This window comes from Brachyistius frenatus, unplaced genomic scaffold (genome assembly GCF_029030835.1).
Source record: "Brachyistius frenatus isolate BFR_SWC_R1_liver_20210118 unplaced genomic scaffold, ASM2903083v1 Contig_32, whole genome shotgun sequence".
Taxonomy (NCBI): domain Eukaryota; kingdom Metazoa; phylum Chordata; class Actinopteri; family Embiotocidae; genus Brachyistius; species Brachyistius frenatus.
In genome coordinates this window covers 3,257,339-3,522,500 of record NW_027210631.1, presented here as the reverse complement: position 1 = coordinate 3,522,500, position 265,162 = coordinate 3,257,339, and the positions used below count along the sequence as shown (strand labels likewise).

General features: G+C 43.2%; 13 protein-coding genes across 22 annotated transcripts in view; 8 read left to right on the top strand and 5 right to left on the bottom strand.

Moving 5' to 3' along the window:
• slc38a4 (solute carrier family 38 member 4) overlaps positions 1-3,826 on the top strand; it is a 37,347-nt gene extending 33,521 nt beyond the window's left edge. For both annotated transcript variants that reach the window (XM_069700163.1, XM_069700162.1), the window contains exon 16: positions 1-3,826. This exon is cut by the window's left edge and continues 82 nt beyond it. In XM_069700163.1, the coding sequence (XP_069556264.1) occupies positions 1-23 (23 nt within the window). In that variant the 3' untranslated portion in view covers positions 24-3,826.
• A 26,572-nt stretch (positions 3,827-30,398) lies between these two features.
• slc38a2 (solute carrier family 38 member 2) lies at positions 30,399-41,999 on the top strand. Its single transcript, XM_069700161.1, has 16 exons — positions 30,399-30,750; positions 31,966-32,104; positions 32,221-32,302; positions 32,407-32,522; positions 34,247-34,320; positions 34,412-34,504; positions 34,857-34,932; positions 36,643-36,725; positions 36,954-37,012; positions 37,428-37,592; positions 37,695-37,774; positions 37,869-37,969; positions 38,940-39,064; positions 39,152-39,296; positions 39,392-39,489; positions 39,935-41,999. The coding sequence occupies exons 2-16, from the start codon at positions 31,974-31,976 to the stop codon at positions 40,049-40,051; spliced, it is 1,545 nt and encodes a 514-aa protein (XP_069556262.1). The 5' UTR covers positions 30,399-30,750; positions 31,966-31,973; the 3' UTR covers positions 40,052-41,999.
• A 1,913-nt stretch (positions 42,000-43,912) lies between these two features.
• scaf11 (SR-related CTD-associated factor 11) lies at positions 43,913-58,847 on the bottom strand. 2 transcript variants are annotated; one of them, XM_069700159.1, is made up of 15 exons: positions 58,673-58,847; positions 55,609-55,655; positions 55,267-55,412; positions 54,471-54,554; positions 54,067-54,146; positions 53,856-53,935; positions 53,737-53,774; positions 53,569-53,639; positions 51,961-52,086; positions 51,305-51,405; positions 47,475-49,844; positions 46,606-46,931; positions 46,291-46,464; positions 46,069-46,188; positions 43,913-45,340 (listed from the first exon to the last, which is right to left on the bottom strand). In XM_069700159.1, exons 2-15 carry the CDS (start codon positions 55,625-55,627, stop codon positions 45,245-45,247), a joined length of 3,831 nt encoding a protein of 1,276 aa, XP_069556260.1. In that variant the 5' UTR covers positions 55,628-55,655; positions 58,673-58,847; the 3' UTR covers positions 43,913-45,244. The 2 variants fall into 2 exon arrangements, with proteins under 2 accessions (XP_069556260.1, XP_069556261.1); XM_069700160.1 differs by having other exon boundaries at positions 54,471-54,548.
• Positions 58,848-62,504: 3,657 nt separating this feature from the next.
• arid2 (AT-rich interactive domain 2) lies at positions 62,505-99,691 on the bottom strand. Its single transcript, XM_069700158.1, has 22 exons — positions 99,492-99,691; positions 97,476-97,661; positions 97,259-97,352; positions 96,109-96,206; positions 85,838-85,971; positions 79,797-80,015; positions 79,238-79,305; positions 77,645-77,714; positions 76,899-77,149; positions 74,962-75,058; positions 74,641-74,850; positions 74,215-74,379; positions 72,888-72,966; positions 72,623-72,757; positions 72,120-72,325; positions 68,300-70,695; positions 66,129-66,271; positions 65,907-66,045; positions 65,249-65,334; positions 64,957-65,080; positions 64,366-64,457; positions 62,505-64,181 (listed from the first exon to the last, which is right to left on the bottom strand). The coding sequence occupies exons 2-22, from the start codon at positions 97,565-97,567 to the stop codon at positions 64,070-64,072; spliced, it is 5,010 nt and encodes a 1,669-aa protein (XP_069556259.1). The 5' UTR covers positions 97,568-97,661; positions 99,492-99,691; the 3' UTR covers positions 62,505-64,069.
• Positions 99,692-108,797: 9,106 nt separating this feature from the next.
• gas2l3 (growth arrest-specific 2 like 3) lies at positions 108,798-135,030 on the top strand. 2 transcript variants are annotated; one of them, XM_069700156.1, is made up of 9 exons: positions 108,798-108,901; positions 121,267-121,322; positions 127,542-127,728; positions 128,761-128,879; positions 129,696-129,837; positions 131,085-131,148; positions 131,229-131,370; positions 132,661-132,765; positions 132,993-135,030. In XM_069700156.1, the coding sequence occupies exons 2-9, from the start codon at positions 121,299-121,301 to the stop codon at positions 134,367-134,369; spliced, it is 2,160 nt and encodes a 719-aa protein (XP_069556257.1). In that variant the 5' UTR covers positions 108,798-108,901; positions 121,267-121,298; the 3' UTR covers positions 134,370-135,030. The 2 variants fall into 2 exon arrangements, with proteins under 2 accessions (XP_069556257.1, XP_069556256.1); XM_069700155.1 differs by lacking the exon at positions 108,798-108,901 and adding an exon at positions 118,545-118,673.
• A 3,096-nt stretch (positions 135,031-138,126) lies between these two features.
• tm7sf3 (transmembrane 7 superfamily member 3) lies at positions 138,127-159,440 on the bottom strand. Of its 3 annotated transcripts, XR_011310967.1 has the most exons (13): positions 159,148-159,435; positions 153,871-154,025; positions 150,257-150,407; positions 149,713-149,833; positions 148,065-148,236; positions 147,787-147,964; positions 147,401-147,487; positions 145,375-145,455; positions 145,106-145,258; positions 144,889-144,989; positions 144,327-144,489; positions 143,339-144,251; positions 143,035-143,307 (listed from the first exon to the last, which is right to left on the bottom strand). XR_011310967.1 is itself a non-coding variant. In XM_069700153.1 (12 exons), the coding sequence occupies exons 1-11, from the start codon at positions 159,239-159,241 to the stop codon at positions 139,819-139,821; spliced, it is 1,404 nt and encodes a 467-aa protein (XP_069556254.1). In that variant the 5' UTR covers positions 159,242-159,440; the 3' UTR covers positions 138,127-138,606; positions 139,809-139,818. The 3 variants fall into 3 exon arrangements, 2 of the variants coding, with proteins under 2 accessions (XP_069556254.1, XP_069556253.1); XM_069700153.1 differs by lacking the exons at positions 143,035-143,307; positions 143,339-144,251; positions 144,327-144,489 and adding exons at positions 138,127-138,606; positions 139,809-139,929 and having other exon boundaries at positions 159,148-159,440; XM_069700152.1 differs by having other exon boundaries at positions 143,035-144,251.
• Positions 145,792-147,203, top strand: LOC138621825 (uncharacterized). Its single transcript, XM_069700154.1, has 2 exons — positions 145,792-146,355; positions 146,696-147,203. Exons 1-2 carry the CDS (start codon positions 145,914-145,916, stop codon positions 147,157-147,159), a joined length of 906 nt encoding a protein of 301 aa, XP_069556255.1. The 5' UTR covers positions 145,792-145,913; the 3' UTR covers positions 147,160-147,203.
• Positions 159,441-160,704: 1,264 nt separating the features above from the next.
• On the bottom strand, positions 160,705-165,324 carry fgfr1op2 (FGFR1 oncogene partner 2). The gene is made up of 6 exons (XM_069700150.1): positions 164,914-165,324; positions 163,616-163,752; positions 163,226-163,343; positions 162,445-162,587; positions 162,101-162,214; positions 160,705-161,233 (listed from the first exon to the last, which is right to left on the bottom strand). The coding sequence occupies exons 1-6, from the start codon at positions 164,942-164,944 to the stop codon at positions 161,096-161,098; spliced, it is 681 nt and encodes a 226-aa protein (XP_069556251.1). The 5' UTR covers positions 164,945-165,324; the 3' UTR covers positions 160,705-161,095.
• On the top strand, positions 165,207-169,514 carry med21 (mediator complex subunit 21). Its single transcript, XM_069700151.1, has 4 exons — positions 165,207-165,296; positions 165,653-165,767; positions 166,722-166,822; positions 168,683-169,514. The coding sequence occupies exons 1-4, from the start codon at positions 165,255-165,257 to the stop codon at positions 168,860-168,862; spliced, it is 438 nt and encodes a 145-aa protein (XP_069556252.1). The 5' UTR covers positions 165,207-165,254; the 3' UTR covers positions 168,863-169,514.
• Positions 169,515-172,112: 2,598 nt separating this feature from the next.
• LOC138621820 (serine/threonine-protein kinase 38-like) lies at positions 172,113-184,487 on the top strand. Its single transcript, XM_069700149.1, has 14 exons — positions 172,113-172,456; positions 178,234-178,373; positions 178,858-178,909; positions 179,065-179,187; positions 179,445-179,528; positions 179,991-180,114; positions 180,330-180,484; positions 180,708-180,810; positions 180,962-181,023; positions 181,270-181,387; positions 181,857-181,980; positions 182,440-182,535; positions 182,633-182,724; positions 183,109-184,487. The coding sequence occupies exons 2-14, from the start codon at positions 178,246-178,248 to the stop codon at positions 183,231-183,233; spliced, it is 1,386 nt and encodes a 461-aa protein (XP_069556250.1). The 5' UTR covers positions 172,113-172,456; positions 178,234-178,245; the 3' UTR covers positions 183,234-184,487.
• Positions 184,488-192,195: 7,708 nt separating this feature from the next.
• LOC138621819 (basic helix-loop-helix ARNT-like protein 1) lies at positions 192,196-215,334 on the top strand. Of its 2 annotated transcripts, none has more exons than XM_069700148.1 (17): positions 192,196-192,320; positions 204,772-204,865; positions 204,973-205,014; positions 205,092-205,133; positions 205,651-205,808; positions 205,889-205,968; positions 206,058-206,150; positions 207,271-207,388; positions 207,599-207,748; positions 211,134-211,368; positions 211,826-211,932; positions 212,150-212,300; positions 212,483-212,535; positions 212,618-212,729; positions 213,179-213,269; positions 213,778-213,868; positions 214,678-215,334. In XM_069700148.1, the coding sequence occupies exons 1-17, from the start codon at positions 192,302-192,304 to the stop codon at positions 214,830-214,832; spliced, it is 1,791 nt and encodes a 596-aa protein (XP_069556249.1). In that variant the 5' UTR covers positions 192,196-192,301; the 3' UTR covers positions 214,833-215,334. The 2 variants fall into 2 exon arrangements, with proteins under 2 accessions (XP_069556249.1, XP_069556248.1); XM_069700147.1 differs by having other exon boundaries at positions 192,196-192,362.
• Positions 215,335-223,926: 8,592 nt separating this feature from the next.
• Positions 223,927-255,473, bottom strand: LOC138621813 (sushi domain-containing protein 3). 4 transcript variants are annotated; one of them, XM_069700137.1, is made up of 6 exons: positions 255,382-255,473; positions 240,208-240,730; positions 227,561-227,752; positions 226,934-227,087; positions 226,669-226,854; positions 223,927-225,731 (listed from the first exon to the last, which is right to left on the bottom strand). In XM_069700137.1, the coding sequence occupies exons 2-6, from the start codon at positions 240,491-240,493 to the stop codon at positions 225,395-225,397; spliced, it is 1,155 nt and encodes a 384-aa protein (XP_069556238.1). In that variant the 5' UTR covers positions 240,494-240,730; positions 255,382-255,473; the 3' UTR covers positions 223,927-225,394. The 4 variants fall into 4 exon arrangements, with proteins under 4 accessions (XP_069556238.1, XP_069556239.1, XP_069556240.1 ...); XM_069700138.1 differs by lacking the exon at positions 255,382-255,473 and adding an exon at positions 255,261-255,346; XM_069700139.1 differs by lacking the exon at positions 255,382-255,473 and adding an exon at positions 244,192-247,517.
• A 115-nt stretch (positions 255,474-255,588) lies between these two features.
• The window catches only part of slc13a4 (solute carrier family 13 member 4), a 22,805-nt gene continuing 13,231 nt past the window's right edge, over positions 255,589-265,162 (top strand). Inside the window, exons 1-2 of the mRNA XM_069700144.1 lie at positions 255,589-255,711; positions 263,115-263,243. Of these exons, the coding sequence (XP_069556245.1) occupies positions 255,589-255,711; positions 263,115-263,243 (252 nt within the window). The remainder of the gene's footprint in view (positions 255,712-263,114; positions 263,244-265,162) is intronic.

The window sequence follows — 265,162 nt, the reverse complement described above, 5'->3', positions numbered from 1 at the left end:
CCGGCTCCGGCAGCGGCCACTAAACTCTTTTTGTTCCACCTCAGAACACCACCACCACCACCACCACCACCACCCTCACCTGACCCCACCGCATCTCTTCTGGTTTGCCTTGCCTACTCGTTCAGTTCAATTTGTCAATCGATCCATCATAAATGGACATAATTGTTGCACCGGGTAAAAAGACATCCTCAGTTTCCCCCCAGAGAACATCACTGGAGGGAGTCTTTTAGCAAGGTTACTGTTTTTTAGATTTTTGTTGTTTTTGTGGATGTGACACAACATAAACAAGAGAATCAAAACCCAGAGAAGGGGATAACAGACTCTGGTTCAACATGCTTCCAAGACCGCCGAAAATCATCATCACACGACTGTCGTCATCCTCATCTGCAGCTACGAAGAGACAGAACAAACGCATCCTCTGCGGCCCTCACCTGAAGCAGATGTGTGAACTGTAATTCGCAGGGCTGGAAGGATGATGCAAGTCCAACAGTCCGCTGTGAACTTGAAGGAGACATTTGGAGGTGGAGTGAGTCGTCATCCGTTGGGAAAAAAGAGCATTTCTAGCATTATGTTTCACTGTGTGTGGAGAGCTAACACACACCCAGACATAGACATGGACACGCACATCTCTATTTTCCAGCTACTATCCATGAAAAATACCTGAAATGAATCAAGCAGTCAGCTCATCTCAAAACAATGGTTAAAAAGTAATTTAATTTTGATTTTTACACTGAAAAATTAGGTTCTCAGTTGCTGTTCTGCGACACATTAACAATCAGAAGCTTTGCCAAAGTCTGCATGCACATTTGGATTTAGTCAGTAGGTTCACGCTGGAGTTTCCCAGCTCCACAAACTCAAGGATCTTCCTCGCTGGATGTTTTCATCCCGGCTGTACAGTATTACTGTCACGGAGGGATCTGAACATACAACACATGAATGTACATAATCAAGTGCATCTACTGAAAAGATTAAGCGCTGTGCATAATATCTTCTTGGCCTCTTAACGCTCTCTGCCATTCAGGTTGGATGAAGTTGGATCATCATTTCCAACAAGCGGTTTCTGGAATAATTTATCAGGCGCTAAATATCGGGCTCAAAAGCTCAACATGTGGAATCATTTGTTGTTATTTTTTTAGAAATAATTGGCAAAAATGGACGTAAAAACAACTTTAAAATATGCATTTGGACAATTCAAAATGAATGTCAGCCAAAAAGAAGAAACATGAAATAGACCTAGTTTATTTAAATTTTCATATGGATGTACATTCAAGATGTCACGATTGTAGTACAATATTAAGCTGTGCCATAAAATCCTCATCACTGCCGAATAAGAACCCTCACGCTCTACAAAATGTAATTTATATGTAGGAAGATCCTTTTTGTTTTCAATGCGACTTTTATGGCTATTCAGCTCATAAAAATAGTTCAATATTTTGGGAAATACAGCAGAGGGAGATGAGAGGACAGATACCAACGTTACAGCCAGTAGGCGATAGCTTGGTGTGAAGATTTGAAAACAGCTAGCTGACTCCACAAAATCACAACTCAACCATTTTCATTTTGGTTTTCATCCAAATGAAACCAACACAATTTCAGCTATCATGCTTTAGAGGTGCTGTTTTTTGTTTTGTTTTTTCATTTTCAGTTGTTTATGCTGCACTTAGCTCACTGCATCAAGGCGCTTATCTTCGGAGTCTTAGCAGAAGTAAAGTATTTCTTTAAAGAGTGGTGATTTTGAAGAAGTGGCATGGATAAACAATATCACACACATTATGTCACTGTTTGTTGCAGAGAAGCTCGCTAAAGTATGGATACCTACACTATGCAGAGGATGTGACCCAAGTTTAAGTACAAGAATGTATACCAAGCTCAAAATGTGTTAATCATGTTTAATTAATGTGGAAACCATTAAGAAACCATTTAATTTTACTGTTACATGGTTTTACATGGGTGACTTCTACTGTTTTCGTGACAAGAGTAAGGTTCACTCACTAAACTTAGTAAATCAATCATCAGGTAGTTCATTGTGTTGTACACTCACTGTTAACATTTATTTCACACTTTTTACAACTACTTGATGCCTTTTACCTAAACATTTAATCAGATATATATCATAACGGGATTCAAATATTTAAATTGTGCCTTTTTGATTATTTTTAATTGGCTTCTAATACAGGTATCTTTTGCAAAATAGTTGATGACGACGTAAAAAAAAACAACTCAGATTTGTCTCATTTCACTTCTTTTCTTGTGCCGTTACGTGTCGTGAACACATCCAGCCAAAGTGGACAACATTTATAGATCTTTTGTGGATCTATGTACGTGAAACAAATAGATATTTCAAATGAAATAGTGTATTATGTGCATGTTTTTGGACTACAAACATGGTCTTTTTGGACAATTGTATATGCTCTGTAAATAATCTTTATTTTATGGTACACTGACACTCATTTCCTATGAATGAGTCATTGGGGGATTCTACCTGACAAGTCTTCTGCAATCCAGTATTTGTTTTAGTATATATATATACATATATATATAAATATATATTACGTGTATTAGACCTGTTTTTGTTTTTTTTTCTCTCTTGCTGTATGACAGTATTTTTTTTTCTTTTATTTGATGCTTGTATATTTGTAGAAAATGTGTTCCCTATATCCATTTTCATGTCTTTGTGCTAACTTCTCCTATCAGGATGTATTAAATCAACGACCTACTTAACACAGTTTTCTTAGAAGTCTCAGAAATTAGGCGACAAGTTTCTGAAACTGTCTGGCTCCTGCTGACCAACGCTGGGTTGAAAATGAAAGCCACAATATTCATGTTAAATGTGTTTTTTTAAAAACGGCCATGTAACACTTTATAGAGGCAAGATGAGGTCATCCAAAGTGTAACAACACTGCAGGAAGGTCCTTACAAGAGAGTCTCATGGCTTTTGCTATCTGTCACATAGCATGGATGCTATCATGTAGCCGTACACACAAACCACGTGTGGGTTGAAGCTCTACCAGGACAATCGAACGCAGTTAGAGTTCACACCTTACTGTGGCTTATAATGTTTATCACTGCTGTCATAGAAATACCTTTTACAACCCAGTTTTGGTGAGGTTTTCTTTCCATGATGTTACTTGAATTTGAAGCTTTCCACGGCCTGGTGAAGTCAGCGAGCTTCATGACCGAGGGGTCCACACAGCCGGTTCAGTATTCACTATGAATGTTCAATAATGGATTGTTCTCCGTTTGAAAATCTGTCTCACTCTCGAAAATTCATTTATGAATGTTTAGCGCTAGTCTCATTGGTCTCCTGCTAATGTCAGAGCCTCGTCTCTTCCTCAGTTTCATCTTTTTAAAAGAGTCATCTTACAAAGAAAGCCGAGGGGCAGCAGACTTTTATCAGAAAGCTCGTTACACTACACCTCGACCCACTTTAGTATCTCAGGTATTTGGTCTGGATGAATTTTTCTTCTCACTTTTGTATAGCTTCAAATCTCCTCAACTCTTTTGCATGATTGAGCCGAGCTGTACAATACGGTTGTATATTGTGCTGGCCAAGATGAGAAGCCTTATTTTGGATTTGTAGAGCAGACAAGTCCCCAGCTAAGGCTGACTGTTTCGAAAAAGGTGTACAGAACCACCTGCCTTATTTTTCTATGGACCCTCAGCCGTGGAGAAGCACTGGCTCGATGTTTGTGCTGTTCACAGTGTCTCTGCTTCCTGTGGATCAGGCTGAACATTCAGATTTGTAATTTTACCTAAACAAAGGGGATGTTTTTTGTATCAGTGATGCTGTTTCATTACGATGAAAAATAAAAATGTGAAATAAAAAGGTCTGTTTTAGTCTTTTATTATGAAGAGGTTACACTATAAATGAAATCAAAGCGGGCTGAAAGAGTACCAGTGCCCTGGTTGTTAGTTTACTATTACATAATGTGTGTGTATGAGTCCATATTCAAACACCGGGAAAAACCACATTTCTGTCACGCTTATATAATATGTTTCTGTCCAAACTGGCATCTGGGAATATAATGACCACATTCATATTTCTGGCATAACGATTAGATGATATTAGGCCTCCAGAAATAAAATGGATCCTCCTGTTCTTGTGTACCTAGCATCTACTGCTGACATGTAACACCTGTTTGTAATCTCTCAAATAGTCAGGATGAGGAATTAGATAACTTTTCCATGTTTTTTTTCTAAATACAGGAAGAAATCAAGCTGGAAATAATTACATAAACATAGCTGTATATACTGTATACATTGTATATATCTAAAGTATACAGTAGACTTTGAGTATCTATTGCAGGATGTTGAATTAATATCAACCTTTCTTTATGCATATGCACAATGAATCCAGCGTGGGAATGTTGGACAACAAATAATAAAAATATATAAAGAGAAATATCATTCATGATCACCAAAACTAGGAAGAAGAGTAGATGTCCTTGTAAGACGTTGTAATCAAATAATAGCACTTAAAATAACATGTCATACACTAACTATGGATGTTTTTATATTTTTGATTTACTTTTTTCCCCTTCAACTTCTGACATCTTCTCTCTGAGGAGTTTGGCTATGTTTTTAATGTTTTTAATTTAATACATTTAGCTTTGTGTGTAAATAGAGTAAATATGCAAGCTTTACATTCTGTGCACAAAACACTGAAATATCAGTTTTACTCTGCTCTATACTCTGGCACTTCATCAAAGGTGTGTGTGTGTGTGTGTGTGTGTGTGTGTGTGTGTGTGTGTGTGTGTGTGTGTGTGTGTGTGTGTGTGTGTGTGTGTGTGTGTGTGTGTGTGTGTGTGTGTGTGTGTGTGAGCATCTCCGCATCTGAATACAGGTCACATCCACACTACACGGTTTTATCGTAAATCTGGTTACACAACCCTCCTGAGCTCGGCCCTCTGGATGACCACCTGCTGTGTCCTCACTTCACCTCTCTGTGCTGCTCCTCTGCTTCTCTTTGTGTAGTTGTCTGCTGGTGAGGACCTCTCAAGGTTTTTCCATCACTTTGTCCTTCAATAGTTATTGAACTGTCTCCACGCTGTCTCTTATCCAATCGACCACACACATTAGTGGGCATGTCTTTTATATTTCCCAGGACTCCACTGCATTGTTAAATTGAAAACTACATTCATCTGCCACAGGATGCAGCAAGTGTGACTCATTGTACACTGTATCAACAGTGAGTGCAGCTGTTTCAGAAGAATAAGTTTGACACCCTAAACCAGTTAATCTGAGTCATAACGCTGCAAAGCAAATAGAAACTGTTTCACAATAAGTGTAATTAAGTGAGATCAAGACTTGTCGCTTTCCGGTGTAAACAATCAAAACATGACCTGCTTATGTTTTTAACCGGTGTTAACTTCAATGAATGACAACCCGTAGTTATTTACGACCCACCTTTACTCCTGTTATCCTTCCTTTTTTCCCAACTGTCTTCATTACCCAGCTCTCAATCAGACGTTCAATCTTCTCCAAATTCCTCCCTCCTCTTCTTCCCTCTCCACCTCTGCAGCTAAAGCTACCCCCCCCCCACCCCCTTTCCTAACCCCGTTCTCTCCCTGCATTTTTTTTCCTCCCCACTCTATCTTCTTTTATGAGGATTACCGTTCAGTACAGTACAGTGGGGGTAAATTCCAGGAATATGTTCACGATTAATAACCTACTGTCTGTGTGGGAAAAAAGCCTCAGGAGCTCCAATCTAATGAGGACTGAAGTCACATTAGACGAGGGTTGGATTGTATTCACGGAAAAACTCTTATTTGAGAGAGCAACAATTTGCCTTACTAAACAGGTTGGGTGGATGACTGATCCATATAATGAAGGGCACTCCACAAGCGCAGATTGACGCCAATGCTGACCTTCCACTTCCTCTATATCCACCATATATGTCTGGATACGTTTCCAAAACTTTTAGAAGGATTCCAAATACTCTTGTGTCTAGACTCCCACCTCAGCTGTTGTACTGGATCAGTTCTCTCCAATGAAACCTCTGTCCCCGAATGCTCCATGAGGACTTCCTGCTGTATTACGTTGGAGCAAGCACATGTGTTTCTCAGAGGATTATTGATACCAATGAATGTGGATTGTGATATAGAGTCATCGTATATCTAGAAATGGCTGTTTTGTTACTAAAGATCTTGACCTACTATCTACTTCATGTATCACATTCAGTATGTCGCATGCACTTTCTTGCAATGTTAATGAAAATTAAGAATTTATTTTGTGGATCCCTGTGATTTGGATCTGCTTAAAAATGTAATGGGCTCTTCGCCGGGCCGTGCTGCAACTTTCCTCCAAATTCCATGAAAATCAGGCCGGGAAAACAAAGCAAACCAAAAGCATAACCTCCTTAGCGGACATAAAAATGATCCCAGGCCTGAGATTTGTTTCCAGCCTTTGAATCCTACTGGTCGTAGACGTCGGGTTCATTTTGAAACTTACTTGAGCAGCCTTTAACCAATGAGCAGTGATAACCATAAACCATAGGCTATGTTGTGTGTTGAAACACCACCACCACCATCACCACCACCACCACCACTGTTGGAACTACCTCAACATCATCACACTTAGCCACGCCCATTAGTCGCTGATTGGTCCACTCTTCAGAGTGACTGACCAAACCTTAATGCTAACAGGGTTTCCAGATTATACAGCAAAGACTGGAGCTTTGAGCCCTTGTTGGGCAGAGCTGGGTAAGAAAACAATTAGCAGTCATTCTGCTGTGGAGCTGAAGAAAACCTGTGGTTTGGCCCAGGCGTGCATGCGTCACTCAGAAAAGAGTCAGCCAATCAGAGGAGAGAGATATCAACCCGTCACAGAGACAAACAGCCTGTTGTGCTCCACACAGGAGCTGAAGAGAGGAGATGTGAAGCTACAGTCGGATGGATTTTGGTGCTTCAAAACAAACAATATGTTCTGATGGATATCAAGACTGAAAATAAAACACCAGAATAGCGTTATAGCGACCTTTAAGTTACAGCCATGAGATGGTTGAAGCTAGAGGCGAGCCCATTCTGTTCAAAAATGCTCCACCAACAACCTGAAGCAGTGGCGTCTCCATGAGGGTACAACCAGCAAAGACTCCAGGAAGTACCTGTGCCCAGCCAACAAATAATCTGACATGATTTTTACCAATTTAAATCTTTTTTTAACATTTAACAAAAAATATATATTGTGTTAATTCTTTGTGATCAGATTTTGTTACTTCTTGACACAGCCGGATAGTTGTTCCCTTCTGTTTACAGTGTTGTTTTCTTTCCTGAGCTAAATTAAACAGTTAGTGGCTGTAGCTTCATATTTACCACACTAGCATCAAATTCTTGACAATAAAGCGAACAAGCATATTTCCTAAAATGCTAAACTATTCCTTCAACAAAAAAATTCATTAATTAATGCCATCTTAATTAACAGATCCTTTGATCTGAACAGATTTTTTTTTCTAAACTGTAACCATGGATGAAAAAGGCTGCATACCAAATCAAAAAAGCACAGATGTAATCCAGAGGTCATTTCAGAGAATATAATCCTGAAACTGTCCCCGTGGGGATGACGACAGTAGGTGACAGTACATTCTGCATGACAGAGGACGTCCTTGCTGGATGCCAGCACCCACTGTGATCAGGGTAGGTGTGGTTATGAGACTGTTATGTAATATAGATTCAATCTCCATACGAGCTCAAAAAGAGACCCGCTCTCTGTGTGTGAGAGCATCAACTGGTGGGAACATTTAGTCAATAAATACCACCACCACTGAACGACTTTACTAAATAACACAGAAGGGATTCGATGGTTTTCAGTGTGTGTGTGTGTGTGTGTGTGTGTGTGTGTGTGTGTGTGTGCATGTGCAAGCACGTGGGCTGATGTTGTGTCTGGTTCAAGATTACATAAGATCAGCCTGCTGGTTGGATACTGCAGGCTCCTCTGGGAGCAGCATCCCGCATCCATCAACACAATAAAACGGTCACAAGTAGCAGACATCACACACACACACACACACACACACACACACACACACACACACACACACACACACACACACACACACACACACACACACACACACACACACACACACACACACACACACACAAACAGTCAACACAGACACTTAAAACATACACTGTTGTTAAAATAATAATTGGTTTCCATCTTCCAATAAGCACAGGGTGTGTGTCATGTTGTGATCGTAAGCTATCAGCTTTCAGCAGACACACACACACACACACACACACACACACACACACACACACACAGACCAACCCCCCTCCCCCCGCTGTGATGTCACTCAGCAGGCACACAGGAAGGAGAATGTAAACAATGGGAAAAACAAAGTCATTCAAGGTGACAGCGACAACTATCAGTCACATATTTATTTATTTTGATTATGATTTCAGATTATCCACATTTCTTTTATCTTTGTGGTCCCTGATGCTGGCTTTTGTACAATTTCCAGTTTTTGTGCCAGACTTTACTTACAAAGGCATTTTTTCTTTGATATTAGATACGTAATATAATGAATATTATATTTAATATACTATTTATGTGTCATAATCAATAGTTATTTTGTATAACAAAATAAATATAGGTTCATAAATTAACCTGAAAATGTAAGTCATTGATAGATATCATTATTTTGTAATGTATGTTTGGGTTTTTTTCCCTTCTATTATAGTTTTTGTATTTATGTGATTTTTCCTTCTTCTGATGAAAACTAGGTGATAAAATTGAAAGCTCCAGAAAGTAATATATGCATGTGTATTGGTGGTTGCTGCTGCTGATTTTTACTGACTTGTTTCTGTTGTGTTGGACAGTTCACTGTATGGGTGGAGAGCAGTCACCTCCTCTCAGGGACATGGCAGCTCCTGCGGCTCTCTGAATGTCAGAGATCAGACTTGGCTGACTGATATGATGCAGCTTACTGGAAGGTGCAGCATGACACACCCACAGATGGCGACACCGTGACAGAAACCCCATTCAGGTGTGAGAGGGTAACCACACCAGCCGATGACATGCAGCCCGGAGAGGGCGGTCTTGATTCTGACCTTTCAGCATCCTTTAGGACAATTTAGGTCCGGTGCAGCAGATTAAACAGCCTCAAAGATAACCCTTCTGTCTGAGTATACAGTCTGACCAGAGACAGAAAAGGAAAAGGATCTTTTATGCAAATTCTCACATTTGTTTTTGTTTAATATATTCTGGCACTCCACTGGAGTAGCATTGCATAATTTACAGTTTAAAAAAAAAATCCTTGTCTACAGTGCCCGCCCTGTACGGGACCCCTCAGTTCATCCTCCGTCTGAAACAAGTCATTCCAGCTTCTATCTATTGAAGGCCCGCTAACTGAAAATCCTTTGTTCTGATCATAAACTGTGTATAAAAGTGGCCCATGTGTCGGTGCCATAAACTGTAATACCACTGATGGCCACTAGGGATTAGCTCCAAGACGGCTCTGGCTCCCCCCCCCCCCCCCCCCCCCCCCCCCCCCCCCCCCCCCCCCCCCCCCCCCCCCCCCCCCCCCCCCCCCCCCCCCATAGACTACCATTCAACTTCTCTCATGAAATACAAAGTCAATACATTTTTTTCCAAAACTCATTATGGTGTTATTCGCTAAAATGCCAAAGTATTGTGTAATTTGCTTTTATGGTACACAAACTGTGGAATTAACAACAGTTCAGTTCATTTCAACATCAGCACTTTATTTAAACTGAATTGTATTGATTGTACCAGTTTATTTATCAAATTTTATACTTGTTACTATTTTTTTATTTTTTTATTTTCCTGAATAATTGCAACAGGGCTTATCTTTAAGTACTTTGCACTTATCTTGAGAAAAATGCTATACAAATAAAGTTTTTGTTATATTACTGGGTATTTGAACAGTGCTTGGACAATATAATAAAGTTATTGTCAAACAAGTAGTGCGCTGATTGCAACATAAATCCCCTTGATGATCCGAAGTTAAAATCTCACAAAAAACATCTGAGCACCATCCTATCTGTTGGTTTGTTCTAATGACCTGATAATAAAATTACGCGCTCACCTCGAGCATTTTACAGCACTGACCGTTGTCAGTGTGTTTACTGCTGGTGATATCAGCCCTGTAATTACTCCCTGTGGACACAATAGAGATCCCAGAGCGTCAAACAATTTGTGACTCAATGTGTTTGACAGGATGTTTACATGTCACACGGGCAGCCAAACAATGATTAGGCATCTTGTGTTGGAAATTATCGCTGCTTGAACACATAGTTCAGTTCAAAGATCAGTGCTGTAGGGTTTGTTTCTTCAGTTCTGCTGCTACAAACAATATAAGGAAATAACGTTATTCTTAGCATTAGCATGTAGGGAAAAAAAAGATGTTGCTAACACTACAGGGGTAGGATAAAATATCCTTTTTATTTCTTTTTTAATTCAGCAATAATCATTTGTTGATTTTTGATGGGCTCTGTACATTTTGCCTCACACAGATATACCGGTTCAGATAGCATCAAGTGCACTTTTTTTTTAAATGATTCTGTATTTCAAAACAAAGTCTGGTCTCACTTCATGTCTGATGTGGGAACTCAAACCTCTCTGACAAAGTCACAAAAAGCAATTATATGAGGAAGAAAGTTTCTGAACCAAGATCACAAATTAGTCCTTAATATCAAATAACTGTATAATCCAGAGCTAAGACGACAATTTACAGTGTGCTACATGCACACAATACTTTAATATGATGCCATACAAACATCCCTAGTTGTAGTTGTACTATATATGTTCCATTCTCAAGAATTACATGTTCATGGTCTTATGAAGCTCCTCCAGACATCACTGTATAATGTAAAAGTGTCACGGCAAGAGAACAGAGACATTATTAAACCTTTCTGATGTAAAAACAATATCTTTGAAGTTGTCATTTGAAAAGGCTTAGTCATATTATGTTTTATGAAGGAGACTGTCACAGCCAGAAGGAAATATGTATCTTATTGTACAAGCAGGTTCAGGAGACTCAGACAGGGTCAGTATGGAATTCATAATGTAAATCCACAGAGCGACTGACCCTCTGACAAGACTTTATTAAAACAAAACAACCACAACAAAAAAACGACATCTGGCACCAGAAAAAAAGTACAAGTTCATCGATAATACAGTGTTCAGAAGTGCTGTTTGTTCAGCTGGGGTTGCTGTTTGTTTTGCTCTCACCCTCCATGTGTTTCTGTACATTCCTGTTCAGGTGCTGTATTTCCTTCAGGTGATTTAATTTGCACATATCCTGGCATGACTCAACACAGTGCTGACTGTGGTAAACTGAGGGTAGAGTTTGGAGAACAATGGACACTATTGTATTGCTATTTTGGTCTTTGTCCAAATTAAACATTTGGTGTCTTAGGGTGCTTTGCCGTGGCGTGGCCGACCTGTGGCATTCTTTAATCTGTTTCAAGAACTTTTCTTTTTTTTATCGTCCCATTTTTGTTTTTCTGTCATTTCATCAGTTTGAACTTTTCATGATGTAAAATGTAAGACAACCAGGAACAGAAGATGTTTATCTTACATCTTTTGTGGTGACTTAAGTGACAGTGCCAAAGACATGAAATCAAGTCACTCATCATTCTTGTCTATGGTGCAACACTGCAATGAATCAGCACCTGTAGGCGTTTATACTGCAGACGCTGGTGTGTAATGTTAATGTCTGCATACATCCTTGAACATGAGCAGCTTCAAGTGTCCATTTGAACTATATTGCCAACAGTTCTTTTGCTTAATCTTCTTATTTGCTTTTAATACCTGTTTGTAGTGTGCACAAACAATGAATGAAAGGGCCAGTCTGTCTAAAGTAAACGCTATTCTATGGCGTGTACTTTAACAATTTATGGCTGATTGTTAAGATCAGATCCTGACTGTTTTATTTCTACATCAATTTAACAATAAAAGCCTGTTTCAAATGATCTTACCAACACCTGCCAATTAACCCGTTGTAAAGAAGAGAGCATCAAAACAAGGAAACTCAAGCACCTTTAACACACATGATTATGTCGCAATGCATTGTACCCTGGTACATTTGGTAATGGGGCATTCAGGTAACTCTTGTAAACCTGAAAGAACAGGAAGTGCCACATGGCCACATTTTATTTCCATGATATTATCTCTGTTTGTCATCAGTAGCAGGTCAATATTTGACTAATTCAACACACCAGTCAGCCATCAACTATTTTGAATCAACTTGATGTTTTATGTGCCAGTTGTCCATCACGTGTTATTTAAATGTCTCAGCTTACTATTGTGAGACAAATCTTGTCCCAGTTGCCCTCTGGTGCTTCAACTTTGTCAGCACTTTGACCTCCCGAGGCCACAACTTCCCGTAGCAGCATCACCCAATATACCACTATATGCTATTAAACAACTCTGAAGTATCAAATAAAACCTCTATCAGGAATAAAATATAAAATGATTTTGTTTTAGAAAATGAAGTTGTTGTTCTATTAGTTGGATTTTTGTACAGGGTAGAAATATTGGTTATCTACCACAGTTCTGGTGTCTTTCATTTACCCAACATTTGAAAAAGGAACAAATGCTAAAATAAAATGCTATTTCATTTTAAGTCACAGCAAAGGTTAAAGTTTTTTTATCTGAGTTATTCTAACTATAATAAAAAAAATTAAAAACACACATATTCTGACTTGGGCATTTTGCAGATTCTGAAAAAGATGATCTCAGAGTTTCTCAAAAGGTGATTAATTGCAAATTGACTCATGTTGACTCACACAACCGTCTGCTGGAGATTACATTAATAAGCAGTAACTTTACAACAGCAAATGCTTTATAGTAAAAACACACAGTAATGCAGGCAGATCAGGTTTTCTGGTTACATAATGAGGAAATGTTGTGAATCAATTTATCTGATAAATTGTAGATTTGCTAATACGAAGCATATTAAAACACATTGCATACCAAAAAAAATATCTGATGCTGCAGAACAATATCCATTTGTAGTAACAACAGCATTATCCAAGTATTTTATGGTCCTGTTGAGGAACTTGGCAGCACTTGGTTAAGAAAAAGTGTCCTAGTTGAGACCACAGACTATGTCTAAAAGTGCACGTTTGAGGCCAATGTTGAAGTGCCTTAAACTGCAATACCACAAGGAGGTTGGCTCCGAAAAGCCTCTGGCTCCATAGACTTACATTTAACTTCTCTTATGAAATTCTCAATCAATACAAATTTTCCACAAGTTTTCTGTATGTCAATCAGTAATTTCACTCTTCCAGATTAGTGCTGTGGCGGTCCATCTGAAAATATGATGGAAAGAAAAAAGATTGTTTCTTCTTGTCTGCATGTGGCTCCGGAAAGTTTCTAGTGGTCATCTTATTTGCAAGTGACTTCGGAAAGTTTCTTGTCAAGCGGCTCCGAATAGTTTCTTTTATTTCACTCTTATTTGCAAGTGACTCCTGGAAAGCTCTTTTTGTTTTATTTTCCACATCTAATTGACGACTCCCTTTGTGTCCTTATCTTGAGACCTACGACCAACTCAGTATTACCATACGAAAGCAGATACAAAGGGAACGGGGATGACTGTCAACTGTTTGTCACACTGTACATAAGATGAACTACGGAGGAGAGACTTCGAGCAATGCTGGACATCTTTCTTTGAGTGTACATGTATTTGCTCCTTCTTTGCAAGAATAAATGTCCGATATGTTTGATTTTGAATCCAGCCTCTGAGTAATTTTTCTAACATAATAATCCAGTCATTAATTATAAAATAAACCTTAAAAAACTGTGTTTTTGGGGACGTGTCCGTTTGATTGACAGGTTTGTCGTGCAGTTACAGCTCTCGTTGGGCGGGACGTAGTATCACCGGGTTTCCAATCAGATCGAGTCAGATCCACCGCTTGCTCCCCCCCAGCTCGCCCAAATATGGTCACTACATGCTCCAAATCACTCTGAACTAGCAAGATGGCGCCAGCCAAAATGGCTTCATAGAGGTCGTTCACAAATCAATGGGTGACGTCACTGCTGCTTGCCGCTTGCTTGAGATTAATATGATTATTATCATATTCAACCAAAACACAATCTAGATGCGACCTCCCAGACTCAAAGTCTAGTGCTTCGATCGCCAGCCATGCACCTTGACCTCCTCCTGCAACCCTGCTGTAGTACATACAGTAAATATGGTGCTTCATTTATTCCAAGTAGTATAGTACCTCTGAACCAAGCGGCAACCAGCACCTACACCAACACCAACATCTCCCATTGATTTGTAAACTGCCTCTAGTTCAAATTTTGTCTGTCGCCTTCTTCCTATTTTGGAGTCAGAGTTGACCATATTCAGACGAGCTGGGGACGAGTGAGTGGTGGATCTGAGTCGATCTGATTGGGAACCCGTGTACACTTCACCACGCCAACTGATCGTGGAAACCTGACTGAACCACAGGCCAGTCAATCAAACAGACACGCCTACAGAAGTACCGCTCTTAAGGCCTGAAATCTAATTCATTTTGCCAGTTTATTAGAAGTATGGGGTGCCCTCTTTATTCCACCAGCACCAGCACTTATTAATAGTAAAGTAATGCTATTCTGTATACACTTTAATAATGACATCCCGTGGTCAGAGGGGTAAAAATGTTTGGCCAGAAGTTAATCTTTCATTAAAATACCGCTCTCTTGAATCTGACTTGTTCTGTAAATACAGTTATGTACGCAAAGGAATGCTTAAACCTCTGAGCCTCTGAGAATTTGCAGCATTTTTTGCATGGAGGCCTGTCTGGATGCACAAATAAAGCATGGAGACACGTGCAACAACTTAAATGCATACGAAATAAGGAACTATCACTTGGTCCTTTACATCAAATAAAAAAATTAAAAAACGCTTTCTGTATGCTGCTCTTTTACCTACGGTTAAGGATTAAGTCCAGTAAAATGACTTCCCAGCATACTAAATGCATCTTTCTGTTATTTTTCTAACCTTTCTAACCGTGAGCGGCAGGGCCAGTCCTCTTATGCAGCAACCTGGCAGTGTCAACAAAGCACAGACAAAGATAATAGACGACATGTTCAGAATTCACTCTCACCTTCTGATGTAAATAAATAATCTCCATGAGATTAAGGAGCATTGTCAATCAGCGGGGAGGAAATGAGTCTTTGTATTTCTTCTCAGCACATGACTGAGGATTACATAAAAAGATAAGGACTGAAGTGTTGCAGTCATGTGACTGTTAATGCAGTGAGATCTCTGAGGAAACGACAGCGCAGCAACAAATCCAGTTCTGAAGCGGCTGAACGATGCACATTTGGAAGGAAGTTGATTTGCAGATGCAGCTCATTTACAAAATGCAGAAAGCAGCACATAAAACATTGAAGGCCATACAGCCTTTAATCGGGATCTGAGCTCTGTTAAAATGAAAATGATTGGAGAATATATCACTTAAGCTCCTCCCCTACAGCTGAATTCACTGATAGGTGCCGTGATGTCCAGCTGAAGGCACTGAGAAGCATTTGCAATCTGAAGGAAAACTTTAAAAAGTAGGCTAAAAGAAACCCATTCTTTAGGTGGGATATCTAACATTTAAAAAGAATATGCATAAAGAAAACTTGACATATAATATGTTAAGTTTATATATAATATATCTTTTCGGTATATAGCAGATCACCAATTTTCAGTTCCACAAAAATGTATTGCAGGGATTTTTGCTTCAAATCATAATTTCTTCTAACAGAGGTTTGTTTTGCTCACAAATTATTTCAGATTTTTCTCATTTTGTTTATAGTAAGTCATGAACAGACATGTTTAGCAGATTGTCAAATTCACCTTCTGCAACTTCAAAAACCTTCAATCTTTAATTGAAAAAAAAAATGAAAATTAAGGTTAACGTCACTTTTACAGACAACAAACTGCATCAAACTTCAGCTAATTTGGCTCAGTCTTCTCATAAAGTGTCAGTTTTGTTAAATTGACTCACGCAGGTGAAAACATACTAGTTAAGGGGAAACTCAGGACTCTATTTCACACCTAGCTCAAAGTGACGTCAAGTACAACACGAGTGTCTTTGCCAGTTTCAAACTGACTTGTCATTTCTCCATCCAGCTCCCATGTTGTTTAAACAGCAGTTGTACTTGCGCCCATGTGGGAGTTGTTATAATGAGGTGTGGTCAGGCACATTGTTGGTGCATCGCTACCATGATAAAACAGAAGTGAGTGCACGATTGATTAACAACAACAACCAGGTCTTAAGTCAATGTATGTTACTGTTGTTATTCGGGTGCATTATTTAAATGATTAATATGTGCCTACGTAGGCAGGTACAAGATGTGTAAACAGTCTTCTTGTTACTCACACTCACAAACCGCCAAGATGCAGGCATACCCGACTCTTATTTCCTTTTACACCCAAAACACACCTATGATTAATTAAAAGATTAATACAACACTCATTTTATTTGCCAGTTTGTTACTTTGACTTCTGTATCTAATCCATCAGGGAAAAGTGAACACACACACACACACACACACACACACACACACACACACACACACACACACACACACAAACACACCTGCTGCGTTCAAATGGAACTCATGAGCTCGTGGTTGCAACATAGAAAGTCGTGTGCAACGCATGCTTGCTTTTCAAGTGGTTTCTAGTAGTAGCTAGGCAGCGGCAAATCGGACGACGTCAAGAAGCCACAGAGGCTAAAAATTTAGCGAGCTAACAGGCGGCAAAGGCACTGAGAGAACAGATGAGGCCGTTGGGGAAGATCAACATTTTCCTCAGACGTAGGCTGTTATCTAAGTTATGAAGTAAATTAAAATTACAATATATTCGCTTAACATCCAACGAAAAAATTAACTTTCATGACCTCTGACATTTCCGTAAACGTCAGAAAACACGTCTCGTGAACGCACGGCTTATAGAAAATTCAGAGTTCAGACTGAAAACCTCATGAGGGGGGTTCATATGGCCTCTTTTCGTGTACACGGTAAATATGACCCCATTTGAACGCCGCAATACAAGTGAGGAAGTGGGCAGCTGAATCGCCCAGAAAGCAGCTGCAGTTTGGGTACCTTGGATGTTTTTTTTCTTACCGTCTAAAAGAATTGAACCAGCAAACATTCGATCCCTGCTTCTCAACCTTCAGGCCACAGTTGCCACAAACTCACTTTTACTCTGACTCTGTCCACCAATAAACCCAAATGTGGATTTGGACAGGCCCGACCGTGCACTTAGATCGTTGAATTAAAAAGGAGAGCTGTCTGGATGAAGGAGGTGGAACAGGTACTTCAGACCCTGATAAATTGGTCCTCCCGTGCTGTTCATTACATAACCATGCCAACAGACTGCAGCGCTCTTCTGCACCTGCTAACCCAGCTCTACTTTCTCACTCCTCCAGAGACATTACTGTGCCCACTATTTCACTTACAAACCTCTTAGAAATTTAAATTATAGTCACAGCAAAATCCCGCCATAAGGAAGTCTTTGTGTCCTTCTGTACGATGACAGTGTGTAATGTCAAGGGAACATGTTTACAGGCCAACTCAGCACTCAGGCTCTGTGAGACCTGCAGCAGGTGTTGCATCAGTTTATGTTTTTTCTTACTCTTTTTTCTTTCCATTGCAAGATCATCCAAACATGACTTGTGTTTTTCAGCATGTCGGTCCTGCAGCGGCGAGCAGAACAGAGTGTGATCCAGCACATGGCAGCATTTTGCTATTTAGCGTAGCTGCTGTCATTGATTGCTTTTTCAGTCAGACGTGATTCGGTAAAATGGGATGGTAACTATGGCAACACAGGTAAATCTCCCAACCATTAGGCACAATTCTCCCAAACATTAAATGAGCCCCATGTTTCAGCAACTGTCACAATTTTTTTATTTTACTTTTTCCAATTCGCTACTAATGGAAACTAAATCATTATTTTAATTGATGAACAATATGATAACAGCATGTAAAGTAGACTTGTAGCTTTTAAGACCTTTCATGTTTAAAATACTGCACACACATCAAAAATACAGGTCAGAAACTTATAGATGACCATGATTTTGTGTGCTCTTAGATGATCCTAACTGAGAAATAGCTTCGTTCACTTTTGTCTTCATGAATATAAATCTCAATTTAAACAAATCTTTTACATATAAACACATTGATAAATTTGGATTTTGTTGGATGTCATGAGACGTCAAAAGATGCAGGTTGTCGTCCACTATGATGCGCTAAAGGATGCCGTGGCCGCTGACCATTTTTGGTCCCAATGTCCTTCATCGTTCTGGTCAGGCTTTTATAGTGCTGACATCATGTGGTGTACAATAAGAACAAGGATATTTTATTTTTCATTTCACAGTTAAACGGTTCCATAATTTATATGCCTGCTGCTCTTCCACTCATTACAAACTGTTCAAAAATCGAAAAGTGACGAACTTAATCCAGCCAGGGTCAACGGCAAAACCAACCCCATGGTTTACAATGCAAAGTTATACGACCTCTTTATGAGCGGGTATGAATATTTAATATCGCTTTCTGCAGAGGACCACATCACGTATTTCAACATTCCCGCACATCTACAGTTAAGAGGGTTATTTTCTTGGTCTCTACTGTCTCGGCAGGTAATTGTGCATGTGTGTGTGTGTGTGTGTGTGTGTGGGGGGGGGGGGGAATTAGCGAGGGAGTCTCAGGTCATTTTGAGGAGGCTCTGATCAGTCACACGGGTGCCAGCTGTGGGTCACAGAGGGTTAGTGGTACCGAATGTGGCCTCGTTACATAACATAACATGATTCCAGTGTCTGGTTAGACTAGTGTGTCTCTAGTCAGTCAATACAACAAGGCCTGGAGATGAAAGAGCGCTGCTTAGCGTCCACCCTAGAGATCAATCCGTCATACGTACTGTGTCACACTGCTCTGACAAATACCGGCACTAGTAGCACACATGCACGTCAAACTGTGTGGACTCACCGCAGCTAGAAAGTCATTTCCAAGAATAACTGCGCTGCAGCAGAACCATAACACCTATTCGGTCACCTAGGCTTTTAAATGTGGACATGCACGGCTCCAGCTGGAGACATCAGTGAGCTTGTAAAATTAAAATGCATTTGATGTTCGCTGAAACTTTTGTGATTTTACGTTGTCAATACAAAAAAGTTGGGACACTGTGTAAAATATAAATAAAAATAGAATAAAAAGATTTGCAAATCACATAAACCCATATTAAATTAAAAAATAGACCAAAGATGACATCAAATGTTAAAACTGAAAAATGCTATTGTTTTATGAAAAATACTTCCGATGCCTGCAAAACATTAAAAAAAAAAAAAGGTGGGAGATGGGCATGTTTACCGCTGTGCTGCATCACCTCTTCTTTTGTCAACACTGTAAACATTGAGGAGACCAGTTTCTGCCAGACTCCGCCTCTGTGTGATGCTCTTTTTATTCTCCATCATGTTACTGACCTGCTGCTGATTAACCTAATTAGTTGAGATGTTCCACGAGCTGGTACTTTTTTAGCGTTTTCCAGTCTTTTGTTGACCGTGTCTCAACTTTCTTGAAATGTGTTACTGGCATCAAATTGAAAATTAGATTATATTTTTTATGAAACAAAAAAAACTCCTCAGTTTCAACATTTGTTATTTTGTCTTTGGTCTATGTGGTAGCGGGGCGTGGTTTGGCTCAGCTGCAGGAGGGACTGATTGGGGGACTGGTTCAGGGAAGGTGCCTGGGAGAGGCTTAATTAGCACAGCTGCAGTGAATCACATTTTGGTCTCTCTCCCCACGTAGAAGCACCTGGCAGGTGACCGGACGGACGGCGCTGACTCCCGGGGACACGGAGCAGCAGGCTGGCTGTGGACAGGACGGTAGCACATGCTCGAATGCCCGGCAGGAGAGCACAAGGGCACTGGTATTGTTGTGTGCGAATAAAACACGTAGGACAATATACTTTGGCTGGTCGCTGTTCGTTCGTGCTGGAAGAACCCACGGTGACGGCAAGATGCACAGCACAGTCTATTTTCATTTAAATATTGGTTTACATGATTTGCAAATCATCAAATTCTTGGTTTTATATCCATTTTACACAGCGTCTCAACTTTTTTGGAAACAGGATTGTAAAATGTTTTGTTTTCATTGTCAAGCATGTTGTAAAAATGTTTGCTTCTTTGCTAATTCTTTAAAACCATGACCAAAACAACACTTTTCACCTCTGACTCGACTCTGATTCAAAAATTGATTTCATCACTTGTAACCCTCCAACAACCTTCTGCTTGCCCGTTTACCTCGACGTCACCACTGCTTTGTGTCTTCATCATGAACTCCCCAGACCTGACTTAAATAACTTTTCATCATTACAGCAATTTTTCTTTCAGAGGTTGTGGTATTTATTTTATGACTGCGTTGAAGGAGCAGCTCTGTTAAATCCTATTTACTGTATGGTCATGTGATAAGAACCTCTCTTCAAATACCTTTCTGTTCTTACTTTGTGGAGGAAACAGTCTGCTAATGCAGCCTCTTCCCCTTTAAAAAGAACAATGCGTCCTAAAAACATAACATATAGACCTCCAAATGATTGTGACTAAGAGGTTGCCCTCTTAATCACTTCTGATCAATTACGGGCAGCAAACAAACTTTTCACAACGCCTCTTCCTGGCATCAGGACCCTTATTGTGTCCGCGTAACCTCCAACGGCAGAGAGGAAACTGTCACTGAGAAGGTATTTCGTTGTACTTCCTGTGTTGAGAGGATATTACCATACCGAGTCAAGATGACACAAACAAACCATATAAGAAACCACATCAGAAATCTGAAGTTTTACATACTTTCCAGGTTTTGTTTTTCACACTGCAGATATTTGAAGAATGTATCTCACGAGTAAATGACAGGAAATAAAATTCCTGTTTGAACAAGCAACAAACTCCTCCTAAAATTATAACCATTAAGTAAAGTGCATAAATATAGCCTGTATAAAAGGCTTGTGGCTCAAAAAAGGTCATAATTTGCAATTCCCTCATCCTTTCTGACCTCCTTTTCTTCTGTCCACGTTTTTGTACTCTTATATAGTAAAAAAAAAAACTAAAAAAAAACTTGATTCTCAAATTCAGGAATTCATACTGTGACTGTCATTGCTACTCTGCAAGTGTTACAGGCGGAGATGTGAGTTATATCCTGGCATGAATATGAGCAGTCAGATAAAACAGAAGCTATAAGAAGGCTAAATGAAGGCAAATGACAGTCACGAGTCTGTCTGTCATTAGTGTGACACTGTGTGTGTGTGTGTGTGTGTGTGTGTGTGTGTGTGTGTGTGTGTGTGTGTGTGTGTGTGTGTGTGTGTGTGTGTGTGTGTGACTGCTCCTGAACAGTGTTGCTGATTCTACTCAGCAAAAAGTGTTTTTTTCAGTAATGACCCTCACACTTGAGAGGTTGGATACTGTGTGTGTGTTACAGCCTCCTAATCCTTCCAGTCGCTGCAGCTCCACTAATTCCCGTGCCAGAGCGGTGCCCTAACTTTATCCTGCACCGTGAACCGATTTACCTCTACGTGCCCTTTTTTTCCCCCCCTCTGTGCTGGTAGTGTGTGACATTAGGACTCGATTCATGTTTTAAGAGCTACACTACAAAAACACACATGTACTGCCCCACGAAGCCGAGCAGCTGGAGGCCTGTGAGTAGTGAAATTGAGATAACTGGCTTTGCAGTTTTACCTCTCGTCAGGTACAAAGCAGTCCGCACATGTTGTCGTGAACAGCCAGGGTCCAGTTATAATCTAAACACAGAAACGTATTGTATTATGTTACCTAAAAAAATTCCAACGTGTAAAGTGGAGCAAACCTCCGAAAATCCATTTACCTGAAAAGGACAACAATTTGTTGGATGTTTTTATTTTTTTAACATTAATAACTATGATGAAAACATTGAGAGCTTTTTTGTGTTAATGTCTCAAAGTCATGGTTGACGACAGAAAGAAAGAAAGAAATTAGACCTCCACCTCTAATCTTGCTACCAGCTCGCAGTCAATTGTGGTTTTATATGACGGGCTGGTTACCACCACGACTTTGTGGGACACAAACACTACCAGTAAAGAAGGTCTAACACCCAAAAACATACGTACAAGGTTGAGCCTGAAAAGTTATTTCTCAGCTGCTCCCACTGCACACGCTTATGATTGGTTCTCCTGCTGGCTCCGCCCACCAAATGTATTGAGTTAACTTCAAAAATGGAAGGTACATTTTTTTTAAGTAACCAAACATATGGGCAGCATTGTTTGTTTGTAATGGAGTGACATTGAAACCCGGTGGCAAGGCTTAAACAATGTAGTCACTGTTGTGTGGCTTCGCAGGAAAATATCAAGAATAACAACTAATGATTAGCGGATAAGCGCTTATGTGGCGCTTTTTTTTTTACGTTAGCAGTCTACAGAGTACTTTACCATTCATGCAGAGGTGTTCAACTGCCATCGGGAGCAACTCGGGGTTGAATGTCTCGCCTCAGGACACTTTGGCATGTGGAGAGGAGGAATCAGGGATTGAACCGCCAAGCGTACAGTTAGTGGGCAACCCACTCAACCATCTGAAACACATTTTTAAGTCTGCAGTGTCGTGAAGATTATCCAAATTGCACGGAATTGGCAAGTAAAGAAATAAGTTGGTCAAGATTTTTGTGGTGTGAACTCCGACACATTTTCTCTCCCATCTATCTGTCTCTTTTATTCTAAATGTAAATGTAAAAAAAATAAATAAAAAACTCATCCCACGGCAGCCCGGTGGAGGCGAGCAGGGAGTCAGTGGGTTCACAGGGCCGACCGAGGTCCTTACTGGGTGGAAAGTTTTTGGAGAGCGAGACGAGCAGTCTCCCCGCCCCTCCGGGGCCCCTAAGGCTAACGTGATCCCCCCATTTGTGCTCCTGTCATAAAGAATGCGCCCGCTAAACCACTTTCCCACCACTAAGAGGATTACTGAGGCTATGCTCCCAAATGAAGAGATGCTCCGGCACATCTAGACATTGGGAAGCTGAATTTAATAACTCATGTAGAAAGCTGGATTGAGATTTTGCCCTGTGGATCAAACTGGCGCCTTGCTGAGAAATTTTGTTCCCGACGTGAGGCATCTCGGTGGGAAGCGTCTTACACGAGATTTAGACCGATTTCGGCCTTGAAAGTCGACTTTCTTTCCTCAACCAATGCGGCATGATTATAGTTCGCGTCCCCCTTAAATTCACTGTCGTCCTGGAAAGGTTGCAGACAGCCATGATACTCAACAGGTCACAAGTGAAGGTCTAACATTTAAAGAGCTGACCAACGGGTGACCAACCAGCAATGAGCACATGATCCTTCTCTGACCTCCCACCCACGATCACCGCCAGGTGTGTTCAATATTCATTCAGCAACTATCAGCCCTCAGTTGCCGTTTCCATCCAAGTACTCAGATACTCTATTTGAGAGCCTCGTTCTGATTCCCGCCCCCAGGTAGTCCTCTACCGCAACCTTCAAACTGTCAGGTTGGAGTTTGCAACAGCAGATATAGGAGCTGTACGATTTCCTAAAGACTGCACAGACACGATTCTTCACATATTGTAAATATAGAAATATTGAGGCATAAAAGTTTTAGTTTCTGGTGAACAAGTTCAACATTGAATAGAATATTAATAAGCTTCTTACCAGAGACGATGAATGGTTTTGGCTTTCCTTATTATGCGACTGACTGATTTTTTTTCTTCCTAATTTGTTTTATGCGCGCTAACATCTAAGCTGGCATTGGGAAGGGATGGGATTGGCATGGGAACCTGTCTGGAAAATTAAATTGTCATTGTGGCATTTAAAACAAATTTACTAGAGCTCAGTCCAAACTGTGAAGAGACCCCAGCGATGGTTGTTGGACTCTGTGGTTTTCCCACTGTGTTAGCAGGTCGTGTTTAGCTAAGGAGTGTTTATGTAGAGACCCTGATCCTGTCACAGACCTCACGTCCGATCAGGATCAACTATGCCTCCGTGTGTGTGTGTGTGTGTGTGTGTGTGTGTGTGTCGGTCTGTATGTGTGAGTGACATAACAAGTTTTCCAAAAGATAACTCACTTCCTCTTCAGCGGCTTGTTTGCTTTTCAGTCTGATGGCCACCAGCCTTCTTTGTATTGCAAGAGTCAAATGGCAGTTGAATTCGAGCACCCGATGCCTGCTAAAAAAAAAGGACAAATACACACACACTTAGACATGTGCAAAAGCACTTACAAAACAAGAAATGTAGGATCAAAGGAGAAGTTTATTTTAGTAAAGTTCCTACTGAAAAGGACTGAAATGCCCCAAATTGTTTGGGATCCAAAGGTAAATAATTTCTTTCCAGGTTGAGTCCTGCGGTGAGTCCATCTCAGCTTATCCCGTCCACTTCTCATAGTGGAAACCTGGTTGTGCCCTCACGCTTTTGACCCCTGCAGATCTCCGCATTAATTTTTTGTTCGCACCGAGAACCAACGAGAAAAAAAAACCCAATGACCTTTATTTTCTTAATAAAGCATGGCCGATCATGAGATCTCCTCCTTGGGAAAAAAAAAAAAGTTGTCCGTCTATGTAGTAATAAAGATCCTCCTCAGAGGTTAACTGTTCCAAGAACAATCACAGTGGGGACGGGGTGAGTAAGGTTGAGGAGGAAGAAAATCCCCAGTCTAAAGTGAGGGAAAATGAAAAGTTAATAAGTATTGTTGGAGGTCGGGGGGCAGGTGGAGGGCAACGGTGTTAGTGATCCAGGCTGGACGCAGGAAGGGGGCTTGGGGGGGGTACCAGCAAGGGCAGCTATGATGTGCTGAGAGCTTCTCATTTGGTCGGCTCTGGACTTGCTTAAGAAAACGGACGGCTCCCGGGGAGGTGATTAGTTCTGGGGTGATCGGGTGCAGTCGCTGTAGGTGAAGGTCACATCTAATGAGACAGGTGACAAAGGGTCGATTTTTATGTAAAGATCTACTGAACCTGCTAAAGGTCAAAAAGTAGGGCCCGTCCTGGACCGGTCGCCAACCAATGAAAACACCAACTAATAGAAAAAGGCAACCATTTATTGGCAATTTAGACTCATCAATGAACCCAACTTGCGAGTCTTTGGACTTGAGTCCTTGTTGCAGCTGATGAAATGTGCACCACTTTCACAAGTAATGCACGACGTCAGAAAAGCAATAGTGCAGCACCCAACTCGAGAACAGCTGCTACGGTACAATCGGGCACTGACGTTGAATTTTAGAGAGTAAATTGTTTGATTACGAGAGCATTGAAAAGGTGCACAGGGATATGATTGTGCGGTGGTGCAAAGGTAAAGACAACTCATCCAGCCACAACCAGGAACCACAACAAAACCAGTTCAACCAGCTTGGATGTTGCATAAATATTGATGTTGTTGGAGCTGTTCTGGCAGAAGAACATTTTCTCTGTTTTAGTCTTCTGGTGGTAAATCTAAGAACCACTATCAAACAAACATTAATAGTAAGGGATGGTAATAACTGGTCCACAATATACAGCAAGAGTGTGTTTTTCATTTACTTAATTTTGGCCAGACTTAGGTGATGCACTGCATCAAAATCTTCTATTGTTAAAAGAGTAGTTTGGAAAATTTGCTGATTGGCCTTCTTGCCAACAGGTAGATTAGATTACTGATAGATATTCTCACATCTGTTTGCTGGTTACATATGAAATGAGCCTGCAGCTGATTAGCTCAGAACAAAGACTAGAATAAAGGGAAAACAGCTCGCCTGGCGTTGCCCAAAAGTATAAACAAGCTACTTCCCAGCACCTCTAGGGCCGAATAATTAGCGTAATATATCAATAGTTTAATTAATAATAATTTTAAAAAGACAATAACAACAACAAGCAGTGGTTTTGTAGGAAGTAAGCTTGCTATTTTGTTCTAGGGTTTACACTAATCTAATCGAATCTAATTGATCTAATGTATCAATCATAAAAACAAGAGATGTGAATCTTCTCTTCTCATTCTCGCCAAGGATGCAAATATTTCCTGACATGCTAAATGCTTTTTAAAGCCAGAGTCTTACAAAGAACTCATTGTGTGAGCACAGTTAGAGAACCTGCCAACCGGGTTTTTTTTTGTTTTTGTTTTTTTAAACTTCTGTCTATGAGCATTTTTTTGCTAGTTCTCTGTCTGGCATGACGAGCTTGGTTTTGCATAATCATGTGTATCTTCTTCCGAAAGGTCTTTTTCTATTTCAATTTGTGTTTTGAGAACCTTATGCAGTTTCCATTGATAATGTGACAGAAAGTCCAACTTTCTTCCTCCCACTGGCGACAAAATCCCCCAAAACAAAAATGTCTGTAGAACTGACTCTATATCTATTCTCCATGTCCTTGTCTGCACACACACACACACACACACACACACACACACACACACACACACACACACACACACACACACACACACACACACACACACACACACACACACACACACACACACACACACACACACACACACACACAGTGTTGCAGACAAAGGCAGCTCATTTATGCTGCAGTGCAGCCGTCAGATCCAGACTGAGTTACAGTGGAAGCCTTGTTCCTCAAACTTCTCAGCATTGGCTCTCAATGTACTTGTGAAGCGCCACATGACAAAGTCAGTGCTATTAGAGGCAGCAGTTGGAGTTGTAGCAGTGTTAGTTAGTCTAATAAAGCAGGAGCGTGGTGATAACAGAAGTACTATAAAGGACTATAATTACAGTAGCTCTAGCAGGAGGAGCAGTTTTGGTGTTCATGAGCTTGTTTCAGCTTCCTTTCACTTTTATTCCACGTCTGGACATGCCCGCTCTCACCGCAGCAGGACTCGAACAACATGCTCGACCGGCTTCACCCAAATGTTGTTTGTGTTTTGGTTTTTGGGGGTTTTGGTCTGTGTGGGTGTGGATGGGACAAGCGGGGCACCGGTGGTCCGACCACGTCACCCCTCCCGCTGCACCCCTTGCCCCTGCTCCAGTTTCCTGATCCGTCTTAGATCTGCTGGGTCGAAGCTAAAGCCCCAAACAAAGGCTCACACACAGACACGCACAAACCTACTCATGTGTGACTGAGGGCGGAGGAATGTAAATGTGTGTGAGTGAAATGGAGAAAGATTATGAAGAATAGTGGAGTGAGAGCATCAACAGAAGATTCCTTTCACTCTTGTATATGTCGCCTTTACACCGAGCATGTGAATGTTTGTTCACTGTTTGTCTTTCCTTTACTGGCTTAAATGTCAGATTTATCCTGAGGCAGAAGAAGACACTTCTTAAATAAATAATATCTTCATTCTCCTTTTAAAAGAAGCATGTGTATGTGTTTGCAAATTTAATGCAGAATAAACTAAACTAAATCTTAAATTTCATTTACACCTTAATGACATTAGAAAGAATATCGTTTATTCTGTTGCTTATTTTTACATAAAGCTGAAAAGAGAGCAGCTGCTTTGTTTTGCGTCTTCTTTAGTGAAACTAAAGAAGTGGTTAGCTTGGATATGGAAATATATTTTCCGTAAAACAAGGTGGTAAAAATGTAGCTTTGTGAAGCTCTTCATGTTTCAAAATCCGCCTCATCATGATGGTCACCCGCATCAGCAGAGGAACGTGTGCCATTTGAGCTCCTATCACAAGATCACAAAGCCAAAACAAATGTGAGGCTTTGCAGAACAGTTCAGGATGTAAAAACATAATGACATTGCATAATGCGTCCAGGAAGAAAGATGCCCTTATTTGGAGCTGCTGACATTTCACCTCTAAGTGAGGCAGATTCATAACACCGACTTAACGCTGGACTTTCATGCTTTTTTTTATGAATAATACGCAACTTCTCTGTTTTGTTATTCTTTGATGAAATGAGTAAATTTGATCATGCATTCTGATGAACAGTCATGTCACCTTGCTGGAACCCTGCAGCTGATCTTAAAGGGAGGACAAGTGAACATGGAGAGCTCCCTGTGGGCATCTGTGCCCCGTGATCATTCATATTTTCATTGCTTCACTAATGATTGTAGGAATAGTTGTTGTCTGCATAGCTTGCATATCCAAGTTGTACAACTTGCTGCAGGTTGCAAAACTTGAGCTAGTTGTACAACTAACTACTTCGACTTGTATTACTTGCAGTAGTAGTTCAAGTATCAGTACAAGTAACAGTGGTTTAAGGAGCAGTATTAGCAGTATGTGTAATCTACTAGGTGTTAGTTGTAATGGTAAGAAGTGGAAGTTGTGGTAAAAACAATGTACTCGGTGGTAGCAGTAGTTTTACAAATAGTATTAGCAGTAAAAGTGCTCCACTAAGTCATTGTAGTAATAGTAAGTACATTGTAAGTAAAGTACAGGACGTGGTTGTGGTAATAGTACTAAAAGTAGTCTAACAGGTGGTAGTAGTATTACGTAGTTTTACGGATAGAATTAGTAGAGGTAGTAGTGGTGCAACTAGTACGAGATGAGATTAGATTAGATTAGATTTGACTTTATTAATCCCACAGTGAGGAAATTCGGTCGTCACAGCAGCAAGAAAAAAACTAAACGTGCACACAATATGAAAACATTTACAAATATGTATATAAGAAATAAGATTGATAAAAAAATATTATTTTTGAATAAATACCCACACACAGACTATATACACACACAAAAAACACACAAAAAATAAAATAAAATAAATACAGTTTCGGATGAATGGAAAAAAGTGTCCGGTGCTATGAAATGAGATGAACAGTGCAACGCTATTATAGGGTGGTGTTGAACAGTCTGACAGCCGTCGGAACAAACGACTTCTACTAATACAATTATTTGTATTAGTTGTGTTACTTGGGCTTGGGCTTGGACTAATATAACTTCTGATAGTAGCAGTAGCTCCAAGTACTAGCAGTACAAGTAGGACCAGCAGTAACAGTGGTCCAATTAGTAGTGGTTTTATACATGGCATTAGCAGTACAAGTAGTAGTAGTACTAGTAGAAATAAGAGTATTAGTACTAGTGGTGCTGTAGTAGCAGCAGCAGTAGTGGTAGTAGTAGGAGGAGGAGTATTAGGCTATTTATGGTGATAAGCAGTACTAGTACATGTAACTGTAGTAGTTGTCTAGTAACAGTTGCGTCAGTCATTATCTGAGGTGTTTGTAATGCAGCTATAATAAAGGCAGACTTTAGCAGCGGTTGCGTCAGAAAGCAGTGTTTCATCTGTTGGGTCAACATTTCATAAATCCGATAGCTAATAGAGCTGTGGAAGATTTCACTCTCACGCTCACACACACACACACACACACCTACACTTACACCTGACCCAGCGAGAAGCGCCAGCAGAGAGAAAGAGGATCAGGATGGCCGCTGTCACATGACGGTGTTTGTGCATAATCTCCTTCAGACAGGGAGGTCGGCTTTGAAGCTCCTCTCACACACTGATCTGGACTGACACCCGTCCGGGCCACTCGGAGTCTACTTCACCTTCAAAAACTCTCCAGAGGCTTCGCAGTGTGTCTGTTACAACAAGTTCAATGAGGAAGTGGTAACTGTACTTTATCTTAAATATAGAGCTGTCCTCCAGTAAAGGGAACAAACATATCACAGAAAAATGCTACTTACAAGAGTAAGCTATATATATATATATACAGTATATAATAGTTCACAAAAACATAGATGGTTAGAAAAGATTAGTTGACATTAGTTGAGTTATATAACAACTTGATGAAATTTCAACAAGTAATGGTTGAACAGTTGAAAAAGTTATCTAAAAGCTATTGAAATGCTAAAAACGAAGGACAAGATACTTGTTTGGAAAAGAATTGTAGCTTTATTTTTTAGATTAATTTTTTTTAGCTACAATATGTCAAAAGGAACAGCTATACACTGGTGAAGCAGATAGTGAAAATAAATATATACGTGGTGGAAATAGCTACAAATAACAGATACTTGATTGAAATGGCTTCGTGAATGTAGCTAATTGTTACATGGCTGAAACTGCAACTTCCTGAAGGACATTTGAGTTCAGTCAGTGCTGAAAAAGCTTGGCTACTTGTTGTTAAGTGTAACAAGGTGGCTATATAAATGTGAGGACGTGGGTAATAGTAATGTGTGGTGCTCTAAAGTGACTTTTTTTTTTTATTTTTTTAGCAACATGTCTTATAATATCTCTGCAGAGATTTAATGAGATAGATTTAGATGATGTTACTAGTTTTGTGTCATATGTTTCAGTTCTAGGTTAGTGTGTATTTGGTTTTCCTTGATAGCACCAACTGTAATTGTATTAGTGGCCGCCCGTGGTTTTCAACGGGAGCCTCTCGGTCAGGCTGTGTTTGTATACAAAACCACGTCACTGCTGTGCGTAAAATGATGTTCCCACTTCCTCACCTCCTCGAGTCAGGACTCCACCCCTTTCTCTCATCCCTCCTTCTTTCCTGGCTCTGGGCGCGGGCTGATGCAATATGCTCATCTCTTATAAAGGGTGAGTCCCCACCCCTCCTCCAGCACAACAGGGTCTTTTCTCCGAGCGCACCGCATCTCTGGGATTTTGGTTCAATTAGTAAATAAACCCAAATTGTTTTGGTGTGTGTCTGCTGGTTTATTCTAAGACTCGGGTTTTTTTTTTTGTAATTTGAACTGTCTCAGTGTCTGTTTTGGATCAGATCTTCTCTGCTCATAGGCCTGTCCATTGATTTCACATTTCTTCATATATAACCCAAATATTCTCAAGGATCAGCTATTTTTTTGTGTGTGTGTGTGTGAAGAAATCGTCCGGACAGTTGCTGTTACTTTTTCCTTTTTCCTTTTTTACTGAAAGGATTTTACAGGCATCTTGCCACTTCTTCAAAAGGTAAGAATGCCGGCGTCTTCTCATTTACCGAACGTCTGTCGGGGAAATTACCGGATGTAGGCGGCACATATTTTGAAATAGAAATCTAAACTTTTAAATATCACGATTTCTCATTTCTATTCGTACATCATCACCTCATTCTCTGTCTTTTCTATTTTGAACCAATTGTGGGTTAATTAGCCTGAATATACCGGATTTCCTGTAACGTTAGATGTGTGGATGTCTGTCGGAAGACCCAGAAATGTTCTTTCTGAAAAGCTCGAGGCGTTATTTCCCACCAGGTCAGCCCTGGTCCAAATATATAAATAATGAAGCAATGTGACTGATGCTGCAACTGCAGTGCTGGACTCGTGTCTGGAGGTAGCACAAGGTTGACACAGCCACACAGATCATGGAACAGGTAAACGTGTCATTGTGTAATTAGAAAAAAAGGATATGAGCATAAGCCGGCTATGAATCGTAGCGCGAGCCTCTGCGCAAAATGGAGAGCCATGCCCATAAAGGGACAACACGTGCCATTGTTTCCACTGGAGCCGGCCATGGAAATAATGTCATTAAATGGATCTGGCGGTACGGTGCGCTTGTTTGGGCTCTCCGGGGATCGTCACGTGCGTAAATATTCATCCAAGAAAAACTATTTTAATATATCAGGATGACAAATTTAAAATAGAAGCGTGACGCTTTGTTTTAAATTCACTCAGTCCATTCACAACAACTTTAAAGAATGTGTTGTGTCCACAAAAAAAAAGAAGCTGACACAACATTGTTTTCATTTCATTTTTCTAATGATTTCTGAGAGAAAAGAGCGCAAAGTCAGCGGCGCGTACTGCGGGTTTTTTTTTTTTTTTTTTTTTTTGTCATTCAGCATCAACAGTGAAGCTGAGGTGATGTCGGGTGGACTCGGATGCCGGTCTGGTATTTTTCCACTGCCGGTGCGCCACCCCTCTCCCCCCTCCTTTCCTCCTCTCCACTCTTCCTTCTTTACCTCCTCCTCCTCCTCCTCCTCTCGCTGAAGAGAAGTCACATGATCAGAGATTCATGTGGGGGGGTGCGGCGCGCGCCTGCTCACTACAATATTGATCATTTTAAATGGCGCGTGAACGCGCACAGTTAGAAATAAAGAGGCTGGGCGGTATGCTCGTGACGCAGGAGGCAGAAATACACAAATACAGACCCTTAAAAATTCATGTACTCTTTTTTTCTTTTTTTTTTCAGCTCTAAAGATGCCGAGCCAGAATCAGCCCACTGCTAAAACTGAGATGAAACAATTAAACGCTGGTCAAGAAGATGACAGCAGCTCCAACAGCAATGAGTACCCTTACCCGGACTGTCTAAAGAAGGTCCCGTTGGACGGGTGAGGCTCATTTCTGAACACACAGAATATAATCTTTAATCTTTTATTTTTTTAAATGAAACCTTCTCTGTACATGGTGTAAACTCAACCTCGTGGATTTGTATTTCCTTTTAAAGCCAATATGCTGATTTAGACGCGGAAAGTCAGAACTTCCTCCCTGAAACCAACCCAAAGAAGAAATACTATGAGGCTGAATATGTAAGAGCTTCTCTTATCATCCAACACATCTATGTTTTGTTTTCTTATCCAGTTACGGGATTTTTCATCATCTCCTAACTGACTTCCTTATGTTTCCTCCGCAGCATCAGGGCAACGCCTCCTTCGGCATGTCCGTCTTCAATCTGGGCAACGCCATCATGGGCAGCGGCATCCTGGGCCTGTCCTACGCCATGGCCAACACGGGCATCGCCCTGTTTGTGTAAGCCTTTATATATAAGTGCAAAGTGAAGGGAAAGCCTCACTTGCATGCTTTTGTTTCATAATCCAGATTGAGTTGAGGCGAGCGCAGGCAGGTATGGTTTTGTCTGCGGCACCAAGGTCGCAGATTGTGATGTACTGTAGCTCTCCAGGTCGAGCTTTTTCCCGCCAGCAGTGTGTGTGTGTGTGTGTGTGTGTGTGTGTGTGTGTGTGTGTGTGTGTGTGTGTGTGTGTGTGTGTGTGTGTGTGTGTGTGTGTGTGTGTGTTCATCCAGCAGCCGCTCGACCCTGAGAGAGCTACAGATTACACCGGGGTGGAAAGTTTACAGCTCAAGTACTCACTATCATGTTTGCTGTAGATAAAAGAAGGAAAGTTGCTGTTTTTTGTGAGAAGAATTAAAAAAAAAAAAAGAAAGTTCATTTCAGGTCAGGTTGGAAGGTTTGGTGAGAGCGCCCCCTATTGTTTGTTTTTATCTGATAATTTCACAGTTGTTTTTTATCCTCATGTACCCGACGTAGGAGGCCGAAGGTTTATAATACCAATCATTTTACGTCTTTTAAGACACTACCTGAAGATTTCTGGAAGTGGAAACTAGTTGAGAGACCACGAAAAAAGTGTTTTTGTAACAATGAAAAATAACTGTTAATTAAATTAATATAGCAGAATATGGACATGTGCGCTCATAAGCTACAAATGGCAGTTTACACAGGAGGACAGAGAGCGGCAGGAGAAGCAGCTTAGCAGAGCTAATCCCATCGCATTTAGGCTGAAGTTACATAAACGGAGAGATAGCATACGCTGGCAGGAGATCATGAATGGAGCAAAGCGTGGTTCTTTGTCAGGCAGCAGCTGACCAATCCGAGCCCTGCAGCTGCAGGAAGTTCGGGTTTTTAAAAACCTAATAGCTGCTACCTAGCTGACGTAGTTGGAAGTATTTCTAGCTGCTCTTTATCTCTGATTAGTGGAAGTGGATATGATCTCTTGTATATAAAACACCCCCCCATAAAAGCATATATTTACTGTAAAGTGATATGGAAGATTAGTGGTATAAAAGGCTGGCAGGTGAGCGGCCACCAAAGCAGCTGGACGAGTCTCAAACAACCACGGAGATTAATTTTCACCTGGACTGTTAATACCAGCGCTGCCTCTGCAGCATCCCAGGGGCATTAAGAGGATCCCGCACAGGGAAACCTTTCATCCTCTGCGACCCGGCTGATGCTGCTCGCAACTCAAAGAGCCTGCAGACGACGCTGCCTTCAAGGTCTTTGTTGATCAGGCCGACAAAATGTCAGAAAACGCAGGTTTTCTCAGATGATAATTTTCTCATTAGGTCTGAAAATCTGCAGACTCTTGAGGTCTCAAAGGGAAAACTACAAAACTGCTGACGCTTTGAAACGAGTAGCCGAGTCAAGTCAGTCATTCACGGAACAAGCAGAAATCATCTCGTCCCGCTAGCATCAGATTTGAGTCGTTACAAGAGCGAATGAAACTTTCAGCAGCAGCAAACGAAGACAATCTGACCTTCACGTTGGCTAAATGTCAACGTGTTTGTTTACGTCTGTCAGGATGATACATAAGTCATTCAACTGACCTTTAAAGTCCCACGTTCAGCACTTTACCGATGATCGGGACCTGTTCATCATTGATTTTGCTGTTTATTTTTTCCTTGTAATGACGTCACATCGAGTCAACACGCCGCTAAACATCCCTCCGGTCTATTTACAGGATTCTCCTCGTGTCCGTCGCCATCTTCTCCTTGTATTCTGTCCACCTGCTGCTGAAGACGGCCAGTGAAGGAGGTGAGTCTGGCAGAACAACTTCCCGGTTGCTTTACGATGTAGTTTTTTAGAAGTCAGAGTTGTAAATCTTTGGGTATTTTTCTGTTCAAAGGTGCACTGGTTTACGAGCAGCTGGGTTACAAAGCCTTCGGGATGCCGGGGAAACTGGCGGCTTCCTGCTCCATCACCATGCAAAACATTGGAGGTGAGAGACGGCGGCAGCACAAACAAACTGCTTTTTATAAGGCTTAAGTAACTATAATTGAACTGCTTTTCTATATTTATCCACCATGTGCTCGACGAGCTAAAACACAGTCCCTTTGTGTATAAACTGAGAGAACCGGAAATCCTGATGGAAACCCACATATGTTTGTGGAAAGTTGAGCAGCTTCCAGTAAAAACTTCAGTCATTCTACAAGAATGTGTGAAACTTTTTTCTCGACCCCTCACCAAATATTAGGCCTCGCTATTTTTGAAGTGGAGTTTCCTGCACGGACGTAACTCGGCTAATTTCACAGTGAAATCTACTAACCGCAGTCGTTTTCCGTCTTTCACAGCCATGTCAAGCTACCTCTACATCGTCAAATACGAGCTGCCCATCGTCATCAAAGCTTTCATGGGAACCACCAACGGGTGAGTTTCTGAGTACTTTAGCTGATGCCAAACACCTGCAGGTCTGGAAAGGTTGGAAACAAACGAGCCTCTGTTCACGTTTCCATCAGTCACGTTGCCTTAAAGGTGGTTTGACTGATTTTAAAGGTGCCATGTGGAGTTTTCTAGTCAACAAACTAAAGTTATGTTTACTGGATGGCGTCCCACTCATATGAACATTGCTCCACAGCACAACTCGTGGTCAAACAGTGAATAGGGTAGCTTTAATTTTCACTATCTGAACTGGATGAGTTCTGCACGGCTTTTCAGCATTAGTGGTTTCTTTGGTTTTTCACAGGCTTCATTTTTGATGGCAGAACTAAAGAACGAGCATATTAACATGAAATTCAATCGAAAGTCAATTTTTCTTGTTGTAAGTCCAAAACCAAATTTAAATAACTGATGAGAACTGGTAAATGTTGTTAACATCTTTCTACATATAGCTGACTTCTAAGTTGGTCAAGGAACAAGTGATAAGATTCAGGAAGTGATTCATATCGGACCGTTTGACAAGCAGCCCTGACGAAGAGGCAAACGTCAACGCAGGCTAGTTGACACACCACACAGCGAGTGTTTGCAGGGTTTGCTTGGACTCCAAATAATCGGCATTCTTGAAAGACTTATGTGGGGGAGCCGCATGTTCTTGTACAAAAAAAAAAAAGATTTCCCAAAGAAAACGCAGTCTTTAAAATGAGGTGTAAAAAAAGCAGCAACGGCTGACAGACACACTCGAGGTGAAGTGGCACGTCAAGCAAAATGGCTGCCGGTTGTTTTTCAAGTGCTGAGTGTCAAAGAAGGCGAAGCAGCGTCTTTGTCCTTCTGTTGGAGTAGAGGAGGGACGTGTGTGTGTGTGTGTGTGTGTGTGTGTGTGTGTGTGTGTGTGTGTGTGTGTGTGTGTGTGTGTGTGTGTGTGTGTGTGTGTGTGTGTGTGTGTGTGTGTGTGTGTGTGTGTGTAGGAGGGGTGTCTGGCTGGTTTAAAGAGACGGGCAGTGCTGAGTCTCTCCGAGCGGCCCTTGGCCCTTCAAAGAGCCCTTTTAGAGGATGCTGCCGGTGCCGCATGGAGACAGAGCGCGGGGTGAGCTCACAGCAACCCCACTTCAAGTCTAAAAAATTGATGTGGTTCAGCTCCTCAGTGCCGCTTTGTTACATCTATTTCTGCCAGCGATGCAGTCATCCTGTGCAGGCCCCGGCTTGTGTCAGCTGACGTGCGGATGTTGCCGGAGCTCCGGCTTGTCAAGATGTGTCAGAGAAGCAGCGGAGAGGTTTGATCAGGCCCGGAGCTGCAGACGATCACAGGATGTACACGGACATTCAGTGTGACGGGTTTTTTCTGCGCCGAGTACACAGCGTCACAGATAATTCGCTGATTATAATACATTTGCGCACGCTGAGGCTCTGAAGTTGTATATTTAAAATTACATGAGGATAAAATAGAAAAATGTAACATTTTACGGCAAAACACTGCAAAATAGCCTTAATTAGCCGACACTTGTGATTAATGGGCCATCGGAGGGATTTAATACTACAATTACAAATACTTAGTGGACCCACGAGACCGATTTGAAAAAGACCGAGTGTTTTATCTGTGTTGGTGGCGTGCCGTTTCAACGTTACATAATCTTCAATCTCGTCATGAAAAGTTAATGTCCTGCATGACGCAGCATCACTGACAGGATGTGTGTTTTGTTTCAGAGAATGGTACACCAACGGAGACTACCTGGTGCTGCTGGTGACGGTCATCGTTATCCTGCCCCTCTCACTGCTCAGGAACCTGGGTAAGGAAAGTGTGTGTGTGTGTGCGTGTGCGTGTGTGTGCGTGCGTGTGTGTGTGTGTGTGTGTATACGTTGTAAAATCAGATGCTGTGACGCACGTGAAAGACCTCAAAACGCCTTAAAATTCCTCAAAGCGAGGTGATAAAATGAGGAGGGCTGAAGGAGCGTTCTTCAGCTTTAAGATGGCGACAACTCGTAAGCTCACGTTTGTGTTTCGCTCGCCCCCTCAGGTTACCTTGGTTACACCAGCGGCCTGTCCCTGCTCTGTATGGTCTTCTTCCTGATTGTGGTGAGTCCGACCCACCTCGCTTCCTCGTTCCTCACATTCCAGCGTCTTTCCTGCTCACGTCCTTCAGCACATGAGTCAACTCGCTGTATCAGTGGAGTTTTCCCACGAGATGCCTCCCCTCCCTTCCCCTCCCACGCACACAGGACTCTTTTATTTGGAACAAGATTTCAACACAACTAAAGATTTTTGTTTTTTAAGTTTTTAAAGGAGCTTTTGTTTCACCTGTTTATCTAAATGTGGTTTCAACAGTCTTTGCAGCGTTACAAATTCAATTATCAACTGGATATCATCCCAAAATACCCGCCAGTCTAGCTGTAAAATGTCAGTGTAGGACCTTAAATAACCTCAGTGTTCAGACGATTTTCAAACGCCTACGTGAATCCCAAAGACTGAAAATGTCTCTCTGGTCTTCCAGGTGATCATCAAGAAATTCCAGACCCCGTGTCCTCTTCTTTTTAAAGTTGGCAGTCAGAATGAAACCCTGCTGAACAAAGTGAACAGCAGCTCACCCAGCATCAACAGCACGGCTGAGGACTACGAGGACATGTGCAGGCCAAAATACTTTGTCTTCAACTCACAGGTAAAAAAAAAAAAAAAAAAAAAAAAAAAACATCTGGAGATAAAACTAGTTTGTAATGTTCAGGTGTAAATTTGGATTTCCTTTTTTTTTTTTTTTTTCCAGACCGTCTACGCCTTTCCCATCCTGACCTTCGCCTTCGTTTGCCACCCCGCCATCCTGCCGATGTACGAGGAGCTCAAAGAGTGAGTCCTGTCCCCATTCTCTTATTTAAAAAAAAAAAAAGAAATCCATTTTGGTGTGGTGTCTAAATGAAACGCACCCTCCTGTCCCGAACAGCCGTTCCCGCAGAAAGATGCAGGGCGTCGCCAACGTGTCCTTCCTGGCCATGTTCATCATGTACCTGCTGGCTGCCCTCTTCGGATACCTGACCTTCAACCGTGAGTCTTTGACATCTGAAGAATACTTGACGGACTCTGAATGGATGCTGCCGATGGTTAGCAGCGTCGGCGGGTAGCTGATTCTTTAATCTGGCTGGAATCTGACAGGAATTTTGTTTTTTTATTATTATTTTATTTCCAGAAAACATGATTGATTTGTATTTCTTGGTAACGTCTACCACCGCCTGCTCGTCCGGGTTTACAAGCAGCCATTGTCCCTGAGATTTAAATTAAACTGTGAATTTTAGAGGCCTGTTGCGTAAGACTGAGAAACAGCCTCACCCGATGCAGCTGAGCGGCGTGCCGGCATGTTTGCGTTCTTGTTTGTTATGGCAGGAACATCTGGGAGCATACGGAAATGCTCCGTTCTCGGTTTGAGTCGGGGCAAGTTGAGATAATGAAATCTTACCGAGAGGCCCCGGAAAGTTTGGGCGATCCCCGTCAGGGAAGTTCAACTGAAATCAAAGTGTATGAAGGCAAAATTAAACTGAGGCAACGAGTGTAACACAAATGCCCAAATACAAGCAATTTAAACCACAAACCAAATCGAGCATATTCTGTTTGTTTTTCACACATTTTCAGGGACACACAAAAAATATCTTTCAATCAAATTTCAAATGATGTTTTTATGCTTAAAAAAATGTTTTCTTTCTTTTTGTCTTTTTTTTTTTTTTAATGATTTTCGGGGCCTTTTATGACTTTATTTGACAGTCACATAGACATAGTTGTCTTTGGACAGAGACAATAAACATGGGGTGGGAAAAGATCGGAGTAGTGCCATCTGGAAGTCGGCGCTCAGGGCGCTGCACCCACGTCGTCGCCATCTTAGCCTACTCGTGTTGGCGTTCGATAATTAGCACGTAACGCGAAGCGTGTTGACGTCGGCAGCTCTCCAGACAGTTTGTAGTTCACGCCGTATCGCCCGGTGGTTTCTCGACTGACGTCGGAGGGTCTCCGTGTCTCTCCGCAGTGCACGTGGAGCCCGAGCTGCTGCACACCTACTCCAAGATGTACGGTTTCGATGTGCTCCTGCTGGTCGTCCGCCTGGCCGTGCTGACCGCCGTCACCCTCACCGTCCCCGTGGTGCTCTTCCCTGTAAGTGTCAAAAGAATTCAAGTTGGGGAGATCTTCCGGTGTGGAAGCGCCGGGGTCACGGGGGATAACCTCTCGTCCTGTCTGCAGATTCGCACCTCGTTCAACCACCTCCTGTGCGCCTCGAAGGAGTTCAGCTGGATCCGCCACACCCTCATCACCATGGTCCTGCTGGCCGGCACCAACGCCCTGGTCATCTTCGTCCCCACCATCAGGGACATCTTCGGCTTCATCGGTAACGACCTCGCACGTACTGACGTGTAGACGTCGTAACGAGGATTTCAAAAAGAAACTCCTGGGACTAAAATGTAAATGTCCTCCGTCTCTAAGGTGCCTCTGCTGCTGCCATGCTCATCTTCATCCTGCCCTCGGCTTTCTACATCAAACTGGTCAAGAAGGAGTCCATGAAGTCCGTGCAGAAGATCGGGGTAAGATGAAGCTTTCGCGCAGGTCTTCCCACGTCTGTATGATCAGCATGGAGCTGCAGCCATGAGCTGGTTAGCTGTTTAGTAATAGACTCCAATTAAAGCTGCTGGAGACCTCTGACATCGAGGAAACTGAACAGCTGAACAGCTCTTTCATGATTTAACTCTCATTTGTTGAATTCATAGGAAAGCTAAAGGCATGCAATAGCGAAGACATTTCTTATGCTAAGCTAAGCTAATCTTTGCCGGCCTCCGGAGCGACGTTAGAGAGGAAGTCACCTTCAGGACGTTAGAGAGGAAGTCACCTTCAGGACGTTAGAGAGGAAGTCACCTTCAGGACGTTAGAGAGGAAGTCACCTTCAGGAAGGAAACAAGTGGATTTTCCAAATTGCCAGAAGTTTTTGCGGTGGATTTGATCAGCTAATCATGAACCTGTTTTCCTCTCCAGGCCACCGCCTTCCTGGTGCTCGGCATCATCGTCATGACTACCAGCATGACCCTCATCGTCCTGGACTGGATCCACAACACCTCCTCCAGTCCGGCGAGTCAACCGGACGGACACTAAAGCCGCCGCCGCGTCCTGCCGGAGGAGACGAGGCCGTCGGCGCCGGACTGCTGCGACAACGCAAAAAAAAAACCTCGAGATCAAAACCTGTTGTAAACAAAGAAAAAACACAAGAACTCACTCGATGCTCGGCTTCAACTTCCTGAGCGACAGACCACGCCATTCCCAGAGAATGTACCCGAACTTTGTACAGTACGCTGTCGTAGACCACAAAGATGGTGTTTCACTCGTTCTTTTTTTTCTCTCTTCATCGTAACTTTTGTTTTTTTTCATTGTCGTTTTTTTTTTTTTTTTGTTTGTTGTTGTTGCTTGTTTTCACTCCTTACGTTTTTATTTTTGTGGTCACGGTACAGCTGAAAACAAATATTTGAACGTGCCTGGTAGAGTTCAAAATGCAGCTTGCGCTCAGGTACGGTGTTGTGTGTTTGTGCGAGTGCGGCTGCGACCTCTGAGCTCGGCGACAACAGCTGCTGGAAAACAAAAAAAAAGTATGTGAATCTCCCGAAGACTGACAAGAGGCAACACACTTGAACGTTTCTCCTCCTCAAGGACGGTTCAGTTCCTTCCAACAGTTTTGTTTTTATTATTATTATTTTTTTTTTTTTTTTTTTTTTACTTTGCCAAAAAAAAAATGTATTTGTAAAGCATCTTTGTATATTGAAAAGCACTTACAGTTAGCACACTTGTCAGTTTTCACAGCCGAGGCCTCCAGCACCGCCTGTTCAGTGTTCGTACCAGGGCTCTGTGACTTTGTTTAATAGTGTCAGCTTTCCTTGAAAAACCTTGTATCAGTCAACAGAACCTGCCTTTTCCAGCCCGACGCTGGGAGCTGCAGAGCATCTCACACGAGGACTCTGCTGAAACTGTATTTACTCTTTATAACCTGCTGAAGATCTCGTTGGACCCTGCGTGTGCAGCGACGACACTACTGCTTGGGAGAAGCCCGACGAGCCTCCTGGTTCCACCTTCCCTACTCGGGCGGGGGAGGAGGGGGGAGGGGGGGACGTTACATTTTTTTCTTTATGGGAGAATACTTTGAATTTGACCACATGCAGTGGTTGTAATATACCTGTTAAACTTGCAAAAAAAAAACAAAAAAAACAAACAAACAAACAAACAAACCTAGAAAGTCAGGTGCGCTGTTAAAACACTGACAACCAAACCATGACAAGAGACCGCGGAGGAAGGTGTTACCATGTTTTTCAGTGTTTTCACGTACGGTTGCGCAGTTTTGTGCGAACCACCAACAGGACAGCTCGGCGGGGACTCGTCTCTCCCGCCGAGTCGCCAGCCTGTCGTCAGACGGCGCACTGTGCTTCCAACACTAACACGTCACCAAACCGTTATTGTCCAACATCTATTTATGGAAGAACGTGAAATCAATGTAATTTAATCTATTTTACTATATTTATATAATATTGTATGTGTATATATATATGTAAATATATATCTATTGAGTTCAACTGTATATACGCTTTGTTTTGTTAGATTTTTTTTTCTTTCTTTTCTTTTTTTTACAATAATGCATTGCAGCTGTAAAACAAAAAGAGTCCAAAGTGGTGAATTTGTGATACTGAATTTGCTCCGATACGTCGGAGCCTGAGCCGATTCATCTTCATTTCGACTGGCTGAACAGTCCTGCTGTGTTGATTATGTATAGAAAAGTGTTACGTGTGGAAACCACTGGAACAGCTGTAGCAGCAGCAGCAGCACGCGCCCTTTTTTTTGTTGTTGTTTTTTTGTTTTTTTTTCCCTTTTTGACCCCTGAACACAAACCCGGTTTAACAAAACGGTTCTTTTCGCACATCTCGGTTGGAGAGTACGTCATCCATCTCTTGACCTCAGGAGCAGAGAGGGCTTTGCCCGCCAGTGTTACACTCTTGTTTCAATGAAACACTATGTACATCCTGTAATTAATGTCCAATTAAAATCAAAGATAACCTATGAATTGGAACTGTTGGTGCTCTTTGTGTCCCGTGTCTTGCTTCTTTTTTAAATTTACAAGGACCGGAAGTTAAAACCGCTCCGGTCTGGATGCTCGATGGTTTTAGGAATGAGTCAACCGATGCCATGAGACGCCTTAATCATTACAAAAACAGCAGTAATTTGACTTTTAAATAAGTAATAACTGTATTTAAAGAAAAATGAGAAAAATACATCTGCAGTTCTGAAGATAGACAGCAATAAACCTTTAGGGCAGAGTTACACCCTGAATTAAACATAAAAATGAGTGTTATACTAAAGATAAACTGTGCTAGTACAGCTTCAGTGTACTCTCAACTTTTTTTCTTTTTACTTGTGTGCAAACACAAACCTGGATCAGCAATGCAGTGATTAATGTTCAATTAAAACCTAACTTTAACATGTCCATGGTGTTTGTCTTTGTGGTTTATGAGGACACAAAGTTAAAGCTGATCACAAATCTTCATGAACATGTTGTGTGCCTCCTGCAAAGCAGATTACTGATCAACTTTGTCTTTAAAATTGTTCAGGAAGAGGAAGAGGTTTATTTGGCGTGAATGCTGTATTGAGTTCTTTCCTCTCGACAGCGCTGCCCCCTGGTGGTCAACCGATGAAACTCCACCGCGTGGTTGACTCCGCCTGCAGGTTTCGTAACATGGATTACCAGTGCCATCAATGTATGGTAAAATAATTTTAATTAGTTTCAACACTAAATACAAATACACGTGCAGGCCAGTAATAGTTACTGTGAGCAGGTTTTCAGCACAACAGCCGCCTCATCACGAGTCTGTTGATCAGACTGAATCATCTTTCCTCAGATTTATTTTTGCTCACACAGTCACAACAAATTCCTTTGTCGGTGGTTAAAGTTCATTTTATTTCCCAGAGCATTTTAAATGACTTCTGACATGTTGGCTTTAGAGTTCCTACAACAAATTGATTTTGTTCATTGCTGCTTTAAAAGGACACGAACACTCGTGTGAAACCTGCAGACTCACCTGTGGACGAACCCTCATACAGGTCGGTCCAGGTGTGGACACACTGTACATAGTTTCAGTGGGCGGGATAAATTACACCTTAACTGTATTGTATTGTAAATAATGACATTAACAAATGGTGCTGTTCTAGAAAAGTGTCCCAGTAAGCCAGCAAGAATAAAACCAGGACGGTGAAACTGGAGCAGCTCAATGGAAATCATTCATTCTGTTATTGAAACCAGTGTTTTCCTTGTCAAAACGTCTGCAGTGAAAAAGTCCCGGAGCTCCCCTCTCCATCAGCGGGCCCAGCACTCATCCACTCAAACACGCAGCACTTTTTACCAAGTGATGACAGAAGCAGTCAAATCAAATGTGTTCTCGGATGTTTTCACTCCCATTTTTCGTGGTAATTTGCCAAAGCTATAAAAACAGGTGGATGTTAAAGCCGCCTTGTGGCCCAGAACTGTAAATGCACCCTTTGTGCAAGTCCATCTTCCGGCTATGATGAAACCTCATCTCAAAATTACATGTTTAGAAGTTTTTCCAAAAAAAGAAGAAGAAAAAAAAAAAAAAAAATCCATAAACGCCTTAAAGTAGTTCAGATGTCTTCGTCTTCGTCTTCCTCGGGACGAGCAGATCTACGAATGTGCAAACAATCCTCGCCTCTATTTCCACCTCAGCTCCAGCAGCCAGACGATATTGAAAACTTGTGTGACGTATAGACTGTCTGTCCGAGTCAGACCTGCCGTCAGCATGCGTTCAGGGTTCAGGGTGATCCAGAGAGAAGCAGAAAAAAATATCCTGCGTCATTTTGCCGAGCTCAGCTGAACCAGAGAAAGAACTGAACTCTAAAGCAGCTGTTTGGTGAATAAAAACGCAGGTTGTCGACCTGATGCTTGTTTCATCAAAGCCTCCTTTAGGATTTTTTTTTTTACTTCAGCTGTCATTTGTGACGCACAATCAAACCCACAGCTTGTACAGTTCATCTATCCACCGCAGCGCAGCACCCGACCCGCTCAAACCTGCTGCCATAAGGTTGTGAATTACACTCAAATCGCGCAGACATTTGCAAACGTCGAACATCTCGTGAATTTCTAATAAACCGCGCATGAAAATGAGGCCGGAGTTAGAAACCGGGCCTCCTTGTGTTAAATGTCGGCTGCTTCGACGCCCCCGTCTTCGCCTTTGTGTTCGTTTGTGTTGCGAGGTCCAATCACAAGCGCTCATTGGAGACACGCGAGGACAAGATAAATCTGGACGAGGGCTTTCGCCGCAGCTCAAAAACAGAAATGCTCAGCCGTGACGGCCCGGTAACTGTGCTCAGGATACGCGTTGTAGAATCTGAACGAGCACGGCGTGGACACGTCGCCGGCGTGGACACGTCGCCGGCGTGTTGTTTGAGGTGGGGACAAATAAAAAAGTGTTTCCTTCCCGCATACGACGCCTCTAACAAACACACGGAGCACATGAGGAAGCAGCTAATTTATTTCACTACTCTCTGGATACTTTGCACAGTTCATGTTCACGCATTGACATTTATTACACATTCAGGCAGGGGAGGGCGGGGGGGCGGGGGAGGGGGGGGTCGATTTCACCTGAACTACCCCTCCCCGGGACCTGCGCCTTACATTATACACTCACTGCTGATTGGTCATCCCACTTCCTGGTCATCCAATCAGGGCCCTGATTACAATCACACCCAGCAGATTTCAGCCCGTCACCGGGCCACAGAGATCGATAAAGGCAATGCACTGTTTTGTCTTTAAACGAGGCTTTCATCTGAAATATTATATCATATTTAGAAAAAGAACATTGACCATATTCAATTAATAAGCAATGCGATCTGGATGCCACAGAAGAGAAATTCATTGTACCAGCCGGCACCCTGGGAGAGTCTCTCAACACGGGCTGACGTATTCAGTACCGACTGGCCCGACTGGCCCGTCTGGCCCGTGTCCCGTCCCCCTCCCCACCCCCCTTCCCCCTCCCCACGCTCCCAAGCGGTCTTTACAGTAGTTCCCAAGTCACGTGATCTATGCAAAATAAAGGGCTCTTGCATTACAATTTTCTGATTGGGTCATTCTTTTTCTAACAAAATATGAAAATCTATAGAAAAAAATCTTCATTCAATAAAAGGCAGAAATATCAAAAAAGAAAACGCTGGCTCTCCGACATCTTTCAGCTTGGAGGCCAAATTCCAGCGAGAGGAAATTGCACTTGAGCAGCAGAACGGGTCTGTGAGGGCGTCGCCGGTTCATTTCTTGCGGGCGTGTTTGTATTTGTCCACGTAGGCCTTCACCAGGTTGGCCACCTTACTGGAGTTCACCTCGCCACTCTTGCTGTGACATATCTGAGGAGGAAAGGTCAAACGCACGCCGTCAGACTCACAGATCATCTTCGCTGCCAATAAGGAATACAGTTTGAGGATCAACGTGATACATTTGAAGAAAACGTGGTTTCAGACGGTCTATTGATAAAGTGAGACAAAACTATTTCAATCAATCTGCCGGCGTAGACGGACATAACCAAAAGTTGATCTTAATGTTTTGAGTGTGTCTGTCAGTACGGTGGTTGTGTATTTGGGCTGAACACAACCGGAGCAGACACACAGCATCAGAGCTGCTGCTTACTAAGGATGAGTGAAGATTTTGGAAAAGTCATTCAAATAATTGAATAGCGTCTCTGGTTATCTTCTTGTTTTTAACTGTAGTTGGTAGTCATGTGTTGCCTCCCCCAGAAGGTGGCAGTAAAGTACCTAAACGCTGTCTGTCAACAACAATTAAGCAACATAAGGAGAAGAAGAACATGTTGCTACCAGGCTGTGGAGATCCGTCGGGTAAAACGTGGCTCTGTGAAATTAAATACCACCGAGCAAACAGGAAATATTCAATCACTACTTCAGCTGTCAGAAAGTTCAGCAGCTCCTTTAAAAAAAAAAAAAAAAAAAGAGGTGCAATGCAACCTGTGCAGGTAAAGATAGCAGATCATCAGATTTGAGAGCAAAGCACTGATGCTGCATCCACAGGTCAATAATCAAGCAGTCAACACGTGTCTGAAACTCTCAAAGTGAACGTTTACCTTCTCGACCGCCTTGCGGACGATCTCCTTGTATTCCTCCTTTGTGATTTCCTTCTTTTGGTAATACGGTTTGATGGCTGTCTTCACTTCATTTACAGCTTTCTCTTGGATCTGTTGTTTCTAGAGCAGAAACGGGACATCAGATTGCTTCAGGAAAACCGGACGGAGAAACTCGACACCTGAAAAGACGCGGCGATGACGAGACGAGCGGCCGCATGTTACCTTTTCTTTTTTGGAGCTGTCAGCTTGAGCCTTCTTGTGGTAGCCGGGCTGAGTTGTAGAAGATGGTAGAACCTGGCTGAAGGTCAGCTGGCCCTGGGTCAGTGCTGCGATGCCAGCTTTGGTTGGGGTGGGAAGCAGGGCGGGTTTCCCGTAACCCATCATGGTGTTTACCATCTGGAGCAAAGCAGGGAAGGACAGTGAGGATTACAGGATTCTGTATTTTAGTGTCCCTACTTGGAATCGGGATTCCTGCACATTCAGGATGTGGAGCCGGTTTCTCAGCCGTAGTCCCGTCTACGTCCCCGTTACCGTTACCTGTGTCGCGTGGCCGTCGGGCTGAGCCGCTGCTGTCTGGCTGCCTTGCTGCATGGGCGGAGGTGGCGGGGGAGGGGGCGGGAGGCCCTGAGCGCCGACGGCGGGCACCTGAAGCAGTGGCACGGCAGGGTGGAGGTGCATGGGGACCTGAGGGGGCATGGCGTACGGCGCCGCGGGCTGCAGGCTGACCGGCAGGGCTCCTCGCGGGCCCGGCATCGGGTAGTGGTGGTGGAGAACATTCAGCTGAGGAGGAACCACGTTCATCACCGGCCCCGGAGCGTTGCCCGGCACCGCCGCCTGGGGGGGGGCGTCGCTTTTAGGGGGATCTGGAGAACAAAAGGAACGAAGGACGCGGAGTCAGCTTCGCTCGGCGAGAACCGAAACCAATTCTAGAGTTGATTTACAGCGTCTATTGAAACTGGTACGACGACGTTAAAATACGTTCAGAAATGATGAACGTGAGCAGAAGATACCTCACGGGAGGCGTTAATGGTAAACAACAAATGGTCGAAATAAATAAGGAGCCTTTCACAAGTAGATGCTGAAGGAGCAAAACAATCGTGAGGTTTTTGTGGGAATAAATTTACTTCAAAAGAAATCATTTCCTCTTAATGTAAAACAGCTCGGAGGCCTCGGGGTAATTTCTGCTTCGCTTTCTGTTCACAGTGAAACTAAAACTATCTTCCTCTCCTCGCCTCAAAGAGAACATTAATCCCAAACAGCACGACTGCTGCTCGCCTCCCAGAGGGAAATGAAACTGAAGCATGTATGATTATATCTTTTACATTTCTTGTGGTAGTAACAGAAGTGTTATTGCAGCGCTGATAACAGTGTTTTCCAGCTGTAGGGAGAAAGTAAAGGAGTTTGACCTGCTGCTGACTGCTGCTCCTCCTCTTGTCGGTTCCAGCTGCCGGGTCCTCCTCTCTCCCTCTTGGAGTAATAGTCCTGAACGTCTGCGGGTAGCGTCCTCCTGACAGCCCAGCTGGAGGCAGAGGACCAGCCTGACCGGTCGAGCATGGAGTCGCCCTGCTCCGAGTCTTTCCTCCGACCGCCGCCTCGGTTCTCGTTGAAGCGGCTGTACGCGTCGTTCCCTGAATTGTTGCCTGTACCTGAGAAGTTGTTTCTGGGCTGCCAGCGGCTGTCGGACGTTTCTTCCTGTTGGTTGTAGAAGCTCCGGTTGCCGCCGCCGCCCCGCCCGGTTCCCCGGCCGCGTCCCCGTGACTCTCCCCCCCAGCGAGAGCCGCCGCCGAAGCTGACGTCCCGGTTCCTGCTCTCGGCATCTCCCCGAGTCTTTTCCGTAACCCAGTCTGGATTTTCCGACCAGCCCTGGCGCTCCGGGGAACTTTCTGTCGGCAAACCGTTTTCAGAGCGGCCGGTGCTTCCGTGATACCTCCGCCCCTCACCACCAGAACCGCCCCCTGACCCGCCACCAGACCCGGCGCTGGTCCCGGATCTCCAGCCGCCCCTACGCTCCTTCCTCTGGGGAGACTGCTCTCTGGACGCTGGCCGTTCAGGACTGGCCCCTCGCCTGTAGGACCTTGTTCTGGATCGAGATCTAGACCGAGACCTGGACCGGGATCTAGAGCGACTCCTGGATCTCCTCCTCCTCCTCTCACGACTACGGTCCCTCCTGGAATACTCTCTGTCTCCATCCCGGTCCCTGTCTCTGTCTCCATCCCGGTCCCTGTCTCTGTCTCTGTCTCCATCCCGGTCCCGGTCCCTGTCCCTGTCTCCATCCCGGTCTCTGTCCCTGTCTCCATCCCGGTCCCTGTCCCTGTCTCCATCCCGGTCCCTGTCCCTGTCCCTGTCTCTGCTACGAGCTCTTGAGGAGCGGTTTGAGGGTGGACTCCCGTCACGTTCTCTGGACCTTGATCGAGATCGTCGGGATGATTCTCGCTTGGATTCCCTCTTTGGGGACCAGGTGGAGGTCGGGGAGTGGAAGCGAGAGCGCCGCTGCTTGCCATTCTTCCTCTCTTGGCTCCGTTCTCTCTCCGGCGGGTCCTTGGCGCTCTCACCTTTGGAGACTTGGCTGTCAGAGGCCGGAGCGGGAGGTTCTGCGGCAGCTGGGGACGAACTCTCACTGGGAAGTTCTAAAATGGGATTGTTCCCGAGGTCGCTCATCGGTGAACCGCAATCCATGGAGACAACATTTGTGTCATCCTGGTATTGGCTGACGTCATTGGCTGCTTCCCCGGAGCTGTCCGTCCCTGCCGGCTCTTCTGATTGGATTATTGTTGCATCGGTGTCCTCGGAAGCTTTAGCTTCAGGGTCGGCGACGTGTTCCTCTGACACTGCATCGCAGGGGGAACCCGGCGGTGCCGAGTCCTCGCACGATTCCACCGCCACGTCCTTCGAAGATTCTTCATGGTTGGCTTCTTCTGACTCTGCACAAATCTCCATGTTATCGTCCTCCTCAGCCTGCTCGGCACACCGCGGAGACATCTGGTCTTCCGGCGCCGTGTTCTGAGAGTCCGACTGGGACGGCGAAGTCCCTTTCTCAGAATCCTTTTCGTCAGAGGAAACTGGGCTGGCTGGTTCCTCTTCCTCTCTTTTGCTGTGGACGCTCTCGGAGCAGGAGACGGGACTGTTCGGAGCCGACTCCGAGGGACAGGAGAGGTCGTTGTCGCTTTCCTCAGCTTTCACTTCTTGTTCATTGGATTGTTCCTGAGTCTCATCGCTCTTCTGCCCTTCGTCATTCATCAAAGATCCTGCACCTCCTTGCTCGTCGGCCGAGTTGAAACCTTCCTGGTCTTCATTGAGGCTACCTTCAGCATCGGACTGCTGCGGCTCCGAGTTGTTCACATCCGGCTCCTCTTTAGTTTTATCCTCTTCCTCTTCCTCCTCCTTCTCCTTGTCGTCACTTCCATCCCCGTCTTCCTCCTCCTCGCTCGCTGCGGGGCTGTTCACCACTTCAGGAGCAGGTTTTTTTCTTGCCGTGGCTTTCCGTTTCCCGCTGGCCTTACGGTTTGTTACCTGTTTCCCCTTCCTCTTGGCCGGCACCTGAGAAGTCTTGCCCAGCTTGGTGGACTGGCTGGCAGACGAGTCGGAGTCTGACAAGCTGGACTGCGGTGGTGATGAAGGGTCGGATGCAGGAGTCTCTTCCTGGGTTTTACTGTTGCGTCCAGATCGTCTGGACGGTCGAGACTCCTCTTTGGTGGGAGCTTTGGAGGTTGAAGCTCGGCCGCCTCTCTTCTCGCCTCCTTTGGGACACGTGATGGCGCAGACGACACCCTGAAACACTAGGAAATAAACAGACGGCTGTGAATACCATCTGTGGTTTCTTGGAAATCTCAACACATGTTGCGAAGCTCCCACACACGGTGGACGCAAAAGGCCATCGCCAAGTCAGAAATGTAACATTGTGTTTGTAACATTAGAGCCAATCCTGCTGATGGGTATGTGTGTGAATCTGGTCCTTGTTTAAAGGATCCAGTCCACTAAATTAAAGCCTTTCATAATGTAATCTGTGTTTTGTCGCCGACATTATCGTTTATGAATAGCGACAAATGGCATTTTTTAAACATGAATTTTGTTTGCCCTCATTAGAGTCTCTCTTCAAAGGGATGGACAGGAAATGTGAAGGGGGAGAGTTGGGGTGCATCGTGCATGCAGATGAAGGAATTTCAGCCAGAGGTCGACTGATAGTGTGTTTTTTTTTAAAGGCTGACATAACTACAACACTTTCAAACAGCTGGTATCCATTTAATCAGCTGATACAACACTATGAAAGTATGTGGCTGGTTTATTCGAAGGAAAAATGCCCGATCGGTATGTAAAGTAACGGTTGAAGGTTTTTTTTTACTCCCCATCTGTCTTGTATTAAAAGATGATGATAACGTTGCGTTAAAGTCGTTTTTGTGGGAAGAAACAAACTCGAAATGGTTCAGATATGTTTTGAAAGGCAGTAGTTGTGAGTGTTGCTTTAAAATCAGCTGCTCCAACTTTTAGCCTGCGAGCACTAACGTTTCGCCCACATTATCCAAGTCTACTCTCAGGATAATGTATCGAGGGCTTTTTTCATTTCTGTAGAGATGTTTGTGAGAAAAATGCTCTCTGTCGTCTACTGTGAAATAAAATAATGGAATCGAGTTCCACTATTTGGCACTTTGGATCTCATGTCTTTGGTTGAAGCATTCACAACAGTCCGAGTAGTTGTAACCTCCCACTGTCATTCATACTGTATCAACAATTTAAGAAGACCAACTTAAAAGCTTTGATCCTGAATTTGGAGTATTTGGATCAAGTAGTTTGTAAAAAATAACCTGTGGCCACACTTGTTATTTAAAAGTTACAGATACAGTGAATGTTGCTTGTCTTCTGCTGCTGTGTAAAAAGTACCCATTTCCTATTTTAAACAACTTGGATGTTGATTGGTTAATAAAACATCTACATATTCCATCACAGTGTAATGACAATCTAATTTTACAATAAACAAATATAAAAAACACGATCTCTGCACGCTTCAGCAGTGTGTATGAGGAACCTTTAAGAATTTAAAAAGTGGAAAAGAAATCATTGTAGTCTTTTTTTTTTTGTTTTGTTTTTGTTTTGATCAACTATAAAACATTTTAAATGGTAGGCAAATGCAAAAATGAAACTAGTTATGTACATACTACATTACAAAATTAAGAATTGTGCCAATCTTAAGCTCTCCCATTATCATTGTAGTAGAAAGTCAACTGTGTCAGATGTGACTCACCAAAATGGCTCGATCCAAACGTTGAGCTGGAGGTGAAGGGAGATGAGATGAGTCCAAAAGGAAACGGGCTGTGGTTCAAACTGGTTCCATGAAAACTCGGCCTGTAAAACCAACAACAGCCGTCAGCTCAGAGACCGAATCAGTGACGCCACTCATTCATCCACTCGTTTTCCATTAGTGTTATTAATATCACTTTATAATTATAATTACATTAGTTGCAACTTAAGTGGCATCATACTGTGCAGCCGAGGCCTGTGTGGACGGATGCTGATTACCGTCGGCTAAATATATTGAACATGTGTAGAAGAACTTAAAATCACAGTGATGTGGAAACTGCCACTCACAAAGGAGGCTCTCCCTCAGTCTGTGTCGGGGATCTAAACCAAAGAATTAAAGCTCCTGTGTTTTAAGCTCAGCAAACAGACTTGTTTGTGCTCCTCTATGAAATCACTTAAGAACGCGAAACAAGAACTGATACGAAAAAAAAATACATAAATAAATAGTCATCAGGCTCTTCTTCCCAACTGATGATCCAGATGATGTCACCTGGGTTTTAATAGGAAGTGCGTGTCAGACTGGCAGGGGAGCATCGACCTGAAGATGATATCAAGTTGGCCGAACAAAGTCACGGCGGTGGTCGGCTGGAAATTCATTACCTGGAGGTGCCGTCCGCGGGGATGGGAGCAGCAGGAGAGAGCCAAGGACAATGTTGCACCTGCGGTTTGCACTGCTTGAATCCAGAGTCATACAGGATGTCCTCTGCCAGCCAAACAGGATCTGCACTGCAGGACGATGGTAACGTGAGTTCATTAGGAAAAACTCTCAGCTGTGAACTTGTAGTCTGTACAAATGATACATCGCTGCTTCTTCTGACTCTGCTTATGCTAAACTATGTTCATGTTTGCTGTTAATTTCAATGTAAAATGAGATTATAGTTCAAAATGAAAACGCAACCAAAACAAAAATGAACGCTTCAAAAAGAGAAATATGAGATATTTGCAGGATTTGTCACCAAATAAAAAGTACATTAAAATGTTCCAGATGCAGAAACAGACGAGTGAACTAACTGCTGTTTTAGTGCAAAGTCTTATTCAGTGAGCTGCAGCGTGTTGAATCACACGCTGCAGCTCACAAGTGGATTTTGCCACTTGACCTCTTTCACAGCCGTTACTCAGAAACTCCTCAGATTCAGTAACATCGTGTCTGTCAGTTATGTGACGTAACTGCTTCTTGGAATAAGCACATTTATGAACCAAGTTCATCGAGACATTATAATGATATTTAGACTAAAAGCAGCGACAAAACAGGCAGCTGCAGGCACGTAAACAGAACTGTGTGTGAGTTTGTATTTTCACACAGCCGAAGTCATCCAGATGATGTATTTCGGCTTTTTTTTATAGTCCAAACCCAAACAGTGAAAAACATAAATGAGTAGCAATGAAAAAGTTCAGAGACTCTTTCCTGTTGTGTGCGACCGGAGCAAAGCACAGTGATGTGACCGGAGCAGAGGGAAGTAACAACCTTCGTGATCGAGTATTTCCAGTTCCGTCATTTGATTAACATCAGCACCTTTGTTCCACGTGTTTTTGTGAGCAGTGTTGCGTTTTCACCGCGGACTTGAGCACAGAGCAACCGACAGCACATTTGGAGTCAAACTCAGGAATCAGTAACAGAGGACATTCAAATGCTTCAGAAGATCTGAGGTGTTTTGAACGCCATTCCCGTTTCAGAGGGGCCGACCAGGACTAAACCGAGCGCCTCGAGTCAGGAGCGCCACCAGGTGGGTTTCCTTTGCCATTCATGGGGCGGTGAACCGTAGATTCCTCCCTCGGTGTCGACGCCGAGCTCTGCCGGGATGTTCTGAGGGAAAACAGTCCGAGTGAATGACCTGAGCTGTGGCGCGATGGCACTTTGGTTCTCCAACACGCCGACGCACACGCGCCGAGTTTCTCACCGGCAACGACACAGTCGCCCCTCCTAACGAACACCTACTCACCGGATTTGACTCCCTCTGACTTCTTCCAGCTCCCCAAAGATTTGACGCAAACTTTTGACGCGCGCTCTCGGCTCAAGTTTCAGGTCCGTGGTGAAATCATGGCGCACGTACAGGCGGTCACAAAATCACACGTAACACAGGTGGTGATGTAAAATAGCCACACAACTAGCGAGAGGTGATGGTCACATAATCATCACGCCAATATTTGTTTTACTGCATTTCTATTTTGATGCCGTGTAAACTGCCGTTTGAGGACCGTGGGACTTACACTTCCTGTGTTGTTGTCGTTAGTGAGACGCAGGGAGGCGCTGACCAGTTGCAGCACTCTGTTCCTCGCACCTGCAATAAAAACATCAAACACCAAAGAGATGTCAGATTAACATAAAAGGCCAAAACTGAAACGGTGAAAAAGGACCAAAAAAAAGAGAAATCTGACCTTTTTCCTGCTCAGCGAGAAAGGGTCCTCGTCGTTACCTGGAAGAGACGTTCACAGTCAGGTCGTGCTGACACGAGGAGGTCGGGCACATTTCTGGAAGACGAGAGGCTTTTACTCACATTTCCTCGCGAGTGCTTTTGTTTTGGTGTCCGCCGCCCTCTCCACCTTTTGCCGCCTCGTTCTTCTTGCAGGCTTGTTTCTAAAGAGACAAAAAAGAAAAAATCAACACCTCATTTGCTCTCAGGTTGATTTTATGAACACTGTTCATTGATTTTCTTCTGTTTCCGTACACCACGATCTCATGGAGGGAACAAAATGGCTGCCACTCACTTGCAACAGATTTTTTGTTCAGGGTTTCTACAGCAGCAACTCTCAGCTTCGGCTGGAGTCGGGCGCCTCCTCACAGGAACCTTAAAACAACAAGGACAGAAGCTCATTTAGTTTTAGTGAAAACATTTACAATATTTTGCGGGACACAAAGGTTCGTGGAGGTTGTGTGTGCTCGTTGTGTGACAGCTGTCAACTGTCAGCTTAACAAACTCTGACTGGAAGCTGGAGCTCTAACTAGCAAATATAGTTTCAAATGAAATGTGATTGACTTCATGCAAAGAGTTTCTATCCATAAAAACAGATGACAAACACAATGCAGACAGGAATATATTGGAGGGGGGGGGGTAACAGCAGCAAATGGGCTCAACTTTGACAGAGAAACCAGCGTCAGGAACCAGACCGACCTGCACGCAGCTCAGATTCCCGTCCCATCTGTAAACATTACTGAAAGGTCTCCTGTCCACCGGGCAGGAAGGAGCGATCTGCAACTTCAAAGTAAAGCAAACAAATAAAAGCATAATTAATACACGAACACTCTATCCACATTAATACACTTTCATTGAAAAAAAACAAACAAACAAACAAACAAACAACAGAACTTCGGCTGCGTTTACACAGAGCGCCGACGCAGCATTTTTTTTTTTTAACGCCTAAAACGGCAACTTTTGAAAACTATGCTGACCCCGTTTTACTTTGAAAAGTCCAGGACTGCAGTTCAGTCTGGATGGATGGAAACGAATGACGCAGACACTCTGGTTGGACGCCTCATTGGGTCAGTGATGACGTGTCCTCCCCTGATCGCCATCATGATCTTAATCAGTGGGTAATTTAACATGTATATTAAATTACAGGCATCGCTGACCTTGTTGTCCACGCCGGCAGATATTGTGCAGTTAAATTCTGCGTCTTTGAAGACTGCCTTGTGCAGCATTTGTTTTAGTGTATGTGCAGCCTAATACAAAGGACGTCTTTATGGTTCGCAGGCTCTTCCCCTCGAAGGTGAGTCGAGGCACGATACGCAGAGCAGTAACGGCCATAAAAAGTCAACTCCATCCACCGAATCCTGGAATTGGTTGAAAGATGCAACACGCGAGCGAATCCGTCGCTAGAAATTCAACCCGCACGTAACAAAAGTTGCAAAAACCTATCACACCCGTTCAGATAAACATTCGCTAATAACGAAGCAGCGCGGCGCGTCACCTCTGCCCACGTGACGAGGCATCTGAGGCAGAAGACGTGGCAGCAGCTGTCGGGCATGGCGAGCTCGCCTCCAGCCAGGACGCCCAGGCAGATAGGACATCTCTCCGCCTCCTCGGCATCTGTCCCATCAGGCGGGCCCTGGCCGCCTGAACAAACAGGAACACACACACACACACACACACACACACACACACACACACACACACACACACACACACACGTTAGGAGTATTTATCACTCACCTTGATAGTTTCTAATCAGTGTGAGCAGAAGGATTTTCAGTGTTACAAAAAGTGCGTTGTGGTCATGCAAGATGTCTCTGAATGCGTGTGAGGATCTCACCACTTCCAGCTCCAGTCATGTCCGGCCCCCGGCTGTCCTGATCACCGCTACAACACAGAGAAGGCGACACAAATGAAACGCCGTTTGCGTCATTATCTCTGCTCAGATCGGTCGATCACTTCCTACCAGTGACTCCAACCCAAACAATTTGCATGTCCACTCTTCTAAACTTCCACGGCTACGACCGAACGTAAGAAACAAACAAATCAAGTGCAGACAACAAGTCTGGCGAGGAACGACGGATGTACGTTTCAAAGCCCTGAGACGGTGCGTGTCGGTGCTCTCGGTTTGCACACAGCTTCACACGGAGAGAGGCGGCCTTTAGTTTTGTACACGCGAGGTTCAATTCAGACAAAAAAAAAAGAAGAAAAAGTTCAGAAATGTGTCTGAAGTAACTCTAAAACCAGAGAAACAACAACTTCCTCCGAGTGATGCTCAACAGAACGAGACGACAGGTGAGAGGCTGAAACCAGTTCGTTTCACAGCGTCGCCCCGAAGAGACGGACGAGGAGCTCAGACCAGCAGCAGAGCTGAAGTTACAGACAAGCTGCTTCCAAACAACGGCTCATCTTCAACAGTCCTGTCGCGATGCTGCACAAGAACTGGACGGACGAGAGACTTACTGAATAAAAACAGACCATCTACCCGACACTTGTTTCACCAAAGCCTCCTCTGGGTTTAGTTGGACGTTCTTTTTGGTTTGTTTACTTCATCTGGAACTTCCGACACGCATCAGATCCACAGTTGTGACGGAGCCCGCGTACAGTTCATTTATCCACCGCGGAGCAGAGACCGACCCTCTCGAAGCAGCTGGAAGAACGACGTCATCTGAACTTGAACTCGACGTGATCGGGTCGAGACCGACGGTTCGTGTTGAGAATTACAAACTTCAGTCGCTCGACTCTTCAAGCATTTAAAAAACAGGAAACACATTTCTGACTGACTTTGCTTTAAAATCAAATGAAGCAAAGACGTCTCATTTTGATCCGCATGTGTTCACAGGTTTATTTACTTGTTTTAGTTATGTGTGTGTGTGTGTGTGTGTGTGTGTGTGTGTGTGTGTGTGTGTGTGTGTGTGTGTGTGTGTGACACTGAGGTTCTCTACCTTTTGTTCAAATAACAGTTCAGTCACTTGTTTTGATAGATATAATAAATTCAACAGATGCTCGTTGATCAACATAAACTCTGAAACGAAGTGCTCGGGTCGCTGTCTGAACCGAACATCCCGAATGGTGCCGGGTGATGACGCCGACTTTGAGTTTTACAAACACAATAACATCACATCAGAAAGGTAAACTCAAGTTAAATAAGAAAATGTGAACGTTATGGAGGTGTGACAAATATTTGCACCGAGTGGGACAATTTACAGTTTATTAAATATTGTTTGGGCTGCAGGTAGATCTGCTTTTTAAACGTATTTTTTGTTGTTGCTGCGCAGACGGCCGGCTGCTCTGCGAGCGTGATCGTTCACATACTTGTGCTTTGTGTTACTACGGGATCCTTCCAGAGGACACACCAGACAAACGGGAATATAAATAGCACGCACTGATGTGACGGTCTCGGACTTGTTTCCAGTTATTTTTGCAGGTTTCCACTTCAACTTCTAAAATACCGGCCTCATACGAGCAACGACATGCAGGTAGTTGTTCATCGAGTCAATTGACTTCCTCGAGTCTTGAATGTTGAAACCTTTGCGGCGTCAGCAGCCAAACTAAGTAACCGTGACCGCGTTTCTGAACCTGCAGGGTGAGCTGGTCAAATGTTATTGTTGGAGACCGACAGGGACGGTTGTGCATCGTCTTAGTATTTATTGATGATGAACATCATCAAATAAATCTGATTTATTGGTTGGGCTGATGATGGGACATTTTCATTACATATTATTATTTGCTGCTACGGAAAATGCAGCTTGGAGAGGCTGGTACACCTCATACATATTTAAATATTATTCTACTGATGTCTTTCTTCTGGACCCCGAGTCTGTCATAAAGTTTTGAATGAATGAACACGTATGAAACAGCATCAGTCTTGTAAATCCTCGTTTGTTGCAACGCTGATTTTGAACTTCTTGTAATAAACTCAGGAGGTGAAAGTGAAATATGTCTTTCCTGCCGTGACTCATTTAATTTGACAACAGAGGCCTGAAACCAACACAGGCAGCTCTGGACAGGTTTTCTGATCAGGTGAAGTCTGAATCATCTTTGTGGTTTTCACGTTTCATCCCTGAATCCAGATGTGTGCGTTAAACATCAGGCAGCAGGCCATCACACCTCAGGACGAGTCGAAGCCTCCAGATGTTTGATCACCACTTTAAATCAAGAACATCTGGAGATCTGTCAAAGTGAAACGACCTGTGATCAAGTCTCGGTCCGAGTTTCACACATTTATAAACACCTGGATCAACCCGGGGTTTGATCCCGGTGCTCCGGCTGTCAGCTCCGACACCACCGGACGGACGCGTTTCATCCGGTTAACGGGGAGCCTCGGTCGCGGCTCCGGATTAAAAAAAAAACACCTTCTTCCACTTTGTATTAAACAGCGTCGATGTGGTGAAACAGCGGCGGAGCCGAGAGCCGAGGAGCCGAGAACCCGGAGCCCGGAGCCCAGAGCCGGGAGCCGAGAGCCCGGAGCCGGGAGCCGAGAACCCGGAGCCGAGAGCCCGGAGCCCGGAGCCGAGAGCCGGTAGCCCGGAGCCCGGAGCCGAGAGCCCGGAGCCCGGAGCCCGGAGCCGGGAGCCCGACCCCGGCGGAGGCTCCGTGTCCTCACGGCCTGTCCCGGAGACACAAACATGAGCTCGAGCAGCGCCGACACGACGGTGACAACACGGCCGCTAAAACAAAAACACCCTTAAAAACACGAAGCCAGGACGCGGCGGCCACGACGACCACACTGAAGGTCACGAGTGAGCTAGCTCGGTAGCAGCGAGAGGGTTGTTGTTGTTTGTTTTTGTTTTTTTATTTTTGTAGCTCGAAGCTAACAGGCGGCTTTGAACAACAGCACCTGCTAACGTCGCTTTTAGCCTGCTAGCAGCTAGCTCCGGTTACCCAGCAGCGGCGTCACTCACCTTTCACCGCAGCTTGCCGCTGGTTTCTGCACCTCGGAAACGGCTTTCGGCGTCCAAACTCCCGCTGCGAAATGCTGACAAGTCGCACCGCTCGGAAATTGTTATTGACAAATAAACGGAGCGCAGCTTTCAGAAAGTCTCAAGCCACATGTCTCGCGGTCTTGCCTGCGAGTTTGAGGCCGTCGGCGCCCCCTGTCGGCGCCGCCGGGCGTTACAGCGCGGAGGGGTTTTTAACCAGCAGGGGAATAACAGCAACAGGTGCGAAACAACACCAAACTGCTTCCAGCAAACTATTTGCTTATTTAAATCGTGTGGACGTGACTATCAAAGACACTTCAGACGGAGATAATATAGGAATACATATATTTATTTCAGACATTATGCATTTAATTAAAGGACACAGTAGTCTGCACGAACCATCAGTCGGTGTGCTCATTTTATTAGTTTTACCTGATGTGGACCATCTTTGTGTCCATTAATAAATTAGCCAGTGTGAGCCTACTGATAGTACAGAGGACAGTGAGGCTCATCAGATGTTCACTGCCCTCCAGTGGTCACAGGGACGAACTGCAACATCATAAATGGCTAACAACGTAGTGTAAACGTATTTTTACTCGTTGCAGTAACAACTATTAATTCGGATTTATTTTTTTCCAATATAAATAAACATCAACTTGAACATGGTAATATATTTAAAACAAAATGTGTTTTTTATTTTATTTTGACCATTAGCGAATGAATGTTAGACCTATGTCTCATTTTCAGTATTAGTGTGATTACAATGGTCCAATAACAAAGCAAAAAGCTATCGCTTCAGTATAAATGTGCTATAAATATATGTTTTATTCTGTCAGTAAAACAAAGGCAGTATATTTGATATTATAATGTGAAAATTGTCTCATAGAGATGTACCCACAGAGAGTTATCACCAGCTCTACTGCTAGTCTCACAACTACTATTAGTCTCACAACTCACACCGTCCTGACAGAGAATCAGCAGTTCAGTCAGTTAGTAGCTCGCTTGTGAACAAAGAAATAACAGTGAACAAAGTTTTGAACAAAGCAGCCAGACAGATGCTTCATTGAGGAGCTGGTGGGAACCAAAACGGAGCAAAAGGACAGGAAATAATAAAAGAAATGAATGCTCGTGATGATAAGCTCTGTGCCAACAGAGGCAAAAGTAAGATCAAGTTTGTTAATAAGTGGATGATTACAACTTCTAGCGCCGACAATTAAACATCCTATCAAAGCACTTTAGCGCGTGTGTCCCTCTGGCTGATCCAATCCAGCACCAACCATCTGGTAGCCTCGAGCACTTCCTACCGCTGTAGTTGATTATTATTTTAAAATAGTAACATGTACATTTGATATGTCTGGTTATATTTACAATTGTGATGATGTTGTCAAATGCCTTAATGGAAGTAAAAAAAAAAATGCATTGGATCTGCCTCATGACTTGTATCCACTCCCAGATGTGATGCTTCAACTTTCCACCAAATTTCACTTCGGCCGGTCATTTTTTCCATCCAGCTGGCAAACAGACAGAAAACAGAAACTTCTTGACGACACGCACTTTGTAAAAATAACCAAATGTTATTAGAAATATTTTAAAAGTTTGTCATATTGTCTTTTTCCCAAAAGACATATTGACAAAGCAGCGGTGTAAATAATAAGATTAATAGTGGCTGAATACCATTTTGCTCACTTCCGTGTAAATGACGCCTGCGCTACTATTATTAGTCTAAATCTGAAAAAGGACTCAAAGATATCTGAATGTTATCGATTATTTAGTGTTATTTTCTAAGACGAGGGGTGTTGAATCAGGCACCAGCCATGTGCTGTATTTAAAATAAGATGCCTGTGAAGACAGAAGTAGTTAATGCTCAGATTAGGAAAACTAATATTAGGGCTCAGATTAGGAAAACTAATATTAGGGCTCAGATTAGGAAAACTAATATTAGGGCTCAGATTAGGAAAACTAATATTAGGGCTCAGATTAGGAAAACTAATATTAGGGCTCAGATTAGGAAAACTCAGATTAGGAAAACTAATATTAGGGCTCAGATTAGGAAAACTAATATTAGGGCTCAGATTAGGAAAACTAATGTTAGGGCTCAGATTAGGGATCTGAGCGGCGGCATGATGCAACACAGAGGTTTGATGAATAGAGAAAGTTTCCTGTCGTGTGAGATTATGGACAAAAGATGTTTTGAGAGCTGTGGGAAGTGGAGCGCTCAGCGAAGTCATTAACAATTTAATTATGTGGAAAGCAAGGAGCCAAAGGAAAGTGTCCAGTGGTTAAACAGAACAAAAGGACGAGCTCGCGGGGTTTAATCAGACACGAGGGCTGTTTGAAGTCCCGACGACCGAGCACGAAAACTCTGGTGAACATTAGAAACTTTGGCATCTGGTCAGACGTCTGGTTTGAACAGGCGGAGCTGCGTTGAGCCGTCGGATGATTTGCAGTCACACCTCGTGTGTAAAACATCGTTCAACGTATTAGAGGTGCTGTGTAAATCTATATAAATCTTATAAAAGTGGATATTGATATGATGAGGAGCTCAGTTTGGAGGATGTTTCACACGTTCAAGTTCTATTTATCTTTTATATTTCACGTGACTATTACTCATTTTCTCAAAGATGATTTTCTCATCACAATTTTACCCTTCTCGTTTATGGCCCCAATTTTTAATTTTTTTAATTTTATTGTTTGTATTTGTCTTACCAGCTTCTCAATTACCTGTTGAATTGTGCAACCTGTATGTTGTTATACAGATCAAGCTGAGCTGGTTTAGCAATAAATATCTTCTCGTTTATTTTCAAGCATTTATACTTTGAGCTTTAATCATTTACCGGCTACGTTCAGCTTCCACTAAGAATTGTTCACCATTAATAACTTTTGAACATTATCTTTTCGTTCAAACATATTTCAAACATCAGTATTTGTTAGCTTACCATTGAGTTATCCACTACTTTTCATTAACAATTCAACCATTTATCCTGAACTTGAATTATTTCAACTATTCCTCATCAACTCTTGGCCGTATTTTCACCTTTTATCAATAAAAATCAGCATTTGTCCACTAATGTTTAATTATTTTAACTGCTTATCAGCAACTTTGAGCTATTTATATAAACTTTGTATCCATTAAGCTCTTTCTAAATCTTTTAATCATTTATGAATTACTTTCAACTATTTATCATCAGCTTTTAGCTTTTCTTCCTCAATAACTTTAAGGACAGCATCTGTCCACTGAGCAATTAACCGTTTATCTGACTTAAAGCTAAAACTCTCAACTAATCAATAACTTGCAGCTGCCTATACATTACCTTCTTATCCACTAAACCTCTTTAAGAAATCTATTCAAACCTAAACGGTTTATCAATTACTCTAAACTAACCGTAATCAGTATCTTCTATTTGAACATCTACTTCACTACTTTTAACAATCTACTTCATTATTTTTACCAACTATCCACGACTTTAAGCTTCAACAATACTTATTTTTAAAAACTAAACAAATGTATTGATTAATCCACTCGGCGATATCCATAACTTTTAGCTAAGGAACTCCTTATTTTCAGTTTTCACTGTATCATTTACTTTTAGCCAAGTGGAGAGTTGTTTGCTTGACAACTAGGTTTCGTGCACTTCTCAATCACAACATCACATTTTTCAGTGAAATGATCATTTCTATTTTGTCACATTAGTTTGGCCCAATGCACAACTTTCCATGTATTTCAATGACAGTTAGAAAAAACATAAAAATAAAAGACGGCAAAGTAGGAAAACATTTGGGGGAGAAGAAGCAAGAAACGAGAGTAAACCCAAAGCAAAATGTTCAGTGTTTTATTTAAAAACTATAAACAGTCACCAAAGTAAATAAAGCCAATCTCTAACAGACTGTTAGGTCTATGTATAGTCACACATCCTACTGACACCGCAGAAATGAGGATGGTTGGGTCTCCCCGGTCAGATGCTAATACGACAGGCAGTCTTAAAATGTTACACAACACACGGTAGAGGACAGTCTGAGGACGTGAGCCGGAATGTGGCATGGTATTAAGAATGAAAAAATAGTACAATAAAACTCCACACTATATTAAGATAGAAAAAAGTAGTGAAGAAAATATCATACCTGCACGTAAAGCAAAGAACACAGGAGAAAACCTGTATAAAAACTCCATGTATTTAAACTAATTTACAAATACAAAAAAATTTTGGTACGCGCACTGTGCCCGTACAATGACAAAACGCTTACAGTGGATATATGTTACTTGTGTGTGTGCGTGTTGAGGGGAGGGTGTGCGAGGGAAGAGGAAGGGAAGAGAATACCTTCAATATTTTTTTTTCTTCTACAAAATGACATGAGATATATTATTCCATACTCTTTCAGCCAGCAAAATGAGTTCTACAAGGTATTATAATACAAAAAATGTCACAGTTCCACAAAAAACTGTTTTTCCCCCTCCCTAAGCTTTACAGCATCAGTACCTTTGCAGAATTATTTACAGGTTTTTAAGTACATTCATCCACTGCTGAGTATAGAATCACATTAGATACAAGTGACCAGGGATCATAAAAAAAGCACAAAAAAAACAAAACGAACGAAAAGAGAAACATACTACTTTATTCAATCCTGCCAAAGTAATGCTTCTATTACTCCACAGAGCAAGTTCTCCAGTGGCTGCATCGGCATGAAAGAGGATCTTCTTTATATATATTCACAACATATTTACAAGATTCTTTTTCATTAATTGTAATGGTATTCATTTCAATAATAAATAAGTGAAAATATATTGACTCAAGTAAGAAAACCAAGCTACCAAGTTTCTAAAGAAAACAAACAAACAAACAAAAAAAAAATTCTCTGCGCCAGTTGCCAGCTGAGTCCTCCTCCACCCAATCCTGTGGGACGCCTTCAGGAAACCCCGCCCCCTCCCCGCCCACCGCCACTCACGGCAACGCACACGTCAGTTCATGGGACCGAGAGAAAAGGAAAAATAACCCAAAGAAACAGAAAAGAAAAATGTGCTCGTGTTCGGGGTTTCGTCGTGGAGTCCCTCGGGGAAGCAGTCTTAAAGAGCTCCCCCTGGTGGGCAGCTGGTGGAAGACCCCATGGCAGTTTATTTTTTTTATTTTTCCTGTGTGTGTTGATGGAGGAGGGTGGGGGTTTTGAACACAGGTTGGCGAGGAAGTAGGCGAGGGATGAGAGGGAGGCTGGGGAGGGGGGGTGGCAGGCGCGGCAGATGGAGGATCTTTGTTTTCGGTTCCCGCCCTCTGCTGGACCCCCCCCCTCGCCTCCCTGCGGACCCGCTACTGCTCCTCTCGTCTCCGGAGAGGGACGGGGGTGATGTAGGTGGGTGGGTGGGGGTTTTTAGAGGTTGTCCTTTTGGCGTTAAGCCTGGAGAGCGCGTGTCAGTTCATAAAGGCATTTGGCGAGCGTGGTGGAAACCTCCATGTTACTTAACGCGAGCACAGAGAGGTGCGTCTCATGCCTCTTTACCAACCTGAGAGAAAAGGCAAGAAAAAAAACACACAAACCTTAAGTTCAAAGTCCCTCAAACAATTAAATCTCTATTCAAACACCCGGCGGGGATCAAAACAAGTTAGACACAAACTTATCTCATTTTGGAAACAAATTTCGGATCATTGAAGCTTCTTAAAATTCCTTCAATCCGGCAGGATACTTACATGCGACCGCAGTCCGAGTGCTTGGCGATGTTCTTTAACGTTAAGGCAGCAGTTAGTCGTATGTGTTTGGTCACTGGTCCCTCTTTCTCATCCTAGGAAAGGAAACATTTAGATATAGTCATGGTTTCACAAATAGTTGGGCAGGTGTTGCAGATAAAGAGCGGCACTATCTAATTGTTATTTTTCCAGCTTGAAATGTTTTTAGGAGACTTCTTACGCTCGTAGTTAAACGTAGCACGGTGCAGCAGCGAAGGCTATAATAAGCAGAATCACTAACATCCTAGGATGTTCAGCCTAATTGTCAATTATAGAAGCATCTTTTTTTTTCTTTTTTTTTTTTCTAACCTAACATCGACCCGGAAAAGACCTAATTCTTCTCTCCAGTGTTTCCTGACCTGTGTGTGAACCACGAGGTGACGGAAACTGGGATTTAAATGCTTTAAAGCAGTTTATGTTCACCTCAGCTGACCAGGAGCTAATAAGTCATACAAAAGTGTGTGTGTGTGTGTGTGTGTGTGTGTGTGTGTGTGTGTGTGTGTGTGTGTGTGTGTGTGTGTGTGTGTGGTAATGGTCAGCCTTGTTGCTACTCACAGTGAAGTCCCTGAAGACCAGGTTTCGAGAGCCTCTGCGAAGGGCCATGAGAGCCGCGCTCGGATGATTGACGATTGCTTTCGGTGCTCTCGGTGCCGGAGTGCCGCCTGCCGCCGGCGGAGTCCTTTACAACACATCACGCATTAATATCATGTCAAACGCCGTCGGCGGTGAAATGTTTGCTGGAGACGTGGTTTTTAAAACAATCTACATCATATATCAATACTTAATATTTGAAGTTTTAGTTCAACACGTGAATCACATCCAGATGAAGAGAGAAGTGTGAACGTACTGGGAAGAAGACTGAGTGGGACTTTGTGCCTGCTGCTCCTCTAGTTTGAGTCCAGCCAGCAGAGCCTCTCGAGAACAGTGCTTATCCTGAAAAACACAGAACAGAAACACTTCAGACTACACAGTATTTGGTTGTTGATACTCGAGCCTGAATGATATATTGTCTGGATGATTTAATCAGCCAATATTGGCCTTTCGGAGATATCTGTATCACCGAATATGTGGATGATATGAAACTTTTTATTTTTAATTTTTTTTTAACATAATGCAGAAAAAGATGCTTGCGATAAGAATTGTTCGACGTGTTCTTCTGTTATTCATAATTCACAGTGAACTTGACTTTTTTTAGTGTCCTGATGATCAGTGTGGACAATAAACTGTAAAATATCCTGCCTTCCTTTACATATTTTTGTCATATGGTTCAAAAGTGTTTGATCACCACATTAATATATATTGTATAAAGAGAATAATGCCCGATATTGATATCGGAAATAGGAGTTTTTGTTCCCCAATATCGATATCGGCCCCAAAAGTCCAGCATCCGTCAGGTTGTAGTTGCGACATTAGAATTTGTACAGTCAAAAAGTAAACAACAAAAACAAAGAGCCTAAAAAAGAGATCTTGTACTTTGGGTTGTAAACAAAGGGGCGTTTTTCTACCTGTAGATGCGTGATGCAGGACAGTCTTTGCCGGGGAAAAGGTTCACATCCCTCCCATTGACAGTGACCTCCGTACACATCTTTTCCACCGTGTTGCGTTGCTGCGTGGTAAAACACCTGAGATGGTGTTTCGAACCACCTGCAGGAGGGAAACGGGGATAAATCAGCAGAAGCTTTACAAACAGCAGCGCATCGTGAGGTGAAGGCCGTAGGAGACCGTACCGTTTGCAGGACTGCCACAGACACTTGAAGTTCTGCCCTGCTTTCCTGCTCTGCTCCGGCGGTGCTGCGGAGGTCTGCTGTGCTGGGAGGTGGGGGCTGCGGTTCCCCTGTGGGGCGGGGGGCGGGGACGGGGTAACAGTGGGCTGTGGAGGAAACCGCATTTTACAAAAGTTAGGACTTCATGTGAACATTAAACAGATGGAGACACTAAGCGATGACCCTTCAATTCAATACAAAGAGTCAGGTCTTACTTACACATATTACATCACTACTTCTACGATATATTTTTATAACGAGGGAGGGAGCCTTCGTTGGAGTGGGGCTTGTTGGCTGAGATGTAACCGCGGCCTGTCTGTTGGCAGAAGTTGTTCTCTCAGCTGTTTTGATGTAGGAGGCGGGTATCAGTGAGGGCCACATGGTCTTAACTGGCCTCACCTTCTTAACCTCCAAACACTCACTTTAGAAAGCACTAGATTATAATATTGTCCTATTAAGGATATATCGATCTCGGCATATATGTTGGTAGATATGAGAACTTTTTTTGTACAGCACATAATACAGAAAAAGATACACGGGTTAAATTAGTGTTTTAAATAGTGATTCATAATAAATTCCCCGCCATGTTTACAGTTTCAGTGCACTGATGCCAGTGTGTAAAATATATATATAAAAATATCTGCAATATATAGATTTGGGAATTCTTTACTCCCAATATCAGTGTCGGCTCCAAAATTCCAGTATCTGTCGAGATCTAGAAACTAGTTTTTACTAAAAAAAAAAAAAAAAAAGCTTTTACTGTCAGAATCATATCTTTTTTGTAGATGTAGAAGACTGAATTGGAAACTTATGAAACAGGTAAAAAAACAAAACAAAAAAAATCACAGAAAAGCTTGCAGATAGGAGAAGCTTTACATTGAGTCTCTTCTAACAGACATACTGGATGAAGAACGCCAAGAACAGAACTTCACACCCTGGTGCTTTATTCATGTCACCCGGATGTCAGCAGATTGATTCTTTCCACAGAGCACGAGTCAGTCATTCTTCACTTAACCTCATATAACCCGACACGACAGCCGAACACTCGTTGCTTCAATACATTAAAACTAACGATAAACATCAACCTCTTTTTCCGTCCATCTCCTGCACATGCAGAAATTTGAAGCGACTGCAGCGCATCTGTAATCCTCGTTAGTCAGACATCAGTCTGCGGCCCGTCAACAACGCGTCGCACATGTAGTACAAAATATGCAACTTCAATTCAGTTACATAACTCACAATAAAACACTGTAAAAAAAAAAAAAAATTCCCTGTGAAGTTTTCGGCCCACCGGTGGCAGTGTGGAGCAATGTTTGGATCGAGTCCTCCCAGCAGGGACACGAGGACACGAACACGGGCCGCACGTCGGACAGAAGCTTCGGTGTGAAGCTCTGACTATAACGCTCATTAAAAGGTCTCTCGTGGTGTTTCAAAAATAAAATTACATTTCTTCATGCAACTTCTGTCATTAAACAGCAACAGTCTATGCAGCTATAACAGCTGTAGTCTGTCGGCTGCAGACATGATTTCATTCTGTCCTACAGCTGAAGACATCAGACACCCAGGTGGCTGCTGGGGACAGTTGGACGCCTTGAATGGAGACCGCAAAGAGCTGCTTCTGCTCCCTTAATGAACAAATCCGGAGTCAAATCCAGAATCTCAACCACAGACCAAGACCACAAAATACAGCTTCTACATGAATAAATTCACTTGCAAATGTCTGGTTTAGAACAGCGGTCTGGATATGGTGTCCCGATGGTGGCAGAGTGTGCAGTTTAACTCACGATGCAGTCATCGCAGTCAAGTTTTTGGAGGAAAAGATGTGCAAACATGTCTGATAGAATGTAATGAAATATAATGTGTTCTGATAATGAACCTCAAATTAGTAGATGTAAATAAACGCTTTTTAATATACAAAATGAAGCTGCCAAATTATCTAACCGAAAGACTAAGAGGTCAATTAAAGAAACCTTGTTGTCACATGACTTGGTGATGCAAATACTCCAGTATTTACCAAGAGAGAGAGAGAGTGTGTGTATGTGTGTGTGTGAGACAGACCTGACACCGAGCCACGCTACAAGAAGACAGTGTGGGTAAATGTGGCGTGCAGCGAGACGAACCCTCCAGTGACTCACCGTTGTGCCAGCTGCCTGTGTGGGCGAGCAGTTCCTCTGCTGAGTGGCGTTCTCTATTGCTACTTTGGCTACTGTGCTTGGGTCTGTTCCTGCTGGCACCGCCACCATCGTGGCACTGCTGCCCGCGTTGTTGGGGTCGCTGATGGTGATGATCCGCACTCCCACTTTGTTGGGGATCCCCGAGGACGGCGAACTGCGGTCCTCGTTCTCGGCCGGCCTCTTGAGGCCTCGAGCCTCGGGGGCCACTCCGTTCGCAGGAAAGGCGGCGGGACTCTGGGAGGTAACAGTGATGGTGGAGGGGAGAGGGGAGTTGGGGAGCAGTTGCTGTCTTAGCACAGGCGAAGAGAGGCCCGGCCCCAAAGGTCCATTGGTTAATTCCGAGGGAGGCCTGTTGCCTACTGGCTGGGGTCCGTTGGCCAGGCGCTCGGCCTGCTGGGCTTTGGCAGTATCCTGCTGGGGTGGAGGAGGACTCGGGAGAGGAGGTTCAGAGCCGTGACTCCTGTCAGAGGGGCCGACCTCCCCGTTCCCCAAGTACTGTTTGGAAGCAATGTGATTTGGAATGTTTTTGTTAAAGTTGCCACCACTGTCACCCCGGTCAAAGTCACACACCCCGTTGACCAGAGTCTTTTTCGGGTCGGGGTTGCCCTCAACAGGCGTGTTCGGGCCCGGGGAGAGGGCCTGCTTCCCATTGGCAGGGTGACTCTCCGTAGCCGGGCCGTTGAGTGCTCCCTGGCTGTTCCCTGAGTGGTATGGAGGTAGATTAGACTCCATGCACTTCCGACCATTTAGCAGCTTGGCACCTTCCGCAACGTCGCCATTCCTGGTTTTGCCGTTGGAGGAGTCTCCGTCTGCCAAGGAGGAGTTCTCCATCACCTCGATCTTCCTCTCATGGATATGCAGCCCTGTGGCGTCCTTGGCCTCCTCCTCCTTTTGACAAATGATTTTGTCTCCTCTGAGGGGAGCTGGCAGTGGTGGTGGTGGTGGTGGAGCTGCTGGGGCATGGTGGGGCACTGTTCCAGTAGAGAAAGGAGGAGGGGGGACGCCCGGAGCCACAGCGCCCTGGCTGACAGCAGCGACGGCAGCGGGGGAGGTGGTGAAGCCAGTGTTGGGGACCACGGTGAACGTGACCTGTCCAGCTGCTGTGGGGCCCTGAATGATGGTCGCTCCACCCGGACTACTCGTGGAAATGAGCTGGCCTTGCAGGAGCTGGACCGTCTGGAGGGCTGGAGCTCCTGCAGCGGGGAGCTGGCTGGGAACCAGCTGGACATTGAGCTGCTGAGGCTGAGAAGAAGGATTCTGGGTGCTGTAGCCGGCCTGATAGATGACCTGCGGACTGGGGGCTATCGTGTTGTTGGGAGGCGGCACCTGTGGAGCAGGTAGGATGAGCTTTCCTCCTGGTGTCGACGGCCCTCGCTTTGGAAGCAGTAGCTGTTTGATCAAGCTGGACTCAGTGGAGGTAGGCTGAGAGGGAGGAGGTTGGGAGATCATTTGGAGAGGTGGCTGTTGTTGGTGCTGCTGTGGATGCCGTTTCATGGACAGTGCATGGCTGACAGTTTGATTGGGCTGGACCTGGGTGTTGGAGTGAGAGGCAGGAGGAGGGCAGGGACTGGAAGCAGCTCCGGGCTGCCCTGCTATCTGGATAGTCTGGGCACCGGAAATGGTGGAGGGGTTGGCAAGAACTATCTGGTGTATGGCGGGGGCGTAGGCTGGGTTCTGCTGCGGGTTGGGACTGACTATTACTACGCTCTGCGCCTGCTGCTGGTTGGGAGAAGCTATCGTGGCTGCTGGTCCACCTGACTGGTTTGGTGCTGGCTTGGGGGCGATATTCTGAAACGTGACCCGTGAGCCCTGGGAGTTGGGCACCCCCGCGATACTCAGTGCCTGACCACCCCCCACCTGTACAGAAGAGGAGGTTGCAGATGCCGCGGCGACACACTGAGGCTCTGCCTGGGGAGCTCCGCCCTGAGGCCCAGACAGAGGAGGCGTCTGAGGGTGCTGGGTGATTGGAGGGCACACACCTTGCACCCGGGCGGTGAGGATGTGGCCCTGCGGTACCTGTTGAAATAGCGTGACAGGCGCCCCCGTGGGGAGCATGGGGGAGAGCTGCTGCTGATGCTGAGCCGCCGGTGGAGTGGCGGGGTTCAGAGGGCTGTGGTTTTGGGTGGCCGGCAACGACGTCGGAATCTGGACCACCAGACCAGGTCGGACCTGCTGCTGCGCTGCTGCCAGAGGATTTGGTGGTAACTGTGGAGGCACCTGCGGGAGCACCGGGTGACGGGAAACGGTTGAGTGGCTTGCCAAAGAAGCCATGGATGGGGCGACCACACCGGTGGTGAGGCTGGGACCCAGGGCCCGGACGAACTGGGGTCCGAGACTCGGATGCCCGGAAGGTAAGCCTGGAAACACATTAACATACAAAGGAAGAAGAGTTTAGGAACAAGATGCGACTTCAGTTCCACTGTTACTTGAGTACAAAGACGTTTTTAAATCCTTTGACACGTTGTCTCTATGCACATCATTAGAGGGGCTTTTTTCCAGCAGCAGACTGGAGCAACACTGGTGATCACATGCATCAAACAATAAAAGCTGCTGCCTGGCATGAAGGCATGGACTGTATTTATCAATGGGATTTTAACAGTAACAGTAGAGGTCGATAACCAGGACTACAATGGGATACACTCTTACAGCAGATGTGACGTCCCTGGGCCATGTGATGGGATTGGTTCTTTGGCCTGCCTTTTGCTTCCTTCTCCAGGTTTGAATTTGTGGCTCCTAGTTTGCACCAGTGGAGGAGTCTATCAAAGCTGGATTCCTCCCAAAACGGCCCCCTCTCTCCCACCTGGAAGGCCGGTGCCTTTCAAGCACCCAACTGTCTTGGTTTGGTTGGACTGTGTTCGATTTATCATTTGCTTGAAGTCAGTTCTAAGTTAGCCTTATTTGATCTGTTTGGTCTATTTTGAGTTAAATTTAATAAATTATTGGCTTGATGAAGTTGTTACTGTGTAGATCTACCTGCTTTGCCATATCCTGAACAAGCTGGGTATCATAACAAGTGGGGGCTCGTCCAGGATATGAACCCGCAGTAGATTTAGTACAACACCTAGGATTTCTAGTCAATAGTAAAGATGCCATTTTGGTGTATTTCACATCATCAGTGACTTAAGTGGGTCATATTTTGTGAGCTAGTTTATAATGAGCTGGATGTTCAAATGATTCTCAGTCCTTTGAACTTAAAGATGTAAAAACATTTAGTAGGAGGATGAAGTACTTCCTCTGTGTCTTGTAAGTGCTTTAATATGTTTGAGATGCAAGCAGCAAGAAAATATCATCCGACCACAGATCCAGAGTTGTCTGTTGTGGAGACATAAATAACACAAGCCTGCCAAATGTCTTCTGTGTTCATCCCATGACATGTGATGCAGCTTAGCTGCCAGGCTTTCAATTTCACTAGTGAGCTGCTCCAAGTAACGTCTCTTCCTTTGATCATTTCCTCAATATGTTTGCCTTTGTAATTAGTTCAGCCATGCTGGTCCCAGTGGTACCAGCTCTGCTCTCTCTGCAAGGCTGCCAGCATCCATCTCCACACTTTCACTACCTTGGTGAGCCTTTTCTTTTTTTCCCTTCACAGCTCGTGAGCATCTGACATTTAAAACATGGTCTGTTTTGAATGAAACCTGTCTTTTTACACTGTATAGTTTTACGTGTAGCTTTTTTTTTTTTTTTTAACCTCCTGGTAGTTTGAGTTCTCAGAAGAGAAACTGTCCCATTATCACCTCCAAAAACAAAACGGAAGAAGATTGATCAATTGTTGTAGTCCTACCTGGAGACGGGGCCGGAGGGTCTCCGGGTGCTTCATGTCGAGCTGCTGGAGGCGGAGGAGCTGCTGCCGGACTCTGCTGCTGCTGGTAGTACAACTGGATGGGCAGGGGGATGGCCCTTCGCCTCAGCCCTACCAGGAGGATCTGAGCCTGCCCGTTGGCCTTGGGCTCCTCTTGCCGCCGCATCGTGTGGTTAGGGAACACAGTCCTGTGGGGGAAGGGACCGTTAGGAGATTGCTGATTTCAAGTGCAAACTGCAAAAGGTGCGATAACTTAGATGCGTATTAATTGATACAGGTCATTATTTCAGTGCACATTTTTTTTTATTAAACTCAGCTTTTCGATCCAAGAAAAATTCAGGTCTTTCATATTTTCCGTTCTACCAGCTCCCCTGCTAATATCATTAATAAACACAGAATTGTTATGCTATCTGTTCTCCAGTGAGGGCACAATCAGCGCTTTGTGCTGGTGGAACATTAAAAGAGTCAGAGTGGTCAGGACTGACCGCAGACATTTGAGGAAGCCGGTTGAGTTCAAGATGTTGCTGCGTCCCATTTTGCTGCACGTGGCCAAGTACTCGGAGTACATTTCTGATCGAGACACGGAGCCCTCGGCGTTCGTCTCAAAGTGTGCATTTAGCCTGTTGGAAGTGTGGACAGAGAGGTCAGGACGGAGCAGACGAGATGGTGATCAGAAACACTCTGCATTTCTTTCCTCACAAACATCATTTTCTTAGTTTAAATAATCATAATCCATGTGTATAATCTTACCACTGCAGTATGAATTTCTCCCCATCTAGTTCAACAATACCAGGTGGTGGTTGGGTGGATTGAACTGCGACTCTTGTTACTGCGGAGACGAAATGTATTTGTTAATAAAAAGGCAGTTGTAAACCTGATTTAATACTAAAGAGTGCACTGGGAAGCAAAAGAAAAACATGATGAATTTGCTCACTGATTCCATTAACTTGAAGCTGGTAGTGCTGCTCATGTTACCCACTAGATGTCAGCAAACTAATAACTTTGCATTAGTAGCCATGTGCAGCTCTGACAGCTCAGGAATGACACTTTCCAAGGTTAGTAGGGTTTCCTTTCACTGAGGGGATCACACCTGCTGGTTCCCACACTCATGCTGCCGTGAGCTGAGAGCAAAGCTGCGTTACATCGGCTTTGACTTTCAGTTGTTTGTTTGTTTCTCTCAAAGGCAGAAGCGGGAGGTAAAGGACAATCTTAAAAAAGGTCAAGAACACTCAATTGTTTTTATTTGTAGCTTTTAGAAATGATGGTTCAGTGCTTTCTGCTGAGGCTATATCTTTATTTTTTAGCTTCCAAACACTTGAATGTAAAACCGTTGGAACTTGTTTCATCCCAGAAAGAAAAAAATAAATGTCATGTAGTTCAACATCAACCGTCCTCTTTGATGTGCGATTGTTTGATCAATAATTAGAAAGTTAGAAATCAGAAGATTTTGAGTATCGTTGAGCAACGCAACTGCTGCAGGAGGAAACTATTTTCATGCAACCATAAAGTCTCGCATAAAATAAAAGGTTGTAAATATTTATCAGGCATTTCAGTCAAAGACACAACACTGAGCTCCAAGACGGGAATATTACGTGACTCAGCAACAGGTGAGCTCATCAGTGGATTATTGTGACACTGTAGTTGGTGTCTGTTCATGACTACAGCTGATGCTGACACACACTCTCTCTCTCTCTCTCTCTCTCTTTCTCTCTTTGAGTGAAGTGCAGGCCTTGTTTGACTATGTATTGATTTGAATTGCCCACAAACAGCCTTCTGTTTCATCTCCTGTTGGACGAATCGTGGTGAAGCTTCTCTGTATTATTTTATGCTTCGGTGCCACGTGGTCCTCTGCGTTGTCTTGACGGCCCTCTAAATGGTCCCCTGTCGATGGTCAACTGGACCATCACTCAGCACCTCCATCATTTCACTTGGTCTGCTCTTTGCATTCTACTCAAGATGAAGCGAATCATTTTAATGTCGCTGTCATCTGTGTTTGTCTAGCAGAAGGAAGGAAGTTGAACCCTTTCAGCTGTCTCAGCAATCACCCTCTTAATTGCATTGATGTAGAGACACCCACCTGGTGCTGGTGCTCCCTGCACGGCTGCAGGTACCTGCTCTACCAGCTGTGGTCGGACCTCGGCCGCCTGGTCAGCGCTGGCCTGATGCTCGATCAACCGCACCGCCGTTAGGGCGTCAGGGCCAAACGTGTGAAGGTCAACAGATACTAACCGCACTAACAGGTCTGACGGGGAAGGAGAACAGAAAAAAGATCATCATCACAATTCAGCTATTCAGCAGATCGATGGAAGGTCTCATTCCTCCAGTAAGAACGCAGAAGTCATTTGAACGACTTGCTCATAAATGGAAAGACTCGTGTGATCAAACTTGGGAGGCAAAACTTTCCAAACTCTGCTGAACCCTCAATGAACCACAATTAAAAAGTCTCGCTCTGTAGACTTCCAAGTTGTGTTTTAAAGGACGTGAGACGGTCATGGATTCGTACCTATACTATGGTCGACGGAGGCGATCTTGCTGCAGGGGATCTCTCCGAGCTGAGCCAGCAGGTATAGCACCTCTAAGGAGGCCATGAGGACCATGAGGTCAGGAAGGGTGAGGAGCATCATCACCTCCCTGTACGAGTCCTGGTCCACGTACTCACAGATTAGCACCCCGTTGTCGTCCGCTTTGCTGAGGTTGCCCAGGATCTCCATGGCTGAAGGACACGCACACAAAAACACATTTAATTCCGTTCCTTACAAATACTTTAATGACAGTGCTTTAAGTCCCCATATATTCAGAGAAAAGCCAGAGGCAGACAGCTCACCTCTCATTTTGAGGAACCTGTCCCTGGACATCAAGCATTTGGTGATGGTGTGAAAAATCAGGTGCGTCGTCCGAAAGTCAACGGGGTCCAGCTGGAGCTGCAGAGTCAGACATGATTTATACAACAACACTACCATCCAGCAAGTCAGCTGGCAACACCTGCCACATTCATCAAAAATATAGTACACAGTGAACAGCCCTAGCAGTACTGGATTTTTAGGGCTGATATTGAAATAGAATTTTCACGTCATACCAATAAATATATTAAAGTTCACGTGAGCTTCTGCAAAGAATTCACTGTCGGACACCTTTTCATTCTCAACATTCATTTCTAAATCTAAGTCTCGAGTTCAGTGTGTCTATAGCTGCTATAAAATATGATAATCCACCTTGGTCACATGGATGTGGAAATGTTATTCTAAAACGCAGACTGTTTGGACGAGAACGCCATCTGTCCTCAGTTCTTATCAGACCGTACCTATAGCTACAGCTGACCGTGTTTGTACAGATACTGCTGCTGCTTCCCAAATGAACCCAGCAGGCGTGTTGAATGCATCTGATTTTGGAACAATGTAAACATGTTCATTATGGTGCCTGTTTAGCAAATCATGACACCATTGCTGCCAACGCCGTTTACTCCTTGTGAAGGGCAGCAGTTGGCAGTGCTTCGCATGATCTCATTAACAACAGTGATTTGTTGAAATGTTCTGCTGGCTGGTCAGCTGATAGCGTAACACCTCGGCATCTTCTCATTTCTTACATGCCACATTTGGCAGTTTACAGTGATAACATGGATTTCACTTCAATTTTGTAACAACGAGTCATACCAATGTCGTGCTTTCTATTAAACAACTGTTCATTACAGTCACACTGATATATTGGCCAGCCTGTGTTATTATTACAGATATATCAGTGTCGGCGAAGATGTTGGTGAATATGAAACTGTTTTCACAGAACATTATAAAGAAAAAGATGCTGAGGTACATTAGAAAATGTTCTATTTGTGAGTGTTTTTATAGCTTTTTATAATGATTCATTAATGAAGTTTACACTGATGCCAGTGTGAATAATAAACTAACATATTCTGCCTCCATTCGATGTTTGTGACAAGTGTGTTTGATTACTGCAGTGGAGGGATCACCGCAAAACAATAACCTGTATATACAGGATATATGTAAACAATATCGGTCGATCTATCAACATATCGGCCACCAACATCCAGCATCAATCAGACTATAAGCCGATATTACCTTTTGGAATAACAATTATATCTGCGACAGTTTGCTAGTTAATTAAGCAAACATGAACTTCATAATAATAAAGAGTTAGACAGTGAATGGGTTTTTCTACTTGTTTTAAATATATGAACTATAAGCCCACAAACTAGTGTACCATTACTGATCTGCTCCTCGGAAATAACGCTTCTGTAGGCAGAACGCTTTCTTAGCTGGACATGCTAAAGATTCCTTCTGCTTTTTCTCTTGTGTTTTATGGTTTTGGAGAAGCTGAGAAAGACACCACCCACCCACCTCCTGAAACACAGCATTATTATCTAAAGCTTAACAGATGCTGTGTGTGTGATTGGATAATCTCTGCAGAGGGGAGGGGTTTAGCAAACGGTCAGACTGCAATGAATAATGTAATATCCTTTTTTTCAAATGCCACTGATATCACATTAATATTAACTGAACTGACTTTCTCATGCTCCACTTCAGACTGTTTGGGAGTAGAAATGACAGTTTAGTGTGTCACCTACATTTGGGAGCAATTGTTCCCTCAATTAGACTCTTCACTTTAACTACTTTACTGAACTGGCCCAAATCCCCAACAGCAGTATATAAAAGGGCACCTCTTTCTGAAGACATATTTATTATTTTTTTTAGTGTACTGGCACTCAGTAACAGCTTTCACTCGGTCCAAATCCAGAACCAGACCCACCTCGGCAGCCACGTTGCCCAACGTGTCAAGTCCGAGCTGTCGGAGTGAGATGAGGTTACAGTGGGCACAGAGCAAAAGGAAGCGCAGGCACGTTCGGTTGGCCGCCAGCAGCTTGACGTTGGCCTCCTCGAAGGAGAGGTTTCGGAGGATAGTGGCGATCTGCAGCACCCGCTGGGCCTCCATGTCACTGATACCCGAATTCCGCGGCGGGTGGAAGAGGCTCTGCCAGCGCTCCTCGCACGACCTGCCGTCTGCGGAGAGAGAACAGAGGGGCAGCGTTTCAGAGCCCCGTGCCAGATGAGCATTTCAGCACATATTGTTATTCTGTGATTAGAATTCAGGAGATCACGCTGTAAGAAAAAAACAAACCACACAGACATAATTCTGTTTTTGTAAAATAAAGCATTTCGCTTTGTGTTGTCGTGTTTATTACAAAAAGCTGGTGTAGCATTTCTCCAAATGGTGCATATCTCCTCTTGTGTTGCCTTTTTTTTCTTGCCAGGCATCTTTATTTTTATTGTAATAAGCCTACGATGTGAAGCGCTGCATGTATGCAAGGTTGGGACATTAACCACCGAGGAGAAGCAGGCATTACGCAAGAAAAACGGAAAAGGAAGTACGAGTAAACACGGCCCGCACTCTTGAGCATGTCGCAGCATTTTAGGTGTCAATAAATGCGCTGTGGGAGCATACAGGTGTGCATCCTTTTATTGCTTTCTGTGGCTTTCGGTGGCGAATGTGTTTACCTTGTGCTGGGCTGTTCTTGTCCCAGATCAGCTCCCTGACTTCAGCGTCCTCCACCACCTCTTTCCAGAACTGTAAAAAAGGACACAAATCTGTTAGCTGTGCATTTGAACAGATAGTGATAATCCAACCGTGGCCAGATTGAGCAGCAGTAGTAGTAGCAGCAGCTCTGACTAATATCAGTCACCACAGCATGACTATAAACAAAAAGTTACAGTGAGGTTAAGATGTGCAGAAGTCAATCTGGCTCACTGCCCAGCAAACACTTTAACCTCAATGCAGATGAAGTTATTCAACGCGTTCTTCTTCCTCGTCAAAACCTGCAGCCACCATTTCCCACAATGAAACTGGCAACAGTCAGAAAGTCACGGGTGTTACGCTCGTAGCCTCGAGCTGCTAGCCTCAAACAGAGATGAGGGGGAGGCTGTGGATGTCTGGGAAGCATTTTCAACTTTACTGTATTCAGACCACAGCTGACATCACCCGAGTCCGTTTATCAAGCAGCACTCATGCAGACCGGTAAACTGACTCTGACGTGGAAAATTGGTGAAATAGCCTTTAAATCTGGCATCAGCATACTAATCCTTTGGGAAATTAAATACAACGTACATTGTGTTAGTACAGCAATCTGAATTGTAGCTCAGCTTCTCCCTGGACAACGTACATCAAAGCCTTTTGATCAGAAGTGTCTTTGATCATGAAACTTAATTTTTATAGCCAATTGTGACCCCGGACCTCCTGAGGACTCGCAGCCACAACAGTGCCCTTATGACGGAGGATAAATGGAATACTACACTGCATTATTTTTGAGACATGATGAGACTTTTATGCATGCATATTAAATCAACTGAGATCAAAGTGATTTGACCTCCATTCAGAGTTAAAGATGCCTCGGAGGAAACTGCTCCGCGAGGTTCTGCTGTGAGGATTTACTGCAGGATGTCTGCCAGAACTCACACTGTAAAGCTGACCTACTGAACCGCCGGCCTGCAGCCCGGATACGGACACTTTGAAATGTTCTATGGCCGTCCGCAACAGAATGACCGCAAATCAGGCTGAACTATAGATATACAAGGATGAGAGTTAGTAGGAGCTTCAATCTTGAGTCATAGAGGATCCATGTTGCCAACCTTGCTGACAGGATGGCACGGCGAGGATCAGGGAAACCCCGTGTGCGTGTCAGCGACAGAATGTGCTGTGGTTGGCTGCGGCAGGATTATATCTGCTCTGCATCTGCTACTCGCTCAGTCAAGGCCCGCATTGAGAAACTCACATTACTTAAGCTAACAACAAGCTTCAAAACGCCTCTCTTGAAGCTAAAGAGACGTGAAGTTGTGGCAAGCTCACGTCGTAATATATCTCTTAATATTATACCGCAAGAGTCATTTGCAGCCACTAATTGACAAAGTATTGTATTATCCCATTTGGCCCGCTTGCTATCGAAGTTGAATAATGCTGCTATAAAGAGTGAAACAGATGCTCAGTGGCTTCTCAGTAAAAGCAGTATGTATATATAACGTCCACTGCAAAAGACGTATTCAGCAGAAAAGACACAACGGGTCACGCAAACTCAAGACTTTTTAAAAATACTTTACCTTGACAAAGTCCCGGCAGGTTTTCTCCTTCCAGTCGGTTCCAAACACCCCGGAGAAGCTGCCTAGCGCTGCAAAGATACAGAAGGAGGGTTAGCGGGAGCACCACGGTTCAGCTGCATGGTATTCTTTGCTTCTCCCTTGTTCTTCAATTCCCCCTCGATAGATTATATTTAAGAGGCGCTAAGAAGAAAGAACCTTTGATCCTACAACAAGAGAGTTACTTAGAGAGGGAGTCGTGCCCCCAGAATAACTGGTCTTCTTGAGGGCTGCACAGTTCAAATGAAAAGGAGATTTTACTAAATAAAGTTATGGTTACAAAAATAAATCATTTGACATTTTAAATTGAGTCCTTGCGTTTTAATCTTCGACAATATTAAGTGAAAAAAAAAGAAGAAGAAAGTCTCTCATACAGGCTTCTATGATGAGAACTGAGTGGAAGTTTACAGGTATATTGTTTTATAATCTAAATAACAAAAAAGTTTTTAAAATTGTAATAACGCGTGTTTACAGACCCCGTTGTCTGGTTTGTTCTAACGAAAGCAAAAACAGTAGAACGTACAATCATCGAAGACGCCGGCGTGCGCCAGCAGCAACGTGACCAGTTTGGGGTCCTTGTCCAGCTGCATGGGGTGCTTGCTCTCGTTGGACAGCAGAGTGCAAACGTTAACAGCGAAGTCCACTTCGTTGGGGAGGCCCGAAAGGAGAGACAGCACCAGTTTGTGGTAGTCGCATGGTGGAACGAAATCCGTAGACAGTCCATAGCTTTGGCGGAGATAGTCTGAGCGAAGAGACAAAAAAACAACAACATCTCAGGGTTACTATGGGTGTTCTCCAATAAACAGCAGGTGTTTACATATCGGTGAGGCGAGCTAAATGTCATGCTCCTGCTTTTCCAGGCAAATTCCACATATACGGGAGAGCCAGAGCGATACTGGATTTTTGGGGACAATATCAGGGAGTAAAACAAATCCCAATATTATTATATTGATGAATATTCTTCATATATATATATACACACACACACATGTAATGGAGGCAGGACCTTTGACAGTTTATCATCCACACTGACACAGTAAACGTCACTGCAAATTTAATAATTATAAAATAACAAAACCATTTCAAATTCACCCATAGCATCTTTTTCTGCCTCAACTTCTGTAAGAAAATGCAATATCTGTGCATATCGGCCCGACACGTACAATATATATGTGATAGGCCGGTATCGGCGCTAAATATGGGCTTGCCGATAGATCAGTCGGGCTCTAATATAAAGAAATATTTACTGACCAAATTCCTAACATGCAGCTCGTATACGTTTCAAATAGGGGAAAAGCCAACAAAACAAGAAGGACTACAACGCTTTCAACCTGACAAAGCAGAAGTAAACACAAACAGCTTCAATGATGCTTTTGATGTGAAATATTAACTTCTGTCATTTGACCTTCAAATTATGAGTGGAGGAGAAACAGAGGAAAATAAAGCAGGACAGGACAAACACGCAGACATTGGGCAAGAGTGTTAGAAGAAATCGTTGCAACGTATAAATATTAGCGGAGAAAAGAGGAGAGCCTTCTTCTGCGTTCGTGCGTTCCCTCAACGTACTCCTGTTGCCTCTGCACACCTTCACACAGTTTGGCTCAGATATATTTCGCCTTCAGCTGAGTTTTAAGCGAACCAAATGGGGCATAAAGCTGTTCAGGGGAAGCTGTCTTTAGTTCAAATTAACTTGATGAGCCGTGTCTTGTCTGACGGAGGAACATGAATGTTCTCCCAACTTTTAATTGTGTTTGTGTTTGACTCAGTCAACCACCATGATGGGCTTTTTATAATTAAAAGATTTCTAATCCGAAATTCTAGCTGTGTGGGAAAACCGCCATGAACGTTATTAGTGAGAGGTTCTCAATGATAGATGATCCAGTGCGTGAAAGTGCAATCATTTTGTCAACAAAGACCTGAGATTCCTCCCTATTCTATTGCTTGATTTTCTGCTATCAATCAGTCTGTGTGCAGTGGTGTCATTTTTCCATACAGTGGGTATTTCAATTTGGTGCAGGACCTTTGTAGACTGCTGCCTCTGGAAACCAATCATAACACAGAGAGGAGTCCTGCTGAGTGAATTTGATTTCCATGCTGAAAAGGTTTGTGCAGGCAAATGTAATTCAGCTGACTTGCTATTATAGCCGCGACAGCTCCATTCAAAAGCTGCCTGCCTGCGCTCGTCCTCCAGCACCTGCAGTGAGCCGGCACTGTACGGAGGTGCAGAGGACTGATGTCCAACATCCTGTCTGACAGACATGGCTTTATGAGCACAATGGATGAACAGTAGTCACAGGCCTCAGAGACAACAGGACAAACCAGAGCTCGGTGAGACATTTCCAGGGCAACTGTCAAATAATGAAGCAGGACTCAGTTTGCCAAGCCGTAATAGAAACATTTTTACCCAACTGGCCCACTACATTAATGTGACATCTGGATTCAGAGCCCGAAGTACAATCAGACACTGCTCGTTCCGAGAGATCAATAATAGAGCTAAACCAGTAAAACTGAACGATATCTGTACATCTCATCCACTAGTCACTGCAGTGCAAAAATAACCCACTAGTTATAAGGTCATTCAGAAAAAGTGTCACTATCAAAAGTCTAAGGCATCTACAAAAAAAAAAAAAAAAAAAAAAAAAAAAAAAATACTGATATTGGTGCAGCTAAGTTATCTATTATTTGGGTTTAATTCATGAACCTTAAAGTAATTTATGTAATCAAAATTCTTATCCATCATTCATTCAGTCCAAGAACCAATGTAAACACAGTAATTACAATTTGAACCAACAATAGCTTTTTTTGGCCAGTAGGGGGCAGTGAACATGAGCTGTGAACACAACATTGACATGATCCTCCTCTTTTAGTTGATGTTATGGCTGACTTGTCACCACTTATCAATTTACAGCAGAAATATTTAAGTGGTGTCTGATCATCTGGTGTTTAATGTTGAAACAATATTCTCTCTTCTTTAGGGTCGAGTAGAGAAATGTGATGCTTTAATGGCACCGAGCCACTGGGACTCCAGTACTGACAAATTACAACTTTTGCTGCGTTTACTCAGAAGTAAATCTCATTAGTGCCCATGAGCGCCAGCATTTACCATACGTAGCCTCTATTTTATCAAACACATGGATACGATTACTCAGTCAAAGTCAATCTTACATTAGAACGCCTGATTTCACTCCTTTTAAACGAATTATTGGCCGCACACTAGTCTAAGTCTGGTGCCCTGCAGCAAATGGATGCTTCAAATTGCACAACCAGCTATCTAGGATCTACTAAAGCTTTTAGGGAACATGTTAATTGTAGCTACAGAGAACAACCTGGTTTACACTCTCCCACTCCTAAGTGCATGAAAACTAAAGATGTCTTTTAGTGTGTAATGCAAGTTTATTTATGTTTTTAGTCTCCACCATCTTCTGAGTCGAGTTCTTAGTTGATCAACAAATATTTAACCAGCAAATATTATAATAACGTGTTCATTTGATTGTTTTCTGAAATTGAGTGAGTTTTGGGATTTGGACATTTGTTTTTATTTTTTGATGATTTATACACATAATGATATATTGGGAAAATAATGAGCAGATAAAGTAATAATGACCTGAATGATTAGTTGCAGCTCCATGTTCACCAGTTAGTTGCCAACCTGCCTGAGGTTTGGTGATGTGTAAATGGTGTACAGTCGCTGAAAACAATGGCATGATAAGACTAAGCCAAAACTGTAAAGCTGTGGGTCTTGAAACCAAAACAACGAGCCGCTATGAAGCTCCGCAAAACTACATCACCACTTTGTCACCATGACTTCATGTAACCCATTGTAAAAAAAAAATACTAAAAATATTGATTGTAGCTGCTTTAAATTGAATGGTTTCAGCCCTGGGCACGTGTGTCCATGCCAGCATTACGAGCATAGAAGCAGCACCACTCAATACAACTTACAGTTACTATCACAAGCTGTTACAAGTGTTGGGAGGAAGTCTCTGTGCTCTTTAAAGGCACACGGCTCAGAGTAGCGCACGAGAAAAACCTACAAGCTGCGGACAAAGTTCACCACTGTTTGCCATGTGTCTTTTCTCACCCCGGTCATGTTTTGGAGTCAATTAGCTCAGCGGGCAGCGGGCTGATTGTTAGAGAGCCTGCGACTAAAAGGCTGGAGACTCTAATCTAAACTGAGGTGGGAGGGTGGAAAACCAACGAGTGCTTCCTTCTTCCCTTCATCAATAACTGCTGTCAGGACAAGTCAATTACCTCGGAGAGCAGCCCGGCGGTCAACACTACAACGCTGTGAGGCTGTCGGGCAGCGCGCGCTCACTGTGTGTGAGCGGGGTCCGACGAAGACAAGAGGTTGGCCTTGGCCGGCTGCACAAAAACATTTAGTTTGAAATATGATGTGGTTACTCAGAGGCTTCTTTTTCATCATGAAAGCAGCTGCGTGCTCGGCTTTAGAAAATTATTAGTCAACGCATAAGAGAGAGAGAGAGTGTGTGTGTGTGTGTGTGTGTGTGTGTGTGTGTGTGTGTGTGTGTGTGTGTGTGTGTGTGTGTGTGTGTGTGTGTGTGTGTGTGTGTGTGTGTGTGTGCGTGCGCAACTTCCTAAATAAAAAGAAAAAAGGCAGACAATTACTGCATGCTTCATAGCCTTGGTTCAAACAAAGCGGCGCTTAGCAAGGTGAAGCTGAATTAAATGAGTCAGTGTGCAATAAAAGTGATGTATGTGAAGTTCAGCATGCAGACTCATGAACTGGACAAACAGTCAAAAGCTCTGCGATGTCACGAGGCCTTTAGTTTAGATTCTTTGACACAAAGAGAGAAAACAATCCATACAACAGATACCCATATAAATACTGTGTAGGAGAAGTGCATACCAATTAGCTGCGATGGTGAGCTCACACTTCAGTTCTTCTAAAACGGAGGAACGGTTGTTAAAGTGCAATAAAATACAGACACCTCATCAGTCCGTCTTCTAAACTGTCCAATAAAATATTCTTCCAGTCAGAAGCGAGTATTGCTGAGGCAGGTTAATCAAACAGCCTTACCTGTAGTCAGTGTCACAGTTCACGAGTGCCCACATTGTAAGATTATGAATGACAGTCGCCATGGCGATAACTCATTTATGGTGTCATGTGCTAAATGATCTCCTGATCAGTGCTGCGTCTGAAACTAATTCCATAATTTATTAGATATCAGGCCTCTAAGAGAGGTCTGTTTGGGGGTGTGTATGGTTTGATTGACAGGTCCGGGGTAGGCGGACGTAGTGTCCTGGGGTTCCCAGTCAGGTCGAGCTAGATCCACCCCGAGTTCCTCTCCAGCTCAACTAAATATGATCACTTCTGGCTCTAAAAAACCAAGAAGGCGACGGCCAAAAGGCAAAACCTTGAGGCTTCAACAGGGCAGTTCACAAACCATTCGGTGACGTCACCGTTTGATCCGTAGCCTAAATGTGCTGCTGGAGACAGCAGCTGTTAGCTTTACTCTGTCTAACACTAACAAAGTCCACCTGTGAACTCATCTAAAGCTCACTCATTAAGACATTATATCTCAGGTTCATTTGAAAAGATGATTCAATGGGGTTTAAAAAAAAAAAGACGACCCAAAGACGAAACCTGAATTCCCCTCAGGGATGTCAATCAAACCAGACACGCCCCCAAGCCTAATATCTAATTAATGACTGAATTATTTTCAGATGGACCACCAGTCTAGATCAGAAGGAGTGACTTAAGCAATACACCATAATGACTTGTTTAAAAATGTATCGACCCTGTATTTCATAAGAAAAGTTGAATGGGCGTTTATGGTGCAAGGCTTTTTGGAGCCAGCCCCTAGTGGCCATCAGTGGTACTGTACTTTAAGACACTTCCACATGGCCTTCACTTTTCAGACCTGGAGATTTCAACTATTTTTATATACAGTCTGTGGTCAAACTCAAAGCCAGAAAGTGAACAAGTGTATATTACAAAATGTTTTACTGTTCCTTTAAAAGAGATTTTTAACACACTAGTTTGAGAACTAATTCACAGGAGAACAACAAAGTGCAACCTGCTTCATGACAACATTAAAAAAACAAAACAAAAAAAACAAACAAAAAAACAACAGGCGTCTTTATGATGCACTGAGCTGGACTTCCAAACAGTCAGAAGTATTTCAGGTCCACTATCTCACACAATTAGAAACAGGAAAGGTCTCTGACCCTTCAAAATAAACTCCACCAACTGGAAAATCCTTGAAACAAACCGCTACACTCGAGCCCAATTTCTATGCATATGCTTGGCCCGTGGACCGAACGGCTTCCCCGGCATCACACGCCCAGCTCTGATGAAGTGATGCGCCGCCGTAATCACATCTGCGTGAGGATTAAATGCGAGTTGGCCGAGGGGCAGACAGAGAAAAAGACGAGATGAAGTTCAGAGAGGAAAATTAGAAACTGAGCGAGACGGAGAGGAAAGAAAGTGTGCAAATAGAAACTGAATCCGTGTCCCAGATACAGATGTGACCGGGACGGAAACAGGGAGTGAACACAGTCCAAGTCCTGAATGCTCCTGAAGTTTGGTTAGTCTCTGCCTACCTGATACAATGTGTTGCTGGTAGTTATAAGAGTTGGGAATTGCACCGATTGGAAGAGAGGCTTTGGGATTCCCCGGCTGCGATTCTTCATCATCCTCGCCGAAGTGGTGGACTTTCTCATACTTCTCCAAGTATCTGTGTGGGGGAGGGAAAGAAGGGAAAAAAATAAAAAAAATAAGCAGACGATGAGCCGAGACTTGCTTGGTTTGCATTCTGATGTGCTCCACTTTCATTTCAAGACAAACAAATGTCACTCATGGCTAAAGGGATTACAGCGAATCCTAAATATTAATAAACCAGAGACAATGAGGAGAGGTTTGACATTTTGTATTTGAGGTTTTGCTTTTCTATCTCCTGAGCTGCAAGGCAGGTATCTGCTGTCATATTTTCTGGCATAATTTAATATATTGAATAAAGATTAAAAAAAAAATTCACTTGAATTTCTATGTGAATCCTGAGCTGTAAGAAAACAACCGTCACAATTACAAGAAGTGAGGGAAATAATTCCCTCTTAAAAAACCCAGCATCAATATGCCTTCATCGTTACAGCACAAAAAAAGCAGTTATAAGCACAGAAAAAGCACAACAGGGAAATGTTTAAGATAATGCAGAAATATTATACATCTGTGACGAGCGGGCTGCGTGTCACATTAAGATAACACCAGCTTTACTGGAGCCAACTCTACGTGACCCACTTCTACTGTGTAGAAATAACAAAAGGAGTGTGAACACGGGGTCATAACGGCAACATGAAAACCAACCTCACATGTTTCCATGTTATAAACAAGAGTTGAAGACTCCTGATACACTGTGAAAGAGACCATTCACTGAAACACACTCTGCTCTTACAACAAGTCTATGGAAGATAACTCATCTGCCTTTATGGAGCAGCAGACTGTAGCAGAGACTCAGAGCCGTCTCAGTGCAACACAAGTGTCTTTAATAGTTTCATGTTGCAGCGGTTGTCATTTTTCCGTCCTGCAGCCCTGACGCTTCAACAACAACTGTGCTTGCGCCCATCTGAGCACCCATGGGTGTGTTAAAATGAGGTGCGGCCGGGGGGCACTGCTGGCACAGTCCTATCTACATGCCGCGGAAAATGATTGTGCGATTGACCAACAAAAACCTGGTCTCAAGTCAGCTGTGCAGTATTTTTCTATTATTTTAAGCATCATTTGGACTCTGATGGTTACACACACAGGGACATGCAGCAGCGCACAAACATGCAAATGATTACAAACACAAAGATTACAGTGTGAAAGACTAATATTGTGAACATCAATCTGCACACGAGCAGCTCTGTTTCCTACTATCTGGCAAATGTGACGTTACATTAGCAACCCAAACCGAGGTGCGAGCAAACCTGGCTCTTAAAGGGAAAGAGAGATGACACCCTGATTGGATTATTTTATATTACGCACAAACCACACCTACGATTAATCAAATACAAAGCGAGTACAACCACTTTGAACCGTGCGCTCTACTTTGCGCTCAGATTACCTGCTGTTAAACCTGCTCAAGTGGATTTGAACTACCCTAACTGCACATTTGCCAGGTGCTTTAGACCGTGCACTTAGATTGTTAAAATACAGCCCTCAATATGACCTCAGCTCTTATGATGCACTTCAAGCACAACAGGCCACCACTTCTCCAAAAGGGCCAATCAGCTAAAAGACTGACATTTAGAAGAATTCAACCTAAACTCAGCCAAACTAGAAACTGCACACAGCAGGTAGGCGACATGTGCAGTGACCATGACTGACCACACGGGGGGCGTCACCTGCAGCAGCCAAACACCTTCAAGAGAAATGGAGGGAAAAGAGCTCATGTTAGCTCCCATACAGCCTGACTGGCCTGAGAAGAGCAGAAACAAGCACAAAGTGAGGAAATTAAAAAAAAAAAAAAAAATTAAATCATGAGATTATCTCACAGAAAACAGATTTAGATCAATCATGTTTTGTTTTTTAAAACACCTACTTCCTAATTTAGTGTAAAAGTCAATGAAGAGACCATCTTTTTATTACTCGGCACATTCGGTGTGAATTACAGGCGTCAACTTCCAGTCTGAAATTAAACGTGACAGCTGATAGGATGAGCTTTCACCCTGATCTGTTTGTTTGGAAGATGTTGTCTGACTTGACACTTTTAAAGGAGGCTGTGATCCTTTCACAGGCTGTGAAGTGGCAACGAAAGCAGGAGCCACTTAGGAGCTGGGGCTAAAACTGAGCACTGTACCACATGAGAGAAGCATGTCTTTGCAGGAGGCTGAATGTTATCAGAGCAAAAAGTAATCATCAAAAAGTCCCACAAACCGTAGCTCTTTGTGCATTTTCAGTTTTAAAATAGAAAATCCGATGTAGAAACGTGAACTGGCTGCAACACCAAACATTCATCTTTAACTGTAATCCTCCTCCCAGTCTGTAGAAGTTAAAACTCAACTCAAAAGAAAAAAGAGAGAAACATTCTCCACGCAGGTCCAGACCAAGATACACGCCTCATAATAATGTGGTGAAATCTGCCAGACAAACAAACACACACTTCCACAGACACACGGCGAAAATACCTCGGCAGCGACAGTGCGGTGAACCCGGCCTGTGTGGCCGAGAGTCACCGAGCCAGCCACACAGCCTGTTTCTGAATTAGGCCCCTGCTTGTTCATCGTGGCCGAGGTAATCCCCCGTTCGCTGGCTGCTGGGTGACACGCTGGACTATAAATACACTCAGCCTTCATTTGTAGAGAGCAAAGAGAGCGAGAGTGAGGAGGAGTGAGGGGAGGGGGGGGGAGGGGGGATAGAGATAGGGCCCACTCCTGACTGCAGCGTCATCACCCGCTGTCTGGGCACAAGCAGGAGAAAAGGGCTGTGGGTGAAGGGGGGAGGGGGGTGAGGGGAGGCTGCTGCAGATGCTGCACTTCCCCCTTTTTTTTTTTTTTTTTTTTTCATGCCTGCACTATGAGGAACATCAGCCCCCTCCTGCATGATTAACACGAGACTACCAAACAGCAGAACCCACCGGGCTTTGCATCTGTTAAGAGAAGTGTGTATGTGCGCCTCTCTCTCTCTCTTATCACTGCTAATACTGAGTGTGTTTTCCCTCCAAAATAACAGGACCAAAGTGTGTGAAGCTGGCGAGGCGGGAGACGTGAGCAGCAGACAGGCCGGTGCAAGCAGCCGCTGTCATTAGTGTTGCGTTATTTGTTCCGGCTGCCCAGATGCCCCTCTGAGCGGCGCTGTGTGGGGGTCGAACGCCCCCTGCTGGCCGGTCACGCAGACATGCAAACACACCCACTGCCAATTTGTGCACAGAGATGTTTGCTGGGATCTCATGGAGCTGGCTGCCCAACACAGACTGAGGGTGGTTCACTATGTCAATAATCACAGGACCGTTTATTGACGCCACCAAACCGACTGGAGGAGTTGGATCACTGACCGTCGTTGGAACAATATGTTAAGACTCATAATGCCAGTAAACGTACCGACACTGATGCTACGCCTCTGACTTCTCCTGATCATTCAAAAGGAACTGCAGTGTTTCCTTTGACAGATTTGTAGTTATCAATCACAGCAGCATTAAAACTCTTCCTGAGTACAAACTGGGCGGTTTTTTTTTTTTTTGCAGCAGGAGAACATTCGCATTGAACGTCGTGACCACTCGTACAGTCTGGTATCAATCTGCTATTCTCACATTTTGTGAAGACCTGGACTTCAAAATATGAAACCTGTACCACATTTCAACCGACCTTCTGTCTGTCTGTCTATCTCTTCGCCACCTGTATGGCTGTTTGGTGAGAAGACAATAAAAGTTGAGCCCTCTCACCTGCAGTTTGCTCTCTATGTTTTTATGGATTGGATCATTTCCTTTACTTTATTGCTCATAAAACCAATTCTATTCAATAATAAAGCAATCGTGCCAATTTCTTTACTGTACTTCTACCTTGCTGTGATACGCTACCACCAGGAGGTGGCGCTAACGCACCTAAAAAACGGTTTGTCAGCTGCCATTAAGCAACGAAGGGAGAAGAGGAATACTTGGGTACCGAGCTCCAGTAAAACGTGAGAAACGCGGTGAGATAAGATGCTACAGTACGAGCAGCAGAAACATAAAGACGACTGCAGACGTCCAAAAGTTCAGTGTGGAACGTCTTCAAGAAATAAATGCCTAGTAAAGATGGCAGATCATCAATCGACCAGCTATTTACTGTCATTTAAGAGCAGAGCACCCAGCAGACAGTCGGATAATAGTCAACTGGTTCCCAGTAAATATGGAATAGTATTTTTGCCTAAAATGCTTATCCCTCGTCCTCAGGATGTTACTTTTTTTCCCCAGTCGATCCATCAAAAGAAGTCAACGGGAGCGTTTTCAAACTCTACACCATTTTGTCTGTGATGAACCTTGTAAATATCTCATCTGTAGCTGGAACAGAAAGCAACACCAAAGCTCCTGACTGGCGACAAAAAGCGTGAGCACGTTTCACCGAATTTTAAAATGGTTATTGTGTAAGTGCCTAAAAGAAGCAGCTGCTAGTTATCCGTCGGACCGTTTGCTCCGCTACGGCTCTTGCGTGCGTAAATGGACCAGCAGCTCTTAATGGTCCAAAGATCCAGACGAGCTCTCAAAGCTGGACGGACTTTCTCAGTCGCAGCTCCACGACTTAAGACCGGTCTCTCCCTCCAGATCAAGTCATCTTCACTCCCCGTGTTGAAAGGGCGATTGAAAACAGATTTATTCTCGCTGGCATTTCCAGATTAGGTCCTTTTTCTTTTCTTTTCTTGATCATACATACCTCCTCATATGTATTGATATTAGTTCTCTTTTTCTTTAATTTGAATTCTATCTGAAGTTGTGCACCACTTGCGCTGTGTTTAAATGTGCTATATCAATACATTTACTTGAGCAACTCCAGCCAGCCGGTAGTCTGACACCTATAATAAAACTGACCAGTAAACATTCGTACAAACATCTGACTCTGTGTTATAACCTGTAACCATGACAGCCTTGGTTCCAGTCTTTTACTTATTATTGTGCTAAAAATGTGTTTTAATGATGATATCATTTTCCCGCATTTGTGAATGAAAGAAAATAGTTAATTCTGCCAAAGCCTTAAAAAAAAAAAGATATATATACATATATATCTTCTTTTTTTTTTTTTTTAACCAGGTCACTGCAATCCACTGAGTTTTTCAAACTATTGTTAAATGACAAAGGACGGTGTGAAGAAAACGACATGTGTAGGCTTATAAACTGTGCTGGTGCGAGAGCTCACTATAATTTCCTGCCTGGTGTGTATACAATCTCCTCACGGGTTTCTTCCTACATCAAAATGTTACAGACATACTCTTTGCAGAGTTTACTGCTTGACTGCTTCTGACTGAAACACTGCTTCACATTACAGATGAAACAGAGAACAAACTCCAGCTATGTGTAAAACGCACTTAGCAGTTCTACATCTACTGAAGAGCTGCAGCCTACATAACACCCAGAGCAAACATTTGAACTATATCATGTATTTCATAAAGTGCTGAAACCAGATTCTCACTCTGCTGTCAAACACAAGGCAGATCTGCCCATCTGCTTGTTAGCGAGGAAACTGAAAGAAGGAGATTAGGCTATCAGTGGTGGCCAACACTGCTGGAGGGCAGGTCAAATTACAGACAGACCAAAAACACAAAGTCTCAAGAGCCTTCAGATGTTATCTGTGATAGCAAGTTTGCTCCACTGCTCTTATTTTGTTAACCGTCTCTTATTCTTCCGTATAAGAGGGCAGAAGCAGGCAGTAATCTGCATTTTCTCTCTCTGACTGGTCGTCATCTGAGCAGCAGCTCGGATGAAGGCAGGGGAATAAAAACACAACGAATGCGAGCCAGATCAAAGGCCGCTACATCCAGATGTTTCAGCCGAGCAGGAGAATCTATTGGCATAGACAGGAAGCAGAGCAGCACCAGCAGCCACCACGGCACAAGGAATAATCTCATAAAAAGGTGTGAAAATTAACACCTTAGGAGTAGCAAAAAAACAAAAACAACAAGCGAGTGAAATGTGTGTGTGGTGGTGGAGGGCTAGGCAGGAGCTCAATGGTGTTTTCTGTGGTTCTTTTTTCCCTCCAGAAACTGAGATGTCACACCTCCAAGTAGAAACCAAGACCTGACGTTGTAATCGACATTAACCACACACCCGTTAGAAGTTCAAGAACATAAATAGACGGCAGATTCAGTGGGTTCCCCGTGAGGCGTCCACACAGGACATTCACTCTGGAGTTTCTCAGCGTTTTCAGCTAAAAACACGAGGCGTCGTTTGACACGCGGACTTCGAGATCTCCAAAGACAGACATACACATGTTCATTTTTCTCCAAAGAAGAGCGCTCAATAAGTCCATTAATCATAATCCACTTGCAACTCCTTTCATGGCTTGAAACAAAAATGATGTCATGCTCACATGGCTGCAACACTGGCTAATTGCTTGGGCCGTGAGAAATGTTGGGACCCGAAAACATGGGGTCACACGCCCAGAGCGTTTGAGAAACACGGCTGAACGGCCAGGTGTTCAGACGGGGTTTAAATTACAAATTGCGACTGAAAGGAGTAAACCCGTGAATCCGATTGCACCTGCTTTCGCTGCGCTGCAAACAAAGTGCGGTATAATCATTTCCCTGCACAAGAAGCGTCGGGCTGAACCCTGACGACAGATTACTCGATGGTGGTTGATTCAGCAGAAAGCGGTGAAGTCAAAGGCTTGTTTGTTGTTGTAGAATCACTGTAAAACTGTCCTTGGAAGCAGAGTTAAAAGCCCAACTTGTTCATAGTGTAGCGAGGGTCAAAAGGTGAAATCCCATCTGTACTATACTATTATAAGTGAACACTGATGAATGAGAAGACCTTCAATAGATCACTGCCTCGCCTACTCATCAAACCCAGCTTCAAAAGTGACACCTGGATCCTTGTATTCCTCCCAACAAATGCTGCCTGACGCGACGAAGGTTTCCAAACGCACCAAAAAACACAACTTTGGAACGAGGACGAATCAGGATAAACGTATTCTTGTACACCTTTCCAGCCATGTGATTGGCCGATGAGCTGAACACGGGAGCTGAACACACACACACACACACACACACACACACACACACACACACACACACACACACACACACAACACACACACACACACACACACACACACACACACACACACACACACACACACACACACACACACACACACACACACACACACACACACACACACACACACACACACACACACACACACACACACACACACACACACACACACACACACACACACACACACACACACACACACACACACACACACACAAGTGCGCGTTCCTCGATGTCGGTGACTCCCGATTTCCTCCCGATGGGGACGCAGCAGCGAGGGCGAACAAAGGTTGAACCGGGGTATCCGTCACCTGACCTGGCTTCTGGGTGCAACACGGTGCAGTTTGGAAAAGCAGGCGACGATTAAGAAGCAACACCGGCAGCCTCATTTCAAAACACCTTTCATTCACTCACTCTCAGATCACAGCGTGCACCTGGACCGACTGGACGCCGCTTTACTGGAGAAGAAAAATAAAATCCAGGTCTGTTGCCCCATAAGAGTTGAACTCTTCCAAACCATGTGAAAGTACTGAGGCCAGAGGAAACCGTGGAGAAGTGAAATTGTATTGACCGAGAATCATCCAAATCAGCGTGGCCACAGGAAACCTGGAGGCAGCCTCCAAGTAACTTTAACCCAATCCACTGAAAGTGAGCACAGCGTTTACACTTGTAGAGCATAAATATGTCAAATTATGGCAGTGCAAAGAGGAGACGACTCAGGAAACAGGTGCACGTTATGCACATAGCTTCACAGACTTCGGGTGCTCTTAAGTATTACGTCTGTTGCAATGGAGGAAAACTCTTTAAAATGTCTTTCTCGGTCTGTTGAAGCCTCGGCTAACAACTAACCTTTTATATCAGCAGTTTGGTCGGACATCAGCTCGCTGCACGTCTGTCTGATCAATAATGTTTTAAACCTCACACCTGAACCGCCTCTCATTTAAATGTCCATCTGTTTGCTTCAGTCTTGCTAATGAAGCCAACTGAAAACAGAGCCGCGTTTCAGCTGTGCCTTTAGTGTGTCAGTGTGATTTGATGCTGCCGCTTTGATCCACAGTGTGAATCCTTCTGCCCCTGAAGTTGAAATGAAATCAGCGCCCATTGGCAGCACTGATGTCAAAGCAGCGGCTTCAACAAGTTGAAAATGAGCTGGAAAAATGTTTCTGGCGAGCGACGTGCACTTATTACGGAGCGGCATTCAGATATCAAATAGACGGCAGCGGGAGCTGGCACTGAACTCCGGCGCTGCTTATTACTCTGCTCTGAGTGGGAAGTGCTGACCAGGGAGAGGCGCATTACGATGGTGAACTTGGTCAACAGACAGACACGAGTGTGACCGTTTACTCCTACCTGCTATCATGTGAAATCACTCAGGGGGAAAAAAAAATAAGCATAAGGAAGATGCATTTTAACTTAAAATTGGACTTGTTGGACGTCACGGATGCTAAACACTGAACCGACTTACAATATTAATAAACATTTCTTGATTATTTTCGTTGCCTGTACCATCACAAGAAAGCCTTACACATGCAAACAGCTTTAAGAACACCAAGACCGTTGAGAGGTTACAGATAATCAACCGGGCGATCGGGATTACTGTCCACCCACCTCCGAGTGCTCCCCGGCTATGATCTCCAACCCCCCCCCCCACCCGGTCACAACCAGAGAAACAACTCATTTCTCCGTCGGCAACCAGAGCAGGCGAGGATCGTTTCTCCGTTATCAGTCGAGCTGCTCGCTGCCTCTGACATCCACCAAACCGCATTAGATAAACTTTATAAAGCAGCTCCAAAGACGACGTGACACAAGAGTATTATTCAGCGCGTCGCTCTTTTTGGTTGCACAACTTGGGCTTTCTACCTAAAATATTTTACAGGAAATAATTACAGCAGCTTTCCTCAGCAGCACGTGATACTTGGAGGGAAAATTAAACCTGAATGAACATACGTTTGTTGTCCTCTTGAACACTACCGGACAAGTGTTTCAGCCACACTCAAAACTAAGCCGACCAGACAAAAGACAAACCCAGATTTCTTATTGCTCGTGTTTGAGCGAGCCTGTGAGGATAAGTACCCGCATAAATCACATCACAGAAACCCAACACCTTCGCACTGGAGCTGCTTCCACTGGAGGAACCGGTAGACCTCAACTGCTGTCTTGTCAGCCATCTGAGCCTCCAAGCAGACCGAATTATAAGCTCAGGGCTTTAGAAAACGTGCTTTATGAAAGTATTCTGTCATTTACACGAGATATGTAGCAGGTTAATACTATTCGGTGGCCACAGTGGCGCTCGAAAAAAGACCCCGGCTGACTTCTGCGAGGCTTCGTGTACCTGAGGTTGTTGCTAGCGTGCAGCCAACACGGATGCTTATCTGCGATCGTTTGAGGAGGCGCAAGTCTCCTCAGCTTTGCACAGTAAGTCATCAAATTAAGCCTTAGTCACAACGTGCTGCAGCTTGCGCCAAAATCCCACTTGTTGACAATGCACACATAACTCGCCTCCGAGTAGCATGGCGCATGTAAAACATCCACCGGAGACGACAAGCGTTTCTCTGCCACCCAGGTGCAAGCCCTTCGTAGGCAGGTGCTAGTGATGGGAACAATCGTTGCACGAGTTGGTGGTGGTGGTGGTGGGGGGAATAAAAAAGGAGCAACACCAAAACCACAAATACCAGCTGTTTGGGAGAGCAGCATCTACACCAGCCTCCCATCACCGGCAGCTGACTGTGTTCAGACTCGGGAGCCCAGATCTGCTCAGAGCTGCATCACAACCAAGTACCCTCCAGCTGCACCGCTTTCAGGAAGTAGTAACCGTTGGTAATGTGTGGTTTCAGGGCAACACACACAAAATCATCATCTCAAAAAAACAAAAAAAACAACAACAAAAAACTACCATCCAGACTTGAGCACACATTTCAGCCAAACTTTTTCTTTTTTTGGAAAACACAGATCAGAGGCGTGTAATACTGAAGAAGTGAGCGTGTGCATACAGACCCCGCCATACACAAATATAAATATAAACCCTGATTTGCCTGTCACAGTTTTTGTAGGAGTGCAGCTTCCTAGCGGGGAGGCCGGATCCTGCTGACTGCATCTTTCATTTGTAAACACTTCCCACATGCCACCTGAGAGCTGCATGGCCGGGCTACTCACCGAAGGTAGTACTGTTTTAAAGCGAATGCAGCGTTGGAACAACTCCTCGGAAAGTTAAACTCTTCCCCAAGTTCAATCCACTGGTTTTTGTCAGAGACCTGAAAGAGGGGGAGATGAGATCATTAGGAGAGAAAACACACACACACACACATATATAAAAGAGCGGTTTCACTACAACCATCTGGTCTGCCACAGGTTTCCCCAATGAGGCAACACCACTATCATTAATCAATAACTTTCCCCTAACTCACTAACTAAAAAAAAAATATATAAAAAAATAAAAAGATCTGGAAATGCTGATTTGTCGGATTCATCTTCGAGTAGAAACGTGTTTCATGAAGCTCGGTTTTGTTTATTAACAGCATATATTTACATTGGACACAACAGTGAGTCCGACCGCCTCTGGGACACTATCGTTACTGTCGAGGCTAGTTAGCACGACAGCTAACGAGCTAGCTGGGCTTTTCCTTATTTTGTCGTTCAAATGCAACGAAGCCAAACTCCGACCGACCGCCTCCATCGGCACACGGAGGGGGCGACCCGTCGGGTGTCGGAGCCGCTTTTCGGGTCGCGTTCGCCGCCTTCACTACGCGGGCCTGTGAGGCCTACGGTTTTTTTTTTTTGTGTTCAGCCATGAAGCCGAAGAAAGATGGCTATGGCGAGAAAGAAAATTCAAGCTTCCCCCCCTTTGGGTGGAAAAAACACTACCGAGGGGTGGAGGGGTGTGTGTGTGTGTGGGGGGGGAGAAGAAGCCGGGGAGAGAGAGAGGGCGACGCGCTGCGTCCGAAGCGGTTGTTTCCCCGAGGCCGGGCTCCGTGCCGATAATCGATGTTAAACGTGCCCGCTAATTTCGAGTCGCTCCAGCTGCGCTGTGGACTGAATTCAAACCGCACAACAACACCAGCCTCCACATTACACAGAGACACGGAGAACTAGCACAAGGCCAAACAACCGAGCCGCTCCGGAGGGGCTTCTTCTTCTTTTCTTTTTTTTTTTTTTTTTTTTTTATTTTTTTAACACTTGTTTCCCCCCCAACCTCCCCCCCTCCTCCCCGGTTCCCCGCACGGAGTTTGTGGAGCGGTCCGCCGAGGAGTCCGCACACACGGCGGCGGCGTGCGGGGAGATAAAACCACTTTTAGTCGCCACTCACCTTCGCAAATCCACCTAAAGAGACAACTCTGATGTACAGAGCACTGAGATCCAGCTCTTTCCCACCCACGATAGGAATCTTCTTGAACGGCGATCTGTCGGGATAACGCAGGAAATAAACACACACACGTTTAAAAAACACTTCTGGTTAACTCGCAGGCACATGCAATGAAGATTTAAAGTTATATTTCTTGGGAATAAAGACGCCCCAATCTCACCCTCTGCTCTGGTGAAATTGCCGCAGCTCGTCCAGGAAAGCCTGCCCTTTCCTTCGCTGATCTAGTAGATTTTTCCCCGTCGAATTTGCCATTGTTTTTGCATGCAAAAACGGTTAAAGCCCACTTCAGTCGCTTCTTAAGACACCAAGGATCCCATACTCCGCCGGCGCTCAGTCATTCGCCGAGCTGAGTGTTTAAAAAGTTAAAGAAATAGCTGATAGCAAAGAAGAGCGGCAGCTCGCTAATAAAGACTGATGCACACAGAAAGCGAGCCCGATTCGAGCCCGGACTAAGTTCCCACGAACAGTCACAAATACGACCGATTTACCGGCAGAATAGAAACGCCGTGGCAGAAGGTGTAGAATGAATGGTTTTGGTCGCGGTTGGATTCGTTTGGAGTGGTTTGACAGTGTGTTACGGACGCAGCTCGGAGGCTATCGCGCACACTGTAGAGCGGCAGAGGGATCGAGCTCTCAGACAAAAAGATGTGAAGGCCGCGGAGCCCGGCTTGCCATGCGCGCAGCGCCCCCTGCGGCCACCGGCGACACTGCAGCGGCCAGAGCAGAGCGACTGCTGGAACAATAGACTGTTTTCTTTTTTAGGGACCGTCTGACAATTCTTCTCTGTGTTTGGAAAACGGGTCAGGAGGTACTTGGAAATGTCCCGTGGGGGGAGGGGATAACACTAATTAACATAGCTGCCTTATTATCCCAACCAGGCGTGTAATGGAGGGCAAGGACATTTAATGGTAAAAAAAAAATAATTTCAAGATGATGTGAAGCCTAAGTATATTTACTACTACTGGCTTCAAAAGGAGTCTCTTTCCTCAAGCAAGCAGCGGTCAAATATTTTCATAGTGAGTTTACTACTTGTGACTATAAGTAATGCAGCAGCTTTAAAACTAACAGTGCATTAAATCTAATAGTCTTTTGATGTGTTTTTTTTTTATTATTTTATTTTAAATCCACAATTAAATAAAGGGAAGGGACAAAATGTTCACTTCCTATTGAAAAAAACTTTCACTAAAACAAAAAACAAATCAGCACTTCTATCAATATGTTTGTAAATACGTTTTATGTGCTTTTGCACAATCAATTACCGAAGGCTAATTTACACATTTTGACATAATGCATTATAAAGTTTACTGTTATTGTTGCATAATCTTTCGTGCATTGTGCCTTAAGATAGTAATATATTTATTTTAAAAAAAACTCCATTTGTGATATTACCTACATTATTTTGACATCTTTGATTTAAAGTCATACGGAACAGTTAATACAGCTCAGGTGGGAAATCTTAATAGAAAATGTGACTGAAACTGATTCAATTTAAATGTTCATACATTATTAGATATCACAGTCCGTAAATACGCTACAGAATCATTTTATGATTTAAAATCCTGGTGCATAATTTCATAACACGCTTGTGATGACTCTTTTTTTATTTTATTTTTTTATTTATAGTGTCTCCAAACTAAATTGTTTGGCCATCGCAGTGCTTGGTGATTTTATTTTATTTTTCGTGGCGCAATCTGTTGCTGGAAACTTGCAAAACGCGGTGGTAAGCTCGCTACTATCCCTTGCTTGACCACTTCAAAACGACTTCACCTCCCGGGACGTGTGAGTGTTACTCCCGGTCCCTGTGCTCTCCCCGTGGCCCGCCGGGCGGACGTCTCTGATGGGGTTACATTCAACCATTACACGTACCCCTCTGCTCCGAGAGGAATCTGTCACAAAATGGCGGAGACGTACGTTAGCAGACCCCATTTTGAGGAATTGACATTAGACAGCGGGAAAAGTGCGCGTCCTCTACGTGTGGGGGGTTGTTTTTTTTTTATTTTTTTTGTTTTTTTTTATATCTAAATTAGCGCTGTTTTTTTTTTGCAAACAAACCGCGGCGCACCGGAGTCCACCTGCCCGCCCGGTCGGACCCTCCGACCCGGTTCCGGGCGGACGGCTCGGTCGCGCGGTAGCTTGTTAGCTTAGCACAAAAAAAAAAAAAAAAAAGACCACGAACCTTGTTGTTAATCCAATTACTTGCTCGTGTGTCCCGCTGACGGAAGATGTGTTTTGTTTTTTTTACTGCTCCGTGTCCCGGGGGGATGTCCGCCGGTGTGCACCGGGAGAACCTCCGTCTCTCTCCGCCAGCTGTTCGCACGTTTTGCGGCTCTTCGGCGCGTCGTTGTCCCTCATTGTTACCGCTAACCGTGCTAACAATGCTAACCGTCGTTAGCCTCGGCTCTCATGGAGACCACGAAAAAAAAAAATATATATATATATATATATATATATTAACAGACCTCGTGTTTTATTTTTATGCAACAAAAGCCGGCGAACAGCGTCGAGACTTTTCTAAACTAATTCAGAAAGCTGCTCGAGTCGTTTAGGACACGCCGGGTGGAGCTAACAAGGCTAGCCGCGGTGTGTTGGTCGCTATGAACCGTCAGTGTTATCATAAAGTGTCCATTATTATTATTATTATTATTATTATTACTATAATATCGACTATCTGCTCGCTGAACCCATCGCAGCAGCTGTGTGAACGTGCTGTCGGTGAACTCGACCTGTTTGACGAGCAGTCGGTTCACGAAAATGTTCTTAAATACAACAATAACACAATAAAAGTTGTGAAGGACCAAGAGTCAGGACCGTGTGTGTGATTGATCACCGCGTTGTTAGTGCAAGTCAGACCTTCATATCGATGTGATCACTCCGCTGTGGATAATTCACCACGGACTAAAATGGGTTATTAGTACGACTTCAATTGCATTTCATGTTATAAAGTGAACTTATTGAAATTCATGTTGGCTCGACCAGAAAACGGTCTTCATGATGCACACGGGGCAGAAGAGTGCATCTGGGTGGTATTAAATGATCTCTAAGCAAGTCAAGCTCAGTTTTGCATAAAAATGTAATTGGGGATAAAGATTTATGCACATTTCAAGTATTTAATGCAGCAATGATACACATATAATAAACAATTGTTGAAGTGGAGCACATTTGAAGTCTGCTGTGATACACTTTGCAGATTCATTACATTTATATTGTCTTATCTTATGCTCGTTACCTTTTGTCTATTGATACTTATTGCACAATAAAACATTATATGTATTTGTTTTAAACCCTGACATAGTCTGAGGATTAAATTATCTGTTTTGAGTTATTTTTAAATTTTCTGTGACAGCCAAACTGCTGAAAAAAACAAAAGTATTGTGCTTTTTAAAAACAACAACATCAACACAACTATATGAGACTCATTGGTAATGAAAGCCTCGGCTCACGGCAGTCTGGCCATTCATAAAGAGCTTTAAAAACCATAAGTAGTTCAAAAGAAGCCCCTAAAATCAATAATTTTAGTGTAGATTGGAAAGGTGTGCCAATAACCTCCATCAGATTATCATAACGGACACTAAATATAATTTAAGTGTCATTTTCAGAGGCATCAATTCATGCATTTATCACAAAACACTCATGTATGAAATCAACTTGGCCTTTATTAATTCATATTATGAATGAATGTCACACTGGTACACTTGAGGGAAATATACGGTGACAGTCTGTTAAGAAAAGGTAAATTCAACTCCTGTCCTTCATCCGTTTACACTGCATTGAAGAAGTGATGAATGGTGAGCGGTGACTGTGAATGTGCACTTGAAAGCTCCACAATCATGCCATCACTACAGAGGTCCTCATGCGATGTGACAATCAGGCCTCTAATGGCATATGGTGCAAATGGGGCCAGTAAGCCCAAGCTGCCTCCAAGCACCCAGACAAAAGGTCCCAGTGGGATGCAGAAACCGCATGTAACGTCCTTACACCTCCCTGCTTGCTCCCTGAGGCCTCCACCACGCCTGAGGTTCACTGCTCTGAGATAACCGTGGGCGGTTTGGTTTGGCTTATCTTGTGGAAAAGGGCTCCATCTTCTGGCAGCCAGGCATCACGGCCAAATGACGGTATGGATCCACCTCATTTGCTTAGGAACATATTGTACTTGAAGGGATCAGTTGAGAGATTTTAAACTGGATTTTGTCACAGTTGGAGCGAGATGCATGCTGGGAGATTAAGGGAGGGAGCAGTGGGTGGCAGTGAGTGATCCTAATACAGATGGAAGATATGCAGTATACACTTAGTCCTGTCGTTGAAAACGTTGAATGTCTGTTGGACACTTTTTCATGAGATTGTTTTAAATATTAAATTTAAAAAAATGCATGCTGCACATTGAATCCGTTTATGTAATGTTTATTTTTAGGAACATCTATAGACAGTCGGTGCCATCACCACCGGTTTGTATTGTCTGTCCCAAGATTGGCCTTTTATAGATACACACAACTCAGTAAGAAAATACATGCAAAACAGCATAAAACACAAACAATGAATCAGTCATAATACCACAAAACTCAATGACACACATCAAACCCTTCATGTCTACATACATGAATATAAGTTGTAGTAAAGAAAGAAACATGAGGTCGCGTCTTCATAAAGATTTCACTACTTCTACAGGAGACCTATGAAGCTTCTAATAGGACTACCAGTCATGCTGAATAAGCCAACACTGCATAACCTGATTAATGACAATGCATTTATGTTTCTTGATTAGAGCTGCATCAATTAGTCAATAAATTGATTGGTTGATGGACAGAAAATAAATCACAGACTACTTTGATAATCAAGATTGTTTTGACATTTTTATAATGAAAACATTTTGAAGTTATCTGATTCCAGATGTTTAAATATGAATATTTTCTTGTTCCTTTCGTCCTCCGTGATAATAAACGGAATATTTTTTGGTTGTTTCGGTACAAAACAAGACATTTTACACTGCATCTTTGGCTTTGGAAAATACTAGTCAACATTTCTCACCATTTTCTGTTATTTTAAAAAGTCAACAGGTAAATGATTAATCAAGAAAACAATTGACAAATTAATCTATAGTCATGGTAATCATTATTTGGTGCCCTTTCATTAATCCCAAACTGAAAAAGTAACATTTTCCGACCCTTTGGTATGCGGTGGAAAATACATGACCACATTTCACACCATGTTGTACTGCCCCCATGTCATCAGTTCAATAACACATCACATACATTTCAGCTATGTGTGTGTGTGTGTGTGTGTGTGTGTGTGTGTGTGTGTGTGTGTGTGTGTGTGTGTGTGTGTGTGTGTGTGTGTGTGTCTGATGCACTGACATTTAGCCTACAGAAACTGATTGATTGTGAATGATTGTAGGTACACAGTATGGATATTTTATGTGTCAAGTGGAAGCATTTTAAACTAATTCAGTGTTCACATCTTTGTTGGCGTTTGATTTAGTGTTTCAACCTCAAATTCAGAGTTTTATATCAGTTAATAAGGCGCTTTATATTTGCACAGATACGCTGTTTGCTTCTGCTTGAGCGCCACAGTTGGTCAGTTAACTGATTTTGTCTATGCACCTAAATGCATTTATGCACCGAAATATTGTTCTTTGATTACTTTATAAAATTGTAAAAAAAAAAGAGAACGGCACTACTACATGTTGTTGAATGATATATAGGCCTGACCAGACAAACACACTGTGACATATATTTGAAATCATGGCATCCGTGTTCAATGCTGATTAAATGTCACAGTTTTGCAACAAATCCTGTTGGACCTGGAACCAATATGATAATATGATAATCAATAAGCTGACAGCCTGTCCTGACTGTGTTGTGGTGATCTTCACATTTCTATATGCCCTCCTCTCTGGTGGACAGTTACAGCAGTGTCTTTCTATTAAATCTAAAGAAGGTTGGAGGACAACTAGTCCTCCTCAGAGAAAAATCTATATCATCAGCAGTATCGTCTCCTGTTGCAGTGAAGAATAAAAGATGAGGCTTCCTATTGTGTTGAATTTTGTGGAAGTCGTCACTAAGTCTGCCCAAACTCCACATTGCATTAATTTGGACACAGACAGATCCACCATTCGTTTTCTATTCCAAATTGAAATGCCCTCATTTTGTGATTCATAAAGCCTGTAAATATCTTTGTTTCTAAAAATAAATGTCTTGAATCACTCAAAGGCACATTTTAATCATGTCTGAGATTTCCTCGATAGGTTTGGCTCATAAAGAACACAAACTGTGTGTTTGTCCATTGTCATCACCAGGTGGCGCCTGTGTTTCATGGTTAGTTCAGAGTGAAGTTGTATTAAAGATGTATTCTCTGCTCACGAGAGGTTTCAATCCTATAAAAATATTCACTACCAAATACACTGAGGTGTTATATTTGTATTTGTCATTATAAAAGCTCTCCTATTTGCTCTTCTATCTACTTTAGTTATAACCAGTAGTCATAGTTACCGTGACACCTGACCAGAGTGGATCTATCATGAGTGAAAACAGCTGTTTGTCCTGCTGACTCAGGAGGTGACACTGCCAACAGACCAGTTATCTAAACTAGTGTCCCTGTTGTCCACCACAGTAAAGTATCCTCACAGTACTTTTATAGCAGTTGATGAACAAACTTACCTATTTTAAGGTTTGTACAGGAGATGATACATGATCTGCACCAAAAATGCACATTAAACTGTTAGTTTGGAAAGTTCCTGTCAATCACAAAGATGTAGCAAGGTGTCCACCTGTTTCTGGGATATTTCTGCATCTGTTTCAAGACTATCTATTTTATAGGTTAATTAAACTCACCTGTGTACTGTATTACACTGTGGGTTGATCGTGTCAAAAACACACTCAAAACTCAAGCATATTTAATATCTATACTGTATGTACAAAATGTGATATAATATTTGCAATAACAGGAAAATGACTGCTCTCAAAATGTAGTGAGTTTTCTTTAAATAAATGTGAAAATAAGTGAAACAATGCTGTGATTTGTTCAGTGTATTTTCTTACTCAAATAGTAATTTTTTTTTAGTTTGTTCATTGAAATTTAACTATCAAATTTACAACATATTTAGTCCTACAATTTATTCCTTATCAATGCACTTTAGATATAGTTCTCTTTGTCATTTTGTTCCCCTATAAAGGCACTGCGTATGTAAAGCATATAATTACCATAGTATAAGATATGGAAGTTGGCCACAGTGTCCTCCTGCAGGGTAGCTGTAGCTAGTAACATTGAAAACAACTCAGCTGTGTTTTCACGCTCTGACCTCTCTGTTATAAAGACTCCATATAGTGGATTTTTTACTTTTCAGGAGTTTTCTGTGTTGAAGCTTGTTTATACAAGTATGAACTATTGCTTGTGGTCTTTTAGCAAAGTCGGCGGCGTCTTCATGTTCATTGCATACCCAAAATCCAATGGGACTTTTTTTTATTTAGACTTAGTAACATACAGGTGTAAATAATGACATTAATGATGACTCATTTCCAGCCTTGTAGCTGGCACACCTTAATGAAATGCTTCTGTTGTTAGTATTATGAATCAAACCTGTGCTTTTAATCCTGTGAAACTTCTAAACAGCTTCTAGATAAAATATGTCTGTGTCTCTGCAGCTCTTCCCTGCTTCACAGGAACTAACTGATTCTGTGGCTCTGTTTGTAGAAGAAGATCTGATTCAGCAGAAATGTCCACCATGAAGAACAGAAGAAGACAAGAGCAACACTAATGCAGAAACGAATGCCTCATCAAAATAACATTAAACTAGAAAACATCCCAGTGAAACCCAGGAACAGCCCAGAGTCCTTACAAACCAAGTTGGAGACAAAGTAAAAGCAAAGAGTGTCTCATTTGTCAATTACCACCAAGTAGTGTTACAACAATGCTTTAAGCATGAGTTCGTACCTTAGACGGAGGTTTGTACCTCTTGGCTCCGCTGTGAAGACTGGCACTACTTAAAAGCCGATATTTGGGGCATGCAGTGAAAAGTACATCATGAAAAATGTCCTGTGAAACATCAAGTGATGACCAGAATTCAAATTTGGGTGATGTTTTACAAACAATAGATAGAAAATAAACAAAATGTATTTTATTTATTTCATATTCCCAGGAAGATTCCCATTGAGTTTAAAAATCCCAGAGAGACGTGACCAAAGTAGCAGCTGCACAAACCCTCAACATTAAAATGCAACATACATAATATACACAAAAAAATCCACACTAAAACACGAAAAAAACTATTCCAATACAGTGACGTCTCATAAGAAAAACAACCACATAACTCAATCACCACATTCTTTTTGACATCCAAATTAATCAATAGATATAAGAGTGTCTAATTTGAGATGAAATAAATTCCTTGGTAATGCTTTGGCAATGTGTTTTTGATATGAAACCTGATGGACAGTAGACAGCTGCTGTCTTATTGTTTAGGAACAGAAGTGAATTGGCCTGTTCAAAGGCTGACAAACACATCTGTAGAGGTGCATTGCTCCATAACAACAGAGAAGCTGTGTAAATTAACACTTTGCATTGTTAACTTTTGGTCATCTGCCTCTCTGATTTTGTTTTTGAACAAGAATCTGTTCACATTTGGTAGTTTAAAAATAATCAATGGCCATGCTACCAGGTCTGTGAGCCTGTAGGAGCAGCAGCACTTGATGGAGTGATGTTTACCATAGTCGCCAATATTTGTTAATCAGCACTAACCACATGGTAGCCAACAGCTGAGGCTGATAAAATGTCATTTAAATTAAAACTATTGACCTGCTAACGGGGCAGCTGTGGCTCACATGTTTGAGTGGGCTGCCTATTAATCATAGGGTTGGTGGTTCGATCCCCACGTCCTTCTGTCCACATACAAAAGTGTCCCTGGGCAAGACACTGAACCCCAAGTTGCTCGTGATAGCAGGTGAGCACCTTGCATGGCAACTTTGGTGTGAGTGAGTGGGGAAGGAGGTGGTAAAGTGCTATATAAGTGAAGATTATTTACCATTAATAATTTCATCCATCCAACAGCTGTTTGGGAACAGTTTACTAAGAAGCACAAATGCCCTACTAATGGTGGTGCTGGAGGAAAAGTCAGGGGATCTTCAAGGTCATTAAGATTCATCCTTCTCAGACTGAAAAGTCTGATGAGGATGCAGATAATTTGCTGATTAAGTCAGAATTCATTTTATGGGACTATGAATGTCTACAAAAATCCATAACGATGCATCCATTTGTTTTTAATACTTCAGTATGGACCAAAATGTTTGACCAACATAAAAAGTACCATTTATCTAACCTACTGATAAGCAGGTGTTTTTTTTTCTGGTTACCAAAGTTACAGAGGTGGAATGCAGCACTTTTAGAACAAAAGCTGCTCACTTAACTCGGGCGCACCATCATCCTCAATGCCTCTGTTTCTAAACACAGCAGAATCATTTGAAAAGCTGCTCTGCGTGTTTTGTAGTGAACAACAGAACAATCTCCAGTTTCAGGGAGCTTAAAGGAGTCAGCTGTCTGACTGGGGAGGCAGCTGGAAGATGGCTGTTTCCTGAAGTATTTATAACAAAAAAAAAAAGAAGCTTGTAGTAAAGAGGCTGCCATGGTTTCACTCCCCAATGACAAGGGTGCGGCTGAAACTCAACACAAACCCGTCCTCCTCCCCCCTCACGAGACCAGGCGGCCCTGAATAGCCCATGAAGAGATAGTTGGATGTAAAGGGACTCATCCTCTTCATTGTTAGATATTAAGCCTGTTTACCTGATGGGTCGGGAGTGTTTACATCCGGACATTGTAGCAGTCAACATGATTATATTTCTATCAGGCAGGGGTTTAACCCTCCATTATTAGCGACTCTTGACAACAATGAGCCCTTTTGATAGCTGGGCTAATACAGATTCAAATGAAAAGATTTTCATTTTATCTTTCACTGATGTCCACAGTAACTTATGACTCACCTTTTTTTTTTTTTTTTTTTCAAAGAACTTTGTTGATTCTTACTTGCTTTGGTCTTTTTTTCTCAGTTGGATGACACTTCGTTGAACAAATCTACATGATGTGTTTTGTTAACTTCACTTCCTCCATGTTTTGGGTCCCATAGATCCTGTTGATACCTGTTCAAAAATGATTACAATAATTGAAAAATTTGTTCAAAAAAACAAAACAAAATCTGTTCAATTATTATTATTTATTTATTTGGGGGGGTGGAGAGTGGGGGGGGGGTTCCTTTTGACATTTTAAGAACTTTAAAAATAAAATATATAAATAATTGGATTAGTGTCTCCCCGAGTTTTCCACAGATTCCTTACGCATTTGATGATGGTCTCAAAACGGACAAAATGCATGTTATATGGGCCATGCATGGGTAAATACCATAAATATATGTTTATTTTCATTTTCAAGTCATACACAGGCAATGGAATAGACAAAGAAAGTGACATGATATGAACATACCTTTGTATGTTTTGGCTCAATCAGACCCCAGAGAGGTCTGACTCCTTGTTAGAGCCTGTGCTGTAACTGAGGTAATGTGTTATTTTCTGTAGTGATTTTCTGAAACATGTCGGTTCAGAATCTGCTTTGTATGTAATTCTGACAAAAACGGTTATAAAGAGTCGAGAAGCTGTTTTTTGAGTAGTTTAAGGCGGCCCAAGCTTTCCAAAACCCCAAGAAGAGCATGAAATATGGTACATGAGTCCAGCAATGGATTATGGATAAGTGTATACAATCAAGCACTGTGCATAACTACAAATTTGACCATAATAATTACTTAAGGGTTTCTGTATGATATCACTCCTGCCTTTATGCCAAAAGGAGATATTTCACTTTTTTGAAGAGAGAGAATCTGAAGATAGTCTATATAATAAACTACCCAACAGGATGTAAAATAGTTCAAATTGGCTTTAACTAAAATCCTACTTAGACATGGCTGCTTCAAACTGTGGTTTCTGCTGGGGTAGAGCAACACTACTGGATAAACCACACGCAGAGCTGTAGTACGCTCTAATATCAGAACCAGTGGTAATAATTATGACATTTTATTAAGTTTAGTTATGATTATAATTACAAAAAGTATTTACATTTTATGAATAATGGAAGGTGTGGGGGGAGGGCCTTGTGAGCGTATTGAGCGTATTTGAATATTGGAGCGGGTTACGTCACCTCAATAGTTATTATAATTACTGCTGTGCTTCTTCAACTACTGCACAAATCTAACAGAATAAATTAAAAAAAAACTGTACAAATGCAACGTGAAAAAAGAAGTCATCATTTCCTTCAACGGTCCTACCACGATTATTTCCCAGCTGTATTTAAGGCTCTTTGAATTTCATTATTGTGAATGGGGTTTTCATCATCCAGTAAAATGACACTCAGGTGAGCTGAGACCCCGCCCCCAGCGGATCCAGCGCTCTGATTGGCTGGTTCGAACAGCGCTGCCCACAAACAGCAGCAGCAGCAGCAGCATGAGAAACTCCACAACTGGAGGAACAGCTCAAGATTTCCACAAGGACAAAAAAACAACACAGCACAAACGGACCAGACGTTCAGCGTGAAGAGAGGCCGTCTCCTGTTGTGTCACCGGTAAGTTTAAACCTGTTCATTTATTTCACTGCATCCTGAAAGGGGGAAAGTTTCTCCGTAAGTTTCCTGCTTATTTCTCCTCAAAATCCATGAGGGAGCCTCGTGGAAGCAGCGAAATCTGTTCCGAGCAAAACACTGGACACTCCGTTACTACTGTGTGACCGAGTGTGTTTTAACAGGAAGACTTGTAAAATGTAGAGACCGGTCTACCTCAACAAGTGTTCAGAAACGTAATATTTGCAGCAAAAGTGAAGTTATGTATGAATTTATTTTTAGGTTTTAGCGAATGTTCAAACTCAACTTTCCCTTCACCTGAACCACAATAATTCAAATTAAAATGACGAGTTCACGGCCCTTCCCGTCTCTGTACCGTGCAGGTCTCTGTTATATAAAGGCAGGTCGTGGTAATTGACTTTGACAGGTCTCTGCGTGCTCCCGTTGAGTGTGAAACAACAGCTCCCAGTCGAGAACTTGCACTCTTTAATCCCCGATTGGCAGGTGGGAATAAACGGGCAGGAGAGGCTCAGGAGTTTATTAGTGCACATCTAAACGGGGAGGCATCTTCTGCATGGTACGTTTGCTGCCTGGGCGACAGGATCAGGTGAAAGGTGAGTTCACCTGGGAGAGCAGGTTAGATTTGGGGGGGGGTGATGCTCTCTCATGCTGCTGCTGTTTTTGGATCAAAGCAGGCACTGACTGGCATGTTTTTACCCCGCTGGTGCATCTATTGTTGGCAGGACAATAAAGAGGGGGGTACTTTTACTGTGAAGTCTTGTACATGTGAAGGTCCTGCTTTCCTGTTTGAGGAAAAAGTATGAAGTAAGGGGTCGACAGGTGCTTCCTGCAGAGAGGGCGCCACCAGGGAAAGGCCGAGGCCGGCCTCTCGCTGCACTTCAGATGCTGCTGATGACTTTTTGGCAGTGTTTATTTTTGTCCTCAAAACAACAAGATTTTCTCTCTTGACCTTGTGATTATGGCCGTGGATTAATTTTTCTGCTGTGATTTATTGTGCAAGTCAACAGATTATACCTTCAACTGTGATGTAACTGTAACTCATGACTATAAAGGAGGGAAGTAAATGAGAGCGGCCATGTTATTGGTCATTATTCATCGTCACGTTTTCATTAGAAATTAATGATGTTAAGTTACAAAGTTCAATTCTCCCCAAATCTAATGAACCCCACATCCACTGATTTATAGCATGATATGCTGATACTGATGGGTCGTCAGACCTTGCTCCCTTGACCTGCACAAATTGCATCAGGATTAGAATCAGTGATCAGGTTAATGTGCTTCTTGCACCATGTTAAAGTCTATATGCCCAGATGGATTTCTGTTGTTAGTCTGGCTTTTCTCTGGCATTATTAAGTCAAGGCTTACAGATGAACTCGGATTGTTTTCTAAAAAGCATTACGTGATCACTGTCCAGAGACGGTTGGAGTCACAAGTGTTGTTTTGATCCCCTTCTTGTCCATTTGGTTACTTCCAGAAAACACATCTCCGCAAAAATAAATAGGTAAATATTGGTTTTAGTGCTTGCTTCAGTTAGACCTGTCACAATTATTACATAATAGTCTGTTAGCAATCATTTCTTGTCATTGTCAGAGTTGTTTTCATTCAGCGGTATAAAAAAAACAGCTGAATGAAACAGAACAGAAATATCATACTTCCATGTCATTTTTTTTTACCGTTTAAGGTTTGACTGGCGCTCTTTTGATAATGTCATTTTGTTGCGCCTCCTTTTTTTTGCGACGTTTTAATTGCACGAGTGAAGAATTGGCGCCACCAACTGTGTTTATCTTGAGGCGCTGAGCCTCTCATTTGTGTTTCAATGGGTTTTTATTGACATGAACATTGATGATTTTGTTGCAAAGCCAAGTCTGGTTTGAGGACCGATAACTTGTTGGCCATTTTTCAAATTTGCAGCAAAAAGCTGGCGGTCAGAGTAAAACGAACAGAAAAAGACAGTGAAATTGTTAATCACAATCAGTTGCATGAAAATGAATCGCCGGCTAAAATTTCATGATCATGACATCACCAGCCCTCATCAGATGCTAGTGGAGACCAAAACAAAGCTAAAAGGAGACTGAACGTTGAGCTTTTTGACCAGCTGGCATGAAACATGACTCCTAATATCTGGATGTTGCTTTGGACCTTTAAATATGCAACATTGTGCTAAACGAGGTGATAACAGTGTGTAGTGTTATAGTAGCTTGGTGCACTGCCCCCCAGTGGCCATAAAATTATAAATGCTAGTTGAAGTTACAAGTCAGTCCATTAAAACCGGATATTTTTTTAGTACCTGAATATTTGTTGTAGGACAACAAAGCAGGAATGTAATACAGTTCTTTGTAGATCTTGTAGTTACATTCATTTATTTAGGTTAAACTGCTTTTTGCTTGACTTTGGGCAGGTAGAGAATTTACTAAAATGATCCATTTCGAAATTAGCTACTTGAGTGTCTTTGTTTTGTTTTTGAGCCCGAGCTTGATGTATCAAACCAAAGGTGACATTGTATTATTATCGCCCTTCACTCTGGCCAGCGGTCTGTTTCCAGATCAGTAATAATACAGTGCACCACTGTGTATCAGACAAAGCTGTCATTGGGCAGCTCTTAATAAATGAGTGCACACATGAGCAGCAACCTCATTTTCAACCATCTTCATAATGACCATCTGCTTGATCTTTGGCATCAGGCCTCAACGTTTCGGGCTCGCCAAGGCTCCCGAAAGAAGTTAACACACACACACACACACACACACACACACACACACACACACACACACACACACACACACACACACACACACACACACACACACACACACACACACACACACACACACACACACACACACACACACACACACACACATTTACCCTGAACCCCCTCCCATTCTTTTCCTCTGAGCTGAATCCTAAATAAATGAGGGGTAATCCAAGATTTCATTATCAACTCCATTGTGTCCACAAGCAGCAGCGCACCCATATGTGCCCACATGCATTTCTAACTCATTAAGCGTCCTTTGTCTCATCGTGTGTGTGTGTGTGTGTATCCTGTAAATAGTTGCACATTAGAGCTGACGTCATATGTTATTCATATGTGGTGTTTTGTTTTTCAAATTTGTTATGCAGTATTTGTGTGTGTGTGTGTGTGGGGGGAGGTGTGTGTAAATCGGCATCACTTGGTTTATGTCTGATAATACAGAATAGACTGTCTGCATCAAAAATATTACAGATTTTGTCAACAGTTCTCTTAAACCGCTAAAATGTTCGGTGTGTTCAGTCAGCTGAGGTTTGCATTTCAAAAAAGTTGTATCTTTATTTTTCATTTGATTTTTTTTTTCTTTGGTTGCCTGTTAAAACTGGCGGTTGAACACATAACAGTCACTGAACCAGCTCAACTCAATTTATCTGTCATGTGGACGATCAGTTTCTATTGATGAGTTCAGGTCACAGCTTTAATGAATAAAGGTCATGTAAAGGGTTCAGCTGCAAGCCTTCATAAATAAAATGTGTCACTTTTGTACTTCTACATCCCAAACTAAAATTGCTTTTAATTGATGCTATCAGGATTTTTTTTTTTATACCAAAATAAACTATAAGAACATAATCTGATGGAAGAGATAACTGAATAATGTGCTTTCTTTTATCGTGTAAGTTAATGCCGTCCATTAGAGGTTGGTAAAATTCAGCCCATTCCTGATGCATTAACAGTGTGACAGTTTGTATAACCTCTTTAATAATTGAGGTTTAAGTTTTGTTTCAACTCTTCTGTTCCCTTTGTTTCCTCGTATTTTTTTCTGATCACTGGGGATCAAAGGGAGCCCAGATTTCTCCCCTCATGTCTCGGCGCTGCCGAGGCTGATTAAGGTGAAAGGTGCTCCAGTTTTTAAACCCTAACCAGGATTATTATACAACTCACAAACGGTGCTAATTAGGCTAAACTCGACGGCCCCTCGACCTTTCACGTCCCCAACGCTCTGTGGAGAGTTTAAAAGGGACGGCGTGGCTGTTTGGGCTTATCTGAAATGACCCTGATAAAAACCTGTCACATGGGGCTGTTTGTGTGCACGTCTGATTTAAAGGCAGAGGTCTGACACGGCTCAACATAATTACCTCGTGTGATTGATTTGCGAAAAGATTACACATGATGTGTCATCTGTGAAGAAAACAGGGTTTATATGATGAAGTAACATGTTGACAGTCGAGGAGGAGCTGAACTTCACAAACTGTCTTTACACCAGTGACTATACTTTCATTATGACTAAAATAACCCCAGTATTTCTGGCAGGCAGACAGATGTGTTTGAAATCCGATTTCTGCAGCCGTTGTTTACTTCCTGTTGTACTATTTAGCTCACAGTGTCACGTCCCAGTTCATTCATTTAATAAACACGCATGTTCATTATGAAAACATCAGTTAAAATGACAGCTGAGGAAAGATCATCGGTCAGGTTTGCTTGGCAGTGTGCTCAGGTATTTCCAGTGGGCAGCCTGTGCTGTGACTAAAGCGATGATGTCACTGCAGTTAGTTGGTCTTTTTGTGTGTGTGATCAGCAAAAACGGCTCAGAGTGGGCATCTCTCCAGGCCCGCTGCAGCTCACAGGACGCCGCGCTGCTGGTTGACTCGGCCAGCTGGCTGCTGACATCACGCAGGGACAGAATTAAAAAAGGAGCAAGACGACGGTAGAAAAAGGGAAACGTTTGTTTGAAGTGACGGTTCAAGCTTTGCAGCAGGTGCATCCTGGGACGCCGTCAGAAAGTGGCTCCGTTAAGTAACGTTCTCAACGTGGGGAGCTCCAAACTGAAGGCGCCTGCATGTGCCAAACAAAACCGTTCATATGATGATGTCACCTGACTAAATCACACGGTCCATTCATTCATATTTTTCCCTTTAGGTCCTCACTGTAGAGAAGGATTGGGGTGTCGGCCGTTATAGCTCCTGTTAAACATTGGTGTCAGTGTTTTAGATATTCTCTTGACCGAGTATTTCCTTTCAGTTGGAGGCTGTTTGAAGATTGGAAATGTGGCGAGGAACGTCTTCATGAAGTCGGCGGAGATGTTCAGTTTGCTTCATGTAATTTGGAGCTCGGTGAGAAACCCAGAAGTTTTCGGTGCCATTTGTTTTACCAGAATAAAACCTTCTACTGATGAACCCACGTCATCGTTTACATCATCAATTACTGGATTTATTATATTATCCCAAGCTGATGTGATGGCGAGAGATGTTTGACATGTATGCAAGGTGTCCTCTTGAAAAACAAATGGCTGATTGTGTCCTGTGATTGTTGGACGGTTTGACTCCAGGGGTAATCTCGTGTGTGCATGATGCAGTTTACTGTAAACCAGTGCTCCCTGTTTTTACTGATCTGGAATCAGCCTCCATCGTTCCCTCCGCCGGTCAAGTTTGTGGACGGCCGGGTAGGAAGCCTGATCCTGAGTCAGCACTGAGGGGTTTTTGAAATCCCGGCGCTGACCTGGTGGTGAGCCGTGGATTAGTGTCAACAAAATCAAAATGGAATTGGCAGGTGGCTTCCACTCTTTCAAGCCTTTAAGATGGCTTTACTCGCATTGTCTCACCTTCGAGGAAAGACCACTCCAATAAGGACAGGAGGGTCGATGCCAAGAATGGATTTAATCCTGCTCGAAAGGGGAATAGTCGTTTACCATGGAAAACCATGAGGAACAAGCTTGTACAGGCCCAGTGGGGACAAAATGGCTTTAGAAAGTAAAGTTTATTAAAGATGTGAGGCTCCGTTTGGATAAAGGCCGTGGACGTATATTTACTTTTTTCATTCTCTTCAACTGAATGAATTTCCTTCCTTGTCACCTCCTGGGCCCCATCTGTAATGAAAAGGCTGAAGCCGGTCTCTAAATGAAATGCTCCTCCGACAGGGTAATTAAGTCCAGACACAAAGGGCTCAGCAGGAAGGAGTTTAATAGAGGAGGCGTTAGTATTCTCCGGGGGATAGTTGAGTCCAGCAGAACCTCTTTGGACTGCGGGGAAGGAGAAGGACGCAGGAGGTTCACTGGCCCGCAGCCACTTCTCACTGGGTAACACAAAGATATCAATCATCCATTCAGTCTGCTCAAGTTATCAAATGAAATGCCTAAAAATAGGCCATCGCTTTCACTTCAGGAACCCCAAATAAGATTGTGTGCACGAGAAGCTTTCTGGAGTTGTGTATGATGCGGATGAAGTTGTGCCTAAAGGCCACGCTGTGCTAGAAACAAACTAACTAGTACGACATAACACGCCACCACTTCTGGTTGTACACGTGGCCACAGTCGGAGACGGCGTTCAGACGGGGTCTTCCTGAAGACTTGGTTACACAAAAAGGTATCCGAGTAATTGTGTGAACAATTGAGGAGGAAATTAAGATCCCGATTAGCTTTTTGCTGCGATGATGGGTTTTTTTTTTTATTTTTTTTGGCAGGTTGCTGTGCTAAGTGGGCATGTTTGATAAATCATCTGCTTCAGAAAGGAATAAAATCGTTATCCCCACCTCTGACCTGACCTAGGATGGTGTTGGGGGAGGGAGAGGGGGGTTCGGACAGTTTGTTGTCAGATGAAACACATTGGTGACAGCTGCTTTAATGAATGGTGAACAATGTAGCCAAAGACACTTTTTTTTAGTTATTATAGGAAGCTAAAAGGTAAAAGTAGCTGGAGTACATTGTAATTTAGTGATATTTTCCCATTTGAAAGTGTCTTTGGAAACCCGAGGCTCAAACTCGGTGTACAGAGCACACGAGATCTCTAACACCCGGTTTCATTGTGCTCACGTCGAGATGAAGTTAAAACGTTTGTTTTTGTGGGAACATCCATAAAACACCTTGACGTCCCCTGGAGGACTTTGAAGCTTCACATGGCTGACTTTGATTTCATGTAATTTCCTCCTGTTTACTCCGTTTTTATCCCCCCTGACGCACGATGCCATATAGCGGAAAATGAAAAGGCCGTCGCCGCCTGAATGCTCTCCTTTTAACTCATTACATAATGCGTTCTCATTTCTTCTTTTATTTTTTTATTTTTTTTTTGCACTTATGCACGGGTGCTCGCATGCACCGCTAGATCGCTGCAGGCTGCACGCTTGCGCCACGTGCTGTTTATGTTGTGGTGACGGAGCGTCGTGGAGGTGGATGCGCTCTCCTGTCTGGAATAGCGCTGATCCTCTTAAATGATTACTGGCTGCGACTCGAGAGCGAGGCAACCTGCGGGGCGAACATGGGGACAGATGTCTCACCCCCACCCGCAACAAAACACACACACACACACACACACGACAAAAACAGAAATGCAGAGAAATGTCCTGACTGAGGTGTGTTCTATGTTTAGTTCGTGCTGTGGGGGAAGCTCGGGCTCGATCCCTTTCCTTTAATCAACTCCCAAGTCTATTACATTGCTCATTTGTACCCAGACAAAGACGACTCCTTTGATTTATTCAGCACCTTTTTCTCGGTAGGATTTAGTGTTGAGCACTACATGGACAAAAACAGACCTCTTTATGGAGAAAGTTGCCCAATTTGTTGGGGCATTTTGTTTTTATTGATCCTCCCCTCCCCCTTCAAATTTAAAGTCATGTGACATCTGGAAACGCCATCTGAATTTAATGCTTAAAGTGGGAGAGTCCATTCAGCCTGGAAATAGCAGTTTTCCTGAGGGAATAAAACCTGCAACAGAGTTTTTATTTCACTCGCAGCAAGAAATGCAGGTTAGACAACCCAAACCCGGCCGGGGTCTTTTGTGTACCAGGTTTCGGTGCTCTTATTTACCCACTTAATCCTCATGCTGCTGTGGGAATCTGTCTCGTATGACCCTGAACGACACCGAATGAATGAGCAACGTTATGGGAAAATTGGGATTCTTGGAAAGTCTTCAATCGCCCCCCACAAAACAAAAGCCAATATTAGGTTGTTCATATGCTTTATATTAATGAGCTCAACCATTGAAAAAGGAAGTTGATCCACAAAGAGGCCCAGCTGCATATTTGGCCCCAAAGAAATGTAAGAACATAGTCTTAAAACCTGCCAAGCTGAAAGGAGACGGATGGACAGACGTATTACAGACGGATGGCAGGGAGCTGGTGCCGGTCCCACTTATCTAAACCTGAACCAAACCAGTCATCTTCAGAGATCGATGAAGCCGACCCCAACCAGTTACCTCTGCTACGCCTCGCCATAATCCAACCTGAGCATTAAGCCCAACCACGGAGGAGCTGCAGGAAACATATTTTGAATCAGTGGGAAACAGTTCGTAAGGAGAACGGACTTCAGCATAAGACTGTCATTGTTGGACGTGTTTCCTCCTGATGACCGTTGGGGAATGTGCGTGGTAGTCCTCCAAGTCGAGCCCTTTCCAGCGCCACTCCCAAGTTCACCGCCACAATAAAACGGGTTTTGTCTTCGCCTCCCCCCTTTTTTTTGGCTGCGATTCTCTCGCCCTCCTCTGCGCTTGACATTTCACTGTGTGTGGGTGCCTTTGGTCCCCGTGGGAAGTCACGCTCTCGGGCTCTGCCGGGGCTCCAGATGCACACAACTGGAGTCCAGAGATTTGCCCTTTGTCCCGCCTTGTTGAGCGTGACCCTCCCTGAACGGCTGCTTGTCGAAAAGACGGCGAGTCTTTCTGGATTGACCCTCTCTTTACAAATCGAAATGTCATCCGTCTTCTGTTTCTGGTTGTTCTGCTTTGTAGCCCTTCAGGACATTTCCAAACAACGCTTCAAAAGACTTCACTGGGATACATGGCCACAAATCAAGATTCGTAGTCCTTCCCTTTACAAATCAACAGTGTATTCCCTTGAATATCATTTCCAGTAAATCCTAAAAACTGGAATTTGTTTTCCACGATTAGAGAATCAATGGGTGGATCGACAGTCCTGGAGGTCAGCGTTCCTTGTTTGACTGGTTTATCTCAGTCAAACAACAATGTCGAGTCATTAGAACAAAGGTGGTCGAAACAGCTGCAGGAAACCAACATCTGGGCCTCTGATTCAGTCACACAACATCTGGTGTTCTGCTCTTTTGCTGTCTTGAAGTTTCTCTCTTTGAGGCAATTTGTTTTCCAACACTTTCCACATGGATGCAAGTGTCATGTTTGTTGACACCTGCAGCACGACAGCAAACCGTCCCAAAGACAGCAGAGCGACAAGCTTCAGCTCTGCTGCCTCCCTCCTCTAAATCTCTGCTGAGCATTGGTCCGGGAGGCTGGTGGGGACGAGCCTGGGGGTGGGGGTGAGGGTTGAAAAGGAAGTGGAGTTAACACCCCCCAAAAAAACAACCACACACACCGCAACTTCTCCATCCTATTTTATTCCATTTCTTTGCAACCTGGTTGGAGAGATCCTGGTTTGGAGATGAAGGGGAGTGTATTATTGTGTATTGTTGTGTGTGTGTGTGTGTGTGTGTGTGTGTGTGTGTGTGTGTGTGTGTAGGGTGGCAAGCTAACAAAACAATGGGGGCTTTGTGAGAGGGTCCCGCTGTGACAGGATTGTTGGGGGGGGGGATCAGGACTTAGCGAAGCGTAGGCACTTCATTAGTCAGGGCTCTCCTTTTGCAGCCCCCCATCCCTCCCCTCCTCCCTCCCTCCCTGCCATCCTCTCGCTGCCTCTCCCTCCCCACTCACTCGTGGAGCCACAGAGGCAGGAGCCGCTCTGGCCAGACAGCGCTGAGCGTTTAGCGCCGGGGTTTCGCCTCAGTGTTGACGAGGATGTGCTTTTGAGGCTGATCTGCAGTGTCCTCCCTCGTTACCGTAGTGATTTTCTCCTGAGGTAAGTCGCCTTGTTGTCACCCTCTCGGTCCCATACCGTCCCGTCCCCTCCTGTCCTTGGGTGCTGACTTGCATCTGCAGTTCTGGTGTAGGATGACTGGACACAGCAGTCCTGGCCGGGCCTCTGGCGAACAACTGATGTAATCATTTTAGATGTGTGTGTGTGTGTGTGTGTGTGTGTGTGTGTGTGTGTGTGTGTGTGTGTGTGTGTGTGTGTGTGTGTGTGTGTGTGTGTGTGTGGATATAGAGGCATTTTTGAAAGCTGCAGGAGTTTTTCACTTTTTCTATATTCTGGGCACGACTGCTTCAATGGAAAACACCAGAACATAGAAATACTGCAGCGTAGAAGTTTCACAAATCCTTTTAGCTGCAGATTTCTACATTGACATGAGCTCATATTGGTCTCCAAGGAGAATGAGGGGGAGGGGGTTAGAGGAGGACTATTGCCTCAGCTGTGTTGACCAAATTATCAGTGTTATTAGGATCTACGTTGCCGTGATTGCTTTCTCCCCCCACCCACTGTCTGTCTTTGTCAAACACACACCCTCGGGGACAGTTGAGTTTCGGGGTAATCCTTCACATCCTGTGTGGGGAAGGGGGAGAGAGCAGCGCTCCGTCTAACCCCATCACTTCCTCGTGAGAAAGTTTGATTCACTGAAACTCACTGTGTTCCCAGTAAAAACAACAAAGTCCTCCTCGCTGCGTTTTACCCAGAGGGCCGTTCTCAGCATCCTGAGTGCCTCTTTCGCCTCGGTTATGTTCCTGCATTTCTATTAAATCACAAGTCTGAGCTTCACACTAACTGTCCCTGCTGTATTGGGGGAAAAAAAATACACCCTTAAAAATGAATGTTTTTTGAGCTTGAGTTTCATTACGCACTCATTACACTGTGACTGGAGGCTGTAAATTTCTGTGCTGATGGCGGAGGCTGTTTGTGAGCGACTCTGTGAAGGCAGGATGTGAAAATAGAAAGAAAAGCCGACTCGTCTGAAATTAGTCTAAAAGAGTGAATAATCAGTGGAACCAGTTAAGCCTGCAGGTCATTCACCGGTGTTTCTCTTGTCCGGTCAGGATGCTCCAGTAATAAACAGAATTTATTGCATTAAAGGCTGCATCTTTGTTATTTTCATTGTTATTTAATCGGTCTGTTATTGTATTGATTTAATCAATTAAATGTCAGAAAATGCTCAGAGTCCCGGTTATCTTCTATCAAACAGCTTGTTCTGTCAGACCGACGATCAAAAAGCCGCCGAAGGTTGATAATGTCTTTGTTCTATCTGGATAAAGTGACGCTGCATTTTGGGAATCGGCCTCAAGTTTTATAATGATTTCTTTAATATTAGATAAAAGTAGCTTACGTGTCTGAGAAATAAGACTAAGAAAATGAGAATGTTTTATTTCATAAGTTGAACTCTATTTTCATTTAGTTTCTAAGGTAATTTCTAACATTGTGAATCCACTAAATTAAGGTTTATTTAAGTATAAATGGATCAATGGTTTCACTTCGATGCTTAATATCTTAATGTAATCTAGCTGGTGTCTGCTGGAGCAGAAATGATAAGCCGAGTGGTTGATCAAAAGAAAGGGCAGCTTTTTTTGGTAATTGATTATTTGATTGAGTCACGTTCAAAGCAAAAATGTGCTTGTTCCATCTGTTGTGGTTTTTTTTTTTTTTTTTTTTTAATTTTTGGTATATAATCACGAGGTGAATGTTTTGAGCTTTGGACTGCTGATTAAGCAAAAAACATTTGACAGCGTCACCTCTGGGTCTGAAAAACTGATGGGTGTTTGTAGTTTATAAACCAAACAACTAATGGATTGATTGAAAAGCTCCTTGACAGATGAAGCCATGCTGAGAAAATGGGCCCGTTGCAGTCTCTGTGTTTGTTATAAAATAACGAGTTTCACCTTAATTTACTTTGAATCTTTTTACCGTGTGTTTTGGGAGCTGCTCTCTCACCCTCATTTCTGTGTGTTGTGTATAAAACTGGTGGGAATAGTTTAAATACTGTAAGCAGGGAGAAATGTGGCAATCCACTGCAAATGTTCAAAAATCAGCCGAACAGGATCTGTAATGCTCGCTAATAAACTTCTTTCCCATTAGTTTAGTTTTTGCACAAACAGAAATGTAAAAAGAAGAATATGTGGTCTCAAGGAGTTGAATGCTGGAACCGTTTCGTGACAAACAACAGTTCATCCATCCAGGCAGCGCCTGTTTGCAGCATTTCTTGCTGCTTGTCTGATAATTTGACTGCAGGTCGTCACCGTCTCTGTTGTTTCCCAAGAGAATAGTTACTGCACACGACGGTTCTGTTTCCTTCTACATTCAATCTTTTATACAACGCTAAGATACTCTAATCACCTCCAGCTGCATGTTTACAGCTTTAACTCATGAGTGGCACGTATTTTTTTTCATGTAACTCTGTATTAATTTGCCAAAATGGTGAACTAGTCCTTTTACATTCCTTAATTTTCAGGAACAGAGGTGCAACTGTCTGGGATTTGTGGTTCCCTCTCTTTGATATGTAACATGAAATTACAGCTGACATTTTGATCATCAGTTTTTAACCTGTTTTTCTTTAATCTTTTCACAGAATGAAGAAGTGAATCATCTGTGATCACAGTCATGGCTGTCCAGGCTGGCATCCAGGTAAGCTCGTCAGCGTCTAGAGAGGATGGGGTGTGCTGTGATTGGTTGAAGTTGAATTGTACAAAACGGGCAGCGATATCTTTTATTTTTTTTTTTTTTTTCTGTTGACATGTTGGACTTCAGAAAGTGCAGCTACACATCTGCACAAAGTTTCTCTACGTCGCTGAAGGGCTGAACTTGACATTGAGTCCATATCGCCCTCTTTCGGCCTCTCGGCAGCAGTCTGAGTGTCCAAGCCGTGAGTCACCAACGCTGTGTGCCGGACCGAGTTATCCCGATTACATTAGGAGCGGCAGACATCCGTCTCCCGCCCAACAACTGCGGCGAGCCCACCTGTGTCGCGGCATGCCGTCTTGTTGTCGTTATGCATATCTGACGTTCCTCCATTTGGACCCCGAGGATTTTCACCACATTTTTTCGGGGGAGTGGGTGGAACCAGAAGTTGGTTTTTTTTTTCCTCCTTCTCCTCCCAGCAACGAAGTGTCAGCCGTCCCAAAACCCAAAACAACAAACGGATCGTGTTACACGTGTCACATGGCAGCACCTCCTCAGGAAGGGCTTTTTCTCCGTCATCTGCTTTGGAAAAGTCCCGTCTCTCCCCACCCGTCTTGGACCGGGTAAAATATGCATCGCAGTGTTATGCGCACAACGTGTGGCAGGAAGCCTGTCGGACTGATGCTGATGTGTTGACGAGGCTGTGAAGAGACTCCTCGGAGTTGTTGACAAGCTGCGGTCGGATCCTGCAGCTTCAGACGCACCAGATTAACCGCACAGATCACGTTACTTTAGTTTGTCTGTCCCAGGCAGTATTTAGATCGCTCCACAAAGTGCATGATCTCTGTGGGCTGCCTCATATTTCCCTCAAAACATGGGTAGTTTACATATAAAGTAAAATTATTTCTTCTTAATCCTTCTTTTTAGCCTTTTTTTTTTTTTTTTTTAATCACTGCCAAAGACAAAACAACAGCTCTGATTTGCACATCTACATCTTTAATAGAGATACCATTCAAATGTAATAAAATACTCCCGTGGTCTGTCCTGGTTTGGACATATTTCCTGTGTTGGAACATGGAAAGCAGAAGGAGGATTCTGGTGCACAGTGGCTGATGTATTGCGTGTTATCAAAGGCACCCTGTGAGGACATTGATCCGTATCAGACTGCGGTGATGCTGCAGCTACTTCCGGAGCTCCAGTGTATGTAGAGCAGTCAGATTGGATGAGTGGTCACCGTCCGACTGCTCTGTGCAGCCATGCTGAAGATGAATGCACTCGTGGGAGTAGAAGCACCATAAGCGCTCGTCTATAAACGCTGCAGTGGAACACAGTAAAATATCACGTCTGCAGGTTTCCTTTGTGAGAGATATATTTTTTTTAATGATTTCCCAACATATAAAACCCTGAGTGTAAATATCGGTCCGTACGAATGTGCATCAATGATCAGGGTCGTGGAGGCGGTGTCGTCTCCTCCTCTTAATTAAATAGTAAAACAAAGTCACACCACCTCTATGAAAGCTGCAGCAGCTTAATTGGTAAAAACTGTATTTTATTGATTTTAATTCGGGCAACTCGCAGTCAACTCAACTCCAACTTTATTTGTCTTGCACCCTTCATACAAGCCTGCAGCCCAAAGTGCTTCACAAGGCAACATGCACACATATAAGTGCAATATTTACTCTCCTTTCAGCTCTGTTTTGGTCTCCACCAGGAAGAAAAGCTGCTTCTTCAGCTGCTAAAAGGTCCAATATGTTCACCAGCTAGTTGTTAACGTTATCTGTTATTTAATGCTGGATAGGCAGTTTATTTGTATTTGTTAAAAAGCTGTAAACAACTGCTTATTGTTGCTGGAAACACTGATGAGAGCCGTGAGACTGAACCAAAACACTGACCTACTAAAAGTACCGATTTAATTTCACGATAAGCTTGTGATTTATTGTATATTTTTGTTTTGGTGATCTGTTGCTGGTACAGACTTTCATATTTGTTGCGCCAAACATTCACCCTAAACGGTGTGTGGTGGCTTTAATACAGTTTGTTTGTAGTCAACAGAAGAACCGACACGAACGAGCAAAACGGGGAAATCGGAGGACGACAATACTCCTCAGCCAGATTTGGATTTCTAAGTGATCTCTGCAGCGCTCGCACATCTGTGATCACGTGTTAGCTTTCCTGACATTCCTCATTAAAACCGCGGTTACCTCATCTGTTTCCACCCGGTGTTACAAACGTAGGATGAAAATGACCAAATAAAAAAAGCCCGAGTAGATCTTGGCATTTCAAAAGAGCAGCGTGCCCTTGTTAGTTCAGCCTAGCCGTCAAACCACACAGCTGCGCGGTACTTAGGATCCTGAAAAGGTGAAAGGTCAACAACCAGGCTTTGGGAAGTTGAATAAAAGTGGGGCAGGAAAAGTATCCTGCTGTCATTTTAACTTGAGCAAAGTGTAACTTTTAGCCTGTGTAGGAAAAGTAAGTAAAGTACTTGAGTACAATACTAGAGGTACTTGTACTTGACTTCAGTATTTCCATTTGATACCACTGCAGTACATTTCAGAGGGAAATACTGTACTTTCTACTCCATTTATGTGACTCTTCAGATCAATAAGTTTGTTGTTTTCAGGCTTCATTAACGTGACTCATTACTGTGTGATGTTGAAAATAGGTTTCATAATACGAACAGATAAATATATATTGCTGCGTGTAGCTCTCCTCTTTGACCTTCCTGCTATTGACTATTGTTTCCTGGAGTTAATTCGCCCTCAGTGTAAGTGGCTCAATTTAAGAGCATCAGGATTCGTCACAATCTCAGCGCTTTGCATTTCTTCGCTGGATTACCAAACTACGTTCCTGCAGTTTATGAGGACAGAGTTGGTGTAAGGAACAAAGATGACCTCTATACTCATGTTAGCAGTCTATAACACGAGTCGGTCAGGTGGCGAGCTCGGATAATCTCCACCGTTCAGGCATCTTTTAAACGTTCCGCGATGTCGCCCGATTTTCCAATGAGCTGGATGTCGAGAAACGAACATATGATGATGATGATGATGTTGTTGTTTTGAGCCCACAGAGCAGCCGGCCTCTCTGAACCGCGTTACGTAATGTGTGTGTGTGTGTGTGTGTGTGTGTGTGTGTGTGTGTGTGTGTGTGTGTGTGTGTGTGTGTGTGTGTGTGTGTGTGTGTGTGTGTGTGTGTCTTTCGATGTGTGATAACCTTCTGAAAGGTGTTTTTGTCAAGTTCTTGTACTTTTTCATGCGTGTTCACCAGTCAGACCTCATGTTCCCACTCCTGAACACCCTTTTAGCTTCAAAGGTCACTTTGACGGGGACGAGCACGGTGCTAAAAAAAAAAAAAATTCTCAAAGCAGAGACGTCCATCTTGACGCGTATTCAAACCATTTGTTTGCCCGTCTCTAATCCTGACCTTGAACTAACCGCAGGGCCTCGGAGGGTGACGGTTTCTCCTGACCAACAGATTATACAGAGAACTTTAGTAAAACGGGTCAAAACTGCATGAAGCTCAACCTTAAAGGGACATTCCACCAATTTCACATACGAGGTTTTGTTTACGCTTTATGGGAAGTCGGCGAAATGAAATGAAGAAGCTTTCCAGAGTTCGAAGTCCAAACTCGAGGCTATAAAAAAAGGTTGAAGAAAAAAAAGCGACCCAAACTAGAGGAATGGGGTTTGAAAGAAGCATCGGCGCTCTAGTTAAAGACAATGTAGAGCTGCATCGTGGGAAATGCAGGGTCTAGTGTTTCTGGGTTGTGCCTCACACTGTGGGTTAAAAGTCGGGATATCTGGGCCTCTGCTGCTTTGAGTCGGTCTCTTGAGAATCTCCCAATTTTAATGTAAATCACTGCAGCAGAACCTTGAAGTTTCAATGCGACAGAGTTGTAAAGCAGTTTTCCCGTCTTTTAGGGAAAAAAAGAAAAAGTCCAGTTTTCTCTTTGGACTCCTCATTAGGCTGACAGACAAGGGGTCGAAGGTCGAAGGTTGAAGGTCAGCTTTCCACAGTCCGAATGAATTTAGACAAATTTTCACTCTCCTAATTGGTTATAACCGTGTTTATCTACCACGACACCTCCACTTCCCTTTTAAATGTCCCTTAAAGAGAGCCATACAGTTGGGCATTATCCCATAAACACTCAGTATCTTCCTGACCCGGAGCTTCATTAAAGCGTCATCACACCGACTCGCCAAAATCCACACACAGTCCGGTCGTGTATAACCACTGGCCAGAAGGTTTCCTGTCTGCAGGCTGAGCCGACGTGTAGAATTAAAAGCCCTCGACAAGACCCGGCCTTGTATTTTAAAACACAATGACCCTTTTCAGCCCAGCGGACGCAAAGCTGCACCGTCACTCGGTGACATGTGACGGACACTAAGATTAAAGTCTGTATCTTAACCAGATGTCAACAAACTGGACGGGAGGAAGGTGGAGTAGGGGGAGGGTGGGTGGGTGGGTGGGGTCATTCAGAAGGGAGTTGTGTAATGTCTGGACGAGTCATCATGGATGCACATCTGCTGCTGGTTTCTACGACGACCTCTCCTGCTGCAATTATAAACTTAAATAGAAAACAACAAAGTCATTTTGTAAACATGAATCCTGAATTTTTGGGAAGTAGAAGCTGTTAACGGTCTTTAAAACGCTGACAATCAAAGCTCGTCTTATTTTAAATTCAGGTTAATCTCGTAGCTTCGTACCTATTTATTCCTTCACATCATTTTCTAATAGTTTCATCAATGTTCACGGTGGATGTGAAACCACGAACACGCTGAGAATTCAGGGGATCGTTTTTTTTCCCGTCCCTCCTTTACTTCGGAGATTCAGTGCGTCTCGTGGGCTGAGGACAGAACGAGGAGACGAGGAGGGAGCGTGTGACAGGAGAGACGGATACGATGGGACATCAGCGTGAAGAGCCGGGCCGAGCGGCTCGCTGCGGGCGCCGAGCCAAAGACTCAACCAGCGCCCATTAAAGCAGTCAAGTGCAACAGCGTTCAGTCAGCGTGGTTTCAGCTTCGGCTTTTAGGCAAAAGAAAATGCAGCGGGGCTTTTTAGTTGACCGGGAAAAATGTTCAAATGAAATTGGAGTAAACAAATGAGTCGAGGTGAAGGCGAGGCCGCGTGGATTTGAAACGCCACGCCGGTACCAGGTTGAGTTTCGGTGTCCAAGCGTTGATTTCCAGCCGAGCTGGGAAGTGAAGTGTCGCCGTGACGTCCTCTCCGCACGGTCACACACGTTCCCCTCATGTTCCCACAGCGCGGGGCCGAGAGGGAACCGGGGGATGATGATGCTGTGGAATATCTCCTCTGACCTATATTCATTCATCAGGAGAAAAACTGGAGGTTATGGACTCGTGCGGTCCGCAGTTTTCAGACGCAGGCTGGTGATTGCGACGTGCTGATCACACACAGCCTCACTGCAGAGATGAGATGCAAGTGTTGTTTTTTTTTTTTTTTACTAAAACCATGAAAGGAGGCTTCGGAAAGAAGACCACGGTATTTAAAACGTCAGATTTAACGCTCTACAACAGTGACTGAAGGAGCTCCAAAATTAGACAATACTGTATGAAGATGCTTTGAGAAAGGTGGTTATTTGTTTCCTCGCCAACGGTGAGGTGATGCCACGCTCTTCTCTCTGCCAGGACCCGGTAAACTTGGCAAGACTGCAAACGATGAGAAACGGCTCGTCTGGCTTTGTCCAAAAATAACCAACTCCACCTACAAATAGCTCTAAAGCTCACGAATCAACGTGATGTATTTATCTTGTAATCTGTAGAAAAAGAGAGATGGCAAAAAAACCCAACTAAACGAGGAGTTCTGGTTTACGTGGTCCGACGGGTCCGTCTACTCCGTGGCCTTCATGGTCTCCTTCATCTTTCAGACCCGGCAGCTTCGTCCACTTTTACATACAGTCACCGCTTTAAACCATCAGAGACGGCAGCACTCGGATCAGGTTAGGCCGACGTCTCAGAAGGCGGTCAGGCACACTAATCTGTTCTACCTTCCTGTTTATGTTTCTAAACCTCAGGAATGAGATACAGACCGTACAAATGTCGTTATCCTCTGACTTCTCTGCGTTTGCTCCTTTTTTTTTTTTTTTTTTTTTTCCTTCTCATTCTCCAGAACTCCTGGAAAGCAATCGGACACAAAGATCCTCTGACTGTGTTTGATTTAAATGTGGCGTCTAACCCCCCCCTCATCTGTCCCTCCTCCCGTCTCCAGGCATGGTTCGGCGAGAGGTTCGACGCCCCCCTGCTGAGCCCCCGGGCCCCTCGCAGCCCGTTAGTGCAGCGGCACGGCCCCGGCCTCGCCGACGTCTTCCAGTACGACCAGTGGCTGGCCGTGCGCCACGAGGCCACGCTGGTGCCCATGCAGGAGGATCTGGCCATCTGGCTGAGCGGCATGCTGGGTAAGTTGGTGGGTTTGTCTTGCTGGTCGGGGGATCAGTGTCGCGTCTATCTTTTTTGGGGAGGGGAGGGAGGGGGGGATTATTTCGATTCCATAAGTGTACTCTACAACACTGTCCATGTGTCCAACCCTTTGCGAGTGTGAATCGACACTCGACGGTTTGCATGCTACCGGTTTCCCTCTCCGGGCTCGGAAAATACTGGAGCACAATTGACACGGGTCTCCCGTGTAATTGGATTTGGATGCTGCGATTTGCAAACAGCCCTCGGCAAACCACAGAACCGGTAGTGGAACAAAATCCCTCATTTCATCCGTCCCTGCCATTATGCGGACATCTATTGTCCAACGGTGACACAATGGAGCAGTGAGGAAACTGAAGCTGACTGGAAACTGGCTCGATTGTTGAAGGCTGAATTCGTTTCTATTTTTCGCAGCGCACATTCAGTTTCTCTCTTGAGGAATGTGGGCAGGTACCGAACACTCAACAGGAGTTATTGGTACCGTGACCGCGGTGACCCGTGTCCCATGTTTTCAGAGTGTTTTTAAGCTGTTGGACCGCTCGGGCTGTCAATCATGAAGAGCTCTGCGCTGCTCAAACAGGTGGCGTGCAGCGGGTAAAGTTTCAAGCCCCCGGTGGGGGTGTGTGGGGGTGAGGTTGGGGGTGGGGGGGGACCGTTGTCAGGCGGAAAACATAAACTTTTGTGGAGCAATCTTTGTCACTTTAGTGTGATGGGGTTGTGGATTCTGGTCTCAGTGTGAATCAAGTTAGTCTCCGTGGCCTTTGTGGAGTTCCCCAGCGCGGTGATTTACAACGAGAGGTCGCGGGAGCGCTGTGGATCCTGGAGGAGGCCTCTGTCGTCTTCAGTGTTTTTATAACGTCGTACGAGAAAAGAACCGCTGAAGAATAAAACAACGTGGTCCCGTGGTTTAGACCTTGAAAGAAATCTTCTCCCAACAGTGGACTCCTGCAAAACACAAACTTCAGTAATTTGCATCGAGTTCGGTTCCATTTTCGTCTTCCGTGTCTTTCCAGGAGACGAGGTGAGAGCGGAGTTCTTCATGGAGGAGCTGAATAACGGCGTGAAGCTCTGCCAGCTGATCGGCGTGCTGCAGACCAAGATCGCCCAGAGCTGCCCCTCCGCCCTCGGCAAGGTGAGTCAGACGGCAGCGATGGAAATAACTCCGTCGCCCGCAGGGCAGCGTTCAGGCCGACACGTGGGGGTAGGGGGGTGGGTGGGGGTTTGGAGAGAGAAGTGCAGGTCACGGGATGGACAGACCCGCCGACTGCATGATTTCCTGGGCGAGACTGTTGCATGTTGGTCTAAAATGTGACGGACATGTCATTGACATGGCCTACAGGGTTTCAGGGTATTGAAGTTCATTTGTCTGACAACTTTTCCAGGTTTCTGTCTCACACCGAGTTCATGAAGGCGACGTTTTAATCCACTACTTATTGTATTTGCCTTTTGTCGCCCGATTTACATGTTCAATTCTTAGAAATGAAACAATCGGCCGGAAACCTGTGAAGTGACTTAAATTGTAAATGTGTGAGCAGCACTCCTCCTCGGTTTTCTGAAACTTGCTTTTTAAAATACACGCTTGTATTGTTGTGACAATGCAGGCTTTTATTATTATTTTTGTGCAAAATGATCTTTATTAAAATCCAGTGTTCTGAATGCCGATTACACCCTCAATACTCGCGTAGTGACACCCACTGTTTTTAGTGCATAAATGTATTTAGACTGACAATTACAAGTACCTAAATGGTGTCCTCACACAGTCCACGGCCACCACTATGGCTCCGTAGCAGAAAGTGAGGGAACACCGACGTGAAGTATTGTCAAACTGCAGAACCAAACACTGCTGGGAAACCTCCACAGTCTCGCCTCAATTAATGCTCTGCTACATTTAAACCCGTTTTATTATCTAGTAAGTGGTTTTAAACTCACTTATTTGGTTTCCTGACAGCTGTTCCCCACGAGGAAGGTCGCATGCAAGCGGGACGCCTCTCCGGGTTCCTTCTTCGCTCGCGACAACACCGCCAACTTCCTGGCCTGGTGTCGACACATCGGGGTGGAGGAGACCTACCTGTTCGAGTCGGAGGGGCTCGGTAAGGAGCCGCAACACACCAGTCAAACTAGAGACCGCTTTATTACTGCTGTGGAGAAAACGCATCCTTTTTCTATCTCTATTTTATTTTTCAAACAGACTTTTTCAAATTGACTTCTCTTCCTGCCCTCCATCTTTGATTCTCAGGCTGCTCTACGAAAACGGAGACAGTCTCGCTGGATTCGATGTGACCTTTTGAGGTTTCTTTTTTTCTTTTTGGCCTCCGTTTCCTAGTGATGCAGCTCTGAATGTGGGCTGTTCATTTACTAGAAGAGCACACAGTAAATCATTAAAACGCCACAGCTGGTGCCAAAGTTGTCCCTGACATCTTGCCGCTCAAATAACCGGGGAAACATTCACAGTTTAATGGAGGCAGTAACTGCTGCAAAGGTCGAGGTCTGGTTTCTCCACGCGAGCAGAAAGTTGAACCAAGACGTTCATGTTAGCTGGTGAATCTTTTAATCCAGCAGGTCAAAGTGCAGCTGTGTGTTTTTTAAATTTAAAAACTTTGGGAAACGTCCCACGATGAGCAAAAATTCCTTTTTTTTTTTCTTCTTCTTTTTTCCTTTAAAGCTCTTATTTCTCCGTCGAGTCCTGAAGGAGACGGATCTCTGCAACACCAAGCGCATCCTTCATATTTACACACATGTAGACGTGTGTGTAGTTTTGTACACATGTATTGAGCTTAACTGGTAGTTGATTAACGTGGGGCTTCATGTAGATGATGTTAATGGGATGAAACGGACGCGATCTCGGCTGTAAGCTCCTAATGAAGGAAGATCTGAGGAGCGGAGTCTGTTTTTAAGCCCTGCGTCTTAATGGTATAATAGGATCTGCAGAGGAGTGCAATCACTCCGAGTACTACGAGGGATCTCTTCATTACTAATGCTGGCTCCCCAAAATGCGGATTTAGACGATTATTTTTTTATTTTTTTAAAGAAAGAAAGCCGAACAGCTGCTGCAGGTACGAGGACGGAGCACGTAGATCGTCCTGTTCCCGGATGCATGTTTTAAAATTGGGCCCTCCAACCCAGAAACCCGTGTTCTCTTCTGCATGAATCATCCAGCGTCCCCTCAGGGACCCATTAACTTCATCTTCTGCGCTCACAATGTCACGTTTTGTGGTTTACCAGCTGGACTTTGTGGCTCTTCGTCCCTCCTCTTCTCTCTGAGCCGAGGTGGCAGCTGCTGCTTGACATTATTCAAAGTGAAACTCGGGCTGTTAATTGTTGTGTTTTTCTGCCTCAGTGCTGCACAAGGAGCCCCGGCAGGTCTGTCTGTGTCTGCTGGAGATCGGACGCATCGTCTCCAAGTGAGTCTGGGAACACGGAGGGCGCGTGATTCATTTGGAGAGCGCTGGAGACCGGTTTAACTTTCCACTGGGTTTCTCAGGTACGGCGTGGAGCCTCCGGTGCTGGTGAAGCTGGAGAAGGAGATCGAGCTGGAGGAGACGCTGCTCATGACGGAGGAGCCGCGTCCGGCTGTCAAAACCTTCAGCGTGTGCTGCCAGCACGGCGGCCTGTACCAGCCCGGGGTGAGTGAGCAGCACGCTCGCACCTCGCCGTTTTCATCCAGAGAGACGGGCGGCAGGAGAATCTCCCTTTTTTTTTTTTTTTTTTTTTAAGCCAGTCAAGTTTCCGGCCTCAGTTGCCATGACGATGCCAACAGCATCCTCCAAAAAAAAAAAACGAACGGAGAGCTTCAGAGAGTTCACAAGATAAGTTCGCGTGCGCCCGTCGGCCCGCCTCCGCGGCAGAGGTGGAGCGCAGCTGATCACGTTGGCGGCGCACGTGCGACCCAGTTGAAGCGGAGCCAAGATGGCGGCAGGCGGCGACTCCTGCCGCTCCACCGACGCCCCCGCAGGGCAAGTGACACATCGCAGCTGACCACGCGACGGCGTGCCGGGCGCCCCGTGACTCGCTCTCACGCGTGACCTGCGGGCTGCAGATCCACGCACACGTCCGCACTGCGGTTTGAGCACTTTGTAAATCATTGCTGATGATTGTTTCACTCCCAGAGGACAAACGCTGCTCTAAAAATGAACGGCACTCTTTGAAGCGGAAGGCGGTTTGGATAAAAACAAGCAGCATATTTAACTCTCTGCCCTCGTATGTTTAGCTGCTCGCAGGAAACGCTGTCGGTATCGGTTAGTTCATACCGAGCACGCCTTCGTCATCTCATGTTCAGCTCTTCTTCGGAGAGAAACGAGAACAAGTCTGACTTCAGTTCCGCGTCGTGATCGCTCACTGATCGGGAACAGACATCGAACCACTGGACGAGTCGTGATTTAATACCCAGTTCAGATATAAACGTATTTATTGTGTTTGGAGGTCTTTTAAACATCAAACTATACATTAGAACAAGTTTGATTTGACATTTAATGAAGCTCCTGATGTATCTGAAATTTACCGAGTTCCTAATTTGATCTAATAATGTGTATTTGGAAACCCATCAGCACATTAGCCTACCTGCTACAAACAGCACTGGAGCAGCAAGATGCAACATCACCCACAGGAAGAGTTATAGAGATTTAAAGAAGCAGGAAGTTCTGTGTGCTCGGTTCAGTGGCTGAAATGGGTCGAAATGTACTTTATTTTTTCTTATGGTGTCATTTCTATGAAAATCATTTTAAATCACAGTAAAGACACTTTTAGGAAAAGTCGGGCACCAGCAGGACGGTACTTCTGTATTCAGCAAAGTTATTACACTTCCAGGCTACAAATGTGTTTCATGTGTTTTCTATCTGCATGTAATTTATAGAATAATGTGTTTTCATGTAGAATCTCATGTTCCTGCTGGTTAAACGTCCACTGTTGTTCTGCAGGAACACGGCATGGAGGAGCCGCCCTGCAACTGCTCCAACAGACTCTCTATCGAGTACCTGTCTGAGGGACGCTACCGCCTCGGAGACAAGACCATCTTCATTAGGGTGAGCGCACAAAGAAACACGCACGTAAGCTCTTTATACTGTACAATAGTGGTGGATCGCATCCGGTGATTACATCATAATTACGTTGCCGAGGGTGACGACACACGCGCTCATCTGGATGTGCGATTATTTGGGGAATTGAAGGAAATATTTTACTGTTGATGTTTCACACCAGACGTTAAAAGATGGTAAACACGTGATGGTGATTGTTTGTTTACTCTGTTCAGATGCTGCATGGTAAACACGTGATGGTGCGTGTGGGCGGCGGCTGGGACACTCTGCGTGGGTTCCTGATGAAGTACGACCCGCTGCGAGTGCTGCAGTTCACCACTCTGGAGCAGAAGATCCTGGCCTTCCAGAAAGGGCCCCCGGCCCTGGGCGGTCACCACGGCAACGCAGCTCCACCTCCTCCACCTGACATGGACCCCCTCGCCGCCGTCAACGACCTCATCTCCTCCTCAGCCTCTTCCTCCTCCTCCTCCACCTCGTCGTCTTCCTCGGGCCCGGCCGGCAAGCCGGCGGCCGCGGGTCAGACGTGTCGGTCGTACGCCGCCTCCCCCGCCTGCACGCCCACGCTGCCCAGGAAAGGCTCCGCCTCGGCACCCAAGAAGACCCCGCAGATGACGCCCTCCTCCCCCAGGAAGCCCACCCAGCTGCCCCTGCCCGTCACCACCAAAGGTTCGTCCTCGCTGCCCTCCACGCCGGTGGGAGGCTCCTGCAGACAGTCTCCCAGCCCCGGGTGTCAGGGTGGCCAACGCAGAGCTCTGACTCCAGCCGCAGCTCCGCCCACTGCTCCCGTAGACCCAAGCCCCGCCCCCAAGCTGAAGCTCAGACCGTCACCACGCGGCGCCACCGCTCAGCCGAGGAGCCCCGTGTGCCCCGAGCCGTCCTCCAAATGCCCCAAACCCTCCAGCCCCTGCACCTCCCCCACCGCCGCCGTGCCTCGCCCCGTCGACGCGTCGGTACGGGCGGCGGGCCCCAAAGAGGCCCGGCCCCCGTCGGGCGCCAGCCAGCGCTCCCGCCTCACCCAGCGCCGCCCCGGCTCCCCCGCCTCGCGCCTTCGTCTGGAGGCTGCCAGGCGAGCGAGGACGGCCACGAGAGCTGCGGGGACGACGACTCCCAGAGCGGCTGCGACGGCGGCGCTCCAGACCCGGAGCCCCGCCGCCGTCTCACAGACTGCCTCCCCGGCACCGACGAAGCCCGCCTGCTCGATGCCGAAGGGCAAAGACACCTCGGCCAAACCCAAGGGGTCGGCCCCGAGCAAGGCCGCCGCCGCCGCCGCTCCTTCGCGAAGCACCGCCGTCGTCCCCGGGCGGGTCCCCGGGGGCAACACGGGCCCGTCTGCCGCCAGCAGAGCCAATCAGAAAACACCAGCCGCAGCACAGAGGGCGGGGCGGAAACAAGCCGCCGCCACGGCGAACCCGAGCAACGCCAAGTCCGCTCTGAAACCTGAAGGGACTCCGGCCGCGGCACCGCAGAAAACCGGCCCCAACGTCACAGCGGTGAAACCGGAGCTCGGGGCCACCAAGAAGATCCCACAATGCAAAGCCAAGAGTGACGACCCTTATTTTGAAATGAACAGCCGGAGGAGGCAGAAGACGTAACGGCTTCTCCTCACAGACCAGCACTTGTTGGAGCTCCGTTTCACCACGTTTATTCAAGTTTTATTTTGTTTGATTTTTGTATGTTATTTAATAATCTTTTACTTTTTTATTTTTTGAAATTTTTTTGAAATTTTTTATTTTTTTATCCGAAAGGGTCAAAGAAGTCGTGCTTTGTTTGCTTTTGTCTTTGTGGTCTCTGGTGAGGCCACGCGTCGGATTAACACTACCATTTGCACAACGTTTACATATTTCTGTTACGTGTACAGCCTGTTTCTCAACGATTCGTCCAAACTGAGTTTTTAAACGACAAAGGATTTAATTTTGTGGGAAAAAAAAAACAAATCGTGTTCGAATAACCGCCGTGAGCCGTGACGTAGTGAAACCCGTGTAGGTTTTTTTCTTCCTGGAGGAAAAGCAGCTTCCTCTGACATGTAACCAAAGTTGTGACGGAGAAAACGGATCATGGCGTCTGATTTTTTTTTTTTTTTTTTTCACCCAGTGAGAACAAACTTTCCGCTGGTTGACGGTTCTGATGTAATACGTGTAGTTTTTTTTTTTTAGTTTTTTTACAAATGATATCTCGGAGGGAGGTGGAGTCCTTGTGTGCCTTCTTCAGAAACTTCTTCTTTCTGAGCGGCAGTAGAATGTATTAGATGATTGGGGGTGGGAGGGGGGCGGGGGGGTTAAATGGATTTTTACTGATTTTAAAACAACAAAAACAACATTGCACAGTGTGTACAAGCACTCATGACTTTGGTTTCTCAGAGAAAAACCCGAGTCTCAGATGAACTACTGATCAAACGCCTCTTCGTCTTCTCTAACAGAAACACTCATCATCATGTTAATCGATATATAGATGAGTTTTATATGGTTTCTAATGGTTGTTTCGTGTGTATTAAAGATCTAGTTTTCTAATGTGATGTGTGTGTGTGTGTGTATACAGTATATTATTTTTCTTGTTTGGCACTTTACAGAAACCTCTGTGTTTGTCACGATTTGAATGTTGATTCTGTCGATTGTGTCTCTCGTTCCAGTGACCTTTTGTCATTTTGATTAATAAATGGACAAGTGGTTTTAAACTCATCTCAGTCGTGTTGTTTTTGTTGTTGCTCCAAAGTCCCTAAAACTCTTGTCTGTATACCAAACTAAACCCAAAACGGGGACACGATAATGTGAAAACAAATATTCTAATGCTCAACATCATCACTCATAACCACAGGGGAAATAATAATTAGTGTAAATACTGTTTACTTGCTACCAAACAAACTGAGTGGAGGACGCTAAATATTGAAAGTTCCCACAGGTGATTGTGTTTATTTCAGATCTCCTCTCGGGAGGTGATGTCATTCTTCTATCAGCTGAGGAATAATACGAGAAATGTGCCGGAATAAATATCAAACTGGGATCTGACGGACTTTCTTCAACTTCTTAAAGACGTCTCGCGTCAAACCCAAAAAGGCTTCTTCCTCTGAAGAAAGGCTTTTTTAGAACTGGAGCTTATCGGAGGTGAAACGCCTTCAAGAACCTCCAGTGAGTTCAGTTCAGTTCAGTTCAGTTCAGCAGCCTTCAGATCACACTTGAAAGAGTCTCGGCCATCCAGGTCCTGGTCTCAGACATACCGGTGTTCAACAATTCACAAGACTTTAGCGTTTGAAAAATTCAACAATTTACTTTTGTCGATATAAAGGTTTTCCAAGATGAAACAAAAGCTTGCGGACATCATAAAACCCCAAACTCATGCAACCTTTTTCTCCTGCTGGTTCATAAACTTTAGTGGAAAAAAAACAAAACACATTTCCTGCTGTAGTTTCATTGAGACAACAACAAAAAAACAACAACCAGTGAGTCAGAGATGGATCAGTTTTTTCCCCTGAATGACATCATCACATCTTTGGGATACATGATCATAACAAGATGATCATAACAAGATGATCATAACAAGAGCCCATTTTCCTGGGTGTAACAGAGATAAACAGTCTCTCAACTTTATTCTTTTAACTAATTAAACGACTTTTATATAGAATTTGCATGAATAACATCTTCAACCTGAGGTCAAATTTAGAAAAACATCTGAGGTCTCCTGAAAAATATGCCTCAAGCTCCTAAATAAATCCCTTAGAGATGAGCTGCTGTGCTGTGCTGCCCCCTGCTGGTCCTGGTCGGCTGTGACGGTTCAACACTATGTTGTATGTAAGATCACAACGTTAACGACACTCGGCGGATCTTAAAATCAACAGCTTTAATTAACAGAGCAGCGTTTTTCAAAGGTTGCGTCCAAAATCACTTCGCTCATTCACGACTTCCTGTTTAACGTCCATTCAGTAGTTCAGTGTTTCTTATGACAGAAAGAGTTTGATTTTGTCTGCGTTTTTGTTGAATTGATTGAAAAGAACATTGAGATTATTAAATCGAGTCATTTATGTTTTTATATTTAATGGTACTTGGAGTACAAGTATCCGTGTTGATGAAGGCTTCTAACAGACACCAGCTGTGTGTACACATCCAGGCCAGCTACACACAGAGCCCCGCCCCCTCGTACTGCAGAGCCCCGCCCCTTCGTACTTCAGAACCCCGCCCCTTCGTACTGCAGAGCCCCGCCCCCCCACACAAACACAGACAAACACATTATTTACTGAACAAAAGACAAAGTATATTTCATTTTATTTGATATTGACGAGCTTGACATTTCTTGTCACTGTAGCTTCAAGAATAACAATAAATATAGCGACTTTTATGAAAAAAAAAAAAACCTAGTTCTGTAAATAGTTCTCTTACGATTGTGATCCAAAACACTGCCATGAAGCTGTTCTGTATTTAGTTTTCTAATAAATAAATTGAGCAATATCTGCTCAACCCATATCAATTTCAGTTCCCACCTGCTTCCAGGTTAAGCCCCGCCCCTTTCGAGTACGGTTACAGCTGCAAATCATTTCGTTGATTGGGAGTATTTTAAAGTGTAATGTGGGGCAAAAACAGCAGTGATGGACGGATTTGTTTAATTGTAAAAAAAATTGGGAATATCAAAAAATACATAAAATCACAAATTGAGGCCGTGGGGACCCTGAGAGAAAATGTTTTATAACGGTGTGTCACCCCGAGCAACGGGGTCGACCACACCTCACTAAGATAAAGGTTTCTGTCCTTTCCTTGCTCAGAGTTGCTCTGACAAGTTTCCTAAAATCACTCCAAATTTAGGCAAAGTTCGGAGCTCTTTGTGACTTCGGCCCCCGAACTTGAGAGGATTCAGTGTATTTGAAGTTTTATCTCCTGCGGTGTAAAACAAGAACAAGGAGCTGTACGGTGGAGATGAAGTAAAGAAATGATCTCCAGGGTTTCTCACGTCAGTGAAAACAGAAAAACGAGCAGCGGCGACACCGACTGCGTTCTTTTGTGTGTTCACGGGATCAGAGGTGTGTCCTCACCGGCCGGCCCCCTCCGGATGGTGAGGCGGGAAGGAGGGCCGCGAGCGCTCGTGCTGCAGCTGCAGGACGACGCCGCCCACGGAGAGCCCCGCCCACGGAGAGCAAACCCCACAGAGAGCCCCGCCCACAGAGAACCATGCCCACGGAGAGCCACGCCCAGGGAGAGCCTCGCCCACGGAGAGCCACGCCCACGGAGAGCCACGCCCAGGGAGAGCCTCGCCCACGGAGAGCCTCGCCCACGGAGAGCCTCACCCAGGGAGAGCCTCGCCCACGGAGAGCCACGCCCACGGAGAGCCTCGCCCACGGAGAGCCTCACCCAGGGAGAGCCTCGCCCAAGGAGAGCTGCGCCCACGGAGAGCCACGCCCACGGAGAGCAACGCCCACGGAGAGCCTCGCCCACGGAGAGCCACGCCCACGGAGAGCCACGCCCACTGAGAGCCACGCCCACGGAGAGCCTCGCCCATGGAGAGCCACGCCCATGGAGAGCCCCACCCACGGAGAGCCCCGCCCACAAAGAGCCTCACCCACGGGTAACCACGCCCACTGAGAGCCACGCCCACGGAGAGCCTCGCCCACATCGTCATCATCACGTAGTCCAATGTGTTGAGGAAAGACTAAAAGTTTAAGTTTGGTTCTGAACCTTTTTCCACAGTGATCGTTTGGAGCGGCACGCCGACGAACACGTCGCTGAAGTTGTCGTTGATGAGGCGTTTGAGGATGTTGAGCGTGATGGAGGAGAGGACGGTGTAAATGTAGGCGTTGACCGCCAGGACGACAGCGTAAGCACCCACGACGCCGCGTCAGGTGATGTTACCCTGAAACACAAGACGTCACGGTGACAAACAATCTTCAACGTTTTTTTGAACTTGCTTTTGAGTTAAAGCCCTAAAATGTAACTTTCAGCTTTAAAATAATTTTTATGGGACAGAAACTTCTAATAAGAAGAGCAAGACTTCTGTTAGACCTTCTCTTAAAGTTTTGGCCTTTCACAGGAAAGAATTCAGGCGCCTCTGGTCTAAAGTTTGATCCTCGGCATGCAGATGTGAGACTTGAATCACTGTGTCTGTATTCTAGTCGTCTTTGGATCACTGAGGGTTTTCCCCCCAAAAATGTTCAACTGATCCTTTGAGCCCGTTTATGTGCTTCTTTTCGACCGAGTGACTTCCAGTTGATGTGTCTGCTGTGTGACTACGTTATGTGATAAAAGCATTGCATGCTTGCATTTTGCACATTTGGTCACCTACAAAGCAGCGGTGGTTGATGTGGAAGTGGCTCTAATTCCAGAGAAGCTCCCTGATTGGTTGCAGACAGGAAGTGACAGAGTAAAAAAAGGTCTCGATTTTTTTTTTTTTTTTTCTTGGTTCTGTAGGAAAATGGAGGAGTGAATCCTTTTGTGTGCTTTGTTTTTGAGTTTTTTTGGCTGATCTAAATAAATAAAAATAAAAAATCTCACATAATCAACAGTCATCCACAACAGTTCAACATTTTATTTTATAAAACAGATTGCCAATGTTCACACTATTACCACCATAAACTAATAGTAATGATATAAAATAGAAGAATGATCGTGTATTGAGCAAATGCACCAACAAAGCCACATAATTGGAGGTCAAAGTACTCAGCACATTTGAAGAAGCAGACGAACAGGCCGGCCGAGCCAGTGATGGTGAAAAAGACTTTTGTAGATATCTTTCCTGAAATAAATGATTAATCTGCATGTTTTATTTTCTTAAGAGGATTTTTTTTTTTTTTTAGATTAAAAAAATGAAAGTTACAAGCAAACACAATAACCTTCGGATGAAACATAACTGGAGGCTGAGCGGCTGCAGCTTTTGGCTTTTACTAAATTCCCACATTGGTTAGTGTGTGTGTGTGTGTGTGTGTGTGTGTGTGTGTGTGTGTGTGTGTGTGTGTGTGTGTGTGTGTGTGTGTGTGTGTGTGTGTGTGTGTGTGTGTGTGTGTGTGTGTGTGTGTGTGTGTGTGTGTGTGTGTGTGTGTGTGTGTGTGTGTGTGTTACCTCTCGTATCCTAAGCTTGCCGGTGCAAAGCGGATGGTGGTCTCGTAGAGGTTGTAGTGGATGTAGATGTTCGGGTCGATGTCCAGGTTGAACTCTGTGTTGCAGGCTCCGGGGACCGGGTCTGAAACAGAACAACATTCACCATCTCCAGAAGCTCTATCAGACATATTAAGCCAACAGAAGACAAAAAAAAAGAAAAGAAACCAGCCTTGAGGTTTAGTGTCTCTCTGCCATGTTGGGATGACTCGTTAAAAGACACTAGAAAGACACACGAGCCTCCAGACAATCAGTGCACATCCACGACGAACTGATACCTTTTTATTTCTATTTTTAGTCTGTGGTTTGACCGCTTTGGTTAAGCGGAAGTAGACTTCAAGACCGATACCCTGACATGAAAAGTCTGATTCAAGGAAGTTAAGGTCAAAAAGACAAGAGAAAACGGCGGAGTCGTCATCAGATAAGTCACAAACAAGGAGAGAAATATCCATTTGGAAGCAAAAGTACATGTAAAAGTGTGATAATTTAAAGACCTCCTCCAGAGCGAATCCAGTTTTTAAACCTCGTTTATTTGTCCATGTGGTATTTTTTTTTTATATGCAACAAGACGTATCATAAGATAAATAAACAGGCATTGTCATGGCTGAGCATTTTGTTTAGGAACTGTAGTGATAATAAAAAAAATAAAATAATAAAAAACAATTATTCAGACAGCCGGGGATTTGTATGTCACATATTTGACCAATCCCGTCAACTTGGGGGCGGAGCTTCACGGCGAGCATCGGAGGGGTGAGCAGACGGGATCATTCCCACGAAACCCCTGAATGCGGTACTTTGAACACACTTTAAAGTATTTAGGGGAAGTAAAACTTCTGCATGTCATTTTGATGTCCAGCGATCAGTAAATAAGAGTCTACAGCCACGCTGGTGGTTTTAGCTCTTCTTTTTTTCCCTTTTTTTTAAGGTATTTGTTCATAAAACAAAAGTACTGGTAAATTCAAATTTGGACCTGAAGGTGGGGAACAGAAATATCTGTAACAGATTTCATGGCCATCTTTTGAATAGCCGTCGTGTCGTTTTACACAAAACTACAAACATTAACTTCGCGGTGACTCCGGAAGAAAAGCGTCTGATTTCCAACATCATTCGGCATTTTTTTTCAGTGAATATTGGTGGAAAACTTCCACACAATTATTTTGGAAATATTTTCGCCTGGACGAAAACGGTTGACAGATTGTGCGGAAACGCTGAGTGAGGAGACGTTCGTCCGCCAGCTGAGCCATAAAACTATTGGTTTTCATTAACTCGTAGTTTTTTTGCCGGTTGCCAAATTATGAACTCGTTACGGTCGTGGCCAAATGGCTCGTTAGCGCCCCTCAAATTGCAAAAAAAAAAAAAAAAGTCTCTTGGCACGACGACCTGTAGTTATAACTGTAGTTCACACGAAGTCCGCCATTTTGAATTTAGTTGCCATTCTTGGCGATTCGCACGTTGTACTTTAACGAACTCCTCGTACAGATTTTGTCGGACCGACTTGAAATGTTTGTCTTCCTCAAACATTACATCTTTGATAAAAGTCCCGCCCTGAAGACACCTGTATGGTAACATTTGGCCATGGTCATAGCGCCCCCTGCTGGCAACAGGAAATGACGTATTTCATACTTTCGCGTGCTTCGTCGAGCTGGTCGATCACATCGACGTCAAATCGGGTCAGAATAGTTTTTAGACATTGATGATGATATATTGAGAAGCCTGCGCTTTTTTGTGAAAGGGCGTCGCCGGGGCGATGCGGCAAAGTTTGATGTTTCGCCGTGACAGGGGAAGTTGATGCTTAAGGTCAAATGTAATTGAATCGAGGACATGAAGTTTTGTGGTTTGAGATGTATAAACTGGGCTTATAAAAAGTCGGCATGTTATTATTATTATCCAGCTAAAGCAAGTTTAACTGTCACTTCAGTATCAAGGAGGCAGAAATTATAAAAATAAAATGTAAAAGTGAAATTCCACCACCGAACTAGCTCCAGTGACGTTACTCACATCCTCCTCGAGCTCGAACCTCAAACAGCAGGAGAAGAACCGGAAGAACCGGAAATCCAGTCAACTGCAGACATGATGAGCTGGAGGGAAACATTTCAGTCCAACAGCTGTCGGCCAGTCTGCGGCTTAAATGCGACGCTTCGGCGACAATCTTCCCCTCAGTCCCGCGATTTCCCACAATGCCCCTACATTATATGACCACACCCCTACATTATATGACCACGCCCCTATATTATATGACCACGCCCTATATTGTATGACCACACCCCTATAGTATATGACCACGCCCATATATTATATGACCACACCCATATATTATATGACCACACCCCTACAGTATATGACCACGCCCCTATATTATATGATCACACCCCTATAGTATATGGCCACGCCCCACCAAAGCGGTTTCAACACAGCGACTTATGATTGGACAAACTTTGAAGCAGCCTCTGACTCGTACAGTCTCTGCCATTAATTGGTCAGATTATTATTATTATTATTATTACTATCTCTGTTCAGATGTCTTCATAACTGATTGCTGGTGTTTTGTAATGGCGCGAAACCCAATGTAAACTCAACATGAGCCTCGAATAAACATTTGTGGAACTTAAAGTGTTGGCTGGGAGCTCCTCGCTGATGTGAACAAATCACAACATCGAAGTACTGCAAACCAACGAGCACTATTTTGCGTTTGTGCACAACAAGCAGCGACATTAACATTTTACACTCAACTAGCTCGTATTAAGTTTTGATTTTAAAGTGTAATTAAAACAATTGAAAACAAACCAGCTCAGAATATTGAAACATGGGCCCCAAACTTCAACCTCAAGTAACGTGATCACTGCAACATCCGCCGAGACTTTATTAATTTAAATTTATTTAAATAAATAAATAAATGTATTTAATTTATTTAAAGAGGCTTTAACCTCTCTGAGGAAAGTTTCATCGCTCCATCAAAAATCTGCTTTTTGATCCACCCTCGGCCGGAAGGAAGATGAGCCGCGGTCGCTTTGCAGGAAGTAACTCCCCAACATAAAGACACCAAACACAGCGACATTCAAACAAGAGACTTTAAATCAGATGAAGAAAATACGATCGGACCAACGAAGTTCTCCAACTCAAACACAAAAGAAAAACCTTTGAAGTATTTCAACAACAAACAGCAGCAGTAAAAAAAAAAAAAATGGAGTCGTTTTTAACTGTACGAGTTTATTGAATATCAAAATACACAAGATTACAAAGTGACCTCATTTTTCAAACACATCTTCATATTGTTAAGGATTTTGTTTGTTTTTTTTAAGTCATGAGATCAGAAAGAAATAACACTTTGAAGGCTTAAAGGCTGCAGGAGAAACCCTGAGGAAAGTCTTGGCACATAAAAATACGCACACGCCGACTCAAGTTTCAACAGATTAATAGATGATCAATCAGCACCTGTACAGATTAATAGATGATCAATCAGCACCTGTACAGATTAATAGATGATCAATCAGCACCTGTACAGCAGGAGAACTTTATATATAAAACATCCAGTGTGCAAAGTACAAAAAGACTGACAGGACTGCTTGAGTTCAGCGCAATCAAACAAAACACAAGTAAGCGCCGAGTTGCACCGAGAAGGACGAATATTAGAGATCTGTGACCTAAACGACGTCCTCGGGACGTCCGACGTTACGACTCGGTGGAAAACACAAGAACACCAAACTGACGTCTGAATTCGAGGGGATTCGGTGTCCTTTAAGTTTCATCGTCTGGCCTCGGTGTGTAGTTTAAAACCAGGAGCGGCACACTGGAGATGAAGTACAGAAAAGATCTCCGGGGACGAGATGCCTCGCTTGGTAAATTGTCAGTGGTTTGTCATTTTAGTGCAAACGGTAAAATGAGCCGAGGCGACGCGTCGGAACGGCTTCATCTTCGTCATTAAAAGAGACGACGGCGGGTGTTAAAATGTCGTTTCGGTGTTTCATGAAAGTGGCGTCAGTTGTCAGGAGAAGTCAGCGTTCGTCCTCGAACCTTTCACCTCGGAGGTCTGTTTAGTCGTCGAGGAGTCGCATCGTCCACGTCGCTCCGACTTCCTCGCACCGCCGGGCTCGTTTCCCTCAGACGCCAACCCGCTGGCGCGTCCCGCCGTCGGACCGGCCGACGGCCGCGGTCTTCACAGGAGCAGCGGCGTGTGCTCGCCGGCCGGCCGCCTCCGGGCGGCGAGCTGCTGCAGGCGGGCCGCGAGGCGGCTGGGCAGCGAGGGGAAGTGGTGGCTCGGGTGCAGGACGTTGGTCGTGCGGCGCTCGCGCTCCTGCAGCCACATGAGGTACGGGCTGGGCGGGAAGAAGGGCCGCGAGCGCTCGCGGTGCAGCTGCAGCACGATGCCGCCCACGCCGAGCACCGCCCACACCGAGATCATCGCGTAGTCTGCGGGACGGAAGCACAGCGGGTCGTTGGGAAGGGGCCGATCGCGTCGGCGCTGCCGCGCAGACGACTACTCACCGGCGGTCTGGAACGGCACGTCGGTGAACATGGCGTTGAAGTTGTCGTTGAGGAAGCGCTTGAGGATGTTGAGCGTGATGTAGGAGAGGCTGGTGTAGAGGTAGGCGTTGACCGCCAGGACGACGGCGTAAGCGCCCACGACGCCGCACGTGATGATGTTGCCCTGAAACACAAGACGTCAGCAGACGACCGAAGCTCCTCCCATCAGGACTTCTTTATTTATTTATCCACATTAGACCGTCGTGGACGACGCGGTACTTTATGTGTAAAGATTAATAGGTGATAAAAGGTTCGTTAAGTGCAACACATTCCTCTCTCTCCTCCGGAGAAGTTAAACAGCCTCTGCTTGTTGGGAACCGGCTGCTCAGAGAGAGAAGGAGGGTGAACAGAGATCAGCAGCATTCATATCATTCACGAATCTTAAAGCTTCTGAAGCATTGATGCATTTTTCTACGAATACAGGCACGTTGTTGGTTTTGTGTGTTTTTTTTTACAAGTTCAAACATTTTTCGGCCTGCCGTCGATCAGCGTGTGATTAACGATGCGACTGTAAATGCGTTACCTCTCTGGGCCAACGCAGGAAGAAGAGAGGAACGATGATCATGATGCAGCAGAAGGTCACCCAGAAAACCACGTCTGAATGCCGGAACATGTCGAGGTCGCCTGGAGGAAGACCACCAACGCATTAAAACATACGAGACTGTCGGCTTTTTTTTTTTTTTGGACCAGAACCGAATATCTTGGACATTACTGAGGAACTCAGTGGGACGTTTCCGGACCTAGTGGGGTGAAGAGGACGGTGGAGGCCAGGAGGAAGCCGAGCATCAGGCCGACCACGACGATGCACGCCATGACTGAACCGAAGCGCCACCAGCTCATCACCAGGACGACGCCGCCCACCACGCCCACCACCACCGACACGGCCAGACAGACTGCAGGGAGACGCACAGACAGCGGGACTTTCACTGCGGAGGCACCGAAGACAGACATTTTACAAAAGTCTTTCATTAAAAGCCTTCGATTGTTGGAAAAGACTGAACGGACTCACTGTTATATTCCAGATTTGTGGTCCGCGCGATGAGGACGAAGAAGAAAAAGGCTGCGAAGCTAAACCCCATACAGAAGAGCTCTGCAGGACAGGAGGACACAGAGACAACAGAAGGAGGGAGAAGGTCAGCTGAGGACAACGGTTCACCCCTCACGGCTCTGATGTGTGACCGTCCAGCTGCTGGCTGGAGGAAAGACTTCTGGGAGACAGACACCTCGTTTCACCCTCTGACTCCGTCACCCTGTCAGATTTGATCGGTTGGAACAAGAACATGTTGTGATGTGACATGCTGACGCATTATCAATCCGGACTCATCAGTGCTGGCGAGATCGGATCTAAAGTTTGTCAGTAAAAAAACACACTAGCGGTCACGTTGCTTTCAGAAGTGGAGGCGTAACGCGCCTCTGGGCACGCGCGGGAGGACCCGCCTGATCAGCTGACGTCGTCGGCCCGAGCGGAAGTTCACGTTGGCGCCGTTAGCTTCAGGATAAAAACAACAACACCAGGTGAAGAGGACGCTGCGTCGAGCGGGACAAGAAATGGACCGTCGCGGATGGGGCGTTCAGGAAACCCGCTGCCTGATAGCAATCTGGGCCGATGAGTCCATCCAGCGGAAGCTGGAGGACACCTACAGGAACCGGACCATCTACGAGCAGATCTCCCGGCAGATGGACGCTCACGGCTACAGCCGGTCGTGGCTGCAGTGCCAGCGGAAAATCAAACACCTGAAGACGGAGTTCAGGAAGGCGAAGGGCTCCGACAACAAGCCGGGACAGGACCGGGCGAGCTTCCCCTTTTACAAGGAAATGGACAGCGTGCTGAAGGACCGTCCCTCTTTCTGTCCCGGAGAAGACGACGGAGTGGACTACGAGTTGGACTGCTACGGAGAGCCCATGTTGAGCTCCACAATTGACGGTCTTTCCGACTCCGCCCTGAGCCCCAGGCCGGCGGAGACGCGGGGCAACGGCGGAGAGAAGGACGGTACGTACCGAGCCGGAAGTCACGGGCCGGTTTCTTTCTAAAAACGCACATGAACGTGCTTGTTTACAAGTTAGCTTTAGCTTTAGCATCCGTGGCTGCCGACATGTAACAGGTCTGTTGTTGTTGTTGTTGTTGTCGTTTTGTTGTCGCGTGGAGAAATGTGCGCGTTTTAGTGTGCGTGTACACGCGGTGCATGTCTACGTAACGGCTCTGCGTCAGGCGACCACGCGGGAGGTGTCTCGTCCGGTGGTTGATGTCCAGGTGTCCTCTGAACAGGAGGACTGAGACACTTCTAACAATGAGATCTGTCTGTGACGTGTTGTTACTGCTGTGTTTGTAGAGACCACCGGGTATGACTCGGTAGCTCCGTCCCCCTCCTTGGCACCGTTGCCATCGCCTTCAACATCCTCCTCCTCCTCTCCTCCACCTCCTCCTCCTCCTCCTCCCCACAACCCATCATCCGCCAAGAGGAAGCAGACATCTTGTGTTCAGAGCAGACGCAAGAAGTCGAGGCTGGAGACGACCCTGGAGGCCTTCGGCCGAGCCGTCGGCACCGACCGGGACCACCAGCTGCAGCTGGAGATGCAGCGGGCGCAGCACGCTCACGAGGAAAGACTTTTTGGACTGATGATGCAGTCCGTGACCTCCCTGGCATCGTCCATGTCCCCCGCGCCGCGCCCTCCGGCGCCCCCCTGCCCGTGCTACAACCCGACGCCGGCGCCGCAGTCGGTTCCCTCTGCGCAGATGTTTTTCGTTTTCCTCTCCATGATGTTCTTCACCCTCTCCGTCCTCCGCTCGTCCTGACGGCCGCGGACCTCGCAGCCGTCGGGGCGAGCGGAGGATCTCCTTCCCGTTCGAGAGGGAAGTTTTCCTTCCGGCTGTCGCTCGTCTGGGACTCGTCGGGTTGTGCGGTGCCTCTTTATAAATGTCACACAGACTTTACCACAAAGTGCCCTGAGATGTCTTGATTTACACTACGTCAATGAAATAAAAGTACTCGAATAAAGGAGCAATGACCGGTAAAATTGGAGGTGAAAGTACTCACCACATTTGAAGAATCGATGTCCGAAGAAGCAGACGAACAGGCCGGCCAAACCGGTGATGGTGAAAAAGACTTTTGTCGATATCTTTCCTGAAATAAATGATTAACTGCAGTCAAAACCAAGTTAAAAGTGTTTTTTTTTTTTTTTTTTTAACTTTCCTAATTTTCTTAATTGGATTAAAGTCGACACATTAAGAAGTTAAAGTTTGTTTTCACTGAATCCGTCACGTTTCAAAGATCCGGTGCTTCATGGCTTCCCGTGTTCTTTGACGGCAGCGATTCGCCGAGCTTCGGCACGAACGACGACAACGTGAATACTCGTTACAGATTCAACATCCCGACGAGCAGCGAGACGCGTTCGGGGCCGTCTGGGCTTCGGGCGGTCTCACCGAGTGTTTGACAGCTGTCCAGCGTGGAGGTGAAGCTGCAGGCGTAGGTGTGGACGGGCACGTAGGAGGCCGAGGTGTTCAACAGCGGGTCTCTGACGACGACCGAGTAGATGACGCCCTGACCGGGGATGGAGTTGAACGCCGCCGCGCTCACGTCCGACGACAGCAGCGTCATGACCTGCTCGGAGACAGCGGGACAAGCGGGACGTTCGCGGCGAGCCGAGACGCGAAACGGATCAACGTGAGCGTTTGAACTGCGTCGTGTCGGCGCTGCCTACCAGCCTGCCGTTCTCCGTCGTGCCCCGGGTGTCGGCCACGGCCCGCACGCCGCTGAACAGGCTTCTCTCCGACAGGTCGTTCTCGGGCAGGAAGTACTGGTAGACGTCGTACTGCAGCCGCCAGCGCGTGTTGGTTCCCGTCGACTGGTCGCAGGCGGGAGGAGATCCGCCTCTGATGGACAACAAAACAAACGGCCTTTTCTTCACTTCAGCTTTGGATGATCGTCTCTCATGAATGAAACACTCATTTTGCAACTCGGCTTTGTTTTTTAACTCGGTTGACAATAAACAATCTCTGGAAACGTAATAGTTTACTGGTGAAACTCACACGTGCATATTTGGGAAAACACGGCCTTAGTTTACTTCGTGCCTCCACACAAACACTGAAGTAAATAACGATGAACAGCGGGTCTTTCCTCTGCATGGAAGACCTCTGGGTTTTACATTAACAGGATTTCAATAAAGTTTTAGGTTAAATAATTTAGAAAAGAGGAAAATCCTTCTCGTTGTCTGGTTTTAAATGTGATTCACACGAGACTCGGAGTCCATTTAGAAGACTAAAGACCAAAAAAATGTGTAAAGTGAGAAAGCAAATTTCACCCAAGATGATGAATTTAAAATCTTCCTGCAACACCGACGTCCACAATTTGTTTTAATTGCCCTATTCCTTTCTGCATTGCATTGTGGGACATAAACTGCGTTGCATCTGCACACAAGAACCTCCCTCGAAGCAGGTTTTGAGTATTTAATGCACTTCTGAACACCTAAACATGAACAAAATTAAGGACACAGTGAAGTGGACCTTAAACCTTAATGAGTGAAGTTGCTTAAACAACATCCGCACCAGTCAAACACGTTTTTGGGACCGCTGGTCCACAAAACCATCTCAATTTCCTGAATGCTTATTCACTACAAAGTCTATTTTGTGACTATAAATTTACAGCACAATACTGTATTGTATGTAGTATTGAATCAACACTATTCATTTTGTGACGTTTTCAGACTGATAACGGTTCAAAACCTGGTGAGAACCTGTACGGAGGAAGTGCTGCAGGTGTGACGCAGGTAAGACTCGGATCTTTGAAAGGTTCCAGGAAGTCGTCATCAGATGGACAGTTTCAGAAAAAACTCCAGTCAGACGTGTTAAACGAAAGTTTCTAACGCGTCACCTGAAGTGAACCGAGCAGCAGCCGCAGACGGTTAAAACAACGCCAGCAGTATTTCCACTTCAAACGACCGTTGGTAACGAGCTGAAAACTCATTTTTCCACGTTACACAACAACAATAAACCCAAAACAAAACGCGACACCGCCCGACAACTGGTGGCTTGAAAATTGGTGTAATTCGTGGGCAGTGGGTTTTATGCGCACGTGACCGCAATCAAACAATCCCGCCGCAGATATTTCTTGCAGCCTGACCGCAAGTGCAGCCGAGATTAACAACGGAGGGTGACGAGCAAACAGGATGAGACCTTCGCTTCTTCAGATAAAACGTTTCCTGCAGAGTTGGCAGGAAATGACTGCGCAAGCGAACGAGGTTGATCCAGGACAGCTTTGTATCACAGACATAACACGGTACACACAGATGCCCTGTGTGTGTGTGTGTGTGTGTGTGTGTGTGTGTGTGTGTGTGTGTGTGTGTGTGTTACCTCTCGTATCCTAAGTTTGCCGGTGCAAAGCGGATGGTGGTCTCGTAGAGGTTGTAGTGGATGTAGATGTTCGGGTCGATGTCCAGGTTGAACTCTGTGTTGCAGGCTCCGGGGACCGGGTCTGAAACAGAACAACATTCACCATCTCCAGAAGCTCTATCAGACATATTAAGCCAACAGAAGACAATAAAAAAAACAAAAAAACAACAGCTTTGAGGTTTAGTGTCTCTCTGCCATGTCGGGATGACTCGTTAAAAGACACTAGAAAGACACACGAGCCTCCAGACAATCAGTGCACGTCCTTCCTCACGGTCTGCGTGACGGTCCTCAAGTCTGACAACTGACACCTTTTTTTTCCGTCTGTGATGAAAGTGATCACGCTTTGGTTTTGCAGAAGCAGTTCTCAAGAACGATAGACTGCAATTTCCTTGTTTCACACTTTTCATGCAAGTTAAGTGCAACAAGACGGAAGAGAATCACACGGACGTGTTTCGTCACGGCTTCGCGTGAACCTCCGGAGGAGGAAAGAAGCGTCAAGAGTTACCGGTGCTGGAGAAAGCGAGGATGACGCCGGTGGCTGCCACTGCGCCGCCGTCAGGAGAAGACAGGAACAAGGTGAGGGACGTCTGGTCCGGCTCGAGAGCCGACAGGAGCCCCGAGTCCACCGCCGTCAGGAACGTACCCACGCCCGGGAACTAAACCCAACACAAACAGATATTCGTTACGCACAGAAATAAGAAACAAAAAAAGCACATTTAAAGTGTGATAAACTGCATGCTGCGAAACATATCGAGAGGGAACCGAGCAGTCATTGCCGAGGCTGAGCATTTCTGTTCTGGAGCTGCCATGACGGTCTAAAAGCACGGATTCAGACAGCCGGGGTTTCATCCGTCACTTAGAGAACCAATCCCGTCAACGTGGGGGCGGAGCTTTCCATATTATGAAGCTGCTAACTGGAGCTGCAGGCCAGCAGTAGAGACGGAGGTGGGGATTATTTGGATATTCATAGATCCACACACACTGAATTAAAGCAAATGTGTCACACAGTTGGGATTTTTTCGGAAAAACAACAACTTCTAAATGTGTTATTTTGATGACCAGCGATTACCGTCAGGAAACACAAGTCCTCAGGCGGCTCTAGATAAACGAGTCCCAAACAAATCCACTATTTACTTCTTTTTGTGGAACGTTTGTTAAAAACCGATGTGCCCGGCTGTTCTAGAAAATTCCTGACCATTTAAAATAAAAAAAATTAAATAAAGGTTTATATGTGTGATTTGTTTTGAAAACAGCTACGATGTCAATAATAGCGTGTTTGTGCACGAAGGCCTGTGCTGAGCGTGTTGAGCATGTTGAGAGCGTGTTGAGAGCGTGTTGAGCATGTCGAGAGCGTGTTGTTGAGAGCGTGTTGAGCATGTTGAGAGCGTGTTGAGAGCGTGTTGAGCATGTTGAGAGCGTGTTGAGCATGTTGAGAGCGTGTTGAGCGTGTTGAGAGCGTGTTGAGCATGTTGAGAGCGTGTTGAGAGCGTGTTGAGCATGTTGAGAGCGTGTTGAGAGCGTGTTGAGTGCGTGTTGAGCATGTTGAGAGCGTGTTGAGCGTGTTGAGAGCGTGTTGAGTGCGCTGAGCGTGCAGTAATTCAGCAGTCTGATGCGTCACCTTTTAGTATCGGCTCAGCTCCCGTGGAACCTCGACGGAGGTGATACCAAAAATAATACCAAGCACTGTGCACAATTTTAGTCCAAAGTAAAAAAAAGAAAACAAGAAAACAAAAAAGAACCCCCCCCCCAAAAAAAAGAGGAAGTGGAGCCGAGCCAGCTTTGAAAAAGGAGCTGAAAAGAGTTGATGTTTTCTGTGCTTGTTTGTTTCTCATGGAAATACTGTTATTGTCTACAGACGGAGAGAAATCATTGTCATGGTAGAAAATTTCTGCAAAGACCAAACAGTTGCTGCATCAACACCGGCAGCCCGGAAGCGCCGTACCCTCATAACACGACTCTCCGGCCGGCCGCTCGGATAATAACTGCTTTGTATAACACTCGTCTTGCTCGGTCACACACTGCTGGAGTGTGTAGAAATAGTCCATTCAACTTCAAAACTATTATAATCACCAGTGAGGAAAGGATTTACAGCTCGACGTGACCGTCTGGTAGTCACCAACAGGAACCAGGCACAAATGGGATTTGATCTAGCTCATGTTCAAATTATCACAGCATTTAGAGTTTTCATCTCAAACACGCTCAGGTCTACGCGCTTTACTTTTCTGAGTGGAAAGTAATCCTGTGGTTAGTCGAACTAATCACTAGAAGGAACGGACAGTTTCTGGATAACCAGCATGGCTGGTCAAATACATAAACATGAAAAAGGATCCTGTGGTTTACAACCAAGAAAATTCATGAAAGACAGATAACTATAGTGTGCACATTCTCGTTTCATTAACTTCTGTTCCTCTTTTTATCTGATTGTTTTTTTGTGGGTTTGGTTGTTTTTCTTGCTAATGATCCGCTGCATGTCAACATTTCATGCTCACTTGCATCAACAGGCTTTTTCTTTCTTGTCTTTTTTGTTTTTTGTTTTTTTGAGGACAGACATTTTCTAATTTGGAGAAAAGGTCTTTAATCAAGTAAATTTGTTTTTCTTTCTCTTGTTTCTCACCGTTTCCACCCAAATAGAGTCAATCTAAGTCAGCCTAAACCGAGTTGGCCCTCTGAGCTCTCTGGGACGACGCCAGCAGGTTTTCCCCTGAGGGACGCCCTGTCTGCTGCTCATGACCAGTTGATCAGCTGACTGCGACTTCTCTCAGGGGTCAGAAGACCTCGCACACAAAGCCTCATTCATTAATCAGAGGAGGACTAACAGCGTGTTTATACACTATCAAACATGCAGATCATTTCTCAAATGATTATTTTTTAGTGTTTTACGTGACCACCCCACCAACAGGATCTCTTAATTAAGGCTCCAGATAATTTGAAGAAAGTTATTATGCATTTTATGATTTAATAGAAAACTACATCTTAAACTTCAATTCAAAGCTTTTATCTTATTCCTTCTAAAAGACTTTGCTGCCTTAATCCTACATGTTCAGAATCCGCTTGCAGCGTGATGTGGTTTAATCCTGAAACCATGACAACCGCGACAGCATGTTCACTTTAAAAAATGTAGTGAAACAAACGTGCAGAAAAGGTCGTGGCATCCTGTATTTCAGAGGTTTAAGCATGCAGCATATACGAGAAAATATGTTATTTTTGGTCTTATCTTAGTTAGATAAGAGGGTGGATATGTTGCTAGAGTCAGCAGATGCAGAAGCTTGGAATAAAGACGGGAAACAGACAGACCGACAACAGAATCCATCTTTTGGCACCTTCACAGCTCGCTAACAAACATATTCTGTCTATGTTATATTTGAATGAGTCTAAAAATGTCACAAAAAAAGAGAACACGTTGTGGTTTAACAGAAGGGTATGTGCCAAAGCATTTCTTAATTTCCTGTGGTGTCCTTTGGTTGCTAGGAAACGTTGTAGTGAGAAGATTGCAAAAGTCCTGCACACAACTCGGCCAACAACATGTCATTTTTCAGTTTGGATTCAAATATATATTAAAAATTCTGAGGTCGTGGAAGGCTGATTTTGTTACGTTTGGACGGAGCTGGTCGTTTTTCTCATTTCCACAGCATGAGAGTTGTTGAGATCTTTTCGTGCAACTCTCAGACAAGAAAGGAAACATATTTCCCAAACTCCTATTCCTTTATTTTCCTGAATGTTTTTTTTTTTTTATATTAACACACTATTTTTCTCAGTGTTCCTAAAGTAATCAATTCATTTTATTTATCAAATCATATGGTATCATGGGTTCTATTGCAGCTACTGGAGTTGATATTTTTCCTAATTTGATATCAATATTATATTATAGGTAGGTAGGTATATACTTTATTAATCCCCGAGGGGAAATTTTTTTAGTAGCTGGCAAGCGGCTGTCTACATAACAAAAAACTGATTTGTGTGCCAGTTTTCTGTGACGGTAAAAGTCAGGGGCAGAAAAGTGGAGACGGACTTTTCATAACAAACCCAGATGAGAACCGCCTCGTTCAGCTGGTTCCTGGCCAATACTGCCACCTTCCCACTGAGGCCGTGTGGAGCTCAGAGAGATCAGCTGTTAGTCACCTGTGTGTAGGAGAGCGTGGCGTTGCGGTACTGCGTGTGGAACTGCAGGGTGATGACGGCGACCTCCGCCGGGATCCTGGACACCTCGGCCTGCAGCGTCTCGTTGTTCGAGATGTTCACGTTCTGGAACGTTCCCGGCAGGAAAGTCACCCGGTCTGAGGTGGAAAAGGGAAAGTCTGATTTATTTGGAGATGAGGTACATGATTGACGTCTGCAGCCTATAAACCGCTCTGCAAACACACAAATTAGTTTAGAAAACCTGATATCTCACTGTCAGGTTGTATAAACTATTTTCTGTATATTTGCTCAGCAGGGAGTCTCCATCACATCAGAGGCTGATGGCAGTGGAAGCTTTGACATTTGGCTGTCTCCGTCTCTCTCTCTCCGTTTCTCTCTCTCCGTTTCTTTTCCACTTTGTTAAATCTGCAGTAATTCATTAACTATGGACGTATTAACTGACTGACTATCTGAGTGCAGAGAAACACTGACGTTTGTATCGTAGCACGAACGCTTCAAACGGTTCAACTGTAAAAGCATTTATCCAGCAGTTAGAGCTGACGAGCAGCTTCACCAGGTAAAAGAAAAAGAAAAGTTGCCTTTTCATTCTTAAACTTAAACTTTGCATTTCATGAAGTGAATGTTTCACAATGACTGGATGTTATCAAGCAGTGTATTTTATGTGGTCCTGATATCAGTGTGTTATTCAGGTCATCTTATCGCTAGCAACAAGGACACTTCAGTCCTTGGATAAAACATGGATAAAAGCAAAAGAAGACTGTTTCACATAGAAGATACAATAAATATGATTTAAAAACAGTGCAAGGTCAAAACATAGTAATTTAAAAAGAGAGATACTAAGAGATGCAAACGATAGAATAAAAAAACACAGTAAAAGTATATTTTGGAATAATCAAAATCAATTAACAGCCAGTAGATATTACTTGTGAGTTCAAGCCCCCCCCCCCCAAAAAAAAAACCCAACTCATTAAAACCAAGAGTTCTCAATCAAAAGCACATGAAAAGAGAAATGTTTTTAATCGTGACTTCAAAATAGCAACATTATGAGATTGAACTTCTGTCCCTGATTTATTTCAGCAGGTCTCCAAGTGTTGAACAGACGTTATGGAAAAAGCTGTTGTTTTGTGTTTAATGTTGGAACATTTCTACAAAGTGAAAATCTTCAGTATGCTGCAGTGAGTTCGGTACTGCTTATCTGGATTTACTGCGTTTCCACAGTTGCCGGTGAATGAACCATGTGTCTGTTTCTTATCCCGGGAGAATGTGAAGTATGAAAGCTAAAGCTCTGCAGGTCTGGCGCAGGTTTCACGTGCCGCCTCCACACCGACTGTTTAGAAAGTCAAACTCCAACTCGGCACTGACCTGCTGCCTTCATTTCTCTGATAAGGGTACAAGCGGGTTGAAGAAGCAATCTAGGACGTTTACCGGAGTCAAATATGTTACTGGACTCAATTTAGTTTTGACGTGAACTCCAGACTAATCAGACTAATCTATCCAGACGTTATATCTGTACTTTCACACTTTATTTAGGCTTTCAGTGAGCCAGTCAGTGCTGTCATGTCATTGATTACTAGTGCTGTAAAGCTGTAGAGGTGGAGCCCCGTGTCTCCTCGTTTGTCCATTTCAAAGTACTATTCTTGGTATTAGGCTGCAATATCTAGCAGTGTTGATTCATCAGTCTGAGCAAATACTGTTTTTTTTTTTTTTTAAAGCACACCATTTGTTTTCAGTCCAAGTTTCAGAAGTTAGATTCTGTTCGAGGAAAATTAATTTTTCAATTGAAAGATCCTCTTTAGACAAGTTTTAAAATGTGTACAACGTTTTCTACTTTGAATAATTATTTGTGTCCGATATGGATTTTCCACAAAAAAAATTCAACAATCTTGTACACTCTTCGAAATTGACATCTACTTCTTCTCACAATATATAAATATATTTTATGTCATAAATTTAACCTGCTGGACACAAGATGCCCAAAAAGGAGAACGGAGACCCTTAAAATGCTTCAGAAAATCTACAGCAATAAAGAAATGAGCCAGATGAGGTGTGTTGAGAGGAATTAGTTTTTCAAAAGGAGTTAAAACGTTACCGTCCAAGACCAACAAAAGCATCAGGTCAGGAGCGCAGCCACATGGGTTTTCTTTGACATTCATGGTTTGTCCTCACCGAGAGTCAGACTGTCCACATCCAGTTCAACTGTGATGTACTGAGGCATCTGAGGGGAAACATTCGGTGTTGAGATCTCCGAACTAACTGCAATTATTTCCTCATCTGGATCATCTACCCGTCTCCCGGATCCCGTCCCAACTAAACTCAAGGAAGTCTTCCCTTTAATGAATACTTCCATATTAGATCAGATCAACCTATCTATTGTAACCGGCTATGTACAGCAGGCTTTTAAAGTGGCTGTAATTAAACCTTTACTTAAAAAGCCGACTCTTGATCAGCTGTTTTAGGAAACTACAGACCAATTTCCAACCTGACGTTTATTTCTAAAATCCTTGAAAAAGTTGTTGCAAATCAACTTTGTGATCATTTACAAAGGAATGATCTGTTTGAAGATTTTCAGTCAGGCTTTAGAGTTCATCATAGCACAGAAACAGCTCTGGTGAAAGTTACTAACAACCTTTTATTAGCCTCAGATAATGGACTCGTCTCTGTACTTGTTCTTCTGGACCTCAGTGCTGCTTTTGATACGATTGATCATACGATCTTATTACAAAGATTAGAAGACGTTACGAGGATTAAAGGAACTGCATTAGACTGGTTCAAATCCTACTTATACTACTTAGATTCCAGTTTGTCCATGTCAACAATGAGTCTTCCAGACAAACAAGAGTTAGTTATGGAGTTCCACAAGGCTCAGTGTTAGGTCCAATACGTTTTACTTTGTACATGCTTCCATTAGGAGATGTCATCAGGAAGCACTGCGTCAACTTCCATTGTTATGCAGATGACACTCAGCTATATCTTTCTGTAAAACCAGATGAAACTAATCAGTTAGTAAAACTTGAAACCTGTCTCAAAGATATAAAGGCCTGGATGACCAAAAACGTCCTGCTTCTAAATATCACTTAGTTACTCTAGATGACGTTGTCTTGGCCTCCAGCACCACTGTGAGGAACCTTGGAGTCATATTTGATGAGGATTTGTCCTTTTGCCACCATATAAAGCAAATCTCCAGAACTGCCTTCTTTCATCTACGTAATATTAATAAAATCAGGAAAATCCTTCCTCAGTATGACACAGAAAAACTCATCCATGCATTTGTTACTTCCTGGCTAGATTATTGTAATTACTTGTTGTTAGAATATCCAAATTACTCATTAAAAACCTGCAGTTGATCCAAAATGCTGCAGCAAGAGTACTGACGGGATTTAGTAAGAGAGATCATATTTCTCCAGTTTTAGCTTCTCTTCACTGGCTTCCTGTGAAATCAAGAATATAATTTAAAAATGTATCCTGCTGACTTACAAACCTCTTCATGGCTCCATCTTTTCTCAGAGATCTTATAGAACCACATCATCCTGACGGAGATCTTCTCTCTCAACCTGCTTTTGGTTCCCAGAGTTTCCAACAGTAGAATGGGAGGCGCAGCTTCAGTTTTCAGGCTCCCAGTTTGTATTCGAGGGGCAGAAACCTTCTCCAGCTTTAAGGTTAGAGTCTAAACTTTTCTTTTTGATAAAGCTTATAGTTAGGGCTGGCTCAGGTAGACATGAACCAACCTGCAGTTATGCTGTTAAAGGTCCAGGCTGCTGGGGGACCTCGTTATGCACCGAGCTTCTTACCTCTCACTCTTTCACTTTCTATAACTCTTATATTTTGCCATCACATCTCATTAACTTCATGCTTTTTCTCTCCCACAGTTTTTGGTTATTGTCTGTTGTCTCCATTTAGTTCCCTTGCTCGCGTAGTTTCTGTTCTTTCTTTTGCAGACGTCCCGCCATCGAGCTGCATGTCTCTGCTCTGTGATCGTCAGTCTCCACTAACAGTTCATGTCTTGTATCTCTATGTTGTTCTTTTCTCTCTCTGCTCTCCTCTCACCCCAACCGGTCGAGGCAGATGCTCTCCACCTCTGAGCCTGGTTCTGTCGGAGGTTCCCTCCTGTTAAGAGCGAGTTTTTTTCCCTCCTAACTTATGTGGGAATTGATGAATTGTTGGGTTTCTCTGTATAATATTGTAAAGTCTTGCTGTAAGAACTTTAATGTGTTAAGTGCTATGAAATAACCCGTGTTGTGATGTAGCGCTATATAAATAAAATTGAATTGAAATGAAATGAAATAACCTGAGCTGTGGTGCGATGGCACTTTGGTTCTCCAGCATGACAAGGAGTCCGCTCACTAAATCACCGCTGCCTACTAACCCTACTCACCAGATTTGGCCCCCCGTGACTTCTTTTTGTTCCTTTATACAAAACTTGACGTGTGCTTTCTGCACATATAGACCCGTAAACAAGCGATCACAAAAAAAAAACACGTGTAACTCGGGTGCTGAGGTTGATCAAGCGACGACACTTGGACCGCGTACTCAACGGAAAAGAAGTTCCCAGAACGAGTCCCATCGTACTTCAGTGTTGAAGTTTTGTGCACTGGAGGTTTCAACTTTCTCCATCATACTTGTCTAAATTGAATTAGCGTCTGAACCACTTTCGATATGAGAAACCAAGCTCTTTGCTTTACCCCTTAAAATGAAAACAGCTTTCTAGTTGTAGAAATGCACATAAACCGGTCTGCACACTGAAGATCCAACTTTCAACAGGAGGAACAGGAAGAAAAACACATTTTTGAGCAGAAGGGAAAATCATTTTACTCTTACACAATAATTTACTGGAACTACTGCAATACTGTACCATTTAGTGGTGGGACTTGAGTCAAAACTAGGATATAAACTTCACATTTCTATACGAATACCACCGATTAAAAATAGCTATCACTTCTTCGTGATGCTCCAGCAGCAGCTCTGGTGACTAAAACGTGTTGAACATAAAACCCTCTTCTGAAACGTGAAATACAAGGGAATTCAATTTATGAAGTTTCGCGGTTTGAGCTTTATAAAATAAACTTTAATGTTGTGTCGGTGAGAAAGTAAGCATGCCTGGTTTGCTGTGAACGATCACTTCAGTCTCGATGAATCCCAAACATAACTTTGATTTACCTGCCTCACTAACTTGGACGATATAGTCATCAGTTTAATATATTCCCGAAAGTTACTCAATTAAATTGGGGAAAAACTCAAATTACAGTTAATTCGCTGACTTACTTTCTACTTGCGCTTGAACTTCACCCTCCGAGGACAGAAACAGCAGCAGCAGCAGCGGGCACCAAATCCAGCCAGACATTTTCCTCTGCTTCATTTCTTTGCGAAGAAAGAGCTTCAATGTGCCGGTCAGTAAACACCCTCGGGAACCTCACAGTCTCCTGTGTTTGGGGAGTAGGAGTCCCAGCAACCGCAGACGCGACATGCTTGACCGGAGAGAAAGCTTCATGTGATTCAGCCTCCAGCCTTCTTTCCCTCCGCCGCTCTCACGGCAACGGTTTCGGCGAGAATCTCGTCCCAAGTCCCGCGATATCCCGCCGCGCCCCTCCCCGCAGCCGTTTCTGCCGCAGCCGCCGGTGATTGGACACGTTTTCAAGCCCGCGCCTTACTGATAAAGTTTACACATAGATATATACATGCAAGTCTAAGCTCTAACTTTGTTCAGATCTCTTCATAACTGATTGCTTGTCTTTTGTGCTGACGTGACATCTATGGAAACTCCAATGTTGAGTCACCATAGTCGGTGGTAGAGTGGGAGCTCTTTTGCTGATTTGGACTCTGGGGCCATAACAAATCACAATATCAAAATGTAAACTAACAAACACTATTGTATGCGTACACAAAGCAGAAAAAAAAAGTTTATAAGCTAGAAAGAATGCATTAAAATATTTCTCTTTGTTGTGTGAGGAAACACAGCAAATAGCTTTACATAAGAACAATACTTGAGTATAAACTTGAGGTATTTGTACTTTTACTTGTATTTTTTTTACTCACCTACATTTCCTTGGCAGCTTTACATGTTTACAAAGCACAGGATGACTTTATGAAGAATTAAACTTTGCAAAACAACAGTATATACTCTACAAGTTGAGGTGAAACTCTAAGTTGATTTAGTCAATTGGCAGCCAGTTAACTAGTAGCTATTATAATCATTAAGGCCATTTTTCATGCATAAATGCCAATTTATTTATTCTTCCATCTTCTCAAGGCTTCTCTGCTTTTCTCTTAATCTAATTCTAATTATCTTGAAGTTTGAACAATTGGACAAATAAAGTATCAGGGAGATGCCAATCTGTGTAATTGCAATGTGAATTTGTCACTATTTTATTTCAATGAAGTAATCATGAATCACAGTCCTGTAAAAATGAACTCTCACATTGATGCATGAGAAATAAATCTAATGATATATTTATCGTCTGCATTCTTCTGCAGAGTACTTCATCCATTTATACTTTAGATATATTTTCCTCTGTATATTTACACACTTTTATCTCAGTAACATTTCAATCGTCAGAGTGGACTTTCGTTTCACGTTGGTTTTAATTACTTTCATTAAATAGAAGGTCTGATTTGTTCTTCTGCCGCTGGTCGGCTGTTAGGGGAGACTAAGTCTTGTAAACTGTTTCTATACCTGCTTCTAAGCTTCTCATGACAGTAAGCGACAATAACATGAAAAGTGAAAGTGAGAAGTTGTGTATCCGCACAGACACACAATCAGAAACACGGTGATCTGCAGCGTGTCTGACGTTTGAAAGTAAATTGAATTCATATGAACGCAGCAGAGGCAATTTCCTGTTTACAGATTTATTTGAACTCAAGCCCTTCTTTTACTCATTCACACTTCAAAACCTTGCAGACACCACATGCTGGCAAAAATAGCAAACATTACAGAAATACCAACAAAAGAAAACCAAATTTGAAAGATGTGGGAGGAGGAGGAAGGAGGAGGAAGGATGAGGAGAAGGGGCGGGGGGGGGGTCACCAGACAGGGATGCATCAAGCATCAAGCTGTAAAACGCACCAGCAGGAGACTCTTCAACCTGAAGGGTCTGGAGGGTGAAAGGTGAAGTGGTATGTGGCAGCAGACTGTACACTGTAGAGGCAGCACTAGGGGCGGGGCGGGGACGGGGGAGGATGGGGGAGGGGGAGGAGGGGTAGTCACCCCGGGGCTCTAACTCTTTCGTAGGCTGATGTCAGCGCTGGTCAGCAGCGGCGACAGCGACGTGCTCTCTGACGGGTCGTCTCTGTTCAGAACCAGGAAAGCTTCCCGGCTGATTCCCAGCAGCTCTCGGAGTCCACTGTTCTCCAGCTGGAAGACACCAACACACAGTCAGATGAAACGTACCACAGCTGCTAAAGCTGCAGATTAATACCTGCCTGTTTGTTTGAGGGATTTTTGCATTGCTGGTATCTACGTATAAAAGTGCATCAGCAAACACACAACATATTGTCCATCATTTTCTGTTCCTATTTCACAACTGCAGTATTTCAAATAACAGGAAGCAAAAATATGGCTGCAAGAAAATGATTGACCTGTCAAACGCTCAATTTCTTTTGACTGCATAAACATGATAATATATGATTCACACAAATTATTTATAATTTGAGTCGGAGACTAAAAGTCTGCATTTTTTTCTTTTTCCTCAAAACACTTATTGAGCTAAAAACAAAAGGCTTCTTGTTGTACGTCAAAATAGTCGGGCAAAGAAATGATTTCATTTATCGTGTTATTCCATTTATAGTTTAACGCTATTTTGTTTTTTAGTGCTTCAAAGTTAGATAATTGTTGCTTGTTACATCCTGTGGCTGATTTGCATTGTTTTACCTCGTTTTACTAGTTTGAGGCTTAAAGTACCCAAAGAGAGGCTGAAAGTTAAATGTCTGATAAAAACCTGTATTCTTAATTCGGTTATTTATTTATCTTTTCAAACTGCCTTTTCAGACAGATGTTGAAATTCTGTATGTATTTTTATATTATGTATTTATTGCTTTATATTGTTTTCATAAATCTCTTTTTAATTTGAACAATTTATTAAAACGATTCAAGAACGATCAAAGCCTACAAATATTTTAGGAGGAAGGCAGTATTTTTTATTTAGTTTCTTCCCTCTGTGTCTCATCTGTAGCATATAAAGTTAATCTCAAACCTTTGGACTGATTGTGCAACAGGTTTTACCTCCAACTGTTTAATCCTCTCCTCATCTTCACATATCCGCCCCTCGTCCACCTCGATCGCCTTCCTCATGACGGACGCCATCTCGTTGATCTTGTCTATGTGCGCTTGCATTTCCTATAAAGATGAAATACAAATATATATGTATATATATAAGCAGTTTGGAAAGGAAGAAATGTTAAACATACTCAATAAAAACGATATATTCTATGTTTTGTGCATTTAAGTTGTTCTTTAGTAAAGCAGCTGATGACTTTTTTTTCATTTTCCTTTGAAAAGAAGAAGTTGTAAAGCCTGATGTTCCCACATGTACCAGGTACTTAAAGCAACAGGTGGGCCTCACTGACCGTGGTGTGCTGCTCCTTCAGCTGGGTGACGATGGTCGGGTCGTCCCTCTTGCTGGCCATAAGCAGCCTGAACACCTGCTCCCTGTATTTGGTCATGATGAGCTCTAACGCAGACTGGTGTTCCTCCAACGACGTTCGGAGCTCTGCAGGAAGAATGAACGCAGGTTTGGTTTATTTGCTGACAACACGGGGGAGGACGATGTTTCAGTTTCATGTTAAAATACAGCCGTTTTTTTGTTGTTGTTTTTTTTAAACCAAATCTCTGTTTTCTTTTTCATGTTTGACAGAAACATGACAAAGAAAACAAAACTGGTTTATGAATGCGTCCAATCATGAAAGCAGTCCTTACTATTTGGCCACTGAGCTCCAGGTGTGGGGCTGCTGCTGCTATTTCTTAGCTTCATGCCATTTTTAAGATTCTGTTTTTGAACTGTCTGGGCTGACTATTTGCGAGAAGTGTTTTGTTAAATTTTGGAAACTTCAAAGAAGCTTTGTAGTGGTTCTCTACCATTTATTTTGCTCCCTCTTTCCCCCCCCCTGTTTCTTGGCCAGTTACTGAGCTGAGTATCATCTTTGGCCTTGGAGATCCTCACATATTTGTTTTCATGTCTGCATTTTAGTTTGAGTTGTTAAGCACATTCTGTTACAGAAGCCTTTTCTTGGCAATTTAGGTTCCTTTTGTTGAAAAGTTTTTGGGCCAACTTGTGTTCCCCTTGACACTGAATTGAGGTCATAACAGATGAAATAACCAATAAAACGCAGCTGCCCATGAACTGCCTACCTTTGTTTTCCTGCTGCAGCTCTCTGATCTGACGGTTCTCCTGTTGGATTCCCAGGACCAGACTTGAACGAGGCCGATGCCGCGCAACTTGGTTCAGTCCGTCAATCTCCTCCTGGTACTGCCAACAAGAAAGAAACACACCAACGTCCCAGTGAGCAAGTGGAAAGCTTCAGGTAGAAATGTCTGGTCATGAATGAAAAACAGTGCTGAATCAGACTTCTTTTTAATAGTTATTGTTTCAAAACATCTTCTCAAAACTCCCCTCCATCTCTGTCTTGTATTTAAGGTTTTAGGTGTCACTCTTCATTGTTAGCTTTTATTATTATTATTTTTTTATCTCTAAACAGAACACTCATATTTTTTCAGCACCAAGTTCAAGAGCCACCGTACCTGTTTCATGGACTCCACTCGCTTGTTGAGCGACGTCGTCTGTTCGATTAACATCTCAGCAGCGTTGTCATGGTTACGAAGCCTTTCCACTAACGATTTGGCATCTGCCAGGACCTTCTCTAAGGTACAGTTCATAACTGAGGAAGTACAAGTCATCATTAGGAGGAACTATGAGTAAGTGTGAAATGATTATATAATTGCCTAATAAAAAATGTATAAGCTGACCACAATCATTTGGCATCATTGTTAGAATAGTTTTCATTCATCTGTACAAAAAAAACTGTCATTTCTCACTGTTTGAGGTTTGACGGCTGCTCTTTTAATAATGCTTCTCATTGTGCCCTTTTCTTTTGCCGTTTATCACGAGGCACTTTTAATGTTCAACCGGCTGCATTTTGATGAGAACCTGTTGACATAAACATTGTGAATCTAGTTGTAAAGCAAATCACCAGCTGATCAACTGGCTCCTCCTCTTCGTAAGGCGCAGGTGCATTATCAAACTATGGTGAGGTCAACAGGTATGCTACAATAGTGGCATTTAATAAACAGAACAACTGAATTGTTATTTACAATTATTTGTATGATAATTGTCAACAAAAATGTCACGATCATGAAAGTGTCATGATGACAGAGACCTACTTTGAATAGAGACGCATTCATTTCTCACTTCAGAACTTAATAATTCAGTTTGATAAATACCAGTCAAGCCTGCAGACAAATCCATTCAGCTCCTTATGTTGCATAAGATCAATAAACATATTGATGGTATTAAGGATGAGGTCATGGCTTCTCTTTCCTTCTCTGCCCGAAGGACTGTTTCACAATCCGTGCATGTAAACGTGTTATAAGATGGAATCAGCTGTGTAAATATGATGATGAAATAGCTGTGATATTGACTAGTATTATCAATCTAACCCAGCCTTCACTCCTGCAATTAAATCTGTACTTTGGATCTTGGTTGGGAATAAATGGGGCTACAAGTGGCACATTATTTCTTCCTATTCAAGACTTTCTGGCCTCGAGCAGAGAACCACACCGACAGAACCTGAAACCACCCACGTGTAGAGGGAAGTTCAAAGTTATGACTTAAAGGAGGACGAACAACACATGTTATGCACTTAGCTTGTTGCTAACGTGGATGACAGCTGCTGTTCATTCACTCAAACTAACGTGACATTGTTGTGAGTGTAATATTTGATAAGTATTATCAACAGGTCAGCACAACCGGTCGACTGGCATCCAAGAGCAGTTCGTCCCATTCAAGGTGAGGTCGTGAGTTAAAGAATGAAGTTTCTTACCTGGAGAACTCAAAGTGCAAGACATTAGCATGTAGCTAGCCCCGTTACTTCCTGTTGATGTTTAGTAGCTCACGTTAGCTACCGGTTAGCATCGAGCCCCATCAAGGAGCAACACGTGGAGGCTCCGCTCTCTTCTTAAAGCGCAGACGAACGTCAGCATCGATTTATAACACGTCCGTCCTTCGCTGTGAAGTCTGTCGACAGGTGAGGGAAGTGGCTGCAGCTCCACCTGAACGACAGCGAGTCACGGTGAGCTTTCAAGATATCGCCCCATACCGCGAGACTTTACGCCGATACTCTCGCGACAGTTGCGGCGGGCTCTACGTCATATTACAGAAAACATGGCGGACCGGCTAACACAACTTCAAGACGCCGTCAATTCGGTAAGGTGAATGTCGAAGCTCGTACAGACACTTTTAACAGAAAAGACACGTAAATACACGAGATTTAACGCGCGGTGTAGTTTAAAGGTGGTAACTCCGGCCCGTAACTTGCCCTCTCCGTCAGTGTGTAGCTGTCGGAGCTAACGACGGGCCTGTTCACACGAAACCACCAAACGAGCTCAGCTTTAAGTTGCGTTGCGCACACAAACATTTACTACAACTTTCAGAGTGTTAAAACAGCGCAGCCCCCCCCAAAAACAACAACAACAACAACAAAAAAGTGGTAGAAAGTTGTAGGCGACTGTCCTGCTTGACTAAAAGTGTAATCCATGAATGGTGTTGCTTCATGTGTGCAGCTGGCCGATCAGTTTTGTAATGCCATCGGCGTCCTGCAACAATGTGCGCCTCCTGCATCCTTCAGTAACATCCAGACGGCCATCAACAAGGATCAGCCGGCAAACCCAACCGAAGGTGGGTTGGTTTGGATTATAAAGAGTCACCTTTGTATGGTTTTCTTGCTGTTTAACCCTTCTTCCTTCTTATTTTAGTCTCTCTCACCTTTGGTTTACATAGTTGATGGACTATTTCTTTTATTACACTTTCGTGGTCACCAATTTGCAGAAAGGATGATCCCGGTTGGTTTTAGTACCTGGTGTTTGTTTATACTCTCACCTTGGCTCCATACAACTGAATTGCCTGCAAACAGCTACGATTTTTTTTCAGTAATTCAGACACAATATATGATAAAATGGCAATCCTGCCTTTTTTTCTTTTTTTTTTTTCTGGGTACGACAACCCAACTCCAGGTACTGAAATCACTCGGTGTCGAAAAAACCTTACTTCATAACATTAGATAAGATTTGATGAATCCCACTGTGGGTAAATTCAGTCGTCACAGCAGTTTAAGGGGAAGACAGGTAGAACATTTTTCACAAACAAAGACCTGTATACATGTACTGAAACACAAGCTACATCCATGAAATACATCTTTCACTTATACAAATATACATGGGATGTCTTTTACATTATGAAACAACAGAAACGGATATTATTGCACATAGGTGATACAACGTAGTTTGCCCGTTAGTGATATGGAGGATTTGCTGTATGAATATATACGTATATATGTAATATTTTATATTTAGTATGCATCAAGCCTACATGTTTAAGTAACAAAGATGATATTGAATATGATTTAACATATAATATGTATAACAATGACAGAAAAGTAGAGCAAAGCAGCTGCGATTTTGAAACTGGTGACCAACACACAACGGTCCGACATGATGTCATGCTGGTGTCGAACAACCGAGCTGCCGTCGGACCAAACTACCTTTGTTTACATTTCACTCTGCAACTAATGACCTGCAGGATAGAAACACATGATTTCTCTAACTTGAACTCGTTTCCTTCGTCCCTGTCTAGAATACGCCCAGCTGTTTGCGGCCCTCATAGCCAGAACAGCCAAAGACGTGGACGTACTGATCGACTCTCTGCCCAGCGAGGAGTCCACAGCAGCTCTGCAGGTCAGCACCTTCACAAAGCACCACTCACAAGTTCAGCGTTTCAGCCACTGATCTCAGGCCGAACTCACACAGAAGCCCTGTTAGCATTTCTATCTTTCGGTCAGCAGAGGGAGCCAAGTGAACACTCAACTTCACACTCTTGAAAGGAAATTGAAGTCAGCTCATTGGTTTAAAACTAGTTGTTGAACAGCAGAAGAGAGACTCTGATCATGTTTTGATTAAAATATTGCTGCATACCAAATCAAATTAATTTAGTCTAATAATATCAGGCCAATAAGCTTGATTTTAATTCTTCTACTTCTAAAAGTTACACAATATGGAGTTATGCACTTTTGAGTGCAACAGCTCTGATACTCCAACACAACATTTTTCAGACAGATATTTTATATTCTCATTTTGTCTGAGTCAGTGTGTTCATGGAAGCTGCTTTTTAAGTGAACTTCTTCTTTTGTCCATGTTGGGAGTGAGTGGTGCTCAGATATCTCTGTGTTGACTCCTTTTCCAGAAATAAAAGGCCACATGAGATCAAATGCAAACGACCCCCTGAGGGTAAAAAATAATGAAGTCATATGAGTGTGTGGGCGATGTTAGTCCAGCTAAAAAAAAAAAAATCAAGGGAGTATCATGTCCCATGTATTTGTGAGGATTGCCGTTTTTGAGCTCAGCCCAGTGTCAGCTCTCTCACAGCCTTGCATCTTTTGTTCAGCTGTGACATTTAGCCTACCAACCTCTGGGGGATTATGGGAAATGGTGTTCCTGAAAGTCTGCTAAGAACAGAAATCCATGAGAGAGATCATTTTTCAAGAAGACTGCCTTCCTTATCTCGACATATGAAGCAGACTGCATGGTTTGATTTTTAGATATCAGCGTCGTAAAGGCCATTTCAGACCAAACATTTACGACTTACAACTTCTCACATTACTCCAGTTTGCAACATTTTGAAAGCTGTCAGTTTTCACCAAAGCAGCTAGATGGTGTAACATCTCCATAGCAACAACTCTCCATACTTCCATTTGAACTGCCAGCTTTTCAGGCTCGTAGCTGGATATAATGTTTAGTCTCCTAAAACATGAATGAGGATCGCCAGTGAGTTCTTTGCAGTTTTTTGAAGTGGTGGTCAAACAGCAAAAACATAAAAAAAATAGGGGGAGGGTCACGCTAATGTTATTGTTTCTGCTGCAATGTCCAAAACCAGGTTCGCCTGGCTTTGGTCTGAACTGGACTTTAAGAGGGCGGGTTATAGAGCCCACCAGTTCTTATTGCACTTCGGCTCTTTGCTGTCACGTTAAAAAAAACTGGTTTTGGATGTGTGTAGCATGTGATAAGAAATGGTGAAAATATGAGCTGCAGGGGAATCACACACTGAATCTGTTCACGGTCTGATTTGTAGCTTCTGAACCGTGAAACAGAAGTTCACAAACAGCTTCACACTCTTATTAAATCAGCCTTAAATCCAGTATTCAGTGACTGAAAAGGTTACATTACAACATCAGAGATTTTACTGTAAATAAATGTGTGGCTGCAGTTTCATGTGCCATTTGATTCATATTTTTTTGGTTGTTATCTACTTCGGTGAATCGCTTTTTAAATCAGTTATTGTGTGGCTTCAAGATGACATAGAAGTAGGCTGTTCATGATGTCTGTTGATTTGTAGGGAACCTGTTATAGTCGCAAGTGCACCGTGAGGTCTGAAGCTCACAGGCTGCACAGTTTCGTGTAAATAGCACTGCAACATGGTCCGTATACATTTCTACAACATTTGAGGAGAAATATGTTTCCTTGTCGGTTATTTGTCGCTCTCCAAAATGGGAGAAAAAAATGAATTTTACTCGAATGTGACCAGCTGTGACCTCTCATCAGGCGGCCAGTCTGCGGCAGCTGGAGGAGGAGAACCACGACGCCTCAGCTCGTCTGGAGGAGGTGGTTTACCGCGGCGATATGCTGCTGGAGAAGATCCAGAGCGCGCTGGCCGACATCGCCCAATCTCAGCTCCGCACCCGCAACGGGGCACCGAGCCAGGCGTCTCCAGCCGAATCCTGACCCCCAGCGCACGTGATGCAATGTTGGACAATTTTTCAGTCGCATTTTCCCCCTCAGACGTTAACAGCAGGTCTCCAAACTCTCAAACACACAGTGCGTCCGCCGGTCACATGTTTCCGAGTGAAAAACACAAGAGCAGAATGGTGTGCGTGAGACAGGAATGGATTCATATACAAGAAGTTGAGGTGTTCTGTGAAGATACACGTGCCCTTTAAATATTTTGTCCTTGAAAGAGTTACAAATACACACACGTGTTGGCCGAGACTCCGACCGAAGGACGACGTCTTCGCATGCACACTGGTTCTGTTTGTGGACGTTTTTCCTGATAGACAAAGTTTCTAAATATTCTTCCGCACGGTCCTGAAGAGTCTGGTCTGCCAGGTCGTGTATGTTTTCTGTACAGTACATGTTGTATATTGATGGTGTTTGTGTTGATGCGTGTATGAATGAAATGATCATTTTGATGTTCACTCGGCTTTAAAAAGTTCCATCGCTCAGCTCGTTGTAACTCCATGTGGCTGATGAGGCGTTTCTTTTTTTAATAAACTTTGAACAAACACTTTGGGAATTACATTTGTTCGTCCTCATACATCAGTCTGATATTTACCTTGACATCACATATTTATTAAATTGACAGAATTGTTTAATTCGATTGGTTTGCGGAACAACGGCCCTTATTTATCTTATGTGGACGATGTTTATCGTTAGAAGTTTGTATTCGTGAATTCAGATATTGAGTTTGTTCACTGTGCTACATGAGCCCCCACTTGATGTGATAAAAAAAAAAAAATCACGACTAATGATGAATTATGACTTGTTAGAAAACATGACATCATGAATGACACTGTTTTTACTGAAATGCTCTAAGTTACAGGTCAGTTCGTGTGACCTTCAAAGGAAAATTTCAAGATACTGCTGAACAACTTTGTATACAAAATGTCTTTTGTCTGTTTTGAGGAAGTAAGCTCTGCCTTTAGTATATTTCAGAATGTTTTCCGGATGACAAAAATAGCGCGTGGGAAAAAAAAAACAAAAAAACTGCCGAGGGGTGAAATAGAGAAGTGAGTAGATGATGACCTCAAAATTTTCTTAACCTTGAAATAAGGAGCTTAACAGAAAATTGCAGTTGGGGGGAAGTATGTATTTTGGTTTTTTTGGTTTAGACAGTAGCACTTGAATTGCATAAGATGCTGAAGTTAATACAAGTTAATGACATCATCCTACATATTCTAAAGCAGGGGTGTCAAACTCATTTTAGTTAAGGGGCCACATACTGCCCACTTTGATCTCAAGTGGGCCAGACCAGTAAAATCATAGCATAATAACACATACATAACGACAATATTTCTCTTTGTTTAAATCATTGGTGAAGGTTTTTGGATGATAAACCCTATTTTAAGGTCTTTCTACAATAAACTAGAAACATAAAGAACAAAAACTCAGACATCAGCCCACTGTTTATCTGCCCCGGCTCTCCTCTGCAGATTCCCTCGCTTTGTGACGTCAAACGCGTCACAAAGCGAGCAGCGAGCGCGGCTGCCTGTGGCACCGAGCGCTTCTTCCTCCGGAGCAGACGTCGCATTCACGCTGTTTTTGAAGAAATTACTGGATCGATTAAAAAAAAATTTACAAAACGTTTGTACTCATAAACCTCCATATTCTCATAGAAATGCAATTTATGTCTTTATGTAATTTTCACACTTAGCAAAGTCATCCGGCGGGCCGAGCTGGACCCCCTGGCGGGCCGGATCCGGCCCGCGGGCCGTATGTTTGACACCCCTGTTCTAAAGCGTATGCAGCCTGACTAGACCCAAGTAAAACACAATAATTGTTCATTTTTTGTTAGTTTTTTTTTTCCCAGTCTGGTAGAAAAAAACAAAAACAAACTCCCAGTGTGTCTCTGACATCATAATAAACCATCTGAGGAGGAAGAAGTATTCTTTTGTTTAACTGTTAACATTTGGAAATCATTTGCACGCCTCCCCAGTTGTCTTGATTTTGTAAAAAAAATGTGTCTCAGCGCTCTGAATCCATTTAAGACTGAACTCTGCGCTGCCGGCCAGAGACGTTATAGCCCAAATCTAAATATAGGTGCTGTGTCACAGCTCAGTGGGCCCCATTGATGTGAGAAATATAAAAACAGTCTTGTCTGCTCAACACCACACCCAGACGTGTGAGCAGGGTACACCCGCCTGTGTTGACATCATGGCCAGAACAGTAAAAGCACTCAACCTGTCCAAATAAGGAGATTTATGACGGAGAAACTTGACCTTCCGGTCTGAACTGTTCTTTGCTGTGTTTTTGTCAACAACACAATGTTGTCTGTGACAGTTTTGTCATCTGCACTTTTCCTGGGTAATTCTTCGCTGCGTCCACCTGTTCTTTGTCCTAGAGACCTTTGGCTCTACCAGGAAATGACAGATTCCAGATGGGCGATTGCATTTCTAAGCACCACGTGGTGGGATTATTGGAGGAAACACTTCAATTTCCTTTTGATTTTTTTTTTTTTTTTTTTTGCATTGTAACAATGTTGGAATGTGAAAACATAATGTTCAGTCTAGTTTGAACAATGAACACGTTGTATGTATTTGTGGCCACAAAAGCAGTTATCTTGCCTTAATAGAAAAACCTCTTAGGATATAAGTGCGGTCTGTCGGTGGGGCTCTTATCATATGTTATGGTGTTTTATTGTTGTAGACTTGTGTAGTTTATAAAATATCCAAAGGGCTATTAAATAGAGTTATGCTTCATTAATTGTACAGTAGTGACATTTTATTGTAGGTAATTCATATAATTTGGTCTCTTAGTCAACAGTATTCATTAAAAACCGGCAATTTGTATTTTGATCTCAATATGACCTTTTATTGACCTTAGTCAATATGGTATTGCTTACTTGTGAAGAAACTAAGTTTTAACAGTAATATGTTTGTAATTTTATTCTCAAAAAGCATCACAATAATATTTGTTATCTTATTAAGTGTGTGCATGAAGCGCAACCACTAAAATGATGTAACAACGCTTACAACTACTATATAATGTATTCTTTATAGCTGCAAACGCTTGCTAGCCAACTGAACCTGCGTCCTGGACCACAACGATTGCGGGGCGATTCAGATCTTCTCATTGGCTGTTCTACCTGTCACTCTTATACACATTCCACATATGATTGGACGTAGGAAAACACAGGTCCCGTTCGTCATTGCTGATTGGTTGGCACTAACGTCACTCGGGGTGATACGCCGTTGCGTTGCCAGAGCGTCGGATGGGTCCGACGGTGTCAGGAAGCAGCGCCGGGTATCTCACGTTTTACAGCTCAGACAGAAAGAGGGCAAGCGGTGAGATTTGGGGTCACGGGCACAAATGAAGAAGGACAAATATGTGTAAATGATTTCAGGTTAGGTGTTTGTCAACGTCAGAGGACTTGCGTTGTGATTTGACGTTGATATCGGCGATGTTTACCGTGCAGCCGGACGGGTTCCTCTGAGCCGACAACGGAGCCGAAATATCGGGCAGAAAACCACGTAACGCTTCATCCCCGGTACCTGGTGGTGGGCTGGCGGCAGCCAATCATTGACTCTGGAGCAGGACACGGAGGTAGGCGAAAAAACACTTCTCACTAGAAGCTATTTCTCTCTTTTTTTATATATTATTATTATTTTATTATTATTATTATTATTATATTATTCATCGCTGTGATACGAAGTGACACAGAGACGTAAAGGGAGGATAGCGCGGAGCTAGCTCACGCGACACCGCCGTAAACTGAAATAAAAATAAACCCGCGTTGTTGTTTAAAGTTGTCCGGATCTCCACCGTGAACATCGTGTTGTTGTGAGCCGGGGTGGCGGATGGAGGCTTGACGGGGGTGGGGTGGTGGGGGTGGGGGTGGGTGGCGTCAGTCTGGCTCCAGTTGGGGAAACACCGGCTAAGCTAAACACTAAAACGTTGTTACTCACGAAAACAAACTAAAAAACAAAAGAGAGATTCACATTTGACCTTTTATTTTGTTCACTTTTAATTTGACTTCCTGTGGCATTCATTTGGACAGAAGATATGTGAAATGAATGCCCTATTTGGTCATGTCTGTCTAATTTAAGAACCCGATGTTAGGGATGTGGTTTAATAATTCATACACACTATGATTTTACCATAAAATAAAGGTTCTTGTGACTTTTCAATGTAAATTAAATGTAAATTAAACATAAAGCTCAGGCCCAGACTACGTTATTCTGGTGTCTAAGCTGTGTGTGTGTGTGTGGGGGGGGGAGACATCAACTTTTCTAAAATGTGAACATCTTCAAGCCACTTACAGATAAGCTTCAACTTCAGCCAGTCAAGAGTAAATTAATGTGTCTGAAATCTCAAATCATATTTTCCCAGCTTTTGGCTTTTGCTAAATTCCCTTGTGTGTGTGTGTGTGTGTGTGTGTGTGTGTGTGTGTGTGTGTGTGTGTGTGTGTGTGTTGCCCATTCCTCTCCTTGGCTTCATGACTGAGTCCTTTCATTCAGGAAGGAAAGGGTTTCCTGTCCAGTCACTTACAGTACTTAAAGGGTGGAGTGTGTCTGCGTCTGTCTGAAACTCACTAACTGAAGAATTTCACACCAAAATGAGAAACCAACATTTTAAGGTGGAAAAAGTGACACTTTGGATTTTCTTTATTTCAAAGTAAAAACCTAATCACAGTTTTCTTTCCAGACTTGTAGCGTTGAGAGTCTCGGCTCTTCATCCGACAGGTCGGATGGTAAACATCAGTGTGCCAACGTGGTCATTGTTCTTTCATTTCGTTGGTTGTTGACTACTTGAATACTCGTCCAGATAAACTCAGAATATTTCACAGATCTCAACTTTTTCATGAGGAAATATATCCTTATTTGTGATTTAAAGAAATCTTTGAGGATTGTTTATTATGCAGAGAGATTGGGGACATTGGTTTTTTTGAAGGATGTATTTCTGTGGTGTTGTTGAAATATAATCTTCCAATACTTTGAACATTTATAAAACCGTGTTTTTCATCTCCATTTTTAGGGGTTTATGTTATTATAGGAAAGATTGAAACACCTAGTATGGCCAGGTACCATTATCACGTTATATATCGTATATATTGTGTAATTTAGATGGACTGTTCCTTTTAATAGCAATGGTTAAAGAAGTATTTACATCCTTTACTTTTGTAAAAGTACCAATACTACTGTCTTAAAATACTCTATTACAAGTAAAAGTACAAAAGTGTCTGCATCATCAAAATGTACTGAAAGTACCTAAAGTAAAAGTATTCAATATGCAGAGTGGCCCATTTCAGAATCACATAATATAATATAATTGAATTTGAATTATTGATTTCTTAATGTGCACTTCACTTTAATGTTGCAGCTGGAGGATATTTGAATTACTTTGTACACTGCTGGCTAGCTTTATTTATAATAATTCAGCCTCATTTATTAGTTAATTTGTATTTCATAATAATCAAAATATGCAAAATAACTACTAACTTGATTTTTGAAATAAATGTAGGAGTACAATGTTTACTTCCATGATATAGTGGAATAGAAATAGGAAATGGCATAACAAGGAAATACTTCAGTTTAAGTACCTCAAAACTGAACACCGGGTTTAGTACTTGAGTAAATGCACGTAGTTACGTTCCACCTCTGTTTAGCTGTTTCATAAGACACCATCTGTACTGGCCCCATTTGTAGACGGTAGTGTTGATGGCCTGTTTTAGGCTGCATGCTCATGTTTCTAAATGGCAAACCTGCGGTTATGATGCCGTCCTTATAAGAGCCGGTCGGCCACGTTTGTTTCACGGCGTGAATCCGAGTCCCTTCGGGCAGAGCTGAAGGCCTGACTGGCTCAGCTGTGATGCAACTGTTTAAATGATGCTTAATTTTCCACCTTGAATACAGGCACCAAACTCATTAAGACTGTGACGCATGGCTATACAGCTCATTATGAGGCCTCTTTGGCAGGAGATACTCTCTCATTTCACAACAGGAGGAGCTGGATTCCATGTAGCTGCTTTTTTGTACACGAAGGTTATCCAGATTAGATTGTTAGAGATTAGACACGAGTCTGTATTTTAAAAGTTCTTGCAGATGGGCTAAATAAATCTGGAACTCATTTAACATGATGCAGGAATAACATCTCAGTCCTCAAACGGTGTTGGAAGAACCGAGTGGTCTGGAGGAGAATTAACAGGAATATTTGAGCCTGATAACAACATGTTGGACTGAGATGAGTTCAGCTGCACTCGAGGAACGTGGCTCTGTTATTGGGTACGTTGGCTGAGTAACACTGCTGCTCTTTTCTTCTATGACAAATACAAATGTCTGCTGCAAGAAGTCCTCTTCAATCAGCCTAACAATAACAGGACCTTCATATTTGGTAAAATTGTCTTACGAAACACTTTTTCCACTTCAAACCAATAAATTACACTCTCTCCTTAAACTCCCATATTATCCAATGCAATAATATCTCTGGTGAGATATGATTCAAATATAATTTTAGAGTTACTGTAATCCAGGCTTTTTAGGCTAAACACACACACACACACACACACACACACACACACACACACACACACACACACACACACACACACACACACACACACACACTTTTTCCTTCTCACCCAAAACACAAACTAATGGTTGCCCAAACTATGTGATGCCCAATCACAGGCCGGTCAACAACAGCCAATCAAAATAACAGAATAATAGTCCGGGGCCGAAGAGGAAGCTGCAGTGAGAGAACGTCCTTCAGCTGCATCATCTCAGTGCTGCACTGCTCAGCATCCTCACACATGAAGCCTGAGTGTCTCCGTATGAGATGACCTCAATGAGCCGTTTCTAACCAGAAACTACAGCAGCCCCTGGACGAGCTGTTAGCGTCCTCGTGGTCTGGTACCTTCTCCAGTGTTCACCACAGCTCATCTCATACGGCCCGTGTGAGTTCACGAGAACTGGACAGTCTGCTCGTGCTGCTTTGTGTTTGGTCAAGACGGTTATTTTTATTGGTGGTCTGCGTTTCCTGGACGTGTCGCGTCCATGTAAATACTGCAGACACAGACCTCAGTGGCTCGGTAGCCGCGGTTTACCAGCGCTCCTGTTTCCCTCCGACTGCAGCCAGTTTGCAGCAGCGACTCTGATTTCTGTCAGAAGTCAGGAAGCGTCCTGTTGTTGTCGTATTGTTGAGGCCAAAACGGGAAAAGAACCGGTGACTAGACGAAACATGGGTCCTATCTCTGGGCTGCAGGGCGCATTTATCTCTTTGTCAGCTAATCAAGCCCATTCAGGCCTTTCTGATGGCGAATGGCTGAGATGTTTTGATGATATACATCCACCCTCTGTCTTCCTCCTGCCGTTACATAATATGCTCACATATGATCCTGTTCATATTCTATTCATTGAAGAAAAATAAAATTAAACTTCCTCTAATAGTGCTCTTTTACATCATTTCTGTTCGGTTGTTTTATTCTAACAACCTCCTCCAGCTTGTCTCCACATCACGAGCATGCATGTTTCTTCTGCCCTTTGTTGTTTTTCTTTCCGCCCACACGATGGCTGCACATCAAATTCAAGATGTCAATATGAGTCCTCTTTGAGAAAATACCTCCCAGATGAGCTCTCATAGAAACACTGATCATTTTCTAATCAACTACAGACCAAAGTGCAGCTCTGATGTGACGCATTGTGTTTGCAAATGAATGATGGGCTCGTTTCTTCTCACCACAATCACCATCCAATGTCTCCTCAGCTAACAAGTACATTTCCAGGATCTTCTTCATTTGCTTTTGTTTTACAGTCAGCAGCTTGATCCGCTAAACTGTAAATATGCGAAGGACTGAATGAATGCTCAGAAAAGTCTGCGGAGATTTCTCCAATTAGTTCCTGGAATAAAACCTGGCAGACCATGAGACATTCAGCACATGATTCCCCGTCTCTGTTCTGGAGTCGCAGGAGTATTTCTGTATCAGGATGTGACCCGGGCAGCTCCCGTTAGTCCGCGGTCGAGGGATCTGTCCCAGAACGGAGCTCACTGACTCGGAGACGTCCCGATCATTCACTTTTAGCCTGATTGGCCTCGTAGTCAGAAACTAAATGGGAAGTTTCACATCATAATTGGGTAACTTGGTGCATTGAAATGACGTGTTTAACCGTGTTTTGCTGGAATTCGTTACATGTCTCGGTCCAACATTAGTGTGTGTGTGTGATGTGTTGAAGCTGTTCAGCCAGTGTTGATTCTTGTGGAAGCTGCGCTGCTCCGATATTGGTGGATTACCAATATACTGTATTGATATTTATGGCAACCGACAAATAAGAAGAATTGTTGGGCAGAAATATCTGAGATCATTTAGAAATTGTAAACCTTGGTCACACTTCTTTATTTGATGGCTGAATTACATCCACAGTATATTTTAGACTGATAATGTTTACTGTACTGATGACCTGAACTCAGTCAGCTGGGATTAGATGGATGATGGGTGGATGGATGATTGATGGGTGGATGGATGTGGATGGATGGTTGTGGGTGGGTGGATGGATGGGTGGGTGGATGATGGATGAATGGATGATGGATGGGTGGATGTTTATTGTCGTAAATATCTTTGACACTAGATTTTTTTTTTGTAAAGCACTAACACTGATTGTTAGTTTTCTTTCGGAGGACATGAATTAAACCTGAGATTCAGTTCGACTGTTGTTGTTTCTGCTTTTCGACTCACTTTTAGATTTTTGTTCAGGAAATACAATCCGGTGCTGCAGGAGGAACTTCGAGGCCACAACATGTATCTCTGCACGGCTGCTCTGTTGGGGCGCCGGCACCAAAGTCCACAATCATATTACTTTTTCCATGAGGCCTTTTTGTTTTCTCATTAGAATTCATCCATCAATACAGAACTGCATTTTAAGAGTGTACACATTTTTCTCCAGTATGTGTACGCAGTGTTGTTGATGCAACAGTCACTATTCACATTGGTGTTGTGTGATCGTATAATTGGGCGTCTCACCTTCACATGTCAGATCAGATGATGTCCGATGTGTCAACACAGCTTAGATGTGAATACAGATGAGTTCACTCTCTTTTGTTTGTGGTCAAAACCACGTCACGTTCTTGTGGAAAACAAAACGACTTGGGAACAGAAAAGCTAGTGGGATGCTATTTATTTCATCTCTTTAAAAAAAAAAAAAAAACGATCTGATTTGTTGACGACATAGTAAACTTCCTCCATCTACATCCTTCAGGTGAAACTGCTTCCTGGCAGAAATATTTAGTGAAACGGAGGCAGCACATATCCAACAGTCAGTGGTTCAGCAGGTGAGAGGACCGACGTACACAGCCTGATGTCTCTTTGTTGTTCTTACGTCGACCTCCAGGATAGTGTGGCCATGACGGGGGGGACTGCAGCTGCCCTTCCCATGAGCAACCACACCCGGGAGAGGGTGACCGTGGCCAAGCTGACGCTGGAAAACTTCTACAGCACTCTGCTCACGCAGCACGAGGAGCGCGAGATGAGGTAACGCTTCCCGAGCGACGATGAGATCCGATCCTTCTTCTGACCTAAATATAAAACCAATATAAAACCACCAGACCTGCATCTGGAGATTAATCAATGATCTTCCAGGCCGGGCGGCATTTTCTGAACATAAAGAAAGTATTTATTCTTTCATGGTCACCTCATGCAGCACCAGTGGTTCAGTTACTCTCTTGTTTAAAGTGTCGTGTGGAAACGATGCAGAGAGCTTTTCATGCAGGCTGTGAACACAACAAAGGCTTCAGAGTCCCCGTTCACACCTCTGCATAAACTGGGAGGGGATTCATCTCAAGATCTTAACACCTTTAGGTCATATAGTCTCTTCCTGGTTGTTTACAATCCAACATTTCTCACTTGTATTTTGTAAAAAAACCCAAAAAACATTAGATGTTTAGTCCGATTTTTTTGTGCACTATTTGGATTTTTTTGACCTTTTTAAAGGACGTGTTGTGTTTTTAATTCCCAGGCAGAAGAAGCTGGAGAAGGCCATGGATGAGGAGGGTTTACCAGATGAGGAGGTGCCGTCTGCTTCCTCTTCTCGTATCAAAATGTGGCAGAAGATGTTCTTGTTTTCTTCCCATCTTCCTCAGAGAACTCAGTCTCTCTCTCTCTCTCTCTCTCTTTCTCTCTTTCTCTCTTTCTCTCTTTCTCTCTTTCTCTCCGTGTTTTGCAGAAAGTGATGCGGCGCTCTCAGCACGCCCGTAAGGAGACCGAGTTTTTGCGACTGAAGAGGACGCGACTCGGCCTGGACGACTTCGAGTCCCTGAAAGTCATCGGACGAGGTGCTTTTGGAGAGGTACGTCAAAAGAAGCATTTGTGCATTTCCATCATAACTGTGGTGTCTGGAAGTGAGAAGTCCAGAGACGGCCATCAGGAGAGTGTGTGGTGTTCGTGGTGTTCAGCATCTCTTCACCACAGTATCAGTTTCATTTCCTGTCTATCACAGCTTTGACTCTGTAGAGTGTTGTGCTGCGTTCAAGCAAATAAATTACAGTCAGGTCAAGTACAAAAAACACTTCACGCAGTAATTGTGACCGTTGTCGTCTCCTTCAGGTGCGTTTGGTGCAGAAGAAAGACACGGGCCACATTTACGCCATGAAGATTCTGAGGAAAGCCGACATGCTGGAGAAAGAGCAGGTCGAGTATTCAATCGGCAGCACGGCTGTCAGGGATGTGAAGGTGGACTGTTCAAACTGCTGCTGCTGCATTCAGGACCTCGTATTGTCAGAGCTGGGTACCGAACTGCGATACTTCTATGGCACCGACCGAGTTGCTCTGAAACTACACGGTGTATAAAAATCGGGACATCGGGAAGCTGGAGCGTTTGTACTTGCATGTGAGGCATCTGTTAACGGTAGCTCCAGAAAACAGCCTTGGTTATTCTCTCGCCCGATAAACAGCATGAAAACTAAACATTTGTAGCATAATGTCTCATGTCATTTCCTTTTTCTTGGATTTTATAAAATGGACATTGAAAAGAGTCATTCAGGAATTGTTCAAGAACTGGTACTGAAGTCCAGGTACTGGCACTGGTACCAGTACTACACATTTTAAACGATACCCAGCTTTCGGTGTTAATTATCTACCTTCTCCCTGCAGGTCGCTCACATCCGGGCAGAGAGGGATATTCTGGTGGAGGCGGATGGCGCCTGGGTGGTGAAAATGTTCTACAGCTTCCAGGACAAGAGGAACCTCTACCTCATCATGGAGTTCCTGCCTGGAGGTTTGTGCTGATACGTTAAGATTGATCAAAGTTAATAAGTTCTCGATCGATTGCTTTTACATTTTTAGACTGACGTTAAGTGTTCAGAAAACAGTCGACAGGGTGAAACACGAGTCTGAGAAATCTCAAATCTTTGATGTGCTGCGAGAGACATTGGTCCGCAGGGAAAATGTTGGACTGTTTCTAAAAGTTCTGACCTCCGACCTTGTTGCCAGGCGACATGATGACGCTGCTGATGAAGAAGGACACTCTGTCTGAAGAGGCCACGCAGTTCTACATCGCAGAGACGGTTCTGGCCATCGACTCCATCCACCAGCTGGGCTTCATCCACCGAGACATCAAACCCGACAACCTGCTGCTGGACTCCAGAGTGAGCACACACACACACACACACACACACACACACACACACACACACACACACACACACACACACACACACACACACACACACACACACACACACACACACACACACACACACACACACACACACACACACACACACACACGACAAAAACAGAAATGCAGAGAAATGTCCTGACTGAGGTGTAAAACTGCAGATTGTGTATTGAATGTGTTTTTGCTGACAGGGACACGTGAAACTGTCCGACTTCGGTCTGTGTACGGGACTGAAGAAAGCTCATCGCACCGAATTCTACAGGAACCTGACGCACAACCCGCCCAGTGATTTCTGTGAGTCAGTAATCTCACATCCACCAGAAATTATAGGAACTTCCACCAAAATCCATTTTCAGATGATCATCAACAGCTTCAACACACAAAAACACACGCTGTGACGTTTCACCTGCGTTTCTCCTCCCTTTACTTTTCCCACATCTTTCAGCCTTTCAAAATATGAACTCCAAGAGGAAAGCAGAGACCTGGAAGAAGAACCGGAGACAGCTGGTACGACTTTACTGAATGAAAGCAGCGTATAAGAAGGAAACGGCACGACACGCTGAATGGGGAAATAAAAACACCACGAAGTAGCTTCCTGGTTGAAGCGCTAGCTGACGTGCAGCCTCGTAAAACTTTCAGGAGTTTGATTTGATTCATCAACATGAACGTTGTCAGATTTGGCGGTTGAATTGATAATATGTTTGTATTTGCGTGTTGGAGCGCTCACCTCCCGTCCTTCTGTGTGACTTCCAGGCTTACTCCACCGTGGGAACACCAGACTACATCGCTCCCGAGGTTTTCCTGCAGACGGGCTACAACAAGCTGTGTGACTGGTGGTCTCTGGGTGTCATCATGTATGAAATGCTCATCGGTGAGCATCCGACCAAACAGAGAGCCAAATCTCATTTCTCACTCACCAACAATTTATTTCCCAGAATAAAATCCACTGATTTAATGACGCAGTAGCTTCAGAAAGGATGAAAACCAGCAACACGAGGGAGGCTGCCGTTTCAAAATAAAAGAAATGAAAAATCCGCCCGCGACAATCCAACGTTAGCGCTGCGATGTCATACGTGACGTGATGAGACGCTACCCAACGGGCAAATATTAGATCTGGAATATTTTGATTTTATTTAGAAACGGGCTGATGGGACCGACAAACAAGCAGCTGCCAAGCGTAGGTAAATATTTGAAGAGCTCGGTAGCGAGACTAAACGGCTGCATGAATAAATGAAAGGAAACAAGCCGGCTCTCCGTTATCTGTCATCAGCCAGGTCAGCTTCGCCTGTTCAAACACTTGGTGACTTTCAACTCACCTCAACATGTTCGTGTCTCTTCAGGTTATCCACCGTTCTGCTCAGAGACGCCGCAGGAGACGTACAGGAAGGTGATGAACTGGAAGGAAACTCTGGTCTTCCCACCTGAAGTTCCCATCTCAGAGAGGGCCAAAGACTTGATATTAAAGTGTGTCCTGCACGTTTACTAAAGATACATGAATCACTCTTAAAGCCAAAACCCCAAATGTGAGCTGCTTTACTGTTAATTGAATCTCCGTGGATTTTCTAAAACACTTAAGAAGTCACGATGGACTTTTAAGTGTTTTCTGTCATTTTATAAGTGATTAATCCAGAAATCATTTCGGTTAATGGATGATTTAATTTGTTCTTTGTTTGTGTTCATGCTCTCTATATGTTTGACTCGAAGCTCAAATATGCATTAAATACATGAATACTGTCCCACTAAACCACAATAATGACTTGAAATTTAGCGTTGTATTTCTCTTGTCTTTTCTTAGAGGAACTCTTTTCCAATCTCACGTGACGTCAAACCTGTTGTACATACGAGCGAATAACCGATCCTGTTGTCTGCGTGTAGATGTAAAATAAACCGTTTCATGACAGATCTGCTGCGTGTCCGTTTCAGGTATTGCACAGATGCTGAGAACCGGGTCGGAGCCGTGAGCGTGGAGGAGATCAAGAGTCACGCGTTCTTTGAGTCGGTGGACTGGGAGCACATCAGGTACGCGCTTTCAGGAAAACACCTTTTAGTGCTTAAATGAAAGGCAGCCGGCCTCAAAACGCAGCGTCTCTTCTTTCTGTCCTCGATCCGTCCGCAGGGAGCGGCCAGCCGCCATCTCTATTGAAATCAAGAGCATCGACGACACCTCGAACTTTGACGAATTCCCTGAATCGGACATCCTCCAGCCAGGTTTGTCATGAAATATTTTGTTGGTTTAACTGCAGGAAAACCCCTGATTAGTCGACGCAGCACCGAGTCACGAGACCGACCGCGCATGAGTCGGGAAGATACTCAACAAAAGGGAAGTTATTGAGCTGAAGACACATTGAATTTTATATTTGTAAGTTCTAAGAAACAGCAGCTCCTCTGTTGATTATTCTCAGTATTATTATTTTCAATATGTTTAGCTGCTGTTATTTACAGTGTTTGGTCTGCGGTGCCCCCAAGTGGTCATAAAGTGTTTTTGTGTGTGTGTGTGTGTGTGTGTGTGTGTGTGTGTGTGTGTGTGTGTGTGTGTGTGTGTGTGTGTGTGTGTGTGTGTGTGTGTGTGTGTGTGTGTGTGTGTGTGAACAGCCAACGCAACGGAGCCGGACTTCAAATCGAAGGACTGGGTGTTCCTCAACTACACGTACAAACGCTTCGAGGGCCTGACTCAGCGAGGCACCATCCCCACATACATGAAGGCAGGGAAGGCCTGACAGGTCGCCACGGGGACACACACACAGACGTTTACGGACACAGGGTCGGGCCGCGGAGCCCCGCTGGTGCTGAAGGCTGCGCCGCCAGCCTCTCAGTCTAAATTTAACCCTCATCACAAGTTATTTAGGATCCGCTCAGCCGCCGCAAGAACGGCAAGAGCTCGGAAATTAAGGAGCGTTACCGCATTACCTCGGTTTGTTTATATTGTATACACGTTGCCGTCTTTAGCCATAGCTCTCAGGCCAGCTCACTAACTACGACACTAAAGCAGCATATCTGCATGTTCAGCGGCGTTTTGCTTCTGGAGATGATTTTATTTTATTTGAATTTTTTTTTTTAAAGGGCACGGCTGGAAAAGCGGCTTGAATACAAATCACTGCTTGGACATCTTCACAGCGATAGTTTCTACACTGGTGGTTGAAGTAGCTTCAGATGCAAACTGGATTTCTGCTATAAAGACGAGCTGGAGACACTGTAGTCACACTCGGGATGATTGATGAGAACAGGAACAGCTCCCCGGTAGTCGCCCGCTCTGTTACAGCTAAAGGAAAGTCCCAGCATGATTTCCAGTGTTTTGTTCGTCTGCTGTGTTCTCCAGACGGCAGCGCTTAGATTTAAATTGTGTTTAAATCGTATATAAAAAAAAGAAAAGAAAATAGATTTCTTTTAGTTCGTAGGAGCGTCTTGTTTTGGTTTGACTTGGTTGTGTTAAAAAGAAGGTGGATCTTCTTTCTTTCATGTCCGAAGAGAAGCTGCTGGTCTGAGTTCTTCTCGGTAAAATGCTGCTTCGTTAAGAGCTGATGGATGAAAGCTCAGCGTTGTTTGTTCTGTATTTACCACCTGATTACCGGCTGGCCTTCTACACACACTTTTAGCATCGCTGGGTTGATGCGCCTCTCTAAAATATACGGTTCGGTTCACATTTCGGTGTTCGGTTCGATCCATTGTTTTTGGTGAAGTCTGGGGAGAGATCATTTTAATACGCTTATCATTTACATGTGGCAAAAAAAAAAAAAGTGTTTTAAAATTGATTATAAGGAACTTAAACATTCTCCAAGTTAAATATGTTCAACGTCTTCTCAATACAAGTTTCCTCTGGAATCTTCATCATCATCATCATCATCAGGTTAACATCTCTGGACCAGATAACACTAATAACATCATTCAACCATCACTCTCAGCTGTACTCTGCTACTTAGCTGGTGCTAATTAGCAAACGTCAGCACGGCAAACACGCTGAACACTGCTGACGTGAGCGTACAGCGCCGGTCGAGGGCGTCGTGGAGCCGCGGACGTGGACGCAGCTCCACCTGTGTGCAAAGGAAGGAAACGAAGTGACTGATGTGGTTCTCGTCATCCCTGGGGATGGATGAGGTTTGAGCTGAACGCCTTTTCAACCTAAAAGCTTTAACGGCAGCGACTGAATCGAAACCCGAAATCATGCTGGAACCTTTAGCCGCGGTGTTGGTGATCGACGGGGAGACGTTGGAGGAGCTCAGCGGGACTCTGACGCTTCTCCCCCGGAGGAACCGCTCGTTGCCCGGAAACACGTGAACGCGGTCGACCCGGAGCTCGACGGCCGTTACTGCTGAGCGGGTCGTTTTGTTCAGATCAGTGATTGATGTGTTTCCCTTCATTTGAATTCTAATCAGTTCAAGGCCCAATCACTTCCTTCTTAGATGGACAAAGTGCCTTTTTAAATAGCTGATAAATTAGCTTAATCAGAAGGCATTCATTAAAAAATAAATTAAAAAAAGATTAATAATAATAATAATAATAATAATAATAATAAAGCTGCTTGGCTGAAGAAAAGTATCAGCTGGGGAAACTGAAAGATAAACAAAGGGAAGAAGTAACTTTGTAAGTCAATTGAAAGCAGCAGTAGTTTCTGAAAGTAGATATAAAGCTGTGATGTGTTTAATGTCTGCAGTGATAAACAGAAGAAACAGAGGCTGCAGGTTTTTATAGCTTCCAGCAGGAGGCTCATAAAACAAAGCAACTCATTCAACAAGGTGTCTTCGTCAATAACGATGGAGCTAAATAAGAAAATGGAAACTACATAATAATAGTGTGATAACACGGTGGATCTCGTAGACGTGTGTTTTGTTCCTGCAGTTTTTTGTTTGTTTTTGTTCACTTTGAATAGAGTATCCACCGGACGTATTATTTCTCTCCCCCGTCTTTCTCCACTCGTCCATCTCGTCTGTGACTCGGCTCAGCGCTGAAAATGACAAAGAACTCTGATCGTCACGTGTCGCGATCTGAACACAAATCCAGCCGTAGCTGTCGCTTTACTGCACTTAACTTCAAACTACCTTTAAAAAGAAAAACAACAACAACAACAAAAAAACACCTTTTCAAGAGAGCTAAACTGGGTTCGAGAAGAATTTTGCCATTTCTATTTCTACACTTGTGAGAAAATGTGTGTGAGGACGGATGTTTTTAAGTGTCCACAGGCAGGAGGAGCTATAAAAGTACATACAGGGACAAGGAAACAGTTCAGCTGTAGCCATCGCAGGAATCCCATTTCAAACTGCTTGTGGTGCTATTTCTGAGAGACTTCTATATATAAAATGTAGGTGGTCTAGCAGTTTGAGTGATTCGTTATGAAACCCCTCTCAGCAGTCTTTTATTTGGTCCGCTCGTTTCATCCTGGTCGTCCTGCTGAGAATCTGTCGGCCTCGAAAACACACATCAAGACTGAACAAATGTACAAACTCCGGTCGACTGCTGAAGGAATCATGTGTATGTTTTATTTATTATTTTTCTTTTGTTTTTGTAAAGGTGTTAATAAATTGGACTCCCGCTAACATTCAATATATTTACAATCGGATGATTTTGATGTTGTTTTACTGGAGATCTCCAGCTTTTGCAGCAGACACAGAGATGTGCTGACTATTACTCCCATGTTCTCAAAACAGTGAGTCCTACGTTTCCCATGATGCAACCTGATGAAGGTTTTCACTCCATCCTCCTTCTGGTTCATGCTCATGTCTTCCAAACTCCGCACACCGCCGGTTTGTAAAGATCGCAATGTGTAATGTCTGGTGACGTCACTGTGACATCATTTTTTTAGTTTTGAGTTTTTTGCCTCCTCCAGAGCAACATTAGAAGTTTTACACACAATTGGTGGCGTTTCAGTTTTAACCCACAGAAACAGAAACCAGACAGTCGGCATCACATCCGACGGGCTGGTGTTTATATGTGTCTTTAATTCACATGGATGGGTCCAATGCAAAGCTCAGACCGGCTCGCAGCTTCCTACGGAAGGACGGTAGCAGGACAGGTGCATGATGGGGGATTTGTCCTGATGGCTACTGCTGCAGATTCCAGGATGTGTCTTCACCACTGGAACACACCGACACCAGCTGGGAATAAAGTGCTGAATGCAGGGCGTCCTGTTTCACAGCCAAACTCTCTCTCTGTGTGTGTGTGTGTGTGTGTGTGTGTGTGAGAAGATGACAAGTAAATGCTACTTTTCTTCGTCGTGTGTCTCCAGGTTCAATGTCAAACTCCTGTTCTGTTCCGCAACAGAAAAAAGACGACTCTTTTATTTTCTCTTCTTCATCTAGAGTGGATTAAAACTGAAGGTGAAGACTGTTTGGGATCCGTACAATTATCTCATGATTTACTAGATGACTTGAAATCCATGACTGTGTCACTTTAGCAGAACGGAGTTAAATTCACTTTTATCTGGTCTGAAGCCAGACAATTCATTCGTGATGGACCAAACCAGCTGACTGTGCGATGTGAGGCAGATCGCTGTCACATAATATTTCATGAAATATTATGCAGGGAAAAGTGTAGATATCCTATTAAAAATGCAACTGAAATGAAGGATAAAAGCAGAAGACTCACCCCCTCCCTCCCCCCCCCCCCCCCACCTGTCAAAGCAGGAAGTCAGTGAACGTGTAAAAGGTTTTCTAACAGCCCTCCACAGGCCACGACTATGTTGTGAGGTATTTTGTGTAATGATGTGTACATATTGTTGTTGACACTTGAAGGCAACTGTCTGTGGAGTGAAAGAGGAAACACTCATTAATATATTTCATTCACGTCGATAAGTTTTTTTTTTGTTGATAAAATATCTAAAATAATAAAATTAAACACTTCAAGTTTGAAGGTTTCTTTTATGTTAGGAGGGGGGTGGGGTTGTGTGTGTGTGTATTTATGTAATATTCATATATACCTGTATACTCCGCTATTAATTTGGAATGCTAAATCAGTAGTATTGGTTTGTGTAGGAGATAGATAGATAGATAGATAGATAGATAGATAGATAGATAGATAGATAGATAGATAGATAGATAGATAGATAGATAGATAGATAGATAGATAGATAGATAGATAGATAGATAGATAGATAGATAATAGATAGATAGATAGATAGATAGATAGATAGATAGATAGATGATAGATAGATAATAGATTAATAGATAGATAGATAGATAGATAGATAGATAGAGAGAGAGAGAGAGAGAGAGATACTCTATTAACCCTGCAAGGGGAAATTGTTTTCGCTACAGCAGCATGTGCAGGTACAGGGTAAAAGTAATAAAAATGACAATAAAAATATCAAACTGATAAGACCTATTGTGTCAGCACAACGGCTACATTGCATTTGATTTGTTATTTTCTTTAACCCTCTTACTTTACATTTAAGAGGTTGCTTGACAACTTCAGTGGTCCCCTGATTCTTTAAGAAGTCAATATTTCATCAAATATATTCACTTAAATGCTGTTAAAGTGAAACTAACTAGTTGCAGTATATTTACAGGCAGAAGCGGTTTTCTCTCTTGCAATGACTCACAAAGGCCACTAGAGGGAGCGCTTGATGAACATTACAGCATTTTCTGCTGCCGAGGCTCTGATGAACGGGAGCTCCGGGAAACCTTTAATTCCTTGCTCGCTTGATATTGTTTTTGATGAAGGCTGAAATGCTTTTCTGCGGACAGGGATGATGCTGTCTTAATAAAAGCCACGGACCTTTAAGAACCGCGGTGGTGAAGACAAAACGGATGTCTGTGCCTAAAATGCTAGAGATGACGTTTCACATCAACAAATACTTCTATTAATTTCCACTCTTTTAAAAGTGAGCTGTTCTCTGACATGTTCCTATTTGTTCTCATGCTTTCATTGGTGCTGCAGGTCCTGTCCTATAGTATCAGAAACAAAGCATACATTTATAACGCTTTTTTTTTTTGGACTGGTTTTTCCGGTTGGAGCATTATGGCCCAGTGACGCATTTATTTCCCGTGAGAATATGTGGGAATAGTTTAATGTTGTTAAAAAAAATAATAAAAAGAAGAAGGAGAAAGCTTTGTTCTTATCGGCTTCAAGTTCCGTTTTATTTTATGACTTAGTTTGAGATCCAATCCATCATCCCGCCGCGCTGCTCTCACTGCCAGTTTCCTCCTGCACGCATTCACACGCACCTCCATCACAAACCTGCTGACGTCAATGAATGGTCAACAATTCAAGTTGTTTTTTTTTTTTCCCCAGCAAAAGTCTCTCCGTGATAACCGGGTTTTTCCTTGATCTCTGAGCCCGATTCAGGAAACCGGGTTTCTTGGTTTCCATTTAAGAAAGCAGGTTACTTAAGTGCCAGTAAACTCACCTGATGGACAGGTGACAGTCATTCCCATCAAAACACAGCTCACCTAATGTCTAAAACGACTCTTTACGTAGCTTTTCTTTTTCTTGTGTTACTTTTTTCCATTTAAAATTTCATGAACAGTTTCCAATCGTGAGAAAAGTAAGTTTACTTTCTATCATTTAATATTCATTTGGCTCTTAATGCAACATTTGACCTCCACATTTGACTGTTGTAATAATAAACACACACGACTAAACAGCCTACCTCCATACTGACCACAGTGTAGAGATGACACTAAATATTTACACGACGGGATTGAAAGCACGTGGAACGACACTTTGGTAAGTTTAGAAAATGACATCACATAAAAAAAGAAAAACATTTATGCCATTTGACAATATTACAATAACAAAAATCTGACACAATGTCTAGTCTCATGTCACAATATCAATATAATATCTATATTTCCCAGTCCTGCATGCACGCTGTTTAACCTTGGAAGTTGAAATGCATTGTCAATATCTTGTTGTTATTATGTGTTTGTACTAAGAGCTATTTTAGATTGCAAGTTTGAAGATTGAACCCAGTAGGATGACAAAACCTTTTAATGTCACTACATATATCCCGAGTCATCACACTGACCTACATTTGAACATAAGGGGCCTTTCCAAGTCTTTTTCTAGACTTGTTTTTCTTTCTTTTCTTTTTTTTCTTTCTTTTCTTTTCTTTTTTTTTTTTTTAAATGTAGCCTTGTTGCCTACATCAATGATTCAATTTGGGACATCTGAAGTATTTGCTGGCTTTGTAACTGCAGGCAAAGCCAGGAACTGGAAGTCCTGGAAAGATAGACACATTCTTCTGTCATGACTATAATTAAAAACAACAACAACAATGTTCCCTTGAATAGAACCAGAGACCACATAAAGGCCGCAAACAGGAGGACAAGCCAAGTAACAAAGGCATAAATAAGTCAAACCTGGAGGAGGACATATATTTTAAACCTGCTGCCCCCTAAAATCTACACCCACACCCACCGGGCCAAAACAAACCTATTTCTACCTTATATTGTTTTACATGGGCAACAACCAGCCTGAAACATGGCTCCATTATGTTTGTTTTCTCCTTCACACAACAGCGAACACAATAATGTCATACATAAGCACATTTTAAACTAAAAATAGTTTGTCTATAGAATTGAAATAAAGACACATCTGCTTACTTTTTTTTTTATTGAAGAACGAAAAAAACAACAACAACCTGCGTTTATGTCGGTATGTTATGAAAAACTATCTGTCAGCGCTACAAGTTCCGTTTTCAGTCATTAAAATCACATCACTCTTACTGAAATGTGTATAATATCTCGAAAAGTTTATGACTGTATTACTATTGACATTTTCCGCGTATCCTGTAGACTTACGACTGTTCCGGGTTGCTAAAGTGCAGGGAGACACTACTTCCTCCGCAGAGGGGCTTTCAATGGGTTAACCAACCAACCGTCGCCACGTGACCGTCAAGTTATCTAATATATAGGTCAACACGTTTCTGGCTGGCACGTGCAGCCTTCCGCCTTACGTAAAGTCTCGTGCAAAGGTCTCGAATTACACTATGTAGGTGAGTGCCGAAGATCGTCCATCCTAGTGGCGATGTACCACTGAGGTTTTTTATTCCTCTATAAGGAAATCTGGAAATCAATGAAGTAGTTTTTAACTATTAAATTGCGGTTGTTTAAATTTTTTTTTTAAATTTTTTTTTTTTAGAATTATGTTGTTTGGAGAAAATTCATATTGCTATACTATTTAATACATTTAAAGTATGCTGATGTAACTACATTTGCAGCCTACAAAAAACTAAAAATGATCCATTGTCACGATTTAGTGTGTATTCATATAAAATACTGTAACATTTCCCCACTTTTGACCAACCCTGTGTGCTAACTTGCCATCATTGACAAAAGGAAGTCACTGTAGCCCATATAGATAAAAATAGCAGAAGAAACCATGTTGGATCTTCAAACAACTACAGCATATGTGTACTGTATGTATATATGTTTTTGAACTGCGAGTCCCAAGAGATAAAGAACTGATCGTGAACACTTCTCCTTTCATAAAAGTGTGGTGCTGGTTGTTAGTGCACTCTGATGCTTGACCTTCATTGGGAAGACTTCCGTCATATCCACCTGCTGAAGGGGGAAACGTTTTGTGCTCACTAAACATCTCAGGTGAAGATATGAAGCAGTTTTTGCAAAATCACAACAAGTTTGGAAGTCAATCATTGTCCATTTTGCAACTCGTAGGAGTCTGATGCGGAAACCGGAAACCCTCCTGTGAGAGACATCATAAACATTGCCATAAAAACGATTTTTAATGTCTTAAAACATGTCTGAAGAAAATCTTTCAATTATTGCGACAAAAGCAAAAGGTGTCCATATATGTATCTTTTAAATACAGTGATTCATACAATGTATAATTCCCATATAGGTATTTTTTTTTTTTTATTTTTTTTAAATGCCGCATTTCACCCAGGTGTCCGACTGAGTTGATATTGCACCAGGAAATAAGGACAGAGTGAGACGTCTGTCTCTGTCGGGAGGAACGCGAACGAGTAGCGAAGTCGGATCGGTGACGCGCTTTACGCGCGGCGCACATTTCCAGGTCACCAAAACGTGCATGGCACCGGGGAAAACAATCCGTCAGCGGCCCCTTCGAGGCTGGAGCCGCTCCGTTCGGTATGAATCAAACACGACGGTGTTAGCGCGGCCACGGTGTCATCGCACGTTTCCTGTCAGACCGTCCACTTCCTGCCAGACAGATGGCATCATCAAGGTCTGTGACGGGAAACTGAAATCACTGGAACATGTTGTTTGTTTGCTGCTGCTTATAAAAGGCAAAACACTTCCTTTCACGTGTTTGTACACAGACCGGTGGAACATGGGCAAGAAAAACAAACAAACAAACAAAAAGCGTTTTTAATGGATGGCGGCAGTTTGGGGAACTCATTGTGCGCCTTAATTGGTTGCTGCGCGTCGGAGGTGGAAATGGATTTTCTGGGTAAAAGAATGCTGATTAATGACCGAGGCGAGCTGGAAGAAATGGACTGAAGCTGCTCTCCACTGTCGAGTGAACACGGGCATGAATGGAGCAGATAAAGGATGAGACAAGTGTGTGTGAGTGCTTCCCTGTTTTCCTTAGTTGATAAAAGGACATGGCTGTTGCGTTCTCACTCATCCCTCACGTTTCCTCCTCCTCCTCCTCCTCCTTTGTAAAAAAAAAAAAAAATACGGGAGGAGGAGAGAGAGAGAGAGAGAGAGAGAGAGAAAAATGAAGTCAATTATACAACATCCCGGCTCCTCAGAGCTCCCTCCTCTGCTCTGTATTACTACTACAGCTGGTGGCTGCACATGCCGCATAGCCTCCGCTGGGCATAGCGGCTCCGGTGCGTATCGGCACGTCGGCCACCGGGGTCTCTGACGGGATGGCGGACAGGCCAGCGGGTAGGTGCTCGGGGACGGGTCGCGTATTGTGGTGGGCTAATTGTGAGTAATTCAGCTTGCAACTTTTTTTTTAAAATTTCTTTTTATTAATGGTTGATCTGCACGATCTCATTTTCAGTTACTTCTTTCACATCTTTTTTTTTGCTGGAAATAATATAATATAATATAATATAATATAATATAATATAATATAATATAATATAATATAATATAATATATAAAGGTGTACTTCCTTTAATGCGCCTCCACAGACAGCGACTCGCGTCACGGTGAGGGACGTTTGCGGTTAGTTCTTTGTTGTTGAGTCAACTTTATGGAGGAGGAGTTGGTCAAACAAACGACCGCTCACTTCTGTCAGCAGCGTGCGTAAAGACTCCACGTATCCGAACAGGGAGATCGGTAGGGCGCAGTTACGGTGCGCAGCACCGGGGACTCAGAGCAGCTCGGCACCTGTCTTACGAACCTACCGGACCTAAAAAATGACTGGCATCAGCTGTCGTGTCGATGGACGTCGGTCCGGTCCATTCATGACTCCGTACTACGCGCGCGTCTCCGTAAAGGACGCGCGCGGAAAAGGATGGGAGCTTCGTGTTCCTGTCCGGGAGGGAAGACTCGAGACAAACTTCACGGAAACACGTCACTGTAACCATGGCGACGACTCTCTTCCGACCTTCAAAATAACATTTTATTTTACTAACCTGCTCTGCCGTGGGCCACCATCACCCGCAAACCCCGCGGAGGTATTTTAATATTTGCCTGGCCTTCACCAAACGGCCCTCGAGGGATGGAGGGGGGTGGGGTGGGGTGGGGGGTGTTTAGTTTGTCACGTGGTTCCGTGACGTTTGTCCGCGTATTCTTTCTCCGTTCAGCTTCTTGGAGAAGTGGGTCAGTAGATCAGTAGAGCGGCGCTGCCTTCACTGTGCAGCAGAGGGCGCTAGTCGCTCCCAAACGGTTCTGAAGCAGAGCCGGAGACAAACAGGGATGTTAAACTCTTTGAGCCAGCGCTGCAACATTTAGATAACATTATTTAGACAAAACGCTGTTTAAAAAAAAAAAAAAGGCAAAAATAATGTTATCAATTATTTAGTAACACGGCGCTAAAAGCGTGAAGAAATCGACAGGTACAACTGAAATCATTATGAGGCGAAATATGTCAAATATATGTTTCTTCTGCTTGTGCGACATTCTTGGAATAATAAGCTGCCACGATATGAATATACAGAGTATGAGAATACAAGATCAAGGACATTAAGAAATAGTCTAGTATCCAGGCTGCTTAATTAAAATCCCTGTGAAGTTTTCTGTTTATTTACAAGGTAAAAAATATTGTGATGAAGCAGAAATAATGACGTTAAAATACTATATGAAATTAATAAGTGCTAAATCTAACTTTCAGAAATTATTTAAAATGCTGGCTCATCTCTAACCATATGCTGTTACTGTTGTATTATATTTTATGAACTAGAATGTTAATTCTTTGCATATAAAAAAATATAAACACAATGCATCTACAGTAAGTTAATACAACAGGCTGTATTCAAAAGTATAATTGTTAATAGCATAATATTACAATGCAAGTCTTTTAAATTCTGATTTTAATCTTGATGCTGATGTGTGTAATTGAGAAAATAGATTTGTTTCTTCAAAACAAAGGAAAAACCAACATGAAAAAAATAGTTGTTTAGAGGAAATAATTAAGTTTAGTTTGTTTCAAAATGCTACTGGATCCAGCCACTATATAATGTTAATCTGTATGAAACTGAATTATAAACGTTTAAATGCAACACGTGTCAGATGGTTGGTGTTGGTTTCTGTGGGAAGTTTTTGCAGTTGAAGTAAATGAAGTGTTTAAATAGCACAAACTCCATGCCCATTTTTAAAAGAGAAAAATATCTAGTTTTTTTTACAACCTTGTTCCAAAAAAAAAAAATCCCTGGGGGCCATACAGACTATTAGCGTCAAAAACCTTTATATTCCACCTAATATGTTCTGTATTGTCTGGTGTGCGGTGTATGCACCTCAGAGCCTATTAAAATTATTTGAAAAATGCATGTGCATCATAACAGAACATGGCACATGGGATATTGCCAAACATTTGCACTTGCGCGACTGGTTTCAGGAGTTGCCGGCATTGTCGGTCAGTCAACCGAAAGTAACTCAGAACATGCTGTACCGTAACTGTAAGATTTGAGGCTTGCTCTCTCTGCGTCCATCCAAAACTGCAACACTTGTAGTTATGTTCCCAGAAGCATGCAAGCAGAAACACCGAGCTGTGCACTTATATAACTAGAGCTCATCAGGCTGTAAAAAAACACAGCATACTGACCTTGAGTTGTGGTGAGAAGATACAAGAAATGAAGTCTTTAACTCTTGTTCTGTATGTGACCCATAGAGGGAACCTATAGACGATGTCCCCCCCAAACGTTTTTCTCCGTCCCTCTATGAACAAACAGTCATAAAATAGCTTCACCTGCAACCACAAAAAAAAACAACAACACGTATACAGAAAACACGCTGCTGTCCACTGCTTCTGTATTTCTATAATTTCCATATAGTTAACCACGTGTTGCTGCTGTTATTAATACTGCAGCTGCATTTACTAATGAATAGAAATACATGAGATTGCACATTTGAGGTCAAATAAACAATTTTAGATATTCTAATATAGATTAATATCAATAAATATCTGCTATTTGTAAATTCAAATAGGCCACAGCAGTGGAAAGATGACAAAGACACCAAGACAGATAAAACCAACATCTCCTGCTGCTGTTGGTTGAAAAACTGCTGCTGAATGTCAGTATTTGGTTTTACAATGGAGACGCGCTCCTTTTGTGTCTCACTTTGTCCCTCTTTGTCCTTCTTTTGTCTTCTTTCTTTTCGTTTTGTGTCTCATTGTAGTTATTTTGAGTTTCTCAGTTCTTTTGTCTATCTTTGAATTTATTTGGTACTTTGTGGGTATTTTCTTTTGCACCTTTTTAGTAACTTTGTCTCTTTGTAGTTGTTTCAGTTTTTTTTTTTTTATAAAGATGGCTGACCTGTCGACTTATTGATTATTGAACTGATTATTTTGTTATAACAAGAAACTTTATTTGTGATTACAAGAATTTATCACATTGTACCATGAAACGTTACAACACAATAAATAGTTGTTGTTGTCACAAGAAAGGTTTGTGTGATAAGTTTGTATGTTGTAACACTGTGAAACTATCTTGTTATAATGTAAAAATATTTAGTTTATAACACAAAATATTTACAATAAAAAGCTTCATGTTAAAACGTGATAGTTGAATTTGTCTTTTTCTGGCATGGCAGCAATATGTGTCTGTACATCTTCACCCTTTAACACGAAACACCAAATCTGCTGCTGTATTTTATGTGGACTTGACTAATTATGATTCAAATCTGACAAACTATGCATCATTTAAAAGTGGGTGAATATTAAAAGGTTTGACTGTTGATCAGAGAAAACAAGGTGTAGAGAAACTGTGATGGGCATTTTTCTGACATTATACAGATCCAATGATTTACAAAATAAGAACTGATAAGAACTTAAATGAATTGTTAGTTGTCGGCCTATTTACATTATTACTAATAAACAGGAAAAGAAAAATACAAGAATCTACTTTAGTCACAGTTTTAGCCAACAAAGAGCTGTGGTTGTTTACAAGAAAACAAATCTAGACATTAGAGTCTCCGTGACTTTCAGCTTTTGGAAGATTAAAAGAAGGTGGAGTGATTGCAGTGAAAAGAAGTCTGTGTTCACATTCGTAGGCAGGGACTTGATGTCTGAACATGGAGCACTAGTGGTTCAATAAAACCACTAAGGGCAGTGATTCATGTGCTGTTGATGGGTCTTTTGACTGAGGCCTTGAAACAGCCGTCCGTGTACAATATCAACAAAGGAAGTGACCTCTGTGAACACAGACCATCCAGGCTTTGAGATACATTCTGCAGCGGGTTGCTCGGCCGTTTGAAGCCAGCGGTGCTAAATATTTGTCGTTGGAAAGGACGTGAGGATGTTTTGGAAAAGAGGGTGTTAAGAGCTGTAACTGAAAATCCTGCGTTCATTATGTTGATATGCCATCTGTCTTGGTCAAAGTATGGATCAGATGAATGGCGTCTTTTTATAAGCCACATAAAGACTCACTCTTATCTTGCATCTGAAGGACAGTTTTATCTGAGCTGGAGTGCTGAGGTGAGCTTATTTACATAGAAGAGTGTTGTGTAGATATACAAGATGTCATTTTACGGAGGTAACTGTTCAGAAATCTGCTTTTAGTGGGAGTTTAAACGTGCTGCTAACCGTGCTCAAAATACAACGTGATGTTAAATGTATTCATGGCATTTAAAATATAAGCTTATAATCTATGTTTCCGGTTTGCTCACCTTTCCTCTCAAATACGTAACATAATCAGTGTGTCTCTTTGTAAAAGCTTGAACAGTTAGCAAAACTAGCAAACTATCTGAGCATGTAAACCACACAAAAATCCCAATAATTACTCTTTAATTGATTGTTTATTAATCAGTTCACCGTCTACAATATAACTGCAGTCAGTTGCAAGACCTTTTTTTTTTTTAAGTATTAGACTAGTAATACCAAAATATACCTTTCAAGTCATGTTCCTGTGTTCAGTTGCAGAAATCATTATTTACATTTTATTTATGTTTTTTTTAAAGTAGTCACACATTCCAGATTTGTGGTCTGGCTGCTTTTTTGTCTTGTTATAACTTGTGTCTGTATTGGAGTTCAGAGACATTGCAGACATGGAGACATTAGAACAACAACCCTTGCTCTGCTTTTGTGAAGTTTAAAAGTTTGAGGGCAGATTTGTGTTTATCTTTATAGCATATATATTTATATTGCCTAACAGCTTTATTGTTTTCAGCAGCTAGTTAGATATGGTATGTAACAAGTATGTGTCTCCATTCACTTTGTAGTGTGGATGATTGTGGCTCCATGAATTATTCACTAGTCTTTTGTTTCCTGGTTATGACTGAATTGACTGCGTGCTGTGTTGAAGTGGGTTGCTGCTCTGTGATTAATGGTGTTGAGATTTTTCAGGTCTATGAATAATCTACCGAAAATCAGGCCATACAGGGTGTACTCCATTTTCCATCTCTGAATACCTCCAAGTTATTGAAGAAGGATTAAATGGACACTTAAGGTGCATGTAGACATTATGAGTATTCTTTATCGTGCTGAGCGTGTCACACCTCCCGTGCTCTTCCCGCCGCGGGTGGTGCTCCGTGTTGCTGCATTTCAGTAACGTGGTATGTGATCTGCTGCCCTGCAGGCTTGGCCTCTCGTCAGCACTCTTGTCACGAGTGGTGCTTTGTGGCACGGGCATGACTCAGACTCTTGACCATCTATACGTGCACTCAGCGCCCCATAAAGCAAGCAGGGAGTGTCGCTTCCGAGAAGTCATGTCAGCTTGCACGGCCCTCACGTGTGCACAGAGAAAAGATTCCTGATGAACGATGTGTGGTGGCGGGGCGTGGTTAGCTCGGCTTGCAGGGGGGGAGAGATTGAGGGAGTGGTTCAAGGGACGGTGCCGGGAGGCCAGTGTAGCAAGGTTGGTGCTACCGGGGTCTCTCCTGGACACAGACGACATACGCTGAGCCACAAAGTTTGAGTTATGGTTTCGTTTTTATTGGGTGATCCACCGCCCGACTTAGGCCGGGGAGCCATCCGGCCTAACCTACTAACCAACAAAAACCGCCTCACCTCCTTTTTCGTCTTGCGATAGCCGCAGTCTTGTCTACCTGAGGGCGCACCTGCCCACCGCCCAAGTGGTACCCCAGATACCGTACTTCCCTCCATCCAATTGCACATTTCCCCGGGTTGGCGGTGAGCCCAGCCTGCCTCAGGGACTCCAGCGCTGCGCCCACCCGCTGCACATGCTCTGCCCAGGTGGTGCTGTGGATGATGACATCATCCAGGTAGGCGGCCGCATATGTAGCATGCGGACGCAGCACCCGGTCCATGAGGCGTTGGAACGTGGCTGGAGCACCGAACAACCCAAAGGGAAGTATGGTGAATTGGTATAACCCAAACGGAGTGGAGAAGGCCGTTTTTTCCTTGGACTCTGGCGAGAGAGGAATCTGAGAGTAGCTCTTGGTTAAATCCAGTGTCGTGAAGAAACGCGCAGTGCCCAGCCGGTCCAGGAGTTCGTCGACCCGGGGCATCGGGTACGCATCAAATCGTGACACATCATTCACCCTGCGATAGTCCACACAGAACCGAATAGATCCATCCTTCTTGACAACAAGAACAATGGGGCTACACCAGGCACTGTTGGACTCTTCTATTACTCCCATCTCCAGCATAGCCGCCAATTCTCTCTGAACAATTTTTCTCTCGTGTTCAGGTAGCCTGTAGGGTCGCGACCGCACCGTCACGCCCGGGGACGTCTCAATGTTGTGCACTATGAGGTTCGTGCGTCCTGGCAGGAGGGAGAACACATCAGCAAACTGCTTCTGCAACTTGGCCAGGTCTGTTCTCTGAGTCCCGGAGAGATGGGCATTGAAAGGGAGCGAGGCAGGATTGGTGGACTTTGGAACCTCTGGCCCCAGCTCCTCTCTCAGATACCGCGGACACCAGAGAAACAGGCATAGTTTTAGGAGGTTGAGGTGGTAAATCTGTGTAGCTCCGCCCCTGTCAGATCGCACCACCTCATAGTCAACGTCCCCTACTCGCCGTGTGACCACAAAGGGCCCTTGCCACTTGGCGAGGAGTTTTGAGCTGGAAGAAGGAAGCAATACAAGTACCTTTTCTCCCGGTGTGAATTGCCTCAGCTTGGCCCCTCTGTTGTACAGCCATTGTTGACGCTCCTGGGCCTGGAGCAAATTCTCACGTGACATCTGACACAGTGTGTGGAGTTTTGCTCGCAGGTCCATGACGTACTGAATTTCATTTTTCCCGGGGCTCGGACCTTCCTCCCAGTTTTCCTTAAGCAGGTCGAGCACCCCTTGTGGTTTCCTGCCGAACAGCAGTTCAAAGGGAGAAAATCCCGTCCAGGCCTGGGGGACCTCCCGCACTGTGAACAACAGAGGATCAAGCAATTTATCCCAATTACGTCCATTGTCGTGTATAAATTCACGAATCATGGACTTTAAAGTCTTATTCAGACGCTCCACCAGCCCGTCCGTCTGTGGGTGATAAACACTGATCCGAATAGACTTAATGCCCAGTAATCCATAAAGTTCTCTCAGTGTTCGTGACATGAACTGGGTGCCCTGGTCAGTCAGAATCTCTTTCGGGATTCCCACTCGGGAGATGACCTCAAACAGAGCCTGCGCAACACTCTTTGCCGAAATGCTGCGTAATGGCACTGCCTCGGGATATCGTGTTGCGTAATCCACCAGAATTAACACAAAGTGATATCCGCGTGCGCTCCGGTGAAATGGCCCGATGAGGTCCATGCTAATACGATCAAATGGGACCTCCATCAAGGGTAGAGGATGTAAAGACGCCCTCGGAATGGCCGGCTGGTTTACCAGCTGACACTCCGGGCAAGATGCACACCAACGGCACACATCCCCCCGGATGCCCGGCCATTAAAACCGGGCCATTATACGGTGCAGAGTTTTCTCATATCCTATGTGGCCAGCCATCGGGTTAGAGTGAGCCGCCTGGAAAATCATTTCCTGACGGCTTTTCGGCACCAACAACTGGGTGTTTTCTTGACCTGTTTGAGTGTCACGACTCACTCTATACAGTCTGTCCCTAATCATTGAGAAGTGCGGGTATGACGGTGCTGCGTCAGGGCGCACTAGCTGACCATCAATTTTTATCACTTGGTCAAAGGCGAAGCGTAGAGTATCGTCCCGAGACTGCTCAAGTGGAAAATCCTCCATGGAGCGTAATTCGGGAACCAGTGGAGTCTCCACAGGAGTCTCCGCTGGTTCCCCCTCCCTATCCCTCTCTGCAGTGTCAGACAATCTTGCGTCGCCGTTGAGCACACATCCCGCATGTCCCGTGAACGCACCCCTGTACACTGCCCCATTAACTTATGAAACCCGGGCCAATCTGTCCCCAAGATTAGGGGGTGCGTAAGGCGGGAGCTAACCACAACCTTCACTTTATGCTTTCCCCCCCCGTATCTAATTTCTACGGCCACCACCGGATAATCGTGAACATCCCCATGCACACACTTAATTCTTACCCACGATGCCTCCACCAATGCCCCGGGCCGAACCAGGCTCTGGTGGATCAGCGACTGCATACAGCCCGAATCCACCATCGCCCGATGTGTACCCCCCTGGATCCTTACTGGAACGCGATACATCGCTCCTGGACCGGGGGAGGGTGTTGGAGGCCCGGCAACCCGAACCGTCTGTCCCGCCTCCATTAATGGACACTCCCTCTGGTTGGTCTGCCCACACCTCCAACATACCTGCCCTGGCGGTTGAGGCCCCCCTGTAGGGAGGGAAGTGTGCCGGGGCTAGCTGCTCCCGAGGAATCGGGGAACCGGGGGGGGGGTGTTAGTGCCCGTGGCGCTGGCAGGGCCTGGGCTGCCCCCGGCTGTGGGAGTCCCCTCCATGGCACAGGAATCGGTCGGGCTGCCGCCAGCGGGATGGACTGCGAGGTGGTCTTCGGCCAGAGTGATGGCGGCCTCCAGCGTCGCCGGGTGGTGGCAGCGGACCCATGCCGCAGTCCTGGCCGGCAGCCCTTTCGTGAATTGCTCCCTCACGATCTTGTCCACCACCGCTGGTGCTCCTCCGGTGTTCCCCGGCTGCAGCCACCGGGTCGCCGAGTCCCTCAGCCGCTGAGCGTAGGCGAATGGCTGGTCCCCGGCCCCCAGCTTAGCCTCCCGGAAGTTCCTCCGGTGGGCTTCAGGGGACAAGCCTAGCCGGTCCATAATGGCCCTCTTTACGTCCCCATAGATGTGTCGGGCCCCGGGTGGCAGCCCCAGGGCTGCCGTCTGTGCCTCCCCTGCCAGGAGAGGAAGGAGCCGCACCGCCCACTCCGCCACCAGCCAGCCACATGCCTCCGCCGTTACCTCGAACATTTCGAGGAAGGACTATACCTCGTTCGCCGGCGTCATTTTATGCATCACCACCCCCGAAAGGGCGCCGATGGGCGCCCCACAGCCCGGCCCGCGAGCTGTTCCAAAGCACGGTTCTGCCGCTCTGCTTGCGCCCGTAGCGTCCCCAGAAGCTGGCGGTTCGCCTCCGCCTGATTGCGCTGCATTGCCGCAATCCCGTTTAGCATCTGTCCCGGCGCCACGATCGGCTGCATCGGCGTCTCGCTCTGTTGTCCGCCTGTCTCCATGCCCCACATTGGGCACCAGTGTAGCAAGGTTGGTGCTACCGGGGTCTCTCCTGGACACAGACGACATACGCTGAGCCACAAAGTTTGAGTTATGGTTTCGTTTTTATTGGGTGATCCACACTGCGGCACACACTCTGTTGTACCCGGTGTCGGCGCTCTCCTGCCCAGCCTCCGAGCGTCCGTCTCCAGGCTGCTTCCTCCTTCCTCCTCACCAGGTCCTGCTCACTTATATCAGGGAAGAAACCAATTCCCCCCGATTCAGTTCAGCTGCGCCAATTATCCTCCTCCCGGCACCGTTCCCTGAACCACTCCCTCACTCTCTCCCCCCCTGCAGCCGAGCTAACCACGCCCCGCCACCACACGAGGAAACAGGAAAAACGGTGTGATGCTGTTGTGCAGCATCAGTGGTGGAGAGCTGTGGTGGGTGGAAGGGCGAGCCGGCTAGCGTTCACTCCCACATTCAACTTTTGAGTCAGTGATAACCCACACTAGACTAGACTCAGAAGTCAATATCGTGGAAATTCAATCCACCGCTGATTGAATTGTAAGACTTTATTCTTGTTTCTAATGGTTAGCAATGAGTTGGCCTCTCACACTTCCCTCACAGATTAAGTTCTGGGTTTTCTTATACTCACATTTCAGTTTTATTTATATTTGACTGTGCAAAAGTAAATAATACAAATATAAAATAAACTTGAAGTTTAAAACATTGAATCATTTTTTTTTAGTTACCCATTTTATATTATAAACTTAGCTGGGAAAAATATGGGTTAATTGTTAAAGTTAGGCTTTTTACCACGAACTCATCTGACTTCAGTGAGGAAAACATGCATATGGGTCAATTCCCATCAACAGTCAAGTTGCAAAGTGTTTTTTATTTTTATCAAAACTTTTTTCCCCAAAACAGATGTCACAATCTAAAGCATGTGAGTCCTGAGATGGAAGTAGGTCAGTGTTACAGCATTGTATAAGCATTAGGAAAGATGATAGCCCAAACCCCATTTGCTCTCACATGCCTTTTAAACACACAAACTGCAAGCATAGCTGGAGGTCTGGCGCCATTCAATGGCAACTTTCAGCCAGTGCATTAAGAGTTTGCCTAGAAACAGATGATATAGAACATGACTGAGCCAAGGCATTTTTGGATTGTGTGTGTGTGTGTGTGTGTGTGTGTGTGTGTGTGTGTGTGTGTGTGTGTGTGTGTGTGTGTGTGTGTGTGTGTGTGTGTGTTGGTTTGCCAAGATAATAAAAAGAAATGTAAAGAGGAAAGGGAAAAAAAATTGTCAGTCCTGCACTTTGAGAGGTTTTGGGTTCAGCTTTTTCCATAGTTATACAGACAAAAATTCCTGACTGAGATATCAGTCTTTTAAAATAACAGCCACTCTTTACTGTAAACAGTGTAATTTATGAGTCAGCTTGATTGTTTGGACACAAGTCAGCCTTTGAAGACAAAAGTGGTGTCAAATATTGATGGATTATTTCTAGGTTGTAACGAAGCTGTGCCACGGGGACTTTAGTTTCAAAATAAAAAATAAGTTTCATAAGTATGACCTAAAAACTAACTCTAACCTCTAAAATGCACAAGCATGTATGAACATTAAAAACGGTTGTGTTGGAAACAAAGAAATAAAAAATCTGTATGAATGTTTTATCTTAAAATCCATTGAATTTTAACATTGTGTTTTTTTTATTTCTAAAATTACATTTTCACATTGAATTTCACAATTGACTACCATGACCACGATTAAGTCCTTTTCTGAACAAAATTTGAATAATTGTAATACTTCATTTTTATTTATTTAATACAGCTCATAATCTAAATCCAAGACCTGCCATCGTTAAAAATGAGGCACAAATTTAAAAATATATATATTTTTTAACCTTTTTAGACTTTTTAACAGATTTTGTTGTAATAAATATGCACCCCTGAAATATCTCAGGTCAACCAATCTAAATTACCCACCTGTTTTTCTGTAAATAGGGTCAATCACTCAAATAAGAAAAATAATCTTATCAGCTTTACTCCTATTGAATTCAGGAAGATCCTACTGGCAGAGCAACACTCACTCACTCACTCACTCACTCACTCACTCACTCACTCACTCACTCACTCACTCACTACCTCACTCACCCTCTTCCTCACTCACTCACTCACTCACTCACTTACTCACTCACTCACTCACTACCTCACTCACCCTCTACCTCACTCACTCACTCACTCACTCATTCACTCACTCACTCACTCACTCACTCACTCACTCACTCACTCACTCACCCTCTACCTCACTCACTCACTCACTCACTCACTCACTCATTAATGAATTCATTTGTTCATTAAGTCCCTCATGAAGTCATGCATTCATCAATTCATTCGGTCATTAAGTCACTTACTCTTTCACTAAATCATTTACTCACTTACTCACTCTTTCAGCCACTCATTAAGTCACTTATTGACTCACAGATTAATTAATTCACTCATTCATTCACTCTCTTGCTCACTAAGTCACTCATTCACTAAGTCGCTTATCGGCTCACTTCTTAACCCTGACGGTCACTCATTTTTTCATTCATTCACTCACTCACACATTCATTTACACATTCATTCACTCTTTCAGTCCCTCATTGACGTATTCATTTATTCACCATCACGGTTTTGGTCTGTCTGCCTGTGTTGTTCTGTTTACTCCACGTATTACCTCCTCTGTCCACCAGAGGTCCTCAGTCGTCTCTCTCCGTGCCTCTTCTCCTGCCTCACACGCCCACCTCACCTGTTCCCAGTCTCCTAAGCTTGTGTCTGTATACATACTCCCAGTCTGGACCCTTGAGCTGCTGGTTAGAAAGTCAAGAATCTATTCCTCTTTCTGTCATGGCAAGTCTTTGAGCAAGGCCTTTATCTCAAGTTGTTGCTGCTCAGAGTTAAACTTTGTTTATTCATCAACTTCTTGTTAGCCAAGCATTTTGTCAGAGGAAATCCTGTTTTCTCCATCTGCCAGGTTTTGTTATCACATCGGTCCCTAGTAAAGTCTTCCTGGCTCTGTCTGGTGCGTTCGGCTCCCCCTTCCCCTCGTGGATTGTGAGTGTTACGAACAGAGCATCAGGCCGTTGGGGAGCTCAGGGCCGATGCACTCATTCGTAGTTTCTCACTCCCCCACGATGCCTGTTTTCATGTCTCAGATCCTGCTGCAGTGGAAGAGGGGTCGAACCAACCGAGCTCCTCGCTGCCAGCTGTCGAGCTGCCAAGGAAACGAAAGGGAGATGTGGAGGAGAGGTCAGACATCTGTGTACATTAAGAAGTCTTATTTTGTTTGTGAAGAATAACTTGACGTCTCCTTTATAAAATATGAGATGACACGGTCTGTCCATTTGATCTTACAGGGAAAGCCTTGACATCGAGATGATGGATGATGACCTCAGCAGGTACACGGACTTCTTTACTGTACTCGTGTGCTGAACGACCAGAGAATCCTGGTTAAGAATTTGATTTTTCTTTGCAGATCCGAAGGGGAGGATCAACAAGTCAAGATGAAATGCTTCAGGTGATCCTATTTTTTTATATCAAATTACTGCACCATCTGTGTCCTGGAAAAGAAAACCTCTGAGGCTTCGTTTGTGAAGTCTACAGCTCTTTTAAACCATAATGACTTCTGCTATCTTGAAATAGCTTTTTACAGGAAATAGACCAGCTGTTAGAAATATGAATGAGAGCTCTTCCTTCCAAGTGTTGCTACACCGTTTGGTTGGAGCTACCGGGGTCTCTCCTGGACACAGATGACACGCTCAGTCGTACGTTCGGGTGTAAAATGCTTTTTATTTGCCCGGCCCATACACCAATGTACTCGTGCAACCGCTTCCTCCTCTTCCTCCTTCTCCCTGCTCCCCTTTATAAGGGGAGAGCTCATCAGTTCACATCCAGCTCAGCTGTGCTCATTACACCTGCCCGGCACCGTTCCCTGAACCACTCCTCCCCCTCTCCACCCCCCCTCCACCCCCCCTGCAGCTGAGCTAACCACACCCCGCCACCACAGTTTGTTTGACAGCTGAATGTACCAACAGGGAGCCTCACCGCCAGATTGAGAAGCGGCGGAGGGACAAAATGAACAACCTCATCGACGAGCTGTCTGCCATGATCCCCACCTGTCAGCCGATGGCTCGAAAACTTGACAAACTCACGGTGCTGCGGAAGGCCGTGCAACACCTGAAAGTCCTCAAAGGTAACTCTGAACCCACCCGGTAGTTTAAAATGTCACCAACATCGATTTTTGTTTTAGTCTGAAAGCTCTGTGTGTTTCAGCTGGGATGAGCGGCGCCTTTATAGACACCTGCAAGCCTTCCATCCTGCCTCATGATGACCTCAGGCACTATTTGCTCAGGGTAGTTTATCATGCAAAGCCCCGACTACTCAAGTATGATTATAAATGTGTGTTTCTGTGTATTAACATGCCTGTTTATCTGTCTTCCAGGCTGCTGATGGTTTCCTGTTAGTTGTTAGTTGTGATCGTGGAAAAATCCTGTTCATCTCCGAGTCCGTCTCCAAGATCCTCAACTGCAGCCGGGTTTGTTTGACTGTTCCAGCACACAATCTGCTGTTATTGTCAGCTATAAATATCACTAAAGCAAAGTTTCAGTGCATCCTGTTGATTCAACAGGCTGAACTGCACTACATTTAATCGAAGTGTAACTGGGGAACATGTTTCTTTCTTTTCAACGTCAGCATACATGTCTATCAAGTATGTAGCCCCAATTAAAATTTGGTAAAAGGTTAGCAGGTGAGACACAAATTTAGTTTGACATACTGCAGCTTCAACCTCTGACAGGTCGGAACAAACCAACTCTATCTTGATATAATGGGTAATAAAAAAGGGTAGGATCAGATTACAAAATATTTTTTCATTGCAGGTCTAACATATTCATGCTATAATGTTATGATTTAAAAAAAAGCTTAAAAATCCATCTCAAGGGCCATCTGAATAGTTTCTATGGAATGATTTCCACGCCCTCGTGTTTGCAGATATATGAGACAGGTGGGTGCCGTCAAGGAGGCTTTTTTTTTGCCCTGCATGTTGAGCGGGGAAAGAAAAGTTCACGGTTATCTCCTACCTCCAAAGTATGTTTAGTTTACAAACAGGAATGTTCTGTCTAATGTTGAAATATTTTGAACATTAGATCAAAACATTTTGAAGGAAACATTATTAGAACTTGGAGGTAATTTAACCAAAGTTATGAGAACGTTCCCTGCTCGCTGTCCAACAATACTTTAAACCTAATCATCAAGACCATGGTATGTGTTTTTTAAAATTTTTAAAATTTTGTTTGCTCTACATGTTTGGTTTTCCTGCTTTGAGATTCTGGTTAAACGGAAAGGAATGGAGATTTGGAAGAAAGCAGAAAAGAAGCTTCTAAAGAAATCTGACTCCATGTATGCAGGGCAGCGAGCGTGGCAGCTTAACACCGAACCATGACTGGATTCACGCTGCAGCGACTGGGTTTCTTCAGAGTTACAATCCAGATACTTTCACACACAGCGCAGTGACTTCGCATTTAAAACATATGAACAAAAAAACACAGCATGTAGGAAACTGGCGGCGGTTTAGTTGGTAATGCACAATTGTTTATATTGAATCAATTAAATGGATATTTAAGGTGAGTGAATAGATGTGTCGTTTGTGTTCACAGTTGGAGCTGACCGGGCAGAGCCTGTTCGATTTCATCCACCCCAAAGACATCCACAAGGTGAAGGAACAGCTGTCCTCTATGGAGATGTACCCTCGCCAACGCCTCATCGATGCCGCAAGTAAGTCTGTCGGCAAAAAATGAGTGACCCTACCTGATCAACACTGGAGCTAAATTAAAGGGAATAAGTACTGTATGGTAGTCACAGATGCTGTGTGTGTGTGTGTGTGTGTGTGTGTGTGTGTGTGTGTGTGTGTGTGTGTGTGTGTGTGTGTGTGTGTGTGTGTGTGTGTGTGTGTGTGTGCGTGTGTGTGTGTGTGTGCGCGCGCAGCTGGGGCTCCGGTCCAGGTGGATGTCCCCGTCAGGGCGTCCCACTTGTCCACGGGAGCTCGGCGATCCTTCTTCTGTCGCATGAAGCACTGTCGAGTGGCGGGGAAGCTCGAGGACAAACACTTGCTGCCAAGTAGCTCCAAAAAGAAAGGTGCGTTCAGACCGGAGCTGCATGTCGTTCCAGTGACGAAGGTCCCGATGGCCGAGCTTCACGTTACCATGACCACCAGTTGCATTGATTTTGCTGCACGCTATTTTAACATCAATGCAAAAAAAAAATGGTCAGTTTAGCTCCAAATGAATGGGATGTGCTGCTGAATGCGACGCAACAAGGTGCCAGAACATTTCCACTGAAGTGAATCTGGTTCCTTTCTGTAAGTCGTTCTCTTGTTGACATGAAAATAGTTCAATATTAACATCCTATTGAACCGCTCTCAGTGTGTCCGGATAAAAGATAAAACATCTCCACTGAAAGACTGCGGTATGCACACGGGAAAGACCTCGAAAGAGTTGATACTAAATCATCCTCAACAATTTAAAAAGTGTCAGTTAGTCATGTGTCGCTCTGAACAACCGTAACCATGTATGTTTTCTTTTTTAATAAACAAAAAGGTTGTTCCAAATATTAATATGTAAAAGACATATTGAAGTATAACAGCTAATTTGAGACACATTAGGAAATCAGCTTTTAAGATGTATTTGAATGCAATGATTTTTTTTTTTCCTGTCTTTATTCTTGCATATCATGTTGGCCACAGTCAAACAGGACCGTCTTGGAAAAATTAAAATAGGTCATTTCACAAACAAGCCCTGAAAGCCGTGGACAGGAAATCGTGAGTGTAACGTAAATTAAACTTTGACAACTTCATTTAGTATTTAGATTTCCATTTAGTGCACAGGGTGATTAATAATGCTGCTCCTCCACCGTGGAGGAGCTTTGTTCTGCGCCGCTCTGAGTAAATGAGTCGAGCCTGAGGGGCCGCTTCGAGAGGAGATTGTAGCTTTCACAAACGAGGCTCCTCTGTTGCACAATCTGCTTTTAAAGAATGAAATCTAAAAACCTGCACAGATTTTCACATCTTCTCCTGTAAAGTCAACCGTTTTTGCTCCATTTGTGGTGCAGATACCAAGTTTTGTTTCCTCACTTGCTCAGGCACTGCAAATGGAAATTAGCTGGTAGCTAAATATCGTACAAAGAATCTTTTCTTTTTCTTTTTAAGATCAACATATTTTGAAATCCCTGATATTTAATACACTAAACCAACAAGAAACATAATAGTCTTGCTATTAGTCAAACTAAACTTACCTCGTATTATTAAATAGGCTCTTTGCAGAAAACCGCGCTCACCTCGGTAGGATAACCTTGAACCTCAAATGTTTTCTTAAGTGCTGCCAGGCGCCTGCTGTTATCGTCAAAGCCTTTTCAACGGTATCTTGTATGACACAAGGTTTCACCTGCAGAAGGACACCAGAGAATCTAGAGCCACAAATTCAAGGAAAAGCACTCCCTCAGCTCCCTCAGTAACGACTCTGCATCGTCTTGTTTCTCTTCTTCGCTCTGTTGAGAACACTTGAGGTGATTCAGCTCAGAGGAACAACCTGAATGAATTTAAGAGCTTAGTTATATTTAGCTTTGTGTAATGCAGACATTTTCAGTCATTGAGCTGCAGGGCACTTCGGCCCAAACGGATGATGAGGAGGAGGAGGATAGAGGAGGAGGATAGAGGATGTGTACCAAAAGATGAATATGATTTTTACATTCTGGGCTATGAGGTCAGTATTATTTAAGCAGCTGATGGACAGCAAGCAAGTGGTGGAAATTTTACGTCCTGGATTGGTTGCATATGGGTGGGACATAAAAAAAACAAACATCTGATTTGGATGAGGTGCCTGAGGGTGGGTGGGACCTAGCAGTCACCTGTCCTCTCTCTCCACCTGTTGGTGGGGTTGACACTATCAACTATCATCTGTGTAGCTGCTTTTTCTTCAGGGTATTAATCCCAGTAAGTACGCCGATCCGTTTGCCCCCCCCCCCGTGTTTCCTCATTTAGCTGACATCTTCAAGCCATTTAAAAGAAATATCACAATGATTTTGTAAATAAACAAATATATAATGACGTAAACGAGCACCATCTAACAAATTAGACTTTCCCCTACTTTTCATAATGTTGGTCAGTTTAACTGAGTGATTTCATAATGGAAAGAATTCAGGATTTGACTTTTTTTCTCCCAAATACCACAATTTTAAACACGTTGTCCTGTGCAGGAAGTAGGTCAGTGTTATGGCATTGTATAACCATTGTAAGAGGGTCCAAACTCCACTTACTGGAAACCTCAGAGGCAGCAGAAACAGGAGGTTTGGTGCCACCCAGTGGCAGACCTCAGCAACTGCAGTCGGTAAGAAAAGGAAGGAGTATTTTCAATACCTAGTTTTAATGACTATCATACACTGTAAGAGAATATTCAGATTAATGATTTATACCATTATAATAATCAGATTAATGACTATTATTTGATGTTATATTATTTATGATAAATTTCTATTTATTGCATGAATCTTTCTTTTTTCTTTCTCAGTTGAAATTGATGGATAAATTGATTTCATATTCTATATATATATATATATATATTTTTAAAGGCTATTTTCTTCATTCGATGCTCACAGTGGAGGCAGACAGAAAATGTGGGAAATGGAGAAAGGGACAACATGCAGTAAAGGTCCAGCTGGCCAGAAATCATAGCGGTGACTTGATGCTCACAGCATTTGCGGCCGTGTGGATGTGCACCATAACTACATGACTGCTGGGTCCACACTATTATATCCTCTCTATTGAACAAAGCCCCAAAAAAGAACCAAAACCAGTAACAAATTGATATTACAAACAAATATTTGTAATGTATCCAAAACTGATAGATTATTTTCTTTAGTACCAAAAAGATCCAGTGTTGTCCAAATTTAGAAATACACAATAAAACCTTCTGGCTTACTTCCATTGTGGTCCTCTGTTATAGTATGAGATGGCAAATTGTATAAGAAAGTGTCACGCAAGAGAAATGATGCAATACTGCCTCTCCTTCAGTCTTATAGTAGTCGGCACTCACTAGAGCTCCAATATATGAATACAGCCACAGCTCAAAATAGGCCCCAACAAATACATGATTTTTCTCATCTGTAACATTTGGTAGAAACTGGAGTGCCATTTTTAAATAAGCAACGACATATTCATGTTAGTTTTTACAGATTTACATCTTCTGAGAGCCGCAGACAGGATCAAGTAAAATATGCCAGTCTTATCCTTTAAAACATGACAAAAGTGGTGGAAGAAGTAACAAGGCCCTTAAACAAAAAGTACAAATATATTAAAAGTACTTTTAAAGGTCCTACTTTTCAATTTCTTAAGTAAAATTCCAGTATATTTACTAAAAATAAGCTAAAGATAATCCCGTGTGCCCTTTGTTTTACTTTGAGCAGCAGTGTGTGTTTTACCAGGAATACTTTTTAAGCAGTGTTTTATTTCTAAATGTTCTGCCCACAGACGCTTACAGATATTGTACCCTTCACTGCACTGGATACATCCGGAGCTGGCCGAGCACCCAGCTGGAGTCGGAGGGCGATACCGACAAGGAAACCTCCAACCTGAGCTGCTTGATGACGGTGTGCCGCCTCCACCCTCACGCCTCCCACCAGCCCGCCAAAGACATCAACGTCAAGCCCACCGAGTTCGTCACCCGCTGTGCGATCGACGGCAAGTTCACTTTTGTAGATCAACAGTGAGTTTCCCGTTTCTAACTACACCCATTGTTTGTGTCTCTCCGTCGTGAGTCACGGATTTGTTCTGATTGCGCGGTTTCCGCTGAAACGGGACCGGGAGGGGCGCGCGGCGGTGAGGAGGCCTCCGAGTTGTGTCAGTTGACCTGTCAGTGGAGATAATCCTTTCTGTCTTTACCGTTGTCTCTCAGAAGGAGTCGTGCATCTCGATGGCGTCACATGACAATCTCTTCTCATTTTTTGGGGAGTAATTTCACACCACAAAATTGCCTCATCAAATTTCCCATTACGTGTGACTGGTGAATGCTACATGAGAGGTTCATTTACAGTTTTCACCCTCATCCCATTTTTTTACTTTGCGTTTACGTTGCTGTTTGATCGGCGCGATCCCGAGTGGCGGCGAGAGCGACGGAAAGATTCAGCAGAACTGAAGTCCGTCTTTCTGCTGTCTGTTCCCAGAGCCACGACGGTCATCGGTTATCTGCCGCAGGAAGTTCTTGGCACCTCTTGTTACGAGTACTTCCACCAGGAAGACCTGCAGCGCCTCGCAGAGAAGCATCGGCAAGGTGAGGCCAACGCTGTGGGCAAATTTAACCCCCAACTGAAATGTAGAATTTGCTTGGAAAATGTTTTGACCCGCAGAAATTCATGGAAATGACCTTTTTTTTTCTAACAAAAGGCCGCATCTGTACTTTTTAAAGTCCTGGCCAAAAGGGCCTGCAGCAACATCTTCCAACTCTCCGCTGTGCTTTGCGATGACACCTGCGTCCGATCTCTTGACAGTTCTTCGAAGCAAAGAGAAGATCGAGACGCAGCGCTACAGGTTCAAAACAAAATACGGATACTATGTTTCACTCCAAAGTCAGTGGTTTAGTTTCACAAATCCTTGGACCAAAGAAGTGGACTTCATCGTGTCTACCAACAGGGTTATCTCGTAAGTATTCGTTCGTGAGCATGTGATCAAGTCTCGGATTCATTATTTGAAGACGGAGGTGCAGCGGTCATGTTTGACAACCGCAAGACCTATTTTTAGTTGGTATAAGCTTCTCATAATACAGCTTTAAAATATGGGGGACTCGTGGAATAAGCAGCACAAATACTCCTCTGCACCAACAGGGGGCCCGCTCACATAAAAGATGAAGAGGCCAACAGCTCAAAAGCACTTCAGGGTAAGAAAGGCACGCTGTGCTGTGAGTTCATGTGGGCGTTTGTGTCCTTTGTGTGATGGTTATTGTGCTTCTTCTCCAACAGAAGACACAAAGCAGATCCCTGTAATTCCCGGCCTCTCCAGCGGTGTGGGCACGATGATCTACGCAGGCAGCATAGGGACTCAAATCGCAAATGAGCTCATCGACTCCTACAGGTGCCGTCTGTGAATTCATGTTGAAAATGGTGCTGCTAAATAGAATTTTTTCTTTCCTCACAGCAGGGGAAGATTTGTTTTTGAATACTGTGAGGACATGGATGAACATGGGGGGGGGGACATCTAGAGCCCAACTGATACTGGATTTTTAGGTCCGATATTCGGGAGTAAAAAAAACAAAAATTCAGACAAGATATTTTCCAGTTTATTGTGCACCGAAACGGTAAACATTACCTGAATTTAATAATTATTAATAACTATACAAGTTACCCATTATCATTTTCTGCATTATTTTCTGTATAATAAGGTTCACATCTGCTATCATATATGCCTACACTGATATACAGTCATGGAAGAATGTTTTTACAATTATTAAAAACGATAAGCTCAAGTTGTTTTTAATTTTTTTTTTTTTAAATCCTTTTTATTTTTCACCTCGTTTTGAACAGGATGAACTCGTCTCCTTCCAGCAGAGCCTCCAGTCCGTTGGTCCCGGTCCAGGAGAAATGTCCACTTGTTTCCCCACAAACCAGCCAGAGTGTGAGTGACCTGAATAGGAGCACACAACGCTTCCCATGAAGCTCCAGCCATAACCAGTCTGCTTGTTCACCTGCCGATTGTGGAATAAATTAACGGAGTAACTTTTTTAAGTCAAAGTTTTTCCGCTTGTTTTTCTTGTCTGTTATTCTCTGTCGACACGATGAGGTTTGATTTCCATTCATGAATAAGGTGTTATGGAAATAGATATTCGGGTAGTTGTTTTTTTTTTGTGCAAATGAATGGTGACAACTCATTTTATGTAAATGTAGGTAAAGTGTGGAATTTCTATGCAAATTACAGCCAGTCGTTCTTACATTTTTCTACCGTGTTTCTACCACTGCATGCTCATATTTCGTTGTATTTTCTCTGAGATCAGGAAACTTTTATTCAAATGTGAGAGAAAACGAAGCAGAGAAAGCTTGTTTTTCTGAGTTTAAAGACACTTGAGTGGAGAAAGGTCAAACCCGGGGCTCTGTGCAGTGTTTTAATGTACAATGGCTTGTTGCAGGCATCCAGCGGAGAGGAGGCAGCAGGCAGTTCATCCCAGTCGGATTCCAGGACAGAAGCGGGCGCTAGCAGTGGAACTCCAGGAAGTGCAAGTACGATCAGCATCATAAATCCAATAACAATTTGTCTCTGCAAAGAAGGAGAATAATTGGGCTTCGGTCACAAAGGCTCAGTGGAGAACTCGGCTCTTTTGTATTACTGATCCCGCTGATGATTCTACAGCTGCAACATCAGACAGATCACCTGAAGTCAACATATGTTGTTTGTTACAACCAGTAAACAATAGTGTTTAAATCCTACGTACATACATTTGGAAAAGCTATATTTAAATTGTTTTTATTTCAAATAGGAATGAGAGTTTGTGGTGTTTGTAAAAACACACATGGATTGGCTCTCACACCCGTCGAATGTTAAAGTGCTAAATTAGCTATAAACTCTTTGGAAAAAGTTAGTACTTCATTTAGGTGGATCATGTTGTACTTATTTCACCCCAAGCTAACATTAGCTACAATGTTCTTCAGAACGGAGTCGGATGCAGCTGTATTTGCTCAGTGAAAAGGATTTAATTTCACTTTTTAACATATTTTTACATACATTATGTACTTTTTAAGTCTCTTTTTGAATAAAAAGGGATTTAATTTAACTGTGGAAGTTTTTTATACTTATGCAGCAGAAAAGGAACTGATGCACATCATGCCTTTTGCATCCTGCGCTCCCAGACGTGGGATGTCTGCAGTTGGATTCTTGTCTCTAAATTAGTATCTGGTGTACAAATGATCTGGGGAGGATGGTGGATGTATGAATGTATCACCAGATAATGGAGAGCACTGATCATCACAAAGTGATATTTAACAGTTTTGAAGAGGTAATCCTTCCTGAACTCTCGTTTTTGTTTTGCCAGGCGTGCCGTCCCAGCTGGACTTGGACAACATGATGCCGGGCCTGAGCAGCTTCAGCAGCGACGAGGCCGCCATGGCGGTCATCATGAGCTTGCTGGAGACGGACGTAAACATGGGTCAATCGGGGGACTTTGAGGATTTACACTGGCCTTTCTAGAAGGCGCTCAGACCTCCCGCCCCTCTCACATACTCTTGTGCCGTCTCTTGCCGTTTGCCGAGCACTCGGCCGTTTGGATAATTCTGTTCTGGCTGATGACTGAACTAGCATTGCACAATTGAAGCCGCTGGACCCGTACCAAAGGCCGCAACATGTTATGCTTGAGAACGGCCGGATAGAAGTTTATAGGAAAGATTGTGACTGTGGTTACCTTGTCGGTCCCTCGATCGATTCTTGCTTGAAGGAAAGTGCGGTTGAAGTGCCCCTTGGAGCCCGTGGTGATGCAGTTTCTTCCTCGGAGACACTTCAGCATCATCAGGGGGGACTTAGGTCAAGACTTTCCACAGCACAATGATGTATTTGCTCTGCTGCCCTCATTGACCAAGGTCTGGAGGAGAATCGGACTATTGCCATGTGCAGTGCTGCTAAAGAAACTCCTCAAACCTTTGACATTTGTGTAACCTTCGGTACACAGTGGTGATGGATGTTTTTCATAACGTGATCTGATTGTTCCAGTTTCTTATTTTTTTTTTTTTTTTTTAAAGATCCCCACCGACACATTTTAAGTAAAAGAAAAGAAAAATACTGTTCTGTCCAATATTGTTTCCAGTAAGTACTGAAGAAGGCTAAAAAGAACATCTACCATTGGTATTGCAGATGATTACGCAAAGATGGGGAAACATTAGGCCTCGCACCTCAACAACTGGTCGGGTTACATTCCAATTTAAGCATTTTGGCGAACACAGTTGCACAAACCACGAGGGGTGGGTGGACAGATTTGTCAAGAATAGTGGTTTTTACTGTTTGTTATTATGCTTACCTAAAATTCTGTTTTTAGAAATGACAAACAGTCATTATTAAAAAACTTTTTATAACATAATAGCAGAGCAAAAATGGCAGAACTGAACCATGAGTGCACTGTGCAGCACCCACAGGGAGTTCAGCGCAAACATGCTCGCTGTTTTGTTACACTTTCAACAATACAAACATTTGGGCATCTTTAAATGACCTAATAACTAGCTTTGCAAAACAAATGTCATCACAGACCAACTCGGTATCACACCAAAGCGTGTAATACGTCTGTCAGTCTCACATTTTGCCTTGCGTAGGCATTAAACATAAAGTGCCTTAGGTTTAGCTTCCGTTAAATGTGACATGGCCGAAATTTGCTTCGGTTTAGGCACCAAAACGACTCGGTTTGGATCGAGGACCAAAAAACGCGTGGTTAGCGTGAGGAAAAGATCAAGGTTTGGGCTAATTGAAGGAATTTTACGCAAGTAATGTGACATGCGTCATCGTGTAAATTGAATATGTTACATACAATTAACTTCCTTTGACCCTGGTCTTGCATGCATGTACTTTTCACGCCTTGGCAGGGCGAAATGAGACCCTGACACAGCATCCTCTAGTGGACTGAAAGGTATATGACATGCTTTGGTCAGATGGCGGGCTGCACAGACGGAATAGTGTTAATCTACAATATCACAGATTATAGCAGTTGAGAGGCAGTTCTCCACTTGTGGAGTCATATTTATTGCGAATGGTATGTTTTAATCAAAAGTAGATTTTAAATTATGACACCAAGAATAAGAGAAAGATAAATGGAAAGAAATCAGGAGGTTGTCGGTGTCCTACCCCGAACAAAGCACACAGACTGTATTATTTAAAAGAGATCAAGCTGATTCTAATTATTTATGTTTAGAAATTCTTCAAACATGCCTGATTTTAACACTGCAACCATCATGTGGAGCTCCTACTCAGCTCGCTAAGCTCTTTTCCAAAAATGTTGAATGGCTCCGAATCATCAGATAATCAGACCACATAAGAAAAGTTGAGTCTATGAATGTGCTCGGTGTATACACAGAACTGCTTATTTAGATATTATCAGAATAATCATGGCACCACCACCACCACCACCTCACAATTTGTGATTGCCACCTTGCTGACAGGGATTAGCAATGAGGGCTAATGCTATCAAAACTATCAGGGGAAGGTGTCGCAAGGGGAAGGTTTTACTTCAGGACTGTTTTTTAAGAAATACTTGAATATTAACTCTCGTTTACAGTTGTTGTCAGTGGATAAATTGTAGGCATGTTACCAGGCTTTTTACAGAAAGATTATAAAATTCAGTATTAGGTTTTGCATCAGACAAAAGACATAAAACTTAACAATCCAACAGCTTTACTTGAAAAAGTTGAACCACTCAAAGCAGCCGTCACTGAAAAGTTTTGTGTAGACATCAAATTTTTCACGTTTCGCCTTGAACGACTTTAATCACACGTTCACATCTCAAACTCGGACGACATGTTATCTTTGGTGGAGAAATGTGATGACGGTCTGCTCAAACAAATCTATAAAGTAGAAGCTCCAAATCGAAGGGAAGTAACCACAAAGACAACAAACAAGGGGGTCTTTAACATGAAGCATGTAAAGTGTCTGTTTCCCATGTTGAATGTGCACTAAAGGACTGAGCCCTAGTATGCCTACAGTATACTCTGTGTTCACGTATCAGATGCTAACTGTACTCCAGACAGTTCTGTGAAGGTCATCTACTGTACACTGAACTCCTTGGAAAACATGGAAGGCCGACTATGGGTGGGAGAATGTTTTCCAGTGTTAACAAGGGACAAGTCAACATTTAAAAGGACAACGGATTTCATTGCTATTACAGTATGTCTTGCGTGTCCTTTCTGTTGCCCCTAAACTGGTGTTTGAACAGCCACTGACTGCAGAGGATTCAGCTGTAGTCGTCTATTTATGTTGCCAGGGAGACCGTTATGCTGCAGTCTCTGTATATGAATGTCCACCTACCACCAAAGCCTGTTCTTAAAAAGTATAAAAACAGCTTTTCAGGATCTCATCCGTGGACGGTTAGTTTAGAGAGACCTGGAAAAGGGAGGATGCAATACGGCCCTAAGACGGGTTGAGGTTTGAGCAAAGGGTGATTGCCACGATCATGAATGATTACACTATCAAGCTTCTCATGAGCTCTTCAGCCCGTTAATACCAGACATCCGGGGTTGTCAGGCTGCAGACAGGGAGCTCACCAAAAAAGTAAAACACAGTTTATTACAAAATAACCTCTGAAAGTTGCTGTAGAACGATATAAACAATGTGAGAGTATGTGAAGGTGGATTATAGTTTAAATTAGTGACTGGCCTCAATACAATATACAAACTCTGGTAATATCACTGGTTCCTTAAATCTTGAAAGTATAATGTGATTGTGTTGCCTTGAACACATGTTGTTTCTGACAAAGTTCAATTGTAAGTATGCAGTTATGCGCTCTGTTTGGCTTTAAAAGCAAAACTGACAATATATGCTGTTGCCATCTGTGTCATTTGAAATGGACACTAAAGCATATTTAATATCCTGCTTTAAAAAAATGTCTATTTGTATGTGATAATTGTTACTGTTGTTTCTGCTGTAATAAGGAATGGAGGCTGAAGTCTTTGACAGTAAAATTGTTTTTTACAGAAATTGTCCACTTTTTTTCCTTTAATTTAAAAGTCAAGGTCTAAATGTGATATTCATAATTTGTTTACAATAAGTATTGCCACACAATACAGTGCTTTGAAAGTTAAATTCAAATTCATCTAAAAGTAAAACTTTCAATATAGAGACTAGTTTGGGGTAGAATTATTTAATTAGATGTTTATTTTTTACAAAATGCAATATGATTCAGACATGGAGGTAAAAGTGATCATTATTATTATCACTTAAAAATACTACAAAAACACATTTACGAGGCACATAACTGGTCATTCTTATTGGTGTTATATGTGTTACATCCGAGAACAAGTGTGACATCTTCACACTTATGATACAAACAACAAAACAAGATCAGACCATGTAAGTAAAAACTATAAAGCAAATCTGTGACAGAACACACTGATTTTACAAGCACAGTATCATAATACAGGCTGCTCCACAGTTAACTTGTGAGCTCAGAAATTGTGGATTCATCGCAAATATAGTATTTCAGTCAGACATGTCCGATGTGAATTGTTTATCACAGCAGCAGAATGGTTTTTTTTTTTTTCAACTTGAATACACTGCCAAATTGGGAGGCTGTTTATTTCGTATTTGACAATTTGCTGATGATATTTTACTATTTCACTCTGATTCCTTGGCAGGCTACCGACAAAACGGTACGCTAAACACTTGCTGATATCAAATATATCTTTATTTATTATATTTCTTTACTGTTCCACTGAGGCAACACATTTGTCTTGCCTTGGAGAGATAAAACAGAGGACCTATGAACACACCAAACTTAGGGAAGAACATGGATACCTCAAAAGCACTACACATGTTCTGAAACACAGTGTTGTGTGCATAGGACGACGGGAAACAGCATCAGGACGGGGAGGTACGATATCACTGCAGGCACCACTACAGCCAACACATTACCCACCGCCTGTCTCTTTAGGGGCGACTCAGAGTGGATTTGGTTTCCATTTGTAGTGTGGGCAGGACTTTGCTGCATCAGCGACCTGACCACACCCCCAGGGCAGGCGAGCATTATGACGAAGAGGCAGGAGATGATGATAGAAACAGGCACCATAATGTTAGCAATGTCTTATACTACACCTGTAAAACAAGGAAAATCATAACAGTTGGATAAAAGCTGTGTCCAACAATTTTAACACTGAGTTTATTCTTAAAATGAGAATGCTGGAGGAACCATTTAACACCTAGTATCATATAAAATAAATATTTCTGAAGACCAAGGTTGATGTAGGACTGAGACTTACTTTGAATAGAACAGAATGAGTATTTTAACATTGGTCATTTTTTTTTTTAATGGTAGTTCAATACAAGGAAGGTTTTGTCCTGAGATTTTAATAATTTTCATATATTTTGCCACTCTTTGGTTTTATGCATTTCATCCGGTACTCCCACTTCCTACACCTCAGGTACAGCACGGGTTTAATGACCGCCGCGTAGCGCTCAATGCACATACAGGCCAGCAGCAGGGGGCAGCCAATCAGGTTGAACATATTGAAGATGTCAATTGTATATTCTATTGGATGTGTTGCTTTGGAAGTGTCTGTAAAGATGGGTGAGTGGATGAAGACAGGGTTAGTACCGATCATTCAGCAGTCAGCAGTCACTGACTGCCATTTGGACGCCAACGAGCCCCGTCGGTAATCCAACAAAAAGTTAACAGTTTGTTCAAATTTTACTTTTTTTTTTTTTACAGTTCCTGTCTCACAATCCACTTCAAAAGGTTCGTCTTTTATGGTGCAGTTGCAGACCGAGCGCGGTTACTCGTTAAAAACGTGGCAGCACAACTGTATGAAAAAAAGTTCTGGACTCTTTGACATTGACAAAGACGTCAGCACTGACATTAGGGATCACAGTTCGTCAAAAGGGTAAAATTTGTAAGACAAATTTCACTTAATTTGTCAAGTCTGCCTGTTTAAATCCCTAAGGGTGTTTTTTTTTTTTTTTACTGTGCTTTGGTAGAAGTCCAACATGTTTGTGAATGTTATGTACCGTTCCCGGAAACAGTAACGATGGATGGCCGTCGGTCCGTTTGGAAGAGACGAACTCAGCTGCTCAGGTGCAGTACGCATTACGTGGAAAAGCTAGCTGTACCAAAATCAGGAAGTTTACCGCTTGAGAATATAACGTGACTTCTTCCCGCTGCCTGTCACTCCAAAAACTTGTGTATGGTGGCAGATCTCGACACCTGCATCTGCTTCCTTCCAGGCAAGAATGACGAGTTTCCTCCACGTCTGCACCCGTCTGTATCCATTGGATTTTGCACACGTTGTTACTGTGTATGTAAGTGCAGCGAAGATAATGATGTAATCATATTCGGGTATGGAGCATTAGTTTTATGAAAATGCTGCCAGAGGAGCAGTGAGGAGGGAGGAGATTAATGCACGGGACAGATTAATCACACTGGTATCATGCCAAAGTGTGAAATACGCCCGCCCCATCGGTGTCAGGCCCTCGAACGCAGCGTGAACGGTTCGCCTGTCGAGGCATGGAAAAACATGTGGTTTAGGAAAACAAAAACTGTGGTTAGGGTCAAGGGAAAAAAACGTGGGTGAGTTAGGAAAACAAAAGCACGTTGCTAGGGTTACGTACCAAAGCTTCATTGCTTTAAAGAAAACCACATCGCTTTTTCCCGACCAGCCGCCTGCCCGAACTCCTCACGAGGATTTTACCGCCTTTGTACTTCGACCGATCTTAGTTGACGAGCGTCTCCTTCTCACGCCAAGGCAATGGTTAGCATCACAAAGACATGCTGCCCTCTAGTGGACTGGCAGGTGTATTGCACACTTTGCCATGGTACCAGGCTGGATTAATGGTACCCAATTTGGAGGAACCCTCAAATTTTTTGATTTAGGCCCCAAACAAGTATCTTGTCTACCATCTGAATAATTCTCTTTGTGGCAAATCTTTGACCAATATCCTCACCCGAATTATTACTGTCGACCCTTTGATCCATCTCTGCTTCATAAATCAGGCTGAATGGTAATACAGACAAGTAGGGAAGATCCATCACAACAAGATTCACTCCCAGGACCTGAAAGACAAAGGTTTGGACATAGGTTTAGGTTGCATTGTGTTGGACTTGGGCTCCTGCTAGTACAAAGCCAATATGTGTCAGCCCCCAGTCCTGCGTGTTCTTTAATGAGGCAACAGGAGAAGATGTCAGGCTTCAAGATATTTATTTAACAGCCGCAGAATAATCAGTTTACAGAGCTCTGGGTCCAGACTAAGTTTCCCTGACCGCAACAAAGTATGTGTCAGTTCACGAAGTCTGACTCCTGACTCTCCCTGACCCAGTCTTCTTATAGCACAGGAACCAAAAAGTCATGTATGGTGATGTGTCCTTTGTTGATTGGTCGAGGTGGGGGTGTTGCCTTGTGGGGACGTGTTGCTCAGGTCAGTAACTTATTCCTGTTTTATGACTCAGAAGAAATAAGAAAGACAGGAGGTGAAACGAATGGTCGTGCCATCAACCTTGTTATTATGCACAGCAGCATGCTGACCCCAACAGGATCGCTGACCTCTACAGAAACAGCCTGTTGCATAGCCTGAGGATTAATAGTTGATTAATACGAGATTGTATGTAAGGAATATAATATGGCATACATATATAGCATTATTGTAAGCAAAGACTAGCATATAATAGCACAATTGTAAAAAGTCTTTTTTTACTCCCAGTTATATAGTGTTGTGAAGGAAATGATGTTAAAACATTATGCTGACAGCACATGCATCATTTCGTTGGCAGCTCAGACACTCAAGTTCTGCATGAAGCTAGAACATGAATCTTTCTTAATACCTGCAGGATAACCGAGCAGAAACGGCATTACATGAAGTAAAATCCCAGATGTTGAAAGCACGGTACCGACCTCTGATGCAGACAGTGATTTCCTCTCCCTCCCAAACATCCACAGCAGGGCAGCGTTCGCCACCACCCCTGTGATCAGGACGAGAATCTCTGCGATGAAATGTATTTGTTCCCACTCATTATTACGACACGCCTCCTTGAGAGCATCAGCATAATTGAGTTGGGACCTTGCACTGCTGGAAACGTCGGCAGGAGACGCTGCCATGCCGGCAATCTTTGATGGAGTTACTGCTATCTGAATTCTGCCATGACAAAGAGAGTCATTATCAATATTTGATTTCATCCTGTCACAGATGTTTTACTGTAACTGTAATAATTACATATTAGAAGGTCAAAATTTAGAAGGAGAGAAATTGTTACACCGATCCAAGTTGAACTTTTTTTAGCGTTAGGCTGTAGAGCACAATGAAAACAATTAGTTTTGGATGTAGAAATAGTTTTGATCTTGAAAACTGAAGAATGGGAGCATGTGCGGAAATCACCTCGCAAAGTATATAAATAGGCAAAGAACATATCTAATATGTTGCCTATTTTGTTAATGGAACATGTTTAAACTCATTGCATAAGTCGTCTTATTCGACTCTTGCAAACAGGATAAAGGTTCTTGGGCGGCACGGTGGTGCAGTGGTTAGCATTGTCGCCTCCCAGCAAAAAGGTTCCGGGTTCAAATCCGGTCCTGGGCCTCTCTGTGCGTAGTTTGCATGTTCTCCCTGTGCTTGCGTGGGTTTTCTCCGGGTTCTCCGGCTTCCTCCCATCCTCCAAAAACATGCACCTCAGGTTAGTTGGCGCCGCGGTCGTGGCAGCCTGCTGCAGCAGCTCCCCCTCGGGGTGCCGCTGTAGCGAAATCATTTCCCCTCAGGGATTAATAGAGTACAATAAAATTAAAAAAAAAATTAATCAGACGGTCTGAGTTTAGACTAACGTGAAACCCTCTGTGGTACAATGTTCTGCAGTCTCTGGTAAAGACTATTGGCTACGCTGTTCATTTTATGTGACTTTTGAGGAACACTGTTAAAGAAACTGGATCCTAACACAAAAAACTAACGAAGGGACTGTGGCTCCAAACATTACAGACGACTTCCATGGAGGGAGTTGCATCTAATCTTTTTTAAGTTTATAATGAGGACCAACAGTTTTTGAAGGTTGTACTGTCCCTAAAATACCTCTCTTCTCCAGAAGGGAAGTATTTTACTTCAGCACTTTTTTACTTGTCAGTTTTTCAACATATTTAATTTTTTATCACTTTCATTTTGACTCTTTTATTGTCTTTTGTTTATGCACTATTCAAAGCAGATCTCAGGGTATAAACTTTCACAGGTACGACTGAACAAGTGTTTGTGGTTGTAAGTCTGAGTTTTTACAATCCCTTATGACGATGAATCCATATATCCACCATATAAATAAATCCGCTATAAACCTATACAATTTTCATTTAACTTTTTAACCTACATATGTTGTATCACCGTCTACTCTGTAACCAGAGTACAACACTGGCAGACGAACCACTCTATCTTCATCATGTGTCAGTGTCACTCTGCAGGCAAATGAGGTCATTGCTTCATTTTCAACTGTCACGACACGGAGATGAATTGGCTTCATCGTACTTTGTATTTTCCATCCCTTTCATCGTCCTCTTCCTCATCATTTATGGCCATTTATTTCTTCCTCCTCTGTCAGAAATAGTGCAAACTAAAAACACCAGCTGAACTGTGGAACTAAACAAAACTCTTTTTATTCAGATTTATTCAGTCTTATTGTTATACAAGAAAATAATTACAGTAAAGTACCTAAGACTGTCCAGTCCAAGTCATTTAAAAAAATGAAAGTGCATATTTATGAGTATTTCTAATAAAGTTCTTCTGTTAAAAATAAAAAGCCTGACAGTAATGGGGCCTTGAAGTTTATGATTTAAATGCATTTACATGGTTCAAAGGGACAACAAAGGTTAAAAAGTTTTACCATCTCACTGCTTGAACTTTACAGTCAGTTCAGTGCAGTTTGTAGTGACGAAGCAGCCGTCCCACAGAGTATCTGACTTCCCAAGGCTTGTTATAATCTTGGTTACGTCACGTAAGATGTTTTCTTGAAATTAAAAATTGATTTTCTTTGACTAACAAGTCATTGTTTGAACCTATCTTCAGCTCAGACTTTAATATATTTGATATGTAAGGATTATTTGGCCCCCGAATGACTGTGCCCAAATATTTCACCACTTAAACTGCCAACCATAAAACAGGCTTTTTGTTATAATTAATTTTGTAACACAAACAGACACAGACAGAAACAAAATATTGCATTTAGTTAACAGTTTTCTGAGAAAGAAAGGATGGATTGAAAATGATCACTGTGTCATTAAATCCATACAAACAGCACAAAACTGGCTTCATTTCGCGGTTGCAGCAACAGCAGCATTTTAATCACAGTGTACTCTCTACCCATAAATCCCTGCAGTTAGTCTGTGTTCCCCACTCAGTGTGGGGAAATAAATACCAGAATGTACTGCATTAACAAAAGCTGCTTTCATTACGTCACACGTGGCTCTGGTCAAAAAGAAGTGAGATTTCACACGTTAAGTCCAAAAATATATATCTGTCAGTTTATTTAGGTGTAGATTAGATTAGCTGGACCTCAGGAAGGCTGATAGGGATCCTTTTTATAAACAATAAACTATTAAAAACATTTACATTTCTGAGAGCTGCCTAAAAAAGTCTGTCATTGCAGGTTTTTCTTTCATGAACTGAATTAGTGCACGCTAAATTACAACTCTCCGTGTCCCTTTGTTGAGCAGCGACATGAAGTTTTCTTCAAAGATCTGGCGGTTAAAAGAAAGCAGGATTTTCTCCGAAGACCTCTTGCAGGAAGTGCAGCAGCAGTTCAATGAGAATCAAGGAAAAAAGGTGTTCACTTCCTGTGGAGTCCAAACTGCAGGAGAAGTTCATGAAGCATGCGGTAAAAGAGGGAGCTTCTACACTGGCCGCATGTCCATTTCTACGCTTTTCTTTCATTTTCTGCTTTGGAACATGGCGTTTGCAGACGTCTGGGGGAGTAATCGGGGACAAGAGAGAGTAAAAAGACTTCATGTGTCTCCAAAACGTGCCTGTGACGTTTTCTCCCTGTGTGTTCCTTCAGCGTCTTCAGCAGGAACGGCGTCGCGCTCTGGAAATGAGGAAGGTGACAGACGTAGCTACTGCCATGGCCTCTGAGTTGCCGGGTTGGGGTTGGGATAGATGGGCGCCGGTGTTGGGTGGTGGTAGGCGGGCACGGCTGTGTTGGGGTTGGGCGGGTACGTCGGGGTGGGGTACTGCGCCATGGTGTGCGGCTGGCTGTGGGCGCTGGTGTGGGCGGGTGAGGCGGTGGCAGCAGAGGAGTGCGGAAGGTGGAGGTAGAGAGGGGCGGATGGAGCGGAGGGGGCGGAGGGCGCCGTCGGTGTCGGCACCCTCTGGAGGACGACATGCGGGTACAGCTGAGACTCGGAGCGGTAGAGTCCGGGCAGGGACGCCTTCAGCAAACTCTCCTGACTCCTGAACGAGAGAGAGAGACGCCATCAGTGGATACAAACAAAACAAATCCTGTGAAATGTGTCAAAGTGTATTCAAAGTGGCGTCACATCAAACCATCAAGTCCATAGATCAGCCCGCTACAGCGCACTGTGTCAGAGTCAAGGTTTTAGGAGTTAGGACGTTTTTAGGTTCAGGAAAACAAAAGCACATGGTGAGGGTGAGGGAAAGGTTTCCTCAAATAAATCCGTGTTGCTTTCTCACGGACTCAAACTCTGGTCTACTGGGTCCGACCGACCCCAATCTGGACTTTAGCACTTTTGTACTCCGTCACATGAACACCCAGTCAAATATACGTGCACCCGAGGAGAGGAAAAACGTAACACTTGCTGCGTTCAAATGGAACTCGTGAGCTCGTGGTTACAACATGGGAAGTCGTGTGCACCGTATGCTTTGCGTTCGAGCGGTTAAGTTGCAAAAACACCGTTGCTGGGCAACGGCACATTGGACAACGTCTAGAAACCAGATAAAAAAAACTTACATAAAAACCTGTTCAACTGAGGGTGTGTTACTCTGAGCTCTCGGTTTCAAAACTCCAATGTGAGTCTTTTAGTTTTGTTTCTATTTATCTTCGTATCTTACGACATCATGTATTTCTTGAAGTTGTTGGAACCTAGAAAAGCGTTGAACAGCATTTCCCATGACTACTTGCATGACACAGCACAGGTGTGTTCAATTTGGTGTCATTATGAGGATTATCATGTTGCCCAGATGAAGGTCTGGAGCCTCAAACCTTATTAATTACTGTTTTCCTACAAGCTAAGTTCTGGAGAACTTTTCAGCTTTGCGGTGGAGTCTTGTTCTTTTTCGATGACATCTACTTCCTGTGCGTTTTGTAATACAAAGTACATTCCTGGATCATGGATTAGGTTCCCAACAGATGTGAGCGCTGCCAGTTTACCTGTGGTATCCTCTGTTCTCATATCCAGTGAGGCCTCCTGTCAAGTAGAGAGGACTGTCGGGAGCCAGGCGGGGGTTCATCCTCTGGGACAGGTGGAAGATCTTGGGTGGAGGGAAAGCTTCCCACTCGCCCTCCTCTCTCTCCAGCCAACACTCGCTGCGACGGGCCGAGCGCTTCTCTCTGCGTCTGAGAAGAAGAGAACATTTTCCAGCACAAGACTTCAAGGAGCAACCAAAGCCTCTGACTCCGCTGCGTCCGGTCCTACCTGCTCCGTCCCTCTTTCTTGACGCGGTCCCGGCTGGATCGCTCCTGCAGACAGCAGATGAGGAAGGACAGGGACATGGCGAGGATGACGATGCCACTTATGACTGAAGCCAACACAGCCACTCTCAGTCCACGGTCCTCCGGCCTGGGGATGGCTGTTGGGATGAAAAAAGAGACACACCTTCAATCACAGGTAACACTTTAATCTCTGAATAAGCTTGTCTGCATCTTGTAAAAGATTCTGAAAAAGCAACCATTTGTGATGATTTTATTTCCAGCTCCTTTCTAATTCCCAGAGCTTCCTCTCTAACTGCTGTTTTGCAGACATGTTGAGAAGCTTTCTGAAGTCGGTTCGAGTTCGGCCCGCTTTCTTCTCCCAAGTCAGAAAGACGTTAATTCCACACGTCACGTTGTTAAGAGGAAACGTTAGAAATGTTCCCCGAGCTGTGCAATTTCATTAACGCTCCTTTACATGCAAGCCGCAACCAGATTTCACGCATAAGCAGGCGTGAATGGCAAGAACTAGTTCATGTCACTGCAATGGAGAAGTAGTTCTTACTGAACGTAGGGGAAAATCTCAACTTTAAAAGTTTATCTTTTTATATATTACAGTCGATATTGCACAAACCTTCACAGACAGGCAGGTAGTTGCTCCACTGCGCTTTGCCTTTCCGGACATTGCAGTAGATTTTGTCGCTGCCCACTAGCTGGTATCCCTCTCGGCACCAGAAGGCCAACACGCTGCCAATCGACACGCCTGTGCCAGCCTCCACGTAGAAGGAACCCCGGCGTGGCGGCAGGACGGGGATACAGGACAGACCTGATGAGGGGGGGGGGGGGGGGGGGCAAAACTAACATCAAACACCTTGCGATTGAAAACTGAAGACATAATCGAGTAGTGAATTCATGGGAGCTAATAGTTATAGTTATAATATGTAGAAATATACACTTATTTGCTCGGGTGATGTGATCGATACCACTCTCGTATCTGTACAGCAAATATGAAGCTCGAGAAAAGAATTGGTTAGCTTCGCATAAAGACGCGAAACAGAAGGAAACACCAAAGAGGATCAATAAAGATCATTGATTAAAAATTCAAAAAAAAATTGAAAACGAGTCATTTTTTATGGGGAGTCACTGGTTGCTTGACAAGCTCAACATGTCAAAGGCCTCAGAGGCTGTTTGAAATCAGTCCATATTTACCATATAGTGCATTGATTTTACCCTCTGACACTCACACGTAATCTGAATTTATAAAACATATTTTGTCTTTGCTTCTGACACCAGTCACTGTAATCAGATTTCTGAGGAGCTGTTGGGTGACTGTGATGTGATCTGATGTCTGGTAGATTTAACCATTTCCAGCCTTTAAACTCCATTGTTCCACCTCTTTTGAAGTCTCCCCACCTCCTTTATCTCTGTCTCAGCCTTTCCTTTTTTTTCCGTTGTTCTTTCTTTTCTCTGATACTTTTTTGTCCAGAGTGTCTGTTATCTTTACTGGGAGACTGAGATTAGCATTTACACTGTTAGATAGACAAAGAGAGGGAAGGACAGAGGGAGAGGCAGAAAGCCCTATTTTTATCTTCCTTATGCTACAATACACAAATAACTCTGAGAGGTCCTGTGATACAGCAGCTATTGTTAGATTGTGCTGCTGGGATGTTTCAGCCTCTCAGGGAATCTCGTATGGAAAAAAAAAAAAAACAGCATCCCTGGGTGCACAAAATGTACCTCACATTTGGTCTTCCTCAAATGGAAAGTAAGTTTTGATTTTTTTTTCTTCTACACTGTTGCACAAAATGACAGTATGATATCTGCAGGGTCATTGATTGGTACTGATGATACAGCAATTATCTGGTGAGATGCTGGGATTTCTGAGCTTTAAAACTTCACTGACTCATGCTTTGCTATTGCCTTAATGTTGCACTTAAAGTTACGTTAAATACTTGCAGTGTGCATTAATACAAAATCACAGCGGTGAAAAATAACAGCTAATTCAACTGCGAGATCATATTGAATATTCAGTCCTATTCAGCAAGGATACTGACGAGAGCATTGTGACAGAATGAATTACAGGATGAAGTGCAATGTATGTTGTTTAATAAGATGTATCTTCACTTGAATCTCAAACTATGCCACACTTCGGGGGCAATCAAGAAGTTCTGAGACTGTTCCCGTTGTGCACAAACAGAACGCAGCACAGTAATCTGCACGGAGCAGGGGAAGCTATAACTCTCAGGAGAAACTGTTCCAAGTTACGTGACTTTATCAACATCAGCACCTGTGTTTACGCTTGGTTTTGTGATCGCTGCTATGCGTGATTTCACCATGAGCCTGAAATGTGGGAAAAGAGCGCACATCAAATTTTGTGTCAAACTTTTAGGGAAAAGAAAGACGTTGCATCGAGCCAAATCCGTAGAGTAAGGGTAGTGGCGAGGGACAGTAGTGTTGTTGAGGGGCAGAAATATTCCTGAGTGGGTACAATGTCACCTTGGAGAACCAAAGTGCTTTAGTGCCACAGTTCAGGTCATTTGGCCTGAATGTTTTCCCTCAGTACGTCCCAGTAGAGCTTGGTGCTAACAGCCTGACCCTGTGGGAGGAATTCACGGTGCGAGTGTCAAAGAAAACCCTCCTTGTTGTGATCCTTTTACGTTCGGCCCCTCTAAAACGTGAATGCCACTCAAAACCTCACATCCAGCTCATTGCTTGATTTCAGTCTTTCACAAAACCTGTATATATTATTCAGTATGAATGGTTTCTTCCCAGATGTGCAAGCTACCCGTGCCATGTTCACTAATGCATCCTTATACCTTTATGGATGCTGGCTTTTGAACTGTGCACTGATATCAAGCTGAATGGTCCCTCTCCCCTTTTACCCAAAGGATGGCTGTCCATGATTTCCAGAAATCGTTACAAATTTTGATTTGTCAGACCACAGGACAGTTTTCCACTTCGCCTCAGTCCATTTTAAATGGCCCACAGAAGGCGTCAGTGTTTCTGGATCATGTTTATATCTGGTTTCTTCTTTGCATGGTGGAGTTTTAACCTGCATTTGTGGACGCAGCGAATAGTTTTCAGAAGTGTTCTAGAGATGGCAAGTGTGTCAGCAAATAGATGACAATTTACCCGAGCCAACAGACAGTTGACAGTGCAGCATATATTGTGGGTCGTCTTTCCGGCTGCTGGCACCACATCTACAATCTTTTTAGCTGTGTTTTCATAACAACTCCTGAGGGAAATATTATAACTATTCGTTGCCAACTTTGTCCACGTGGTGCTATAACAGAGTTACAGAGTTAATCATGTTTTGTGGGTTTGTTACTAGAGACACATTTGCTCTATGCACAGTAATATTTTCCAACGGTAATATAAACAAAAAAATATTGTGCAGCTTTAAAGCTGTGAAAAGACATAAACAGAGGAGGGAAACTGCAGCAGTGGTGGGTTTGCAAATATGTCATTTTAATGAGTAATGGCCAGAAGGGCGCGTGATGCTGCGGTATGCTTTGCTGTGTCAGTATTAGTGTAATGTTTGCGTGTGTGTGTGTGTGTGTGTGTGTGTGTGTGTGAGAGAGAGAGAGAGAGAGAGAGAGAGAGAGAGAGAGAGAGAGAGAGAGAGAGAAAGAAAGAGAGAGGGACATGTCATCCTAGTATAAGACCCTGTGAACATGCAAGCTGCTCTCTGCTGATTAGGAGTGACAGATGGGAGGATTTCTGCAGCGGTAGACAGTGAGGGAGAAGATCCCGTGATCCTGTGTGAAGATGACAGCATCCCCTCCCTCACACACACACACACACACACACACACACACACACACACACACACACACACACACACACACACACACACACACACACACACACACACACATCAAGGCACGCATAGCGGACACGTGGGTAATGGGTACAGTGCAGGGAAACAAGGACAAGCTGACTTTTTTTTTTTACAAAGGGAAACTAAAAGCCATTTTGTTTCTCCCAAGGGATCTTTTACTGATGCTATCACTGAGTGTGCATGTAGGTGGACCGTATATATACCACCTTAGCCAAAAGCTGAAAATAACACTGAAGCCTCATACAGTATCTCATCATGAGATACAGTTGTTCAAGTGGTCAATATCAGCGTAAGATTAAAAATGTATCTATAATTTTTTTCCACAAATTATAACCTGTGCAGGCCATATTTAGATGATATCGTTTACTTGAATCACCGTCACTTCACGCCTTTGCACAAACCTATTAGTTCAAGTAAAGATGCTGGCAAATCCAAATTCAAACTTCAGAAATATCATATGGGAATTGTAAGATGTCTTCATCCATGTTTTTGCTTGAGTCTGTGGCAGGCGAAACTCAGGCCTGAATGTTCTTTTATTTCTTTCAATATTACTGTATTATTTTCCAGCGGTCTAAAATAGCTACTTACATAGATACTTGGCATAGCAGAGCGTGCATAATGTATACAACACTAAAACATAGAGTAAAGATCTTGACAGTATCCGTTTAAATAATTCATTGGGTCTGCTTTACGGTCATGAAATCCAGCACATCTTCACCTAATGGTAGGAGCTTATGTTTAAAACTGCAAAAAGAAGAAAATACTAAATAAAATTAAATGTAATGTGCAACTTCGCTCAGACAGTTGCTGTTGGAAAATATTATAATTTATGTTTGACAGAAGCGGAGAAAGAATAATAGGCAGTTAAATTAGTATTTGAATTAAATTAATATTACAGTATTTGATTAAAATTATTGTTCAAAAAGCAAGCAGACAGACTGTTTACGCTGCCTGTGAGAATGTTTGCCGAAAGAAAGATCAGAACAACATAAGCATTCATGTTGTCGTATTTCTGGCCATGTAAAATTCCCACTACTTTTGTCTTTGGTTTTAACTAACTCCCGATTTAAATGTCTGGTTGTTGAAACTTTTCGAATGACAAGTCAGATCCACAATTGATTTTTCACTTTCATTGACATTGCGACAGGAGATATTTGGCCACAAAATGCCGTGCCTCTTAAAATCCAGTAGATGGCAGTAATGTTCAATAGTGACAAAACATAGACAATTCTACAAATACCATGACTCTATATCACAATTTACATTCATTGGTACCAGGAGTCCTTTGGGATTCATCTGTACTCAAACAGCAAGCAGTCGTACTGAAGCACTTGGGGACAGAGTTTCATGGGAAAAGAACCAGAACGGATACAACAGCTTGGCACAAGCTTATTTTGTCACCATACTAATTTTGGAAATAGATCCATGACATGAATTGTGGGTGCACTTTCAGATTTGTGTACTATAGAAGAGTTTATATACATGATTTTTTTAAAATTTATATTACAGTATATCAGATTGCGAGCCAGCTAACAAACCCTTGTGAAAACCCTGTTAGTATATTAGCTAACATCTGTCTTTCCTTGTACGCTTTGTGTTCTGCAAACTAACACTTAAGTCACGGGACTTCTGACGTGCATCTCCTCGGCTTCCTCACACACACACACACACACACACACACACACACACACACACACACACACACACACACACACACACACACACACACACACACACACACACACACACACACACACACACACACACACACACACACACACACACGCACTGTCGAATACAAAGCCATTACCTCTATAAAGGCAAATTAAATATTAAACATATCGGGGAACAGTGCATGATTTAAGACTGAGTTGAAGTGCTTTCTTTTTTCTTTGTGACGCTGAAGGAGCACCCACCTTCCTGAGGCGCAACACCCCGAGCACCAGCAAGAAAAAAAACAACTGAATTAATGGCAGAAATATTTTGTCATTGGTGTTTGTGCGGTGTAGATTTTTCTTTGCTCAAGTTTGGCTGGAAGTAAAGTTGAGTGTCATCATGTCTGTGATGTGTATAGTGTTCAGGTAGTGTGTGTTTTACACGGAGAGGAGACCGTGTTAGCGTGTGTGTGTTGACTCTGCGCTCTATTTGCTCAGTCCTGTTGGTTCAGACCCATTCAGAAAAGAAAAATTCCTCTGACATGGTTCTAAAGTGTGAGATGCCAATCAGAGCGTTTCGGCTGCCAACTGGGTACAAATACAACTCTGGTCCTCGAACCTGGCAACCCGGCTCTGCCATGCAAACATCCACACTGTATTCTTCTTTATCACCCTTCCCTCTCGTCCCTGTCGGGGAAGCACTCTGGAATAGTTTGTGATTAAATAAAGATTAGGCCCCCTGCATTAAAGATTCACATTCACACACAGAATGAGTGAACGGATCAAATGCGCTGAATGCACCCGTAACATGAACACAAGCACACACGGTGGATGAGGACTGCATGTCCCACCACACACGTGAGCTTTCATTGGGAAAGTTTGCAAGGACCTTTACTCACTCTATTTATCTTTTAGGTTCATCCACCTCAAATTTAAGATCACAGTCTAAACTGATCTTTATAGCAAACGAGTAAACAAAAAGAAAAAAACTTTCATACAGTTGAAGGATAGATTAGACAATGAATAATCAAATCTCAAAGTTGAACATCAGCCCAAAAGAAAGACTCCTCCCAGCTTGGCTTGTTTTCCCTGAATAAACAATGCTTAAAAATAAACTTCATCTGAGTCAGACTTCACCAGACGCTTAAAGTCTGAGTTGAAACTAATGAAATATGACATTCCTGGCTGACGGCTGACTTGCATCATCTCATCTTTGTCTCCTTGTTTGCATTTTTTTTCTCCTTTGCTTGTTGTTCCCTTTGCTCCAGCTGCTCTCTTATGTGATCTGACCTCAAACTATCCTGCCTCTCCATCCACTCCAGCAGTGTATCTATTTCTGTGGCACCTCACTGATGCGCTGTATCACTAGTCATTACCTAATCCCCCCATGGCTCTGGCTCTGCTAGCGTAGTGTGTTCCAGCACCAACACATCAGTGCATGTGTGTTTTCCTGAGCTATGCATTAGCGCTTGTGTCCAGTGCAGGCCAAAAAGTTTTTGAGTTTTTTTTTCAAACGTGAAGTGATCAGAGACATTTATGATGTTGATAAGGGGTTCTTCTTTTGGTGAAAGGTCCTTTTCTTCCAGTAAGTGTAATGTTAAAGCAGGAAATTGAAAGTACTTTTATGCTGACTGCGCAAAAACTTAAGACAGAAGCTGAAAGGTAGCAGCTTTAGCCGGATTTGACTAAGAGTAATCTGCCCAGTTAAACAGAGCAGGGACAGCAGGGCTTCACCGAATGAAGGGAATCGTTGCTTGTGACCTTCACTTGGAAAAACAACTTCTCCAGTTCAGTGCATGCCATTAAAAAAAATAAAATAGAATGATTGGCCCAGAAAAACCAGCACATTAGAGCAGAAAGCCTTCATCAAAGTTACATGACGAAGACACAGGAGAGTTTGATTTCATTTTCTGTCCTCGCGTGTTCCACCGTGGTGCTTGTCAACATTGTTTCAAATGAAATGAGTCGACTGAAACTCATTCTTCTGAAAATGTAGAGGATGAAAATATACCGAGAAGGAAAACTACAATGTCACAAAAGAAAATCTGAAATGATAGTACAGGAGCATCTGATGTGTAATTTTATTTAAAAAAGTAATTTCAGGTGAGGTCATTTGACTGGTGCAAGTTTTTCTTTCTACTGTGATGCATATTTCAAAGCAGTAGTTTGACATATTATTTGCTTCCCTGCAGTTATATGTCAAAGTACCACATCCATATCTGCAGGCTCTTGCTGCCTTCAAATGGTGTCGTGTTTACCGTGTTCAATCGGAATCGATATAAAAAAAAACCTTCTTGTGGTATTCACGTCTTCGGACCTTGAAATTTTCTTTCAGAACAAGCTGAAGTCTACAGAAATGGCCGAGGCCATGACGGGAGTCCATGGAGCCGGAGGCTTTTTGGAGCCAACCTCTAGTGGCACCCGGTGGTATTGCAGCTGAAGGTACTTGCACATCGGCCTCATTTTTCAGATCTGGAAGTTACATTCACTTTTCTATTCACTCTGTGCTTACTGCATTTTTAGCCTCTCTGGCTTCTGGCGCTCATGAGGTGTGCTTCTGCAGCTGGAAAGGAGAAACTTCTTACCTGACTCTGTTCAAAGGTAACAAATTCCACCAGGCACCACCTCTCAAGCCCATTCATTGACGCATTATACCTTAATCAGTGTAGAAATTGAAGTGTGAAACATTGCGGTTTCATGGAGGTGCTGGTAGGTGGATTTTGTTACCTTCACACAGGTTTGCTGTTTCGCTGTCTCAAGTTTTTATGCTGAGCTTGGCTTATTGTTTGTGAAAGTTTTAGCCAACAGACTGTATTTTAACTCTTGCTAAGACAGGAAATATGTTTATTTCTCAAAATAATAATAATGCTTAGCTTGTAGTTTCACAATTTAGCCGGGTTTTTAGATGTGTGTTTGTCTTCGCTGCTTCTCTTTCACGCCCCCTGCCCTTTAGTTGTTCCCCTCCTGCTTCACCCATGAGAGCAGAGAGAAGGCTCATTTCAGACTCTCACTTGGTGACTTTGTTCAGCTAGTTTAAAGCTGTGGGAAGGTAATAATGAAGTTGAGTCACTGCCAACAGCCATTTTGGATTGACAGGCAGGAGACAGAGGGAAGTCTTTGTCTGAAGCTCGCCAAGCCTGCAGGGCTCCACAGTGACGATAATGTGTGTGTCGCTGACAGAAATACCCCTGGCTTTAAGTGTGTGTGTGTGTGTGTGTGTGTGTGTGTGTGTGTGTGTGTGTGTGTGTCCGTCCTGGCATGTACAGTACGTCCCCAAAGACAGTATTTTCTCATTCTTTACTGCAGAAATCCAGACACTGCTTTCATTAAAGTTCAGATTTCAGAATATGATAATAATTTACTTGAAAAGCTTTGTGAATATTTCAGGTTGAGTGAAATCAGTGAAAGTTTGTGTTTCAACATACGAATGTTTTTTTTTTTATACATGAGATTCGTCAAATTGTTTGATATGCCAGTTTGAGATACATGCACGAAGGTGGATTTCTAGCTTTACATTCAATGCAAAAAACCCATCTCAAACAGGAAGTAATTTGAAATTGAATTCGAAAGTGGAAATACTCCGCACTTTACAGGCGACTGATGAGTGCAGCTGTACTCTTCTGTATTAGCATGTCATTAGCAGGATTTCTTGCACTAAAAATAGCCAGGAATAGACAAAGGTAATTGGCTTAGCCTGTAAGGTAACCAGGTTAAGGGCATTGTAACATTTCACATTTCCTTTTAGGCTTTTGGCTGACGATCGTATTTAAAGAGACAGAGTGAGGAATAAGCAGTTTATTGTCATCATGAGGTAGACGCTGTATCTAAAATGGAACTTTGTTTTTTGTGCTTGGATTTTATTTTTAAATATTCAGCGATGTGAAACTCTGAGCACTCGGTTGTTGTTGCTGCTGGTGCAACCCAGAGGACTTGATTTATCCTCCGGTGATATCTCATGGTAGCAACGTGACAGATCTCCTTCCCTCAGGATGTTCTCAAAAAAATCTAAAGTTTGTAAAGTAAGTGTGTTTGGACAAAAATATCTCCCTTTAAAAAAAATTAAATTAAAATACTGCACAGAGTTGGGATTCATTGTAAACTACTACTTGGCCAGATTAAAAAGGCAGACTACCTGCTAAGTAACTGATATAGGACTCATTTAGGGATTATCACTAACATTAACTCTCACACACTTTGTTGAGGCTAATAGGTTCTGTGACCGTGTTAATTTTGAGGCTTATGGCTTTTCTAAAGCCGAAATAACCGCTGCTCACCAGGAGTCTGCCAGCTCCTCAGCAGGAGGCGGATCTGAACACCAAATGCACCGCTGAGGCTTCTCACTCCATCACCAGCTTAGTCTGCTTTCGACCAGGTGTTCTAGGAAGAGTTTCCCACTTTCTCTTCACATGAACAAACTCGGCAGAATTAGAACGGCACTGAGTATTTATACCAACAATGATAATCCATAATCCTCAAATGTTAAAGCGCCATTCTATTAAGTGTATTTTGGTTCTTTTCATATTCTTTCTGTGTTTTATCTTAAACTGTGATGTTCAAGACACGCCGAGTTACTCATTGACTTTGACCGTAGTTATTCGCGCCTGCTAAACGAAGAGGATTCACGTATTCACAAACTTGTAGACATTTATGGTCTGTGATGAATCCTAACGTCTTTGGGGATGCCTTGACTTTTTAAGTGCCACCAGAAGGTTCACATTTGTTGCTTTGATTTTAATTTATAGACGAGCACCTGAGGACAACTTAATCATTAGTAAAACTGATCAATTTACTTCCAGGAACAGCCGCCGGTGAGGATTCCTGGACCGGCTGCACAATGATTCTCTTGTATTGACGGAGTCTGAAAGCTATGGTTTGATCCAACGTGTCAACGATCTATGTGCTACATCTGCTCCACCACTTTTATCGACTTTAAAACTGTGGACTCATAAGTAAGAAGGTGTAAAGATGGAGGACACTTTCAGACTGTCTGCAGACACCGAATCAACTTCATGTGACCTCTGACCTGGCTGTGATCAAGCATTCAACAAGATCTGTAAATGGCTATGAGTAAATACAAGAAGCATATTAAGAGATTGGTTATGACGACAACAGATGTTGTCTTTTTAGGGTTTCAAGCATTCTCTCGTGTTTTTGCTTTCTACATGAACATACTCATGATGTCACTATAACTTAGTGATTCCCAACCACAGATACTTGTAGCTCAGGGGACGCTTTACAGTTACACCCGGGGGGGATGTAGAGCAGTGTAACTAACCTACAAATTAATTAAAGATGTATACACATTTAGAGTCAGTTGTAACGCTCGAACGATAAAGTTAAGCTAAAAGCATAAATGTAATGGCTAAATGTTTGTAATACAAAGCTTAAAGTATTACATTTCAAATGATTGAAAACTTCTCTAAATGTGCGTTTGTTCAGTGCCTTTGATTTGTCTGCAGCATCTTCTGAGTCGGAGGGCTGTGCACGCACAAAAGGCATCTATATTTAACTGGATTTATTTTCTGTTTGTCCTATAAATGACGACTGAGAGCGGTTTTAAATTCAAGAAGTAAAACCTGAAAATACCTAAGATGCCCAAACATCTGCAGCTGGAATCTGGTCCTACAGGAAAGAGTCAAAGAAGCTTAAAGAATGATGGAAAATGTAAACAAAACATGGAGTACAGCTTTTATCTATCAATGCCAGTGGAATAATTCTGTCTCACACACACACACACACACACACACACACACACACACACACACACACACACACACACACACACACACACACACACACACACACACACACACACACACACACACACACACACACACACACACACACACACACTTTGCCTTTGGGAGGGCTGATGTTAATCACACCTCCGGGATTCAGAATTTTTGGAAGCTCTCACAGAAAAGCTCCGGTCTGGCGCAACTCATGCATGTGGTGCAATGTGGCGAGCCAGCTGATCACCTCTGCGTGTGCTCGTATGTGTGCGTGTGTGTTATTAAAGTATAAAGTGCTTATTCTTGCTCGGTCAGACACAGAGCCGCCGTTATGAAGTGAGCAACTGTGTTATTTATTCTCTAAACCTTTAAGAAGATTGGTGTCGTTTGGGCCGAGTGCGTCCCCGGTTCTATTGTGTGCGTGCGAGAGCTATGTGTGCATAAGGCACGTGGAGTTTGCATTTTGTCATCTGCTGTAGGCTATTTCTGCGTCCACGTGAGGGATATGAGCACTGTGATAAGAGCGGGGCGGGCGAGGGACATAAGAATAAATGGTGGGAAACGAGAGACGGAGAGAGACGGCAGGAAGAAATTAAAAAAAAAAAGAAACGAGGATGTCAGAAAGTGGGGAAAGAAAAAAGGAGGTGGAGAAAGAAATGAAGTGACGGAGGGTAAAAAAAAAGAAGCAATTAGCAGCTAAAGAGAAGAGACAAGAGGTGGAGAAACTAGAGTGACATATCGACAGGAAGGAGAAAAGGAAAGAGGGAGAGAGTTGGCTGAGGAAGAGGAGGAGAAGAGAAAGGCTGCTCATGCTCCAGTTGGGGTGAAGTCATGCGAGCGGCGCTGCAGCTTTCTCTTCAGGCTGAGCTGCTTCAAGCCTGGACGTAACGAACTGTCTTTAACAGCATCACCTGCCACCTCACACACACACACACACACACACACACACACACACACACACACACACACACACACACACACACACACACACACACACACACACACACACACACACACACTGTGGCAGGCAGACACAGATGTTTACTTGTATAAATCTAGCTCGCTTTCCTGATGACTTTTGACGGGAAATTTAAGACGTAGAAAATACGTGTGTGTAAATACTTCTTCACGGTGTTTGAATTACAAAACAAAGTGGACGTTTTCACAGTGAGTGCGTCTCGGCTTGGATGGGTGCTCAAGCTAAAAATTGCAAGCAAGATTTGAACAAGTGAAATTTGAGGAACTTCGGGTACTTTCACAAACAAAAGGTGATATTGAGGCAATCATAGACATTTTAGACGCTTCTCTTTTTTCTTTTGATGAAGTGTTGACAATAATTGGGAGAAATTCAGGTTTCCCAGAGAACAGTTTTTTGTGGTTCGGCTTAGTTTGAGGTTCTTGGACAAGATTAGATGAGGAAATACACAAATCTACTAGAGAAACAGACTTCAGTGTAGGTACAGATTAAGTCACATGCTTTTGTCTACTTGCACAATTTCTGTAATTCCAGGACTCTAATGCCAACCGAGTAACAAGTGGGATTATATTGTAATTGTGGTTCCACTTTTTGTCCATTTTAACAAACTGACAGGTTATACTGAAAACGGTGACCTGTGATTAACATTATCTCCATCTATATATCACTATTTTCAGAAAAAGCACTCAAAGTACAGTGTGAAAAGACAAAAACTTTAAAAGTGTGAATTTCAGCCTGAATTCTCCAGAATGTAAAACATTTTGATGGCTTCCTGAATGCAGTTTACCATCAGCTTTCCTTGTTTGCACGGTCACATGCAAACAAGCCCAGTGTGAGATTTTATTTATGTTGTCAAATAAACAATCAACAAACAGTTTCTTCAACATGAAATAAGGGAAAAACACTGAAGATTTTGGGCTTACTAGCAAAAGAGGTTTCTTTTTTTCTTTTTTTTTGAATATAGATTCAGACTTTGCTCTTTAAGCTTGCAGCTCAAAACTTTTTGGAAATCATCACACACAGTTGGAGCATTTGAAATCGTAAAGAAAATAATTGTTGACAGGCAGATAGACCAACCTGTGTAGTTGTTGGTGACGCTCTGAGTCTGCGCCTCTGTCCGTGCTTCCGTCCGTGCTTCCGTCGCTACCTCTGTCGGTGTCTGCGCTTCAGTCTGCAGGTCCGGCTGCAGCTGGATGGGCGAGCCGGTCCAGTCCTCCGGCAGCGACGGGGCAGCGGTGCTCTGCGAGTCCTCGGGGCTCAGCGTGGAGCTTCCGGCCAGGGCCAGAGCGCAGAGCAGGGCGCACAGCAGCATCCGGAGGTGGCTGCCGGCACCTCCACTTATATGTCCCACTTTCACAAACATGGAGGTCAAGTAAAATGAGGAAGAGCTCAGTGAGAGGAAGAGGAAAGCAACTCACAGCCTCATTGTGAGGCTCAGTGGGAGCAAGAAAGATCCTTCAGGGGGGAAGTTTGCTGCTTTCTTCTTTTCCTCAGTCTTCTGTCCTCTCTTCTTCCTCTCTTTTCTTCTTGTCTAAACTCTTCTTGTCCTCACTCCTCCCTCAGTGAGGAGTGAAACCCCTCCTCTGTGTTTCTGCTCATGCTGCATGGAGATATGACAAAAACAGAAGGGCTGTGATAAGGTGTGTGTTCATGTATGTGTGTGTGCATGTATTGTAGCTCCAGCTGTAATCTGCTCTCTGCTCACTTGCTGTTGTTTCCTCTCCAGCCTCCTCTTCCTCTCTGTCTCTCTGCAGGCTCACTCCTGCTCCCCCTGCTCTCTCTCTCTCTCTCTCTCTCTCTCTCTCTCTCTCTCTCTCTCTCTGATCTCCAGCTGGGCTGACTGAGCTCTTGCATAACAGTAACTCATTTGCTGAGCTGTGCTGAGCTGTAACTCATGCAGCCTTAAGTCCTGATATTCCTGGTGGCTGCTCTTTCCCTCTCCGCCCCTCTCACCCTGTTTCCCGCTCTTGCAGGCTGAGTGTACGGACTGCTAAATGTACAGTTTTACAGGAAACCATTAAGACTGATAAATATTGGCCGCTGGATCACAGACACCTCCGAGGTCACGAGCTGGGGATGTTGACTGTACATCCTCGGTTTGAAAGAGGTTTACAAGCTTGTAGTTGCTCAAACAGGACATCCTTAAACATAGTTTAATAGCTCAAACTGTCAGACTAAACATATCCATACTACTTCAAATTTCAATCAGCCGCAGAAGGTTAGATGAACCTCTCCATAAACCAATCAAAACTAAAACTGTAAAGTAAACGATGAGATTGAATTCTTCCCAGCTGTGACTTTTCTGTGCATGCCCTCCATCTTTGCGTAAATATGTAGGGATGTATGTTTTTCCCGCTAATTAAAAAACAAATGGTGGCGTCGAAGCCAAACTGGAGTACAGCCGAGTGGTCCAAACATAAAAAAACAGAGCATTACCTAGACGATGGGAAATTAAAAGAGAACGAGGCGTTCAAAGAAATTGCTCTAAAAAATGAAAGCTGGGATGGACTGAAGGATGACCAAACTAAAAACTGCTGGAAAACCTTGAAGAGCACCTGTTACAAGGATAAATAAACAGTTGGGAACCACCAACTTCTGATTTATGAAAAAAACATTGTGGATGACCACTCACTGACCACAGCATGGATGTTGGTTTTGAGGAAGAACCATGTGATGTATTCATTACTTATGCACATACAGCTGTTCCAGTTAAATGCTTCGGTGCATAGGAACATCCGACCGTATCAGATCTCATCTCATGTAGAGTTGTTAACCTGAAATCTACTCGGTAGGATTAGGATTTACTTTACATAGTATGTCTGACATCTCAGGTCAAAATTAACAGCATGTCTACAGAGGAGACACTTGCAGACCCGTTTTTCATTCGTCCATCTCATACATGACTGATATACACTCCTACAGCCAGGCCAACTGAAACATGAACTGTTTGATGCTTTTTTTATTCTGTTTTATTCAGAGACTGTCTTCCCATAAAAACTAGAATTGCGGCCTCTCAGTTGGTTGCATGACTCCACCAAAAAGTCAAGTTGCAGTTTACACCCATCTCTGTCCAGACTCACATAATATAAGTAGTGAAGACTTTGAAGAAAAAAAATGACTGACAGTAGAAAATGATTCAAATATGGATGTTGCTGCAAAGAAGCTACTACGTGGATGCTTTATACACATATTCAACCTGACAGCACAGAAGAGCTATACAATCAGCACAGTTTCAAATTGGACACCCAAGATTATTGTCACCAATTCAGTATCTGACCAAATGTGAAATATGTTCAGAATCTCTTCTTCTGTTCCTGAGTTATGATGTTGAATAATGACCAGAGAAGTGTTTTTGCAGAATATCTTGATGTCATAGTGAAGTTGATCTTTGGGACATAAAATGTCATCACTTATGTTATCCAAATCCACTTCTTAAAACCCATTTTTATTGAATTGCTTTTAAGTGATGTCGTCCTTTTATGTCCTTTTATGCAGTTCTTTTGTTCCCCTGTTTTTGTTTGTTTATTTTATTCATTTATTTATTTGTTTGTTTTCTATTCAATTTGCTCGTTTTGGTTATTTGTTTGGTTTTGTTGTATTTATTACCTTCATGGTTTGGTCTTTTTTGCCTCCTGTTTTCTTAAATGTTTACCGGTATTGACGTTATGTTTGACTATGCTTTGCTTCTCTGTAGAGCACTTTGTAAACTCTGTTTTAAAGGTGCTGTATAAATAAAGTTATTATTATTATTATTTGTGTGAAACCCTTTCATTCTGTTTGTTCTCCGTCAGCTCCTCCGCCCACTAGAGGTCCTCGGTCTCTCTTCCTGCCCCGTCTCCTGCTTGCCACGCTCACCTCACCTGCACCAGTTCTCCAATCTGTCTCACTGGCAGACACTCTGCAATTAACCCACACAGTGTATTTGCCTCCAGTCTGTCACTAGATGCCGATTCATTCAGTCCTTGCCAAGAGTCTTTGTCACACGTTGTTTCTTGGCCCTTTTACCTCAGTTTTTTTTTTTTTTTTACCAGTTTCTAGTCAGCTTCGGTCCTTGAATGTACTTTGGACTGTATTTTTCCCATTGCATTGCGTCCACCTGCCTGTAGCCCTGTGTTTTCAACAAATCACTGTAAGTAAAGTTTTATGTTTGATTCACACGTTGTGTTTACGGGTCCTCCGTCCTCTCATAAACTTTGGCAGCAATAAAAAGGACTGAAATGATAAAGACAATGTGAGAGGGTTCTTTAATAATGATGAGCCTACAAAGAATGATCAGATTCAGCAGGTCTGATGAGCTTTTGGGGATTTAAAGCGAGTTTCAGCCCCTGGTTTCATCATGTCATTCACGCACAAATATAAATTGAGCTTTAAGAGAGCTATTATTTGACAGAAGAAATAGCCATCTAATGGTTGTTTGGCTGATGCTGGAATTATACTGTCCAAAGACACATGTAAACATCTCTGCGGACCGATGTAGAGAGGGGTGTTATGGGCGGATGGCAGAGTGCCCACCAATCAAATCTTGTTGTGTGTGTCAGTCAACACCTCAAGTTAGATGATTTGACTCCTATCAGGAAAAGGGTGAAAAGGCATCATAGAATTGTCTTTAAAATATCTAAAACATCTACCCTCCCACGTGCTCGCAGCCTCACAAACCTAGCCAAACTACAAATGTTACTGTGATTATTGAGTTCTGGGAACGGAGCCCAGCATCCAGCTGTAGGGTTCATCTGCAGCTCTAGATTACAAAGACAGCCTGGAGCAAAATCCTCAGGGCAGGTGAATGTTTGGTCACCAGCTCAGTATAGTTTCCTGGTTCCTAACTTCTCTGCAGTGACTGTGTTCGAGCATGAAGCTGTGACGAGAAGACCTTTGCGGTGCAAGAAGGTCAAAGCTCTGTGTTTTTGGTGACGCGGTGCACAAAGCTTTTCCCGAGAAAGGCGGTAAATCCTCAGCGTAAAGAGGAGTTTGTCTGGCGCTTAATACATTTATCACCACTGTTTTTGAATATTTAGTCTTTTTTTCACTGCATCCATGTGAATAAAAACACGACTTCAGTACCTGCCTGGCTTCTCCTGCGTCACTGAGTGTGTGCACCACCTCCCTTTTTCCTTTTAGCTGTATCTGAGTGTGCATGTGCTCAAATCCTCATGGGGGACCGTGTGTCACAGGTGGACGCTCAGGTGTAATGTGATGATCCCGATTGCCTTTATTGATGCCTCTCTCGCCAGAAAGTCCATGCAAAGATGTGAATAATTGATGTATCTGGGACCAAAAATAGGAGAGAGAAGGAGAGAGAAAAGAAGAAAAGAAGAGAGGTAGAGTCAGAGAGCGTGAGAGCAGCGGACAGAGCGAGCGATGACATGAGGACGGGACGAAATCAGAGAGAGAGAGAGAGAGAGACAGAGAAAGAAAGAAAGACAGGGAGAGGTTGGACAAGAAAGACAGATGAAGTGAGATCCAACGCTTTTAGCCTGAGAAAACTGCCATCTATCAAATGTTCGACCAGTAAATGGGGACGCGGTGAGCTCTGCCGCCACGAACTACATTATTTACAGCCACAGCTTTGCCAAAGTGGACACAGGGAAGGCTTCAAAGGACTCATCCAAGTTTTTCTTTTGGGCCATCAAATTAAAGCTGAACTATGCAAGATTTATATGGTAAAAATACACCCATCCTATCAGTGTAGATCAGAGCATGGGGCTGGAAGGTGGCTTCAGGTGTCAGGATGATGCTGGGAAAGGCTCTTAATGTGAAAATACAATACAGTGATGAGGTTGTGTTATTTCCACATAAAATCTCGGCTTAATTCCAAATCATGATGAAAACGAACAGTTGCGTGATATCTGTGATAATTCAAAATGTAAACATTAACTTTAAAGCTGCACTAATAAATATTGTATGGGTAGGTGCCTCGCAGCAAAGAACACGCTGAGCTCAGACTGCAGTTTCCTGCAGCTCCATGAGCTTCTTGATCTCGTTGTGGTCTTTGGACACACTTCTCCACTGTCATCAGCCTCATCTCCAGGCGTGATTCAACTTGGGTGAACTCTCTGTACTTTGACTGCTCAGCACCGAAAACAGAAAAAGTTATCGACTCACTTTGTGAAATTTCTGAGGTCAAAAATGTTACGCAGCATATTTTCTCTGACAGGAATTGTTCAGCCTTATCTTCACCTCACCGTGCCAGACTCCACTTGGTGGCACGATTGCAAGCGGGAAGGTGAGCCCATTAAAATGGCAAAATCCCAGAAAAACACAAAGAACCAAGCAGGTCTGCCTCAGTACATGATTCCAATCTTTGTAAAAACTTTCCATTGTCTGTGTAGTTTGTTAGCTCAGAAGTTTATTTATTGATTTATGAAGTTATTTCTCACTGTGACAGGTTTTTTTTTTTAAACAGTAACTCAGATAGTGGAGGTGGAGGTTGAATGTCGACTGAAATAGTCGGTCACCGGCTGTTATATTGCAACTTTCTACATCTGATGAGTCAGACTACAGCCACTTGGTCACTGTGGTTCTAGCTGTTAGCTGAATCCCTCTCCATTTTCTTATGATATGCTAAGCTATTAACTTCTAATAAAACATTTCCAAACTATTTATTTGATTGTAGAGATTCCTATGAATCTGTGTTGCAGCATGACTTCATTCTGTTTGTACTCAGCTTGCGGACGTTTTCATTTTCATTCATTTTTTCTATAAAAAAAAGATTTAATGTTTCATGAAAACGCTAATTTGATATTCACTGCTCTGACAGCAAACATGCATTTACAATGTAAAAACCGTAATGCTCATGATGGCGTTCTTTATCGTTATGACGGTGATGCGGCCAAATGAGGCACAGCTCAGCATTATGGTACATACAGATGACTGTATGTTGGCAGGAAGACATTCTATAACGTGATAAGACTATTGTTGAGTCGATTTCCAAACGTCTAGTAATATCTGCAATAATTCAACTTCCACAGACTGACTGACTAGAAACGCAAGCCCAGTTTGATCAGATCATTTGATAATATATCGTGTCCTTAATATGCTTCTTGCTTCATTTTTTAACATCAATAAATCATATCTACATTAAATATGAAACAAACTATATATATAACTAGTGCAAACAAATCGGCACTGCGTAGACTATCTGCCTCTACTTAGCATTTCACATCGTGAGAGGTTGGATGTGGATGGAAATTTACTGTATTAGTCTCTTTAGCACAAAAAATGATAGAAGAAGAAGACACAAGAAGAGAACTGAGGGTCATCTGGGCAAAACAGTCAGGCAGACATGGGATGCAAGAGGCGTTGGCAGATGTTCATGATGTTTATAAAACAGCAGTGTTTACTGACAGGCCCGTGTTAATGTGGTCTTCCAATAGCTAGAGTGTATTGCATTTGTGAGTTGGATTACTGGGATTAAGGAAGCAGACGGGCAGATATTCCCTCTAACTCTTCATTGGAGGGTGAAAATGAAGCTTTTCTTATCGTTTGTCTGACAAATGAGTCTCTCCAAGAAAATAGTCAGCATGGGAGACATGATGACAAAGATTGAGATGCTGGATCTGATAGTTGAACCAGTTATTGAGACACTGTAAAACAGAAATAACTAATTGATGATTATTTCATGATTGATTCATCTGTTGATTCTTTTTTTGAAATCAGTTGTTTTGTTTTTAAAATGTCAGAAAATGGTGAAAAATGAGTGTTTCCGTAAACTGAAAGTTCAGCCTGAAATGTCTTGTTTTGTCCAAACCAGAAGTCCCAAGTCAAAACATACTCAGTTTATTATCAAGGAGGACTAAAGGAACAACAAAATGTATAAATCTAAAAAGCTGGATTCAAAGAATTCGAGCATTTAATTTAATTAATCAATTATTAAAATTGTCGACAATTGATTTTCTGTTAATCAACTAATTGGTTAATGGAATTGTTTGAGTGCTACTCTTTTCATATTCCAGTAGATTTAGAGAAACATCAACATACGCTTTGAGTCATTTTTCTGGCCAATTTCTTAATAAACTGTAAATCCAGTAATTGCACCTTTTCTAGTTCGATTTTGGTCTTCACCAACTCCAGAGAGACATAAATGTCTCTTTAGCTGCAAAATGTTTTGCTATGTTTAATAAGTAGTCACCAACGCTTTGTGTCGGCTGTTTGGTGGCGAGAAGGTAACTCGCATAAGTCTATCAGTGGGTATTTGCTGAAAACAACATGAGTGAGTGAACAGTCCAGTCACCCGCCAAAGCTTGTAATGTACCCGTCCATCCACTAGAGGGTACCGTGTATGTGACATGTTTTGCATCACCTAAGCGTGACAAACATACGCATGCATAAGTGCTGAAGAGGAGGATATGTGAGAGGTCATTTGACAAAGTATAACAAATACCAAGAAGAGTGGTTCGAACTCCCCCGGGAGACCAGGATTAGAGTCTGCGTGAAAGCAACATTCATATCTTCAATGGAATCTTTTCCTAACTCGAGTCAAATAGTTTTTATGCCAAACTGTAACCACATGGTTTTGTTTTCCTAAGCCTAACCATGTGGTTTTTCAGTCCCAGGCAAGGCAAAAATGTGACACTGACGCAGTATGTTGCAGTGGCCTCACGTATCACAGTCTTTGATGTGATTCTAGGTTGGAATGAAAACATTAAAACCAGAAAACCCAAACAAGGAGCTAAAAGTCAGCAAAACGCAGAGAGGAACTGCAGAATCCTGCGATAACTCTCTTTGGTTTTACCACTACGAGAGATCTTTATCATTTATAAAAATTCGATTTGGGACAGCTTTATAGAAGTGGCCTCAAAAATAGGCTAAGGCAACATCCTGGCTTTAAAATGTACATATTCCTCGCTGTGGCTGCTTTTGCTCATAAACTACAATTTCAGCAGCAGCTTTCACAGTTTGAGGACGATACAAAGGAAATTAAGTTCTTTTCCTTTATGAAGAAACTCTGCATAACCTGGAGAACAATTAATAGCTAACTTTGGATCCTGCAGTGCCCATGAACACTCAAATCTCTTTCCGTTGTGATGTCTGGGAGCTTCACTGACGGTGCTCTTAGCTTATCAGCTCCACGTTGAAATCACAGGCTCGTTCTGTTTTGACGAATAAAAAGGCTGCGTACATGTACGGTGTGGTTAGTATGAGGAATATGAAACATTAGAAGCTGTCTGTCTGTGTCCGTCACTATCAGCCTAATCCCTAATGCGACATCTTAGAGCACATTAAATGTCGTTATGTAACATAAAAACACAGCACACCGACACACACACATGCTGCACACAGACGTTTGCTCTTATTCCCGCGTGTGTGCATCTCGGTGCGCTTTCTATGTCCATTCACGTACTTGCAAACATTGTGCAGTCACATATAGAATTTGCATGTATTTGCGTCGACATTTTCACTTTGAGTTTGTATATTTGTCTTCATTTGTGTTCGTCTGTGGAGCACGTGCAGCCAGAACCGAAGGGCTTCCCCCTAACGAGAGGTGAACAAAGGTCAAGACAGCACTTCCACATCAGGGTTCAGGGTTTCTGTGGCAGCAGCTCAAATGATGAAGTTCTGGAGAAATTCTGGAGAAATCAGCAGATAATGAGGCCACAGTGAGCCAAAGGCAGCCATGATTGGTCCTGAGTTTTTATCAGGATTCATTACAGGCCCCTAGAAATCTCTAATTCTGTTTATTGTACTGATACTTTTATTATATTTTACTAAAAGACTTCAACGTCTGGTGGTCACTGGTCTTGAAAATCCAGCATATGGAAGTAAAGTTCAAGTTAAATGTGGTTTTTTTCCTGCGTTTTGACTGCTCCACTGTAAAACCAACAGACGTCTGATCACTGTTGGTGGACCAGTTGGTCTTTTGTACATCATAAAAAAAAATTGTGAACATGTGAGTCGCTCTGATAGGCTCCACCCCTAGACCCTATTTTTATATTAACAATGGATCAAAAAGCTAAATATGACTTGGAAAGTGTCTTTCATAGTCCCAGACCCACCCTGAGTTATCACCCACCATTGCTGCTCCCCTCGGGTCTAAAGAGCATTTCAGCATCTACAAAGTAGAATATTCATGAAAAGGTAAAAAAAAAGACTTCAATTACATCGACTTTGATTTTTTTTTTTTTTTGTAGTAGTATTGAAAATTTCGGGTAGTTTTTTGAACTGATCTATTTCAGTTTAATCAACATGTGTGTTGTGTTGTTCTTTTTAATTTAAATGTCTTAGTTTATCGAATGCTGTTTCAACATGACCAATGTGACCTGTTGTGTGAAGTTTGTCTTAGATTCTTTTCTGATATGAAAATAATCAGAATCGGTAGTAAAGTGGTACAGACTGAACTCAGTACGAACCTCATTATAGTTTGAATTGTTTTAATTATAACCGAAACAAACAATCAGGACTTAATTTAACAAAAAGTTTCCATCTCTGCAGAGTCTCTGGAAAGTTTTAACTCTCAGGCAAGGCATGCTGGGAAGTCTGTGGAACTTAATTTATTTAGCTGAGTGATCTTATTGTTGTGTTGAGTTTTCAAGACCTATCCAGGTTCCTGTTTTTTTTTGAGCACATCTTCCATGATAATTTCATCTTCCATACTTATCGTTGTCGATGTTTTATTTTGAGTCTCTTGCTCACTTCCAGTTGCTCGTGTCTCTTTCCTCTTTTCCAAACTAAGTCGACTCATTACGTTCACTACATGAGCACTGCACATCCAGTGACTCGACTCTCGCAGCCACAACATCATCACACCAACAGTAAACAACTTTCAGGGTCTTACTGCAGCGCGGTGGGAAACTAGTCTGAAAAATCTTCACTGATTAGACTCATGTTTTTCCTGCTTTAATCAAGTGTTGTTGTTGTGTTTTTCCTTTGAGCTGAGCAGCAGCAGTATCGGGAAGCTTCCCGTTCTGTTTCCTGCTGCGACTCACCACATCTGACCCCAGAGAAGGGAAGCAGAGTTCAAACATGACAAGAGGGGATTTGAGAGGCAGAGAGAGCAGATCAGGACTGGAAGGCGGCTGGTTCAAATCCCTGAGCCAGCTGGGAATTAATCCCCCACAAGAAAACCATCCCTGGGGTGAAGTGTCCTTCAGCACTTACTGAAGGTTTGTCTTTGAAACACTCATGGCAGATTGTTCGGTGGGAACAAACAGAAGAAAATGATTTCGGGGAAAAAGTACGAGCTGCACTCGTTGATTGACTTGTTGTGAATTGGAGTGCAGCCAGAAAATGCTGCAAATCCATCACTGAGGTATGAGAGATGAGATGAGATGAAGTTATTGATCTCTGTGGGGAAACTGGGCCATCGCTGCAACCGAAGAGAGGAGTGTAAGACGGAAAGGACAGAAAAAGATGAAACCAGAGGAGAGAAAAACTTTCAGGCTTTAAAGGGTTCTGCTTCTACTTTAATGGTTCTCTGGTTCCCACACGTGCAGATCCCCCCTCTCAGTTCTCGAGATTGAAACAGAAAACTGCTTGTTAATCTGCGCTCTGAGGATTTAAGTGAAGATCCGAGCTTTGGGTGACTCCCTTCAGCTTTGACGATAATTTCAGAGGCGAGCAGCAGCGGCAGATTAGAAATAAGCAGTCGGACAGAGAAACATGTGAACATGTGCTGACACTCGGAGACTTCAGGACCCCCGGAGCTCGTCTGGCCTTACGTTGCATCTACGCTGCGGGAACCTGGCTTCACTCCAAGTCTAGTACAAAAGTGATTAGTTGCTGTCGTTCCAAGAAAGGTCATTCGGAGGGAAGCATCTGATTTACAAATTTTTTTAAAAAGCCTAAAATGTCTTAAACACATAACAATAATAATAAGAACACGAAAAAATAAAACAAATTGAAATAAGATGAAAAATACATCTAGATAAAATCAGTCCTGTGGAGGCAGAAAACTGCTGACTGAGATGGATTTCATTCTCAATGTGAAGTTTGTGTGTGTGCTTTGTGCGTTTTTATGTGATTTCCTAATCTGAGGTCAGAGTTTACTGCAATCTGGCTCAACATTTTCTTTTTACATTTCAGGTCTTTCACTAAGCTGTAATCCAGCTTCCCCTCTTCCATCAGCGACGGGACAAGCAACCACAGAGTGTTAAAAGGCTTAAATTAAAAAAAATTAAAAAAAAGCTTACAAATAATAAAAACATGTCTGACCTTCACAAGGAAAAAGACGCAATGAAATCGAATTAAATCACAACAACTGACACTAAAGCTACTATACGGAGGATGAGTGTCTCAGTGGTGTGCAGCTGTAAAACACACAGTACTGAAGGCTCCAACACTCTGGGGAGGTACACAGCACCATCTTGTAGCGGTCACATGCTAATACAGTTTAAGCTCCACTTCATTTCCCCAAGCACCTTTATTCATTGGTACAGTAACTCTTCATCAACATGAATGTAACCACAGTAAACATCGTGCTGGCACAATCAACATGTGATCATCTCTAAATACAACACTTATATCCTCATGTCGTAAACCATGGTAATGGAGAGTGAGCAAGTTAACTGCGCTAACTTTGGCCGCGTATAAATTTAGACCTTGATTAGATTTATCTAAAAGATAGTACAAAATGTACATCCACGGAGACTCAAAGCACAACATGTAGTCAGGACAGTTCTGCTCAGTATGATTCCAGCTAATGATTTAAGGAAAACAAGCTGTGGCTGGTTTTCAGCACCACTGAGGGCCGGACAGCTCCGCGTCAGGCTGAAAGGTTTAGAAGAAGCTTTACATTAAAACATGGCTGTAACAGTCGAGGAAAGACGCACATGTGCAGATGTGAACAGCTGCCTGTGACTGAGAGGTGGGAGTGGCTAACATTATAAAAACCCTGGTGGTACCTGGTGGTATCTTTATTAAATAAACTAGCTCTCACCACCTGAGTGTGTATGTTACCTGAGGCAGCATTAGATTACATTGTAGACACACAGTAATGTTAAATGCAGTTGGACTACAGAGGGTTGGACTTAGGCTGAATATAACATGTTGTATAAATATAGATTCAGTGTCTTAATCCATATCTATAACATTTTAGCATGTACAGCTTAACACAGCATGAGTGTGAGTGGCAGGCTGAGTGTAATGTAAGCAGTGAGGGTGCTGAAGGGGAAAGGAGAGCAAAAGGATGTAAAAAAAAGTTTTTTTTTGACGAGATGGAAAAAAATGTTTACTGTAAAAAGAGAAAAAGCTGATTACTGGTGCAGTGTTAGAGTACGATGTTGTTTTATCCTCTGTGGTGTTACTTAGACTGGTATCTGTCTAAAAACCTTCTCTGCATCTGTCTCTGCTCTATCAGAGGAGGAAGACGTTAGTGGAACAGCAGCAGTACCTCTGTTAATTAGCGAATTCTTAGAGAATACAAGCAAATAAAATAAGAAACAACCACGTTAAAACTTTAGCCTGGTGTGAACCCGACGCAATTTGACTGCGTCAATATATATGAGTCTGGACACCCTCCAGATATAGAGAATAGTTTGCGGTCATTCCTTTCTACTGGGCGTAGACCTCAGGTTAATTTTAACCAATCAGCCTGCGCTGAAACCGGCTGACACTCTGGCACCACTGCAACTACCTACAGTGTCCACCAAATTGTTTTTTTTGCTGAGCACAGTGTGTTTTTAAAGTTAGTTTTTAATGAACACCACCGGTGTGACGAGGTGCCGAGTGTTTATTCTGCGCTGAGCAGCACTAAATATATGACTTATTAAATAAGAAAGTTGAGGCTTAAAAGTAGAGAAGGTGTCTACTTCCTGAACCCAAACTGGGTCCATAGGAGTGGAACCTGATCGTTAAAGACTCTGTCTTTTCAAAATAAGTATTTAAAAAGCCTCCAAGATGAAAGGTCGGTCCCCACAATGTAATGACATCTCTGCTCCAAACAAACGGTAGTTGCTGACATTGAGGACAGGTCTTGACCTCCGTGTTGATTCTGAGCACCACAGCTATAAACAAATTACACTCGGTCCTTTTTAAAAGCAGAAACGGTAACGTCACAGGGCGTTAAATCATAACACTGAGCTGTGGGATCCCATTCAGCAGCTTTTAGAACATCACGTCGTAGGATGACACTTATCTTTGTCAAGTCGGAATCTTAAGCCAATCGCAACAACTGCAACGCTGTTGTAGACGACATCACAAGCAATCCAAACAAGAAGCAGTCGCAGCTTTCAATCCAATCAAACCCAGAGGGAGGAGCGAAGAGACAAAGGAGGACCATCCATGATGGAATTACAAACTAGTCCAGCTGAGACTCGGTGAGAGTATTTGTCTGGCAGCTGCCCACAGTGTGGCACACAGGACTCGTTATGGACCACTTACTTACATATGTATACTCCCCAACACACACACACACGCACACGCACACGCACACATACTCATACTCTGAAAAGTCTGCTTGTATGAAGTGTGAAACCATTGACAAAGTTTTACATCCTTTAAGACTAAAAGAGGTTTACAGCGAATTAGCCAACAGTGTTTGGGTTATGTAAGCTCAAAGGTCCAATGAAGAGGAAACAAACACACACACACGCCAAGAAAGTGAATTGAATTCATGGAGCTCAACTCGACAATTTATACGCAGAAAAGCCAGACTCCCTTAGTGCTAAAAGGCGTTGTGAGAACGATGAGCGCATTCGCTGTGTATTTAAAAAATATTACATCATAAAGTCGTAAATTAAAACTCCCCCCAGCTTCACACATTACAGTAGATTGAGTGGATAATCCTTTGAAATGTCTCCTTGCTTTTAGCAGGCGGCCAGGGGTTGTTGTTCACTGGACGAAAAGCTAAGAATTAATCCTCATTACACAATGGAACAAAACCTGTTTGATTGTTTGGTGAGTTTAAATACAATACGTGTGAATGTTTGTTATGTGACGGCCCTCCACCGACTTTTAAATGTTCTGCTTTCATGTATTACTGCCCCGCAGCCTTTAACTTCACTTTTTAACGCACATTTTGAAGAGACACTTGAGGCCCAGTCTTGTAGAGAATTCACAAGTTAAATATTGTACATTTGCAGTGAAATTTATTGAATTAATCTGTGCTTAAAAAACTGAAAATCATGTTTTTGCCAGCCTCTATGAGCTCGCCTTGCTGCAATGATGTAGATGTGATATCACTGTTGGTTTAGATAAAGGTCATTTTTGTTTAGGAAATCTCTATATATACATATATATGTATATATATCCATGTATGTGTTCCACTTCATTTTTGTGAATGGGCATTAACATCTGCTGTAGCATTAAGTTATTAGCACCCACTTAATAATGGAAAAAAAAACCCCTGCATAACATGAATACATTATATTGAAAACTTATATCATCCAACATATTTCAACTGTGCCTGTAAAATGTTGAGCCTCCAATCAATGCTGTTTTTTAAACAAGCTGACACACAGTTGAACCTAAGTGCTGACTCCAGGCCTGATAGATTAACCTGCTGCTTCTGGTGATAATAAAGAAAAAACATTTTCAGCAAAGATGTCAAATTATACCGTTTTATTCGTAAAAACTATTGATTTGGCTTCACTGATTAAACTGTTGAAAGATTGCTATTGTAACAGGAGTCTGGATAATGGAAACCTGACTCCCGTCTGGAAAATCAACTTGTTTGCACCGACTCAGTGAATCCTCAGGAGGGCAGTGTGTTTCAACTCCCATACTGGCCTCTGGCTTCTTCACTTCTGTGAACTTGTTGGTAATGTGTTAAGGATTCCCTGTTGTTTAAGGATTACACAATTTAAAACTATAAATAAATAAGTTATATCACATTAAGGGTAGTGCACCCCTAGTGGGTGAAACAGTTTATAAGCAGCAACACTGCATTATCTAACACTGATGAATAATTTGTCTCTTTATTTGTCTTGTATAAAGTTGTTGTTTTTTATATATATAATTTATGTCCTACAGGAATCCGATTTGTCTAGCACTCCAAATTTTCTAATATTATTTGAGCAAACCTCTCAGAATTTCTCATCATATTTCTGTACAGAGACCATGCACACGCACACACCCACGCCCCTGTGCAAACTTTTTTCTCCCACCCTCATTGGTGGAGTCACGGCAAGCGAGGGTGGGGCAAAGCCGTGATTAATTAGCATACCTATCCAGCCCAATAAATGCGCCGGCAGTCTTACCTGATGCTTCGATGAGCGTCACACACACAGAGGAAGAGTGGTTCCTCCGGGTGTTGTGCATGGCACGAGGACCATCCACAGTGGACCCAAAACTCAGGCTAGAAATAGCAAGTGCACTCACCGTCTCAGGTCTGGTTACCCTCTGCAGTCTGTGCGTAAAAGCGCACAACCAAAACCAAACTTTAGGCTCTTCGAGGAGGACTGCTCCCCCCCCACCTCCCTCTTCCTCCTTCCTCTGGCTCTCCACGGTTTCCGTCGGCCGGTTGGTGATTTTCACATCTGGTTCTGCTGAGTTGTGTCCGGTCCGACCCAGAGCCCCGGGTCACCCATGAGGCTGGAGGCTGCAGCCAGGATGGATCTATTCAGGAAGCTGTGGAAGGCGAGGAAGCTGATCGTTGTGGTGTTCATCCCGCTGTCCCTGCTTCCGTTACCGCTCATTCACCCCACCAGTGTGAGTAAATAATAATAATAACAGTAATAAATACGTAGTTTGAGCTGTTATACGCATTAGAAACAGAACAAAAAGTAAACGTCTAGCAGAAACGCATGGGTTTTCAAAATAAGAGCATGGTAGTCAGATTACTAAAACTGGACAATCCAAAATACTTATTATTGAAAATCACTGTTCAGTTAGAAAGTAAGCATTTACAAGTGTGAAAAAGTCATTAAAAAGCCCATTGATACACTTTGGTCATTACATAGATGTGACAAATGGGTCATGGGTCAAGACAAAATCACTAGAAATAACTTGTTAAGTAACATAGAGCCTCAAGAATATTAATGGCAATGCATATACCAGTGTAGACATGAAATATAGACCACCCATATATTTTAATTACAAAAGTTATGAGCTAATTCACATTATTAAACATACATATTAGTAATCCACATAATTTAGATTGAATACCTACTAAACATCCGATTCAGCAGTAAAAAAAAAACATCCAGTTGATCTGCTGTTGTTTCTCTTGCTTGCTGCTGATGGCCACAGTGTCCTGATGGCATTTTTGTGTGTGATTGTTTGTTTGTGTGAGTGTGTGAGTGAGTGAGTGAGTGAGTGAGACAAAGAATCAATCAAAAGGCACAGTGTCCTCTGTTTTGATGAACGCTTGTCCTGAGCTCTCCCGATCATCAGCTGAGCTGTGTGTGTGCGGAGATGTCGCGACATGCTGATGAGATGGAGATCAGTGTTTCTGCTAATCAGCAAACAGGACGAGAGGGAGAACAACTTGATTCTCATTTTAGACTCATGCTGAAAAATAGTTTAAGACCTGTTTCATCTGATTGTAGCTCATGTATGTTTTTTTTTGTTGTTGTTTTTTTGGTATGGTTTCAGACAAGGGAAATTGCACTGAAAACAGTGAATGTAAATTTCACTGTAGATTAAATATAAGGTTGTAGTTCGGTGAGTTGCTTTTTCTATTTCAAACTGCCTTTTTGTCACAGGCTCATGTTCACTGAGACCTCTGTGATTTGTCTGATTTGCAGACTCCCTCTTGTCAACATGCGGAAATGCCAAATTCAATGATATCCATTGAAAAACACTTATGTCTGTGTATATTATTTGCTGAGAACATCTTGACTGGGATTAGGTTTTCTGGCTCCAGTAACCAGTTAAAGATGGTGACAAACTTTGGGCTTAAAAATGTGCATCTTAGAATGTTTTTCTGTTTTTAAAATATGGATCTATTTCAAACTCCAGCTTGTGACTTTCACGTGTTCCCGTTGCTTTGGAGTCACAGTACTACGCAGTTTCTCTGAAAAATAAATGGTCATTTAAGCATTTTTTTCCATTCTCAATGTATTTCCCAAATCCCCGAAGAAATTTCTGTCCTTAAAGATAAAAAATATTTTGAACACAAGTTGTGCCTCTTTTTGCCAGTCCAAACAGATATTTCAGTTATATCATAGTATTTTTATGTAGTTTTTTTCAAGTATTTCATATTTTTACACGTAACAACATTTAAAGATTTTTCACAACATGATAAAGTTTTTCAGAGAATCTTATGCTTAGCACAGTTAGTCAAATGTAGCAATGGTAATTTATGAGCAGTACAATAGGGCTAAATCCACAATTATTAGACAAACACAAAATTCATGTAATATAACATTTGGTCAGAAATCAGATGGCACATGAAAAAACTCCAACACCTCAGCTGAAGCACGCAGATGACCAACAAATTATTTATTACAGTCATTATGAACTGAATATCATTTCACTGTATAGTGATGGTATTTTAGATCAACACTTAAATTAAGTGATGTTAAAATTTGAGCTTTTTTAATGCTGCAGTGAGAAACATTTGTCTCCTCCTTCTGCTCGTGAGAATGATTACAAAAACAGTGTCGACATGTGCTTATGTCACAGACTCGCTACTTCATTGTTGCTGCTGTAAAACAGTGTATAACTTGTTTGGAGCGTCACAGCTTCTGTAAAACGACTTGTTTCACAATCAGAATTTGATCCATTAAGTCAGAAAACGTTTCTGTTATCAGTCGAGAGGACTTTGAATTATTTTATCCCCATTCAAGTTAGCACAGTGCTAAATCTGACAAAGTCAGAAATCTCTGATGCACGTGCTGATGCCCAGCATGAATTAATCTGGCCAGAGCTGGAACGTCTCACCAGACACCAGATTTTAAAACTTTGTTTGCTGTGAAATACATCTGAGATTCATCTGGCGCTGACGAGGTTAATCAGCTTTCTGAAAACTCTGGGCTTGTTTGAAACTGACTTTCATTTCTATATAAAAGTAGAGCTGGTTTCAGCACTCGCTAAATAAGGTAGTACAAGTTGTCCATGAGCCAATTGGAGCTGTCGCCCAGGAGCCTTGCTGTTATGTCAGTGGAGGTGAATGTTTGGCAGGACAGAGGCGCAGGATGAGGCCAAGTTCTTTTGTCCTAAAAGAACAAAAACTCCACACTACAAAAAAAAAAAGAAACAATCCAAGTAATTAAGTTATATAATCAACCAACCACCAATGCTGGATTTTCGGCCCTCATGTGGGTTCCTTACGACACCAGGGAGCCCAGACTGTGTCAGGAATGTGACAGGGGTTCAGAGTTACGCTGTGTGTGTGTGTGTTTGGAGTGGTACTGAGTCCAGCTGCAGCGGATCAGAACATCTGTAGGATGCAGTCAGGCCAGGTCAGAGAGAGAGAGAGAGAGAGAGAGAGGCGGAGAACGAAGCAGAAGACACGTGCTCGTCGGAGTCATGCTCGTGCCGTTTCACATCCTCATGTAAATTAGGGTTTCCTGAGCTATGGTTCCTTGGGATGCTACACATGGCTCCAGGTTTGGCCACTGTGGTGTAGACTGAAATAATTCCCCTCTTACAGTACTGGACTGACAGGCAGCTTCATACAGATGTTTGGCGATCCCCTGATTTTCCTTCTGTGCTGGTTCGTGAAACGTCGAGTCCTCTGCATGTGTTGCATTGAAATGCGGTGCAAACATGTTTCCCTGTCTGTGCAGACTGTGTGTGTGTGTGTGTGTGTGTGTGTGTGTGTGTGTGTGTGTGTGTGTGTGTGTGTGTGTGTGTGTGTGTGTGTGTGTGTGTGTGTGTGTCTAATCTGACCTCCAAGCTGATTGGTTCATTGAACAGAGGTTACAGCGGTGACCTAACCAGCCTCTCAGAAGTCTTTAAGCCTCTGAGTTTGTTTTTCTGTTACTTGATATCTGGGGATGTTCAGTTTATCAACAGTCAGTTGATGAGAGTCTGTTACATATTCAGACAGAAATTGGCCTGTTAGCAGTAAAACTCTGACGGTTTGAGGCAAACTGTTTGATCTGAATGAAGGTTTTTAGGTCAGAGAGATATACTTGACACCAAAAACTCTGTAAGCACATCTGACTCCATCACAGAAGACCAGTGAACTGTCTTGTGTTTATTAACTGAGGGGAAAAGGGGAAAACTAGATGTGCTGCATGCACTTAAAGATCACATGAAAAACAAGTCAAATGGACTTTTACAAATTTATTTTGAGGGGGTTTGGATGCCTGGTTGTTGAGCATCATTCATAAAGCTGTTAACACTTTACTCTCTCCACATCTTTACTGTATTTTAAATATAAATCGAAAAAAAAATTCTCTGAAAGTTGGAGGAAAAAAAGAGCCTTCTACCAGTTAGTATTATCTTAGGATGTCTATTGATCTGAAAATAATGCATGACTGCTGAATGTGTAGATTCATATTACTAAAACTAAACGTATATTGTTTTTTGAAAGGGAAAGTCACACGCAAGAAGTTGTGAAGCTCCATCGCTCCATCACAGCTTAAACATGTCATCCCCTGCAGCTTAAATGGAGCACAGCCTGCTGACACACACACACACACACACACACACACACACACACACACACACACACACACACACACACACACACACACACACACACACACACACACACACACACACACACACACACACACACACACACACACACACACACACACACACACACCATCCAGTTCATCTCGGGCACCGCAGCATCACATTGTAAACTCTCAAAAGTCAAGTGAGCTTTTGTGTAGAAAACAAAAACAATCCTCCCGTTTTCAAGCCCGTCACAGCAGCTCTGACCTCACTCACATCCTCTTTCCCCTAAAAGTAGCTTTTTATGTTACACTTTCATTTGTCTTATATGAAATGAGTTTAAGAACGATAACTGGTGGCTTAAGCTGTTTATTTCCTACCTGAAAACCAGGTTTGACTTGAAAGCAAACAGGCTTTGGTCCATCAGAGTACCAGCCTGCATTGACTTCTGCTCCCTGACATGTCTCAGTATGAAGTCTGATTTTGACTTATTTGTCTCTTTTTATCTGTTGTCTTGTCAGTGTGATTGACAGGTCAGCAGTCAGACGTTTCTCTGCTTTAATCCCGTAATCAGGCCATCTCCTTGTGTTTCCTCAGAGTGAAGCTGTGTTTGAGACTGAACACTTGAAGGCTGCTAACGACGAGAGATTGTCACATTTCCTCTCTTTATAAAGTTGCTGTGTTTTCTGAGGGGATTTAAATTGTTGTAGCATTTGTGTTGGCGAGGCCGTCTTTGATTATGAACCCAAACACCCTGTTCCTGTTCTCAGCCTGATCCAGCAGCTGCTCCTAATGCCTGGAAATACCGCTGTCCTGCTGCCAAGTTAGATCTACAGGAAAGCGTCCAAAAAGGAGCACGGGCCGAGGCTGTCAATACCAAACTAATACCGAGCCACAACTCAACATTTATTTCTTCATTAAATGATCACTTCTACAGAAAGAGATGGATTAAATTCAGCTTTATTCTATTTCCTTTAATGTGTTAACGTGTTCATGCATCATGTGCAGCAGGTGTTGCACAGTTCAGTGTTGTCACTGTACAACATCATGTTCCTACATTATGTCTCTCACTCACAAGACTATCACCTGCTTGTTTCTGAAATAAGCTGCAGACCATTCAACTATTGATGACAAATGACAGAAGAAGTTAACAGTGTTTTGAGACAAAAATCTGAGTTAAAATTGGTTTCTGAACTCACCATCAGGATAATCCCGACTGACAAGATGTCTGAGACTAATATTGACACAGATGTTAGACATATTCTTGCAATCTTGAAACAGATTATTTTAGATTTTTTTTGTTGTAATTATGACCAAACTGTCGTTTTATTTTACGGTTTGAAAATTTACTTTTTTGCCCACTGGTGGAAAAACTATAATAGTGGTGCCGTTTATAAAGCCCTACTCAGACGTAGGACATGTAACATTACTGAATTATTTCTTTGTAAAAGTAAAAAAAAATTGCTTCAATTTGTTGTCAATCTTTCATGCAAAATTCCTTCAATAGAAAGATGTTTGAGAGATTTCTTGCATGTACTGTCCATTATAAATGTCTCCACAACATTTCAGTAGGATTCAAACTGGGCTTTGACTTTCCATAACTGTCCATTTCAAATTTCTGAACCACTCCTTGGTGGATTTGTTTGTGTGCTTTGGATTATTCTGTTAAAAGGTCCACTTCTAGTCCAATTTCAGGCGCATGGCCTCACAATATCGTTAACTGCTCTTTGATATTACATTACTCCAAAAGATCTGGACTTTGCTTGTAGCTTCATTGGAAAACTGTATTTTTTGGACAGCGTAGGCTTTTTCCTGGGACGCCTCTCGTGCAGGTTTCATTTTTGTAATCTCCTTCTGATTGTAGACACGTGCAGTTTGACACCAACAGTTGCAAGAATTTCCTGCAGATCCTGTGATGAAACATTCAGGTTCTTGGAGACTTGTTTTTGCACCAACCAGTCTGCTCTTGGACTAAATTTATTGAGGCGACCAGTCAGGGACAAACTGGCAGTCATGTGAAATCTGCACCACATCCAAATGATTGTCTTCACAGTGGAATACATTTTCTCAAATAATTCGGGGGAAGCCAGAATCATAGACATCCACAACCTTTTTTTCTGAAGGTCTTATAGATCTCTTTAGATCTTTACATGGTGACACCACACACTTCAATAGTAAAGAGGACAGAAGACCGTGAATGTCAGATGTTTTAATAAGACACTCCTTCAGGAAGTTGTCATCCATGACACCTAATCACAAACCGCTAATTCAAATGTAATGGATTTGAGGGTGTGATAAATGTGGGGTTGTTTTAACTTTTTCCATGTGTTGGACCTTTTTTTTTTTAATTATCATTTATTTATAAGAATGAATTACTATAAAATGTCAATTTTATATAGATATATATATTTATATAAATTTGGAGTATATCAGCCTCATTTGTGGGCATTGTTTTAAAGAGGACCAAATGTCTTGGTTGTTTAAATATGTTGAACAAATCCACATTTTATTTGTTATGTTTTATTCATTTTAGTGGCTTTTTTATATATTTTTTTAAAGAACGGTCATCATTTACAAACCTTTTCAAAAAAGGCACATGCAACTTCTATCATAATTCAAATAGTAAAGCATTTCTCTGTAACACTTAGCAGGTGATTCATTTAGTAATTGATTTCTAAGTCCCTGTGTTGAATGTCTGGCAGGTTTTAACAGGTCTGGACTCGCCTCATGCCGGAGCTCTGTGGGTTTTTTTTTTCTCTCCCCCTTCTGCCTTTATTAATTTGAGATTAACTGACCTGTTTCTGGCAAGATGTTATACTGAGTTTCCTTCTTGTGTAAAAGTACGACAGGCTCACACAACATGTGGCAATGGTGGGAACTGCTTGTGTGTGTGTGTGTGTGTGTGTGTGTGTGTGTGTGTGTGTGTGTGTGTGTGTGTGTGTGTGTGTGTGTGTGTGTGTGTGTGTGAGGGAGGGGTGGGGTGGGGTGGCGGCACTAATATACAAATAAAACATTGTCCAATCTTATGTTAAAATGCCTGGTTACCATCTGTACTAGAGATGTATGTATCTATGACAGGGTTTTATTCCGAGTTAAATTGTCCTGGAAGGAAATTTGAGATTTTTCTGCAGTGTGGTGTCACCTCTTAATGGTTTATCAAGGTCTTAACAAATGTCACGAGATTCCTCTTTAGTCTTAAAGGTGGGAGAGCCTGTCACTAAGCTCGCTGCTGCTGTTACAACAGAGCGGTATGAGGGGCTGGTATGTTGATATTATATAACCATAACCAGATTAATGCAACATCGGCGTGTGTTTTAGAGGAAGAGTGTGTGTACTCAACCTGACAACAATGAACTCCACATGTCTGCTCTGACTGAAATATTTTATGAAATATCATAAATTAGCATGCGTGCACTTACAAAATGTGTGTGTGGACACTGTAGGAGGTTTTTAAGCTTAAAATGTTGACACTTCATTGTTGTTTGTGTGATCTCTGTCATGTGAAAGTTAAAGAAGGTTTGTGTTTTTCTGGGTTGCAGGAGGCATGTTGTGCGTACGTGTTGATGGTGACGGCAGTCTACTGGGTGTCCGAGGCTGTTCCCCTCGGAGCTGCCGCTCTGGTCCCAGCCTTCCTCTACCCTCTCTTTGGAGTACTCAAGTCCAGCGAGGTGAGTCAGCCTGTCTGACCTTTCAGCTACCTGACTGTGTAAAGTTTTAATTCTCTAACTAATAGAGAGGTGAAGAGCAGAAAGCCATAAAGCCACGGTAGAGTAATAAAGTGTCACAAGGTTATAACATCAGCACAATTAAATAAGTGTCTTCACAGTGTTTTGGAAAATGTTAAGTTTTTTGTGACAAAAGTTTTATAAGAAACGGGAAATAAATGTAAATTCACTGAGCCTTTTTTTTTTTAAGCTGACAAAAGTTTACATTATGAAAAATGAAGTCATCCAAATTTGCTATTAGCAGTTATTGTCTGCTAAATACCATTAAATACCATTAAATACCACTGAATGACTTTCATTCTGAAGAAAACGTGATGTTTCTCGGGCAGGTTCTGAAGTCATGAAAAACATATTTCTGCGGTTTCAGCGGATTTGTGTTTGTTTGTTTACAATATACACAAAAGTAATGATATTCTCATGAAATGTGAGTCACAATAAAACAGCAAATGTGTCTATCATGTCTGTCTGTCCAGGTTTGACACACATTGTGGTAATATTGAGTTAGTAGGTGAACAAGCACCTGTCTTCCAGTACCTCCCTCTACACCTGAAAGCCTCTCAAACCTTTTCACAGTTAAAAGTACATTTTACTAACCTGTGTACATCTATTTCTATCTGCCCAATTAAAGAAAATGTAGCCTAATTGGACAGAAAACCACCAATGAACTCACACTCAAGAGTAGGTTTGTTTTGACTGACATAAGTAAGTATTTGTTGGAAGCATAAACAAGCTGAGACCTATATTTGAACTGCCATGTTGACCGTTATTTCAATATTTCAGCTTTTGCTACAGTATAGTTTTATTGTTGTAAATATGTCTGTTTCATTAATTCCATGAACTTCAATTTAAATAACCCACATCTATGAACATTTAGCTATTTTTTAAACATATGAAGGGAGACTGTAAGTATTACAGTGTGTCAAGCTTTGTCACTCTGACGAGGAAATGTGAGAGAAGCACTTGTTATTTAGGGCAGGCAGTAAACTGGAGGGCTTAACAGTAATGCATGGAAAACAGCAGAACTGCCTTTAATGTGTGGATATCCAGGTTTGATGGTGTGTTCCAGTTCAGTCAGACTTTGGCCTCTAGGCTGCGGAGTCATCACTCCCCATAGATGGTATTACACAGATATATTTAGGGATTGATGAGAAATTTCCCAGCTTAAATAGACCGCCAAATGTGTATGTCGGATGACTATGGAGCATGAGGCATGTCACATGATGCACAGCGGAGCAGCCTGAGTTGACTGCCTGAACTAGCTCGCAGGCGTCGCTCCATTTCTGGTAGTGAGAGTCAGCTGATCAGACGGCTGTATAAATGGATGTACACTGAGTCCAGGTCAGGTCAGGCTGTGCTCTGAACTGCAAGTATGTTTCAAGAATTTATGTCCGCATGTGTGTTTCTCAGATGGAAAGTAAATGCGGTGTTACATATCCGACTACATGTCAATGTAAACGGAGGCGTAAAGATGTAAAGATTTCATCAGCCATGACTTCAAGGAGTGTGCAAGAAAACCCCATCAACCTGCTGCTCATCATCATTATGTGTTTTATTTCATGCTTGAGTTCATGCATCCACACGTGCCACACCCACCCACATACGCAACCATCCGCCCTCCCGCCAGGCTCCGTCTGATTGGTTTGACTGACGTTGACGGCCGGCGGCGTCACTCCTTTCTCATACCAGTAACACACATTTCCTCTCTGTCGAACTCGCCTCTCTCTTCTTCTTCACCTCTCTTATTATTAAACATTACATAAAAAGTGAGCTGTATGCCTCATGTGACCAAATCGCATTGACAAACAGTGACAAAGCTCCCTGTTAACGCTGCTGTAAGCCGCTTGTGGTGGTGCTCCATAAAT

Coding starts and splice junctions, on each gene's coding strand:
- slc38a2 (XM_069700161.1), top strand. CDS start 31,974: ATGCCGAGCCAGAATCAGCCCACTGCTAAAACTGAGATGAAACAATTA. Junction 39,297..39,391: donor GGACATCTTCGGCTTCATCG/GTAACGACCTCG, acceptor TCCGTCTCTAAG/GTGCCTCTGCTGCTGCCATG. Junction 39,490..39,934: donor AGTCCGTGCAGAAGATCGGG/GTAAGATGAAGC, acceptor TTTCCTCTCCAG/GCCACCGCCTTCCTGGTGCT.
- scaf11 (XM_069700159.1), bottom strand. Junction 53,936..54,066: donor GAACAAAAAATCTGTTGCAA/GTGAGTGGCAGC, acceptor TTGTCTCTTTAG/AAACAAGCCTGCAAGAAGAA. Junction 53,640..53,736: donor TCTCGCTGAGCAGGAAAAAG/GTCAGATTTCTC, acceptor TTTTTATTGCAG/GTGCGAGGAACAGAGTGCTG.
- arid2 (XM_069700158.1), bottom strand. CDS start 97,567: ATGGCAAATTCGACGGGGAAAAATCTACTAGATCAGCGAAGGAAAGGG. Junction 77,150..77,644: donor CAAGAACAGCCCAGCACAAG/GTAAACACATTC, acceptor CTCTCTCCGCAG/ACGGCAGGTCGTGCGAGGAG. Junction 66,272..68,299: donor CACAGGCAGCTGGCACAACG/GTGAGTCACTGG, acceptor TTTCCTCCACAG/CCCACTGTTACCCCGTCCCC.
- gas2l3 (XM_069700156.1), top strand. CDS start 121,299: ATGGCTGTCCAGGCTGGCATCCAG. Junction 129,838..131,084: donor GTTCGAGTCGGAGGGGCTCG/GTAAGGAGCCGC, acceptor TTTCTGCCTCAG/TGCTGCACAAGGAGCCCCGG. Junction 131,149..131,228: donor ATCGGACGCATCGTCTCCAA/GTGAGTCTGGGA, acceptor TGGGTTTCTCAG/GTACGGCGTGGAGCCTCCGG.
- LOC138621825 (XM_069700154.1), top strand. CDS start 145,914: ATGGACCGTCGCGGATGGGGCGTTCAGGAAACCCGCTGCCTGATAGCA. Junction 146,356..146,695: donor CAACGGCGGAGAGAAGGACG/GTACGTACCGAG, acceptor CTGTGTTTGTAG/AGACCACCGGGTATGACTCG.
- tm7sf3 (XM_069700152.1), bottom strand. CDS start 159,241: ATGAAGCAGAGGAAAATGTCTGGCTGGATTTGGTGCCCGCTGCTGCTG. Junction 148,237..149,712: donor GCAAACTTAGGATACGAGAG/GTAACACACACA, acceptor GTTGTCCATCAG/AGGCGGATCTCCTCCCGCCT. Junction 144,990..145,105: donor CGTCCTCTTCACCCCACTAG/GTCCGGAAACGT, acceptor GTCTTCCTCCAG/GCGACCTCGACATGTTCCGG.
- fgfr1op2 (XM_069700150.1), bottom strand. CDS start 164,944: ATGCTAATGTCTTGCACTTTGAGTTCTCCAG. Junction 163,344..163,615: donor GAGTGGAGTCCATGAAACAG/GTACGGTGGCTC, acceptor TCTTGTTGGCAG/TACCAGGAGGAGATTGACGG. Junction 162,215..162,444: donor TGAAGGAGCAGCACACCACG/GTCAGTGAGGCC, acceptor TCATCTTTATAG/GAAATGCAAGCGCACATAGA.
- med21 (XM_069700151.1), top strand. CDS start 165,255: ATGGCGGACCGGCTAACACAACTTCAAGACGCCGTCAATTCG. Junction 165,768..166,721: donor GCCGGCAAACCCAACCGAAG/GTGGGTTGGTTT, acceptor GTCCCTGTCTAG/AATACGCCCAGCTGTTTGCG. Junction 166,823..168,682: donor AGTCCACAGCAGCTCTGCAG/GTCAGCACCTTC, acceptor ACCTCTCATCAG/GCGGCCAGTCTGCGGCAGCT.
- LOC138621820 (XM_069700149.1), top strand. CDS start 178,246: ATGACGGGGGGGACTGCAGCTGCCCTTCCCATGAGCAACCACACCCGG. Junction 179,188..179,444: donor GACGAGGTGCTTTTGGAGAG/GTACGTCAAAAG, acceptor CGTCTCCTTCAG/GTGCGTTTGGTGCAGAAGAA. Junction 182,536..182,632: donor GTGGACTGGGAGCACATCAG/GTACGCGCTTTC, acceptor ATCCGTCCGCAG/GGAGCGGCCAGCCGCCATCT.
- LOC138621819 (XM_069700147.1), top strand. CDS start 192,302: ATGGCGGACAGGCCAGCGGGTAGGTGCTCGGGGACGGGTCGCGTATTG. Junction 207,749..211,133: donor AAGTAGCTCCAAAAAGAAAG/GTGCGTTCAGAC, acceptor TTCTGCCCACAG/ACGCTTACAGATATTGTACC. Junction 212,301..212,482: donor TCTACCAACAGGGTTATCTC/GTAAGTATTCGT, acceptor CTGCACCAACAG/GGGGCCCGCTCACATAAAAG.
- LOC138621813 (XM_069700137.1), bottom strand. CDS start 240,493: ATGTTTGTGAAAGTGGGACATATAAGTGGAGGTGCCGGCAGCCACCTC. Junction 227,088..227,560: donor CTACCTGCCTGTCTGTGAAG/GTTTGTGCAATA, acceptor TCATCCCAACAG/CCATCCCCAGGCCGGAGGAC. Junction 225,732..226,668: donor GAGAACAGAGGATACCACAG/GTAAACTGGCAG, acceptor TCTCTCGTTCAG/GAGTCAGGAGAGTTTGCTGA.